Source organism: Schistocerca americana, chromosome 6 (genome assembly GCF_021461395.2).
Source record: "Schistocerca americana isolate TAMUIC-IGC-003095 chromosome 6, iqSchAmer2.1, whole genome shotgun sequence".
NCBI lineage: Eukaryota > Metazoa > Arthropoda > Insecta > Orthoptera > Acrididae > Schistocerca > Schistocerca americana.
The window spans coordinates 492,927,893-493,216,250 of NC_060124.1; the positions used below are offsets into that span (position 1 = coordinate 492,927,893).

The following is a 288,358-nucleotide window of genomic DNA, read 5'->3' on the forward strand; positions in this document are numbered from 1 at the left end:
AAAGTTAGTTGTTGCTGAAAAATACCACTATTTCTAAACTCAGAGACAAAACCTTATAGAAAAGGGGCTTGTAGGTTTCTAAAACTGGCAATGCAACCATCGTGTAAGTGAAGTTTTCACAGCTTGGGGTGTTTTGTACGTTTTATTCTCTACACCGAAGGGTAGAGCTTGTCATTCAAGATCTGGCTCATTATAGAGTCCATTTCTTAACAGGCAAATACCAGGTGAGCTTGTAGTGTGGCAGATGAAGGGAGCCAATTGGGCAAAAAAGGGAGCGGATTTAAAAGTTTCTTAATTTGTTGTACACCTCTGAAAAACATTTTTTGGTGCTACACAGTCTGAAAAAAAACTGAAGCACACAGAAGCGAAGAGGAAGAAACGAAATGAAAACTCACGAGCTGAGAAGATGTTCGATGTTTTTTCTGTGATTACAAAATCAAGAATTTACAATGAACAGACAATATGAGTCCACTTATAAGTATGATATTATACCCCCTTGGACCTGGATGCATCATGTATGTATTTGATTGAGAAGGGTATGATGAATCCGTTGTATTCTCTCCTGAAGCAAGCTGGCCCACAGCCATTGTAACTGATCATTGATATACTGGATGCAGACACTGGGATGGAGTTGACATCGTAATTGTTGTATGGAGGAGAGATCTGGAGATCTTGGTGGCCACACCAGAGTATCTTTATGTCAGGCAGACAGTTCATAGAAACACGTGCCACATGTGGATGAGTATTATCCTGTTGAAAAATGGAGAGGTAACACAGGAAACGAAGAATATCCGTGACATTCTATTGTGGCATCAGAATTTCCTCAATCACTATTATCAATGGTCTGAAGTCAAATCTGATGGCTTCCCTCACCATGACACCACGAGTAAAATTGGTGGCCACTCATCAGAATTCCACGCTTCCTGGTCGGGCACCACTCCAAATGCAGCCATTTGTGTTGTGGTGTTAATGGCAAACTACACACAAGATGGTAATCCCCTGGTTCGGCAGCTGCCAGTCTCCAGCCAATGATGTAGGATGATACATAATGCTGCAGTAATCCATTACTTGTTCTCGGATGGGAGGCACAGACATGAAGCGGCTATGATGTACTTGGTGATTAGTACAGCAGTCCTCCCTTCTGGTGGTCACATGTGATCGATCAGAACTTAGACGCCGAGTATGTCTGCCCCCAACATCAGACCACTGTCATCTCCAAATGCCCGAGTAAGCTGAATATTCCACAATTCGAAAAGCTGGCCAAATGGAAATGTACACAGCCCTCTTATCCCTCACTGTCCATCTTCTGTGTTCTCCATTCTCCACGCTCACTCTCTGTGCATCGGTCCCCCCACCCCCCACCCCCTGCTCACTGTCCATCTCCTCCTATTCCTTTCCTTTATTTCCCCCTTCCCCCTCCCTGTCCATCTCCTCCTGCCCTTTCTCTCTGTAAGTTATCAGCCCCACCAATTTTACTGGTTCTTACCCCCACACTATTTATTTTCAGAAAATAAATGTGTACCAAGTTTGGTTAAAATCGATTCACCACTTCAAGAGTAGTTTTTTATCCCTGGCTTTGCCCGCATACACACCTGTCACATATATTTGTCTGAACAGAAGGTAACCTCACAATATATTCATCACATTTCACGCATATTTGTACAGATATTTCACCTGTATATCTAGCGGTTCACCCTGCATTTATGTTTTCACGAAGCTGAAAGTTTATGACGAAATAACTGTGAACTATGTGTCGAACAATGATATAATTTATTAGGTACATTCAGCGGCATGTGTGGATAGTGTCTGCGAATTGTGTTGCCAATAGAGGTAGTGGCAAATAAGTAATAGATTTAAACGTCATGCAGGATACTGCATTTCTTCACGCATCTCAGTGTTTGTGGATTCACACCTCCAGAACTATGTGTCATACAATGATATAATTTTGCGGGTGCCTTCAGTTGCGCCTGTCTGGAGAATGTGTCACAAACGCAGTTAGTACTGAATAAATAATAAAGTACACTACTGGCCATTAAAATTGCTGCACCAAGAAGAAATGCAGATGATAAGCGGGTATTCATTGGACATTTATATTATACTAGAACTGACATGTGATTACATTTTCACGCAGTTTGGGTGCATAGATCCTGAGAAATCAGTACCCAGAACAACCACCTCTGGCCGTAATAAAGGCCTTTATACGCCTGGACATTGAGTCAAACAGAGCTTGGATGGCGTGTACAGGTACAGCTGCCCATGCAGCTTCAACACGATACCATAGCTCATCAAGAGTAGTTACTGGCGTATTGTGACGAGCCAGTTGCTCGGCCACCATTGACCAGACGTTTCCAATTGGTGAGAAATCTGGAGAATGTGCTGGCCAGGGCAGCAGTCGAACATTTTCTGTATCCAGAAAGGCCCGAACAGGACCTGCAACATGCGGTCGTGCAATATTCTGCTGAAATGTAGGGTTCGTATGAAGGGTGGAGCCACGGGTCGTAACACATCTGAAATGTAACGTCCACTGTTCAAAGTGCCGTCAATGCGAACAAGAGATGACCGAGACGTGTAACCAATGGCACCCCATATCATTATGCCGGGTGATACGCCAGTATGGCGATGACGAATACACGCTTCCAATGTGCGTTCACCGCGATGTCGCCAAACACGGATGCGACCATCATGATGCTGTAAACAGAACCTGGATTCATCCGAAAAAAATGACGTTTTGCCATTGGTGCACCCAGGTTCGTCGTTGAGTACACCATCACTGGCGCTCCTGTCTGTGATGCAGCGTCAAGGGGAACCGCTGCCATGGTCTCCGAGCTGATAGTCCATGCTGCTGCAAACGTCGTCGAACTGTTCGAGCAGATGGTTGTTGCCTTGCAAATGTCCCCATCTGTTGACTCAGGGATCGAAACGTGGCTGCACGACCCAGTACAGCCATGCGGATAAGATGCCTGTCATCTCGACCGCTAGTGATACGAGGCTGTTGAGATCCAGCACGGCGTTCCGTATTACCCTCCTGAACCCACCGAATCCATTTTCTGCTAGCAGTCATTGGATCTCGACCAACGCGAGCAGCAATGTCGCGATACGATAAACCGCAATCGCGATAGGCTACAATCCGACCTTCATCAAAGTCGAAAACGTGATGGTACGCATTTCTCCTCCTTACACGAGGCATCACAATAACGATTCACCAGGCAACGCCGGTCAACTGCTATTTATGTAAGAGAAATCGTTTGGCAACTTTCCTCGTGTCAGCACTTTGTAGGTGTCGCCACCGGCGCCAACCTTGTGTGAATGCTCTGAAAAGCTAATCATTTGCAAATCACAGGATCTTATTCCTGTCGGTTAAATTTCGCATCATCTTCGTGGTGTAGCAATTTTAAGGGCCAGTAGTGTATCATGTCTGATACGGCAGTTACACAGTGTGAACAGGGAATAATGTAGTAAGCGATAAACATTTTTCCTTTCATAATTTTGTTGGGGGTTGTCAGACAGAAAAAGTTTCGTAAAGGTTTGAAATTATGCGTAAAGTTTGTTGCAAGTCGCTAAGTGCTCTCATTCTCCAGTACTGGATGAATGAATTCTGGGTACTTGCGCATTGAAGGCGACATTTTTTTTTTTTTTGTTACTCCCCACCCCTTTGCCACGTAGGTGATTCTTACTTCCACAGCGATCTTTCCATATAGTAAGTGATACACGTACCAAGTTCAGTTGAACTGGGTCCAGTGATTTAAGAGGAGATGCAGGACATACAAACTTACATTCATTTTTAGAATATGTATGCATTTGTTTATAAGAGATTAAGGTCGATGGCTTGCTCGACATGTGCTGTATATCTTGTCTATGACTCATATAATCGTTTGCAGTATGCAACGGAAATTGACTCTTGAGAGCCAGTCAGACCGCGAGAGGCACACAGCCTGGTGTCAGCGGCGAGGTCATCCGCCCATCGCAACCTTGGCCTTCACTACTCGTAGCCGACGGCACAGCTCGCGCATAGCTCACTCGCTCGAGAGAAGCTACCGAGCCTTTCACTTACTATGAATCTGCCTCCTGTTAACGTGTCTGAGGCGTGGCATGAACAGAAGTAACTGCTGACAACTTCATTACATCCTGATCACATTAATAGTATCGCATCCATTATCCAAAGGCAAAGCTGCTCGGCTCACGAGATGGATAGTATATCTTGAGTTATCGTGTTCATAAAAACATTATGATTGACTCTATCAAACGTGGACCACACTGATGAGCCAAAACATTGTGACCATCTGTTTAATATCTTGTTTCTCCGCTTTGGAACGAAATATATCACTGTTAGATTTAACAAAGGCCTTCGACTCAGTCACACATGAAATAATGGTAAAAAAACTAAAACTTTCTGGTATTGTAGACAAACCATTACAATTTTTTCAATCATACTTAAGCAGTAGGGTTCAATTAGTAAAAACAAACTATCAAAAGTCAACACCCATGAAAGTAAAGAGAGGAATTCCACAAGGCTCAGTGCTTTGCCCTTTGCTGTTCATTGTTTACATCAATGACTTCTCAATTTATATCCCATGCAACAATGTACTGTATGCTGATGATATGACACTAATAACAGATGGAGAAAATATGCAACAAAGTAGTAACTGAAATGAGCAGTGACTGGCGCAGAGCCAACCTTTTATCAATAAACAAATTCAAAACTGAAGAAATTTACTTCACCCTGAAACTAATTGAACAGAATACAAAAAATGTGAAGTTACTAGGTTTACATATAGATCGAAAGCTTACATGGGACAGACACACAAATTATCTATGTGGCAAACTTGCTCGAACTCTCCTTCTATAACACAAGCTGAGACACGTTATCAGTAAAAATCTGCTAATCTCCACATACTTTGCTTTTTTTCCATTCACAACTGCAATATGGGGTACTTCTTTGGGGTAACTCAGTGAGTTCAAGTACCATCTTCAAGTGGCAGAAGAAAGCAGTCAGGTGCATTTTAAGACTAGCACCAAGACAAAGTTGCAAAAATCATTTTAAAGAACTAAAGATAATGACACTACCTAGTATATACATTTATAATTCTTTAATATATGCTAAAGAGAACGTAGAGAACTTTAATTTAAGATCTGAAGTGCATGTTCATAATACTCGAAATAATAGTAACATAGACCTACCATACACAAGGCTGACATTAACACAAAAGAGCCATAAACACCTTAGCTTGAAATTTTATAACAAACTCCCAAAGGCTGTGAGCGAACTACCGATGAATAACTTTAAGCAAACAATAAAAGTGTGGCTCAAATGTACGCAATATTACTCACTTGATGAGTTTCTAAACAGTGATACAAAAGAGATATGCCACATGAAACAAAAAACTGCCATATGAGTTATACCTATATGTTTGTGACAGTATTGTACCAACAAAGACTTTTTACATGGATACGTAAGATGTACCATAAATATATCTTGACACTGTTGTATATTTAACTGTTATGATTTATTATTATTATAATTATTATTATTACTGTTGTGAATGAATAATTGTTGTATTATCAATATTACTTTAGCATGCATATCTGCTTGCCCTGCACAGGCACAATTATGTACAATAATAATTATTATAATTAAAAAAATGTATTGAACACACTGACGATGCCAGTTGTATGCAAAACATACTGAAAGGCAAATAAAGAGTCTATTCTATTCTATTCTGATTCTGCGTGTCGCGGATCCGACAGTTTGTTGGTAGATTTCTGGAGGTATGTGGCGTTAGATCTCAACGCACAGGTCGTGTAATTCGCATAAATAACGGTCGCTGATAGCGATCCAGAAAGTTGCATAGGATTTACATCAGGCGAATTTGGTCGCCCAGGCAACAACGGGAGTTCACTATAATGCTCCTCAAAGCACTGTAACAAGGTTATGGCTCCGAGACAGGAACAACTATACTGTTGAAAGATGACATATCGGGGAACACATCAAGCATAATGGATGCAAGTGGTTCGCAGCTGTCAGCTGTCTTCGATTACTACCACAGATCCCATTTGAGTGGAGGAGAATGTCTCCCATAGCGTAATACTGCTGCCAAAAGCCTGCGTCCGTGGCCCGCTGAACATTTCGAGCTGCCATTAACCTCGATGACGGCGTTTGTGGAGCTCCTTACTTAGCTTGCATTTATCGCGTATCTCTTGCTCAACGTAAAGTCACGAGCGACTGGAAAAAAGCGCAGGTGACGCCTGTATATAAGAAGGGTAGACGGACGGATCCTCAAAATTACAGACCAATATCCTTAACATAGGTTTGTTGCAGGATTCTCGAACATATTCTCAGTTCGAATACAATGAATTTCCTTGAGACAGAGAAGTTGCTGTCCTTGCATCAGCACGTCTTTAGAAAGTATCGCTCCTGCGAAGCGCAACTCTCCCTTTTTTCACATGATATCTTGCGAACCATGGATGAAGGGTATCAGACGGATGCCATATTCCTTGACTTCCGGAAAGCGTTTGACTCGGTGCCCCACTGCAGACTCCTAACTAAGGTACGTGGTGGTGGTTAGTATTTAACGTCCCGTCGACAACGAGGTCATTAGAGACGGAGCGCAAGCTCGGGTTAGGGAAGGAGTGGGAAGGAAATCGGCCGTGCCCTTTCAAAGGAACCATCCCGTCATTTGCCTGAAACGATTTAGGGAAATCACGGAAAACCTAAATCAGGATGACTGGAGACGGGATTGAACCGTCATCCTCCCGGATGTGAGTCCAGTGTGCCAACCAATGCGCCACCTCGCTCGGTAACTAAGGTACGAGCATATGGGATTGGTTCCCAAATGTGTGAGTGGCTCGAAGTCTTCTTAAGTAATAGAACCCAGTACGTTGCCCTCGATGGTGAGTGTTCATCAGAGGTGAGGGTATCATCTGGAGTGCCCCAGAGAAGTGTGGTAGGTCCGCTGTTGTTTTCTATCTACATAAATGATCTTTTGGATAGTGTGGATAGCAACATGCGGCTGTTTGCTGATGATGCTGTGGTGTACGGGAAGGTGTCGTCGTTGAGTGACTGTAGGAAGATACAAGATGACTTGGACAGGATTTGTGATTGGTGTAAAGAATGGCAGCTAACTCTAAATATAGATAAATGTAAATTAATGCAGATGAATAGGAAAAAGAATCCTGTAGTGTTTCAATACTTCATTAGTAGTGTAGCGCTTGACACAGTCACGTAGATTAAACATTTGGGTGTAACATTGCAGAGCGATATGAAGTGGGACAAGCATGTAATGGCAGTTGTGAGGGAGGCAGATAGTCGTCTTCGGTTCATTGGTAGAATTTTGGGAAGATGTGGTTCATCTGTAAAGGAGACCGCTTATAAAACACTAATACGACCCATTCTTGAGTACTGCTCGAGCGTTTGGGATCCCTATCAGGTCGGATTGAGGGAGGACATAGAAGCAATTCAGAGACAGGTTGCTAGATTTGTTACTGGTAGGTTTGATCATCGCGCGAGTGTTACGGAAATGCTTCAGGAACTCGGGTGGGAGCCTCTGGAGGAAAGGAGGCGTTCTTTTCGTGAATCACTACTGAGGAAATTTAGAAAACCCGCATTTGAGGCTGACTGCAGTACAATTTTACTGCGGCCAACTTATATTTCGCGGAAAGACCATAAATATGAGATAAGAGAGATTAGGGCTCGTACAGAGGCATATAGGCAGTCATTTTTCCCTCGTTCTGTTTGGGAGTGGAACAGGGAGAGAAGATGCTAGTTGTGGTACGAGGTACCCTCCGCCACGCACCGTATGGTGGATTGCGGAGTATGTATGTAGATGTAGATCTAGTGTAGCAAAAATGTGATTCACATGGAGAGCCGACACGTTTCCATTGATGGACGATCGAATCCCGATGGTTCCGTGCTCAGTGCAATCGTAAAAGTGACGACGTCGTTAGGTCAACAGGTTAGCATGTACGGGCGGTCTGCTGTGGAGCTCCGTGTTCAACAAGTACAATGAACGGTGTGCTCAAGAACCCTTGTGCGTTCACAAGCACTGTGCTCTTTCGGCAGAGATGCCACAGATCACCGTCTGTCCTACTTTTCAGAGCAAACAAGCCTCCGAACCACATGTTCTGTGAAGAGTCGTGGACGTCCAACCATTTAGCGCCTGGTGGTATTTTCATTTTCTTTCCATAAATGGTCACGTCAGTCGTACGTGAAAATTCGACCAGATTCGATGTTTTCGAGATACTCGTTCATAGGCTCTGTGTAATATCAATCTGCCCTTTGTCATAATGTGCCGGCCGTGGTGGCCGAGCGGTTCTAGGCGCTTCAGTCTGGAACCGCGCGACCGCTACGGTCGCAGGTTCGAATCCTGCCTCGGGCATGGATGTGTGTGATGTCCTTAGGTTAGTTAGGTTTAAGTAGTTCTAAGTTCTAGGGGACTGATGACCACAGATGTTAAGTTCCATAGTGCTCAGAGCCATTTGAACCATTGTCATAATGCGGCATCTCACCTGGCGGTGGGCAGTGGTCATAATGTTTTGGCTTATCAGTGTATAGACAATGGGCAACCTTTTTAAGGAGTCCAAATAGGAATGGAGGTTAATAACAGATTTTTCGTATATCCTATAATGTAATAGACGTCCTAGGATCCATCATTTTTTGCAAGTACTCCGATACCACTTTCCATTGTATATGCAGTTAATGCTGGTAATTATTATTCCCAAATTGTATACAGATTTTTCAGTATACTGTGTTTAAAGTAATTTTGTAAGCTTTGTTTGCACATTTGCAGTGGCTTATTATTTTTTCAGTAGCAGTATACAGGGTGCAAATTTGTAGTTGACAAACCAGAATAACTCGAAAAGTAAGCTTCACACGAAAATATATGTAGAATCCGAAGTTGATTATTTTCGAGGGGGACATCTGCTGGTGCTAAAATTAGCCCGCCATCCCAGCCCCCTGGGGGTGGAGTGGGAGGCAACTTTAAAATTTCAAATGGAAACCCCCATTTTTTTTATTGCAGAATCAGATTCTACGTAAAAAATTACGTACATTTTGCCTTAAACATTTGTTTTGATTCTTGGTAGTTGTCGCTGTAATTCAAGAAAATCCATGTTCTCATTTTTGCGTGGAAAATGGTTACGGATAAATAAAAAATACTTATTTACTTCGTAAATTTTGATTCGCTAAAACTAAAACTCTCCCTCTCTCCCCATAGGGTGGGGTTTCAGAGAGAGGAATTAGAGTTTTACAAATGTTGACCCAAATACTGTATTAAATTTTTCCGCAGATTCGGATAAGTTTTGTTTGTTTCGTGGTCGTGAGGCCACACAACTTTTAATTATCAAACAAATCATCTGACTAGCTAACTAACCTAACATCCTACTCTTTATTTTTCAGTAACCATTTTCCACGCAAAAATGAGAACATGGGTTTTCTTGAATTACAGTGACAACTACCAAGAATGAAAAGAAATGTTTAAGACAAAATATACGTAGTTTTTTATTGTAGAATCTGATTCTACAATAAAAAATTGGGGTTCTCATTTGAAATTTTAAAGTTGCCTCCCGCCCCACCCCCAGGGGGCTGGAGTGTCTAACAACCCTACCACAACAAAGGCCAAAATTTAATAATGTTTGTGGTGTTGCTCACGCTGCTAAATACTGCATTTTCGGGCAACAACTAAGTTATTATGTGGCAGGTGTCATTAGATCACAGTTAATAAAGTCATTTCACGTAATAATAAATAAACTAGGCACTCATCTTTTCGTATTTCCCACGCTGGTCTCGTTGTAAAATCATGGCTCAATTTTCGAAAATCTAGGTGGTAATGATTCCAAGCTCGGATGCAAAGAGGCCTAGGTTTTTATTCTGCTATACTCAAAAGTTTTGTAGATGTGCTTCACAAACCATTCTTGAAGATTAAACCTTTGAAAGTTAGCACAATGATGATGTAAAAAATAATCAGCACTCCGAATTTAAGTTACACCTCCTTTTTATTGCTTTTGTTGCAATATCACGTAACACACATAACATCACTTCATAATACAAAACATACTTGAAAACATCTTCCTCACTGTTAAAGTTCACATTTTATAAGCTAATTACAATATGCGTCTTTCGAACATGACGTCCAAGACTTGACTTTTTCAAGGTCCGACTCGACTCTAATAACCGCTTACGCGCCCAAAAATCAGAGTTAAAAGTACGGCAAAGATCAGAGTGCCAAAAGAAAGAAAACACATAAGAATAATATCATTGTAACATAAACATATCGATGTATCAAAGTACCTCTACATTAATGAAATCAAATCTGAATGTTGTCTCAGAAATATGTTAACTTCTTTACAGAAACACAGTAGAATATTGCTGGTATCGAGAGGTTAAGTTGAGCTGCCGTAATGGTTACGTAATTCAAGTACCATTACAGGTGGCGGGCTAATTTTAGCACCAGCAGATGGCCCCCAAAAAATAATCAACTTTGGATTCTACACATTTTTTCGTGTGAAGCTTATTTTTCGAGTTATTCTGGTTTGTCAACTTCAAATTTACACCCTGTATATTCTTTCATAGTGACAGATGTTACCTTCAGACACTGCAGTTTTGGTTTTTTGACTTCGACCTATTCCATTTCCAGTTTTCTTTTGTATGCTCATGACACACTGACTGCACTTAGAGAAATAATTTCTGTAATAGGAGATGGGTTAAGTCTGCTCAGTGCACTGCTTGTTTTTCTTAAGATCTGAAGTATAACACCATTCGTGGGAACCAATCGCAATTCAAAAATATCTATATATGATGGTTTTGAGGAGAACAATGTCTCATGTTGAGAAAAGTACGTCTTTCCAGCTTTAATATAACACGTTTTCCTCGTTCCAGTTTGTCTAAACAACTTCCGCGTAGTTTATGGGAAAATAATTAAAACTGTAGGCAAACAGAACATATTGTATAACCTTTCTTTGGTCCTGATTGTCTGGAAGATTTACTCGTACACCTGCCAAGTTTTATGTATTCTTGTTGGCCCAGTAGACACGTTGCAAATCACTGTTAAATACAACACAACGACTGTTCTGCAAGCTGGTCAGCAGTTTACACCACGTAGAAGCAATAGGTACAGAGTACAGCAGAGCAAATCTTAAATACTGTTTGCTGGTGTTTAATACACTTAGACTGCCTTCCATTGGGTCAGACACACCATCCATTCTATAGTTATAAATCACTGCTTCCAATCTGATAGTACCACGTTCTTTAGCCAACGAAGACGAAATATTTTCTCGTAGACACGTATCACAGGACTTTATAAAATCGATAAGGTGGTTACCAGTATCTTTAATGAGCCCTGTGCTTGTGATTTGACATGAAAATTCGTTATATGTCTTTATTCTACAACTGGAGCTCAGATGAGAAAAGTTGAGAGTGTATGAGGGCTACTGCATGTGTATTACATCAAGGGGACTGTGCTAAGATGTTTTCATATACTTAGTCAGAAAAAGTGTCAGACAAGTCGAAACTTGTTGACGTGTTCAAACCTGCATATCTCTCACTACTCATATCAGACAGATGCAGGTTGTACACGTATCAGATTACTGCCAGAGGGGTGCAACGGTGTACTAGTGAACTGCCAAGAACAATTAAAGAAAGAACGATGTGTAATTTTAAGGAAGGAAGTGTGTGGTGCATTTAACAGTCATCTATGTGGTCAGTTCTCGAAAGTCATCTCTGCGAGATGAGGCATCAACCGAAACTACTGTTTCTCCTGCTTGGGAAGGATGTATGACAGCAAGAGGAATATCGAGAAAAATTGGCAAGGAAGCACTGAAAACCATATCGAGGAAATATAAAAATAAAGTGGATTTGGCTGATGTTAGAAGGGCTGTACTAATGGATGAGTTACATGGCAAACTGCAACTGCTCCATGTAGGCGACAGTTACCTTACGGAGTTGGATACAACACAAGATTTTTCTGGGATTTTTAACAAACTCTAGATATGTTACTACCTAACATCAAACTATGGCTTCTGTGTGCAAGAAGACTACCAAGTAAACAACGATAAGGCAGTATGACAATACAGTCTAACATGGATGAGTTCCAATTGCAGAATGATGATATACATGTCAAATCACAAACTCAGGAGTGAACAAAGATATCAACAACCGTCTCATCGAAAAAGGAGGCCTCCGCTCTGATGCTTTCCCTGATCGTATCCTCTCAAGGACCGACTGCTTTGCAACTTTACTGTCTTCGATGTGGAATTATATGCGATCTTGCGGGCAATGAAGCACATGAGACGTGATTCGAGTGGCCTTCACTCTCTGCCACGCTTCGGTCCAGTAAATAAGTGGTCCAGAATATCCAGGACGTCCTCCTCCAACTACAGCGGCTGGGGAAGAAGGTGTCTTTCTGCTGGGTGCCAGGGCAGATGGGTACTGCGGGGAATGAAAGGGCAGATGTAGCATCCAAGGAGGCGTGTCGCGATGGTCGGTTAGCTCGACGTGCCAACCCCCGCATGTTGTCCCCTCGCTGATGAGGTACAGTCATGCGTCGTCCATGGGAGAACGAGTTGCTGGAAGTGACGGAAAATACCCGGGCGTGGCGTACCTCCTTCCAGCCACGTCGACGGGACGAAGTTTTCCTAACTCGTCTTCGCATAAGGTACAGTCCCATCACGCGTAACTTCTTGCTCCAGCGAGAGGACCCTCCAATGCGTGGCGTACGTAACACTGAACACCACATCTTATTAGACTGTGTTTTAATTTACGACCAGCGGTCAGCGGCAGATTTGCCGACGGATCTGTCCTCTGATTTAGGTTTCAGGCGAATGTGGAGAGAGTTTTAAAGGCTTTGATATTTGTCCAACATGTTTCCGAACATTTCATGGAATTTTTTTTAACGTGTTAAAGGTGACTTGCTCACCCACGTTTTTTGTAAGCGGCCAGCCAGTCACATTTTCCTGTGCCTTTCTTTTAGCTCCACTGTCGTGTTAATTCTGTTCTAGTTCCATTTCTCCGTTGTATTAGGGCATGTGAGATAGAGTAATTGTGTGGTCAAAATGGAAGTGCAAGAGTGTCATTTTATACGTTTCCTTCAGTGAGAAGGAATCTGTATGCTAACATTTTCGTAATTTCGTCGACATTCATTTCTTTTAATTTGCGTAAGGACGCTGATAATCTCGCCGTTGACTGCCCTTAAACTCCACACACACGCACACACACACACACAAATGGTTCAAATGGCTCAGAGCACTATGGGACTTAACATCTATGGTCATCAGTCCCCTAGAACTTAGAGCTACTTAATCCTAACTAACCTAAGAACATCACACAACACCCAGTCATCACGAGGCAGAGAAAATCCCTGACCCCGCCGGGAATCGAACCCGGGTCACACACACACGCACACACAAACACACACACAAACACATACACACACACACACAGAGAGAGAGAGGAGTAAAGCAGGGCATTGGTGAGAGAAAGAATACGCTATAAAAGACGAGAGGTAGACACACTCTCCAGCAACTTGCTTTCACTTCATTTGAATATCAGCGGATTCCTGGGAGTGGGTGGACAGTGCTACGTGGTGGCTTTCAGACTGGATGCAAGCCGTGGTGCGCCAGGCTTCCAAGTTCCATCGCCTTATGCGTCAGTCTTCGCAAAAACACGAACTATATAGACGCAATGTGTTTAATTTCACAGACAAATGAGTGACGTTGATATGTCGGTGTTGGAAAATGGACTAAATTTTGCGCCCACTCGTAAGACATTTGCCATCAAGTACCATATCTCCTGTTGGTATCTTCTGTGACCTTTCTAAGGCCTTTGACAGTGTTGATCATGAAATCCTCTTAGCAAAGACTGAATATTATGGTATAAGTGGCTCAGTTGGCTCATGGATTGAATCCTACCTAGCTGGAAGAAAGCAGAAGGTCATGTTGAACGACTCTGAGGGGTACTCTGTGTCATCTAGCGGGGGCTCTATTGACTGTGGTGTTCCTCAGGGCTCTGTACTTGGCCCCCTTTTCTTCCTCATCTTTATCAATGACCTTCCCTTGCATACTAGCTTTAAAACTCACTTTACTCTTTTTGCTGATGACACCTCTATCCTCATCAACATAACTCCCAACCTCAATCTTGAGGAATCGGCCAATATTGTCTTTAGTGAAGTATGTAATTGGTTTGTAAATAATGGGTTATCACTAAATGTTAATAAGACCCAGTTTGTGCATTTCCAAGTATAAAAAATTTGAGGATCAATTAAGTATTACATTGAATGTTAGTGAGTTAGTACAAGTTGAGGCAAACAAGTTTCTGGGTGTACACATTGACAACAGTCTAAAATGGTCTGAACATATTTTGCACCTCCACAAAAAACTCAGCTCACCACTGTATGTGAGCGAGACACCACAAAAACTGCTTATTTTAGTTATTTCCATGCATTATTGCTTTATGGCATAGTTTTCTGGGGTAATCAGCCACTATAAAAAAAAAATATTCATTGTCCAAAAGAGAGTTATTAGGATAATGAGCGGAGCCCAGCCTAGACATTCTTGTAGGAACCTTTTCAGAAAATTAGGGATACTGACAACTGCATGCCAATATATCTACTCCCTGTAATGTTTCATTGGTAAAAATGGACAATCGTACAAAACCAGTGATTCATACCATACCTACAATACCAGGAGGAAGATGGACCTCCATTATGAATAAAAAAACCTTGCTATTGTACAAAAAGGAGTCCATTACATGAGCTGCAAGGTGTTCAGTGCTCTCCCACCATCACTGAAATTACTTATACACAGAGCTTCCCAAATTTAAACAACAGCTCAAACAGTATTTATCAGATAATTCGTTCTATTTGGTAGAAGAATATTTCAGTAGAGTTAACTGTAATTGATTTTTTCATTTAGTAATTTGATGCGCTATTGTGCGTTACGATACTCACAATCACTGTTAACATTACTGTGTCTTTCATTTAGCCATTAAGATCTACCATATTTTAATGTAATTTTTTCTATACCTATTTATGTGTATTTTGTCTTATACCAGATATCCTCTTGCAAGAGGTACTCTTATGTATTCCTTTTGTATTACTTGTAATAATTCTGACACGTCCTACATCCATGTGAATGCTTCGCAGTATTGGGTTTATGGGATCCACATAAATAAATAAATGTCAGTATGAATGAATAAGGTGTCTTGAAACTTCTCAGTAGGACTGCTGAAGAAACAAGGACTGAAACTTGCTGAACTGTAACTAGGATGCCGACTCCCAAGCTGAAAATATACAACGAAAAAAAAAGAAAAGCGCTCTGTTCCATAAGAGAAGGCACAGAATTAGTACTTTTACCTACTGACAAGAGTAACACGAATTTACTGCAGGGCTCAGTGTATCACTGTCTTCAGAAGTATCCAACAGATGTAGTAAAACGGAAGACGTCCACCCCCATCACATCCGGTTAGTTTCCTGAACATCTGCAAAAGACCTTAAGAGTACAAGCTCCACTTCCTCTACAACTTTATGGGGTGCCGCTTTGCCCCGTAGGAGCCCCAACGTATTACCTAGTAAAACATCTGAATTCTCTTCTGAGCCCTTTGGCATGAAAATGCGAACACTCCATTCGAAACTCGAAGATTTTATACAGCGACTGAAGAATCTGCGTCTCGAACCAGCTGAAGTATGTAACGTTCCTTGTGAGTACAGCAACAGTTGCACTGCCTGATAAAAAAGGGGAAGTATTTATAAGGGAAGGAAGAAATGAAACAAAATTTCTCATTTTGTGGGGGTGGGCGATGTTAGTTCAGTGATTACAAAATCAAGTCTGATTTACAAAAAAATGTGGTATATGCCCACTTATCATTATGTTGCTGCACCCCTCTGGCCTGGATGCTTGCATTAATTCAGTTCTGAAGGGTGTCATAATGCCACTGTATCCCCTCCTGAGACAAGCTGGCTCGCAATTGTTGTAACTGGTTCTGGATGTCCTTGACAATGGCACAGGAATGAAGCTGATTTGTGATCTGGTCTCACATATGTTCTGTCAGGAACAGATCTGGGGATCTATAACTACCTTACTGGTTGTGGGAGAGTACCTCAACACACAACAGACCATTCCTAAAGAAAGGCATATGCCATTTATGGACGAGCTATGTTGTGCTGAAAAATGGCACCATGATATTTTTGCATGAGAGGTAACCTATGAGAATGCAGAACATCAGTGACTTCTCTTGTGCCATCAGAATTCACTCAATTACTACCAACTGTCACCTGACATCGTACCCAATGGCTTCCTACACCATGATGCCAGAAATAAAACTGGCGTGCTCTCCAGAACATTATACAATAAGATGTCTTCTCAGGCTGTCAGTGATGGTCATCTGGGGTACTACAGATTTATCATTGAACATAATGTGATGCCATTCATAAGTAATTCATGTTTGCTGGTCATGGCAACACTCCAAATGCATTTGTTTGATTTGTGGTGTTAATGGCAGCCTACATGTGGGATGGTAATTCTTTTGTCCAGCTGCTACTAGTCTATGACCAATGGTGCAGGATAAAACAGAATAGTGCGTGGACTCCCTTACTTGTTCTCAGATGACAGGCACAAATTTGAAGGGATTCAATACGGTCAGAGCACAATACTGTGATTGTCCCTTGTGCTAGACAGACACGACGATGGAACCTCCCCTGCCCCCACATTCCCATGTAGTCCAACATATTTCAGTATTCCACCAACCAGCCAAATGGGTACCCACAATGACATGCTTTCAAACTCTATGAGTGCTGATAATGCTGTCTCACATGAGTACACAGTATCTCTGTGTCCTCCATGGCGATCACTCAACATCTGAACTCTTCAAGCCCCTCATATACCCTAAGAGGCCTGGTAACAGACTAAACATGAACAGCACTAATGCTCTCTGCTGTGTCACAGAAAATTACAGCCAGTCATTTACATATTCACCAAGGGAGTGTGGAAGTATGAAGTTACACTGACATTCTACCGTGTCTTCGGCGTGAGTCACTTTTTTGTCTGGCAATGCATATTGGTCAAGCCAAACAAACAGTATTGTAATGCTGTGCACAGCACTGAAATCACACAAAATACTGGGGTTTGAACAAATCATTAGCTGCTGAACATGGTCTTATGAACAAGCTTAGAATTACGTTAAGTGAGAAATAAAATCACTGTGATAACATGTACAAGTGATTAAGTAAATTACATTTGTCTAAGTTTTAGTTTCTATTGGGTAACATTGATTATCTTACCTGATGTGTACTAGTGGATTGATCATCACTCAACAATTCTTAAATGGATTTACAAGCTGTGATATAGCTGTGGAATAAAATGGTGATCCAGGAAGTGTAGAATAAAGTTATTTTTCTTTTTACTAATGATCACAAAACCTTTTGGTCCTTAGACTTCCAGTTCCAGTCAGCAATGATCCTCTTCAGATTTGCAGCAAAATGTGGAAAAACAAATACAACTAGTCGACAGTTTACACCTTAGAATAACAAAATATGCCATAACAAAATGTACTGCTTTGATAGCTGTGGAAACGTGCACTTAAAAAGGATGAGGGATGTGTGTTTTACAGCACATCCTAATGTGATGAAGCCATAGTAGTATCATCAAGAAACATACATAAAATTAGCTTCATCACATGTATTTAAAATATGCTGAAAACTAGGTGACAGCGCCAAGCACGTCATCCTGTCAACAGCACTGCTATTGAAAATAAACTGAGGCACAACAGCCTATGCTGCATTCTAGTAGCTAAGCCAACAGAGGGTGCTGATTATTTACTTCAGTCTTACTTTTTTACATTTGGCTTTTTACTGCAATTATTTTATGAATCATATTGTTTTGTTAGCTCTGTAAGCTCATTCTTGTCTATATTATTTTTTAAATTAAAATCACCACAAAAGTGTCTCAGAATCACATATTGTCACTTTCCCTTTTTAACAATTTTAAAATTTAACTTTGTTTTTATTTGTTATATTTTATCACTGTAATAATTTATGCACTTTATGAATTCACCATATATTTTACCTGCTGCATTTTTCATTTATTGCATTTTTGACAATTATAAAATTATTGAGCACAAATAAGATTACAGTAGTAAAATCTAACATGTGTATGAAGCAAATATACTATGTCGCTGTTTTGCCTCAGTTTATTTTGAACAGCACTGCTGTTAATAGGATGACTTTGTCCGCATTGTGGGCTTGTTTACACCATATTTTGAATATGTGTGATCAAGCTAAGCTGATTTCGTGTGCAATTCTTGATGATGCTTCTATAGCTTCACTACATTAGGACATATTGTAAAGCAGGTATGTCTTGTCGTATTTTAAGTGCATATTTCCACATCTATGGAAGTAATGCTTTTCATTATGGCATATTTTCTTATTTTGAGGTGTAAATGGTCCACTAGATGTATTTCTTTTCACATGTCTTGCTGCAAATTTGAGGATGGTCATTGCTGACTGACATTGGTTGTCTAAGACCAAAAATTTCTTTGATCATTGATGGTTGGTTGGTTGGTTGATTTGGGGGAGGGGACCAAACAGCAAGGTCATTGGTCCCATTGTATTAGGGTAGGATGGGGAAAGAAGTCAGCTGTGCCCTTCCGAAGGAATCATCCCAGCATTTTCATGAAACAATTTAGGAAAATCACGGAAGACCTAAATGAGGATAGGTGGGTGTGTGTTTGAATTATCATCCTCCTGAATTGGAGTCCAGTGTGCTAACCACTGTGCCACCTCACTCGGTGATTGTTGATGAAAATAAAAAAGAAATTTATTCTACATAAAAAGATGTATTGATAAAGGTCACACTCTCCCTGCAACACTATCTTGGCACAGTATTCCAACAGATACTCCCTGATTCTGTGTTGCTTTGATTGTCTCAAAAGTCATCTGTAAATTGGGGCTACCACTCTTAACATCATGTTCACCCAGTCCATTGCTGATTGAACATATGTGGAACTTCTCTGCTAAAAATAGTACTATCTTCCTATTTCCCAACCTATCATCTTTCCTCCCAGAGGAAGGAAATAAGTTCCAAAGGTTAGAATAGCTTTTTCTACTTTTAAATGTTTCTATTGGCGGTACTTGGATTCTCACCTCCATAAGGTAAGTAGTACCCAGCCTCACAGTTCATGTCCTTAGAATTTCGCAAATAGGTTTTAGCTCAAAATGATAGTTACATATTTATGTCATTTTTAACCACTGCTTCTTTTTTAATGTCTGTCATAACTTATTCTACATCCCTGATTATTTTCCTATTCGGTAGGATGTGACGTAAATGAGAAAGAAATAAATAAAGAATGAATGACTTGCAATCAGGTGCATGACTCTGATCAAGCTTCCAGATGTTTCTTTAGACTTTTTTTTATTGAATATCAGTCATATGAAGTGAGGTTACAATGACACAAAATAAATAAATAATAGACACATTTATTAAGAAAATACCTTCTTTGGTTTTAGAAACAGAAAATACACATAGTACATGATAAAACATCACAAGCACAATTATAAATAAATAAATAACTTATTGACAATATTCCATCAAAACTAACGTAACAATAATACAAAATACATAAAGAAATCAGTCACTGGCAACATTTAACAACACTACAAAAAATACATGCTGTGAATAGTTACCCCTCTCTCTTTCTCTCTGTAGCACAGTAAAACACAAAAAACTGTAGTTATTAATGTGAAAGTAATTGACTCTGAAGAAAATATAGTTTCCTTGAAACACATGTAACACATTTCTTTACGACAGTTGCTCTGTACTGTTTGATCAATATGACTAGTGCACATTTGGATAATAACCAAGCACAGCTGGACTGAAGCTCTTATGGTTAAGCTGTCCCAATGCCATTTGTATTAGTGCATGCATTAATTATAGGTGATTCTCTTTGTTTCATTTTCTAAAACCAAACATTCCATTTGCTACAGTATAGAGTCACTATAGATTAATGAAATGTCTCATACTACACTTTTTATTTGATCCACCCTTTGCCAAACTGTTTGACTTTGGACTAATTGCTCTTTACACAAAACAACTAAATAACTAAGTTTTCTACATTATGCTGTACATTGCTTGTCTTTATGATCACATCACGGCTATGTGCAAAACAAAATCTCTTCTCTCTTCAAATTAAATGTGAGCAAGGTACCAGCTCATTTTACCTAGTTTAAGATCAAATTAAGGCCCAGATTTGCTTATGATACAGGAACAAAAGGTAGCTGTCATTACAGTTATGTCAGGGAAAAGAAACTTAATTTAGTTAGGTGCAAAGTGATTTTCACAAACCATGGTAATGATGTTGAGCACTACACATGTGAATGAATTTGCTTAAAGAAGCCCTTTATTCAAGGGTTCAAAATCTGTTAATGACATGCAGTGAATGTCTTGGGCTGTTGAATAAACTTTTGAAGTAAAAATAGTCTGTTATGCTCCTCTCCCTTTCAGAAGCTGCTGACGGAAACAGTTTATATCCTTTCACGTTACCATGGACATATGCACTGGATACAACAATAATTCTATCTGTTGCTGGAGAGACTGACAATAAGAAGAAACAGTATGTCCTCAATCCAGATTCATAATGGATCCTCACCTAAGATGCGTCTATCTCATCCTGGAGATTTGAGTAGACAGCTCTTTCTTTTTAACCTTCTCCACTATAAATTTCTGTCTCAGGTTTAGTAGTTCTCCAGTTGGTTTTTCTCATAATATTTACACTGCCTGACAAAAAAAGTGAATCACCCAGAAGATATGGTCAGATGTCAATGTAACTTTGCACATGTACACAGTGTCAACAGGTGCGTAAATGTTTTGAGTTGCAGTTCTCAGTGACAGGTAGAACAGTCACCAGAGAGTATGAATGTAGTTAGTGTTTAATGTTGTTACAAGGCATGGCAGAGTATACAAGGGGTGCGAACAGTGTCGGATGTTGGGTGAGCACTGTGAAGGACCCACAGGTACAGCATACTTGCATGAGACAGTATTATCAGCATCTGATAGGGCTTGATAGGAGCCTCGTTGTGTGTCTCCATTTGGCCAGCTGGCCAAATCATAGAATATCCAGATTTTGTGGAATTCAGATGTGACAGTGCCTTGATGCTGGACTACTTGGGAATGTAAGCCAGGCCTACTCATTGTCAGGGTTCTAGTTGACCCGGTCTGATTCCCACAAGGTAGGATTGCCATATTGTGCACCAATCACATTGCAATCTCTTCACATCTGAGTCTGCCATCCAAAAACAAGAACGGGCACACCATGGCATTCTGTGTCATTGCATACCAGTGGTTGCAGACTTGCAGCAGGCAGACCATGGAATACTGCCCCCCCTCGCTCCCCCTCCTCGTGTGGACTGCTTTTGACACCACAATGCAAATGGCTGTGTTTAGATTGGTGATGTGACCAGGAAGCATGGACTGAACAATGAATGGCATCACATTGTTTTCAGTGATGAATGGTAATTCTACGTCATCCTGGTGACCATCGTAGGTGATTGTGGTGGTGACCTTGGGAGGGAACCCATTCTTCTAAGGTGACCCTCTGTCCCATTTTATTTTTTGGGACTGTAATGATTTTTGTAGCTCTGACTCAAACTATTTCAAAGGTGATTCATGACACCTATTTGTCCTGGATTTAACTTTTATGAAATAATTTATCCACAATTAGTTATTTATTTTACCTGTATCAGTATGTTTCTCCATATGCTGTTGAAGAATGCAGATACGCTGAAGAAAATTCACACTGCACTGTTACATACAGTATGTCTGCTCATGTTCCTTCATCATAGAAGGTACTAGTAAACTATACATTAATGCACTTTTTATAACAAATTAAAGTAATTTTTTTGCATTTATTACATTTGATTAATATATTTATTTATGCAACATAATGTGTCCCAAATTTGGGTCTAGAAAATATGGTCACCTTGCATTCTTCCAATGTTGTGGAGAGGCAAAGTGGTGTTACTCTTGATGCCATGATATAGAGTGCCATTGGGTGTAACTTCAGGTCATGTCTGGTAGTGATTGAGGGCACTCTGATTGCGCATCAGTACATCATGGACATTCTATGTACTCCTGTGTTACATTTCAAGTGACAGTATCATGGTTTCATATTTCAGAATGACAATGCTCATCCATGTATGGGATGTGTCTCTGTGAACAGTCGCATGATATTAAGGCACTCCCCAGATCTATCTCCAGTAGAACATGTGTGGGCCTAGCTTGGACATCAACCTTGTCGTAGTGCCATTTTCCAGGGTATCAATGATCAGTTGCAGCACCTGTGGGGGGCGATGTTTGTCTCGGGAGAGGATACATTGGCTTCCAAACCAAATCAGTGCACGCATTCAGGCCAGAGGGTGTATAATGTCATACTGATAATTGGGATCATAATACCATGTTATTTATAAATTTGACTCAATTTTGCAATCACTGCAGTAACATCACAAATCCTCCAAACCACAAATTTTCATTCCATCCCCCTCCCCCCCCCCCCTCCATCCTTCTGGGTGCTTCATGTTTTTTTGTCAGGCAGTGTATATCTGTAACTAAAATAGTCATGGGACTTAATTGCCAATTAGTCATTAAGATTTATGGATGAGAAGGTTCTTTGATGATGCTACAACCACAGTAATCTCCAAACTAAATAAAGAAGTTCTTTAAGACATTTGTGAAAGAACAGTTACTGTGCATTCAGAGAAAGAAGTTAAGTTGAAAAATCTTATAAATCTAGAAAGTGTGTTCACAGTAGGTTAAAAATCAAGGAAAAGATTCATATTGTTGTTTAACTGATAGAATGTCAAAGGAAAAATAATAAAAACAGACTGTGGTTTCCTTTGCCGTCACCTGAGGACAAATGAGTAAAGACCTTGGAGAGATAAGAATTTCACATAGACTGGGTGTAATTGAGTAAATAAAGGAAAATGAGATGAAAGCAGCATTGTTAATAGACTTAATAAATGTGAGGTAATGTTCAAAGAATAATTTAAGTTAGTAAAATCATTAAAATATCTCAATGCAGATATAGTTCTGTGAGTTGTGGTGTGGAATCCATGGTGCAGTCAACTTCAACTTGTAGCTTTTGGGTGCCCCTAGTCAATGGGCTAGCAATGATTCCTTTTTGGTGATAAAGACAGCAATGTATTTTTCCAGTTTGTTCATAATTTTCTTGACCTCAGTTTTGGTTGGGTAATGACCACATAGGCATAACTGAATCTCTGTTAGTTAAAACAGTTTAAGAGAACATTGAAAAAATATTCCAGTGGTGTAATATTTTGTAAAAATACTTTTCTTAACTTCAGTTTTTCAGGTGAGTGTCACAATAGCAGATTAAGCACTTCGGCATCTTAGTATGTGCTCAATTATCATCTATGGGTAATATTAGAAAGTGGAATGAAGAAATAGCAAAATCAACATGAATGTCACCTGCATGTAGGTAGGCGGTCAATTTGTTTCTCCCATGATCATTTTCCATACGAGGAAAAAATGATATTAACTTAATGAGAGGAGATCCTCCTGGAACACTGCAAGGTTCCATCAGTCAGAATTGATCTAGTATGATCTTTTCAGTCAGTGGATGGATAACATTTGCTTCCTTTTTGAAACTGTCAGTTGAAGATCCTCTTACCTGTACTTTAGATACTCACTATTTACATACCAAACAGCTGGAGCTGATATACTTCATCACAGGTCACTTGCCACTACATATCATTTACAAAATGCTGCCTTCCAGTGTGGTATTTATGAAGCATTAAAAACTTTTCACAACCATGGGACATGAAGGTAGTTTTACGCAACTAATGTCTGGATAGTGCCACAGTTATGAAATTGATTATCTGATGGAAAATGTTTTTATGAAGGCATCAACAACATCTAATGTCATCAGAGGATTTTACACTGGAAATATCTTCCTTTTCAGTCATGCTATTTCAATGAAACTGACTTTATTACTGAAGCCCTTAACAACAGGCAACTAGAAAAAAAATAAATGTGTACAGTGAACTCCCAAATGCCTGAACAAGAATCCAAACCCAACATCTATCAAATGCTACACAAAATGAAAATTTCTGGCTGGAAGTGGGTGATAATGTTCCACTCCTTCCTGAGTCTCCTTTCCTATGAAATACTGTTTCCATCTCCACCCTTTGAAGGACATTAGACCAGTACCAAAAGTGCAAAAACCACCTCGCTAGGAGAAAGGGAAAGGGAGCACAGTACTGACCAGCTACACATATAACAAGAAGCTGGAAGATTGTTTTGATTTTAAGAAACAAGAAAACCTTAGCAAGTAATTCTGTGCAAAACAAGAAATCTGTCACCCTAAATGGGGAGCAAGCTACAGGAAGAAAGAACAAGGTTTCAAATTATTCAAACAATGACAGTTCCAAAGAAGAGCCTGCTCTAGTCTCAAAATGTTGTCAACATGGCCACAAAATGTGTCAGCTGTATACCAGTGTTCATCACTGGCAGGAAGTGTGAAACAATAAGTGGCAAGATGAAGAAACTGGGAAAAAAGTCACAGAGGGCAAGTCAGTGCTGCAAATGGGTTAATGCGTGTGTTGATACATTTGGTGCTGGGTAAACCACACTCAACACATCTTCGCATAATATAATTCTATGCTGAAAACAGTAGATCCAAAGAACTAGCTTCTGGAAATACACATTTTCATTTCTCCAATAGTTAATGTAGCACTGCCTGCAGGCACCATTCTGTTATTTACATGAATGTAATAACGAGTCTTTTGCATGTACTGGAAACCATTTGAAGTGTACTGACAATGATACACAGATATTTCAGTCTCATGCTGCTTTTGTAATCACTGCTCTTTCTTCTCTCCTAAACAGTTCATAACATGTCAATTTCTTCATTTTTCACTCCGACTTCTGGTAGATCATTCACCTGCTTGGCAGTAATAGATCCATTTCACACTTCCCCTGAAACATTTCAAAGCAAAATATATTTTATATGATTTGTAGAAAAACATTGTTTCTTGATATTCACCAATAATCTCTTATACTGAGGGTATTTAAATGGAGTCTTATACACAAGGCAGTATTGGTAGAAACTAGAAAAAAGTTGTATTAATATATTTCTGGAAACAAGTATTTGTTGAGATGTAGACTACTATACATGTGGTTTGGGTGATCAATACCCAGCAGTACAGGCTGTCTTTCTGTTAATATTAACTGGTGGTTACATCTGCGTTTGTATTTAGTCTTTTCACTTTGATGCTATTGTTACATACATCTCTTACAACTGTCTCCTGCATCAGCCAGTTCATATGTACTGTTTTGAGGTCATGCTGGTGCCAGAACAACATCAATCAGTGATTCCACTGCATGTACACAACATAAACAATGAAAATGAATCCTATTATTTCACATGGGATATGACAGATGTGATTTTCTGCCATTATTTAACCAACTATGTTAATAGGCAGGCCCATGTCATGTATGCAAAATGAAAGCTTCACCATGACATTCTGTTTGGAAAAAAAATTAGAAAAAAAATATTCAGCAGGCTGTTCCAACAACTTGAAGACAGCAGAAGAATTGCAAAATGACAAGGGACCACAGCTGATCTCACAACAAATATGGAGGCATGAGTGTTGCAACATGTAGATGATGATTCTTAGAACAAGTATTTGAAGAACTGATGCTGCTGAAGGCATTAACTGTTCTCATGCATGGTTAGTTCTACAAGAGCAGAAACCTTATCCATATCACTTAGGTTAACGGGCGTCCTGAATGTCGTTCATCTGCTGCTGACTCATTTCTGCTTTTAAATTGCTCATATCACTTGTAAATAGTCTTCAGAGTTACAGCATTATATACACAAATTTCACATTTCTTGAGTTTCTTTGGCACTTTTTTGCAACTTGAAACAGAACTTAGTGCCATGTATGAAATCCATGATGCGCACCAGACATGTTACACACAGCCTCACTCTAGTATCTCTGGAAACTAACTGACAATTAAGAACATGTTCCAACTTCAAGCTAGCTGTCTCAAATAATCAGGCAATTGGACAAATTGTATCAAATTGTTGTAGTGTCAGCAGCTGCTGCTAAAAAATTCATTCATTGTATTTGTTGATCTCACCTTGTATAAGTGATCAAACCTGAATGTAACCAGATGTGGTTACACTAGGATGTATGAGAATGAGTGCTAATAACATTTAGCATTTCCTGTAGAGTCAACAGTTCATTGCAACTGAAATCTTTCCCGCCAGCTTAAAGACAGTGAAACTCAAGCCACTGATCACATAGGGGTACGAAAGAAGGCATGAGCAATTGTAGAACTATTGCTTTGCTATCTGACTTTTCAAAAACACTTGACAAAGATGATGCTAGATTTTCTACAAATGTACAACATATTATCTACAGCCAAATATGGTTTGTGGAAAGGCCAGTCAACAGAAAAAGCAGTATTTGAATTTCTGAGTAAAGTGCTCTCAAATCTTGAGAGTAGAGAAAAGTAAGTGGCATATGACCAAGAACTTTGACATCATAGACTACATCCTATTGCTGCAGGAACTTGATAGTATGGGTATCGGGGATACACCTAACAACTGGCTTGGATCATATCTTACTGGCCACAGAGAGGTAGTAGAAATATAATTTCAAGAAGATATAAAGCAACCAGACACTATTCTGGTTACAAATAAGTAAATATGTAAAGTATGGAAACTGGTTCAACAAAACAGACCAATAATAAATAAAAGTAAAACAGTAGCATCAAAGTTTCATAATGTCAAGAGAAACAGTGAAGAAGATATAAAAATTCACATATCAGACAAAGCTATTGCAAGTGAAGCTAATACAAAACTTCTGGTGATCTGGCTCCAGGAAACCTTAGATGGGATAGTCACACTGATAGCTTATTTAAGAGCCCAAGAACCATGTGCTCTGTTATGAGAGTGCTTGAAAACTGTTACCGTAAGGACTGTCTAATGATTGTTTATTAATTCTGAAAGTATGTGATTTTTTTATGGAGTAACTTACCATCCTGCCTAAGACTCTTCAGGATGTGAAAAAGAATAATGAGAATCATGACAGCAATACAAAGGAACAAACCCTGTAGACCTTGATATAAAAATATGGTGATCCTTCATCTTCCATGTATTTACAGCTTTGGAAGTGCAATTTTTATTAAGAAATATGCAATAACAAATCCTAGTGTCCTCCTCAAAAAATTGAAATCTACATCATCACAACACAAGACAGACAACTGACTTTCTCATGCTCCAAATAAAAGCCAGTTATGCAAAAAAAAAAAAAACATCACACCATGGTAAAATTATTTACGAGAAGTTGCCAGAAGAAACTGATTCATTAAAATTAGAAACACATCATGTTTAAATTTTTTGCAAAATGAGATAATGGCGAATTATATATCGTTTAGCAGAACTGACTGTGATAGAAATACCTCACATCCATCTAATGGTTTGCATGTAATGAGATAGTACAGGGTGTTTCAAAAATGACCAGTATATTTGAAACGGCAATAAAAACTAAACGAGCAGCGATAGAAATACACCATTTGATGCAATATGCTTGGGACAACAGTACATTTTCAGGCAGACAAACTTTCGAAATTACAGTAGTTACAATTTTCAATAACAGATAGCGCTGCGGTCTGGGAAACTCTATAGTACGATATTTTCCACATATCCACCATGCGTAGCAATAATATGGCGTAGTCTCTGAATGAAATTACGCGAAACCTTTGACAACGTGTCTGGCGGAATGGCTTCACATGCAGATGAGATGTACTGCTTCAGCTGTTCAATTGTTTCTGGATTCTGGCGGTACACCTGGTCTTTCAAGTGTCCCCACAGAAAGAAGTCACAGGGGTTCATGTCTGGCGAATAGGGAGGCCAATCCACGCCGCCTCCTGTATGTTTCAGATAGCCCAAAGCAATCACACGATCATCGAAATATTCATTCAGGAAATTAAAGACATCGGCCGTGCGATGTGGCCGGGCACCATCTTGCATAAACCACGAGGTGTTCGCAGTGTCGTCTAAGGCAGTTTGTACCGCCACAAATTCACGAAGAATGTCCAGATAGCGTGATGCAGTAATCGTTTCGGATCTGAAAAATGGGCCAATGATTCCTTTGGAAGAAATGGCGGCCCAGACCAGTACTTGTTGAGGATGCAGGGACAATGGGACTGCAACATGGGGCTTTTCGGTTCCCCATATGTGCCAGTTCTGTTTATTGACGAACCCGTCCAGGTAAAAATAAGCTTCATCAGTAAACCAAATGCTGCCCACATGCATATCGCCGTCATCAATCCTGTGCACTATATCGTTAGCGAATGTCTCTCGTGCAGCAATGGTAGTGGCACTGAGGGGTTGCCGCGTTTGAATTTTGTATGGATAGAGGTGTAAACTCTGGCGCATGAGACGATACGTGGACGTTGGCGTCATTTGGACCGCAGCTGCAACACGGCGAACGGAAACCCGAGGCCGCTGTTGGATCACCTGCTGCACTAGCTGCGCGTTGCCGTATGCGGTCGCCCTACCTTTCCAGCACGTTCATCCGTCACGTTCCCAGTCCATTGAAATTTTTCAAACAGATCCTTTATTGTATCGCTTTTCGGTCCTTTGGTTACATTAAACCTCCATTGAAAACTTCATCTTGTTGCAACAACACTGTGTTCTAGGCGGTGGAATTCCAACACCAGAAAAATCTTCTGTTCTAAGGAATAAACCATGTTGTCTACAGCACACTTGCACGTTGTGAACAGCACACGCTTACAGCAGAAAGACGACGTACAGAATGGCGCACCCACAGACTGTGTTGTCTTCTATATCTTTCACATCACTTGCAGCGCCATCTGTTGTTGAAAATTGTAACTACTGTAATTTCGAAAGTTTGTCTGCCTGAAAATGTACTGTTGTCCCAAGCATATTGCAACAAACGGTGTATTTCTATCACTGCTCGTTTAGTTTTTATTGTCGTTTCAAATATACTGGTCATTTTTGAAACACCTTGTAACTTTTACTATTTCATCCAAAAACAGTTCATGTCCAGTGTCATGAGGCATTTGTACGCTTAATGAATGAAAATATCATTTTCTTCAGTTTCTCATTGGTTTGCTTGGTAGTTTACTTTGTTTTCTAAGATTGTTGTACCTGATTACTAAACAGCTGACAGCCAATGATATACACTCCTGGAAATTGAAATAAGAACACCGTGAATTCATTGTCCCAGGAAGGGGAAACTTTATTGACACATTCCTGGGGTCAGATACATCACATGATCACACTGACAGAACCACAGGCACATAGACACAGGCAACAGAGCATGCACAATGTCGGCACTAGTACAGTGTATATCCACCTTTCGCAGCAATGCAGGCTGCTATTCTCCCATGGAGACGATCGTAGAGATACTGGATGTAGTCCTGTGGAACGGCTTGCCATGCCATTTCTACCTGGCGCCTCAGTTGGACCAGCGTTAGTGCTGGACGTGCAGACCGCATGAGACGACACTTCATCCAGTCCCAAACATGCTCAATGGGGGACAGATCCGGAGATCTTGCTGGCCAGGGTAGTTGACTTACACCTTCTAGAGCACGTTGGGTGGCACGGGATACATGCGGACGTGCATTGTCCTGTTGGAACAGCAAGTTCCCTTGCCGGTCTAGGAATGGTAGAACGATGGATTCGATGATGGTTTGGATGTACTGTGCACTATTCAGTGTCCCCTCGATGATCACCAGTGGTGTACGGCCAGTGTAGGAGATCGCTCCCCACACCATGATGCCGGGTGTTGGCCCTGTGTGCCTCGGTCGTATGCAGTCCTGATTGTGGCGCTCACCTGCACGGCGCCAAACACGCATACGACCATCATTGGCACCAAGGCAGAAGCGACTCTCATCGCTGAAGACGACACGTCTCCATTCGTCCCTCCATTCACGCCTGTCGCGACACCACTGGAGGCGGGCTGCACGATGTTGGGGCGTGAGCGGAAGACGGCCTAATGGTGTGTGGGACCGTAGCCCAGCTTCATGGAGACGGTTGCGAATGGTCCTCGCCGATACCCCAGGAGCAACAGTGTCCCTAATTTGCTGGGAAGTGGCGGTGCGGTCCCCTACGGCACTGCGTAGGACCCTACGGTCTTGGCGTGAATCCGTGCGTCGCTGCGGTCCGGTCCGAGGTCGACGGGCACGTGCACCTTCCGCCGACCACTGGCGACAACATCGATGTACTGTGGAGACCTCACGCCCCACGTGTTGAGCAATTCGGCGGTACGTCCACCCGGCCTCCCGCATGCCCACTATACGCCCTCGCTCAAAGTCCGACAACTGCACATACGGTTCAAGTCCACGCTGTCGCGGCATGCTACCAGTGTTAAAGACTGCGATGGAGCTCCGTATGCCACGGCAAACTGGCTGACACTGACGGCGGCGGTGCACAAATGCTGCGCAGCTAGCGCCATTCGACGGCCAACACCGCGGTTCCTGGTGTGTCCGCTGTGCCGTGCGTGTGATCATTGCTTGTACAGCCCTCTCGCAGTGTCCGGAGCAAGTATGGTGGGTCTGACACACCGGTGTCAATGTGTTCTTTTTTCCATTTCCAGGAGTGTATATAAATTCTATATGACTATAGTGCAACTAATATTCTACTCAGTTTTCATTGCATTATTACATTGTTTAGTTGTTACTGCTGCACTGTTAAAGCATTAATAATACAAGTGATGTAGAACCACCAAGAAACAGATGGAAAGGTATTTGCAGCAAATGTAAATGTGGCATTATAAAGGAGGCTAGACTGATAAACAGAAATTACACAAAACTACAAGTGGAAGGACATTTTGCACAAAGCTCATAGTTTACAATGCAGCACATATTAAACACTGTAATATTGTAAATGCATTAATAAATTGCTCTAAAATGCCATTTGTTGCAATTGATTTGATGTATAAACCCTCATGCCCACACAGAAACCTCTATGAAATAGTTATACATATTATTCTTTTGGCTCCTACCATAGGTATGTGCAGTATTATGTTTCTAGAATAACATACTATGTGGTAGAAAATGTGGGATTTTTCTCAACAACTTTCAATCATTGTTCCTTCTGATAATCACATTTTTGCTTCTCCTCAAACATTCGTGGTAGTGGATATAAGGAGTTTCTGATTTTATCAATTCAGTTAAAGTAATCACTGACCTAAAAAAGTCAAAGCAGTATTAAAAGAATATTTATTAATGCACTGGTACTATAGCCAGGAAGGGTTCCTCCAAAATCTTTGAGTGCCTAAGAAAGTTAACTTTAAGTGTATAAGCCATACTCTTCATTGCTTACAAAAATATTTTGTAAATGTAACTAACTACTTGTAGCATGTAAACACTAATCAATAATATTAGTTTATTCATGTTTTCAGTCATAATTTTCTAGTTAAAGTGGTTTAATTATAAGTCAGAATGAAAAAAAAATGTATTCATTAATATAGGAAACATCATGTTGACATGAAGATATATTTGCACGGGTATGTCCAACAACTGATAAGCTGCTCTGTACATATAAGATTTACTGGACCAAATAAATACACATACAAATACAAACAAACAGATGATTATTGTAGGATAGAATGGCTTGTATCTCAACAAGTATTTATTTCCAAATATATATCTACAAGACTCTTTTTCTAATTAGAACCAATAAAATCTCCTGTAAGAATACAGGATACTTTTCCAAGCACCGTACATACCTTAAGATGGGGAAATATCAGACACAGGAGTACACTGGGGCAGGAACAGCAAATTTGTTTCTTACACTGAAATTACTGGATGGAGGCTTTTACTTTGCACAAGCATTTTGCTGGTTATACCTTCCATATTGTCAAGTAGATTCAAACACACGGCCTTTTGCAATTGGAAGTGGGGAAGGTGGTGTATAGCAGTTTTCAGTGCAGTGTACAATTATTGTTAGTTGTCATTAGGCAAATACTTTCATCACTGCACTAGAAGAAAAAAATTGACAAGCACAATTTCCTTATAATTTACTTATTTAAATGTTAAGAAGAAAACATGAATTTACAAATAAATTATGGGTCTCACAATGTCGTTCGAGGTGCAATTGTGTTCAGAATTTTGATAAGGTGGTCTTTCCTATAAAATCAAGAAAACTGCCATACCAAAGGCATCAGGCAAATTTAACATAGCAATTGAGCATTGTAGAATAAACACAATTGAAAGGAAAGAGCTAAACAAGTAGGTTGTTGGAATTATAACAGAAGTGGGTGCAAAAGAAGTGGAAGTCAGAATTTTGCATCCACCTTAAGGTGGAAAATCTGATATTTTTCCTGAAACTCCAGATGATGATATTGCAAACAAACATCAAATTTTCAGAATGATGCCAACTCCAAAAGAACAGAAGATGAATTTTTTATTCACTAAGAACATATTGTAGATTTATGATTTATTCTATAAGTAGACTGTCATTTGTTGTTGTTGTGGTCTTCAGTCCTGAGACTGCTTTGATGCAGCTCTCCATGCTACTCTATCCTGTGCAAGCTTCTTCATCTCCCAGTACCTACTGCAGCCTACATCCTTCTCAATCTGCTTAGTGTATTCATCTCTTGGTCCCCCTCTACGATTTTTACCCTCCACACTGCCCTCCAGGACTAAATAGGTGATCCCATGATGCCTCAGAACATGTCCTACCAACCGATCCCTTCTTCTAGTCAAGTTGTGCCACAAACTCCTCTTCTCCCCAATTCTGTTCAATACCTCCTCATTAGTTTTGTGATCTACCCATCTAATCTTCAGCATTCTTCTGTAGCACCACATTTCGAAAGCTTCTATTCTCTTCTTGTCTAAACTATTTATCATCAATGTTTCACTTCCATACATGGCTACACTCCATACAAATACTTTCAGAAAGGACTTCCTGACACTCAAATCAATACTCAATGTTAACAAATTTCTCTTCCTCAGAAACACTTTCCTTGCCATTGCCAGTCTACATTTTATATCCTCTCTACTTCGACCATCATCAGTTATTTTGCACCCCAAATAGCAAAACTCCTTTACTACCTTAAGTGTCTCATTTCCTAATCTAATTCCCTCAGCATCACCAAACTTAATTCGACTACATTCCATTATCTTCGTTTTGCTTTTGTTGATGATCATCTTATACCCTCCTTTCAAGACACTGTCCATTCCGTTCAACTGCTCTCCCAAGTCCTTAGCTGTCTCTGACAGAATTACAATGTCATCGGTGAACCTCAAAGTTTTTATTTCTTCTCCATGGATTTTAATACCTACTCAGAATTTTTCTTTTGTTTCCTCTATTGCTTGCTCAATATACAGATTGAATAGTACCGGGGATAGGCTACAACCCTGTCTCACTCCCTTCCCAACCACTGCTTCCCTTTCATGTCCCTCGACTCTTATAACTGCCATCTGCTTTCTGTACAGATTGTAAATAGCCTTTCGCTCTCTGTATTTTACCCCTGCCACCTTCAGAATTTGAAAGAGAGTATTCCAGTCAACATTGTCAAAAGCTTTCTCTAAGTCTACGAATGCTAGAAACGTAGGTTTGCCTTTCTTTTTTCTAAGATAAGTCGTAGGGTCAGTATTGCCTCACGTGTTCCAACATTTCTACGGAATCCAAACTGATCTTCCGCGAGGTCGGCTTCTACCAGTTTTTCCATTCGTCTGTAAAGAATTCGCGTTAGTATTTTGCAGCTGTGACTTATTAAACTGATAGTTCGGTAATTATCACAGCTTTCAACACCTGCTTTCTTTGGGATTGGAATTAATATATTCTTCTTGAAGTCTGAGGGAATTTCGCCTGTCTCATACATCTTGCTCACCAGATGGTAGAGTTTTGTCAGAGCTAGCTCTCCCAAGGCTGTCAGCAGTTCTAATGGAATGTTGTCTACTCCCGGGGCCTTGTTTTGACTTAGGTCTTTCAGTGCACTGTCAAACTCTTCACGCAGTATCATATCTCCCATTTCATATTCATCTACATCCTCTTCCATTTCCATAATATCGTCCTCAAGAACATCGCCCCTGTATAGACCCTCTATATATTCCTTCCACCTTTCTGCTTTCCCTTCTTTGCTTAGAACTGGGTTACCATCTGAGCTTTTGATATTCACACAAGTGGTTCTCTTTTCTCCAAAGGTCTCTTTAATTTTCCTGTAGGCAGTGTCTATCTTACCCCTCGTCAGATAAGCCTCTACATCCTTACATTTGTCCTCTAGCCATCGTTGCTTAGCCATTTTGCACTTCCTGTCGATCTCATTTTTGAAACGTTTGTATTTCTTTTTGCCTGCTTCATTTACTGCGTTTTTGTATTTTCTCCTTTCATCAATTAAATTCGGTATCTCTTCTGTTACCCAAGGATTTCTACTAGCCCTCGTCTTTTTACCTACTTGATCCTCTGCTGCCTTCACTATATCATTCCTCAATTGCAATTGTGTTCAGAATTTTGATAAGGTGGTCTTTCCTATAAAATCAAGAAAACTGCCATACCAAAGGCATCAGGCAAATTTAACATAGCAATTGAGCATTGTAGAATAAACACAATTGAAAGGAAAGAGCTAAACAAGTAGGTTGTTGGAATTATAACAGAAGTGGGTGCAAAAGAAGTGGAAGTCAGAATTTTGCATCCACCTTAAGGTGGAAAATCTGATATTTTTCCTGAAACTCCAGATGATGATATTGCAAACAAACATCAAATTTTCAGAATGATGCCAACTCCAAAAGAACAAAAGATGAATTTTTTATTCACTAAGAACATATTGTAGATTTATGATTTATTCTATAAGTAGACTGTCATTTGTTGTTGTTGTGGTCTTCAGTCCTGAGACTGCTTTGATGCAGCTCTCCATGCTACTCTATCCTGTGCAAGCTTCTTCATCTCCCAGTACCTACTGCAGCCTACATCCTTCTCAATCTGCTTAGTGTATTCATCTCTTGGTCCCCCTCTACGATTTTTACCCTCCACACTGCCCTCCAGGACTAAATAGGTGATCCCATGATGCCTCAGAACATGTCCTACCAACCGATCCCTTCTTCTAGTCAAGTTGTGCCACAAACTCCTCTTCTCCCCAATTCTGTTCAATACCTCCTCATTAGTTTTGTGATCTACCCATCTAATCTTCAGCATTCTTCTGTAGCACCACATTTCGAAAGCTTCTATTCTCTTCTTGTCTAAACTATTTATCATCAATGTTTCACTTCCATACATGGCTACACTCCATACAAATACTTTCAGAAAGGACTTCCTGACACTCAAATCAATACTCAATGTTAACAAATTTCTCTTCCTCAGAAACACTTTCCTTGCCATTGCCAGTCTACATTTTATATCCTCTCTACTTCGACCATCATCAGTTATTTTGCACCCCAAATAGCAAAACTCCTTTACTACCTTAAGTGTCTCATTTCCTAATCTAATTCCCTCAGCATCACCAAACTTAATTCGACTACATTCCATTATCTTCGTTTTGCTTTTGTTGATGATCATCTTATACCCTCCTTTCAAGACACTGTCCATTCCGTTCAACTGCTCTCCCAAGTCCTTAGCTGTCTCTGACAGAATTACAATGTCATCGGTGAACCTCAAAGTTTTTATTTCTTCTCCATGGATTTTAATACCTACTCAGAATTTTTCTTTTGTTTCCTCTATTGCTTGCTCAATATACAGATTGAATAGTACCGGGGATAGGCTACAACCCTGTCTCACTCCCTTCCCAACCACTGCTTCCCTTTCATGTCCCTCGACTCTTATAACTGCCATCTGCTTTCTGTACAGATTGTAAATAGCCTTTCGCTCTCTGTATTTTACCCCTGCCACCTTCAGAATTTGAAAGAGAGTATTCCAGTCAACATTGTCAAAAGCTTTCTCTAAGTCTACGAATGCTAGAAACGTAGGTTTGCCTTTCTTTTTTCTAAGATAAGTCGTAGGGTCAGTATTGCCTCACGTGTTCCAACATTTCTACGGAATCCAAACTGATCTTCCGCGAGGTCGGCTTCTACCAGTTTTTCCATTCGTCTGTAAAGAATTCGCGTTAGTATTTTGCAGCTGTGACTTATTAAACTGATAGTTCGGTAATTATCACAGCTTTCAACACCTGCTTTCTTTGGGATTGGAATTAATATATTCTTCTTGAAGTCTGAGGGAATTTCGCCTGTCTCATACATCTTGCTCACCAGATGGTAGAGTTTTGTCAGAGCTAGCTCTCCCAAGGCTGTCAGCAGTTCTAATGGAATGTTGTCTACTCCCGGGGCCTTGTTTTGACTTAGGTCTTTCAGTGCACTGTCAAACTCTTCACGCAGTATCATATCTCCCATTTCATATTCATCTACATCCTCTTCCATTTCCATAATATCGTCCTCAAGAACATCGCCCCTGTATAGACCCTCTATATATTCCTTCCACCTTTCTGCTTTCCCTTCTTTGCTTAGAACTGGGTTACCATCTGAGCTTTTGATATTCACACAAGTGGTTCTCTTTTCTCCAAAGGTCTCTTTAATTTTCCTGTAGGCAGTGTCTATCTTACCCCTCGTCAGATAAGCCTCTACATCCTTACATTTGTCCTCTAGCCATCGTTGCTTAGCCATTTTGCACTTCCTGTCGATCTCATTTTTGAAACGTTTGTATTTCTTTTTGCCTGCTTCATTTACTGCGTTTTTGTATTTTCTCCTTTCATCAATTAAATTCGGTATCTCTTCTGTTACCCAAGGATTTCTACTAGCCCTCGTCTTTTTACCTACTTGATCCTCTGCTGCCTTCACTATATCATTCCTCAAAGCTACCCATTCTTTTTCTACTGTATTTCTTTCCCCCATTCCTGTCAATTGTTTCCTTATGCTCTCCCTGAAACTCTGTACAACCTCTGGTTCTTTCAGTTTATCCAGGTCCCATCTCCTTAACTTCCCACCTTTTTGCAGTTTCTTCAGTTTTAATCTACAGTTCATAACCAATAGATTGTGGTCAGAGTCCACATCTGCCCCTGGAAATGTCTTACAATTTAAAACAATTTAAAATCTGGTTCCTAAATCTCTGTCTTACCATTATATAATCTATCTGAAACCTTCTAGTATCTCCAGGGTTCTTCCAAGTATACAACCTTCTTTCATGATTCTTGAACCAAGTGTTAGCTATGATTAAGTTACACTGTGCAAAATTCTTCCAGGCGGCTTCCTCTTTCATTTCTTAGCCCCAATCCATATTCACCTACTACGTTTTCTTCTCTTCCTTTTCCTACTGTCGAATTCCAGTCACACATGACTATTAAATTTTCGTCTCCCTTCACTGCCTGAATAATTTCTTTTATCTCATCATACATTTCATCAATTTCTTCATCTGCAGAGTTAGTTGGCATATAAACTTTTACTACTGTAGTAGGTGTGGGCTTCATATCTACCTTGGCCACAATAATGCGTTCACTACGCTGTTTGTAGTAGCTTACGGGCACTCCCATTTTTTAATTCATTATTAAACCTACTCCTACATTATTTGATTTTGTATTTATAACCCTGTATTCACCTGACCAAAAGTCTTGTTCCTTCTGCCACTGAACTTCGCTAATTCCCACTATATCTAACTTTAACCTATCCATTTCCCTTTTTAAATTTTCTAACCTACCTCCCCGATTAAGGAATCTGACAATCCACACTCCGATCCGTAGAACGCCAGTTTTCTTTCTCCTGATAACGATGCCCTCTTGAGTAGTCCCCGCCCGGAGATCCGAATGGGGGACTATTTTACCTCCGGGATATTTTACCCAAGAGGATGCCATCATCATTTAATCATACAGTAAAGCTGCATGCCCTCAGGAAAGATTACAGCTGTAGTTTCCCCTTGCTTTCAGCTGTTTGCAGTACCACAACAGCAAGGCCGTTTTGGTTACTGTTACAGGGCCAGATCAGTCAATCATCCAGACTGTTGCCCCTGCAACTACTGAAAAGGCTGCTGCCCCTCTTCAGGAACCACACATTTGTCTGGCCTCTCAACAGATACCCCTCCGTTGTGGTTGCACCTACGGTACGGCCATCTGTATCGTTGATGCACGCAAGCCTCCCCACCAATGGCAAGGTCCATGGTTCATGGTGGGGAGACTGTCATTATTAATCAACTATTATTAATCAAATATTTTCTAAATATGTGTGTGAAAATTTTTCTAAACATGTTTCAAATGTTTTCTGAACATCTATAAATTATATGGAACTTAAATGGAAATACAATGAGCATCCAAACTTACCCCATTATATTGGGTAATATGAGGCAATTTTATTTGTTACGATCTGGATACTTAAAAAATATTTCCAGTTCATGTTCTTTGATTATATTATTCTTCAATGTCATCCCAAATATCATGTACTTTTGTTGCATGAATTGAATATTCTTTGTAAAGCTACATTAAGGCATATTAAAATTCCATCCAATATTACCCCATCTTAAGGTATCATCTAAAATCATTGAGTACTTCGAAAGAATGCTGCAGTCTTTTACTTTCAATAAAAATTTTTGCTACTAAATAAGGTTTCTTCTACTTTACAAGGCAGAAAAATGTTGCACAAACCTCTTGATTTCATGGAAGTAATTTAAATGAGTTTTGTTAGGTTGTCACATATTTTTGTATGATAAGTAGGATTCTGTTGTTGGAATTGTCTGAATTTATCTATGGAATGCTTTAGCCTTCTCATTTCAATTGATTCCTCTATTTCTTTGAAAGGAATTAGATTACAGCTGAAACAGGAAGAAAACAATATTACATTAGTATTTAATTAAATTACCATATACATTAAAGGTTACCTTAATTTTTTAGAATTATAGTATGGAAAACTTGATCACACAGTATTAATGTTCCACAAAAATATTTATTTAATAGTACATTATGAACCAGGTTTCAACTTTCTAGGCCATCATCTGATAAGATTGTTGTACAAAGATATGTGAAATTTTGTGACTATATTGACACAAATGTAGTACCAAAAAGACTAAACAAATAAATCTTATATTACAGTATATTCAAAGATTAAAAGTAGGGAATGTATAAGCCAAATATTTTTTACAACTCAGTAATGGCACAGACCACAATGTTATATGGACAAACTGTGAATGTGATGAAAAAGTTTAAAAGGGAGGGGAAGGGGTGGGGCAGAAGAGAGAAAGGAGTTTATGGGATGTGGATGTGAAACAGTTATAACAAGCATATTAGCAAATGGTGACAGCAATAATAACTGGATGCTACTTTAGTAAGGGTCAGTAATGGAACTGTGTTTGGTCATTAAGAAGCAGGTAAGGATTCTTTGACTGGTGCTTATTAAAACCCTAGATTTCAAGTAATGTTAGTTTTCTGCCTTTACTTCCTCTATGGAGAATGTCGCATTTAATATCATATGAATGACATGCATTTAGAGCATGCTCAACAGCATCTTTCTTTTTCAGTCTTCCACTCCTTTCATGACCAGTCAGTCTAATAGCTATAAGCCTACCTGCCTGACCTATATATAATTTTACACGTGGATTGCAGTAAATCCTTTAAATTCCACTCTGGTCTAAAAATGGAGACTTATCTTTACTGTTGAACAGAATGTGGACAGCAACATTCCTAGTGTAAACAGCAGGAGTAGTAAGCTGAAAAGCTGTTCATAATGAAGTATTACTGTGGAACATTAATAATGTTTATTCAAGTTTTTAGTATGCATGTGTTCTAACAAGAACTGATGGAGTATTCCATAAATATCATGAGAATTCTAGTATTTTAATTTCACTTCATTTAGATTTTTATCAGACAGCTATCCAGGAAATATATAGACTATGATTGATTGTGGAAAGTTGGAAGACAAACAAAATGATCTGCAAAACCTGTAAATTGTTCAGGGCTTTTAAAAATTATGCATAAAGTTAAGGTTACAAACGACACGTTTTGTATTTCAAACTTACTAAGAGAATGGGTGGATAGACAAACACAATTGAAAGCACACTTTCAGTTATAGATCACCCAGCTGCTTTCCTATAAGTTATCTGAACATTACGTATGCCAGAAGAAACTCAGGTTTCCATAAGAGAATGTTTATCAATGGAGATTTTGTGAGGGTGGCTACTAAAATCTCACTTATTATATACTTTAATACCTACAATAATATGAAAGGTTAGATGCTACTCATCACATGAAGGTATTGTGTGGCAGACAGGGACAAGGAAACAGACTGCTAGTTTTTATTCAGCTGTCAGACTAACAGACTAAGTCCTTCATCAGACATAGATAATATCCCCCCCCCCCCCCCCCCCCCCACACACACACACAGCTACTGTCATCTCCAGTAGTTGAGGCCTGACTGCAGGTGTGTCTGAGGTGACCAATGCCTGCGAATACTGGGCCTAGGAGCCCACTATTTTGTCCTCACCACGTTCTTGCACACTCGGATGGACGTACCTGTGGTGCGCCTGCCTAAGCGCACAATTTCCGTCACTGTGTTTCACCTGCACCCTTTTAGACAGATACCCTTTATGTGGTTTCCTGAGACCCTCTAATTTAAAAAAAATCACCTGTTCCCTTCCAGACAGCCCCCGCTACTTGTGTAGCCGCTGCCTGTGTGTAGTGGACTCCTGACCTATTAAGCAGAACCCAGAAACTCACCACCCCATGGTGCAAGTCAAGGAGTCTGCAGCCGACACAGTCACAGAACCACCTGAGCCTCTGGTTCAGTTTCTATAGTGATGTTCGACAACTGAGTGCTCATTCTTTTGACAGATACCGAGGTCCCGCCATCAGATGGTCCCTTACACGTCAACTTTGCACACAACTTCACACTCCCACGTGAGTGTGACAGAGCAGTTCTATGTACCGCTCGATGCACTTAAGGGCCACACACGCCTCCACCACGCTGTCGACCTCCCTACCCGCTTACTCCCAGGCCGGCCGCCGTCTCATCTGGCTATGGTGGCTGACTGACTACGAAGTGGACCTGCCTCTCGCCACTCCGCCTGCACAACCCATGTCGTTCAAGATGGAGGCTCGACAGAGCACTTAGAGTTCAGAGATATTAAGTTTTGTGGTCAATACGAACTATCGACTCCACAAAAGTTATGTGTGTGCCACTGATTGGGATCTTGATATCATTAAGATATGTAAGAAATAAGAGAGGTCCTAGAATGCTGTCTTTAGATACTCTGACTGGTACAGTCTGTATGTCCAATCTGTACACAATCTTTGGTTTTTATTGTTTGCTGAGGTGATTCTACTACCTGTTTTCTATTGTGGAGATATGACTGAAACCATTTTAATGCAACTACTTGTATACCTATAGCTTCTAGTTTGTCTAGCAAGATATCATAATCAACAGTATTGAATGCATTAGATAAGCCCAAGTTTATTCCTACTGTACTGTTATTACTGTCAAGTCCTATTACAATGTTTTCAATGAATTGGGTAATTGCTGTTTCCGTACTCATGCCTGTGCGAAAACCATGTTGGTTTACAGACAAGAGACTGAATTTTTTGAGGTAATTTGTAATTATATTTTTCATGACAGTCTCTATTATTTTTGAAAATACAGATAACAAAGCTATTGATCTATAGTTTTCCACTTCATATATATTACCCTTTTTATACAATGGTTTTATTTTTGAAATTTTTAATCTTTGTGGGAACGCCCCTTCTGTTAATGATATGTTTATGATATGTGACAGTTGTTCTGCTATGACACTAGCGCATTTAATTATGACTGAATCTGGTAACTCATCAATTCCAGAGGACAGTTTATTCTTCATTGTTTTTAATATCTTAAGAACTTCTAATTTATTTGTGGGACATAGCAATATTGAATTACCACTTCGCTCGCTTTGAACTGTGGTACTACTATTACTAGCAAAATTTTTACTCAGATTGACTGGAGTGTTCAAGAGATAATCATTTATGTAATTTGCTAGAGTACCATTTCTGAGTAACACACCATGATCATCTTTTAATAGAATGTCATCTTGCTTTTTAAGACTGTTGTTTGCTTCCTTTTTTACTGTATTCCATATTGCTTTCAACTTGTTTGCTGTCCCTATGATTACTTTGTCATTGTGCATTGTTTTGGCTGTTTTAATTATTTTCTTATAAATTTTTTTATATGTCTTAACATATTCTGCAAAGTGTTAATCTTGGTTGTCTTTTCTCAGTTGATTGAGAAGTTTTAGCTTTTGACTGGATACTCTGATAACATGTGTTATCCACTGGTTGCAGTTTCTTGGCATGACATTAATTCTTGTCAGTTTTTTTGGAAAACACATATCAAATATGGACATGAAAGTATCATAAAATGCATTGAATGATTCATCAGTTGATGATTTTGAGTACACATCTTCTCAAGTTTCTTTTCTAATGATTGGATAAAAATATTAACATTTTCTGGGCAGAAATGCCTTTTATGTTCCCACTTGTATTTAACAACCTCAGGCACAGAAGAGTTTGTGCATGTTACTAGTGTGTTGTAGTCTGAAAGAGCTCAGTTTACATTTTGTGCCCCCATAACATCATTTTCTATGTTTGTAAAGATATTATCTAATAGGGACGAAGATGACTCCATTATTCTAGTGGGGTCTATGAAGAGTGGTTTCGTGTGAAAGCTGTTTAGGATACTCAAAAGCTGTCTTTTTTCTTCATTTTCAATTAACAAGATGATGTTAAAATCCCCACATAGTAATAAGTTCACTTCATTGTTATACAAAATGTTTAGCACTGCTTCCAAATTTTAAAAAAATATGTTTTTGTCACCTAGTGGTGACCTGTATATTGATATGACAATTAGATTTTTATGCTTCTCCTCAGATTTTAGCTCTATGTCATATGATTCAAAATGTTTCTTGATATTTAGATGGTTTGTTTCAGATCTAACTTTATATTGCAGCCCAGTCCTAGTGTATATGCATACTCCACCATTTTTACAAACACTGCAGCAATAATGAGATGCTAATTCAAAATTGCTTATATTTATAAGACTTAATTCACTGACCCTGCACCAATGTTCTGATAGACAAATACAAGAGATATCTACAAATTTGTTTATGACGACTTCTAATTATAACACTGAATGTTTTGACTCATTTTCTTGAAAGTTTGGCAAGTATTTGTTATTTTGTCAATACCTGGTGAAGTGCTGCTTTGTTGCTGATTTTTGACACTTATCTGCAATTTTTTCAGGCTGATCTTGCACAATCTCTTCCTTTTCTTCATTTGGTGCCATAAAAAATCATCACTAAGTGAAGCAGCTGTACGTAGCCTTTGGCTCCTCCTCAGGCAGTGTTGATCAGCTGTTACTGTTTAGGATTGCTGGAGCCACTTAAGGGGAATAGGTTTCAAGTGAGGAGATATTTTGTTGATTTCTTTCATGATTGCTGCATTTAAAAGAGTACGTAAGGTTTGTTTACCTGACCTGTTAAGGTGCATGCCATGTCTGGTAAACGACTCTCTTTGAAAATTGCTCGTATCCACAACACAAGTATTGCTAAATTGTTTGCAAGTCTTTGCTAATTTAGAGTTTGTTTGAGAGACAGTTTCATTTTACACAGGACTGTGGGATTAAGTCGTCTCTTTTGAATGTTCACAATAAATACCATAGAAAGCTGAAGCACCATTAATTTCTCCTTGAGTTATCATGTAACATCAAAACCTTCATTGCAAGCTACATTGTTCGAACTACCTATTATAATCACATAATCATTTTTTACTCTGTCAGGATCACAGCCTGCTACGACTTCCTGAATTTTCGCACCAGGTTTCATGAATCCACAAGCATCAGCACTATAAAAACTGTTTTTTAGCATTTTGGCCATATCTCTTCCATGACTGTCTGCAAAAATATGAACACACTTTGTTGTTTTATTCACAGCAGAAATTTCTCTTCCCGAAGTTGGAAGTTCAGGCTTTGGCAGATCGAATGTCACTTTAACATTCGAATTCAGCTTTAGTTCTGAGCCACTCACTGGAAAACTGTTACTAGAACAGAGCATATTAAATTTGTTTACAGTCTCAAACCTTGTATCATTTACTGTCAGTGGCATTTTTGCACCTAATGCATTCCATTTGTTGGATACTTTCTTCCATTCAGCCAAATTGTTGGCATTCTTTTTCAGTAGATCACCCATGTTTTGCTCAATACACCACAAACTCCATACACTGGATTTGGTCATGACCAGGTGCAGTATCACATGTACCAGACAATGCCAATTCCAGACCTCACATGAGTAAGCAGGACCTAATCCCATCTTCATGGCTGAAAGGAGGTACACCATTGCTGTGTAATGGGTTTCACTAGATGCAGAATATTATCAGCCACCTCCAGCCACTCATTTTCACATCAACACATAACTCTGTACCTCAATAGTTAGGCGATAGCATGCAGGGGGATACCACACTGAAATAACTACATGCCTCCTTGAGTGCTCTGCCCTTTTGATCCCTGCAATACACATTTGTCCCGGTACCCAACAGAGAAACACCTCCTTCCCCTGCCACTGTTGTTGAAGAAGTGCATCTTGGATATTTTGGACTACTTTATCTGCTGGATACATGCACTGTAGAGACTGAGGGGCACTCAGAGAATCAGTACAAACAGGCATGGCTCATCTGCTCCAGTGCCTGCGAGATCATAAACATTTCTGTGTCACAGACAGTAATGTCTTGAGGCAGTCAGACTTTGAAGACACAATCAGGGAAAACAGAGCAACAAACAGAATCCCCCTGTTTTGAATCATCCATAAAGGCAGCTGTATAATTGTGGTGCTCAGTTAAAATGACAGTAAATAAAGTATTAAAAACATATGCAGGAGTCCAATCTCTCCAGTACTGCTCTAAATCTAAAATTAATCTGGGCCTCTGCAGTAACCAGGGTGGCGGATGGTTAAAACTCTGGATGTGGGGTTGTACTTGCTCCACACCAAGTGACTCCAGCGCATGCCACACATGGATCACAAGTGACCTTGTTGTTCACAGATGATCAGAGAAAAGGCATTCCAGAATGGACAAACAATAGCATGGTATACTGATGAGCTGTGAGGAATTTACATACCTGATGCATCATGAAGAGCTGCCACCGGATAATGAGTGGTGGTTATCCAGCCTAAGCAAATAGGCTTATGGACTGAGAATGGAGCTAGTGCTGTAAGCACCTATGGCAAGCCTAATCCCCTCATGGTCGATAGCATCAATAATCTTTAGGTAAGAAGTTCTTGCTGACCAGTACACTATACATTCACGGTCTAGATATGAACACACAAAAGCTCTATGAAAATGCAACAGACACACTCTGCTCCCCAAGACCTGCGGCTAAGGCACTTCATGATATTCATTCCCTTCTGGGCTGTAGCTTTCAGACTCTCAGGTGTGAAACCACGGAAGTTTGGAGCCAAAAATGAGGTCTATAAATCTCACTCAGTCTCTAAGATGTATAATGGTATCCCTCATCTGCAAATCAGCTACATTAAAAATATGATGAGAATGATTAAAATGAACACACAGAGATTTATTTCAGAAAACTGAAAACCTGTCTTTGCAGACCACTCCTCGAACCTCTGCACTGTAAGTTGCAACTGAGAGGTCAGTGTTGCAATACCAGAGGAGAAACAGAAAACAGCAAAATCAACCACAAATAAAGAGCACTCTACAGGACTCCATACAGTAGACATTATACTCTTTATGGCTATGGCAAAGAGGGTAGCATTTAAATCACTGCCCTGGGGAACACTGTTCTCATGCTCAAAATGATCCAACAGCATGTCACCAACTCAGGACCTAAAAAGTGCTTAAGACAGAAGGGACCATATGAAGATGGGGGCTGGCCATGAAAGCCACATTGATGGAGTTGCATGAGAATACTGTGTCTCCAAGTAGTGTCATACACCTTACTGATATCAAATAATATACCCAGACATTGATGTTTACATAGGAAAACCTGCTGAATAGCTGCCTCTAGTAGTCAGGTCATGTTGAAATCTCCAGAATCCACACTTCAGAGTGGCTAAGGAGTTGCCTGTTCTCTAACAACCAGACTAGCCAATGGTTAACCATTCACTCCAGAGTTTTTCCAACACATCTCATTAAGGCTAAGCTCCAGTAACTACTGGGACATGTGCAGTCCTTTCCTGGCTTGAGGAGAGGTATCAAAATAGCCTCTGTGCGTGAGCTGGGAAACTGGCCTGTCTGCCATATCAAATTAAAACATTTGAGGAGGATTTCCTTTGATGAGGCTGACAAATGTTGAAGCATGCAGTACTGGATTTGGTAGTGACCAGGTGCAGTGTTACGTGTGTCAGACAATGCCAATTCCAGACCCCACATGGAGAAATGGCAGTTGTGAGACTTAGAGTGATGGAATCTGAAATCTGGCTTGCTCCTCTCTGCAGGCATATGTAGCAACAAAATGCCAGATCCTGCCTGGCACCAGCAGTAGTCAGTGCAAAATGCTCTGTCATCATAAGCCAATGTCTTTTGGTATTATTTGGAGACACCCCTGCTTCAGCACTGCTTCTATGGGTAAACAACTGTGTTTACTGGAAATCTCCCTGATGGCTCCCTATACTTTTGCAGGCCAAGTGGAATGGTTGATGGACTCCAGGAACACTTGCCATGACCTTTTCTTGCTCACCTTAATTATGTGTAGAGCCTTGGTCTTCACGACCTGAAATGCTGTGACATTGTCTGTGGTCAATCAGTACTTAAACAGAGAGCTGCATGCCTGTCCTGGATTGCTGAGCAGCACTCACCAGTCCACTAAGGAGTAGGTTGCCTGCTAAGATGACCTGAGGACTTTTTCTTTAATAACTCAGCAGCATTATCGATCACTTGTGTGATGTGGTCGACCCACTCCTGGACAGTGTCATGATGACACAGCCAGCTGGCTGAACAGTGTCCATTTAGCCCTGGTCACCATCCATTTCAGTTGCTTTTCTTGAAATAAACCACCGCTGAGTAGGTGGATCCACAGTGGGAAGTGGTCACCTGAATGAATGTCGTTAGTTGCTTCCCACTGAGCTGAATCTGCAAGGTTGGGAGAGCAGACTAAGAGGTCAGTGGCTGAGGACAATCAAGTAGCAGCCAAGAAATGAAAGGGGCTGCCTGTATTGAGGATGCACAGCTCTTGAGAGAATGAGTTTCTCCAAGCCTTGATCCCTACAGCAAGTACAGCATGAGCCACATAATACATTATGGACATTGAAATCACCCTGTAGAATAAATGGGTGGCAGATTTGTTCAATAAGACCTGTGAGAGCCTCAGAGTTTATTGCATCCTTCAGAGGTAAGTACAGTGAGCAGATAGTGATCTTCTGACCCACATGAACAGTAAAGGCTACTGCTTGTAAATCAGTAACCAAGGAGAGAGCACAGGAGTGGTGCGTGTTATTGACAAACACAGTAACCCCTCCCTTGGCTCTGTCCTCAGTCAGGTCATCCTTTAAGTGAAGAGCATAGCCCCTTAGCACAGGAGCATCAGTGGCTTTAAAATGTGTTTCTTGTAAACACAAGCACAGGGGCATGCCTGTGCTAGGAGTTTAATTCCTCCACGAGTGTCCTGAACCAATTGGTGTCCCACTGTAGGAAGGGAGCCATCTGTCATGGGGTTTAGAACTTTCATCTTGACTTTCTGTCGGGGAAGGCAGCTCACAGTGGGTGGAGGCTCAGTCTTTCGGAGAGATGAGCACCCCAGTCTGACATTAAGGTCCATAGCCTCTGAAGAAGAATCGAGAGAGGCTTATGAGAGGATGACATTGACATTGTCAGACTGTGTACTTCCTGCCTCTAGCAGTGGGTGATTCCTTATCTTCAGCTTTGATTTTTTGGCTGAATAGGCTTTTCAGTCACAACTGCAGAAGTGATAGTGGCAGCACTGGACTTTGGACCAGATGGAGTCTTTCGAGGAGCAGCGCGTTCCACAACATTTGCAACAGTTGCCTTTTCTGAAGTTATGGGAAAGGGACAAGTTTTGAAATGACTGCAGCAGCACAAGTGCATTGACAAGCACAGGTACTAGTGCTGACACTAGTAACCTCTGTTTGTGTGGCAGCATCAGCTTCCAGCAGTGGCTGCTTAAGAACCGAAGCAAATGAAATGGCATACGTTGGGGGCAACATGGCTTTATACCCTTTCTGGCCTCATTATATGGGATACGCTTTATAGTCTTAAACTCTTGTATCTTTCAATCTTCTACACAGGGTGAGCCCCACAGCAATTCACACCATTCAAAGGAGGTGAACAACTGACTGCTTTGTGGTTGGCCTTACCACATTTGCCACAAGTGGCTTCTCCCTTACACCCAATAATAGTATGCTCAAAGTGCTGGCATTTGAAACAGTGCATTGGGCTGGGGACACATGGCCTCATATGTAGAAGAAGGAAACCTACCTTAATGTGCTCAAGAAGTTTTGTACTATCGAATGTTGGAAAAAGGCGTTGAATTTGACAAGATCCCCATACACCCTCTTCATGATGTTTTGCACGTTGACTATAACTTCTGGAAACCACTCACCTTGCAGTTCCACCTTGGGAATGTCGACTAGATCCCTGAAAGTCACAACACCATTTCTGTAACTCAAGGTGCTGCACAGTTCAGTGTCTATGGCATAATCCACAAGGCATTTAGCTTTTTGGACGTTAGTAGTTTGCTGGAAATTTGAAGTTTCTGCTAGCAGTGTCCCACTGTGCAACCACTTTATTGATTTTAAGGAGCCACAGATTCCTTCTAATTCTTTTGTATAAAGAAGGGGAAAACCTTCTCAAATCTACCCTCTTTTCTTTTCACTACTAAAAACACATTCTGATGACCAACATGCATTCTGTTACTTGAGACAATACTCCTGAGTCAGGAGGACTGGCTACATGATCCCTCTTGTTAGATTAGGTGTTGGTACCTATCAGCGACTGAACCTTTCTACTGAGAGAAGGAAACGAAAATATTGAAGGGTCCATTTCAGTCCCACAAGCAGCTAGCTAAATAAAAGTCCACCTAGGCAGAGCCCAGAGCGCCTAGGTAAGCCTTGTGAAACTGAGGAGTGGCAGGTTTCCCAGAGTTTGCCCACTAATGACTGTTATACCTCAACAATCATGCATCTCATCAGCATGTTGGACATCTTCAGACTGAGGGTTTTTTATAGAGGTCTTTTATAGACTGATATATGACCGTATTTTCTTTGCTACATGTTGTTCTAGGTAAATCTTTGTTCTTGTTCAGAGTACGAGTAGTTCAAATGGTTCAAATGGCTCTGAGCACTATGGGACCCAACTGCTGAGGTCATTAGTCCCCTAGAACTTAGAACTAGTTAAACCTAACTAACCTAAGGACATCACAAACATCCATGCCCGAGGCAGGATTCGAACCTGTGACCGTAGCGGTCTTGCGGTTCCAGACTGCAGCGCCTTTAACCGCACGGCCACTTCGGCCGGCAGTACGAGTAGTAGCACAATTTATGTGTTTGTTGTGTTAACATGGTGGCTGATGTTAATTTGTACTGTGAAGTGAAATGACTAAAAATATATCTATTCAATAACAGAAACTCCACCAGTGTTCATATTATTTCACAAAATGAATCTGAGCGTCCTCTAGATCAGTATATAAAGTTGCATCTCAGAATGGACTATGAGCCTACAACTTTCAACAACAAAGAACAATAAAAGATGAGTGTTATGAAAATTGTTTATTCAAATTCTACCTTGCTACCTCTCTCGACAATGTCTCACTATCTCACCATGCCAAGTGCTGTGAAATTGTGACAAGCCACCCACATTTAAATTTACTTCAAAATTAATTAATCGACTTTGAGTTACAAGAGGGTGATGACGGGCAGAGTCTCACTCACCTGTGGGCTAAGAGCAGCGTCTTTGACTTCTGATCAAAAGAACCTGGATTCCAGGTTCAAAACTCACCATTGCTTAAATTTGGAATAAAAATCATCAGCAACTGTGTCTGAAGACTTCTGCCATAAGAAGTCACTCCGTTCTGCCAATGGCCTTGTTAAGGAGTGCAGAGAAGTGGACAGAAGTTTATGGCATTCTCTTGCTTTTGGGGTGGGAAAATGCTCCTAAAATGCAGAAGATCTGGCAATGATCAACAGCATGAGGATGCAGAAGGCAATGGAAACCACTGCATTAAAGACACATAACGTGTATCCACACAACATGCTGCCTGTAATTGGCAATGTATCATGGTGATCTCTTCTTCGGCAAAAGATTACAGACTAGCCCCCATTCAGATCTCCAGGAGAGGACTGCCAAGGGGGAGGTGACCATGAAAAATGACAGAATAATCAATGAAAGGGTAAAGAAGTCCTATGAACTGGGGCACAGAATGCCAGAAGTTTGAACATGGCAGGTGAGCTAAGAAATCTGAAAAGGGAAAAACAAAGGCTCAATCTAAATGTCGTGAGAGTCACTGAAATGAAATGGATGAAATGGAAAGAAGACAAGGCTTTCTTGTTAGGCAAGTGTAGGATAATATCAACAGCAGCAGAAAATGGTTTAACAGGTGTAGGGTTCATTACAAATAGGAAGGTAGGGCAGAAAGTGAGTTACTGTGAATAGTTCAGTGAGATGCTTGATCTCATCAGAATGATAGCTAACCAAAAATGACTATACATGCTGATGCAAGCAGATGATGAAGAGATGATGAAGTGTCCCGTTATACAAGCACTTTGCTGATTTTAAGGAGCCACAGACAGAGAAAGTATATGAGGATATTGAATGAATAATTAAATATGTAAAGGGAGATGCAAATCCAACAGTCATGGTGGATTGGAATGCAGTTACAGGGTAAGTAGTAGAAGAAAGATTATGGGAGAATATGGGATTGGAAGTAGAAATGAGAGAGGACAAAGACCAATTGAGTTCTGCAATAAATTTAAGCTAGTATTTGTGAACAGCCTGTTCAAGAATCACAAGAGGAGGAGGTATACTTGGAAAAGTTCGAAAGCTATGGGAAGGTTCCGGCTATATTACATCATGGTCAGGCAGAGATTCCAAAAACAGATATTGGACTGTAAGCAGTGGCGGATACATATGGGAGGTGCATGGGGCGCGCGCACACTTCTTGGGGGGCTGCCCACATTTCCACCCGCGCTGCCCCCGCCAGTCAGCTCGCACGATATTCGTTCATTTCTTTCATCGGTCGACTGGACTGAATCGGGTTACCAAGTAATTGTACTTTCCTATGTATCACGTGCATCCACATCATTGTATTTTATACATTTCTGTCTGGCACACAGATAGCTAACACGTACCTACGAGAAAAGTCGTGGCCATTCTAATGATCTCGATATGTTATTCTGTCTGACATTTGTACAAGAAAAGTCATGAATATTCTACTGTTTTCATGTACAGAGAACCTTTGATATGTAGCATTATAAATATGGACTATTTGCTGAATAGTAAAAATGGAACCATTATAGAATCACTTAGTGGTCCATCTGCTTTTCTGCCTGTCTGTCCGACTGTTAAAAATCCTTCTTTTCAGGAACGGGTAAAGGTATGATATTGAAATTTATGTCACTTACTAAGGCCAATGGACCCTTGGCAGGGTAAAAGACTGAAGCTTCTAATTCAATGCAATCAAGTGATATGGCCACTTATGTAACATTTTGAGACTCACAAACTCACTCATCAAAACTCAATATTAATGGATCCTTTTTACTACATATGTGCCTGGAATACTGCACTAATGCACATGCAAGACTGGCATTCTGTGTAATTAGCACAACTATCAACCATGATGATATCTTTAGTGCCCTCTCCTTGAGGTTTTTCCGTCTCCACCACTGACTGTAAGGCATACCCAGGAGCAGATACAGACTCAGGTCACAATTTAGCAATGATGAAGAATATCCTGGAGTTTAGAAGTCAATTCATGAAGAATCACTGCACAAAGAAGTGGGATACAGTAGTACTACTGAATGGAGAAGTATGCTTGAAGTCCTCAGAGGCTACAGCTTCTGCGATAATTAATACCTCAGTAGGAAGTTCAGTTGAATAGGAAAGGACACCTCTAAATATGGCAATCACAGAAGTTGAAAAAAGAAACATAGGTACAAGGAAAGTAACTGTGAGAAAAACATAGATGACAGAAGATATACTTCAGCTGATCAATGAAAGAAGGAAGTACAAAGATGCTCAGGGAAATTCAGGAATACAAAGTACAACTGACTTAGGAATGAAATAAACAGGAAGTGCAGGAATGCTAAAGTGAAATGACTGCATGAAAAATATGAAGAAATTAAAAAAGAAACTTTTATTCAAAAGACTGACTCAACGTACAGAAAAGTCAAAGCAACATTCAGTGAAATTAAAAGCAAGGATGGTAACATTAAGCATAAAATGGGACTTCGACTCTTAAATGCAGAGGAGGAGCAGATAGGTGGAAAGAGCACACTGAAGGCTTGTATGATGATGCGATAGAAGAGAAAACAGGAGCTGACAGGGAAGAGATAGGGGATTGAATATGATAATCATAATTTAAAAGAGCTTTGGATGATGTAAGATCAAATAAGGTAGAAGGTGTTGTTAGCATTCCATCAGAATTCCTAAAATCACTGGGGAACTGGAAAAAAAACTATTCACAATGGTGTGTAGGATGTACGAGACTGGTGATATACTGTCAGACTTTTGGAAATGCATTCTCCACACACTTCCAAAAATAGCAAGAACTGACAAATGTGGAGTTATCGCACAATCAGTTTAACAGCTTATGCATCCATGTTTCTGATAAGAAATGGAAAAGAAAATTGAGGAGCTTTTAGAAGATGTTCAGTTTGATTTTAGGAATGGTAAAGGGAACAGTGAGATAATTCTGACTTTGGTTGGTAATGGAAGCAAGACTGAAGAAGAATCAAGATGCATTCATAGGATTCTTCAATCTATCGAAAATGTTCAACAATGTAAGATGGTGCAAGATGTTCACAGTTCTTAATAAAATAGGGCTAAGCTATAGGGATAAGTGTAATATATGATATGTACAAGACCCAAGAGGGAACAGAGGAGCAGAAGACCAGGAACAAAGTGCTTGGATTAAAATGGGTGTACATCAGTGATGTAGTCTTTTGCCCCTACTGTTCAATCTACACATCAAAGAAGCAATGATGGAAACAAAAGAAAGGTTTAGAAGTAGGATTAAAATTCAAGGTGAATGAATATTGATGAAAAGATTCACTGATGACATTGCTATCCTCAGTGAAAGTGAAGATGAATTACAGGATCTGTTCAATGGAATGAACAGTCTAATGAGTACAGAATATGGATTGAGAGTAAATCAAAAAATAAGAAGTAGCAGAAACAAGAACAGCAATAAACTTAACATCAGAATTGGGGATCATGAAGTATAAAAGCAGAACAGCACTGGCAAAAAGGACATTCCTGGCCAAGAGAAGTCTACTGGTGTCAAATGTTTGAGGAATTTCTGATAATGTATGTTTGGAGCACAGCATTATATGGTAGTGAAACAAGGATCATGAGAAAACTGGAACAGAAGAGAATCAAATAATATGAAACATGGTGCTACAGATGAATGCTGAAAATTAGGTGAACTGCTTAGGCAAGAAATGAGAAAGTTCTGTGCAGAATCAGTGAGGAAAGGGATATATGGAAAACACTGACAACAAGACGGGACAGGATGACAGACATCTGTTAAGTCATCAGGAAATAGCTTCCACAGTAGTAGAGAGAGCTGTAGATAGTACAAACTTTAGAAGAATACAGAAACTGGAATACATCCAGCAAATAATTGCTACTCTGAGATGAAAAGGTTGGCATAAGAGAGGAATTTGTTGTGGGCCACACCAAACCAGTCAGAAGACTGATGACTTCCTCATTGGTTACTGAGCAGTGCCCAGTTTTTTAATTGTTTTCATATTAAAAGTCCACATGTTACTGCTATAAAGCAGAATTGGTAATTCACTGTAAAACTGTGTATGTTGAAAAATTTAGATTTCAGACATGCTGGAAAGTTTTTAAAAATATCATATTTAATAAGTTTTATTATCTTTGTTGCTCTTAAATTTATTTCTTTTACTGACCATCCAGTTGATGTTTTCATATAAAAATTCATCAAATGATTCTATGACTTCATTGTTAATTTGTTCTGTAAGAACTATTGATTTACGTCATTTTGGTCTTATTGTAATTGATTTTCAGGCCTGCTTTCAAACCTAATGTATTGAGTTCCATCTTACCAGTAAAATGAAGATGGTTCACATACTTTTCTTTGAAATACATTCCTTCTTCTTTTTCCAAGTTTAGTGATGCAAAGTTTCTATAGGGTTGCACCTAGTGTGACTCCTTTTTCAATTCTGAATGTACCATTATCCTTATTATGCCTGATGGAAGTAGTAGTATTGATGTATGCATTTTTAAGTATATTGAACTTCTCAAGGGCTTAGTATAGACTTTGTTGAAACAGAATTAGAAACTGTCTTGAAATCTGAAACAATATGTTGATATATTTAGAGCTAATTGGCTGCTTTCCTTCATTAAACATCAATGTTTTCTGTGTGTAGTTGGTGAACAGATAGTAAATTCTGAAGGAGGCAGGTAAGTTGCATGTTGTCAGCTTCCATTCTTGTTAAGCAGAACTAAAGCAGATTCAGTATTGTGTAATTCTAATCCTCTGCAGATTGTTTAGCAAGTTTCTTTTGTGTTACTTTGTATCCAGCTTTAATCATACCTGTGGAAAAAAAATGGAGCCAGTCTGGCAATGGTTGTGGTGTGGTTGTGTGTGTTTGTGAGATGCATTTGCATGAGTGTATGCATGTGTGTATATTTTCTGATTTTGACAAAGGTCTTGTTGGCCAAGAGCTAATTGGGGACCCATATCAAATAGGACTAAAATGGAAAACTGAACATATACAGAGAAGGGCAGTACAAATGGTCACAGGTTTGTTTGACCTGCAGGAGAGTGCCATAGATATGATGAAAGAACTGAACTGGCAGACTCATGAAGAAAAACAGAAACTATCCTGAGAAAGTCTGCTAATCTCAAGAACTGGGTTTAAATTGTGACTCTAAGGATATACTATAACCAACTGCATACTGCCCCCATTGGGGTCATGGTGACAAGGTTAGATTACTCACAGAACACACAGACCATTCTTCCCAGGTTCTGTCTGTGAGTTGACTGGGAAAAATCACTAATAATTGGTACAATAGGAAAATGGCCTCTGCCACACACTTCACAGTGGTTCACTGAGTATAGATGTAGATGTTCATCTCACTAAATTTTCATTGTATCTTCTGACACCATTTTACTGATACATCTGAATAATTTGATATATCCGAATAATTTTCATTAATTCAGCATGATCTATCATTGTCTTTATTGTTTGCTTTAAACTCTTACCTTTTCCTTAATAACTGCATTATTATATTTGATAGTTCATTTTCTTTTGTTTCAGTTATAGTTAAAGGATCTTTTGCTATTTTTCTAGTGAGTTATTTGCATGACTGGGATGAGGTGTACAAGGAAAACAGTGCTAATTTAAAATGTAACTTGTTTCATGGTACACTTGTAAGAGAATTTGAAAACCGTTTCCCCAAAAAAGTAGTTAAATCTAATTATAAGAAACCGTGCAAAAAATCTTGGCTTACTAAAGGAATAAAAATATCTTGTAACCACAAAAGGGAACTGTATCTAACAACAAGAAAGAGTAATGACCCAGAAACAGCCAAATATTATAAAAACTACTGTGCCACATTAAGAAAGGTTACTAAAAAGTCCAGAAGCATGTGCATTATGTCTGAGATTAATACCTCTGATAGCAAAATCAAAACAATTTGGAACATTATTACAAGGGGGACAGGGCAACCAAGAGTACAGGATGACAGCATCATCATCAAAGCGAATGGAAACTTGATAAACAACAAGCTGGAAGTCGAAAACATTTTTAATAATCATTTTTTTAATGTTGTAGAGAAAATAGGATCTAAATGTTCATTAGAAGAAGCAAGGCAGTTGATGGAAGAGGCCTTACCCACACCATTTGATACAATTGAAATTCCACCCACATCTCCTTCTGAAATTAGGAAGATAATAAACTCTCTCAAGAATAAAAGCTCACATGGAATTGATGGCATTTCCAGCAGGATAATAAAAGCTTGTTCCCAAGAAATTCTTAGCCACATATGTAATAGCTCTCTGAAGCAGGGTATTTACTCAGATAGACTGAAGTGTGCCATTGTTAAACCACTGCATAAAAAAGGGGATACGTCTGATGTCAACAACTACCGCCCAATCTCTCTTCTGACTGCCTTATGCAAAATTCTTGAAAAAGTAATGTATTGTAGAGTAGCTTCACACCTTTGTAAAAATAAAGTTTTAACAAAATGTCAGTTTGGTTTTCAGAAGGGTTTTTCAACAGAAAATGCTATATATACTTTCACTAATGAAATATTAAATGCTCTGAGTAACCGGAGGTCACCCGTTGGGATTTTTTGTGATCTGTCAAAGGCTTTTGATTGTGTAAATCATGGAATACTTCTAGATAAGCTCAAGTACTGTGGTATGAATGGGACAGTGCTCAAATGGTTTAAATCATACCTAACTGGAAGTGTGCAGAAAGTTGAAATAAACAGTTCACATAATAAGCAAAAAACTGGTGATTTCTCAAACTTGGGAACAATTAAGAATGGGATGCCACAGGGTTCGGTCTTGGGTCCTCTGCTGTTCTTAATATATATTAATGGCTTGCCATTCTATATTCATGAAGATGCAAAGCTGGTACTTTTTGCCGATGATACAAGTACAGATATCACACCCAACAGACAAGAATTAACTGGTGAAATTATAAATGATGTTTTTCAGAAAATCGTTAAGTGGTTCTCTGCAAATGGGCTGTCATTAAACTTTGACAAAACACAGGACATACAGCTCCACACAGTAAATGGAATGACACCGTTAATAAATACAGACTTCAATCGGTAGCTAAGGTAGAATATTCAAAATTTCTAGGTGTATGTGTTGATGATTGGTTGAACTGGAAAAAGCACACTGAGGATCTGCTGAAATGTTTGAGTTCAGCTACTTATGCTATTAGGGTCATTGCAAATTTTGGAGATATACATCTGAGTAAATTAGCTTACCAAGCCTATTTTCATTCTCTGCTTTCGTATGGCATCATATTCTGGGGTAACTCATCATTGAGTAAAAGAGTATTCATTGCACAAAAGCGTGTAATCAGAATAATTGCTGGAGCTCATCCAAGATCATCCTGCAGACACTTATTTAAAGAGCTAGAGATCTTCACTGTAGCCTCACAATATATATATTCACTTATGAAATTTGTTATTGACAATCCGAACGAATTCAAAAGTAATAGCAGTGTACATGGCTACAACACTAGGAGAAAGGATGATCTTCACTACTCGAGGTTAAATCTAACTTTGGCTCAGAAGGGGGTAAACTATGATGCCACAAAAGTCTTTGGTCATTTACCTAATAGCATCAAAAGTCTGACAGATAGCCATACAGCATTTAACCCCCCCCCCCCCCTCCCCCCAAAAAAAAGAAGAGAGAGAGAGAGAGAGAGAGAGAGAGAGAGAGAGAGAGAGAGAGTGAGAGAGAGAAATGAGTGTCATGTAATATTTTTTGTAATGTAATACCTTGTATAGACACCTTTTATTTATCATCATTACGAAATGTCGTATTCATCACCTATGGAACAAGTACTAATCTAATCTGCTCTATATGGGTAATAAAAATAACATACACTAATCAGCCACAACATTGTGACCACTGGTCTATTATCGATATAAACCCATCCAGGTGATAGCAGTGTCACCTGGTGAGGAATGACTGCTAGACACACACACACACACACACACACACACACACACACAGTGCATGGGGTGTCAGTGAGCATGCTGTCGGTGCACAGAATGGGGAAGGAGTTTGACTGAGTGCAGATTGGGATGGTCCAGAGGCTCAGCATGAACATTTTGGAAACTGCATGACTTGTTCAGTGTTCAAGGAGCACTGTGGTGAGTGTCTTCAATGCGTGGCAAAACCAAGGTGAAACTACATCCAGATGTTGTGGGGTTGGGTGGCCATTGCTTGTTACAGATGTCAGACATCCTAGGCTGGGCAGACTGGTAAAACAGGACAGGCAGCAAACTGTGGTGAAACTAACAACAGACTTTAATGCTGGGCAGAGTACAGTATGTCTGAACACACAGTACACTAAACACCTGACAACTCATGCATGTGCCAATGTTAACACAAAGACATTGGCAACTACAGCTGAAATCGGCACATGACCATCAGCACTGGATGTTGGCACAGTGTCAGAGCATTGCATGGTCTCGGGAATCCTATTGCATTCTTCATCGTGCTAATGGGAGGGTGCAAATCTGTCCTCTTCATGGGTGAACAGCTCCTTGACACCTGTACTGTGGAACAGAAAAAAGATAGTGGCAGCTCTATTACTCTCTGGGGAACATTCACATGGGTATCCATGGGTCCAATGGAGCTTGTGCAAGCCACCATGACAGCCAAGGAGTATTGTACACTGGTTGCAGACCATGTACACTCCTTCATGATGACCATGTTTCCGGATGGCAGTGGCATTTTTCTATGTGATAATTCACCTTGTCACAAGGCCAAGAGTGTGTGGGACTGGTTCAAGGAATACAGTGGTGAGTTCCAGTTGATGTTTTGGGCGCCAACTTGTCAGATCTGAACCAACTGAACACATGGGATGTTATTGAAGCATCAGAGCTTATTGCCCCCTCCCTGGAATTTACAGGAATTAGGTGACTTGTATGTGCAGATGTGGTGCCATATCCCTCCAGTGACTACCTAGCCCTCATTGCTTCCATGCCATGACTTTTATTTTTATTGCAATATGTATTCCATAGAACCATTTTTGCATGGAAATGCATGGATGTCGAATGAGTCAAAACATTTAATTCATAATTACATTTGTTTCCAGCAAGACAAAAAACAAAGATTAAGAAAACAGATTGAAACTAATAATAAAGTAATGCAATCAGTAAGTTCTAATTCCACTCACAGAGGTTAAGGTGCTATTTTCATATCTTATCCAAACAATTTTTACAGAGTAAAAGATTTATAGATCACCAATTAATCTAATTACAGCAGCAAGATATACTGAATCTGGAACGCACAACAATATGTAGTAAATAATATTAGCTATCTCTGCTACAGGATACTTCTAGAGAATAGAAACTTTTTTTCAAGCAAGAACTCCTTTAGCATACTTTTAAGTAGTATATTATTACCCTGTAGACATTTGATACTGCTTGGAGATACATTAAGGATTTTTGTGCTTGTGTATTTTACACCTTTTTGCACCAGACTCAAATTTTTCAGGTCACAGTGTATGTCACAGTTCCTTCTTGTGTTATGATGATGGTATGTTTCATTCGTTTCATATTGAGAAGGACTGTGAAGCATGAATGTCATGATTGAAATGAGATATTGTAAAGTAGTGGTTAGCAGTCCTATTTGCTTAAAAAGGTTGCGATGTGAGGTTCTTGGAGACACTCTACACAAAATTTGGACGACCTTTTTCTGACTTGTCAAGACTTTTTCCAAGAGTTTTGAAGTGCCCCAGGAGATTATTCCATAACACATAAGTGAATGGAAGCAGCCAAAGTAAGCAGATTTTGAGACATTGATGTCTCAAAGTTTGGTGATTGTCTGGATGACAAATGTAGCTGAACTACTGTTGTTTGTGCCAATGGTGGACATACAGGCTATTAGGTAAGTGGTCACACTGTTCTAGCTAGTGTCCTTTTCCCCCTTCAAGAGATGGTAATATGCTGTTCACTTATAACTGTTTTACTTGATTCTTAATGCACAATAAAATTTAATAAATATTGTGGCAAACCTACATTGTCAGTCATGCTATACTGCCACCTCAGTTGGCAATACCATCATGATTCTACTTGTCCACAACAGCGCGCAGCGGTGCATGCCCAGCTGCAGATGGAGGCATGATCAAATATTTGAGGCAGCACTGAATTTGGATTGGCATGCACATTTGATGGATTGTATTTGGACAATGTATGGAAATTCTAAACTGTTTTCTGATTGAAGTGATTTCCATTTTACTCACATACTTATTATTGTGTGTGTAATCACTGAAACGTAACCCAACCACATAAAAATATTATCTATTCAGATATTCACCAATGAGTGTCAAGCAGAAATTATGTCAATTTATTTTTAAAACTCCCAATAACTGCCAACGCTTCAGATTCATGAAGAGGTGGTCCAATATTTTGATGGCTACATTTGTGCAAGAGTTAGATTGAGTTCTGGATAGTGGAGTTTAGCCTCGTTTGTAGTGTAACATGTGTAAATACTATTATTTTCATATTTTGACCAGCTTTCCACAACAATCTTTAGGAGAGAGTGAATTTATTGAGGGGCTGTTGCCAGTGTACATAATTTAAAAAAAATAGTTGCCTGTATTAGGTCTGGGCATAGGTAGATCTCTGTTCAATGAATGTTTAGTGTCTACGTGTAGAAATGATGCAGAAAACTACTCCATATTATGTTCATGTATGGAAGTAGGCAAAGTAAGCCAATTTTCTAAAGCTTTCATTGCTAAACAAGAGTTACATGTAGAAAAAATGTTGCGGACCTCAGGTGTTTGAGGAGATATTTAACATGTGGTATCCATCTCAGTATCAGAGCAGTTATGCTCTCACAGGAATTTTGAGCATTGTTTTAGATATTTCCTTTCCCATAGGCTCAACTGTTGTTGATGATAATATATACTACCTTGCACAGACAAAAGTGAGCTGGGTTAGGTGACAGGCTGTTTTCCAGGAACCAATCAATAATTTTTCTTGATATTTCATTCTTGTCTCTTCTGTTTTTGCCCCTCTTTTGGGCTAGATTATGGTGCTTGTTTCACCAATAAAGACTACTATTTATACTCTGTCAGGGACATACTACATAAATTTTGTTACTAACAATCCCTTTCTCAAGGAAGAGAGGGGGATAAGTTGTGGAAGGTTGAAAAAGGAAGTGCACATCATTGCAGGATCTACAGGAACTATTAGTTCCTAAAGGTAGGTAGTATGTCACTTTTAATTTTAAATGTGTCTGGCAGTACTACACTGAAAGCCATAAACCTTACATTTCTATAAAGGAACACTGTGATTTACACAGTTGAATGCCTTAGGCAGGCCACAAAAGAATCTTAGTTGGTGGGAAGTAAAGAGTGCTCTGTGGAATCCAAACTGTGACTGACTCAAAATCTCGTATTTGTGAATATGGCTACCGGTCTTTGTTAAATAATTATAACTTCTGTCTCTATCTACATGATATTCTTTTGATTAATTATGTATTATATTTGTTATATTATATTATATTAATTAAGGTGTATCTTCAAGGTGTACTTACTTGCTCATATGGGAAATAAGATTTCTGACATGTTCTGGAAGTTTATACCTCTGATATCTAGAAAGCTTAAGGATTTCCTTGTCTTGAGTAATATCTTCAAATCTGAAATTAAAAAATATTTCTCACACAGAGGTATGTACACTGTACTCTATAGATAGTTAAATCTTAGACCTGGAAAACACATAATGGAAGTGACTATCATTACTACTTTTATTACTATGGTATATTTTTCCCATAAAAGAAAGAGGTGATAGTGATGGCAGATAATGAGGATCTTTATTGCATGATTGGATATACCCATATTTCACAAAATTGAGCAAAGAGGCACAGGCGGTATAACACTGGACTTACATTCAGGAGGATTGTGGTTCCGATCCCCATCTGGCCAGTGAGGTTTATGTTTGCTTTGCTTACTGTAAATTACTTAAGACTAAAGCCAGGAAGGCTGTTTTGGAATGTAGGTGCATGTTTTCATTCTGCATCCTTTCCCAATCCAAGCTTCTACACTATCTCTTACAGAGCCCATCATCAACATGATATTAAACCCAGTGGCAGATTTAAAAATTTTGTGCTCCTAGGCACACCATATTATATGCCCCTCCCCCCCCCCCCCCCCCCCTACAAAAAAAAAGTTTTAAATAATAACTATTACACGATCACTTCACAACTGCCATTTTGGGAGGGAGTGCTGTGATTTGTTTCCATACTCTGCTATTCATTGTTCTGAAGGACATGTCAGTGGTCTAGTTGTACTCAATCAAAATGTAATATGGTTCCTGAACTGTACTTGGTGTATGGCAGTGAATAAGGCAAACCTAAAAATGCATTGTGTTAACACATTCTTCTGTCTAAAGATAACAGCAATGAATGCAAGGAAAATAACTTTTCTTTTATGGCCTAAAAATTCAGCAGAGTGTGTAGGAGACAACAGATTTTTGTTATACATTCACCTTTAATATGTTCTTTTGCACAAAACTGTTGAAAATGAAAATAAAGAAGTTGTGTTATGATCTAAACATTGAAGTGAACATGTCATACATTAGAAATTAATATGTACAATCTATTAACCTGAATATGTAGAGAGATTTTTTAAAAAAAAAAAAAAAAAAAAAAAAAAAAAAAAAAAAAAAAAAAAAACACTCATCCAGTATTAACACGTGAATCTATAGGAAAGTGTAGGAAATGAAAATGAAATAGAGATTTCGGTGCACGAGCAAATAGCTAAATACAGATGAACAAACACAGAACTAGATTTGCTATTACATAATTTCACAGACTGGTGTGGAAAAATCAAATTTCTTTTATAATCTAATAGTGAACATGTGTGGATGGATATGTGTGTGTGTACGAGTGTATACCTGTCCGTACACAGACACAAGCAGACGTCTGCTTGTGTCTGTGTATGTGCGGATGGATATGTGTGTGTGTGCGAGTGTATACCTGTCCTTTTTTCCCCCTAAGGTAAGTCTTTCCGCTCCCGGGATTGGAATGACTCCTTACCCTCTACCTTAAAACCCACATCCTTTCGTCTTTCCCTCTCCTTCCCTCTTTCCTGATGAAGCAAGCGTTGGTTGCGAAAGCTTGAATTTTGTGTGTATGTTTGTGTTTGTTTGTGTGTCTATCAACATGCCAGCACTTTCGTTTGGTAATTTACATCATATTTGTTTTTACATATAACTAAGTAAATAAATAAATAACATTTTTAGACTGTTGTGAAGTGTATTTAACACATTATTAGATATTCTGCTTATGTTCTTTTCATATAAACAGGTGTTTAAAATTGTAAAACGTGCCCAGTATCAACATGTTTTGTTAAACAGGTGTCATTAAATCAAAGCTCAGATATTGAAGACTACAGAGCTTCCACATTAATTACAGTAATGAATGATTGACTTGATACTTCCCCATAATTTCTACAAGAAATTTAAGTAGAGTCGGGTTGTACATACTGAGGCGCACACATGTTACAGTATTTAAGAAACTGCTGATTAGTTTATCACAGCTTTTCACGGGTCTTGGTATTTTCACTGGGAAAATGTGGTAGGGTTAAGTAGAAGCCAACAACATTCTCGGAATGATAATGTTTCAAACATTGTTTTGCAGATTGCTGTCCTGACACCTTACTTCAAAATATTTTGAACAATCATGACGGTGATACCAGTCAGAAACCCAATGTTAAATTTCCATTCAGTCACCAAGTAAACTATGTATATTTCCAAGCTTGTATTGTCGAATTTCATTCTTAAGGCTCATTTAAACTAGCAAGTTGTTTAACAATATTCAAAATTTTTGTTGTTTGTAAGTGCAGTTATTTTAAAATGCAAAAGTTTAAAATGAGTACAGAGCACATAATGTCTTCCGTCCTTAAGGTGCTGCCCTAGGCCCATGCCTAGTGGGCCTATATGTAAATTCGCCACTGATTAAACCTTTATTTTCCTTCATTTCAATATTTTAAACAATGATACATTACATTTAAACAATGGAAAATCCTGGATGGACTGTAACAATATAATGAAAAGGATAGTTGCTTCTCACTACATAGCAGAGATGCTGAGTCGCAAAAAGGCAGTCTGACTCCAGCTTCCACAGACTGTGGTCATGTGTGTGAGTTGCATTTGTGTGTGTGTGTGTATGTTGTCTAATTTTGAGAAAGGCACTGTTGGCCGAAAGCTAATTGTGTGACAGTCATTTTGTTGTGCCTGTCTGCGACTTAGCATCTCCACTGTATGGTGAGCAGCGACTATTCTTTTCAGTATACATTATGTTTGTCTGTAAACATAATTGTTCATGACTGCTGAATGATAGGATATTAATGTGACGCGTTTCTCTGGGAAAAAAATAGAGTATAGTTTAGACACATTCTAAGGATCATTAGTGTCATCTATAGCTATTAAAATGTTTTCTCCTCAAAGGAGAACAACAATGTAATAGTGTAGTAGGTATTTTTCTGACATTTATGTCAGATGACCCTCCCACTGTGCATTTTAGTGAGGCGTATGCGTGTGTTTCACTGTTGAACAAATCTTTCGAAATCAGCATAAAAGAAACCAGAGTTCTGATCTAGAAGCTGCTTAACTAACAGTCTCTTGAATGTTGGTTTGTAGTAGCTACCAACCAGTCTGAAGAGATGAAAATTGCTTCATATATCTGGGCTATATAGAGGGTAATCCATTAAAGCCCATCAGAAATGTTGGTCCAAATCATTCGCAACTGAGACTTGCATATAGGAGAGGTTGACAGTGTTAAGTTTCTGGGTACATCTCAATAATAAATTCCATTGGGAAGGACTTACCACAGAATTGCTAAAAGTTCCTAAACAAGTCTGTATTTGCAATGTGGATGATGTCAGATGTAAGAGATGTAAATATAAAAGAACTTGCATACTTTGCTTACTTTTGTTCATAAAGCATCATATTCTTGGATAACTTGTCAAACCGAGCAAAAGATTTTAGAGTGCAAAAGCACGTAATAGACTCCTTTGTCGTGTAAATTCAAGAACATAATGTAGACACCTGTTCAAGGAATTGTGTATTCTAACTGCATCTCCTCAGTTTATTTATTGCTTAATGAAATTTGTTGCAAATAATATGTCTCTATTTCCAACCAATAACTGAATACATAATATCAATACTAGGAGTAAAAACAATCTACATAAAGACCTAAAATCACTTACTTTGGTTCAAAAAGGGATCCAATATTCAGAAACACACATTTCCAATAAATTGCCAGCAACCACTAAAAACTTGGTATCTGATATAGCACAAGTTAAACAGAGTTTGAAAGAATTTTTGGAGGCAAATCCTTCTACTCCATAGATGAATATCTTCACAGGGACTGCTAAACTAGCTTGAGTAAAAATTACTGTTAGGTTTCAGCTTTGATGGCACTTGGTCACAAGAGTCAAGATCAGGTATTTTTTGCATGATAAATTTATTGAAAGAGCATAACTATGTTTCATTCTGACGGTGTATTATTTCTGCAAATATTAGCAGTTCCTGTTTCCTGTAACTATTCACGTATCCCGACAATCTCCTGACAGATGATCTGGGAATTGAGTATTATATTCAAATGTTCTATTTTTTTACCTGAGATGTATGCTCTTAAATGTTGTTCTGTAACAACATGACACTTTTCAGGAGAAATCCTAGTCCTTTTCTCTGAAGCACCGTCCACAACCATTCCGGCATGATACAGTAAATGACAGTATTGTGACTGTAATTTTCTATCTGTTTTACATTGTTTCAAACTTCCTTTGTGGGGAGTCGAGGTGTGTCTCCATGACAATGGTGCAATCATCTCAGGTATCACATGAGCCACCTACATATTGTACCATGTGATGATACAGCACAGGAATGTAACACACTGTCTGATACTGCATTAAGTGACTGTGGTTGTATCCTGGTCAGAGTGTTGGTGCAGTGCCTGGTGAGAATATATCTTCTGGTAGTCCAACCAGTTGTGCAGGATATCCACTACACTGCCAATGGAGATGTGGAGTTCTTGTGTCATCTGCCTCATGTGAATGCAACAACTGGCTTTAAGTGATTTATCACCAAATGATGTTCCTTATTGAATTCCTCATGATAATGTAAGAGCTAAAGGACAGCCTAATGGATTGTCAGCTTAAAGATGCAGGAAAATCTTGGATGCAGGAAGCTGAAGATCATAAAATATGAAGAAGTATGAAATAACCCCATATCCAGCAGTGGATTATGTTGGTGTGGTTGAAAGTACATGGGAATGCATTAAGATGTACATTGATCACAGAATGTGTATATGGGGAAAGGGAAGACCATCACTATAAAGTAAGTATTTAAATCTGGAGACAAAACTGAGGATTAATAATCATAAGTTGGTTGAGGAGTAAAGGACTGAAATAATTTACTAGAGAATATCCTCAGTTCTTCCCCAGAAAGCACCATCAATTTAAATACTTGGTTCATGAGTGACAAAATGCCCAGAATATGGACATTATAATAATTGTGAATGTAGTAAAAGTAGTAAAACTTAGTCATAAAATATATCTGTGAGGTGTTATCTGCTGAAATGTGATTCAGATGATACCACTGTCATGTGCTTTGACATATGTAAATGTTACGTTCATCATCTTAGTGACATACATACTATACGCTAATAAAATTGAACAAATGAAACTGTCAACAGCTGGTCACCAGCATGAGCAGTATATTTCTGTAATGATAGTTGACAGTATATAAAATAGGGTTCCATGTTACAAAACACGTCTCAAAAATAGAAACAACTATGTATATATATACAAGTTAAGAAAGGCACATGCCAGCTGTTGATATATGTGCCAACTTAGGATTTTTTTCATTATAATGGAAATACATTAACACTGTACACATAATGACACTTGCCTAGCTTACAAAGTTATCAACCCCTCACTTACATGGTGAGGCAAATGGAATCTTCCAGATTTTTTACCACTTGCACTGAGCAATTGGTGGTGTTCTACATGAAATTAACTGTTGTAATTATTAAATGAACACCACAGTTTTTTGTTTGTACTTTTTTCAATTGTTTGTTACTAATGATGAAATTCTGTTATATATTTGCAACAGATTGCATATTTTATAACTTGGCACACAAGGGGTTTTTTCCCCTAACACAAGTGAGAATATGACTTTTCAAATACATTTAGTAAATAATTTTTTTGTGTTTGTAATACACGAGATGCATAACAAAGTCACTATTTTGAGTGAGTATGTCACATTTGGAAGAAAAAGAGTAACAGGACCTGCCTATTTTTGTTATCTTTTCTGAGCAAATGGGTTTACTCTAGAAATTATTGAAAGATAAGAATATAAAATTGCATATATTTATGAGGGCTGATCAACAAAGAGTGAGATTGATTTTTTCCTACAACTTCAGAGAAACATTCCTATTTGTACCATGAATATCTGAAAAGAGTTGGCTTTTATGTGTGATATCCATACATGAGAGTACTCTCAATTGGTCAGTGATTCTCAATTTTGTTTATGCTCTTTGCATTTCACATAGCAAACAGTGGAGGTGATGCTGGAGGAAGAGTTCAGCACAATAGAATTCTGTGTTCATATAAATCATACAGCCAGTGAAACTTATAAAAACTTGCAGCAAGTGTACTGCAAAGATGCACTACCTTGTGCAACAGTGTTTAGGTGGTTCAGAGCTTCAAAAAAGGCCAAATTGTCTGTGCTAAGCAACATAAGCCTGGAGTTTCAACTTCTGCTGACTGAAGTCAGCATCAACACAGTTGCTCTGATTGTCTATGAGGATTGGTGGATAACATTATGTAACCTCAGTGAAGTGTAAAGAATTTCTTATGACCATGACTCTTTGCTGATGGAGGGGATGCATTTCTGGAATCAGTTATCATGGCTGATGAGTCACAGTTACACCATTATGGTCCTGAAGGAAAAATAGTGAGCACAGTGTGGAGATCTCCAGGTTCTCCAAAACCAAAAAAGGTGAAAGTGATGGAGAGCATATTTTTTGAGTGACATGGGATGATTTACCAGCATACAGTTCCTCCTCACATTACTGTTACAGCAGCATACTACATGCCAGTATTGGCTAAACTGGAGAAGCACATTTCAATAAACAACCAGAACTTTCTTGGGCTGGGTGGTGACTCATCATGACAATGCAGGCCCTAAGGGGACAAATCAACTCATGCAATTTCTGGCTTAATTTAACATTACCTGTCTGCCACATCCACCATTTAGCCCTGATTTTCCCCTCTGTGATGTTTTTATTCCCATCACTAAAGGCAAAGCTTCAGGACATTTGATTCCAGAACCCTGAAGCAGGGCTCAAGAAAAAAGAGGTGATTTTCAAGGAGCTAACATAGAATGGCCTGCACTATGCATTCAAGGACTGTCAGGAATACTGTAAAAAGTGCATTGAAGTAGGAGGGAAATACTTCAAAATAGATCACATAAACATTGAAATGGAATAATACACATCTGTGAAAAAAATCAGAGTCAGTCTTTGTTGATAAACCATTGTATCATAATCTACAACAAATTGATGTAAAAAAAATTACACTTAAAACTGAATCACACATGCACCAAAAAGGAAAAAAAGTGTCAACTGGTACTTACTTACCTTATCAAAAAAATACGACTATATTCCTGTGGTCTGAGACTCTGCAGAAGATTTTGTAAACCATATGCAAAAAGATTGCTATATGGCAAAGGTGAAACATAGTTAACAACACATATCTTTGCAATAGCTAGTTGATGGATCAAAGCAGTATCAGTTTCTGCTAGAATTATCCTCACATCTTTATGTGAAAGTAGGCTGCTGATCCAACCCTGTGGATCACATGCTATTTCTCCAAACCTCTTGGGATCAAAGTAATCATATACCTGGAAAAAATTATTTAATTTCATAATATTTATAATGCAAAGAAGGATATCATAACCTTAATAAGTCTAGGATCTGTAATATTCTTCCTAAAAGGAAGCAATAATGAAAACGGAGCATAGTGTAGATTCTGGAAAATGTGTCTGGCTACTTTTGCTAGTATAATGATAGTAAATCAGTTGCATTTATTTCAGAAAAAAAGAGATATGGAATGAATCTGAAAAATAGTTTGTAGCAATCAGTCACTCTTTCTTTCTCCATATTTGTCCAATGTTAGGGAGTTAATGATTTTGTACACTTGTTATGAAATATTAGTCTTCATTTGCTTATGATCCTCCAGTCACATTGTGCATATGGATGCACATACTGGTACATTTACATCTTGTTATTAAAAAGAGAAAATGAGTATAGAATGACCTTTGTCAATTATCTATCACCTTTTAGACTGTAGAAAATTACTTTCATAACAACATTATACCAGCACATTAACTACATGCACCAAGACACAATGTAAATATCGAGTTCAGATTCTCTCTCTCTAATGCATACGTACACTGACAACATCACCTTTTATACATTCAAAGTATGAAAACAATGGAAATATATCTCACAAAATAATCTGAACACTTGAGAATAAAGGAGAAAGAGTGAGTATGTCACATTTGGAACAAACAGAGTAACAGGACCTGCCTATTTTTGTTATCTTTTCTGAGCAAATGGGTTTACTCTAGAAATTATTGAAAGATAAGAATATAAAATTACATATTTTTATGAGGGCTGATCAACAAAGAGTGAGATTGATTTTTTCCTACAACTTCAGAGAAACATTCCTATTTGTACCATGAAGATTTTTATGAGGGCTGATCAACAAAGAGTGAGATTGATTTTTTCCTACAACTTCAGAGAAACATTCCTATTTGTACCATGAAGATTTGTAGGCCTGAAGATTTATGTGGCATTTCTGACATTTTCAAGTTTTTGGATGTATTATGAATATTTATTGAAAACAGACTGCAAGAGCTTTAGGAAGCTTGATTCCTCAGATATACACTCACAATAATATACCAGCAAACACTTTCAGTTTTACCTGTCCAAAGATCACATTGCATTAGCACAACAAAAGTATGAAAACTCACATGATACAGACATAACAATACGGTTCATTTTTAATTGTCAATGTTAACAGGATGTTCACAGGCTAAATATTTAACAATGAAAGAGACATTTGGTCAGATGAGTGGATTACAGATAAGCCAAGAAATTGCAAGGTATAGAAAAAACTGAGAAAATGACTTAATGGTAGGTTATTATTTTATTTATCATATGGTTTTACAAGTATGCAAAAGTACAATCACATGGAAGTATTAAAATGTGACAATCAATGGACAGCACTTGAATTCACTTGGAGCAGAGTACTCTGATCACCATCAAATGCTTGAAGTGGACACTTCTTAACAATACGGGGGGCGAGAAGGAAATTAGTGTTTAACATTCTGTTGATAATGAGGTCATTAGAGGCAGAGCACAAGCACAGATTAGGGAAGGATAGAGAAGGAAATTGTCCATGCTCTTTCAAAGGAAACATCCCAGAATTTGCCTGGATCAATTCAGGGAAATCATGGAAAACCTAAAGCAGACGGCTGGACATGGGTTTGAACTGTCATCCTCCCAAATGCGACAAGTCTGCTAACCACTGTGACAACTTGCTCAGCACTCACTCCTTAACAATATATTCTACTGTTGGTCCTCCATTTTGCAGTTTCAGGCAGCAGATGAATGAAAACTTCAGTTCCTCAAGGTGAAACCACACCTCCCTTGACCTGCCCCAATGTTGTTCAGCCTTGATCATGTTTGGCACAGTGACAGGAATCCATGTACCTCCTTTCTTGGATCTTGAACCAGATGAGCATTGTTGGATGGATGTTCATTCCAGCATTGTTATCACCTGGAGCTCATGTGAAAAGAATTGATACTTTCTGAATAAACCCAGGATGGTTTATATCTTTTCAGATGAGTTATTGGTTATGTTGTAGGGTATCATACAAGGAAGAGTTTTTATGAGATACAATCTTGTTGAGAAAATTTGATTTCCTCCTTAGATCTCATGGAGCAATACTAGCTAGGACAGGTAACCACTGGAAGGGAATAGGTGTAACTCATTAATGGTCACTCTCATGGTTTTATAAAGTTATGCATCAATATTTGTTGTGTGTGCATGCTGTTTTTACACACTGGACCAAAATGTTCACCAGCTGAATACAAAAGAGCAAATGCAATGCAACTGCTTCTGGCAATCTTGGAAGCAGATTCACTCTTGAACCAAGTTTATTAGATAACTTGTGCACTGTTGTTGCAATGTGTGACGCTACAAACCCACGTTACTAGATGAATAGGTCTAGTATGCAAGGATATCTTTGTGGAGAGCAAGCACGCGGCATGGTGCGCCATTCATGGAAGTGCGTGGTGCACCCGCTTGAGATTTGCAATGGTTGGTGGGATGCATCCGACGCCGGGTGGCCACTTGGCCCGCAGCTTGGGGCATTGTTTGGTTTTTCGCACATTACGTGAAAACTATGTAACTTACTGAGAAGAGTGGTGCGGCAGTGGATTGTGGTCAGCGATATGCACCTTCTGAAAGATCGATCTTTATTTTAAGTCACGAGACGCAAAAGTTATAGTGACCTCAAAATTGGTTAATATCATGAATACTGAAAGATTAATAAAAATAGGAAATAACAGCTTACAGGGATGAGTGAGCACTCATTAAAAACGTCTCATCATAGCAGATCGAGTACCATAGTCATATGTTAAGATTCATAAATAAAAAATAATTAAGCTTGTAAAGAGCAATAAACAAAGTTAGATGGGAAACTGTTTATAAAATTCAGTAGAAAATTCATGATGTAAAGAACGGCACTATATAATATTTTGGGTGGCATCACATGTGTTTTAAAATGGGAAACTGTTTATAAAATTCAATAGAAAATTCATGACATAAAGAATGGCACTATATAATATTTTGGGTGGCATCACACATATTTTAAACTAGTTAAGTTATACTATACACTTAACTTGCAATAGTTTTCATTGTTTGCAAATTATTATTAACATTTATCACGCATAATTAATTAATTATTACAGATATGAAGATTTTGAGTAGCGCAATGTGTAGCTTGGTATTGATTATGTCTACAAACAGTGCTATATGCAGTTCTGTGTTAAAACTTTGCAGCACAGATGTAAGCAAACAAATTTGTGCTAAGTGGCGAAATTGTGCAAAAAATTAAAACTTGATTTACAGGCGATAGAATAATCCTAGAAATTAACGTAACATAGTAAATAAGATGTACTTTTTAGTGCAGTTCCGATGGTGTACTTATTTCTGTTGAGGGATGTATGTGTAAAAATTTGTAACCTTAAATGGGGAGATTGGTACTTGCATAACCAGGGGGAAGGGGTAGGGGGGTAGACATCTGAGCCTATATAAGCGAGCAGCCATCTTGGTCAGGGGTCAGTCGTTAGTCAGTAATGTGGCCAGTGGGTGGCATGCGCGAGCCCCACTTGTGGGTGGCCCATGTGGTCATTTGACTAAGAATTTTTCGCACCGATTTATTTTGACAAAGAGTATTGTTTAATAGTGCAAGTGTGCAAGAATATATTTGGTGAACTGGAAGTGCTGTCATTATTTGTGTGAGTACGAATTATGAGGCATACATCAGCATAAGTGAACATGCGGTGAGCTGTGGTTTCGTGCCAAAACTGTTAGAACAAAGAGGACAGTGGGACTTGTGGTTCTGTTCAAATTGATTGATTAATTTTCGTTAATAGCAGCCTACATTACTGCTATTGGGGGCTTGGAGTCAAATTATTATTAAAGTAAAACTGTAAACTATCTCACCAGTGCTAATTTCATTGCGTGAAAGAAAAGGACGATGCCAATAAATAGTGCTTGAACTGTGTCATGAAAAAATGATTTTGCTATAATAATCGTCTAATTTTTGTTCCCTAGCATAAACTGTACTCATGAATATTAATTCAAAAACTATAACTAATGTGCAGGTGTGGAACAGTGTACTAATGCACCAAGTGTGAAAATCATCCCCTGAGACTTACGTGAGAGCCAAAATTTGCAATAACATTTTTTAATGAACGTTTGTATATGCACATTCATGTGAAATCTTCAACCACACTTATTTTCTACCCCATCGCAAATGTCAAGGCCCAGTTCAGAAGGATTCCTAGGTATTATGGCTTGTAGTCATGTGGCCCTTCAGTTCCAGCAAAAGTCACATGTAGCTTCCTCTGGGCTTCTTTATTATTTAGATGGTGTACAGTAATTTCAGTTTTATGGAAAGTTCACTGTTACAGTTACCGTGGATGACCATGCAGCTTTGCTAGGAATGAAATGATAATTAAATGGACACCCTAGCTGCAAACAGGCGTTGATGTACTTCATTGGGGACATGTTGAAAATGTGTGCCCCGACCGGGACTCGAACCCGGGATCTCCTGCTTACATGGCAGACGCCATGTTCTTTCTGGAACAGATACTACCGTCATATATATAGTTAAAATATGGTTTCCTGGCCATTGACCTTCTTGTGTGCGAACGTACACGCTATGCCCGAACTCGTACGGGACTTGGTAGATTAATCTGCCACGAGTAATGAGTATGATGGGCAAACATCTATTAGGCGCACTATGAATGTAGTGGTGTGGACATGTTGGGAATGTGGATCTCACGGGGAGCGTGCAAGGGATAAGTCCCTGCAGACGCACTATCCTCTGTGCCCGCGGTGGCTCAGATGGATAGAGCGTCTGCCATGTAAGCAGGAGATCCCGGGTTCGAGTCCCAGTCGGGGCACACATTTTCAACATGTCCCCAATGAAGTGCATCAATGCCTGTTTGCAGCTAGGGTGTCCATTTAATTATCATTTCATTGTCTCTGAACAACTAAATCACTTCACCAACACAAAGTGAGTTAGAACAAGCAATATTAAACTCTAGTTTTATAAAATTTTTTGAGTTCTGGAAAAATCACTCACCTCAAAGCAGTTAAAACTCTGCAAAAAAATTTTCAGACTTTTCATTGTAGCCATGAAAGAATCACAATCCTGAGGATATAAAAGTAACACCTTAAATTTTAGATATGGAATAGGTTCTGGCCTGTCTGGATCTGCAATTAAATTAACTAAGTTAATTTTCTGTATCTGACATGACTGTAAATACAAACAATTAATATGTTAAACTGCAATCAAAACATCTAACAGAATGAAGTATATACATAAATTTTTAACACTGATTGAAGCTCTAGGAGTGATCAGAGAAATTAATGCTTCTGCCTTTTTGACTCAGTATTTTATTTTTAGGATTGGGGATGCAGAGTTAGAAGTGGACTGTAACAGGTTTTTGGGAATAGAGGCAGGCAAATTTCTGTCATGGGAAAATTACACTGATGAGCTCTATTTTAACAAAGAAAATGTTATGTACAGTACATAAAGAAAGTATTGTGTGAACCAGCAAGGAATCTGAAACCAACTGTCATGTCACACCCAAATCACACTTTTCTCATACAACATCCTGAAAGCTATAGGACAAGGCAGCGAGACACATACAACATTCTTCAACTTCCAAAATGCATTTGACTTGGTGGCACATCTACATTTATTGTTGAAATTATGATCAAATGGGGTATCAAGTGAAATTTGTGACTGAATTGAGGATTTCTAGGTAGGAAAAACACAGCTTATTATCTTGAAGGGAGACTCCTAAAAGAATGTAGAAGTTGCATCAGGTGCGCTACATGGAAGAATGTTCACCCCCTTGCAGTTCATGTTGTATATCAATGACCTTGTAGACAATACTAATGGTAACCTCAGACTATCTATAACGAATTAATGTCTAAAAATAGGCTGCATGAATATTCAGTTGAATCTTGATAAGATTTCAAAGAGGTGCAAACATTGGCAACTTGCTTCAAATTCTCATAACTCTAAAACTGAGCAAGTCACCAAAAAACATAGTATCCTATATCTTCAATATCAGGGAATCACAAGTGGGATCCATTCAGCTTGTACAAACACTAGTGTGTAACAGTTTTATGAAGAGGATAGTTGCTGCTCACCAGGGCATAGTGAAGCTGCTGAGTCGCAGATAGGCACAACAAAAAGACTGCCACAAAATAAGCTTTTGGCCAACAAGGCCATTGTCATAAATAGATGACAGACACACACATACTCATGCAAACACAACTCACATACAAATGACTACAGCCTCTGGCAGCTGAAGCCAGACTATGAGCAGCAGCAATAGCAGTGCAGGTGGCAACTGGATGGGTAAGGAGGAGGGCGGGACAGGGAGGAGGATGGATAGCATCGTACGGGTGGTGGATGGTGAGGTGTTGCTTGGAAGCATACAAGGACAAGATAGAGGCAGCTAGGTGCAGTTGGAAGATTAGATGGATGGTGGGGGAGAGTGAGGGGGGGGGGGGGGAGGGTAGCAAAAAAGGAGAGAAGTAAAATGTCAGGGTGCATTGGTGGAACAGAGGGCTGTGTATTGCTGGAATGGGAACAGAGAAAGGGCCAGATGGACGAGGACATTGACTAACAAAGGTTGAGGCCAGGAGAGTTATGGGAATGCAGGATGTATTGCAGGGAGATTTTCCACCAGCACAATTCAGAAAAGCTGGTATAGGTGGGAAGGATCCATATGGCACAGGCTGTGGAGCAGTCACTGAAATGAAAAATGTAGTGTTGTGTGGCATGCTCAGCAACAGGGTGTCCAGTTGTTTCTTGGACACTGTTTGTCAGTGGCCATTCATATGGACAGACAGCTTTTTGGTTGCCGTGCTCACATAAAATGCAGCACAGTGGTTGCAGCTTAACTTGTACATCACATTACCAGTTTCACAGATAGCCCCGTCATTGATGGGATAGGTGATGTCTGTGACCAGACTGGAGTAGGAGGTGGTGGGAAGATGTATGGCTAGGTCTTGCATCTAGGTCTGTTACAGGGATATAACCATGAGGTAAGAGGTAGGGAACATGGTTTATATAGGGATGAATGAGGATATTGTGTAGATTTGGTGGACGGTGGAATACCACTGTGGGAGAGGTGGGAATGATAGTGGGCAGGACGTTTCTCACTTCAGGGCACGATGAGAGGTAGTCAAAACCCTGGCAGAGAATGTAAATCAGTTGCTCCAGTCCTGGGTGGTACTGAGTTATGAGAGGAATGCTCCTCTGTGGTCAGATGGTGAGACTTTGGGAAGTAGTGGGTGACTGGAAAGAAAAGGCACGGGAGATTTGTTTTTGTACAAGTTTGGATAATTACAAACAAAGAGATAGAGGGGCTGCCCAGTACTTACCTCAGCTCAGTACAGCCAATAGATACACATAAAACAGAACTGAAAATTTACATTCCTAGCTTTCGGAACAAATGTTCCTTCATCGGGGAGGAGAGAGAGGAAAGAAAGGGAAGAAGGGAAAGGAGATTGTCAGAGGGAAGCCAAAGATATTCTACAGTAAGTACTGTGACAGCTTCAAACCAAATAGGATGCATAGAGAAGTAAAGAGGTGTATAGTATAAAGATAAACCCAACTATGTAGGATGAAAAGACACGTGAATGGCTAAAGAGGAAAGGGAAAGAGGAGAAGACTGAAGAGTGAATGGGAGTGAGGTAGTTTAACGTAGGTTCAGTCCAGGGGGATGGCGGGATGAAAGCATGTGTTGGAGTGCAAGTTCCCATCTCCGCAGTTCAGAGGGACTGGTGTTGGGTGGGAGAAGCCAAATGGCACATACGGTGTAGCAGGTTCCTAGGTCCCTAGAATTATGCTGGATGGTATGCTCCGCTACTGGGTATTGGGCATCTCCTAGGCGGACAGTTCGTCTGTGTCCGTTCATGCGCTCAGCCAGTTTAGTTGTTGTCATGCTGATGTAAAAGGCTGTGCAGTGCAGGCATGTCAGTTGATAAATGACATGTGTAGTTTCACACGTAGCCCTGCCTTGAATTGTGTATGTTTGACCAGTAGCGGGGCTGGAGTAGGTGGTTGTGGGGAGATGCATGGGGCAGGTTTTGCAGCGGGGTCGATTACAGGGGGTAGAGAAGGTAGTCTGGGAATATTGTAGGGTTTAACAAGGATGTTACGGAGGTTAGGGGGGCGACGAAAGGCAACTCTGGGTGGCGTGGGGAGAATTTTGTCAAGGGATGATCTCATTTCAGGAGTTGACTTGAGAAAGTCATATCCCTGGTGGAGTAATTTGTTGATGTTTTCGAGGCCAGGATAATATTGAGTGACAAGGGGGATGCTTCTGTGTGGTCTGGGGGTAGGAACATTGTTGTTGGACGGGGAGGAATGTATTGCTCGGGAAATCTGTTTGTGGACAAGGTCTGCAGGATAGTTGCGGGAGAGGAAAGCACTGGTCAGGTTATTGGTGTAATTGTTGAGGGATTCGTCACTGGAGCAGATACGTTTGCCACGAATACCTAGGCTGTAGGGAAGGGAGCGTTTGATGTGGAAAGGATGGCAGCTATCAAAGTGAAGGTACTGTTGTTTGTTTGTGGGTTTGATATGTACAGAGGTGTGGATGTGAGCTTCAACAAGATGAAGGTCAACATCCAGGAAGGTGGCTTGGGTTTTGGAGAAGGACCAGGTGAAATTCAGATTCGAAAAGGAGTTGAGGTTATGGAGGAAATTAAGGAGTTTTTCTTCACTATGAGTCCAGACCACAAAGATGTCATCTATAAACCTATACCAAGCCAGGGGAAGCATCTATGGTGACAAGAAAGGTTTCAGGTGGGAGAGGAGTGGGAGTGGATTTGAGGCGTTCTAGGAAGTGGTTTGTGTCTTTGATGTAGGATGGGAGTCTGCGGGTGATAGGTTGTAGGTGCTGGTCTACCAGAGCTGAGATACGTTCGGTTGGGGCTTTGAAGCCTGTTACAATGGGACGGCCAGGATGGTTCTCTTTGTGGATTTTGGGTAATAGGTAGAAGGAAGAGGTACGTGGCTCAGGTGGAGTGAGTAAGTCTATGGAAGCCGTTGTGAGGCCTTGTGAGGGACCTTGGACGTTTAGGTTTTTTGCAGCTCAGTCTGGATGGAGGAATGGGGTCCTGGGTAACAGCTGAGGTGTCAGAGAGTTGACGCAGTCCTTCTGCCACATACTCCACACAGTCAAGTACGACAGTAGTGGAGCCTTTATCCGCCGGGAGGATGACAATAGAGCGGTCTATTTTCAGCTCCTTAATGGCATGGGATTCAGCTGGGGTGATGTTGGGGGTTGTCGGGATGTTCATCAAGAAGGACTGGGAGGCAACACTGGATGTGAGGAATTCCTGAAATGTCTGCAAGGGATGGTTCTTCCACACCTAACAGTCTCATCCAATTCCGTCGATTTCTTGTTGCTGGCGATATTTTTGTGCCGTTGGCTATCTTTCTCTGCCACAAGAAAATTTTTTTGGGACATTTCTACTCCACGCGCGATCTTTTTTGCGTCACGCGCGATCTTTTTTGCGGCATGGGCGATCTTTTTTGCGGCACGCGCGATCTTTTTTGCGGCACGCGCGATGTTTTTTGCGGCACGCGCGATCTTTTTTGCGGCACGCACGATCGCTTTTGCGGACGCGCGATCTTTTTTCGCCACTCGCTATCTCTGTTTTTGAGCAACGTGTGTTCTTTTTCCCTGATCTGGACATACTTGCTTGGTCTGGTCAACTTTTTTCATATTTTTCTTATTTAGTGGTCTTCCTTTGGTATAGAACATTACCAACACAATTTCTTTCCTTCTCGTCCTTCCCTCCGTGTTTCATTCCTTCTTATGATTACTATTTCAACTTTAGTTATTTAATTTCCCTACCCACCAGTTACCCACTATGTACCCTAATCCTATACCAAATTATTTACATTCATTCCGGAAACATGCATTCACCATAGCAGACTGCAATCCCACAACCTTTTCCTCCGGTCCTGCTTAACCTTTGGAATTACTCCTAAAGGGCTTACCTTAAAAGTTCCCATCTCCGGGTGCAATTCCTCCTTCCACCAGTCTCTCCTGGATTTCCAGAACCTTCAATCCTTAGCCCTTACCCAACTTGCCCTGAATCTCTACACTACTTCCTAAACCTCTCATCCAGATCCCTCTCTCCTCCAGACACATCTGTTCTATCAAAAGGCTTAACGTTTGGCCCCATACCTAAATTCAACCACACTGCCCTGGTTAAAGATCTCCTCTCATTCACCCGGAACCTCAACTGGAAATATCCCTTCACTACCCAAACACAGCCCCCAAATACTAGACCCAGAGTTGAACCCTGTTTAGAACAGTTCCGACTGCCTTCTCAAAGGGATCCTCCTCCCCTCCCCCAAAACCATCCCTTTCAGCTCCTATCTCTCTTCAAAGTCCTCCACCTCTCAAACCCTTGCTTGGAGAACACACTCAGGAACATCATCCTAGAAGCCAGCTGCAAACTTGAGTTCCATGCTACACACCACCTGAAAAAACTATCCACAGTGCTAGTGCAACACCTAAGAAGTGGGGTCCCTCTCCCTATCCCTCACAAACACCAACCACAACAGAACTTTCAACAAACCCCCCTCATAGCCAATAAACCTAGCCTAGCCACCCTACTCAATCTCCCCATCCCAGCACATACCCCACACAGACCAAATCTCAACTATAACCACAGTCAAATGCCACATATCACCAGTCCCAATTCAGTCCAAAACCTCTCATCCAGATCCCTCTCTCCTCCAGAGACATCTGTTCTATCAAAAGGCTTAACATTTAGCCCCACACCTAAATTCAACCACACTGCCCTCGTTAAAAATCTCCTCTCATTCACCCGGAACCTCAACTGGAAATATCCCTTCACTACCCAAACACAGCCCCCAAATACTAGACCCAGTGTTGAACCCTGTCTAGAACAGTTCCGACTACCTTCTCAAAGGGATCCTCCTCCCCTCCCCCAAAACCATCCCTTGCAGACATTTCAGGAATTCCTCACATCCAGCGTTGCGTCCCAGTCCTTCTTGAAGAACATCCCGACAACCCCCAACATCACCCCAGCTGAATCCCGTGCCATTAAGGAGCTCAAAATAGACCGCTCTATTGCCATCCTCCCAGCGGATAAAGGCTCCACTACTGTCGTACTTGACCATGTGGAGTATGTGGCAGAAGGACTGCGTCAACTCTCTGACACCTCAACCTACAAAGCTGTTACCCAGGACCCCATTCCCTCCATCCAGACTGAGCTGCAAAAAATCCTAAAAATCCAAGGTCCCTCACAAGGCCTCACAACGGCTTCCATAGAATTACTCACTCCACCTGAGCCACGTACCCCTACCTTCTACCTATTACCCAAAATCCACAAAGAGAACCATCCTGGCCATCCCATTGTAGCAGGCTTCAAAGCCCCAACCGATCGTATCTCAGCTCTGGTAGACCAGCACCTACAACCTATCACCCGCAGACTCCCATCCTACATCAAAGACACAAACCACTTCCTAGAACGCCTCAAATCCATTCCCACTCCTCTCCCACCTGAAACCTTTCTTGTCACCATAGATGCTACATCCCTTTACACAAACATCCCACATATCCATGGTCTCTCTGCCCTTGAGCACTACCTCCCCCAACGCCCACCCGAAGATCTTCCAAAAACCTCATTCCTTATCACACTTACCAACTTCATCCTCACCCATAATTACTTCACTTTTGATGGCCAGACCTACAAACAAATCAGGGGAACGGCCATGGGAACCAGGATGGCTCCGTCCTATGCCAACCTCTTCATGGGCCACATGGCGGAGGCTTTCCTGAAGACCCAACAGCTGCTTCACCTTGCTTGGTATAGGTTTATAGATGACATCTTTGTGATCTGGACTCATGGTGAAAAAACACTCCTTAATTCCTCCATAACCTCAACTCCTTTTCGAATCTGAATTTCACCTGCTCCTTCTCCAAAACCCAAGCCACCTTCCTGGATGTTGACCTTCATCTTGTTGAAACTCACATCCACACCTCTGTCCATATCAAACCCACAAACAAACAACAGTACCTTCACTTTGATAGCTGCCATCCTTTCCACATCAAACGCTCCCTTCCCTACAGCCTAGGTATTTGTGGCAAACGTATCTGCTCCAGTGACGAATCCCTCAACAATTACACCAATAACCTGACCAGTGCTTTCCTCTCCCGCGACTATCCTGCAGACCTTGTCCACAAACAGATTTCCCGAGCAATACATTCCTCCCCGTCCAACAACAATGTTCCTACCCCCAGACCACACAGAAGCATCCCCCTTGCCACCCAATATTATCCTGGCCTCGAAAACATCAACAAATTACTCCGCCAGGGATATGACTTTCTCAAGTCAACCCCTGAAATGAGATCATCCCTCGACAAAATTCTCCCCACACCACCCAGAGTTGCCTTTCGTCGCCTCCCTAACCTCCGTAACATCCTTGTTAAACCCTACAATATTCCCAGACTAACTTCTCTACCCAGCGGTTCCTACCCCTGTAACCGACCCCGCTGCAAAACCTGCCCCATGCATCCCCCCACAACCACCTACTCCAGCCCCGCTACTGGTCAAACATACACAATTCAAGGCAGGGCTACGTGTGAAAATACACATGTCATTTATCAACTGACATGCCTGCACTGCACAGCCTTTTACATCGGCATGACAACAACTAAACTGGCTGAGCGCATGAACGGACACAGACGAACTGTCCGCCTAGGAGATGCCCAATACCCAGTAGCGGAGCATACCATCCAGCATAATTCTAGGGACCTAGGAACCTGCTACACCGTATGTGCCATTTGGCTTCTCCCACCCAACACCAGTCCCTCTGAACTGCGGAGATGGGAACTTGCACTCCAACACATCCTTTCATCCCGCCATCCCCCTGGACTGAACCTACGTTAAACTACCTCACTCCCATTCACTCTTCAGTCTTCTCCTCTTTCCCTTTCCTCTTTAGCCATTCACGCATCTTTTCATCCTACATAGTTGTGTTTATCTTTATACTATATACCTCTTTACTTCTGTATGCATCCTCTTTGGTTTGAAGCTGGCACAGTACTTACAGTAGAATATCTTTGGCTTCCCTCTGACAACCATGCCTCCATCCTTGCTACCCTCCCATTTTCCTTTCCCTGTTGCTTCATAATCTGAGTTGTGAGTAACTGAATCTCCTTTCCCTTCTTCCCTTTCTTTCCCCTCTCTCCTCCCCGATGAAGGAACATTTGTTCCGAAAGCTAGGAATGTAAATTTTCAGTTCTGTTTTATGTGTATCTATCGGCTGTACTGAGCTAAGTACTGGCCAGCCCCTCTATCTCTTTGTTAGTATTTGTTTCACATCTTTATATGAGATTTTCCATTAATCATTTGGATAATTACAGTCCGTCAAGGCCTCAGAGAAACCATTGGTATATTTTGAGAGGGACTACTTGTCACTACAGATGCGGTGGCCATGTGTGGATAGGCTATATGGAAGGGACTTCTTGGTAAGGAATGGGTGGTTGGTCTACAAGAGCAGAGATTCTCTCAGAAGGGGCACCATAACCAGCCACAATGGGGCATCCAACTGTTGGGTTTATAGACTTTAGAAAGCATGTATAAGGTAGGAGTGTGGGGAGTGGTAGGGGCAAGGAGAGAGATGGAATCTGGGGAGGGGCTCTGGGATGGGCCTAAGGATTTGACACTGGAGATCCTGTTGGATTTCGGGAATGGGGTCACTGTGGCAAGGTTTGTAGGTTGATGTATCTGGCAACTGGCAGAGTCCTTTTGTCAGGTAATCCTTGTGATTCAAAACAACAGTGGTGTAGCCTCTGATTGCAGGTTGGATTAAAGCTCAGAATTAGTTTTTAGATGGTGGACTGCAGTTCTTCCTGTGGATGTAAGAATATGAGGTACTATCCAAAATCTGCCAAGGGGAGGTTACCATGAGAAAAAGATTGAATAATCAATGAAAGGATAACGTTCTACGAGTCAGGGTGTGGAATGTCAGAAGCTTGAACATGGTAGGGAAACTAGAAAATCCGAAAAGGGAAATGCAAAGGCTCAATCTAGATATAGTAGGGGTCAGTGAAGTGAAGTGGAAGGAAGACAAGGATTTCTGGTCAGATGAGTATCGGGTAATATCAACAGCAGCAGAAAATGGTATAACAGGTGTAGGATTCGTTATGAATAGGAAGGTAGGGCAGAGGGTGTGTTACTGTGGACAGTTCAGTGACCGGGTTGTTCTAATCAGAATCGACAGCAGACCAACACTGACAACGATAGTTCAGGTATACATGCCGACGTCACAAGCTGAAGATGAACAGATAGAGAAAGTGTGTGAGGATATTGAAAGGGTAATGCAGTATGTAAAGGGGGACGAAAATCTAATAGTCATGGGCGACTGGAATGCAGTTGTAGGGGAAGGAGTAGAAGAAAAGGTTACAGGAGAATATGGGCTTAGGGACAAGGAATGAAAGAGGAGAAAGACTAATTGAGTTCTGTAACAAGTTTCAGCTAGTAATAGCGAATACCCTGTTCAAGAATCACAAGAGGAGGAGGTATACTTGGAAAAGGCCGGGAGATATGGGAAGATTTCAATTAGATTACATCATGGTCAGACAGAGATTCCGAAATCAGATACTGGATTGTAAGGCGTACCCAGGAGCAGATATAGACTCAGATCACAATATAGTAGTGATGAAGAGTAGGCTGAAGTTCAAGACATTAGTCGGGAAGAATCAATACGCAAAGAAGTGGGATACGGAAGTACTAAGATATGACGAGATACGTTTGAAGTTCTCTAATGCTATAAATACAGCAATGAGGAATAGCGCAGTAGGCAGTACAATTGAAGAGGAATGGACATCTCTAAAAAGGGCCATCACAGAAGTTGGGAAGGAAAACATAGGTACAAAGAAGGTAGCTGCGAAGAAACCATGGGTAACAGAAGAAATACTTCAGTTGATTGATGAAAGGAGGAAGTACAAACGTGTTCCGGGAAAATCAGGAATACAGAAATACAAGTCGCTGTGGAATGAAATAAATAGGAAGTGCAGGGAAGCTAAGACGAAATGGCTGCAGGAAAAATGTGAAGACATCGAAAAAGATATGATTGTCGGAAGGACAGACTCAGCATACAGGAAAGTCAAAACAATCTTTGGTGACATTAAAAGCAACGGTGGTAGCATTAAGAGTGCAACGGGAATTCCACTGTTAAATGCAGAGGAGAGAGCAGATAGGTGGAAAGAATACATTGAAAGCCTCCATGAGGGTGAAGATTTTTCTGATGTGATAGAAGAAGAAACAGGAGTCGATTTAGAAGAGATAGGGGATCCAGTATTAGAATCAGAATTTAAAAGAGCTTTGGAGGACTTACGGTCAAATAAGGCAGAAGGGATGGATAACATTCCATCAGAATTTCTAAAATCATTGGGGGAAGTGGCAACAAAACAACTATTAACGTTAGTGTGTAGAATATATGAGTCTGGTGATATACCATCTGACTTTCGGAAAAGCATCAACCACACAATTCCGAAGATGGCAAGAGCTGACAAGTGTGAGAATTATCGCACAATCAGCTTAACAGCTCATGCATCGAAGCTGCTTACAAGAATAATATACAGAAGAATGGAAGAGAAAATTGAGAATGCGCTAGGTGACGATCAGTTTGGCTTTAGGAAAAGTAAAGGGACGAGAGAGGCAATTCTGACGTTACGGCTAATAATGGAAGCAAGGCTAAAGAAAAATCACGACACTTTCATAGGATTTGTCTAACTAGAAAAAGCGTTCGACAATGTAAAATGGTGCAAGCTGTTCGAGATTCTGGAAAAAGTAGGGGTAAGCTATAGGGAGAGATGGGTCATATACAATATGTACAACAACCAAGAGGGAATAATAAGAGTGGACGATCAAGAACGAAGTGCTCATATTAGGAAGGGTGTAAGACAAGGCTGTGGCCTTTCACCCCTACTCTTCAATCCGTACATCGAGGAAGCAATGATGGAAATAAAAGAAAGGTTCAGGAGTGGAATTAAAATACAAGGTGAAAGGATATCAATGATACGATTCGCTGATGACATTGCTATCCTGAGTGAAAGTGAAGAAGAATTAAATGATCTGCTGAACGGAATGAACAGTCTAATGAGTACACAGTATGGTTTGAGAGTAAATCGGAGAAAGACTAAGGTAATGAGAAGTAGTAGAAATGAGAACAGCGAGAAACTTAACATCAGGATTGATGGTCACGAAGTCAATGAAGTCAAGGAATTCTGCAACCTAGGCAGTAAAATAACCAATGATGGACGGAGCAAGGAGGACATCAAAAGCAGACTCGCTATGGCAAAAAAGGTATTTCTGGCCAAGAAAAGTCTACTAATATCAAATACTGGCCTTAATTTGAGGAAGAAATTTCTGAGGATGTACGTCTGGAGTACAGCATTGTATGGTAGTGAAACATGGACTGTGGGAAAACTGGAACAGAAGGGAATCGAAGCATTTGAGATGTGGTGCTATAGATGAATGTTGAAAATTAGGTGGACTGATAAGGTAAGGAATGAGGAGGTTCTATGCAGAATCGGAGAGGAAAGGAATATGTGGAAAACACTGATAAGGAGAAGGGACAGGATGATAGGACATCTGCTAAGACATGAGGGAATGACTTCCATGGTACTAGAGGGAGCTGTAGAGGGCAAAAAATGTAGAGGAAGACAGAGATTGGAATACGTCAAGCAAATAATTGAGGACGTAGGTTGCAAGTGCTACTCTGAGATGAAGAGGTTAGCACAGGAAAGGATTTTGTGGCGGGCCGCATCAAACCAGTCAGTACACTGATGACCAAAAAAAAATCCAAAATCTTCAGGACTGTTGAAAACCTTACTTTGGACTAATGATCACCGTCACCCTCAAAGTAGTTCCCATCCACATGTAAACACTGGTCCGAGCACTTCTGCCACTGGTCAAATATTTTATTGAAGTCCTATTCCTTGAGGGTGTTTATCAGTGCCAGCAATGCTTCTTGAATCCTCTCTAGAGTGTCAAACTGATGGCCTTTCAACTTGAGTTTTAGTCACAAGGTACCAAATCTGGTGAGTACGGTGGGTGGGGTACAACCGCCATGTTGTTTTTTGTCAAAAAGGTCCTGGTGAGCAAGGACGTGTGACAGGGCATGTTGACATGATGCAGTAGCCAGTTCCCTTGAAGCCAAAGTTTGGGCCATTGTTGAAGCATGTTTTCACAGAGCCATCACAAAATGTCACAGTAGTATGTGGAATTCACTGTTTGGTTGGTTGGGTTGAATTCTTTCTGCATAAATCCCATGGTATCTAGTGTCGTGTGGCTAACGGGCCTGCCAGTGTGAGCATCATGTTCAACGATGCCACTCCGCACACTGACTCATCAGATATGCAGCTCTTGCCACCTAGTGGTGAAAAGATCTACTACTCCTCCATTCCAGATGGCAGCACCAGTCCCGAAAATTTTGGATTCCACCTCGTAGTTTGCATGTTGAGGTATTTGGGGAATGATGGTGAGGAAAGGCAAGGCAAGACTCCAGTCTGACATACTGTTCCTGCATTGTTGCTTGGCTCGTTGAATCACCCCAAATGGTCTTATCATTGAATTACCCATCTTCGGCTGCCACTCTTCCTTCCACAATGACCTCCATCTGTTCAGATTCTGCGACTCCTTGGCGCTCACCAACATAGTCCTGCAAAACCATATTAATCAAGTCCCAACTTCCTTGTAATACCTTCTCTCCATCCATAAAATTCTACTGCTATGCAATCCCAAATTCTGGAACCCACAACACATTGAAACTCTTGTCCTCCAGGAAATAGAGCAACATGCACAATGCCACCTAAAAAAACTCTCCACCCTGCTCACTTCCTACTCCCACCTTTGTGAGCCACTGTCCACCACATGTACAACAACCTCAAAACCTCCCCAACGCTTTCTCATAGCTGGTGAACCCTGTCTCACTGACGTACTACATTTACTCCACCCTCCAAAACTCCCTACCACCACCACACAGAATCCAGAACCTAAACAGACATGAAGCACAGTCATGAACATTTCCTCCAAAAGCCTAAGCCCCAAAGAAATATCAGTCCTTTTCCAAAGGCCTCACTTTTTGTCCTACTCCCAAATTTAATCATGCAGAACTTGTTTAATACCTTCTCTCCATCTTCCAGTCCCTACAGTGGAAATACTTTTTCGCCACCAACCCTACCAATCAGACTCAACCAAAGACCAATAGTGCACCCTGCCTGACACAGTTCACTCCTCCATCCAACCATGAGCCAATCCCACTGCCCCAAAACCACCCCTGTTAATTTTCCAGAATTTCTTAACCTTGAATCTTGCCTCACCATCATTTGCCAAATCCCTCAACATGCAAACTAACCTGATGTCCACAGTCCACCACCAAAGAACTGATCTCAACCTTAGAACCCTACCTGCAAAAAAAGGCTCCACCACTGTTGTTTGGAACCACAAGGATTACCTGGCATAAGGACTCCACCACCTGTCAGATAAATCCACTTACAAACATAGCCACATTGACCCCATTCCAAAAATCCAGCAGCGTCTCCCATCTCTCCTCAAATCCTTAGGCATATCTCAGAACCTCTCCCTGGAGTTCATCTCTCTCCTCCCCTCTACCACTTCCCACACTCCTATCTTCTTAATGCTGCCTGAAGTCTATAAACTCAACCATCCAAGATGTCCCACTGTGACCAGTTACTGTGCCTCCAATGAGAGAATCTTTGCTCTCATAGACCAACACCTACAGCCTATTACCTGGAACCTACCTTCCTATATAAGAGATACCAACAATTTCTTCCACTGACTCTCCACAGTTCCTGTCCCTTTATCACACAGTGCCCTGCTCATCACCATTGATGACACCTCCCTCTATGCTATCACCCCTAATGCCAATGGCCCTACTGCTACTGAACACTATCTTTCCCAATGCCCAATGAATTCCAACCAGCAACCTCCTTCCTAATTCCCATGATCAACTGTATCCTCACCCACAATTACTTCTCCTTTGATGGCATTACCTATAAACAAATCCAGGTTAAGGCTATGGGCACCCACATGGCACCACCCTCTGCCAACCTATTCATGGGCCATCTAGAGGAATTCTTCCTAAACACTCAGAATCCTAAATCACTCACCTGGTTCAGATTCATTGATGACATCTTTGCAATCTGAATTGAAGGTAAGGACACCCTATCCACATTCCTCCAGAACATCAACAGCTTCTCCCCCATTCATTTCTGCTAGTGCTACTGAACCCAACAAGCCACCTTCCTAGATGTCGACCTCCACCTCAGAGATGGTTACATCGGTACTTCTGTCCATATTAAAACTACTAACCACCAGCAATACCTTCACTTCAACAGCTGCCACCCATTCCATTCCAAGAAGTCCTTTCCATATAGACTAACCAGCCATGGCTGTTGCATTTGCAGTGATAAGCAGTCCCTCTCAAAATATGCTGAGGGTCTTACAGAGGCCATCACAGACCATAATTATTCCCCAAACCTCATACAAACACAAATTTCTTGTGCCTTTTCTTTCCAGTCACCCACCACCTCCCAAAGTCTTACCTTCCAGCCACAGAAGGGCATTCCTCTCATAACTCAGTACCACTCAGGACTGGGGCAACTGAATTACATTCTCTGCCAGGGTTTTGGCAACCTCTCATCATGCCCTGAAATGAGAAATGTCCTGCCCACTATCCTTCCAACCCCTCCCACAGTGGTGTTCTGTGGTCGACCAAACCTACACAATGTATTCGTCCATCCCAACAAACCCCTGCTCCCAACCCCTTACCTCATGTCTCATATCCCTGTAATGGATCTAGATGAACGACCTGTCCCATACATCTCTCACTATCACCTACTCCAGTCTGGTCACAAATATCACCTATCCCATCAAAGGCAGGTCTACCTGTGAAACCAGTCATGTGATCTTCAAGCTAAGCTGCAACCACTGTGCTGCATTCTATGTGAGCATGACAACTAACAGACAGTCTGTCTGCATGAATGGCCACCGACAAACTGTGGCTAAGAAACAACTGGACCACCCTGTTGCTGAGCACGTCACACAACATGACATTCTTCATTTCAATGACTGCTTCATAGCCTGTGCCAACAACACCAGCTTTTCTGAATTGTGCAGGTGGGAACTCTTCCTGCAATGTATCCTATGTTCTCACAATCCTCCTGGCATTAGTCATTGTCAGTCATTGTCCTCACCCATCTATCCCCTTCTCTGTTCCCATTCCAGCGCAACACAGCCCTCTATTCCACCTATGCACCCAGTCTTTCTACTTCTCTCCTTTTCCAGTCACCCACCCCTCCCCTTGTTCCCCGCCGTACGTGTAACCTCTTGGCGGTGCATAGCTGCCCTACCATCTCTCCATCTCATCCCTGCATGCTCTACACTTGTCCCCTACCCCTACCCTGCTAACTCTCCCTATGCCCGCCCTTGGGCATGTGTGTGTGTGTGTGTGTGTGTGTGTGGCTGAAAGCTTATTTTGTGACAGTGTTTTTCTTGTGCCTAGCTGCGACTCGGCATCTCCGCTATATGGTGAGTAGCAACTATTCTTTTCATAATATTGTTACATTCCATCCTCTATTTTTCATTTTTTAAATACTAGGGTGCAACAATTTGTGACAACAGGACATGGAATAATCACATAGGCTCAATTTTAGGAAAAGAAGATGGCAAATTCCTGTTTATTGGTAGGATACTGAGAAGATGCAGCCAATCTGCAAATGAGATTGCTTACAAAACACTTGTGCATATCATCATAGAATATTGCTGAAGTGTGTAGTACCCAAACCGAATAGGACTGACAGGGTATAGCAGATGTGTTCAAAGAAAGGCAGCATAAACAGTTATAGGTTTATTTGACCAACTGGAGAGTGTGACAGAGGAGCTGAAAAAACGGAACTGGGTAATGCTTGAAGATAGATGTAAGCTATCCTGTGAAAGACTACTTACAAAGTTTCAACAGCAAACTTTAAGTATGAAATCTTGGAATATACTACAACTCCCTACACAGGGATTATGCATACAAGATCTGACTAATTAATGCACAGAAGTGTCTGAGCAATTATTCTTACCACAATCAATAGGTTTATGGAATGGAAATAGGTACTATTAACTTGCACACTGAGAAATACCCCCTCTTCTATGCCCTTCATAATGTTTAGCAGAGTATGAATGTCGATGGAGATGTAGTTTGTCAAATTGTAGGGACATAAAAATCTGATAGTATTTGCAGTGGTCTAAAGTCTGATGCAATGATATCAGTTTTGGTCTGTGAGTGTAATACCTACTAAAATTAAAATAATATACTTTAAGTGATAATATCTTATAAAATATAAAGTTAATATTGTAGTTGATATTACATAAATTACAAAATTTTTAATATAATAAAGTGCAAAGAAATTTTCAGTTACCAGCTCATTGCTTTTACCTTTCTCTTTCTCTTTGTCTTCCTTATCTGAGAAATACAGTCCGAGGTAAACCCAAACAACTCCTATTAAGGGGATAATCATCAGGAACAACGTACATATAGTTCTTGATACATCAGCTGCTGGAAATGTACGTTCTACATTGTCATAGGGTCGCAAAGGGTCTGTGAAAAATAAATAAGATGCATAAAATAAATTATTTGCAATATAAAAAAGAAACACAAGAAAGTCATTTAAAAATTGTGGTTATTTCATTTTTTATTTACCAGGTTCAGTGGGACCATACAAGCCGAAGTTATTTTGTCACAGAGTGAGTGTACATAGCTTATAGATTGAAACAATGGAAAATCCAGAGTGGAAGAATAATAATATTATGAAAAGGATAGTTGCTACTCACTACGTAGTGGAGATACTGAGTGGTGGATAGGCACAACAAAAAGGCTGTCACCAAAGCTTTTGGCCAAATAAGCCTTCATCAGAATTAGATAACACGCGCGCGTGCGCCCTCTCTCTCTCTCTCTCTCTCTCTCACACACACACACACACACACACACACACACACACACACACACACACACACATACACACTCATACAAACACAACTCACATACACATGACTGCAGTCTCTGGCCTTGGTAGCCGTCTGTGTCACGTAAGCTGTGCAGCGAGCTATGTTAATTTAAGTATTAACTGTATTTTTCTTACTTGTCACTTCTTCTTCTGTGTGTTTTTGCTTTTAAGAAGCTTTAATAGTCAAGTGCTAGTAATAGTGTTCCATAGATTTCGTGTTTGTTTTGAATACAGTCAGAGAGAGTCCCTTTAGTCAGCCATAGTGCCAGTAGCATCAGTGTCGTCGTAACCGCCATCTGTGTCACGTCTGCTGTGCAGCGAGCTACGTCTGAATTGCATTTTTCTTACTTGTCACTTCTTCTTCCGTGTGTTTTTGCTTTTAGGAAGCTTTAATTGTCAAGTGCTAGTAATAGTGTTACATAGATTTCATGTTTCTTTTGAATACAATCAGAGAGGGTTCCTTTAGTCAGCCATAGTGCCAGTAGTGCTAGTGTTTGTTTTGAATACAGTCCAGAGACAGGTAGTGCTATTTTCATTGTCTTCTACAAGAAGTGTCTAGTAACCACAGTTTATTCAACTTTAAGCTGCCTTTACTGAATTAGCAGTCTAGTTAAAACTTGATTAACTCTCTACACTAAATTGATTTCTTAGGATGGATAGGATGTGTGACTGCTGTGTACGGACGCAGGAGGAGCTGGCCACTGTTCGCGAACAGCTGAACGTGTTGATGGCCGCTGTCAGCTGTCTTCAGGCTGCTGCCTTGGAGTGCAACGGCAGTGGGGAGTCTGGTGCGTTGCATGGTACACCCCAGGTGTTACATGCTTTACCCACTGTCCCTGCTGTCGAGACATCTTCGTGGGTAACGGGCAGGGTTGGCCCACCCTCTCCTCAAGGGGAGTAGCGGCGTTCATGGCGCACAAGGCGGAGGGTCAATGTGGAGGCTGGCCAGGTGGCGTCGCCCGCTCTGCCTGTGAGTGGACATGTGGCCGCTCCTTCAGCAAGGTCCGAGCAAGCACACCGGGGGAGGGGTTTATTAGTGATTGGGAGCTCCAAGGTCCGAGCAAGCACACCGGGGGAGGGGTTTATTAGTGATTGGGAGCTCCAACGTTAGGCGGGTGATGGAGCCCCTTAGGGAAATAGCGGAAAGGTCGGGGAAGAAGGCCAGTGTTCACTCTGTCTGCTTGCTGGGGGGTCTCATCTGAGATGTGGAGGAGGCCCTGCTGGCGGCGATAGAGAGCACTGGGTGCTCCCAACTGCAAATTGTTACTCATGTTGGCACCAATGACTCCTGCTGTCTGGGTTCAGAGGTCATCCTCAGTTCATACAGGTGGTTGGCGGAGTTGGTAAAGGCAGAAAGCCTCGCTCACAGGGTGGAATCTGAGCTAACTATTTGTAGTATTGTTCCCAGAACCGTTTGTGGTCCTCTGGTTTGGAGCCGAGTGGAAGGCTTAAACCACAGGCTCAGACGATTCTGGGGAGATCTGGGGTGCAAATTTCTCAACCTCTGCTATCGCGTGGAGAAATGTAGGGTCCCCCTGAATAGATCAGGCATGCACTACACGCAGGAAGTGGCTACAAGGGTAGCGGAGTATGTGTGGAGTGCACATGTGGGTTTTTTAGGTTAGAGAATTCCCTCCCTAGGCCCGACAAGACGCCTCCTGAAACGTGGCAAGGTAGGAGTAGGCAGAATGCAACAGGGAATAACAATATTAATCTGCTAATAGTAAACTGCAGGAGCGTCTATAGAAAGGTCCCAGAACTGCTCTCATTAATAAATGGTCACAATGCCCACATGGTACTAGGGACAGAAAGTTGGCTGAAACCAGATGTAAACAGTAATGACATTCTAAATTCAGATTGGAATGTATACCACAGAGACAGGCTGAACAGTGAAGGGGTAGGCATGTTTATAGCGATAAGAAGTGCAATAGTATCGAAGGAAATTGACGGAGATCCGAAATGTGAAATAATTTGGGTGAAGGTCACAGTTAAAGCAGGCTCAGACATGGTAATTGGATGTCTCTATAGGCCCTCTGGCTCAGCAGCTGTTGTGGCTGAGCACCTGAAGGATAATTTGGAAAATATTTCAAGTAGATGTCCCCACCATGTTATAGTCCTGGGTGGAGATTTTAATTTGCCAGATATAGACTGGGAGACTCAAACGTTCATAATGGGTGGCAGGGACAAAGAATCCAGTGAAATTTTTTTTAAGTGCTTTGTCTGAAAACTACCTTGAGCCATTAAACAGAGAACCAACTTGTGGTGATAACATATTGGACCTTCTGGTGACAAACAGACCTGAACTATTTGAAACAGCGCAGAACAGGGAATCAGCAATCATAAAGCGGTTACTGCATCGATGATTTCAGCCGTAAATTGAAATATTAAAAAAGATAGGGAAATTTTTCTGTTTAGCAAAAGTGACAAAAAGCAGATTTCAGAGTACCTGATGGCTCAACACAAAAGTTTTGTCTCAAGTACAGATAGTGTTGAGGATCAGTGGACAAAGTTCAAAACCATCGTACAATATGTGATAGATATCGTAAGAGATGGAAAAGAGCCACTGTGGTACAACAACCGAGTTAGAAAACTGCTGCAGAAGCAAAGGGAACTTCACAGCAAACATAAACATAGCCAAAGCCTTGCAGACAAACAAAAATTGCACGAACTGAAATGTAGTGTGAGGAGGGCTATGCGAGAGGCGTTCAATGAATTCGAAAGTAAAGTTCTATGTACTGACTTGGCAGAAAATCCTAAGAAATTTTGGGCTTATGTCAAAGCGGTAGGTGGATCAAAGCAAAATGTCCAGACACTCTGTGACCAAAATGGTACTGAAACAGAGGATGACAGACTAAAGGCCAAAATACTAAATGTCTTTTTCCAAAGCTGTTTCACAGAAGAAGGCTGCACTGTAGTTCCTTCTCTAGATCGTTGCACAGATGACAAAATGGTAGATACCAAAATAGATGACAGAGGGATAGAGAAACAATTAAAATCGCTCAAAAGAGGAAAGGCCGCTGGACCTGATGGGATACCAGTTCGATTTTACACAGAGTATGCAAACGACCTTGCCCCCCTTGTTGCAGCGGCGTACTGTAGGTCTCTAGAAGAGCGTAGCATTCCAAAGGATTGGAAAAGGGCACAGGTCATCCGCGTTTTCAAGAAGGGACGTCAAACAGATGCGCAGAACTATAGATCTATATCTCTAACATCGATCAGTTGTAGAATTTTGGAACACGTACTATGTCCGAGTATAATGACTTTTCTGGAGACTAGAAATCTACTCTGTACGAATCAGCATGGGTTTCGAAAAAGACGATCGTGTGAAATCCAGCTTGCGCTATTCATCCACAAGACTCAGAGGGCCATAGACACGGGTTCCCAGGTAGATGCCGTGTTTCTTGACTTCCGCAAGGCGTTCGATACAGTTCCCCACAGTCGTTTAATGAACAAAGTAAGAGCATATGGACTATCAGACCAATTGTGTGATTGGATTGAAGAGTTCCTAGATAACAGAATGCAGCAAGTCATTCTCAATGGAGAGACGTCTTCCGAGGTAAGAGCGATTTCAGGTGTGCCACAGGGGAGTGTCGTAGGACTGTTGCTATTCACAATATACGGTACATAAATGACCTTGTGGATGACATCGGAAGTTCACTGAGCAGCAATAACATGCTTACATTTACACTATTCTGATTGAAAGAAAGACTTTAGGATTCTTGTAAGGGGGTAAGCTGACACAGCCATGACAAAAAAGGGTCTTGCATGTTTTACATCTGTTGCCAAAATGCCTGGAAGTGTTGCCACAGGCATTTTCTGTAAGCATTCCAGTCTTTTGCTGCATTGTCATACACAGAGAACAGAGGTGGATATGTTGCTGGCCTTGTCGCAGGTTGTGTCAGTGCAGTTGTTAAACTGGAAACAGCAACTGTCAGCACCTGCTGTTGCTTGAGAAGAGATATAAGCACTACTTCCATGGAAATTATACTCAAAGGACTAATGATTGAAGTGGGCATGTGGAGTTGAATCCCATCCTTCTTGCCAGTAAGCACTGTAATCAAAGAACACGGCACTGTTATTCATTGCTCACACAGTTCACACAAGTAAAAGACAAGATACAATAAAAGCAATGCACAAGTGGTCAGTGGAGACTGGCGCTCTGGCCTACATATTCATTAGTCCAACAGGAGGTGCAGCTGGCAGGCTGTGCACACAGCTGCTGTCTTATTAGCAGGCCAGATGGCCTCTACTGGCCAAATAAAACACAAACTTCACTTGTGAACTATGATATGGCACACACATACATTTGGTAGTTACAACACAAACGAAATGCTAATGTCAATTTAGGAAACAAAAATTCTTAGAATGGAGATTGGTGCTCTGCTGAACAGTGGCATAAATGTCAGTGTAGTAGCAATGAATTTGTACGAAGAACTATGTGCATTTTCAGTATGTGTGTTTGGAAAATCCAAAGTAGTTCGTAACAAAAGTAAATCAGTACATGACCGGGTGCTGATGAGGTTTATAATATAACAGGAAGAATATTTTACGTCAGTTACATGTTTGGACACAATAAATAAGTTTCTTTGAGAATTATATGATTATGTGGAAGGACGTTAATGAGAGAAAAATTATTTTTATAGGGTATGTGATATGAATAAATGATAGTGATGAACAGTTAAGTCTTACTATGATGTAGGGGTTGCAATTAATCCCCATGGATTTCTATGTGCTGATGCAGAAAATATCAGAGAAAGACGTAAATTGCAATGTATGACAGAAATTAGGGAGGATTTATGATTTGAATGAGTGTATAAAATATTTAGGCCAATGTACTGCAAAAATTTACAGCAATATTTTTATTGGATGCAGGAATATGAATCATTCTTTACAAAACCTCACCCTCTACAATTTGCAAAAAGGAATGTCATGGATACAGCCATCCACAAAACATTTTTCCCTGAGGGGGTAAGATTCAAGACTTGCCAGTTTCTGTGTAACTGATACAATGGGTGTGAAGCATGTTTCACCCAAGAATTAAGTTTGACAAGAAGTACACAAAACTTATTCTATTTCAAAACTTTGAAAGTTATCTTCTTAGTGTTTTTAAAGTGCACTAGTTTTCTCTAATACCTAAATGCTGTGCATTTCAATAGTATATTCAAAGTACATCTTTTTATGTTGGTCACATGAATATGGATACCACCTGTTTGATTCAACAGCCTTAAATTACATCCTCGTATGATTATATTCAGAATATCTGAGTTATGACATACAACCAGAAAATATCCACAAAAATATTTTTTCCGTACTTCTATAATGTTTGGTCGAAACTGAAAACTAAAAGTCTGAAAAGGGAAAACAAGTAGGAATTACTGAGAAAATCCTGTGGGGTACCAACAAAAATGTCACATTAACACACCTTGTAATGGAGAAACAGGAAACACAAGAAAGACTCATTTACCTCTAATGCAATTTACAACACTTTGTTTTCTTATAAAACTTCATGTCTGTTCACATTAATGGATGTTTTACATTAACTTAAAGATCTGTATTTTTAGTGTTCACAGGCATAGCTGAAGGTGGACAAAAGTGTTCTGAGAGCAGCACTTGTTAGACTGGTTATCTAAAGCATAGCCTGAGGTGAGTATTCTACTAAATGAATGTGGAAAACCTCCAAAAACGATCCTCTGATTGGCTGGTAAAATGAACTTCTTGCAGTCTGGGGCTGCACCGAGGTAATCCTTGTCTCTCCTGTTTGTCACATTATTGATCAGCATGCCAACTGGAATGCAGAATTTGTAGCACTGTGACTGCATATGGTGCAGCGTTGCACCCACAAACTTTGACTAGGTCCAAGCCCGGGAGAACACTTTTTTTTTTTTTAACCTTTAAATTTCACACAGTTGTCCCTCACTTCTTCACTTCTAGCACAGAAAGTGGTATTTTCTTTTTTTGACTGAAGTGTTGACATTAAGTGTAGATCTACACACCTACAATACATCATGGTTCTATTCTTCTGAGTGTACTATAATTGCTCTGTCATATAGAATTGAATGTGGAAGCAACAAACCATTAGGGATTTTCTTTTTCCACAGAGAAACGGTAAACTACTGTTGTAATTTCAACGTGTATCAGTAGGAGAGGATGCATGATTGGCATGTATACTGCTGCAGTATTATCATGTTGGGTATTAATAACAGATCCATGCTCCAGGGAGTTAGGCTGGCTCCTATCTGCAGCTCCCTAAGGGCTGAATGAAGAAGTGACAGAGGAAAGGTTGAAGACATTACACAATGAATTTTTATTCTGAAGTGGAGTGTGCACTGATATGAAACATCCTAGCAGATTTAAATTGTGTTTTGGATAGAGACTTGAACTTGGAATCTTTGTCTTTCAGGAGCAAGTGTTCTAGCTGCTGAGCTACTCAAGCAGTATGCGTGCCCAGCCCTCACAGCTTCACTTCTGCTGCTGTTTCATGGGAGGAGTTGTACCCAGATTGCAAGAGGGGCAAGTGTGTCCTCTTGCCTGCCGCCTCCCCCACCCTTCCCCCTTTCCCTTGTGGGCACCTATGATCACAGAACAAGATATAAAAAGAATGTTAAGAGATGGAATTATGAAGCATTATGAATGTTACGCTAACTAGCAACATGTGAATAGCTCAAATAATCGATGTGTTTGCATATTAACTGATGCTAGAGCAATTGGTTCAAAATGGCTCTGAGCACTATGGGACTCAACTGCTGTGGTTATCAGTCCCCTAGAACTTAGAACTACTTAAACCTAACTAACCTAAGGACATCACACACATCCATGCCCGAGGCAGGATTCGAACCTGCGACCGTAGCAGTCGCACGGTTCCGGACTGCGCGCCTAGAACCGCGAGACCACCGCGGCCGGCGCTAGAGCAATTGACAGAATGTTACTGCAACATCTAAAATTGAGACAAATTCTTTTTTCCTTCTTTTATTGTATATGATGAGCCTTTGTGGGAGCAGCACAAAAATGCAGATTTATAAAACATCAGATTGTGAAAAGGCAATGAATAGCACAGAGATGGCACCATATGAAATACTGTCTTGGTGGAAGTTGGACTGTTGGAAAGTATGTTAATCAATTGTATTAAATTTCCATTTAGCAGCAAAATGGATACATAGGGGAAAATGAAGTGACCACTGGGCACATGAGAGAATGTAACAAAAATGTTGAGAAATTAGCAAGGAGACAAAGGAGGAGGAAGAAGAAGAAGAAAAAGAAGAAGAAGAAGAAGAAAAAGAAGAAGAAGAAGCTGCAGATCTGATAACAATGATGTACTCAGAAACTTTAAGGAATGATGTTCATAGCAGAAACTATTAAATTCTTGAGTGTGAACTGAGGTGCACAATGTAATGTGCCTAAGGTATGCAAGATTGCGTCTATGGGTATTGGTGTATTCAGTTTATGATGTGGAATTCTCACTTTCATACACAAATCCTGACAAATAATTACAGACTTACTTTTGAAGTAGGGACTGCATAAATAATTAATTATGTCTGTGATCTTGGCACATCCACTAAAATCAACTACCAGTATTTTTTATTTTATTATTTGTCTTTTCCAATTGAGATACTGACTAATTATTTGAGTTTAAAAATTTAGTTTTATAAGTTCAAGTTAATTTAACAAGTGTAAAAAGGTCTTAAAAGGAACAAATATTATTTTGCATTGACTCAAATAAATCTTTGTGGTGTATTTCCTTTGGACTGTATTATCTTTGAATTGGTGTCAAAATCTTTCTGGCAGGCAATATTATTGGAAGTTAGTTCTGAGTACGATCTTATCAAGGGAGACAGTCAGCTGTTGTTGATTGGCCAAGGCGGTGAAGTTCTCTAGCATGTGAACATCCTGTACAAATGTAAGGTGGGAGGTGACATGAACAGACAATAGAGTGAATAAGCACAACAAAGTTATTCCAGCAGTTTAACTTGATAAAACATGTTCCAAATAAGTCCTTCAAAATTAAAAAATGAACTCATGGACTTTCTACAGATAATAGGTTGATCATGTACAAGTCAACATGAGGGCCTAGACATTAGTTGCATAAAAAATGTACATTTTCTGCTTTCAGAAAACTTTAAATTATATTGCAAAAATACTTGTGAATTATCTCAAGTAAGTTGCAATTACAGTTAACTCCCACATAACATTTAACTTCATGAAGAATGATAGTAGGCAATAACATTACAACAAGCAGTGATCTTCCCTATGCCCCATCAGTGATGAGAGGAAGGAAACATTGATGTGTGGTGCAATAAAAAGTGTTAGACACACTGTTTTGACAGAGGCTGAATGATCAAGTGTAGGTTTAATAATGGAAGTTAACATTCTCACATGATATACTGCGAACTATGGATGAAGGGCAACATGCAGATTCCATATTTATAGTTTCCAGAAAGCATTTGACACAGTGCACCACTGCAGGCTTTTAACAAAAGTACAAGCATATGGAATAACTTCACAGATATGTGAGTGGTTCAAAGACATCTTCAATAATAGAACCCAATATGTTGTCCTCGATGATGAATGCTCATCAGAGACAAGGGTACCATCAGGAGTGCCCCAGGGAAGTGTGATAGGACCGCCGTTGTTATCTATATACATAAATGGTTTGGCAGACATGGTGGGCAGCAATCTGTGGTCCTTTGCTGATCATGCTTTAGATTACGGTAACGTGTCAAAGTTGAGTGACTGTAGGAAGATACTAAATGACGTAGACAAAATTTCCAGTTGGTGTGATGAATGGCAGCTAATCCTAAATGTGGAAAAATGTAAGTTAATTCAGATGAGTAGGAAGATGAAACCTGTAATGTTCAGATCCAGTGTTACTAGTGTCCTGCTTGACACAGTCAAGTCATTTAAATATCTGGGTGTAATATTGCAAAGCGATACGAGATGGAATGAGCTTGTAACAGCTGTGGTAGGGAAGGTGAATGGTTGACTTCAGTTTCTTGGGAGAATTTTAGGAAAGAGTGGGTCACCTGTAAATGGGAATTTCTGGAGGGAAAGCAACATTCTTTTCAAGAAACACTTTAGAAAAAAATTTAGGGAACTGGCATTCGAAGCTGACTACCGAACAATTCCACTGCTGCCAACATACATTGCCCGTAAGTACCATGAAGATAAGATATGAGAAATTAGGACTTATATGGAGACAAATAGACAGTTATTTTCCCCCCACTCTATCTGTGAGTGAAACAGGAGAGGAAATGATAAGTAGTGGTACAGGGAATCCTCCACCACACACTGTGATTAATAGTATCCAAACACCCCCAAAAACATACATTTTTCATATTAGGTGCATTGTGCTGCCACCTACTGCCAGGTACTCCACATCAGCGGCCTCAGTAGTCATTAGACATCATCAGAGAGCAGAATGGGACACTCTACAGAACTCACAGACTTCGAACGTGGTCAGGTGATTGGATGTCACTTGCGTCATATGTCTATATGCAAGATTTCCACACTCCTAAACATCCCTAGGTTTCTGATGTGCTAGTGAAGTGGAAACACACAAAAGAGTACAGGCCGACCTCATCTGTTGACTGACAGAGACCGCTGACAGTTGAAGAAGGTCGTAATGTGCAATAGGCAGACATCTATCTGCACCGTCACACAGGAATTCCAACTGCTTCAGGACCACTGCAAGTACTATGAGAGTTAGGTGAGAGGTGAGAAAACTTTGATTTCATGGTCAAGCAGCTGCTCATAAGCCGCACATCACATTGATTAATGCCAAATGCCACCTCGCTTGGTGTAAAGAGCATAAACATTGGACAATTGAACAGTGGAAAAACGTTGTGTGGATTGCCAAATCACAGTATACAATGTGGTGATCCGATGGCGGGGTGTGGGTATGGCGAATGCCTGGTGAACATCATCTGCCAGCGTGTGTAGTGCCAACAGTAAAATTCGGAGTCAGTGGTGTTATAGTGCGGTCATATTTTTCAGGAGGGGATTGCACCCCTTGTTGTTTTGCATGGCAATATCACAGCACCGGCCTACATTGGTGTTTTAAGCACCTTCTTGCTTCCAACTGTTGAAGAGCAATTCAGGGATGGCAATTGCATCTTTCAACACCTGTTCGTAATGCACGGCCTGTGGCGGGGTGGTTACATGACAGTAACATCCCTGTAATGGACTGGCCTGCATAGAGTCCTCATCTGAATCCTACAGAATTTGTTAGAATGCTGACTTCACGCCAGGCCTCACTGACTGACATTGATACCTCTCCTCAGTGCAGCATTTGTGAAGAATGGGCTGCTATTCCCCAAGACCCAAGAAACCTTCCAGCGCCTGATTGAATGTATGTATGCTAGTGGAAGCTATCATCAAGGCTAAGGGTGGGCCAAAACCATATTGAAATCCAGCATTACCGATGGAGGGCACCACGAACTTGTAAGTCATTTTCAGCAAGGTGTCCGGATACTTTTGATCACATAGTGTATGTAGCTGTACAGGTACATGCCTCACATGTTGTCCAACAAACATTGTATGGCATGGGTCTGAAGTAGTATCTTACAATACAATCAGTAGCATACAATGTGACAATCAGGCACAGCAGTAGCAGAGGTTAAGTATCTGTTGATATTTCAGGATTCTTTCAGATGGTTAAGCTAAGTTGGTGGGTAAAAACCGCTCTTACCGGAACCTGACTTGTTCTCATAGTTGCAACATAAATACAATGTGTGTGTTTTTTAAAGTAAATACTGTATTGAAATAACAATAAAAAAGTAGACCTTTCTTAGCAATTTTATTTCCGCATGAGATCCTGAACTTTCATCTATTTTTCTTCATAGCTCCCATTGTAACTTACAGCCATCTACTGAATACCTTCCTCATACAGAAATATGTTGCCCGATTTTGACATCATCATCATCATCGTGGTGCTGACCACTCAGATGGTTCTTCAAATGCAGGAACACATGGTAGTCACTGGGTGCTACATTGGAGCTGTGTGGAGAGTGATAAAGTTGTTCACAGCCATATGTTCCAGTCGGCTCTTGAGTTTAATTGGCCATATGTGGACAGGCATTGTCATGAAGCAAAATGATCCCCTTACTCAATCTCATGCCTTTTGTTTCGGGTTGAATGATACAATTTTTTTAAGGACTCACAATAAGTCATAAAATTTATGTTGTCACCAAGGGACAAAAATCCACAAGCAACACCACCCTTCTGTCCCAAAAACTGTACACATGATATTCTGGGATGGAATTTTTTGCCTGAATATAACTTTCTTGAATAATATTGAATGCCACCATTCTGTGGATTGCTGCTTTGATTAAAGCGTATTGTAAGCCAACCGCATTTAATCACCTCTGACAATTTGGCTTCAAAACTTGTCATCTACCTCACAGTACCAGTCTAGGAACATCAAAGAGTGACTGAGCGCAATGTAGGGAGGCAGGTGTGTGTGTGTGTGTTTTTCCTACAAGCTTGAAAAAGGAAGTTTATTCCAAAAGCTAGCAAACCTCTGTGTCTTTTGTTTGTGTACCTATTGATGATGCAGTGCTTCTGCCTTTTGGTGAGTCATCTTCTTTATTTCTAAATAATTTGTAATAGCTAAACATTTGCTTTTGTGCATCTCAGTCAGCATTTTGGTACCCTGCATAAGCATAACTTTCAATAATTTAAAATTTCTGTAACAACTGCATAAAGTAAACTTCTTGACACTAGAGGAAACTCATTACATAATTTCAAAATCACAAAGCGTGTGTTCTTTCCCACTTTTTCATAAACTTTCTGCAAAAAATTGTCAGTAATGACTGAGGGTCACCTGCTTTATTCCTCATCATGCACATTCATATGGCCATCTTTAAAAGCTCTCCCCCATTTCTGTACCATCCCAACACTCACAATGTTTTCTCCATGCATTTCACTGATCTGATGATGAATTTCAACAACTTTCACACCTTTAGCACAAAGAAAATGAATAACAGCACATATTTCACAAATGGCAGGATTATCAGCCTGAGGAGGCATTTCAAACACTCACAAACAATAATGTGAACCTGCCATTTCACTCTCTAATGTTATCTGTGGCTTGCCAGCAGAGTGTGGTACACAGTGTGCATACATCAAATGCCGACCACAACACTACAGTGCTGGAATTTCAAAATGGTATTTACATTAAAGACATACTTAGCACATGTTAATGTAGATGTGTGTTTACCAACTGCACTTATTAAACAGTAAGCTGTAAAGGCAACTTGCTGACCTGTATCTCCTCAGGGTAGAAATGGAACCAGATTCTTAAAATGATTAGAGACACAGATTATATTTGAACCATGTACTGAATTGAAATGATAGTTACAGTTTCTGTAACCATATTGGAGGGAAATGTAATAGTGGGGGCTGGAAAGGTATTTTAGAATAGGATAAAACATTACTGAGAATATCTGGAATGGCATTTTTGACAAGGTTATTAAAATGTTCATTGCGTCTTTTGTGTAGCATGCTTGGGACTGGCACAGTGGCGGCAACAAACCACATGGGAGGGGCAACGGAGAATGCATTGAGTAACTGAGAAGACACTCAGATGAGATCAAGTCAACTGATATTACCTGGTAACAGTTATCATATTGTGCTCCTGATTTAGAATCAAACAACGGAAAATCCAGGATGGAATTGTGACAGTGTTATGAAAGTGATAGATTGCTACTCATCATATAGGGAGATGTGGAGTTGGAGACAGGCACAATAAAAAGACTATCTAACTAGTAAGCTCTTGGCCAGAAGTCCTTCTTCTGAATCAGACAACATACACATCAATGTGGCCACCTTTAACGCACGCACACATTCACACGGTCTCAGCTCACACACAATGACCACTATCTCTGACTGTTGAGGCCAGACTGTTTAGTAGTCTTTTTTGTGCCTGTCTGTGACTCAGCATCTCCACTATATGATAAGTAGCAATCAATTCAGAACAACTGATTAGTTTGCATGTACCTTTGCAACTGGGACTCCAGCCCAGTGTATGGTACAGCCTCTCTCTACCTCTCATTAGTGGAATTCTTATTCTTGTTTGCAGTTTTTGTGGTAGAACCTCATATCATCAAAAATTTGATAAAAATTCATATACTGGTATTAATTTATTTCACAAAAAATGGATACAGGAAATATGGTTAACTTACCTATTACTGTGTAGGTAACATTTTGTTGGTTACAGTACCCATCATTAATGGGATTGTTACTCTTCTGTCTCATGACCTAAAATAAATATAGAAACATGAAGTAGTTTTCATTAAATGGTTTATTGCAGATGAGAAACTGATGTAACAGTAAACACACACATCGAGAAACCTAAATGCACTCACCTGAGACAGTACCTACACAGATGAGACAGCTGACTTTCATGATTTTTGTTTATGATCAGTTTTTTAGAATTTCCATTATTGTTACATAAAATAAAAAAAAGTTGTTTATGACTAGCAAGGTAAATATTAACATTAACTGTGGGAACTGGTACAGATGAGGCCATATAAAAAGTAGCAGTTACCTAACAATACATCTGTGAGATTCTGTCTCTGTGCCTGATTAAGGAAGAATAAACTGATTGAATATGGTCAATGGACAGTAAATCACCAATACCTGAAGGAGTCCTTATGACTTTTCTTCAGATTAATGCATACAGAGCACAAAAACTTGACAACCGATTTTGAAATTGGTGATAGTATCTACATCTACACCCATACCCAGCAAACAACTATGCCTCAGGCATCTCCTTAACATAAATTCAAATTTCCGTGGCTTTGTCACTTAATTCAGAAGTTCTGGCTGAATGAAATTGCTTACAACAATTCCAAAATATGGAAAAAGAAATTAAGTGGTGCACATAATATAAAGATAGTATTCCTGTAGCTCTCAGCTCCATAGTCCTGAACTGGCAGAAATCATAAAACTACAGGTAAATATGAGTGCAAGGTTAAAGTTTCTAGGCCTGACAAAGAGAAGGCACATAAATTAAACTTTGATTTTGTTATGTTAGAAAAAACTAGTACACAAAGTACCCTCTGCCACATAGCTGAAGATGGTTTGCAAAGAATAGATGTTGATGTAGATGTAGAGGATGAGAAGAACTGCTGGCTAGTACTCACCTTGAGTGGTAAAATTTTCTAGTACTACCAACAGAAATATCTAATGGTAAAAGAGACATATTACCTAGCATTTGGAGTTCATAGTTTCTTCATTGGGGAGGATAGAGGGATATTTTGGGAAGGTTATTTTTAATCTGCAGAGCACATGGACCCCAGGATGAGAAGACAACATGACAATGGGACAAGTTTTGGGACATGATTGACTATTGTCTGTATTTTTGTTGTCCATTCGGTGGAAAGCGCATCAGACATTTGTGGAAATTAAAGGATTATTTTGATCCTGAAACAAGTGCCCCAATGTTGCTTATGCATACATTGGACCTTATCCTTACCACAGGTGAGTCTCTCATCCTAGTGTCTGAGTAACTTGCCCTTTCTTTTATACTGTCCCCAACATATTCCTCTCTCCTCCTCAATGAAGGAACTATGAGTTTTGAAAGCAAGGTAGCATGTCCATTTTACTTCTATTTGTTGTCTATTGGCAGTATGTTGTTGACAGTACTACACAGTTTGCCTTCTGAAGGAAAAGCACTGGCCAGCAGTTCTGTCTCACAATGTATTAAGCTATAGTTGCAGGATAGTTTTGAGTGAGAATTTCATCTAGTTGGCTACACAGCAATACCATGCTGTCATACAATTGGCTTGGACAGTTTATCCATTCTGCATCCATATTCCACAAACCACTGTGATGTGCATAGCAAAGAATACTTCCCATTGTACCATCTATTGGGTTTTTTTGCCATCCCATTTATGTATAGAGCACAGGAGGAGTAAGTGATTACATGCCTCTGTGTGCTGTACACAGCCTAATCTTGCCTTCACAATCTCTGCATGAGTTGTACGTAATACGTATAGTATATTCATAGCTTTCTAATTTGGTACCAGTTATTGAGACACTGTAAATAGGGTTTTGTGGGGTAGTGATATCCATCTTAAAGTACCTGCAACTTTAGGTTTCCAGAATTTCTGTGATGCTCTCCTGTGCATCTCTCTGTCACCATTCATGCTGCCCTTTACATACTTTAAAAAATGTCCTCGAGTCCTATCTGGTACAGAATGGTAATAGTAGAGTGGGTGTCAGATGTGTTTAGTGGGTAATCTCCCTTGTCTAGTTACTCCATTTTCCCAGTGTTCTACCAATGAATGAAAGTATGGCACCTGTTTTACCTACAGTTGAGTCTATATGATCATGCCACTTCGTATCCTCACAGACTGTTATCTACATCTACATCTATACTTTGCAAAGCACTGTGAAGTGCATGGCAGAGGGTATGCCCCATTGTACCAGTCATTAGAGTTTCTTCCTGTTCCATTCATATATGGAGCATGGGAAGAATGACTGTTTGAATGCCTCTGTGCATGCAGTAATTATTCTAATCTTATCGTCATGATCCCTGTGTGAGTGATACATAGGGGGTTGCAGTATATCCCTAGAGAAATAATTTAAAGCATGTTTTTGAAACTTTGTTAAGAGACTTTCTCAGGATAGTTTATGTCTGTCTTCAAGAGTCTGCTGTTTCAGTTCCTTCAGTATCCCTGTGACATTCTCCAATGGATTGAACAAACCTGTGACCATTTGTGCTGCCCTTCTCTGCATATGTTCAATATCCCACTGGTATGGGCCCCACATTCTTGAGCATGAATGGATCGTATGTATAATTTGTAAGCAATCTCCTCTGTAGACTGACTGCACTTACCCAGCATTCTACCAATAAGCCAAAGTCCACCATCTGCTTTATCCACGGCTGAACCTATGTGATCATTCCATTTCATATCCCTACAGTGTGTTACATCCAAGTATTTGCATGAGTTGGCCAATTTCAATGGTGTCTCATTGATATCATACTCATGGGAAGTTAGCATTTTGTGAAGTGCAAACTTTTACATTTCTGAAAATTTAGAGCAAGTTGCCAATCTCTGCACCAAGTACTTCATTATAGGCAACTGCATCATCAGCAAAAACCTGGTTTTACTATTAATATTGTCTGCAAGGTCATTAATATACAACATGAACAGCAAGGGTCCCAGCACACTTCCCTGGGGCACAACCAAAGTTACTACCACATCTGATGATGACTCTCCATCTAAGATAACATGCTCTGTCCTTCCTACCAAAAAGTCCTCAATCCAGTGACAAATTTCACTTGATACTCCATATTGTCATGTTTTTGCATTAAGTGTAGTTGTGGCACTGAGTCAAATGATTTTTGGAAATCAAGAAATACTGCGTCTAGCTGGTTGCCTTGATGCTAAGCTTTCAGTATGTCTTATGAGAAAAGTACGAGTTGGGTTTCAAGTGATCAATGTTTTCAAAAACCTCGCTGGTTGGCATTGAGGGGGTCATTCTGTTCTAGAAACCTCATTATGTTTCAGTTTAGGATATGTTCAATGATTCTACAACAAATCAGTGTCAAGGATACTCGATGGTAGTTTTGTGGATCACTTCTATTACCCTTTCTGTAGACGGGTGTGACCTGTGCATTTTTTGAAGAACTGGGCACGGATTTTTGTTCAAGGGACCTATGATAGATTATATTGGGAAGAGGGGCTAACTCAGCAGCAGATTCAGTATAGAATCTGATGGATTTCATCAGAGCTTGTAGCTTTGTTCAATTTTAACAATTTCAACTGTTTCTCAACACCACTGACACTAATACTTATTTCATTCATCTTTTCAGTGGTACGAGAATTAAATTGAGGCAATTCTCTTGGGTTTCCCCTTGTAAAGGAGCATTTGAAATCAGAATTAAGCATTTCAGCTTTGCTTTGCCACCCTCAATTTTAGTTCCTGTCTCATTCGCTATGGACTGGACTCTAACTTTGGAGCCACTAACAGCCTTTATACACAACCAGAATTTCTTTGGATTTTGTGAAGTGTCATTTGACAATATTCTGCTATGGTAGTCACTGAAGGCATCTTGCATTGCTCTCTTGACAGCCTAATGTGTTTCGTACAGAATCTCTCTTTTTATAGCCCTTTGCTTTGTTTTACACCTATTATGCAGTAATCTCTGTTAGTTTAGAAGTTTCTTTACAGTGATTGTATACCATGGAGGTTCCCTCCAATTATGAACTGTTCTAGTGGGTGCATATCTATCCAGTATGAGGTCAACTATTCTTTTAAACTTGAGCCAGAGTTTTTCTACAAGCTTCCAATCTCTGCTGAAGGTTTCAAGATCCTCATTGAGATATGACATTACTGATTTTTATCTAGTTTACTGAACATATATATCTTTCTGTTTGTTTTTGTTGTCCTTTGTACCATGGTAATAATTGTTGCCACAACTGCATCTTGGCATTGATACCAGTTTTGATGTGGACACCCTCAAAGAGGTCAGGTCTGTCTGTTGCCATTAGATCCAATATATTCCCATCATGAGCAGGGTTCCTATCTATCTGTTCTAGGCAGTTTCCAGAGAAGGCCTTTAGTAAAATTTCACAGGATGTCTTATCATGCGCACCACTAACAAAACTGTAATTTTCCAAATCAGTTGTTGGATAATTAATGTCTCTACCAATGATTACAGTATGGTTGGGTAACTTACATGCAAGTGAAAGAGATTTTCTCTGAAGTTTACAGTTATGTCAGGAGATGAATCTGGTGGGCAACGGAAGGTTCCAGTTTTCATTTTATGCCCACCCCTGATACTGAGTCTTGCCCAAACAATCTCACATGCATCTTCAATTTCTGTCTTGGTGGATTTGAGTTTTTTTATCTACTGTGACAAATACGCCACCTCCATTTCCAATTTGCCTGTCCTTTCGACATTTACTTATATTTTCCCCAAAAATCTCACTGCTATCAATTTCAAGTTCCAACCAGCCTTCTGTACTTAGTATTATGTAAGCTTCACTGCTTTTCATGAGTGCTTCAAACTCTGGCACTTTGTTGCAAATCCTTTGGCAGTTTACCATTAGGATTTTAATATTCATACCTGTGTGAGGCATTTCTCTCGATATTACACTGATGCTTCTGGGTTTCTTACAGCTATCATTATTTGGATTGGATAGAGAGTACCTAATCTAAAAAACCGTTGTCTGTACCCCACACACAGTCAGCTACTTGAGTGGCAGCCCCTGATATAAAGTGCACACCTGACCTATTTAGGGACACCCTACAGTTTGCAACCCTATGGCACAAGTCCAGGAAGTCATAGCCTAGCTTGTCACAGAATTTGGAAGTTTCTGGTTCACTCATACCAATTGACTTAGAACCAAAGTGCAACAATCAGTTCAGGGGACAATGCCACAAATTTTGAGCTTCATTGAAACCCCACATGCAAGGCTATTCTTCTCAATCTTCTCCGCAAGTTGCTGGAATGACCCAAGAATGGCTCTGGAGTTCAGGCAACAGGCATCATCTGTTCCAAAATGCACCACAATCGGCAATTGGTTACACCCTGTTCCATCAATGGCTGCTGGAACAACCTCTTCAACATGTTGAATGAGGCTCCCAGGCACAAACACTGAGTGCACCTGGTGTTCTTTCCAGTCCCTTGCTTCCATGTCTCCAAGGGTACCATTATTCACCATACATTTGAACTGCTGATGGTTAACAGACGCCTACCCTTTTGTGTTTGCCTCCTCCTGACACTGGACAAAACAAGTTTCCCACATCAGGTGAAGTGAGTCCCACTGGGTCAGTTCCAATGAAAGACAGCACCTCCAACTCATTTGTTATGGGGATTTGTACAACACCCTGAGTCCTTCCTGGTACCTGTCCACCCTGTACAGGATGCCTAGATCTAACATTGACATGCAACTCACAGTCAGGTGGATGGGTAATGACAGATTCTGTATTTTCTGCAGGGGAGACAGGATAATACTTGGGGTACCTCTGGTACAGGTATCACAGGTATATGACTCTTGGAAGCTCTTTTAGCACACTGATTCACAGCAGCTGTCAATCATTTGACAGTAGTTAGGGCAATTTCCTGCTGCTTATGAACAACATCCAACTCATCCCATGTTTGAGAACAGCATTCACAGTGGGATTGCATTTTGGCTGGTGCAATGTATTACAAGGCATTGAGCAAAGGATTTTAAATTAAGCCTGCTGATTATCTTTTAACCTGTAGCGCTCATAAGTTGCTAATTCCTTATAAGAATTGAAACAGATGCACAAAACAAGGTTTCTATTAAAGCAACACAAAAAAATGTAAAAATTACTAGTTTCCTAAAATGTTTTGATGTTAATTATAGTTGTTAGCAAACTCAAAAACTGAGTTAATTTATGATAAATGCAGATAATACTAGGGCTCAGCCCTGGATCTACAATATATCAGAACTGGGGCAAAAGATTGATAATGTTTGAGATAGGACATAAAAATTTAAAGAAAATCGATTTTTCGAAATATGTTCATTTTGTAATGTACATCTTTCTGAAGGGTTTGATACATAAAACACATATGTTCGAGGAAGTATAATATATGTTATTTGGTCATAAATGTGTCAATGTGAAGTGCCATGCCCACACAGAATTCTTCTATCGCATGTCACTGTATTTCACTCTGTGGAATTCAAATGTATATATTTTGCAATGGAAGCCATCATCTGGTAGTCTGAATCTATGGATTTTGCAAATAATTATAACAATGCTTATCACTGGTACACCCAGTCAACCACATAAAGAAACAGCAATTGGCATCCACCCATTTGGGTTTATTTGGCTCAGCCTGTTTAGCCCCATCCCCTTTTGTTTGCAGGAAAGTTTTTTATTTCTGGATGCGATGGGGATTCCCCTGGCAGAGACATCATGCACACTATTCATGCACTCAAAAACCAACTTATGAATCATTCAGAAATCAACTTAGAATGTGTTCAAAAATGTTCAAAAACCAGCAGGGACACATTTCAAAATCATATGAACAATCAATAGACCGATGTGCACTGGATGCTAGGTGCTTTGTGAAACAAGGTTATTTTCTTCAAGAATATGAATTTGGTGCCACCTGGGTTAAGCAGCAACTCAAGAAAGAAAAATGACAGAGCACAACTGCTGTAAATGGCTGGCACAGAGGGGAAAACATCGCAATCCAATCTAATCTGCTGTTGAAATTTCATGCATATGAACTATGTCATACAGAATATGTTAGTTTAGGCAGTAGCAGCAATGCCCAGGGAAAGACAGTTCAAAATCAAAATGCTTTTGTGACTGGATGAGTTGTAGGAAGTGTTTGGACTGAGCCGTATTGAGCCACTGTAGGTTAGGAAAATAGGACACACTGATTGGGCAGTGCAGAAGTGCCAGTGAACACAGGTTTTTTGAGACATTGAAAGTAGGGCAGTTCAGTGCCACACATACAGCTGCTGAAGTTATGTGATAGTGTTGGTAGCATTTAGAATATTTCATGCAGATGCATATGATTGATAGAGGCAACTGTCTACAGCACACCTGCAGCCATGATGTTTGAGCTCTGGCAGCAGGACTTGGCACTGCATCATGTGGTCACGGACCAGCACCATGATCGGTTTTGCAGAGCCAAGTGGAGGGGTGCCATGACACCAGATGTGTGAGAAGTGCTCAGGGGACATACCATCAGACGAGTGTGAGTCAACAACTGACAGTGTTTGGCATACCACAGCAAACTTGTTACTACAGGATGGTTGTGCCCTCTCCAATATCAGATGACAACAAAGGTCTTCTCAGTGGCATCTCGAAATGTGGCAAGTTGGAATATGATACATATGTCATATTTTCTGCTCTCAAGACTAGCTAAAATTTTTTACTCTTTTTACCTAATACAGTTAGTTGCACATGTAGTCAGTAATATGCCCAGGAATATGTAAAACTGTCATTTATGTAATAGCTCAGTTGTTTCTATGTATCTTCCTGATTACAATGGTGCAAGTGGTTTCAATGGAAGCTTGAGCAATTAAACGTTCCAGCTAATTGAAACTATAACAACATCATACACTGAAGCATCAAAGAAACTGGTATACGCATGCATATTCAAATACAGAGATATGTAAACAGCCAAAATACGGAACTGTGCCTATATAAGACATCAAGTGTCAGGTGCAGTTGTTAGATTGGTCACTGTTGCTACAACAGCAGGTTATCAAGATTTAAGTGAGTTTGAATGCGATGTTATAGTCATCACACAAGTGATGGGACACTGCATCTCCCAAGATAGCGATGAAGTGGGGTTTTTCCCATACAACCATTTCATGAGTGTACCATGGCTATCAGGAACCCAGTAAAACATCAAATCTCTGACCATCACTGTGGCTGGGAAAATATCTGGCAAGAAAAGGACCAATGACAAATGAAGAGAATCATTCAATGTGACAAAAGTGCAACTCTTCCACAAATTGCTGCAGATCTCAATGTGGGCCATCAACAAGTATCAGTGTGTGAACCATTCAATGAAACATCATCGATATAGGCTTTTGGAGCTGAAGGCCCACTTGTGTACTCTTGATGGCTGCATGACACAAAGCTTTATACCTCCCCTGGGCCCATCAACACTGACATTGGACTGTGGTAACTGGAATAATTGATAATTGAAAAAATCAATTCATCACTGTACAAAAGCAATAAAGTGGCAGGTATATTTTGCAGCCAAGTATTTGCAGCCAAGTATGTTGCAGCCAAAATAGACAAGTATGGCAATGGACAAAGTGCTCTTCAGTGGCTCTGGTCTTATCTGACAAACAGAAGGTGAAGAGCAATCATAACATGTAATACAACAAATTGTGCTTCTCAGTGGAATACAGTTTCACAAGAAGCCCCTCAAAGCTCAGTCTTAGGGCCAATCTTGTCTTATATATCAATGTTTTGCTTCTCAATATTGGTACCTAACCAATCATGTTTGCCAAGGATACTTCAGTACTTACTGAAAAAGAAAATGCAAGAGAAATTAAAGATGACATTCTAAATGCACTAACAAATGTAGATGCTTTGTTTCAACAAAACGTTTTTTAAAAAAAGAAAAATGTAATCAGTCTTCTGAATGGATTGGTGTGGCTTGCCATGAATTCCTCTTCTGTGCCAACTTTTTTGTTTCTGAGTAGTACTTGCAAGTTATGTCCTCAGTTATTTTCTGATTCTATCCCAATCTTGTGTCTGCCTCTAGAGTTTTTACCCTCTACAGTTGCCTTCAGTACCATGGAAGTTATTTCCTAATGTCTTAACAGATGTCCTATAATGTTGCCCTTTCTTCTTGTAAGTGTTTCCCATATGTTTCTTTACTCACCGATTCTGCAGAGAACCTCATTCCTTATCTGAACAGACCACCTAATTTTCAGCATTCTTCTGTTGCACTACATCTCAGATGCACCTATTCTTTTAAGTTCTGGTTTCCTGCAGCCTATGTCTCACTGCCATACATTTCTGTGATTCAAACTTATATTCTGAGAAATTTCTTCCTCAAATTAAGACTTGATACTAGTAGACTTTTCTTGACCAGGAATGCCCTTTTTTTCCAGTGGTAGACTGCTTTTTATGTCCTCTTTGCTACATCTATCGTAAGTTATTTTGCTGCCTAGGTAACAGAATTATTTAACTTTGTCTACTTTAGGATCACCAAATATGATGTTAAATCTCCTGCTGTTCTCATTTCTGCTACTTCTCATTTCCTCAATCTTCCTTCAGTTTACTCTTGTTCCATATTCTATACACATTAGACAACTCATGCCATTTGAAGATCCTATAATTCTTCTTCACTGAGGATAACAATGTCACCAGTGAATCTTGTCATTGATATTCTTTCACCTTGAACTTTAATCCCACTCTCGAACCTTTCTGTTACTTCCATCAAACAATGGAAACTCCAGGTCAGAATATCAACAATTTAGGAAAAGACAGATGGCATTTTTCATAAAGATGACATGTTAAGTTTCTGACTGGTAAAATTATAAGACATCTTTCAGCCATAGATTTGTCAGAAAAAGAAGGACAAAAACACAACATTCATTCACACAGGCAAGCACACCTCACACACAAATGTCCACTGACTCAGGCAGCTTGGACAAGAGTGCAACTGCCATGTTGAATGGAAGCAGCAATCTAGAGGGGGTGGGGAATGAGAAGGGATAGCAGAGTATGGGTGAGGAGAGATAGGAGCACTGTCTGGCTAGTTGTGCAGGGACTAGACTGCCAACTGGCACAGAGTCGGGAGGTTGTGGGACAAGGAGGTGGGGAAAATGGAGTGAGAAAAGAGAGGATTGGGGGAAGATTGGTGGGCACAGCAGTAGAGGGCAGCACACAAAGAGGGTGGGATATGAGAGTGGGGAGGAGCTAATACGACAGAGGAGGTGGAAACTGTTGGACAGAGAGTGTGGGGATAGTGTATTACCATAGGTAGAGGCCACGATAATTCTGGGAGCAGAGAATGTGTTGCAAGGATTACTCCCATCTGTGCAGTTCAGAAAAGCTGGTGGTGGAGGAGAGGATCCAAGCAGCCCAGGTAGTGGAATAGCCACTGAAATCAAGCATGTTATATTCAGCTGCATGTTGTGCCACAGAGTGGTCTACTTTTCTCATGGCCACAGTTTGGTGGTGGCCATTCATCCTGGTGGACAGCTAGCTGGCAGCAGTACCAATATAAAAAAACTGTGCAATGATTGCAGCACAGCTGGTATATGATATAGCTGTTTTCACAGGCAGCCCAGCCTCTGATAATGTAGGATAAGCCTGTACAGTTCCTGGAATAAGTGCTGGGTGGATGACTTTGGCAGGTCTTGCATCTAGGTCTTCCACAAGGATGTGATATTTGTGGCAAGGTGCTGGGACTGGAAGTGGACAGGGATGAACCAGGATGTTGTAGAGGTTGCATGGGCAATGGAACATCACTTTAGGAGGGATGGAAAGGATGTTGGGTGGGACGTCCCTCATTTCAGGGTCTGATAATAGGTAATCAAAGCCCTAGTGACAGATGAGGTTCAGTTGTTGCAGTCTGGGTACTGGGTAATAAAGGGGGGGGGGGGCTTTGTGGCTGGTACTTGAGTATGGCAGGAGGATTGGGGGGTATGAGGGGAAATGATACAGGAGATCTGTTTGTGGACTAGGTCTCGGGATAGTGCCTGTCTGTGAAGGCCTCGATGGGCTCTCAGCATACTGGGCAAGGGAGCCATTCTCACTGCAGATACACAGTCCCCAGGTGCCAGATCATAAGGGAGACATTTTTTGGTGTGAAAGGGATGAAAGCAGTCAAAATGCAAGTCTGTGCATGGATGATGAGTTTAATGTGGACAGAAGTGTGGATGGAGCCATCAGAGAGGAGGAGATCAATGTCTAGGAAGGTGGCATGCTGGGTTGAGGAGGACCAGATGAAGCAGATGTGAGAGAAGGTGTTGAGGTTGTGAAGGAATGAAGGTAGGGTATCATTGCCCGGAGTCAATCATGAATATATCATCAATGGTCGTGAACCAAACAAAGGATTTGATGTTTTGGGAGGCTACAAAGGTCTCCTCTACATGGCCCATAAACACATTAGCACAGGAGGGTGCTATGCAGGTGCCCATGGCTGTGCTGTGGGTTTGTTTGTATACCTTCCTGTCAAAGGATAAATAGTTGTGAGTTAGGATAAAGTTAGTAAGGTGTATGAGGAATGTGGTTGCGGGTTTGGAGTCTGAAAGATGTTGGGGAAGGTAGTGTTTAATAGCGGTAAGACCATGGGCATGAGGGATGTTGATGTGCAGGATTCCCATCATTGCTTCTTTGACACATTTACTGAACAGCAAGGGGGAAAGACTACATCCCTGTATTATACAAGTTTTAATCTGTGGACTTCATTCTTAGTCTTTCACTCCTATTCTTCCATCATGGTTCTCATACATATTGTAAATTACCTGTCTTTCCCTATAGCTTACCCCTATTTTTCTCATGATTTCAAACATTTTGCAACATTTTAGATTGTTGAGCACTTGACAGATACTATGAACATGTCTTGATTTTTCTTCAGTCTTGCTGCCTCAACCACAATGTTAGAACTGCCTCCCTGGTGTTTCTATCTTTCCTAAAGCCAAACTGGTTGTCATCTAACACATCCTCAGTTTTCTTTTCCAATCTTCTGTGTATTATTCTTGACAGCAACTTGGGTGCATGAGCTGTAAAACTGATTGTGTGATAATTTTCACACTTGTTGGCTCTTGCTATTTTTGGAATTGTGTGAATAATGTTTTTCCAAAAGTCTGATAGTATATTGCCAGTCACATATATTCCATACTGCAATGTGAATAATTGTTTTGTTGCCACTTCCCCCAATGATTTTACAAATTCCAATGGAATATTACCTATCTCTTCTGCCTTATTTGATTTTAAGTCTTCCAAAACTCTTCTAAATTCTGACTCTAATACTTGATCCCCTGTCTCCTCCCTGTTGACTCCTGTTTCTTCTTCTATCACATGATCAGACAAACCCTTCCCCTCATAGGGGCCTTTAATGTACTCTTTCCACCTAACCACTATCTCCTCAGCATTTCACAGTGGAATTCCTGTTGCACTCTTAATGTTACTGTCCTTGGTTTTAATTTCACCAAAAGATGTTTTGATTCTTCTACTTGCCAACTCAGTTGTTTCAACAATAATTTCTTTTTCAATTTCTTTACCGTTTCATGAAGGCATTTCACCTTAGCTTCCCTCCACTTCTTATTTACTTCATTCCTAAGTGACTTCTATTTCTGTATACCCAAATTTCCAGAACATTTTGTGCCTCTTCCTTTTATCAATCACCTGAGGTATTTCTTCTGTCATTTAGGGTTTTTTTGCAGTTTCTTTTCTTGTACCTACATTTTTCTCTCCAACTTAGGTGATTGCCATTTTCAGAGATGTCCTTTCCTCTCACCTGAACTGCCTATAGAGCAATTCATTATCACAATATCTATAGCCTCAGAGAACTTCAAGCATATCTCTTCAGTCCTTAATCCTTCCAGACCCCCCTTTGTGTATTGGTTCTTCCTGATTAGTGACTTGAACTTCAGCATAATCTTCATAATTATCAAATTGTGACTTAAGTCTATATCTGCCCCTGGGTATGCATTATTATTCAGTGTCTGGTTTCAGAATCTCTGCCTGACCATGATGTAATCTAACTGAAATCTATCTATATCTCCTGATCTTTTTCAAGTATACTTCCTCCTCTTATGATTCTTGAACAGAGTATTGGCTATTACCATCTAAAATGTATTGCAGAACTCAATTAGCCTTTCTTCTCTCTCATTCCTACTATCAAACCCGTATCCTCCCACAGCCCATTCTTCTACTCCTTTCCCTACAACTGCATTCCAGTTCCCCATGAATATTAGATTTTCATCTCCCTTTACACGCTCTATTACCCATTCAAAATCCTAATAGACATCCCATATCTCTTCATCTTCAGCTTGTGATACTGGCATATATGCCAGTAGTGTTGTCGTTGGTGGTGGTTGGTGTCAATTCTGAGAACAACACTGTCATGGAACTGTTCAAAGCAACTCAATCTCTGTCCTACATTCCCTTTCATAACAAATCCTACTTCTGTTATACTACTTCCTGCTGCTGTTAATATTACTCTATACTCATCTGACCAGAAATCCTTGTCTTGTTTTCATTTAGTTTCACTGACACCCACTGTATCTAGATTGAGTCTTAATGTTTCCCTTTCCAGATTTTTTAGCATCCCTATCACATTCAAGCTTCTGACATCCAAAGCCCCAACTCGCAGAATATTATCCTTTCATTTGTTATTCATTCTTTTTCTCATGACAACCTCCCGCTGGGCAGTCCCCTTCCAGAGATCATTGTCGCAGATTAATGTCAAGTCTTTTGCCAATGGAGATATCATCATGACACTTTTTCAATTGCAGACCACATGTCCTATGGATACAGGTTATGTGTCTTCAATAGAGTGATTTCCATTGCCTTCTGCATCCTCATGTCATTGATCATTGCTGATTCTTCCAGCTTATAGTGACAGTTTCCCATTCCAAGGGCAAGAGAGTACCCTGAATCTCTGTTGCTCCTTTGTCCTCTCTGACAAGGCTACTGGCAGATTTGAGGTTGAATTCATACGCTGGAAGTCTTTGGCTTATGATTCTCTGTTTACACAGGTTAAAACCAAACAACCAAAAATCATACATGAAATCAAGTGATGTAAGTGTTCAGTCCATCAAATTCTGAGGATTAAATGTGGATGAAAATCTAAGCTGGCAGGCACACATTGATTATTATGTTACTAAATTAAACAGCCTTGCTTTTGCAATGGACATACTCTCTGGGGTAATAGACAAACAGCAGGAAGTTGGTGTACTACAGATACTTTGAATCCATAATTACATATGGTTCAGTTTTTGGGGAGAGTTCAAGCCATGCCAAGAACCATGCTACTTCAAAAAAGAATCATTAGAAAAATGTGTACTGCCCATCCAAGAACCTAAAAATAGTACCTGTTTCTACACTGTACATATTTGAGATTGCCATCTTTTTACACACTAATCCAGATCTAACTGATGAAAACCATTTCAAACCATGTGCAACACAGATGCAAAGATAATTTCATGTTTCCAAAGAACTGTTTAATACTCCACCAACAGACAACCCATTGCATGGGAATAAAAACCTACAATAAACTCAAGGGTAAAGATGTACTGAACATGGTGAAAGCTTCACTCCTGGTGGAAAACTGCTACTATGTCTGGGAAATTCAGGCACTAAGTACTCATAAATCATAAGGAAAACTATTTAATAATATTACTATGCTCAACAAAAAAGTGTGCTTGTAAAAATAGTTGTACGGAATTAAATAACTATGTACATCATATGACAAAAACTGACAAGACTCCTGTATGATAGGTCTCAAATGATCTCTGTCTCCCATTTTCAGATACATTCATCTCCTCAATAAAATTCTACCTTATGGAATGTAAACTTATCTCCTGTGTAAAATTAATACCATTCTGGTCTCACAATAGGTTTATACAACAAGGAAGTAGGAATAAGCTTTAGGCTTAAGCAGAGTCAGTCAAAATGAGAATAATAATAACATAGTAATATCAGTATAGATGGATGAAACATTTAGTAAGTACAAATACAGTGAAACCCCACTTTTACGCTTTTCAAGGAACTTACAAAAATGGTTTTAAGCTGTAAAAGTAATGTATAGTATAACCCCTTGCAGTTTATGTATGTGCACATAATAGACATCAAAATATTCATGTCAGGAACTTGTTTATTATCTAATAATGGTTTATTATCTAATAAAAACCGTGGATATAATGGGAACTGATAACTGGGAAGCAGAAACATTTAAATTGATTTCATACATCATTATCAATGTTTTTGTAACGCCTGCAGCTGTCATTCATTATTTAAATAATGAAACACTGCAACAGTTACATATTTTTTCATGCTTAGCACAGTGTGTTTCGAGAATTTTTTCTCGAGATCAAGTGCAAATATTTATGTAAGTATTTTGTGTGGTGTTTGCATATGTGCTGTTCTGCATCTCTTGAACTGTAGTCATCTTTTTGAGGTTACCTGGTACTGTGCACCTTCAGTTATGTAGATAACCACACACACGCAAACTATCACTCACATTGTTTTTTTGTGTAACATCACAAAAAATACATACATAAATATTGCACTTAATGATGAGAATAAACCCTTGAAACACATTTTGCTCAGCATGAGAATATACATAATTCACACTGTGTTTAAACCAAAAACATCTGAGCAACGCAAACTGAATGAAGGTGTCAACTGCCACTACAAGCAGCCAAAAGATGAAACACCCCACATATGGTTCGACAGATGTGTGATGATGATTACCACAATCACAAAACTGCACATGCACTGTAGGGACAGTTTGGAAATGGATGTGATTGGTCATGATACATTTATTCATACAAACCTAGTTACTCCTATAAGCCACCACCATGCGGAGTAAAGTTTGACAGTGGCAAGAGATACAGCACAAATTGGCCCAACTTTTACATGTTTACTGGTTTAAATCCACTATGTAGAGCATCCTGGTGTCAAGAAACTTAGCCACATAATGTTTGTGACCACTGCTTGTCAGCCAACGTCATGCCAGCATCATTTTATGTCAGTTTTTTTTCCACAAATGGCTATGGTGTACAAGCTTGGTGTTTGTTAGGGAAATGATGATTTATTTTTTAAGGTAAAATACTTCAGTGTTTGGTTTGATTGAAATAAGGTATTTATGTTTCCTATTGTGTGCACAACAATCTGTACACAATTATTTTTAAGATTATCGTACAAAAGCTTACTTAAAGAGCAGATTACTTGTCTTGTTGATAGTAACAAACTTTAATGTAATGAGGAATACTGGTAGGTGGTAATGGTCTTATCATCTGCAAACACTAAGGTACTGAAAGGGAGATGTGGTGTAATGGAAATTAGAGGCCGTTACACCATGATTCTTACTGGCCCAGTGTGTTCAGATGAGAAGATAAGATAATAGTGCAATAACTATTTAGTTATTGGATTCTGAATTTATTTTCTTATGTAAATATGTTGTTTTCATCATTCTGTACAAAAATGTTTGTTTCTGTTTGTTTCATATAATAAGTAAGGGTGCCCTGATGTGCTGACAGCAACACCTTTGCTGGTGCTGCCAGGGATATTAAGCCAAACACTACCACATACTAACTGATGGCCATCACAGAGAAGAACGTTCTACTAGCAACTGTTGCCAGTTTCTGTCATCAATTGAATTTCTTCCCAAAGATATTGTAATTGTGTAATTAACATGTAATGAGATTATGGATCAGTTTTCTTGTTGACATCTTACTGTCAAAAACTGTTATGCATTTTCAAGTAATGAAGTCCACAAGAAGTGAGACATAAAGGAACTGCAGACATTGGCTGTGAGTGGCCAATGTCTGTAATGCCTTTTTGTCTTAAATCATAGTGGCTCCTGGATCAAACTGATGTCTGTTCTTTTGGATATGTCAGAAAGAACAGATGTCATGTATATATGAAAATTAGTTGTTCCACTTGTCATTCAACAAGCATATATTTGTTGGTTATTTACAATATCAAACAGAAAGTTATTCTACACACACTGATTGAAAATTACTATGAATATTTGAAGATAATTGAATGTTTATGACTTACACAAATCTGACTGTTCAACCAGGGATTATTTGTGGTGCTTTATCATTGTCAATTTTTGAGTAAGTCTTTTGGCATTCAGATGAGCTGCAGCTTTTCAGAAAACTTCTGAAATTTAGTTGTGCCGTACACTCCGGCTAATAAATCTGAACATGGTCAAGAAAGATAAACCAGATATTCAGTTGAGTGCAAGGCTGATTGACTGAAAATTGAACTTCTTCTGTACTTACACACTGGGACTGGGGCCTGTATTCCCACACTGGGAAAAAACTGAAAATTCTAAGAAACAGCATTAAATTCTTGCTTGATGGTTTTCCTTACCATATCTGATACACAATGGTTGTCCTTTACATGCAAGTGTAGTATGACCATATCATTAGCACTTAAAACACGTGGGGATTTGTAAATATGATTTCACTTAAATTTATGAAAAGGAAAGTTGCTACTCACCATATAGCAGAGATGCTCACTCGCAGACAGGAACAACAAAAGGGCTGTCACAAACAAAGCTTTCGGTCAGTAAGGCCTTCATCAAAAATAGACAACAGACACACTCACATGACTACAATCTCAGGCAACTGTAGCCACTGTGACAATTTTCTTGTTGTGCCTATCTGCGACTCAGCATCTCTGTATATGGTGAGTAGCAAAATTCCTTCTCATAATATTGTAACATTCCATCCTGGATTTTCCATTCTTTGATTTTGGTCTCATTTAAAGATGGATGTACCCTGCCTTAATGAAAACAGGTGAATTGAACATTGTCATAAGGACACCAGTTTTCTTTAGTTCACCATTTACTTGGTTCATGATGTTTTCCACATCTATCACCACTTCAAAAAACTATTCCATGGATAATTGTTTTGTGGCAATGTTCATTATAGAAGAGTGTGAGAGACTCCTGTACCAATGTTAAATGTATTACATCTAGACATTGGATTTTTGAGTGCTGCATCCTAGATTCTTTGGTGTAAATGACCAGTCACACTTTTTCAGATTATCAGCATCATGTTACATGTCTTTATTCAGCATCCACAGAATTTGTAGCTATTTTTTCTCATGAATCTTTTACTCTTTCATGACTAATTTCATTTACTATTTTTGAGACTCACTGCTGAATGTTTGTATTTTGGTCCAAAAGAGTTTCTCATCACAGATTTGTTTCAAAAGTTAGCTAAGCAGTTTGGTTGTTGTAAAAGACATTGTGAGACAGATAGTACGATATGTCCTATTGCATGTCAGTGGGTTGTTATGCAGGTGTGTTATTTTGTGATTTTGCATTATCTGACAGAGTCAGATAACTATCAGGCAGTTGGGAGTGGGGGTGGGGGGTGGACACCGTGTATGGTTCAATCCACAGCAGCAGGTCTTAAGAAAGGAAGGCATACAATTATGACAAAATGAGCTTTTCCAAGCAACAGCCTGTTAACTCTCAGCTCTTTGCTAGCATACGTCTCAAAATCCTGGCCTGCCCACTTGGACACAGGAAACATTCTTCTCTTTCAAATGGCAGTTGCAGTGCAGAAAAATACTATTTTTTGTCCCACAAACTTCCATTGTGGGCTAAATCATACACTGCACCTACATTAGTGACTGAAATCATAAACAAATATAATCACCTGCATCTTAGATCACTTTACTACTTTTCTTACAACCATACACCTACCCATATTTCTTCTCCAGGAGTGCAGAATTGCAGCACACTTCATAGACATTACAACTCTTCCAGAAAAGAAGGAGTACTACATGTGCCATCAACAAATTTGATGAGAAAATTTGTTTATCTCTGGACAAATCCCAAATTGTCACAGGAATTTTGTGTTATCGTCAAAGATTTTTGGCAGTGCAAACCACTCTCTACTGATACATCAATTAGAAAGTTATGGAACAAACAGAACTGCTCTGAAATTGTTCAGATAATATTTAACGGATAGAAAGCAAATAAAGCTGTAACATCAGATACAGAAAATTGTTTCTCAGAATGGAAAATTATTTCACTAGGGGTCCCACAAGGTTTCATTTTAGGTCCAATACTGTTTTTTAACCTAAGTTATTTATCTCTAAATATATAGCGTCCCATTCAGTTTTATTAACAGATGATCATCTGTACTCATTGAAAATGAGACCTCAGAACTAATTCCCCGAACAGTTTAGAGCATTGGTTTGATGTATGTGGATTAAAATTAAACATGAAAAAAAAAAAACTAACAAAGTTTAAAACTAAACAATCAAAATCATGCAACTTTAAAATAACAAGTAAAAATCAGTAATTTAGGGAAGCAGATTCTCTCAAATTCCTGGGGATATTTTTGAAAAAAATTATCCTGGTCTTATCATATAAGTTACTTGACAAACAAACTAAACTGTCCAGCATTCTTAATGACAAATAATTCTGTTCATGTGACATGGACTCTTGTAAAGTTGGTTACCACAGCTATTTTGATCTCTGTTGTAAGATATGGGATAAACTTTTTAGGGAATGCAAGTAGTGTAAACAGGATATTATTACTTCAAAAACTATTATTAGAAATATGTGTAATATTAAAACCAGAGATTTATGACATTTAAAAATTTTACCTATTCCATGTATTTACATTTATCTTTATCCATACTAATCCAGAATGATTTATAGAAAACCATTTTGAACATATCTATGACATATGAAAAAAATAGAATATCATGTTACCATCTCATAGAGTAAAACTCTACTCCTAGATTGCTCAGTACATGGCTATGAAAACTTATAATAAAGTAAAAGTGAGAACTTTCACAGTGTGGAACTATGTTTACAAAGATAAAACTACACACCACCCAAATGCTAAAATATCATTATTGGCTCACAGGATTTTTAAATGATGATGAAGATTTAGAATAGTGAAATAAATTTGCAATGATTTTTGTAACTTTTTGACACATTTTATGTATCTCAGTCACATTTTTTTATATTGATAAGGCTCCTGTACATTAAACTAACAATTTATGTAGCCCTACGTACACAATGGAACAATAAATCTCTGATTCTGAAGAATTACTCCATATTAAAACAATTTTTTAACAAACATGCATATGCAATAAAATTTGTAAAGAGTTTTGTACTTCTGTAAGTTAAATAAAAGTTACTAAATCAATGAAAGGTATTAGTAGTTTTTGTGATCTGATAATGAGGTTTTTGAGGTTTTATGTTATAAAGTGGAACAAATTTGTGACTATAATTTCAATTAGTCACAAATGATATGAACATCTCTTACCATTATGCATGATATGTCTGTCCGGTTAACTTCACAACGTAACTGACGTATGCCAACTTCTTCATTCAGAGCCTGTAAAATAATACTGTCATTAGATTAAAGATAATATTTAACTTTTAGATTTACAGTCACCAAATTCATTAAAATGTGGAGTGCCTCCCTGCAAGTACTACCAAATAACAAAACAACGATTCTATCAGAAGAATAAAATAAGGCTATAAAAATGTATTTGTGAGTAACTAAATAATACATGAAACAGTGTAAATATGTAGCTGCCAACCTTGAGAAGAGGCTGTCAGTAGTTGTATGGTAAATATGGGGTGGATCCTCCCCCAGAAAATTTTGAAATTAGAAGCCCAATTTAGGTTAACATATTGGTGTTTCATAAAATTACTTTCTAAATTTGCAGCAGTACTTAGGCCTACTTTTGAAGTATTCACTTTTATTGTAATCATTTCTCATCTTCAACTTTTCACTTTCGTTCTTACTGCAATTGACATGATAAGTAAATCCGTGACTACTGGTAATTGGAAGCTTCCACCTTATTTTTTTCCCACTTTCACTCTGGATATCACTTGCAATTTTTGATTTCACATTATCTCTTGTGTCAAGCTCTTCTTTACAGAAATTATTAGCAGTTGCTGAAGGGGGGAAAGAAAATAATTCCTAATACTTTCGACAAAAAACTAAAAAAAAAAAAATCCTTAGCAGCTAACACTGTACCCACAGTTTTTTGTGTTCTAAGGGTAGGAATAAAGCCACCAAACACAGATAACATCACAAAATTACTGAAAATTTCATCAGTCTATAATAATTTTCTCCTCGCACAATTTAAAAAAAAAAAATGAAAGGAGATAGCCATTAAATAATAGCATTAGCTAAGTGTGCATTATTATCATCTTGTGACATCTCCTGGTTAAAAGCCACAACACCCTTGAACCCTGTGACTTCACTTGGTTTATTAATATTCCTACCCTTTAAGCTGACACATGCAGAAAGAACAGTTTTTGTCATCACTCAGCATAATCTATCTCAATAAATTGTGGTGACAAAATAATTCACAGACAGGTTTACTACATTCTCAGGAAACAAAACACTACAATCTACAAAATATTTTAATAGCATATGACTATCAAAATACAAACAGTAGTACCGTACCAATTTTTTTGGAACATCAGTTTGTAAAATGTCACTTTCTCTAATTTCTTAGTAGCTTCCTTTAACTCTGTAATTAAGGTGCTAAGTCATCACAATTACACACAATCCATAATAGCTGTCAGCCGTGTAAACACACACAAACACACACACACACACACACACACACACACACACACACACTGCTGAACCTCTATCTTGGTTTTTTACATAAACTGAATTTTTGTAGAATGGTTTTTGTATCAGAAGTAAAGTGTAACCTATTCATCTACGGAGTATGTGTATGTATGAAACAGTTTTTGCAAAATTCACATGGGCTCTCATTAAGATGCTGCATGTTAATTCTCCATCTTCGTTCAGTTTACAGGCAGGAAAGAAACAATGTAAATTGGCTTATATGAGTGAGGGAAAGAGTTAATCAATGCCTTAAACTGTTTATTTAGTGATGTTTTGGTGTTGTTTAATGTATACAATTAGAGTCATGAGACCAGACGTTTCCTGTGAAGATCTTGAGGAAGTACTTCATGTATAGTGGGCAGATTTTATAGCTCTGTATCCACATCAGCATATAATAAATCAAGTGTAAGTCCATTTTCCTGCATTGGCAGATAAATTTTCAGTCAGCTATTATCACCATTCACTTAGAAAGGGTAACTATGAATAAAGTAGATAGTTTTGATGCAGGGACATAAAATATTTACAAAAATAATTTTCTCCAAAAATATGCATCTTTAAGCCATATAAAACACAATTAAATTTCTTTACTAGCATATAATTTGAAAAGTTTTACAAACCTGCTAGACTTTCTATTTGAGGAAATGAATTTCTATTTTTGCTAGAAATTTGGCTTGCAGTAATAAAAGTTTAAAGAGGCATAAAATATTTCTCTTTGTAAAGATGAAAGTGGCAAGAAATTAAACCAATTAGATTCCTACAGAGAAACTGTAGGAATCACTTCCTGGAAGAGAACTGACAGACTACAAAATTTTGAGGAACATTTTAGACTGTGCCTCAGACATACTCCATGACATCATATTTTCAGTAATGATAATTTGTGAGTCACACATAGTTGTTATGGTAGTTCTAGGCTTTTGCATTATGAAATAACAGAGTATGGCATGAGACAAAAGATGATGTGCAATTATTGTGTTTTGGTTAGAACCTATATTGTAGAACTAACCAATGTAATGAAGTTTGTGTATTTTAAAACACTAGTATGCAGACTCAGATTAAACCCACTTGGTGTTGTGGCAGTTATCGACTGCAAGAGTCGACCGCCTCATCTTTGAGAATGAACTTCTTTGAAAAATGTTGATCTCAGCGTGCTCCGAACTCTGTATTCAGGTGGATGTGTTTGTACTGACATGATCAAAATAAAGTTAATTCATTATAAACGAGCGAATACTTAATGTTGAGTTTGATGTTAGCATACATAACATCTCGATCTCCACACTGGTGACCCCGACGCTCACGAACGCCGCTTACGACGCCAGAAATGTGTACTGGAACATCACCATAGACAGACAATGCAGCAACCCTTTGTCGGATTTCTATCTCCATCGACTTCGCATTGTGCTGCTGGATGCAGTGTGCAGGAAGTGTAATTAGTGAGTAAATTCCTGACTCTTGTGTGAATCATGCTTTTTGCTAACGTTCGTCACCTTCTCACACATCGACAATGCGACCGAAGTGCACACGTCATCCGTCAAAACCCGCTCAACTCGTTGGTAATTTTACTTCTGGACAGTGCAGTGCTCCTTCGCCAATTAATTTGGACTATTTTGACTTGCTTTTGTCCAATGAATTAACTTTGTGCAGTGCTTCGATACCAGACAATCATACCAAACAATGGACTGCAACAAACAGGGACTATGTTGCAAATCCCAGTTCGCATGAACTCCGAACTATTGCTTAATTGCATGCCTGGTCGAATTCACAGGAACAATTTCATCAAGGACATCCTAAAGATCAATGACAATGCACCAATTACACCGATGAAAATGCCAGCTGTTTCTCAGTGCAACACTGGACGTGCCACGCCTCCCTCTACACAGCACCTGAGCCGCACCGACTCTGCCCGACCGCTACCGACAGCGACGTCACGGCCCCACCTGCTGGCTCACTGACCTCAACCCAGTCAAAACAAACAGCTGCACGACATGCGATCCCGCCATGGCTACCGCACCCGCATCTTGACAACAACTCGCCGGCACTATGCACGCTTACCGCTCGGCCGTTCACTACTCGATCATGCCCGCAACTTGTTCACCCACCCTAGAAGACGATTTCAGCCGTATCAATGCTTCATACAGCAGTGCACATGTTCTCACTCCGCCGCCACTGAATACTGAGTTTCACATTCGCGATCGCACACACGATCTCTTCTACTCGAACTGTTACGTCAATACTGTGCTGCCGACCTTGTCTTGTACCCGAGGATACCCTTTGATAGAGACAGATTCTGATTTCAATCTCATCTTACTCAGTGATACACAGAAGACTGCTTCACAACATACATTTTCGCCTGAACAGCTGCGACAGCTATGTGAGCAAATTGCGACATACAACTTGTTGGTACAAGATCAGTTACACATGCTGCAGCTGACACCGAGCGAGCATGACATGCAACGAGATGCTCCTGTCATTGTTCCGCCTCCGACTGCTGACGATCCTTTGCTGTTACTATCAGCTACAACTAATACTCTGACGATCACACTACATGGATCAATGTCCCAGATGTCACAACTGTCATCATCACACTGCCTCAAGTGGAAATTCTACGTTACTGATGTGATACAAGCAACTTATTTATGCCACTGCCACCTTTCCTTGGTAGTTCCAGACACTATGTTTCTGTACCATGGCATAACCAGCTACATTCCAGTGCTGCTTGCTTTACTGCCCTCTTCACTACCTCGGCAATGTACAACCAACACATCTGGCGTTTCTGCTTCGACGAGTGAGCATCTTTCCGCCCCGGCACACGACCGTGCAGCAGTTTTGGGTGAGCAGCTTGCAGCCTTACAGCTCAACTGCAGCGCCGACAGCGACAGCACACACGCAGCTCCAGTTCCATCGAACTGTGTTGCCTCTCCGCCATGGACCAGTACTTCTTCACGTTCACATTACGTCTCATCGCCTTCCTGCTCCGCCCATGGTTATGCCAACCACGTCTGCCTTCCACCACCTCTCACTGTCACCACGCCTCATGCACAGGGCTCACACCCACGCCCCCCAACGTTCGATCACAGCTGTTTCGCACACCAAATCACTGACACTGTCACCTCTGCTTGGAACATCCTGCCATCTACCGCTGTAACACAATCACCATCCACGAACTCTGAGGTGACACTTCCGTCTACACCGAAGTCATCCACCGCCAAGGTCAGTCATGTGCAGCTTGCTGGTTTTCTTCTGTGACATCAAGTGCCTCTATAACTCCGTCATTGCCGCGAGTGTTGCTCATCCGGCATCTCTTACACAACCTGTTAAGCCACAGCATGCTTGCTCCTTTATGTCATAAGGCCAATAACAAACTGTTACTGGACACATTGCACTTACCACGGCGCTTGCCAGTAAATACTTTGGCAATACATCGCATCGCATCTTTGACGCACTCCGTGTCTTTGATTGGATCAAAACCCCACTGCGGCTCATGGCCTCGGCACGACGATGTTCTCCCACCGACACGCCACCACCTTCTGCTTCCACTGTGCCATCAGCAGCATGGCACGGTCAACCTGTGGAAGCCTACTTTGCCTCCTTCCCTCTGCTGGTCGTGCCTGTCAAGACATCGAGAAATGGTCCGATCGTGCCTCGCACTAGCGCCTGCCATGACACGATCGGTCACGCGCACCTGCGCCATCGGCCGGCCAGGTGCACACACGCCTCTCATCATCCTTACCGTGCTATGCACTACCAGCGGGGGCTCTGTTATTGACTGCAAGAGCCGACCGCCTCATCTTTGACAACAAACTTCTTTGAAAACTGTTGATCTCAGTGTGCTCCAAACACTGTATTCGAGCAGATGTGTTTGTAACGACATGATCAAAATAAAGTTAATTCATTATAGACGAGCTAATACTTAATGTTGGGTTCGAGATTACCGTACGTAACATCTCAATCCCCACAATGTAATAGGCGCTAAATAAATACAGATACAGTCACAAAAGTTACATGTGTGTTTTCATTTAATTTCCTCTGTGTTTCTGCATTTCTATTTTTTCAGTCCACCTCCCCTCAGATGTGAGTGAATATTGACAAAATCTAAAGACTTTCATTAAAGTGCAAAAGAAAGAGAAAAATAAAATAATAACTTACAATTGCACAGTCAACAGTTCTGTTTTGAGTTTCATTCTTCTCTGTGATGACATCATCATTCTGATCTTCCTGGAACAATAAGTGATTAGTTAACCTACAAGTGTACTAAATGGGTTATAAAAGATTATGTATATCTGATTTTATGCACTAAAACTTGGGAAAAATGGCCCTCTGGAAATTGTGATCTTGAACACTCGAACATGGAGCTTGAGTGATACGTAGTAATTCCATGAATTAAAATGTGAAATAAAGTCATGCTTAAATAGCTGCTGTTTATCTCCTGAAGCAAGCTTAATATTTAAACAGTGCCAGCTGCAGATATTTTGGCAGCTTAGCAAAGCAATATATTTGGCACCCATCGCCCTATTTCATTCAGGATCATTTAGAGATTTCAAAAATTGCAAAATGTATTAATGCAGACTCTCAGAGGGGTGGTATTCAAAAAATGTTCTCAGGTTTTCAGCTACATCAAGTTAAAAATGTCAAATACTCCTTTCCCATTGACTGTGGCTGGGCTTCTTGTATGCCTTGAAGGTTATGATGCCATTGGTGCTACTCTACTGCTATATATGGACATATGTTGCCTATATGTTTGCTGTACCAATTTCAACCTCATGACTGCTGAATCCCCACACTGCACTAAGCTGTAGGCCAACATCTGTATTTAGGGTGATGTACACAGTTTTTATTTCAAAGGTTTTTTGGTTAATTTGCTCACCATTGTAGCCATTTTTTGAAGTAATTTTGTAATTGAAGAAATATTTACTGTAGAATATAACTTAAGAATAAACAAAGCAAAACAAAGGTGTTGATGTGGTGAAGAAGAAAAGCAAATACTTGCTTAACATCAAAATTGGGAATGACATAGTAATAGATGAAGTGAAATACTTCCCTTACCTTGGAAATAACATTAGATGAGATGAACAAATAAAATCAGTTATCAAAAGTAGATGGACATAGGTGAAAAGCGACTTCTTCAATAGAGGACCTCTACTGATGTCAGATATTTATGCGCAAATGAAGAACAACTTGCAAAGACAAATTGCGGTAATTGTGCACCTGGAGCACAGAACTGTATGTAAGTGAAACTTGTAATTCTGGAAATCAGAAGAAAGATAAGCTAAAAGCATTTGAAATGTGATACTCTTAAATAATATTAAAAATTAAGTGGACAGACAAAATAAGAAATGAAGCACTAAAAAAAAAAGAGAGGAGTAAAGAAGTCTATGGAAGACCTTTACCGGAAGATAAGACAGACTAGTGGAAAATCTAGTACAGCTCCCAGGCATATTAAACTTGATGTTGAAGTAGAGAGGAAAAGTAGTCGTGGAAGGCGAAGACTAAAATATGCTGAACAGATCATAGAGGATGTATGAATTTTATTTTTTTAAATTTTTTTGTATTTTATGCATGGAGCCACCAACTGATGGCCTTTGCAAACACCACAGTAATATTTTACTAGTTTTGTACAAACAGAGAGTAGGTACTTTTTATATATTTATATATGATTACATGAACTTAATATAAATATTAGTGTGTTTAATAATGTCAGAAAACTTACTGTTGTGTAATAATTATTACAAATATTAAGATTTTCACAGAACAAAATATACAAAGATTTCAATTTAGTTTGATATTAATATTCATTCTAAGAGTATAAGCAATTAATCTGGAATGATTTCAGTTTCACTTAGAGCAAGTTCCCTTGGTGAAACCTATAACAGCTTGGCAGTTTGTTATATCCTGTCTGGTCGTTAATGCATGGGCTATGGTCTGTCGTTTTTAGTTTAGTTCTTTGTTGATAGTAGCAGTCTTGCTTTCTTGTATTTTAGACATGTATATCAGCACACTTGGCTGCTTGGTTTTGGTGTGTCGCAAAGAATGTAATTAATTTGTAAAGATAAAATGAGCAAACTGTAGCTTATTTATGATGTACAAAGATTTCCCTGCAGGAGTCTCTGTACCTGAGGCTATGGATGATCCTGACAGCTCTTTCCTGCACGCTTGATATTCTGCTTGTATGTATGTCAGCAGCACAGCCTCACACAAAAATTGTCTCACAGTAAATTGTTTTTAATGTCTGATCAGAAGCTACTTTTGGTAACTGGCTAATTAGCTGCAGTGAACTACTGATTTTATTGCATATAAAATTGATATGATTTACTCATTGTATATTTTCATTTAGATTAATACCTAGAAACCTACATTCATCTGTGTCTGTTGCTTCAGTTATGCTTGTACTATTGACAGTGGTTTGATGTGAATTTGCAAGTTTAAAAAATCATAATTGGGATTTATTGATATTAACTTTCAAACCTTGATCCTGAAAAGATGTAATTATTTGACCCAGTCCCTCACTTGCAACAAACTTTAACTCATGATTCTGTTTGGTGTGGCAACAAATATCAGTGCAATATCACCTACATAGCCTATCAATTGGGTGTCAAAGGTGGCTCTAGACCATTTATATAAACTAGGAAAAGGAAAGGGTCCAGAACTCAACCCTGGGGTAGACCTTGTGACTGTTTCATATGATGTGATTATTAATTCTGTAAGTCAGATTTGTTCACTGCTTGCTGTTAATTAGATATGTAGTTATAAGTTGCAGGGAGGTGGCATTTATTTTGTATGCCTCAAGTTTACTCCAGATTTACAGAATCGAAGGCTTCAGTGAGGTCTAAAAATAAGCCTGCTGTTTGCATTCCTTAATCAAGGACACCATACACTTGATGAAGAAACTCTGTATGTGTTGTGATCTTCTTTGAAGCTATGCTGTTTTTCTGATAATATCTTTTTTTTGGGAAATAATCACAAAGTTGTTTCAGCAATAAAATTTCAGATATGTTACTGTAGTTAGGCGTTAATAACTTGGGCCTAAAATTTGAAATCTCTTCTGTGGACCCTCTTTTATGCACTGGTTCACATGTGTTGCACTTCAGTGCATTTGGAAAGATGTGTTCTCTAACGTTATAGTCAATCAAATCAGTACTTATTTTAACTAATTCTTTGTTTCTTAATCAAAACACTACACAAACTATCCCAACCTGATAAGCACTTATTCTTTAGGTTATTTATTATCCTGCATATTTTCTATTCCCTCACTCCTTTAAATTCAAAAGGTGGCTCTTCCATGGGGCATAGCCTTAATGGCTGAACACTTTAATTGTGAGACTCTTTTTGTTGTGCCTATCTGAGACTCAGCGTATCCACTATATGGTGAGTAGCAACTTTCCTTCTCATTATAAAGTTTTGGGAAAAATTTTTTAATAGAAGTTTTTTAAATAAATTTTGGTCAGAAGCTGAACAGCGGAGAGTTAAAAGTGAATTTCTGAGTGGTCCTAATTATAGGAATAGGGACGGTACTTTGAAAGTGTTTTGTAAGAATCTACTTTAAAAATTAACACACTGTGACAAAGTATTTGATGAAATGACATTGATTGATGCACTTAAAAGGAGGTTACCTGAAAGGTTGCAGTGGGATTTGGTGCATGGACCTGATGATTGTCTTGAACAATTTTTACAATTTGTTGACAGGGTCGGTAGGGCAGTAGAAAGAAGTATGCACCATAATAATTTAAATGATAGAAATTACAATGGGAATAATTAAAGAAACACAGATAATGGTAACTTCTATCAGGATCAAAGTGTCAATGGAGAGAGAAATTTTGAACATCAGCAGGATAGGTATATTGGAGATAACTATGGGCATTTTAGTAGAAGAAACTATCATAGAAATAACTACTTGGAAAATGGCAGTTCGCATCAATGAAGGTCCACATTTTTGGGGTGAGGAAACACAACAAGCATAGAAACCACAAGTTACACTCACAGTGTTCATGATATGGCCCATATATCTGAAACTGAACAGACAGAGTATCATATTTCTCATTTATGTTTTGATCAAAAGTTTTGGGATACTATGTTTAATTATGGTGATGTAGGTGCTGATCACAAACCAGAATGTGAGAGAAGTGAAAATTTTGATATAGTATGTACTAATGATTTCCTCTCGTGCTCATAAAACAGTGTTATTGGTGTATGTAAATCAAGTGATGACTGTATTGGATCTGAACTAGGTGATACCTTTGATGTAGATGCGAATGAGAGCTGTGAAATAACTGAGGTTGGTAAGTCTGAGACTGGTGGCTTATTGAAAATAAAAGTAGGTGAGGTAAGTGACTTTGATGGAGGTGAGACTTTTGTTGTTAGTGATATCATTGATGAAGTAGTTTTGGAAGAATATAATGATGATGATGATGATGAGTATCAGGTATTTGTGAAGTTTAAGGATAATGAAGTTTCAGAGTTATTTGTGAAGGATGTTGACAATACAGGTAGGATAAGTGATGTATGTGATATTGTAAGTGAGAGTGAGGAACACAAGTCCACTCAAAACAGTTTTTTATTAAAGTCTTGTGGAGTAATGATCGAAACAGTAAAGATGAGTTGCCTGTGACCCTAGAGAATAAAGGTGAAAACTTTTTGAATTTTGTTTGGGACCAGATTGATGGTAACATAGATAAATGTGCATTCTGGAATAAGTTAGTTGTGGTTAGTCAAAATTTTGTATTCAAATTGGTGGAATGAAGTGAAAGAAGATCTGAACAGGATTTTTACAGCAATGTGTTTTGTGTTCCTTCTGTAACAAGTGATGTTAGATGTGCCATGGAATCTGCTCATTGTGTTCAATCTATACCTGACAGCATGAGTAACCAAAGCAATGCTATGATACCAGTAAAGTTGATAAAACCCTGTAAAAACAGTGTGGATGTAGCATTTGATGAAATTGAAAGTGATCTTTTGCATGAAGTGTCTGACAACAGAGAAGATGATTTAGATTTTGGGTGTCCTTACATTAAGATTAAGATTGATCAGTGGGAAGGGAGCTGTTTGATTGATATGGGTAGCCTAATTTGTGATATATCTGAACAATTTAGAGACAAGATTAGGTATAGTAAGAATTTTGTGGAAATGGCCATCATACGTATAAAGATAAGAGGAGCTACTGGTAAGCAAAGGAAGTTTATAAAATGCCCAGTACTGTTAACTTGTATTATAGAGGACAAGACCTTTGAACATGGATGCATAATGATCCCTAGTCTGGAAGACTAGGACTATATAAATGTGTTTTGTTTGTCAGGAATGTAGTATGTAAGATCTTGTGATTTCTAAAGTTTTGTCTTATCTATTGACTGAGTTTAAATCTGTGCTATACTATGTTGCAAATTCATACAACTGTATAATTATGTTTTGTAGTAGATTTGAGCTTTTGAAGTGGATACATATACAGCATGATACTAAATGAGTACATCCTTGTATAATTTAGATATGGGACAATGCCATTAAGTATCTAGTATTGAGTCCTCATATCCTGTAATGTAATAATCGGGAATAGTATCTTAGTATATCTGTGTGTGTGTCATGTTATTATTTCATTTTTTATTGCATTTAGGTCTTTTTATTAAAACTCCATATGTGAACACTTTTTAATCCTATCTGACATAAATACTTTGGAAAATAATTAGGGAGAGCATATGCCGTGTGATATAAGGAAGGTATTAACCAGTATATTTAGTACACAAAACAATGTTTCAGGATTCGATGTGAATGCTAGGCAGGAAGTAGCCTAAACATTGGACTGTGTGATGAGAAATCTACTGAGGGAACAGAGATGTGAGTAGATCCACTCCCACACTGCTTTGTGGCTGCGCCCTGCTGGACCAGTCAACTTACAAGAGATCGTAGGTGCTGGGTAATGTACTCAAGCTCCTGTCAATTACATCAGTGTTGTGACTGAGATTTGTTAATTGTTAGGCAAGACCAGCATGGACAATGTTAAGCCACATAAATGTATGTTTTTTTCAAGTAGGGGTATTAACTTCCCAATACATTTTGTAACTTTAAATCAGTATGTATTTTTTATCAGTTGTAAATGAAACTTGTAGACCTGTATGTACAGAGTTTAGTTTGTATAAACAATTAGAAAATAGTGTGGAAGACATCTACTAGTACTGACAGTATAACAATATGTACACATGTCTGATTTCATACACTGATTTTGGTCCACAAGCTACTCAATTATGCCATCATTCAAATCTATTTATGACTCTGTTTACCTGCATTTATCCTGAGTACTGCAATATTTTATATCGTTGGGCAAACTAATGCGTAACTCTGTTTTGGGTACACCTGGTCACCACGACTGTGTGTGTGTACTCAGGGAGAGTGTGCAACTATTGATTGATGCTAGATGATCCCTATAATTACTCATTACATATGATTGAACTCAGTGGTATGATTATAAACTTTTTCATTTTGTTGTGTCAAAACATTTGTGCTGGCCTGTACCTGGTGTGGTTTGGATTCATGGGTCGGTCCCCACATCGTAAGCTTAGGCCCTAATATTTTTTTCATTATTTTGTCACTTCATGAGTCAACATATTCTTGTGTACTCTGGTTTATGTGGCTGATTGATTTTGTGTTATATTCCTTCTCAAAATTGAGTATATTCTCCTGGTCTGTACCTGCCGTGAGTTTTTCAAGTCTGCTAATTCATCGTATACTTAGGCTCCGAATTTTTTTCTCTTCTCTTTTGAAGATTTTGAAGGTGTGACTTTATGGATGTAAACTTGCAATTTGTAATTCTAGTGATTTACCTTGTCTCTCAATTTATTTCTATAGTCTAGTGTTGTAATGTTGTAGTTTTGACTTTGTATCAGTTGTCTTGTGACAGAATCTACATCTACATCTACATCCGTACTCCGCAAGCCACCTGACGGTGTGTGGCGGAGGGTACCTTGAGTACCTCTATTGGTTCTCCCTTCTATTCCACTCTTGTACGTTCCACAGTTCTGAAAATCTGAATACCATGTCCTGATATACATATAATTTATGACTATGTATGGTAGATATCCTTCTTATGTTTTCTGTAATGTTATGCATCAGATACCTTTATACATCTGCATTCCATCTTTTTGCATCATTTTGTACACCATTTGGCAAACTTTATAGTAAGTCACAGTTTATTGCAAACACATTGTTTCCAAATTTTATGAGGTGGATATTGTAAAGAGACACCATTCTCTACCATTACCTTTCTTCAACAGAAGTAATCGATACCAAAAGCAATTTTTTAAATTTTGAATAGGTTAACAATATCTCAGTTGTTTTTTAAAAAAGAATTTCATGTGATTTCATACATGATGTGTTATAATTCAAGCTAAAATCTGTAAAAAGAAGTTACTTTATTTTCTTTATTATGATCAATATGTACTAGCTCTGAATGTACAATTGAAATTTGTTTCTTCTAGAAATATTTGAAATTACAGAATATTTGGCATACTTAAAATTTCTATTGTTATTTACGCAATTTGGCACTATTTATTATGTTAATTTCCATATTCATTTATAAAATGATAACATAAGTTAATAGAAATTCATTTGTCAAGAAAATTTGTGAACCCTTTGGAATATTGTTATTACTGCTGAGTGAAGCAGTAGTGGGCATGCCTCTGATGTGATCAGATGTGTTTTTGTTTTTGAGAAGAACAATGTAATTTTCGGCTTTGTTGATGTAGAAATTATAAAGACAGTGTGATATAGAAAAATGTGAGAGAATACAATTTTGAGCAAAACAAAAAAAGAGTTCAAATTTATTACGCCAATTGGAACCATGAGAATCTATAATGTCAAAAATTTCAGCTTTAAGAATCAGCCCCTAGATGTGAAGAACCGGAGCCAAGAACAAGAAAAGAAGGTATGGAAAAAGTTTATTGTAAATCTTACTCCTCTCGAAGCTTATTTAAAATGTTAACCGTAAAGACAATGACAGTCAATCAAGAAGTGATGTGAGGGAGGGGTAGATTACATGCTTCACAGTTAACTATATTTTAAAGTTATTGTTCATATAGTATATTCAGATGACATTGCATTTGGGAATATTGATCTCATAATAACAGCACCACCAGGAAAACAATCTGAGGTTGTTATTATACAGTGTGAACCATAACTCTGACAAACTCTCAGAGATGGTAGCATGGACCAAGACAAAAAAATTGCCTAGTAAATATTGGCTCTAAAATGTGTATCTTAAGAGCTATGAGCACGTGTTCAGTGGCACAGCTGTGTTACTCAGTGGCAAGTATGAGCATGTGCTTGTAGCTCTTAAGATAAGCACTTTAAAGCTCATTTTTACTAGATCATTTTTCCTTGTTTTGGCGCATGCTACCACCTCTCAAGGTATGGAAAGTAAAGAGCTTCAGTAGAAAAGATGTGCCTCTCAGTAGCATAGATGAACAAGTACTCATAATTACAAACATATGAATTTTGGAGCCATGTTTACCATTTTTTTCACATTTCTTTGGTTCATCTCTTATACAAAATGAACACAAATTGTAAGAATAAAGTTTCACATTCTATTCATTTGAAACAGTTCTGTGTCAAAATAAGTCTCAGCTTAGGACTGTCTCAGATGACCAAGATTTGTGCCAGGCAGGGTCGCTTCATATAGGTATTATTGTAAGTGTATATAAGGCTCTATAAGTAAGTGTGAAAGTAAGAAAATGACCAGCACATGTGAGTGAGAAGTCATCTGTCAGTTACTTTTGAAGAATTAGTGCCTAAGGTGTGAGTCTTATCATTCCAACAGGGCAAACTCTGTTTCTCGCTAATGTTGCAAAAAGAAGTTGCTTTTACTTATAAATGTATTAAGGGTCACTATCAGAACAATGGGTTAGGAAGGAAAAGTAATTTACTTAGAGATTTTGTATCTCTGTCTGCAATTCAAAGATGAGTGCAAAATTATGGTAAAAGGCACTAAATGAGTTGCTCACAAATATATACAGGTGAACTGGGATTGCACAAAAATTAAAAATAAATAAAATAAAAAGAGTTATGCATACCTTCTATTAATTATCTTACTATCAGGATTGTGACAATGTATGTATTCGTGAGAAATAATATAAAATAAAATGTCAGTCAAAGGAATATTGTATTTTATCAGGTGGCAACAGACATATACACACACCAAAAAAAGTTCTGCATCAACCCGGTTCCCACAACTCCTGAGGATAGACATTGACTGTGGATATTGTATCACAGACACAGTCCCTTTGACTGTTCAGAGATGCCACTAAACCTGCCCAAAGATGTAAACAACCATGCATGAACAGCTTCTATCAGACGGAGGGGTCCGACAGCCCATCAGTTCCAGTCATTCCAGCAGGAAGGAGGTACATGGTTCATGTTGTCTGTAGTTCAACCATGCCTAGACAGTCAAACCTAGGGTGACCAGACATCCAGATTAATCCAGACATGTCCTCCTTTTTAGCTCTTTGTCCGGGGTCCGGGCGGATTTTTACAGTGTCCAGCTTTTTCGCAAAGTTGAGCGTAATACAGTTAAATTTACAATTCGTCCCGTTCTATTGCTCTTTTCTTAAAGTATCAATAATTGTTTAGGAATGTATGTGTGTTATGTCTATAAATAATAAACTCATTTATTAAAATTGAATGTATGTTTGATGGGGAATACTGCAGATGAGGATACCACCCGTCAGCTTTGGACAAGTCACATGAAAGTAGCCAATCAGGAGTGGCATTTAGACAGCCGTCTTTGTTAAATCTTAAAACTACGTGTAAGTATAAAAACAATTGATGCCACACTGTCACCACAATCAATGTTTTTAATTTAAAATTAAAAAATATTGCTCTGGGAATTACCACCTGACCACCAGTAACAATTAACTACTAGTTTGGTAATTCCCGTTAGTCATATGACTTGTCCAAAGCTGACAGTTGGTATCCTCATCTGCAGTTGACTTGTTTGATGTGTCCTCTTTTTTCTTTCTTTGTCCTCCTTTTTGAAGCTGTTTGTCCTCCTTTTTAAACAATTGCATCTGGTAGCCCTAGTCAAACCGCAGTTTCATTGTGTCCGCATTGTTACTTTGTGCCAGGAAGGGCTCTCAACAAATGAAGTGTCCAGGCATCTCGGAGTGAACCAAAGCGATGTTATTCGGACATGGAGGAGATACAGAGAGACAGGAACCGTCGACAGCATGCCTCGCTCAGGCCGCCCAAGGGCTACTACTGCAGTGGATGGCCACTACCTATGGATTGCGGCTTGGAGGAACCCTGACAGTAACGCCACCATGTTGAACAATGCTTTCCATGCAGCCACAGGATGTTGTGTTATGACTCTAACTATGCACAATAGGCTGCATGATGTGCAACTCCACTCCCGATGTCCATGGCAAGGTCCATCTTTGGAAACCATGAAGCCATGCAGCACAGTACAGATGGGCCCAACAACATGCCAAATGGACTGCTCAGGATTGGCATCACCTCCTCGTCACTGATGAGTGTTGCACATGCCTTCAACCAGACAATCGTCAGAGACGTGTTTGGAGGCAACCCGGTCAGGCTGAATGCCTTAGACACACTCCAACGACTGCAGCAAGGTGGAGGTTCCCTGCTGTTTTAGGGTGGCATTATGTGGGGCTGGCGTATGCCACTGGTGGTCGCTCTAATGGCTGTACGATACGTGGATGCCGTCCTCCAATCAATAGTGCAACCATATCAGCAACATATTAGCAAGGCATTCGTCTTCATGGATGATAATTCGTGCCCCCATCGTGCATATCTTGTGAATGACTTCCTTCAGGATAATGACATCACTTGACTAGAGTGGCCAGCATGTTCTCCAGACATGAACCCTATCGAAAATGCCTGGGATAGATTAAAAATGGCTGTTTAAAGATGATGTGACCCATCAATCACTCTGAGGGATCCATGGTGAATCACCGTTGAGGAGCAGGGCAATCTGGACAAACAGTGCCTTGATGAACTTGTGGATGATGAATACAGGCATGCATTAGTGCAAGAGAATGTGCTACTGGGTATTAGAGGTACTGGTGTGTACAGCAATCTGGACCATGGTGGTATAACATGCAATGTGTGGTTTTGATGAGCAATAAAAAGGGTGGAAATGATGTTTATGTTTTCTGTACAGGTTCCAGAACTCTCAGAACTGAGGTGATACAAAACTTTTTTTGATGTATGTACATGAACAAAATATATACAACCCCTAGATACTAGAATTTATTTTTTCTTCAAATAACAACAACATAGAAGGTGTTAGAGGACATTATAGAGGAAAACCATCCAGATTTTTGGTCATGGGAGATAAATACTGAGAAGATCTACAGAATATGGTGTTTTAATGAGATAATGAGCAGGCAACTGTTGAAGGGACAAATAAAATAAGATCTGCTTTCACTGATAATTATGGTAAACACTTCTAGGCTACTTTATATATATGTATTATGAGAAAAACAGCTACATTAAAAAAGCTACTGCTTCTCCTCTTATACTACACAGCTGTTTTACTCTCATGCTTCAAAAAAAGTATTTGCTTTACGCAGACCTTTATCAGCTGTCTTTATAGTGGCAAAGTTAAGATCTGTTTAATATGAATATTAGAGTTAAGCAGTATTTACACCCCAAATCCAAATATTCACCTAAGCTGTTGAATTAGTGGCTGACGCAGTATTAATTTATTTTGTTTTTGAGTATAACTTTAAACTTCCTGCCTGGTGTCTTCCAGCAACCTTTTATATCCTGCGGAACCAGAATATAAAACTCTGTTTTGAGTCCTAAATAAGGATGCATAGTAATATGAAAATTATTGTCATTTCTAGTATTGTGGTTGTCAGGGGCAGATTGTTCTTATGGGCCACAAGGGCCCAGCCCCACCAGAAATTTTGCGATACAATTTTATTCTTTGTATTTTTTCCAGTTTTTTATGAAATAGTTTGAAAATGACGTGATTTTGGAGTAGTATGAGTGACAGAGACCAGAGGTAATCAGGCCCAATTTCCACCCCTATGAGCAGCTGCTACATTTCCCTCACCCCTCTTCTTGGTGCATTTTTCCACAGTGACAAACCCATTTTTCTTTCGCCACTAAATGTCCAGGGCCAGCATCAGGTGCCTCATACTCTCCACACCTCCAGCACATAAAACTGCAGGCACAGTGACATGACCAAGCTGCTTCCCTTCTTCCACCTTACCCCTCGCTAAGACACAGCTCCCAGCCACCTTGGGTGGGATCATGCATGGATCAGCTCACACACTTCTCCCTTACCCCTCACCCCAGCAAACTCTGCTCTGTCTGTAGTGCTCCCATTCTCCTGCCCTTACCCAGTTCATAAGTCTACACAATGTTGGGGCCAGCCAGCTTTGGTCTGTAGCATGCACCTGTAGTTGCTATCATGTGCCCTACTGCAGTCATCCCTGCCTCACTCCCCCCCCCCCCCCCCCTTCCTCCCCCCAACCCAACCCTATTGCCATTCATAAATGAAAAATGACAGAAACAGAAAATGAGGCCACTTTTCAGCAGTATTTTGTAATCTATATTCTGGAGGTGTGTGGTTGAAATTCTAGTGTTCTTATGGTGATTTCAGAGTGAATAAAGTAGATTTTTTGCTAAATAACACACTTTAATTTATTAAATATAGATCAGATAGAAATCAAAAGATTTGGAAAATACCAACCAAAAGATTTCATGCTATCTCAACTTGATGCAAAGAACTGCAGAACTTTCTGCAAGGTCCTGCAAAAAGCAGTGGTTAACAGTGAGGGAAGAGAAACAAAAGTTATTTTGTTTCTATTATATGTTAGTTGGATGTGAAGAATTATGGACAATTGCCAGCTGTGATGAACTAAAGCATTTAAGTGAATGCATTAAAAAAACATGAGGAAAGTGGAATACATTTAGAAAATGCTTGTAAATGCAAAATTTTTGGCACCATTAACATTGCTGCTCAGATTGAATTGGCAAATAAAGTTTCAGTTCAGAAACATAATTAGTTATGAAGAACAGACACATATTAAACAGAATAGTAAGTGTTTAATATTTTGTGGAAATCATGAGTAAGCACTAAGGGCTCACAATGAAAAACAGGATTAAGCAAACTGTTGTAATTTCTTAGAAGGCAAACCAACAGATACTATGTGCAAAAGTCAATTTGTTATTATGAACTGTGATATACCATATTTACTCGATTCTAAGCCGCACTTTTTTTCCGGTTTTTGCAATCCAAAATGTTGATAGGTGCCGCCACAACTAACTTCTGCCGTCGAATATATGTAGTGCTACACAGGCATGCTTTGCAGGCACAAAGATAAATACTGGCGCCTAACCCTCTGCATCAGTAAATAAATTTAAAAAAAAAGGTGGAAGAAGAGCTTTTTTCTCCACCTCGAGTTTCGGCCACTGCATTTTCATACATTATCCACCGAAGTAAATACAAATTCCATATTGTGCATCTTCGAATGTAGCAGCATTTCAATGTACTACGAAAATCCGACTAGCAAGACTGGGATGTTTGTCAATATGGCCAACTCTACATTCTGAATTTTTTCCTATCTGTAAGAAGAGATGGTTCCTTATAGGAATTGTGAATTGCATGCTGTATTCTCTTCACCATAAGAATAATACAAATATAAACATTTTGCCATGTATTCTTTCGTGTTTGCTGCAAACTCATTTAAATCCTGTCTGCCTAATAAACTACAAAACTAGAGTGAGACAACAGCAAATGCGGAAAAATATAGATATCATCCCATGTTTACATTTGTATTATTCTTATGCCCAATAGTGATACAGTCAGAAATGAAGCACGGCAATTGACTAGATTTTTAAATCAAAGATGAATAATTTCAGTGCAGAATGTATTGTACTAAAGAGGCGTCTGCAAAGATTTTCAAATGGAGAAAATTTTTCGCTAAACTCTCGTTCAGAACATCTTCTATCATACGCTGTCTATTATTTGGTTCTTGTTGATCATTATCAAAGAAAGCAGGAGTGTAGGTAACGGAAAATAGCGGTCTCTTGCCATTGTTTCACTAATGGGACAATTCCTCTCTCTCTCTCTCTTTTTTTTTTTTTTTTTTTTTAACTGTAAGTGGCAGTAGTGTCCACAAAAGCAAGGCATGCCGAGAGCGGCGACAGGTCGTAAACATTCATTATCAGAATGCGACAAACAATGCATGACACAGTACAGTAATGCATTTGCAGCTTAGTGTGACGTAAACACCTATAACAAAGAGAACGGCACTTATCAGATCAAAGAAAAATAAACAATCAATTCAAACCAAACGAAGTACGCGAAAAAGGAAGGGTACTCGTATAAATACGGATGGAGCACCTGACGCATAGCAATGGCTACCTGGTAAAGCTTAACTGCTAAGCTTACGACTCGAACCAAACTACTTTAGCTGTATCGTCATTCATTCGACCTAAATTGTGTCTCATATTTCAATGGACCAACTTTGTTTCGATTTGGAGGTGTGGCCAAAAACTTTTCTCTCCCGTTGAATTTCAAGTCTCAAATTTTAGGTGCGGCTTAGATTCGGGAAATTTTTTTTCCTTGATTTCGAGTCTCATTTTTCAGGTGCGGCTTAGATTCGAGTGGGGCTTAGATTCGAGTAAATATGGTAGTAAGAAAAAGAAATCCGTTGAAAGATTCCTTTCCTCTGAAAATGTTAATGATAGACTAACATGACGGCTTAGAGAGGTTCTAAGAAGAAGTCTGAAACCTCTCAATGTTGAAGAAAAACTCATTGCTCAGGCATTTGATGATGTTCCAGAAATGAGCAGTAGTTGTGGTGGTGTACTGACTCTGTTGCAGAGCACTTTCCCACATGCCAAAGTTCACTGTTACAATCACAAAACAAAGTTGGCTATTCAGAATGCTTGTAGCGAAAACATAAAGTCTGTTAGGTTGTTCTTCACAAATATTCCTGGATTTAAAATGTTTTTCTCTTTATCACCTAAGCAAAGTGATTTGTTGTTACAGGCACTCTGCAATAAGAGAATTTCTTCAGTTTCTTCAACAAGATGAAGTTTCTGGTCTCACATTGTAAAGGTGTTCACGAAAAGAAATTATGCTTATTGAAATGTTTTGATTGAACTGATGAAGAGAATATTTGAGATAATATGATGATGATGAGGGAATCATTTGCTTTGAGGAATTTACATCACAATCCAAGACTTTTTGTTCCTTCTAAACTTTTTCTGCGAAATTATGAAACATGCTATTTTGTGCAACACAGTTTATATTCAGAGTGCAAATGCTGTTACTGTATCCAACACATAACGTAATTTTGGGTCAGCTGTTCCAGAAATAAAGGGAATATTGCAAGGTATCAGGTTTGTGAAGATGCATGATTTTCTTCTCCAAAAAAATGTTCCAGTTATAGCACTGGACTTAATCTGATGGCAGCTGCTAAAGAAGTGTGTGACACTGCATTCAACAAACAAAAGGAAGATTCCAAAACTCTCATGTATTTAGTAGCTTTGATATTGTTACCCATTGTTCATTCACAGAAATGTCCCATCCACTTTAGTCAATATGTTATCATTAACTTACTGTTGATTTATTTGCCATGATAAATTGAAAAAATGAACTGTCAATTTTATCTCAGTGATACAAGGCATTACCCTTCACAAGCTGTGACATGGCCACGAGTAGAACGCTGATTGGAATTTCAAAGATATCCTCTTTGTTAATGGAGCAAACGGCCATTGAGTTCAACCTTTCTTGACCCATGCTATTCCTAAGGAAGGTTTTAATTCTTTTTAAAGTGCTGAAACTTCACTCTGCTTCTGTTGTGGAAACAAGTGTAGTTAGTGCAACTTGTAAACGTTTGTGCATTTCAGTGATTGATTCTCCAAGGGAATGTTCAACAAGGATAGTGAACACACACACACACACACACACACACACACACACACACACACACACACACACACACACACACACACGCACAGGTACATGCACATGTGCACACACACCCACACACAGTAAATGTGATGTTCATGCACAGACAAACAAATAATTACAATTTCAGAAAAAACTGGATGATTCATTCGAGAGAAAGAACTTCAAAAATTGAGGAAGTCAATAATACATTGGTCCACCTCTGGCCCTAATGCAAGTTGTTATTCAACTTGGCATTGATTGATAGGGTGATGGGCTACCTCTTGAGGGATATCACACCGAATTCTGTCCAATTGCCATGTTAGATTGTCAAAATCCCAAGCAGGTTGGAGGGCCCTGACTGTAATGTTACAAACATTCTCAATTTGGAAGAGATCTGGCAAACTTGTTGGCCAAGGTAGGGTTTGGTAAACACAAAGGCATGCAGCAGAAACTCTCACCATATGCAGCTGGATATTTCTCTGCTGAAATGTAAGTCCATGATGGCTTGAGATGAAGACCAATAAAATGAGGCATAAAATATCACTGACATACTACTGTGGTGTAAGGGTGCTCCAGATGACAACCAAAGGGCTCCTGCTATGAAAAGAAATGGCACCCCAGACCATGACTCCTGATTCTCATGCTGTATGGAGTGTGACGGTCACTTTGGTATCCCACCACTGTCTGGAGTTTCTCCAGACATGTTGTTTCTGATCATTGGGGCTCAGTTTGAAGCAGGACTCATCATGCAGACAATTCTGCTCCTGTAAATGAGATTCCAGGAGAAGACATGTCTGGAGATGTCATGGATGGTGATGGGACACGAACCTGACTGTTGCCCATCATACGCCCCGAAAACCAGGAGTTATGGTTGGGAGCCAGTTCTTTTCATGGCAGGACCCCTTTGGTTGTCATCCAAGTACCATTACAGCACAGAAATATGCAGACAGTATTCTATGACCTGTTTTGTTGCCCTTTATGGCAAGCCATCCAGGGCTTACATTTCAGCAAGATAATGACTGTCTACACATGGAAATAGTTTCTATTGCTTGTATTCATGCTTGCCAAACCCCACCCAGGCCAGCAGGTCACCAGATCTCCCCACAACTGAGAACACTTAGAGCATTCTGGGCAGGGTCTTCCCACCACCTTGAGGTTTTGACCATCAAATACACCTACTGGACAGATTGTGGCATGATATCCTGCAGGATGATTTCCAACAACTCTATCAATGAAAGCCAAGCTGAATAAATGCTTGCATTTAAGCATGTTTTCCATGTGTATGTTAGCAGTACTTTTCACTATGGCCTATTTCATTATTTCAAGATACAGACAGTCCATTAGTAGTTCCCCCCCCCCCCCCCCCCCCCCCCCCCCGTTATGCTGCATATCTGAAGACTGTCATCACTGACTCACACCAGTAGTCTAAGGAGCTGACAATTTTTTGATCATAGACAAAACCAAACGAAATTTATTCTAAAGATATTACATCCGTTTATGATCTGTTCACTTTCCTTGTGGAACATTCCCTTGAAGAACTCTTCATTCAAGTGCACAAAACTTCATAGATCAAACCAACTACACTTGTTTCAACGGCAGAAGCAGAGAACAGTTTCAGCATTTAAAAATAAATTAAAACCTTCTCCAGAAATGGTATGGGTCAAGAGAAGCTGAACACAATGGCTGTTTGTTCCATTGACAAGAAGGAAATCAGTGAAATCCCAAACTTCAACATCAGAGCCCTTGAATTGTTTACCAGTTAAAAGAATAAGCATGAAAACTCTTATATAAGTAACCTACAGGACAGAGACCTCATAGTTAATGTTTCAGTTACATAAAATATGCACAAAACCACTCCTAGTCAAGGTTATCCCAGAATTATTTCCTTTGCCCGTGAGGCAAAAGCCAGGAGGGCTCCATATTTGCTCTCCAGCACATTCCCAGTGGGGAGGAAATCACATGGTTCCCCTCACAGTTACACAATTTTTGTTTTTACACCATAATCACATCACAAAAACACATCTAGAATAAGTATGAACATCAACAGGAAGAAAGTCTCGTTAATGTGGTGTTGCATAGATAAACGGGATAAATTGAAACCGCCACTATTAAAAGTGCGAGGGTTAAATGGAGGAAAGCTACATAACTATGAAGTTGATGAAAAATTAATTCTTGGCCAAGGCCAAGATGAAGGTGAAAATAAAAATAAAGATAAATACACAGCAAGGATGCAAGTAGTTTCAAATAATGAAACGTGTTATGACGGTGTATTTGGATTTGATTTCTTGTCCACTAACAAGGCAGAGGTATTTGTCGCAGAAAGAAAGATCAGACTAGGCCGTAGTAAGTACAACCTAGGAAATCGTTCTTCAGATCATACTCAAAGGAGCAGCAATACAGACGTCAAGGGAATGGACTGCCCAAACAATGCACCAGTTCAAACCATCCGAGTCGATGTTCAAATTGAGCAGCCTCAGCAAATCCCCAAGGCAGCAGGAAAGACAATCTACATTGAAGTTAAGTCACCCTGATGCAAGGACAGAACTTTGTTATTAATTGAGCAATCCAAGAAAAGTGAGTTATTGGATACAATGCATTGCTATGTTGCTAGAAGTGTAGGTGTCACTACAATGGTGAGACAGAATGTCGCAAAAGTCCTGCTTACAATAACGAATATGAGCAATGAGGATGTTTTATGCCAAGAGGAACAAATGTTGCTGAAGTGTCGAACGTAAGTAAAAGTGACGTAATACAGATTCCAGATGAGGTAACAAATGCTGCAGTTATAAACACAGATTTTTGTAACAGTAACGCAAAATTGCAATGAGGAGATGAAGTTAATAATGTAAGTGCAGGTTTTCTTGGCGAATTTCATGTATGATGTCTTCACGGGTTGTCAGCCAAGTAGCATCATCATCTCATAGCAACGTTTCGATGGAATGTGTCTCCATCATCTTTAGGCAAAGATGAACTGAAGCACAAGATTTGGAAGAAGATAGGACATTTGACAGTTGATGAGCAGGAGATTTTAGTGCCTGTTTTGTTGGAGTATGCAGATTTATTCCGAGAACGTGCAAATTTACCTGTCACTCATTTAGTTCAGCACCATATTCATACAGGGAATGCAGCCCCAGTCACACGGAAACCTTACCGAATACCATTTAGTCAGAGAGTTGGTAGAAGACATGATTAAAGAACAATTAGAAGCTGGAATTATAAAACCAAGAGATCCTTCAGACCCACCGTGGTGTTTGCCTGATGTAATTGTAAAGAAGAAATCAATTTCTGGAGAACCACAGTTCTGTCTTTGTGTTGATTACCAATCTTTGAATGCTGTGAACACACCCGACATTTACCCCTTACCAAATTTAGAGGAAACCATGGATTACTTGGGCAGATGTTGAATTTTTTCAGTATGTGATATAACAAGTGGTTATCACCAGTTAACAGTGCATTCAGATGATCAAGCAAAATCTTCATTTCTAATAGCTACAGGAGTATAGAAGTATCTTCGTATGCCATTTGGACTTCGTAATGCTCCAGCTACATTTCAACACCTGACGGATTCAGTTTTACAAGGGCTCACCCCAACACAAGCACTTGTTTACCTTTATGACGTAATCATTTTTGGTGAAAACATGAAGCAGCATACTGAGAGACTACAAGCTGTTTCTGAGTGTATAAAAAGCGCAAACCTGTCTTTATCAATTGATAAATGTCATTTTGCACAAAGTAAAGTTAACTATCTTGGTCATGTTATAACCCGTGAAGGTGTTCCACTTGATCCAAAATTAATTGAAGATGTTAGGAATTTTTCTGAACCACAGAATTTGAGAGAACTACAATCATTCTTGGGATTGTCAAATTTCTACAGACGATTTATAGCTGGTTATGCGAATATAGCACATCCATTGACAAAGCTACTGAAGAAAGGAGCCATATTTAAGTCGTCAACAGAATGCAAAAAGGCAATGGAAGAACTTAAAACTGCTCTAACCACAGCCCCAGTGCTAGCCTATCTGGATTTCAGTAAACCTTTTATTCTTTCAACAGATGCATTCAATTTTGCCATAGGTGCAATCTAGTCTCAAGAAGTTGATGATCATGAACATCCAATCTCATTAGCTTCCAGACAATTAAGCAAAGCAGAATGTAATTATACTACTACTGAGAAGGAGCTTTGTGCTTTGGTTTTTGGTATAACACATGACAGATGTTTCTTAACAGGAAGAGAATTTACAGTTATTACAGAACATGCCACATTTAAATGGTTATTGAGCTTAAAGGATCCAAGTTCCAGATTAACAAGATGGGCATTAAGGCTTAGTGAGTGCCAATTTAAGGTTATTTACCGAACTGGTAAACAACATGAGAATACTGATGCAATGAGTCAAAAAGTCAATGTTTGTGTTACAATGAGTCGAGAAGAAGAGTTAAAGGCAGTTCAGGAAGAAGATCCACAATGCAAATTATGGAAAAATGATCAACGTTTTGTCAAAATAGATCGATTATTGTACAAAATCACTAGTAAAGGAAACCGCCTAGTTATTCCATAAAGCATGAAAGAGCAAATCATGAGAGAGCAACCCAATTCTTTATTATCAGGACATTGTGGTAAAAAAGCAACAAACATTAAAATAGCTCAAATGTTTTGGTGGCCGAGCAGCAAAGCTGACATTTTAGAGTTTGTTTCACAATGTGATCCCTGTAACAGATGGAATAATGTAGGGAAAAGTAGAGTGCCATTGCAAGAACTGCCAGAAACAAGTGAACCATTTGAATGAGTAGGACTAGATGTCGTAGGACCATTGCCTATGACTAAAGATGGAAACAAATACATATTGATAATGTTAGATCATTTCTCTAGATACCTTCTCATGATACCAATACCTGATCGGAGCACTGAGACTATAGCTAAAGCTTTTGTAAAAGAAGGGATTCTTAAGTTTGGATCACCATTAAGTATAATTAGTGATCAAGGAACGAATTTTATAAGTGAATTGCTTAAACAGACTTGTAAGTTCATGCAAATAACTCAGTTAAGGACTACACCAGCACACCCTGAAGGAAATGGAAGAGTCGAGCAAGTCCACAGTACACTTATTAAAATTGTTAGCCATTATGTGGTCAGCAAACACCACAATTTGGATGTCTGTTTACCGTACTTGGTAAGTTGTTACAATGTCAAAATGCACAGCTCAGCTGGTCTAAGTGCATATGAGATTGTTTATGGAAGAAGAATGCATTCACCCTTGCACTTTGCATGACCGACTACTGGAATCAGCAATGAACACATAAGGGATCTAGCACGCAAGCTAAAGGTAGCATGGAGGAGAGTGAAACAGCGGAATCATCAATCCTTTCTTCAGCAAGCAAGGCAACATGACTGCCAAGCAGCAGTGCCACAGTATTGAGTAGATTTTGTGTATCTGAGCAATGTGGTGTTAAAGAAGAGTCAAGTCATAAAGCTTAAGAAGTTTTGGAAAGGACCATATCCAATGTTGGACGTGTTGTTGCCAGTCGCTCTTAAGCTCCAACTCCCCTTTTGTTCGATAGTCATTCATGTCAATCGTGTAAAGCCATTTCTGGCAAGATTTCCTGTAGTATCGCAAGACGATAAGGACTGATCAAGAGGCAGACCTGCTGTTCTCAAACCCAAGAGAATCGGGAGGTTGCAGTCCAGACTTTGAGGCCGAGGCATTGCCACGTTCCAAGCAATCCTGTTCCAGACACCCCTGCAATCTGCGTAAACGTGTGTAGTGTCTGAGAGTGCAATGCGTGTGTTTATTTCAGCCATGTGCTTATGTGAATGTGTTGTGAAAATTTAGTATTGAAGCTATTGCATGAGTGCACAAGAGAAACTAAACCTTTTATTCCACAGGTTACCACAAGAAACTCTTTTATTTTATGTTCATTGTTAACTCTAGTATTTAGAACTAATTAACCATGTTCATTTTTATTCTAATGCTTGCTATGATAGCGTATTCTACTAATGTGGTAGTAATAGTACCACAGAGTACAGCTATTTTGTTTGAACAAGTAATACAAAACTTGTCCTCAAGTACAATCTGAGTGAAATCCAGCAACAGTTCAATTCTGTAAAGAAGCATATTGACCTAATTCATTCTGCTTAGGGTAATGATACAATTTTGGAAATGGGTACATCTTGGTATAACAACTGGATCACAGCCAAAATGCAGGTAGAGTCTACATTTGCTAATTATGAACAAGAGATTTACTGTTTTTTAAAGCTTTTGCCACACAAAACTTTAATTAGGCATAAACGATCCTAGTTTGATTTTGGAGGGAGTATCCTTTGTACTGTATTTGGTACTTTAAGTAGTCAAGATCTACTGGAAGTTAAAGGCAAAATATAGGCTCTTGAACAACAGACCAGTACAGATTCAACTAACTTCTCTAACGAAATTATCATATTAAAGAATATGCAAAGAACCATTACCAACCACACAGTTTTCATTGAACAGATTGTAAAGCAATTTATCTCACATTTCCATGTACTTCATAATGAAACAAATGCAAACATCCAAGAACTATTCCAAGGATTAAATGCTATGATTGCACATTTAGATTTAAACACTCTTTTGTTAAGGATTACTGATAGTTTATCAAATGCGAGAATTGATGCCCTTAACATAAGAACAGCTTTAGAAAGTAGTTCAAATGATTGTTTAGCAGCATACTACTACATCCAGAACACTTTTTACAGATCCTACTATCAATTGAACGAAAGCTAGATGCAATATATACTATGATTTACCCTGTTAATGCTTACAATTTATAAGCTTACTATAAGTTAACCACCACACACTCCTTAATGATTGAAGATGAATTAACTGTTATCATTTCTATTCCCATTGCTAGATCAAAGCATAATTTTGAAATGTATAAGATTTATGTATTAACCAAAACCAACCGCGGGAACACCTTGGGCTGCGGATCGGAGCCGCCAGCTGGGGAAGCCGCCGGGGGTGGAGCATGCACCACCGGGTAAACACAAGGATGAGTCGGACGACAGACCAACAACAACCGACAACTACCGACAATGACCAACTATGACCGACACAACAAGGAAGAGATAAACAAGGGAGGCTTGTGGAAACCACAACACCCAACACCAACAGTAAATCCACTCGGAACCAGAGCCAGGCAAATGTCAACAACGAGCAATGACCAGAACGCAGTACCACCAAGATAGAGACACAATCCAGAGCGAGTACCAGACTGACTGGACTAGGGCAGAGCAGGTCCCTACATACGAAACCGGAGGGAGTGGCTATTGGCCGCGGTCTGCACGTGGTGTAGCGGTGGCGCCCTCGCTGCGCGAGAGCCGCTGCGCTGAAGAGCCGCTGTGGACGCGGAGCCCTCTATGGGCTGGCCACGTCCATTTCTTCTGGCGTGTGTTCGACTTCCGTGGCGGGAGGTACTAGAATTTATATTTACCCTTTGAAATGAAGACAGGCAGGTATTCATGTAAAGTATGCACTGAATGATTATCTCTTGATCAGCAAGGATTGAAGATATTTTGTGTCCCTGAATGAAAATGATTTGCATATGTGTAAATGTAGTCATAAGTTAATTTGCCCTGAATCAGCAGTATTCTTAGACACTAGAGTGTACAGTTGCAAGAAAGAATTGTTTATGAATCATCCCCCAAGAAATGATTGCCCTAGAATTTTAACGTATCGTTATCATCCATTTCTTAAATGATGTTCTGAAGGTATAATTTTCTCGTTTAACTCCACCCTTCATGTCACATTTACATGTAAAAACTATGATACACCTGAGCTACCCTTTACACTAAAATTGAACAATAGTGGATTAATCTTAAATTCCACACATTGTGATTTATCAAGTGAACTATTTGATATACCTATTGCGTTGTCAACTACATTACAATGATTCATACATACTAACACATGGAAAGCATTCCTCATCAAGTTTTTCTGAAGACAATAATTTAATTAAAGACATCCATGAAAATGTAATCTCTTAAAACAATGAGTTAAATTTCATTGAAGCAGCAAATACAATTAAGTCCTTTGATTCCTCCAGTAATGTTAATGCATACTTGATTGTCAGCAGTATGTTTTTATTGCTTTTATTAATTTGTCTTTTGTCAACAGCATTTGTAATATATAAAACTGTCATCTTGAAGGCACACTTCTCTGTACCGAACTTTACTGTATCTGCAAATGAAATACATGTTGCAATGCCTTCTGATTGAGGATGTAGGTTGCAAGTGCTACTATGAGATGGGATGCTTGCTACTATGAGAAAAAAAAAAATATGGCTGTAGGATAGTTTGTCGTGGCTGTGCCTTCTTATAACATTCTGTGGATCCTGGCTGGATGAGGAAAGGGTGGTATGATAGGTGGGTGGCCGGTTTCCTCTCACCACAACATGTAATGCACACATAGTTAAAATACACTTTATTAGAGAAACCAGTAGAGTACTTAACTTCAGTGATGTCCAATCTGAAGTTCTGTGGTTAACAGCAATCAAATAACATGTACTAATTTTTGAATCTAGTTTGTGTCCATATCACAACTATATACTATGATTAACATTTCCTCACAGCTGGCTAAGGTGCGAGGTGACGACTATCACTGAGGAAGACTAGAGTGCAGTGCAACATATTGAGGTGTAGTGTGAACTGAATCCCAATGTGATGTACTGAGGTACTGAGATTGAGAGAGTGAGACAGCTAGGTCAGCGAAGCGGCCTTCATTGATGCTGCCCAGGGGCATTATTGGTGCATAGCCTGGTAATGTGTCTTGGTATTTTCTTGACATTGTTCAGTGCCTCTATACTATATGTCCTAGTGCTGACCAGTGTGCTGGTGAAAGTGTATGCCAGCACATAGTTACAGTAAGACAGTCCATCTGGTGGGTATGCAAAAGGTCCCTGGCTCAAGGGCTATTATGCACACCATTTTGAAAGATACTCATAGTGCATGCTGTCACATGCATACCAACAAGAAGGAGTGCCTTTAGAGATTTAGAATGAGTCAAGGTATATATTAACAAAATACACACAAATCATAGAAACTTAAGAGTGTTTATTCTAGTAACAATAAACTATCACTATAATGCTTAACGCTCTTCAAACTTCTAAATTTGATCAAGAAAATTAGAAAGAAAGCTACTACTTTGAAAAACAGCTCCTACCTCTTCACTTATACTGAGCAGTTCTATTATTAGTTTAATATTTACTCACAGAAAATACTTGTACCTGCATCTGAAATAATACTGTGTCCTATTTACAGTACCTTAATACTTGTCATGCAGCTTTCCAACCAACATTGCAATTCATCATGTACCTAAGAGAACTTTTCAATCATCTGGTTTAGATATTCAGATAATTTGTACAAACAGCAGCTAATGAGGTAGGTTTTTACTTTTGTTTTGGACTGGTTTGGATACCCAATTTCTCGATTTATGCTAACAGGGAACTTGAATAACTGGTCACTCTGCATCCTAGACAAGGAGATAAAGTCAACATGATATTATTTTTACATCTTTTATCATGAGTATGTAGATCAAAGTTCATCTGAAGCTGATATTTGTTCTCAACAAGAAAAATCATTAAGGAGTAAATGTATTGGGAAGTGAATGTCTGAATTTCAATACCTCCAAAAAGGCCTCTGAAAATGTATGGTTACCTACTTTACATAATATTCTTACAGCTTGCTTCTAACATTCCTCTTTTGGTCAACATGATGAGAGTCGTATCTAAGGGCAGAACATGCTAAACTGAACTTCATAACTTGTTTGTCTAAGTGTTGACTCCGCTTTAACCTGTTTTCCAACTGGACCCTTTAGGGGTCTTACACAGCTTGTTTTATTTAGTATCTGCCATTAATGTCTGTTTCTGATTGTAACAGGCCATTTTAACTTGTTAGAAGTTGCAGAATCTGAGCCTTTGTGAGATTAAGACTTAAAATGTTTGTTGTGAGCCATTTGTAGTGCTTTCCAGCTATTATCTGAACTGTGTTTGCCAAGGTTCAGTTTTCACACTGGTAGTATGCTTATGCCACCTGCAAATGTGACAGGCTTTGGACTATCCTTTGAACTCGTTGGAAGATCATTAATGTAGGGTAAGAACAGGAGTGGGCCCACTGCTGATTCTTGGAGTAGCCATACACTGAAGTTAGTTTAATGCCTTCTTTTCTCTGAACAAAAACAAATTCACTGTCCAGTATTCACCTGTGACAGCAGATTTATGATATTCTACATCAATTTCTCTTGAACAAAACTTGCATAGAAGTATCTACTTGCCAACTGCCAACATACAGAGTCATCAAGGCATACCGATCTTCTGTAGATATGATTCCATTATCAGTACAAGGGCACAGAGTGGTGGGCTAGTGCAAGGAAAAAATTGTAACTTTTTGCCTAAACAGTTAAACATAAACTTGATAATTTCTGGAACTGGAGAGTCTTTTTTGTCTATGGTGACAAACTTCTTGTGATGTGTTTTTTCATTTTTTAGTTCCATTTTTGTTTTGGGATCAATCAGCCTGGTTATTCTTTATGCACTGAGCTGTACAATAATAGTGTAATAAAAAATTGGACAGTTACTTGCTATCTATTACTGAATTGTTACATTGTCTTTGGGATTATTTTTAAGGCTGTTATACCAGAATAAGCATAAGGATGCAGTCATTCAACTTACTTTTATCTCTACGCTCCACCAAAAGTCATCATTGTTTGGTGCCCTCGTACAGTTTGTATCATCCACAAAGAACTTTAATACACTGTTATGTAGAAACGGTGTGATGTTGAGAGAAATGAGAGTGTATTTCCTGAAAGAAAATAAGTGAACTGATGAGCTATAGTGGAAAAGAAAACAGTTTAACTAATATACAGCTATCAGGTTATCAGATGAATGAGTCTGTGATAACCTGAGAGCTTTACGTTGGTACAACTTACTGAGAAAGAAAACATGATTATATAAGGGATTTGTTCAAAAAATTCCAGAGAATTTGTAATTTTGTGACACTGGTGTGTTGGAGCAAAATGCCGTTGGCATCTTTGCACATGCCTGTCTCTAATGTGTAACTGCCAGATGTTTCATTGTTGTATGTCTGTTAGTTATTGTTCAGTAATGTATTGAGTAGAACATTGTGTTGCACAGTTTGAGAATTTTAAGATGGCAGGGTCACAGGAGCAATGTGTCTGCATTAAATTGTGCGTAAAACTCAAGAAAAACTTTACAGAGACACACAAAATGATGTAGGAAGCCTACGGTGATGAGTGATGAAGCTGTACTCACTGTTACAAACGGTTCATGTGGTTTAAAAATGGATGGAAGTTAAAGATGGCCCTCATTCAGGATGCCCTTCAATGTCTACTGATGTCATTCATGTCAGGACCATCAATGAAATTGTGCATGCCAACTGAAGACTGACTGTCCAGTAGACTGCAGAAGAACGTATCATTTCAGTTGGATCATGTCATGAAATTTTGACACAGCATCTTGAAATGCATCATGTTGCCACCAATTTCATCTCACAGCTCGTAAGTCAAGACCAGAAAGACATTCACCTCACAATCTTTGAAGAGCTTTTGGATCACATAAATGAGAATGAGATGTTCCTTAAGAGAATCATTACTGATGATGAAATGTGGGTCTACAGTTATGGTGTTGAGATCAAGGTTCAATCTTCACAATGGGCTGGATAAGATTCTCCAAGACCACAAACAACTTGTCAGTTCAGGTCAGATGTCAAAGCCATTCTGTAAGTTTTCTTTGACCTTGAAGGACTAGTTCATCATGAATTTGTGTCACAGGAACAAACTGTTAATCAATGGTACTATCAAGATGTGTTGTGATACCTGCAAGAAAATGTTAGAAGGAAATGGCCCGAAATGTGGTGAGACAATTCATGGCTCTTGCATCATGATAATGCAGCCACACATTCATTCCTGTTTGGTGCATGATTATTGCACAAAAAGGAAATCACTGTGCTCCCTCACCCTCCGTACCCTCCAGACCTGCCCCTGTGGACTTTTTTTATTTCCAAAGTTGAAAACGCCATTGAAAGGACAAAGATTTGCAAAGATACACAGCAGTTCACACAATCCAGTGGAAATGGAGTTGGGCATGATGTACCAATTGTGGAGGATAGTATTTTGAAGGAGACCATGCACAGTGAGTAAAAGGTAAGTGCAGAAAAATTTTGTGGACAAAATTCCAGAATTTTTTGAACAGACCTCATAAAACACTTTGTTGTACACACTATAGAAAAAAATGTAGGCAAAATAAAAGAAATTATCTTATAAAATAAGTTTCCTTTTGACCAAAGAAATCTCTACAGTTGAATCACATATTTGTGTCTGTCAAAATATTTCAATGAATTTCTTTAATGAATTCCTTGGGTGCTACAACCAAGGTAATATCAGATGCGGTACATTATATTTTATTTCATCTATTGTCATATTCAATTTGTTGTCCTCTGCCATTAAAATTAAACTTTGGTGCTTATCAAAATCTCAAACAGTATAATTTTGACTGACAATTAGATTTTTTCTCTGATTGAGATCATCTGTTTTGCTTTAGGACCTAGAGCACCCAATTTTTCTGTGACAGATGACAATAAAGCTGTCTCTGGTTGCAGCCACATTACTACATTGAAAAAGATATCTGCAGCTATTTGACACTATAAGTAAGTTCAATGCCTTTTTTCATTGTAATGAAATTGAATCCTGCAAGTGTGTGGCTCATCTGCAGCATTTGCATGCCCCTGTAGTGTGTGAGGGAGAGCATGAATACACTTCATGGACATCCTTGGAAGCTGCTGAAGATGTCCCATGCTGCCTCACCTAATTACACAACCAAGATAGCGCTTGGCCACAGTCATGAAAATAACACCCAGTTGTCCACAGCCACATGAATGTCTCTTACTCAAACTTATTTGCACATAGGCTGTCAATTTGCAGCATGTGCATGTGCTTACCACCTGAGTCGGGCCACATTTATTCCAATGATGAATGGCAAATCCACATTAAAATTGTGATTCATTGAGCATGAATAACAAATGAAAATATTTATTTGAAATATTTTTCATTTATACAGATGACATTTATTCATCATCTGAGAATAAAGATGTTTCAAATACTAGGTAAATTTGAAATCCAGTGATGTTTAGTGCTCCAAGTCCTTGTCATTTATTACACAAATGTACTTTTTGTGCTTTTAAATTAGTTTTCAGAACAACTCTTTTTTTCTTAAAAAATCTCATCAGAAATTTTATCTGATTTGTGAAAATTTACCATTATGACAAAACAAACAAAATTCATTCCACACATGAAAAGAGGATACTGGTGTGTTATATATGTTGAAATCATCTTCATTTCAAATTACAATCATCTTCAATGAAAACTGGGAAATCATCAATTCCACTACAGTTTTTACAAACAATTTGTCATGATTCCACTTCAGCTTCATCTTCCAAATCATGTTCAAAATAAAATTTCCTTGTTATTTCCTTTTGAATCTCATGACCTGACATCTTCAACATTTTTTGGCTATTATATGTCTGTAAAGGTGGCAAAAATATCGTAACTGATAGAAAGAACCAGAATGAGAAGTATCAGATACTGCAATAATCGCTTATCTGTAACTAGCAGGTATTTTAATAACTGTCAATAGTGCATGGTACCATCCGTTTACTGAGAGAATGCTATGCATTCACACTTGCATCTGAGCTCTTACTCTTACCATGGATAAATGAATGGAGAGGTGGACCATCTTTAAGGTTAGATTAGATTTAGATTAGATTAGATTAGATTAATACTAGTTCCATGGATCATAAATACGATATTTCGTAATGATGTGGAACGAGTCACATTTTCCAATACATGACATAATTAAGTTTATTTAACAACATAAGTAAGTTAAAATAACAACTTTTTTAATTTTTTAAAATTTTTTTATGTATTTTTTTGTTTTTTTTTTCTTTTTTTTCTTAATTTATATCTAAAAATTCCTCTATGTAGTAGAAGGAGTTGTCATTCAGAAATTCTTTTAATTTCTTCTTAAATACTTGTTGGTTATCTGTCAGACTTTTGATACTATTTGGTAAGTGACCAAAGACTTTAGTGGCAGTATAATTCACCCCTTTCTGTGCCAAAGTTAGATTTAATCTTGAATAGTGAAGATCATCCTTTCTCCTAGTATTGTAGTTATGCACACTGCTATTACTTTTGAACTGGTTTTGGTTGTTAATAACAAATTTCATAAGAGAGTATATATACTCAGAAGCTACTGTGAATATCCCTAGATCCTTAAATAAATGTCTGCAGGATGATCTTGGGTGGACTCCAGCTATTATTCTGATTACACGCTTTTGTGCAATAAATACTTTATTCCTCAGTGATGAATTACCCCAAAATATGATGCCATACGCAAGCAATGAGTGAAAATAGGCATAGTAAGCTAGTTTACTAAGATGTTTATCACCAAAATTTGCAATGACCCTAATTGCATAAGTAGCTGAACTCAAACGTTTCAGCAGATCATCAATGTGTTTCTTCCAATTTAATCCCTCATCAATGGACACACCTAAAAATTTTGAATATTCTACCTTAGCTATATGCTTCTGATTAAGGTCTATATTTATTAATGGCGTCATACCATTTACTGTACGGAACTGTATGTACTGTCTTATCAAAATTCAGTGAGAGTCCGTTTACAAGGAACCACTTAGTAGTTTTCTGAAAGACATTATTGATAATTTCATCAGTTAATTCTTGTTTGTCAGGTGTGATTACTATACTTGTATCATCAGCAAAGAGAACTAACTTTGCTTCTTCATGAATATAGAATGGCAAGTCATTAATATATATTAAGAACAACAAAGGACCCAAGACCGACCCTAGTGGAACCCCATTCTTGATAGTTCCCCAGTTTGAGGAATGTGCTGATCTTTGCATATTATGAGAACTGCTTATTTCAACTTTCTGCACTCTTCCAGTTAGGTACGAATTAAACCATTTGTGCACTGTCCCACTCATGCCACAATACTTGAGCTTGTCTAGCAGAATTTCATGATTTACACAATCAAAAGCCTTTGAGAGATCACAAAAAATCCCAATGGGTGGTGTTCGGTTATTCAGATCATTCAAAATTTGATTAGTGAAAGCACATATGGCATTTTCTGTTGAAAAACCTTTCTGGAAACCAAACTGACATTTTGTTAGTACTTCATTTTTACAGATATGTGAAGCTACTCTTGAATACATTACTTTCTCAAAAATTTTGGATAAAGCTGTTAGAAGGGAGATTGGATGGTAACTGTTGACATCAGATCTATCCCCTTTTTTATGCAAAGGTATAACAATAGCATATTTCAGTCTATCAGGGAAAATGCCCTGTTCCAGAGAGCTATTACACAGGTGGCTGAGAATCTTACTTATCTGTTGAGAACAAGCTTTTAGTATTTTGCTGGAAATGCCATCTATTCCATGTGAGTTTTTGCTTTTAAGCAAGTTTATTATTCCCACCTCCCCATGGACCTTGCTGTTGGTGGGGAGGCTTGCGTGCCTCAGCAATACAGATAGCCGTACCGTAGGTACAACCACAATGGTGGGGTATCTGTTGAGAGGCCAGACAAACGTGTGGTTCCTGAAGAGGGGCAGCAGCCTTTTCAGTAGTTGCAAGGGCAACAGTCTGGATGATTGACTGTTTTGGCCATGTAACAATGACCAAAATGGCCTTGCTGTGCTGGTACTGCGAACGGCTGAAAGCAAGGGGAAACTACGGCCATAATTTTTCCCAAGGGCATGCAGCTTTACTGTATGATTAAATGATGATGGCGTCCTCTTGGGTAAAATATTCTGGAGGTAAAATAGTCCCCCATTCGGACCTCCGGGCAGGGACTACTCAAGAGGATGTCGTTATCAGGAGAAAGAAAACTGGCATTCTATGGATCAGAGCGTGGAATGTCAGATCCCTTAATCGGGCAGGTAGGTTAGAAAATTTAAAAAGGGAAATGGATAGGTTAAAGTTAGATGTAGTGGGAATTACTGAAGTTAGGTGGCACGAGGAACAAGACTTCTGGTCAGGTGAATACAGGGTTATAAACACAAAATCAAATAGGGGTAATGCAGGAGTAGGTTTAATAATGAATAGGAAAACAGGAATACGGGTAAGCTACTACAAACAGCATAGTGAATGCATTATTGTGGCCAAGATAGATATGAAGCCCACACCTACTAGAGTTGTACAAGTTAATATGCCAACTAGCTCTGCAGATTACGAAGAAATTGAAGAAATGTATGATGAAATAAAAGAAATTATTCAGATAGTGAAGGGAGACAAAAATTTAATAGTCATGGGTGACTGGAATTCGAGTGTACGAAAAGGGAGAGAAGGAAACGTAGTAGGTGAATATGGATTGGGGCTAAGAAATAAAAGAGGAATCTGCCTGGTAGAATTTTGCACAGAGCACAACTTAATCATAGCTAACACTTGGTTTAAGAATCATGAAAGAAGGTTGTATACATGGAAGAACCATGGAGATACTAAAAGGTATCAGATAGATTATATAATGGTAAGACAGAGATTTAGGAACCAGGTTTTAAATTGTAAGACATTTCCGGGGGCAGATGTGGACTCTGACCACAATCTATTGGTTATGACCTGTAGATTAAAACTGAAGAAACTGCAAAAAGGTGGGAATTTAAGGAGATGGGACATGGATAAACTGAAAGAACCAGAGGTTGTACAGAGTTTCAGGGAGAGCATAAGGAAACAATTGACAGGAATGGGGGAAAGAAATACAGTTGAAGAAGAATGGGTAGCTTTGAGGGATGAAGTAGTGAAGGCAGCAGAGGTTCAAGTAGGTAAAAAGACGAGGGGTAGTAGAAATCCTTGGGTAACAGAAGAAATATTGAATTTAATTGATGAAAGGAGAAAATATAAAAATGCAGTAAATGAAGCAGCCAAAAAGGAATACAAACGTCTCAAAAATGAGATCGACAGGAAGTGCAAAATGGCTAAGCAGGGATGGCTAGAGGACACATGTAAGGATGTAGAGGCTTATCTCATGAGGGGTAAGATAGATACTGCCTACAGGAAAATTAAAGAGACCTTTGGAGATAAGAGAACCACTTGTATGAACATCAAGAGCTCAGACGGAAACCCAGTTCTAAGCAAAGAAGGGAAAGCAGAAAGGTGGAAGAAGTATATAGAGAGTCTATACAAGGGCGATGTAATTGAGGACAATATTATGGAAATGGAAGAGAATGTAGATGAAGATGAAATGGGAGATATGATACTGCGTGAAGAGTTTGACAGGGCACTGAAAGACCTGAGTCGAAACAAGGCCCCCGGAGTAGACAACATTTCATTGGAACTACTGACGTCCTTGGGAGAGTCAGTCCTGACAAAACTCTACCATCTGGTGAGCAAGATGTATGAAACAGGTGAAATACCCTTAGACTTCAAGAAGAATATAATAATTCCAATCCCAAAGAAAGCAGGCGTTGACAGATGTGAAAATTACCGAACAATCAGTTTGATAAGTCACAGCTGCAAAATACTAAAACGAATTCTTTACAGACGAATGGAAAAACTAGTAGAAGCCGACCTCGGGGAAGATCAGTTTGGATTCTGTAGAAATACTGAAACACGTGAGGCAATACTGACCTTACAACTTATCTTAGAAGAAAGATTAAGGAAAGGCAAACCTACGTTTCTAGCATTTGTAGACTTAGAGAAAGCTTTTGACAATGGTGACTGGAATACTCTCTTTCAAATTCTAAAGGTGGCAGGGGTAAAATATAGGGAGTGAAAGGCTATTTACAATTTGTACAGAAACCAGATGGCAGTTATAAGAGTCGAGGGACATGAAAGGGAAGCAGTGGTTGGGAAGGGAGTAAGACAGGGTTGTAGCCTATCCTCGATGTTATTCAATCTGTATATTGAGCAAGCAGTAAAGCAAACAAAAGAAAAATTTGGAGTAGGTATTAAAATCCATGGAGAAGAAATAAAAACTTTGAGGTTCGCCGATGACATTGTAATTCTGTCAGAGACAGCAAAGGACTTGGAAGAGCAGTTGAATGGAATGGACAGTGACTTGAAAGGAGGATATAAGATGAACATCAACAAAAGCAAAACGAGGATAATGGAATGTAGTCGAATTAAGTTGGGTGATGCTGAGGGAATTAGATTAGGAAATGAGACACTTGAAGTAGTAAAGGAGTTTTGCTATTTGGGGAGCAAAATAACTGATGATGGTCGAAGTAGAGAGGATATAAAATGTAGACTGGCAATGGCAAGGAAAGTGTTTCTGAAGAAGAGAAATTTGTTAACATCGAGTATAGATTTAAGTGTCAGGAAGTCATTTCTGAAAGTATTTGTATGGAGTGTAGCCATGTATGGAAGTGAAACATGGACGATAAATAGTTTGGACAAGAAGAGAATAGAAGCTTTCAAAATGTGGTGCTACAGAAGAATGCTGAAGATTAGGTGGTTAGATCACATAACTAATGAGGAAGTATGGAATAGGATTGGGGAGAAGAGAAGTTTGTGGCACAACTTGACCAGAAGAAGGGATCGGTTGGTAGGACATGTTCCGAGGCATCAAGTGATCACCAATTTAGTATTGGAGGGCAGCGTGGAGGGCAAAAATCGTAGAGGGAGACCAAGAGATGAATACACTAAGCAGATTCAGAAGGATGTAGGTTGCAGTAAATACTGGGAGATGAAGAAGCTTGCACAGGATAGAGTAGCATGGAGAGCTGCATCAAACCAGTCTCAGGACTGAAGACCACAACAACAACAACAACATATTATTTTCCTAATTTCAGAGGGAGACGTGGGTGTGATTTCAATTGTATCAAATTGCATAGGTATGACCTCTTCCATTAACAGCCTAACATCTTCTAATGAACACCTGGATCCTACTACATCCACAACATTTAGAAAATGATTATTAAAAATATTTTCAACTTCTGACTTTTTGTTCGTAAAGTTTTCATTTAATTTGATGGTAATACTGCCTTCCTGTGCTATTGGTTGACCTGTTTCTCTTTTAATAATATTCCAAATTGTTTTAATTTTATTATCAGAGTTGCTGATTTCAGACATGATACACATACTTATGGATTTTTTAATAACTTTTCTTAATATAGCACAGTAGTTTTTATAATGTTTGATAGTTTCTGGGTCACTACTCTTTCTTGGTGTCAGATACATTTCCCTTTTCCAGTTACAAGATATTTTTATACCCTTAGTAAGCCATGGTTTGTTACATGGTTTCTTACGAGTATATTTAACTATTTTCTTGGGGAGGCAGTTTTCAAATGCATTTACAAAAGTGTCATGAAATAAATTATATTTTAAATTGGCATCAGGTTCATGGTACACCTCATCCCAGTCTAACTGCTGTAGGCTTTCCCTGAAATCTGCAACTTGGAGGACTGTTTAGTACTGCTGATTGGAGCTATGTCATATATTGTAACTAGCTGTGCACCATGATCAGAAAGACCATTCTCAACAGGCTGAGCATTTATCTGGTTAAACTTATCTTGGTCTATAAAGAAGTTATCTATCAGTGAGCTGCTATCCTTTACCACCAGAGTAGGAAAATCAATAACGGGTGTGAAATTGAAAGAACTGAGTAATACTTCAAGGTCATTTTTCCTATTACCCTCTTTCAGAGAATCTACATTGAAGTCCGCACAAATAATAATTTGCTTCCCCCTGTCTGACAGATAGCACAACAAGGAGTCCAAATTTTTCAGAAATAGATGAAAATTTCCCGATGGGGACCTATATACAGTTACAATTATAAATGTGCCTTTATTTATTTTATGCTCACAGGCACATGCTTCTATATGTTTCTCTACACAGAACTTTTTTGTTTCTATACTTTTTGCACAATGATAACTTTTGACATATATGGCAACTCCTCCTTTCTCCATATTTTCTCTAATTACATGTGCAGAGAGCTTATATCCACTTACATTTACCTTATCCATATCAGTAACAATGTGATGCTCAGACAGGCGTAGTATATCTGTTTCATCCTCAGCTTCTAAATCTTCTAAACAAACCAGAAGCTCATCTATTTTATTCTTTAAACTCCCAATATTTTGGTGAAATATACTTACATTATTTTTAATTATACTTTTATGAGAACCTTTCCTTGTTCTAACATTTGCAGTACTCTCTTGTCTGAGTTTCTCATTGTGCTTAGGTCTAGTTCCCATACCAGTGGTCACATGGTGTTCAGAGAGGCAGATTATGTCAACTGGGTTGGATGACTTTAATTGATCAATGCAATTACCTAGGACTGAGATACAACTTGGTGGAGATAAAATTTCTGGTGATTGGTGAAAATTTATAATTGACAGCTGTGATTGGTGATCCAATGTGCTAGAATTGTGCTGTTTAATTTCTTTTCTAAACTGAAGATTTGTTTCAATCCTGACCTCTCGTAGAACTTGACATCTTTCTGTCTTACCTATCCTAAAAAAGGTGCTGCTCCAACACCTGTAACCACTGGTATTTTACCATTCATGGCAGTGCCTCCCCCCCCCCCCCCCCTTAAACTTCCTGCTATTACCCCAGTCAGTTTACCCTTCCCTTTCCTGTTGAGATGTAGGCCGTGCCTGGTATAGTCCCACCTACTGAGAGAATCAATAGGAACCACACCAATATGTGCCCCCGCACCCGACCCAAGCAGCTGTTCCAACTCCAAATTAACTCTCCCAACAGAAGAGCTCAAATGAGGCTGGTCATGGCGTCTCAGGACAGATACAAATTCAACATTGGTGTGTCTCGATTCCGACGCAATCTTCACCAGGTCACACTCTATACTGTACCCAGGATCTCTGTTGATACTGTTCCCTGGCCCTCCCACAATAACCACGGTGTCTTCCCTGGTAAATCCTTTACAGAGTGAACCTAAATCCTCTGTCACCTGATCCAGACTAGCACTTGGTTTGAAAAAATTTGTGACCTGGTATTCTGGTCCTAATTCCTCCTGCAGAAGTTGGCCTACACCTCTGGCATGAGAACTGCCTAACAACAAAATTTTCTTCCTTTTTGATGACTTTCCTACATTCTTTTTCAATTTCCTATTGAAAGTTTGTTGTGTCCTTTCTACCCCTACCTCTGCTTCCATAGTTCATGGAAGTAACTGTCAGACTATGTAAGAGATGATGATATTTTCAGAGAGGACAGATATCAGTGTACAACAAGTATTTTCATATTTTTACAGAAAGAAATGTGGAAAGTCAGAGGTTTCACAGAGTCTACAAATAACTGAATTCTATTGTCTACATTTCTTGGTGTTCAGGAAATGGTATCACAATAGTAATCACATCTGAGCAATTTAAATCTATTACTCAGATGAGAGGGTAACACATTAACCATTCATCCACTGGAGTTCTGCATACACTGACACTAAACTTAAGAGATACACAACACTCTGAAAGCTTGGAGAAATGTAATTAGTCATTCTCACACTAAAAAATTTACATCAGTACCCGAAGAAATTCTGCAGATAATCAGGAATTTTTCAAACTTCACATAAAACTTTATTATCATACTCTTATTTTTCTCAAATGAAATATCTTGTACAGGAGTGAACAATTTTATCATGTTATATATATTTCTGCAGTGTATTTCAAGGCCATACACTTATCAACTCCTGTGGATTCATCTCCTATGTAGAAAGTATGACATCTGTCATTACTCGTCCACTCGACTGCAAGAGGCATTTCAATTGTAGAGACACCGATCCCCCTAATCAACAAGTCTGAGGAGCTGTCTTTCACTGAAACTGAAATTGAGCCAGTGGAACTCACTTCACCTGTTTTGGGGAAACCTGGTTTGTATGATGTGAAGAGCAGGCAAACGAAAAGGGTAGGGGTCTATTAATCATTAGCAGATCAAACATATGGCAAGTAATTCTACCTTGTAGGGAAATGGCAGTAATGGACAGGACAGTGTGTATGCCTACAGCCCTCATTCAAAATGTTGAAGAGGCTATTCCAGCAGAAATTGAGGAAACAGGGTGCAACCAGCTGCAGATTGTGACCTGTGTTGGAAAAAATGATGTCCATCATCTGGGCTCCAATGTCATACTTGCGTCATTCCAGCAATTGGAAGAGAATGTTGAGAAGACCAGCCCTGCACATGGAATTTCAACAAAGCTCACAATTTGCAGCATTGACTCCAGAAATGATCATGGTCCCTTGGTCCTGGGTCAAGTGAAAGGACTGAACCAGAGACTTTGAAGGTTCTGTGACAAGCTAGACTGTGACTTCCTGGACTTGTGCCATAGGGTTGAGACTGTAGGGTCCTGCTAAACTGTCAGATGTGCACTACACATCAGAGGCTGCTACTCAGGTAGCTGACTCTGTCTGGGGTGCACACTAGGTTTTTTTTAGATCAGGTGACTGTTGTGACAGTGCCACGACATTTAACAGTCCCGCCACGATAGTACGCGCAAACGGCGATAGCGATGCTCCGCAATTCGACTGAGTGCAGGAGCGCCACCTAGCTACGAATGGCGCCGGCCGGATGTCACAGCACGGCAGTCGAATAAGAGATACTGAGTTGTTATCATGTAACCAGCTATTGTTTCTAAGTGAGTGTGTTTGAATATCCACGCAATTATTGGTGATTAAAGGTTATAACACTTTTTGGCAACGAGGTCGGATATTTTCACTGCGTTGTGGATTTGTGCGTTCGTGATGGGGCAGACATGGAACAGCTTATGCAAGCGCTCATTGAACAACAAACACAGCTGATGGCTGCTATTCAGGCGTTGTCGACGTCGCTTACTCATCGTCTGTCTTCCTCTTCTCTGCCTCCATTCCCTCCTTACGACAAGGCCGCTGAAGACTGGGAGGATTATGAAAAGCGTTTGCGGCAACACTTCTTGGCTTTTGGCATTGTCGACGCTCCTATGTGTAAGTCATTATTTCTATCTTGGATTTCCCCACAGATCTATCAGCTGCTATCTCAGTTAGCCCCTCTGCAGGAACCTGCCTCTCTGTCCTTCCAAGAAATGTGTGACTTATTGTCTAACTACTACCGAAAAAACACCCACGTCATTGCCGCCCACATGGCGTTCTACCGGTGTCATAAACAGCCCCATCAATCTTACCGGGCTTGGGCGGCGGAACTACACGGTCTGAGTAGGAAATGTCAGTTTGTCACGGACACTCATCATGAGTCTTATGCTGATTCAGTGGTGAGGGATGCTATTCTACGGCTTGCTCCTGATAAAGAAGTTCGGCAACATGCCCTACAACTGCCAAACCCGTCATCGTCGGAAGTTCTAAGCATCGCTCAATCCTTTGAAGTGTCTCACGCTGATGGCGCGCAAATAGACACGTGGTGTGATGTAGGCACTGTACAGTCAACTTTCGACACGGACAATTTGCCTGTTTCACAGGAGAACGAAGATGTGGTGGCAGTTCACTCGCATAAACAACGTCGCGTTGGGCCACAACACTCGCAGCGAAAACAGCAACCACAGAAGCAGGTTCGTTCCGCACTTCCTTCTTGTCCACGTTGTTTCGTACAGCATGACAGGGCCGCGTGTCCAAAATGTTGGGCCACGTGTAATCCATGTAGGAAGAAAGGCCACATTGCTTCTGTGTGTCAGTCCCCTAAAGTTCCTGTCGACGAGGACGAGGCATCGGACATGGATGTTAACTGTGTGCTTTCTCAAACAAATAAGTTGTTTGTTACTGTTCGTGTTCTGGATAAAGACATTCACATGCAAGTGGACACTGGCTCTGCAGTAACTCTCATTAATTCTCGCACATATTTGGAGTTGGGCTCCCCTCCCTTGTCTCCAGTTACGCAAAATCTGAGAACTTATAATAAACAGAAAATTCCTATCATTGGCCAGTTTGATGCTTCCACTGCCTACAGGTCTGTTGTTAGGCCCCTCACGTTTTATGTGGTGGATCATGCGGGCACTGAAAACCTGTTCGGTTATGATGATTTCCAGTTGTTCGGGTTCTCCATTGATGATGATGTGCACCTCATATCTGAGGATATTCCGTATCAACAGCTGGATGGATTGTGTTCTGAATTTTTGTCCGTGTTCTCTGCTGGTCTGGGTCGTGCCAAGGATTTTGAAGCCCACATTACTCTTAAACCTACAGCTCGCCCTAAGTTTTTCAGGGCACGCCCCATTCCGGTGGCGTTGCGTGCACCTGTCAAGGCTGAGATAGACAGGTTAACAACTTCAGGGATTCTCCTTCCTGTTACCTCCAGCGAATGGGCATCGCCAATCGTGGTGGTTTCTAAATCAAACGGGAGTCTGCGATTGTGTGGTGATTTTAAAGCCACTGTCAACGCTCAGAGCCTCATTGACACTTATCCTCTTCCCCAACCTGAGTAGTTATTTACCAAGCTCACTGGGGCCAGTTGTTTTCCAAACTTGACTTATCGGAGGCGTACCATCAGTTGCCGTTGGATGCTTCGTCCAAGGAATTTCTCGTCATCAACACTCCTGTATCAGTACCAGCGGTTGCCATTTGGCGTCGCTAGCGCACCACCATTTTTCAGCAGTTTTTGGAACAGCTCACAGCTTCCGTTCCCAGCTGCATCAACTATCTGGATGACATTGTTGTCATGGGGGCCTCCACTGAGGAGCACCTTCACAATTTGCGTTCACAGTTTTGGGTTTTGCATTCGGCTGGGTTGAGGTGCAATCTGGACAAGTCACAGTTCTTCCAACCCTCCATTGTGTATCTTGGTTTCCACTTGTCCCGTGAGGGTATACGTCCACTACGTCAGCATGTTGCGGCCATTAACGCTCTACCCCGGCCATCTACGGTCAAAGACCTTTAGGCGTTTCTAGGCAAGATTGCTTATTATCATAAATTCATTCCATCCACGGCGGCGGTAGCTCATCCTCTGCATTAGCTGTTACGCAAAAACGTCCCTTTCTGTTGGTCCGATGAGTGTGAGCAGGCTTTTGTCCACCTGAAGGCTCATTTGCAGTCGGCGCCTTGTCTTGCCACATTCCGTCCGGGTCAGCACTTGGTTCTGGCGACTGACGCGTCACAGTATGGCCTAGGGGCTGTTCTCGCCCATCAGTATGAGGATGGGTCAGAACGACCCATCGCCTATGCTTCCAAGACCCTCAATGATGCGATGCGCAACGGCGTTACTCTCAAATCAAAAAGGAGGCACTCGCTATCATTTATGCTCTAAAAAAGTTCAGCGTTTTTTTGTATGGTTCTAAGTTTCACCTCATCATCGACCACAAACCACTGGTCTCTCTGTTCAGCCCATAAGCGTCACTTCCGGATAAGGCAGCTCACCGCCTGCAACGTTGGCCTTTATACTTGTCTCGTTTTCACTATGAGATTCACTATCGCCCCACGGCCCAGCACGCCAACGCTGATGCATTGTCGCAATTGCTGATGGGCCCCGACCCAGTTTTCGATCGTGATGAACTACTCTGTTTCCACATTGATGAGGAAGAACGTCGTGCGGTCCAGGGTTTTCCACTTACAGGTTCGCAGGTCGCGTCAGCTACTGTGTGGGACCCGGTCCTGCATCAGGTGATCGGTTTTGTTCAACGGGGTTGGACGGACAGGACCAAGGGCCGGGCATTGGATCCCCTTCGCAACTACCATGCCTTGCGCCTTTGTCTGTCTGTTCATGATGGTGTTGTTCTTCTGGCCACGGATCGGGCATCTCCACGGGTCATGGTGTCAGCCTCTCTTCGCAAAGATGTTCTCAAACTGTTGCACGAAGGTCATTGGGGTATTTCTCGGACTGAGTCCCTGGCCCGCAGGCACGTTTATTGGCCGGGTACTGATTCGGACATCGCCCACATGGTTGCTGCATGTGGTCAGTGTGCTCAACAACTGGCTGCACCTCATACAATGCCCTCTCCGTGGCCTGATCCGGCGCAGCCATGGGAATGGGTGCACGCTGACTTTGCCGGCCCCTTGCTCGGTACTTATCGGCTCCTGTTGATTGACGCCTTCTCGAAGTTTCCGTTTGTTGTTCGATGTCCGTCGCCCACCACTGCGGCGACGACGCTGGCTTTGTCCAAAATCTTTGCGCTAGAAGGTCTTCCATCCACGATCGTCACGAACAATGGCCCTTAGTTCTCTTCACAGGCCTTCCATGATTTTTGTACTGGACACGGGATTCATCATGTTACAGCACCGCCCTTCCATCCACAATTGAATGGGGAGGTCGAGCGCCTTGGCCGCACTTTCAAAAGCCAGATCAAAAATTTCCTTAGTGATTTTTCCACAGATGACACTCTGCTGCAATTTCTGAGTTCTTATCACTTCACGCCTCTGGGTGATCACAGCCCTGCTGAACTCTTGCATGGCCGCCAACCGCACACTCTAATGCACCTGCTTCAGCCTGTCAGGCCTAGTGGTGTGTCCCCTAGTGCGGGAAAATACTCGGTGGGCGCCGACGTGTGGGCACGAGGGTATGGATCTCGCCCTAAATGGATTCCAGGGGTGGTCAAGGCTCTTCGCGGCCGCCGGCTTTGTGAAATACATACGGACGACGGCATGGTTGTTCGCCATTATGACCAGATGCACCCACGAGTGGTGGCCACGCCGGTGCTCTCGCTGGAGCACACCCCCAGGTCCATGACACCTATGGATGCTGCTCCGGACTTTTCACCCATCTCATCCAGGAGGCACGTTCCACGCATGAGCTTCCGTCCTGGACATTTTCGACCACACTCTCGTGTCTCTCCGCGGGATCTCCTCGGGGCCTCACAAGAAGCCATCGATGTCTCCGCACTGTCCATGTCTCCAAGGAAGTGAGTGTTTTTTTTTTTCAAGGGGGGAAAAGTGTTGTGACAGTGCCACGACATTTAACAGTGCCGCCACGACAGTATGCGCAAATGGCGATAGAGGTGCTCCGCAACTCGGCTGAGCGCGGGAGCGCCACCTAGTTATGAACGGCGCCAGCTGGATGTCACGGCACGGCAGTCGAATAAGAGATACTGAGTTGTTATCATGTAACCAGTTATTGTTTCTAAGTGACTGTGTTTGAATATCCATGCAATTATTGGTGATTAAAGGTTATAACAGTGACTCTCCATCCAAGTCAGATAATCATAGCTGTAGGAAACCAGGTATTATCAGTGTAAGATCAAAAGAAATGCCTCCCTCAGGTGGGAGTACTAAAATCCTAATGGTTAACTGTCGAAGCATTCACAGCAAAGTGCCACAGTTCGAAGCACTCCTGCAAAGCAGAAACCCCAATAACTGGTATAATGAGACGTGCCCTCTACCATGCACATCATGGTCATATGTAGAGTATATATGTAGATGCAAATATTGCAGTAATTGAACAGCACCAGAAATTAAGCTCTGAATTTTACCTTCATTATTCAGCTTACATATTAGTTCACACTGGGAAAAGCACATCTTGAACATTTCATTTTTAATAGTCCTATGGCAAAATTTTAGTATACTTTCTGTTGCTGCTTCAAGAACTATATTTCTAATGTATACATGTAATATGAAACACCAATAACCCATCAAACACCAACTAAAATAGAGTACAGTTAATTAGATAAGGTTAATTAAAAAAGTTCACTATACCCACATTTTTAATTACACTGATAAACTAAAGTGATAGATTTCACCAATTTCATTATTTAACTGTACCCCTGTCTGGTGAGTTCAACAGTAAAGGTGACTGACAGTTATAAATAACTGTTACAAGTGGTTGGTACAAAAAAAATAACTATAACCACTATAACAGATACTTCAGAATAACCATTTCTTCCACAGTTTTAACAGTGCACACTTCACTTCAGACTGAAAATTTCATTCTGCAAACATCCCTCAGGCTGTGACTTCCAGGAGTACTAGACCCACAAGTTTTGCAGAAGAGCTTCTGTGAAGCTTGGATGGTAGGAGATGAGTTACTATTGGAAGTAAAGCTATGAGGATGGGTTGTAAATTGTGGTTTGGTAGTTCAATTGACAGAGTACTTGTAAGAAAGGCAAAGGTCCTGAGTTTGAATCTCAGTCTAGCACGCAGTTCTAATCTGCCAGCAAGTTCCTGGCCCACCTCTAGTCTTTAGTTTGTCGTAAGACTCTCTTGGTCATGGACAACAATGCAAGTAAACTGTCTGTTTTTAAATCATGGGTACGATTGAAATACCTGGAGTTGCTATACAAAGGCACCTGTGGTCTAGAGGTAGCATCTCTGACTAGTAATCAAAACATCGTTGGTACCGGGTTCGATACCCCCCACCCTCCCCCCTGCCTAAATTTCGATTAATAAACAATATTGTGAGCTGAAGACTTCCAGCATAAGAAGTCAGCCTCATTCTGCCAACGGCCTTGTCAAACAGGAAGGAGGAGCGGACAGAGGTTTAGGACACTCTTTTGTCTTGGAGTGTGAAAACGGCCTCTAAAGGCAGAAGAATCAGCAATGATCAATAGCATAAGGATGGAAAGGCAATAGAAACCACTGCATTAAAGACACATAATGTGTATACCCAGGACAAGCGGCCGGTAATTGAAAAAGTGTCGTGATGGTCTCTCCATTGCCAAAAGATTTCAGAATAGTCCCCCATTCAGATCTCTGGAGGAAACTGCCAAGGAGAAGGTGAATACAAGAAAAAGATTCAATAATCTATGAAGAAATATGGTTTTATGAGTCAGGGCATGGAATGTCAGAAGCTTGAACATGTTAGGGAAGCTAGAAAATCTGAAAAGGGAAATGCAAAGGTTCATTCTAAGTGTAATAGGGGTCAGGAAAGTGAAATGGAAAGAAGAGAAAGATATCTGGTCAGATGAGTATAGGCCATAGGGTAATATCAGCAGCAGCAGAAAATGGTATAATGGGAGGAGGATTAATTACAAATAAGAAGGTAGGTGCAGAGAGTGTGTTACTGTGAAATGTTCAGCAATAGGATTGTTCTTATCATAATCGACAGCAAACCAACACTGACAACATTAGTTCAGGTATACATGCCGCTGTTGCAAGCTGAAGATGAAGTGACAGAGAAAGTGTATGAGGATATTGAAAGGGTAATACAGTACATGAAGGGAGATGAAAATCTAATAGTCATGGGTGATTGGAATGCAGTTGTAGGGGAAGGAGTAGAAGAAAAGGTTATAAGAGAATATGGGCTTGGGACAAGGAATGAGAGAGGAGAAAGATTAATTAAGTTCTGTAATAAATTTCAGCTAGCAACACCAAATACTCTGTTCAAGAATCACAAGAGTAGGAGGTATACATGGAAAAGGCCGGGTGATATGGGAAGATTTCCATTAGATTACATCACGGTCAGACAGAGATTCCAAAATCAGATATTGGATTGTAAGGCATACTCAGGAGCAAATATAGACTCAGACCAAAATTTAGTGGTGATGAAGAGTAGGCTGAAGTTTAAGATATTAGTCAGGAAGAATAAATGTACAAAGAACTGGGATATGTTAAGAAGTAAGGAATGGTGAGATATTCTTGAAGTTCTCTAAGATTATAGATACAGTAATAAGGAGTAGCCCAGTAGGCAGTACAATAGAAGAGGAATGGACATCTCTAAAAAGGGCAGTCACAGAAGTTGGAAAGAAAAACATAGGTACAGAGAAGCTAACTGCTAAGAAACCATGGGTAACAGAAGAAATATTCAGTTAACTGATGAAAGAAGGAAGTACAACTATGTTCAGGGAAATTTAGGAATACAGAAATATAAGTTGCTAAGGAATGAAATAAATGGGAAGTGCAGGAATGCTAAGACAAAATGGCTGCATGAAAACTGTGAAGAAATCGAAAAAGAAATGACTGACAGAAGGACTGACTCAGCAAACAGGAAAGCCAAAACAAAAGGAAAGGGTGGTAACATTAAGAGTGCAATATGAATTCCACTGTTAAACGCAGAGGAGAGAGAGCAGACAGGGGAAAGAGTACATTGAAGGCCTCTATGAAGGGGAAGATTTGTCTCATGTTGATTTAGAAGAGATGTAGTACCCAGTATTAGAATTAGAATTTAAAAGTTCTTTGGAAGACTTAAAATCAAATAAGGCAGAAGGGGTAGATAACATTCCATCAGAATTTCTAAAATCTTTGGCAGAAGTGGCAACAAAATGACTATTCATGTTGGCGTAGAGAATGTATGAGTCTGGCAACATGCCATCTGACTTTCAGAAACATATCATCCATACAATTCCGAAGACTGCAAGAGCTGACAAGTGTGAGAATTATTGCACAAGCAGCTTAACAGCTCATGCGCCCAAGTTGCTGATGAGAATAATATGCAGAAGAATGGAAAAAAAATTGAGGATGTGTTAGATGATGATCAGTTTGGCCTTAGGAAAGGTAAAGGCACCATAGAGGCATTTCTGATGTTGCAGTTGACAATGGAAGCAACACTAAAGATAAATCAAGACATATTCATAGGAAATGTCAACCTGGAAAAAGTGCTTGACAATGTTAAATGCTGCAAAATGTTCGAAATACTGAGAAAACAGGGGTAAGGTATAGTGACAGTCAGATAACATACAATATGTACAAGAGCCAAGAGGGAATAATAAGAGTATATGACTAAGAACGATGTGCTCAGATTAAAAAGGGTGTAAGACATGGATGTAGTCTTTCACCCCTATTGTTCAATCTGTACATTGAAAAAGCAATGCTTGAAATTAAAAAAAGCCTCAGGAGTGGGATTAAAATTCAAGGTGAAAAGATATCAATGATATGATTCACTGATAACATTGCTATCATGAGTGAAATTGAAGAAGAATTACATGATCTGCTGAATGGAACGAACAGTCTAATTAGTACAGAATATGGTTTGACAGTAGATTGAAGAAAGATGAAGGTGATGAGAACCAGCAGAAATTAGAACAGTGAGAAACTTAACATCAGGCCTGATGGTCACAAAGTAGATGAAGTTAAGGAATTCTACTACCTGGGCAGCAAAATAACCAATGACAGATGGCGCAAGGAGGACATCAAATGTAGACTAGTAGAGGCAAAAGGGTCATTCCTGGCCAAAAGTATCAAACATAGGCCTTAATCTGATGAAGAAAATTCTGAGAACGTACATTTGGAGCACAACATTGTATGGTAGTGAAACATGGACTGTGGGAAAACTGATCAGAAGAAAAAGCATTTGAGATGTGGTGCTACAGACTAATGTTGAAAATTAGGTGGACTGATAAAGTAAGGACTGAGGAGGTCCTGTGCAAATTGGAGAGGAAGGAAATATGTAGAAAACACTGTCAAGGTAAAGAGACAGGATGATAGGACATTTGTTAAGACATCGGGGAATAACTTCCATGGTACTAGAGGGAGCTGTAGAGGGCACAAACTGTAGAGGAAGACAGACTGGAATACATCCAGCAAATAATTGAGAACATAGGTTGCAAGGGCTACTCTGAGGTGAAGTGATTGGCACAGGAGAGGAATTTGTTTCGGCCGCATCAAACCGGTCAGAAGACTGATGACTCAACAAAAATTGAGGCATTTTTGTTTCAGGAAAATTATTTAAAAGTCAGTGTTTCACAGTCTCTTTAACAGGATCAGGACTGGAAATTTTTTATGGCTGCTTACAAGGCACAATTCACCTTGCAAAATATTAAAAGTACTCCATAAATCCCTCCCTCCCCAGTCTCCCCCCCTTCCCATGTGTGGGTGCTTTTGGTCTCCACTTCAAAGTGCTGAATTTGTTCATCATCTGCCATGATAACAGATGTTTCCTGACATGTGCTGATTTATAGACCTGATAAAATTTTATCATAGACACCTGCGTAATGCAGCTGTGACCCATGCAACTCTTACACATGCATTGGCAGGCAAGCATACCTCAAACAAAAAGACTATTAACTGATCCCAGAGATGCAACAAGCTTTTGGCAAAATTAAAGATGCCTTGGCCAGGCTGCAATCCTGGCATTGCCCAACTCACAATCACTTCAAATGTGAGTGATTTTGTGATTGGTGCCTTTCTCCAACAGCCAACAGTGGCATGCAACAACCTATGTGTTTCTTTTCCAAAAAGTTGACTGAGTCACAACATGAATAGTCAGCTTATGACAGAGAAATATTGGTAATGTATGAAGCAATGCAATACTTTAAAGATGACACTGATGGCAGACCATTGACAGTTTATACAGATCATTGTCTCCTAGCAGATTCTATCAAAAACCTTACAAAAGGCTGTTGTCCTTGACATGTCTGCTATTTTAACTCCATTGTACAATTCACAATGGGGGTTGGGGTGGGGGTGGAGTGGGGCTAGATGGGGATGAGGGAGGGGGAGCTTTTACAGCTTCAAATTTTCCCTCTTGTCATTCCTACTTTGTCATGTTGCACTTTCTGCCAATCTTATTTTTTTAACATCTGTCTTGCCTGTTGCCCTCTTCATTTGCAACATTTTAACATTTTTTCCTCTTGCCAGTTAAATTCAGTATCCTATATATCATCTAAGGATTTCTACTGAACCTTGCCTTTTTGCCTAGTTTATCTTCTGCTGCTTTCCCTATCTCATTCCTTGCAGCTAACCATTTGTCTTTGTTGAAACTCTTCAACAGCCTCTGGTTCACACAGCTTATCACTGTCTCCTTTCTGGAATTTCTTCAGTTTTAATCTGCAGTTTGTAACCAATAAATTATGGCCAGAGTCCACATCTAGCCATGGAAATAGTTTTAGTTTAAAATCTGGTTTCAAAATCTCTGTCTTACAATTATGTAATCTAGCTGAATCCTTCTGGTGTCTCCAAGTCCCTTCCACATAAACAAACTTCTTCTCTCATTCTTATACCAAGTGTTAGCAATGGTTAAACTGTGCTCTGTGTAAAATTCCATTAAGTGGTTTCATCTTTCATGCTTTTGCCTCAGTAAAAGTATTCCTTCTTCTACTGCCTGATATTTCTTTTCCAACTATTAAATTTCAGTCCACCATAACAATTAAATTTTTGTCTTCAATAACAATCTCAATAATTTCTTTTATCTCTGATGCATGTGTTATTATATTGTTTCCTGTTATGCATTTTAGAGGAACAATATCGACTATTCTGTATTTAATTGTATGCTGTAACAATTTTGATTGTAAGTGGATCTATCACACCAGTTACGTTCTGCTTTCCGTACATATAAGTTTAATTAGTTACATATACTGAAAGGAACTCTCAAACAGATTAAAATATGCTCAAGTGTTGAAATTCTGGTAAAATTGACTAAGAGACCAATTTTCTGCATTAGATTTCTTAATTTAATTGCTCAGAGACTTGCACAGCCAGTTTTGAATCATCCCAGTACATCCTCAGGTGTGTGTTGCATAAAATTTTTTATCCATAACTTTATAAGAACTGTACTTCTGACTTATTTAGTTCAGAATTTCAGAATTCTTACCACTAAAAAATAAAATCATAACATGGAAATTAATAACAAAAGACATGAGATACTATCATAAAGGTCGAATGTCACACTTTTATTTTAGGGACATCTGGTGCTCTCTAAATGTAAGTTATTATTGAAAATTGGCTTTATTAAGTTTAACTTTCATTGGTGGTTGCATCAGTAGTGCTTCTCATCGCACCTTGGAACACACATTAAGCCATTTAGATAACATGAGATGTTAGACCTTGTAAGTAACTTTGTGACAATAGCTCATGCCTTTTGTATTAATTTACATGCCATGATTTTAATTTTTGGTATTAAGTATTCTGAACTTTGTAAGTTAAAAGTATGATTCTCTTAAAGTTGTGTATAAAAATTTTTTGTCCTAGATGTACCTGCATGGTACAAAACTGGTTGTGTCGGTCTCTGAGCAACTACAGTGAAACAGCTAATGTAGAAAACTGGACTCTCAATCAGTTTTACAAGTAGTTCAACAGATCAGCATATTTGAATCTGTTGGAGTGTTCCTTTCAGTATTTATAATTATTTTAGCTGTGGATACCTCACTTATAAGATTGTTTGCTTTACCTATTTACTTCTCGATTTCTGACATTCCAAACAGGCAAATGTAGCTTTGTTTCTTTTACTACTTGCGATTTTCAGTTCTGCACATTATCTCACAAATTATAATGTTTCAGATAGAAAATACACAGTTATTTTACAATATCTATAAGTCATTCTTTTTTTGAAATTAAACTTCAATTTTATATTGGAAAATTAATAATGAAATAAAGATTCAAATAAAAATATTGTTGTGATTACATACTCACTCTTGGACTAAAACAGCTTCCGCTTTGTTACTACAGTCTTTTTTCAGTGCTTCATCTGTATAGTTTGTCTGAACACAACCATAAGCTACGCTGACATTGTTATTATTGTATAGATAATAGCAGCTTGTAAAAAGGTAATGAAGAATAACTTCTTGGTACTGAAATGAAAATAAGATGTATTTAATCAGTCATTTTAAAATATTACATTGTTTAAAATAAAATAACTGTGTATTTACTTACACTGCACTCTGATGACACGTTCTCACTGGGCATTTCACAGTTATATATTGAGTGCAAATAGAGATTAGCTTCAAGATCAGTATCTTCAGGATCAGTATCTTCACAAGTATACAAGGTTAGTTGTCTTTCAAAACTTCCTGGCAAGAGTACTTTTACACTACCTGTGTTAAAGTCAGTTAGGGTGAAGTTGCTAGTACCAATTTCTGTACCATTGTCTGCACACAAATAAATAAGAAAATAAGATAATCACATTTATGAAACTAGCATGTAATTATTCTCAAATGTAGTTTACTTTTAGTAGGAACAAATGCAGTAAGGGGTATGCAGTTTTACTTCAGTTGTCTTACTGCTTTTGAATGGGAGAGAAACAGCACAAATAGAAGTATGGTATGTCTTGTTACAAATTAAAGAAAACATAATGCTTTTGTAATAAGCTCTTTTATTGACTGAGACTCAAATACCATATGATGTGAAAATATACAATATACACAACAGCTCACACATCAGTATTGTAAATCCAAGAAACAGTTATTGGTATCTAAAATGTTACAGGTACAGCCATTATAGTGTGTGCCAAAGGGAAAGTGTTAAGCATGCATAGCACATATTACATTGCATGCTCTCTATCTTGACATTTGCATTCCCCAGTTATAAATCAGTAGAAGTCAGAAGACTGTACCATGTTATATGGTTGATTATTTTTGGTCACATCTGAAGTACTTGGGTGGTATTCCAAAGACATTCACTGTGGTGTTTGGGATATTATCACTGTCTTAAGACTCAACCAAGGAGAGATGACAGCCAGTATAGGTTGCAGAGCGGTCTGTGGTCAGAGACGGTGAGTCCTACTGTGTGTGCAACAAGAAAAGAAATGTGGAGTGGACCTGCAGGCATGGTGGTCAAAACAATGTTTGGACTCCATGCTGATGTTGACAGAGGGTCTGTGTTGTGCCAAGGAAGGCACAAGGATTGAGTATCACAACGGTGGATGAATAAGAGGGGAAGTGGTTGTCAACTGTGGTGGACAAATGTTCAGTAGGTCAGTGACCATTCAAACTGAGGGTTCCACCAAAAGAAGTGGTCATCTTGAAGCGCATGGTAGAACTGTGTTATGAAAGCATCTTTGTAAGAAGTATGACAGAATACTGAGAATGCCACTGCGAAAACGACTTTTCGAAAAAGGTGTTTCAAGGAACCAGTGCATTCATTTTCATAACTTTCAATCCAATGACACTTTGAGGTACAGTGAGCTGATTTGTACCTTATGATGTATCACTAAAGGTAACATGTTAACAATGTGGCCAGACAGAAGTGGCATGAGTGATTTGGAAAGCTGACCCATCAATGGGGTGAATTAATGCTAAGCAATTTTTTGTTTGTCCCAGGTACAATACGATAAAAGTTGTGGGACATGTGACAGGCAAATGCAAAAAGCTATGTATGTAGTTGTAAATGTGATCACTATGAATGAGTCTTTCAACAGTGAAATTTTCTAAAGTTAAATTACTGACCTGTTTTGCAAAGATTGGCTGTAGCCACAGAAGCAGTCAAGGTGGAGTTGTATGTTTGTATGTAGGATAAAAAGTGTAAAAATTTTCAGAACAACTGATGTGTGTTTTTAATGAAAGCTATCTTATTTAATTAATTTTGCAGAAATTATGATCCTTAAGTTTAAAATTTTTAAAAATTTAAAACTTCTGTAATTTCAAAAGGCTGGAGATGTTGAGTATTGAAGGTGGTAACTGATGTTATGAGTAAGGGCTTTTATGTTAATGCTTTTTAACTGATAGTGAAAGGTTCCGTATTTTTATCTGCAGTAAATTTTGAAGGTCTTGAGCTTAAATTAATATTTGATGGTCACAGAAGACAAATATTGGACATATAATTTAACAGAATACATGCAACATAATCCATGGTACCAATATGTTACAGAAAGCCATAGGTGGAAAAGTGATTTTTCAGGTGGTCATATCTTATGTCCTATTGATCACAGGGACAAAAGGTCAGGTGTTTCAGATAGCCCTTGGCCTACAGACCATTTGTATAGCTATCAGGAGAACAGGCATACAGTAGGTTCCTACAGTATAGGGTAAAAACTGGAACATTACACACTTTATTACTTTATTATTACTTTATTACTATATCTTCGTCATTTACCAGCCATGGCTGGACAGACTGCGTCACAAATACAATGTTTATCAATTAACATTTATACAACACCATATACAAAATTTATATTGCAAATAAAAGAAAATATTTATGCAGTGCACAAAAACACATAGAACATAGAGAAAATGAAATATAACTAAAAAGAAAAGTAAAACTTCATAGCAGCAAATGAAAATACCATAAAGCAAAATGTTTACAAAACCATGTAGATCACACACATAAAGTTTCGTTTTGGCAAAATATGTACTTTAAGTAAAACACAAAATTAAATGTGCAGTTAACTGAGAACATAAAAAGAAGATTAAATTTAGGCAAAATTATATATAAAACATAACAATATTTATTATTTTGTCCATTCACTAGAACCACTGTTGAAAAACTCTTCCAAGGAATATAGTGGATGTTGTTTCAGATCCTGAGCAATTTTTTCCGAAATAATTCAGGTGGCAGGGATTTCACTTCTGGAGGCAGTTGATTGTACATTTTTAGGGCAACTGTTGGAAAGCTGTCTTGTGTACTTGATAGGTGACACCTTGGCACTTCAATGTTCCTCTTACAGCGAGTGTCATGATTATGTATTTCTTGTCTTATGCTAAAATTCCTTTGATTTTCTTTTACATAAATGAGGCAGAAAAACACATACTGGCTAAAAACAGTCATTATGCCTAGCCTGGTGAAAATAGGCTTACAGTGGTCCAGTCTTTTGCTAGAGGATATGATCCTGATGGCTTTTTTTGTAATAGCAACAGATCTTTGCAGCCTGAGGAGTGTCCCCACAACAACAGTCCATAGCTAATGTGGCTGTGGAAGAGTGCATGGTAGACTATTGTGAGAAACTGGTCAGTTATTACCCTCTTCAGCTTCCTCAGGAGGTATATCACACGAGAAAGTTTGGTGCATACATATGCAGTGTGCTCATTCATGGAGAGTTTGCTGTCAATCTTGAAGCCCAGTAGTCTGACAGTCTGCATGTTTTCTTGGTCTTCAATGTTGGTTAGACTACATATCAAATGTTGGGTTTTTTCTTCTTTGATCTTCATTTTGTTTATGATGAATCATTTTTTTTTATTTCTTCAAACATCAAATTTGATGCACCAAGAGCTTCTGCAGCTGTATGTCCTTTGGCAATAAGGGTAGTGTCATCTGCAAACTGCAACATTTGACTATTACACCTCATATCATTGACATAGGGATGAGGAATAGGAGAGGTCCTAAGACTGATCCTTGGGGCACTCCATGTTCCAGTTTTTGTTCAAGAGAAGTTGCTCCGTGCACTGATACTACCTGCTTTCGATTTTCCAAATAAGATTGGAGTGTTGACAGAACACCACCTCCAACACCATAGCATCTTAACTTGGCTATTAGTGTTGTGTGTGAGATGCAGTCAAAGGCTTTGCTGAGGTCACAGAGTGTCAGTGTCACACTCTCTCTCTCTTCAAAACTCTGTCAAATCGTTTTAAATAAGTCCAGGGTGGCTGTCACTGTTGATCCCCCTTTGCGGAATCTGTGCTGTGTGTTTTGGAATAAGTTGTTTTCCTCAAAGTAATTCAGTACCTGGCAGTGCATCACAGACTCAGTAACTTTGGCTAGTACTGGTACCACTGAGATTGGTCTGAAGCTGGACAACTCGCATGTATCCCCCTGCTTATATATTGGTACTGTGTGTGCCAGTTTAAGGATGACTGGGAAGACACCAGAAGATGGACATTTGTTTATTGCTATGGCTAGTGGCTGAGCTAATTCTGCAATAATTTTCTGTAGCAGTGTGCAGGACATGCCATAGATGTCTACACTTTCTGAGTGTTTGTAGGAATTCACAATTTTTAACATGTCTTCAGGGTGTACTTCCTTCCAGTATTGAATACTGTAACTGTCTGCATTTCTTATGTTTGCAGTCGGATCTAGGTCAGTGTGTGGAATTTCATTCACTGTCTTTTCCACTATTCTGACAAAATATTCATTGAAGTCATCAGGGCTACATGAATTTAAGCAGGAGCTAGTATTCTTTCTGTTCTCATTTACAAGATTCCAGGCAGCTTTACAAGGATTTTGGCCCTTTTTAATGTATGTATCATTATATTTCTTTTTTGCTTCCTCTACTGCCTTCCTATAAGTTTTTTTGGCTTTTATGTAGTTTTGGGGATGTAATTCTTTAGCTGGAATGTCTAAAGCTGATTTCATTTGGTCCTGGCATATTGTTACAATACACTTCAATTTATTGAGCTTGGGTGTGTACCATTGTTTCACTTTGATAACTTTCTGCCTGCCTTGTGATTTGTCCACAGGATTCTTCACTGCCTGCCTTGTGATTTGTCCACAGGATTCTTCACTGGTCTTACTTCCTCCAGCCCAGAGAAATTAAGCAAATTGGGTGGTTCTTTTGCATTAGGTGTGGTCTAGGGTGGACCTTAGATGGCTTACAAAAGCACCATTTGCTCATGGGTGGTTGCTGAGAAAGCCCTATAAAACCATGATTTTTTTCAGGACCAAAAGCACCAATAGTGGGGATGGCCACTTCCATAATTTCAGTTCATTGCAAATTGTCAACATTTGTACCACACATTCTTAAAATGGAGTCTGTTATCAAGGTCCAGAGGTTCCAAGTTGCCATACTAATGCAAATAATATCTAGTCTCAGGCATAAATGTAGTTTAAACTGACATAGTGAACACATGGCAAGGGTTGTGGGGCCATTGCAAAGACTCTGAGGTCACCAAATTATGTTTTTAGTCATGGTTTTTCACCAATAAAACTCCATGACATGCTGTCCTTGTATAATGGGCACTTCACACAGCTGTCTTGACTTGGAAATTATTCAGTGGTGCCACCTGATGGCATACGTACCATCCAAAAAAATTATTTTTTCATACAAAATTCTTTGTTCTTGCAAACCACTGCCACATTTGTTGGTACACCTAAAATGTTGTGCATTATTATATTAAGTATGGTAATGTAAAGTGAAACTGTGTTGGATGGGGGATGATTTTGTGTTGACCTTACATTATGTATAATTATTTGTTATTTATATGCCTCAAAGAAAATAAATGTATCAAAGTAGGCCTACATGAATAAACTGTCAGAACTTTACTGAGCTATAGAATTCATTTTATGTAAACAGCACACACTTCTCTAACAGGGAAAAGTCGGCTGTGGTGGCCGAACGGTTCTAGGCGCTACAGTCTGGAACCACACGACCGCTACGGTCGCAGGTTCGAATCCTGCCTCGGGCATGGATGTGTGTGATGTCCTTAGGTTAGTTAGGTTTAAGTAGTTCGAAGTTCTAGGGGACTGATGACCTCAGAGGTTAAGTCCCATAGTTCTCAGAGCCATTTGAACCATTTTCTAACAGGGAAAAGGAGGTAACCAGCTGAAAAACATCCCTGTCAGAGCACAAAAAGGCAAATATGCTCCTCTTTCACAGACAGAGAGGAAAGTGGGGAACCAGCTGCCTCAACTATTCTGCTTTCCTCATCAAAAATTTTGGCATGCAAACATATTTGCACTTTTTTGTGCTGAATGAGAGTAACAAGGAGACAGTGATGGTGGAAGAGAGAAAGAGGCAATGAAAGAGAAAGAGCGAGATTGATGAAGACAATAGCAGTGGAAGCTAAAGAGGGAGGAGATACAGTGGCAGTAAAAGAGATAGAGTAGTAGCAATGAGAGCAAAAGAGAGAGGAGGCAGTGGGAATGAAAAAGAGAGATGAGTGTGCCTAGACATCCTCTCCCCAGGCCTGTGAACTTTAACATGAAATAATTTGCCTACTTTCCGCCATCCTCTACACCCACAGGTTAAAGTTTAAACAGCAGACTGTAAGTGAGAAAGAAAGAGACAGAGGCAATGGGAGAGAAAAATAACGGGATGAAGACAATGGCAGTGGGGCAGAGAGACAGTGAAAGTGGCACAGAAAGAGACAACAGTAAAGGAGGGTAAAAGAAAGGGATGAAGACAGTGATAGTGAAACAGACTGAACGAGGAAATTGCCAATAAAAGAAAAAAGTAGACAGTGGTAGAGAGAGACATATGTAGACAGTGGCAGTGAGAGGGAGATGCTGAGTATGAAGGCTTCACTACAAAGAGAGTCCACCTGCTCAGCTGAGTGGTAAAGTGCTTGCCTCCCATGAAGTGGGCCCAGGTTCAATTCCCGGGTGGGTTGGAGATTTTCTCCGCTTGTGTACTGGGTGTTGTGTTGTACTCATCATCCTTTCATCCTCATCACCAGTACTGAAGCTGCCCAATGTTGCGTCGACTGAAATAAGACTCTCACTCGGCAGCAGAACTCCCCCAGATGGGGTCTCCAGGCCAGCAATGCCATATGCTCATTTCATTTCACTACAAAGAGAGGCTGTGTAAAAGGATTTAGAATGTTCTGTGTTAAAAGAGTGTGAATATGTTTACATGCTAAAGTAATTCTGAGTTCTAGGGGACTGATGACCACAGCAGTTAAGTCCCGAAGTGCTCAGAGCCATTTTACTGAGTGTTAATATAGTGTTAAAGTTTCTTTTTGACTTTCAGTATACACTAGTTTGCTCCACTCCCCACAAATCCATGCCTCTACACTACCAAAGACTTTCAGTCACTAGTAGTTTGTGTCTGGCCACTGTTAACCTTAGAGATCAAACAGTATTATGTTTTTTAGTGCAGTAATAATCACTGTTAAGAGCTGTGTTTATTTTTCCATACTATATTCAGTTTTTTGTGCTAAATCAGAGTTCAAGGAATTCATGGCCCATCATGGGAAATAAATTTGACCAGACCTTCAAAAAGGAAGCAAGTAGCATGCTTTCACAGATTCTCAGTACAAAGCACAAAGTGTTGTAAGCAAACCTAGCAAATGCATGACAGAAGCAGGCTTTAGTTCCATTGAACCATTGCAGTCTATGTGTGTGGCAGGTTAATTATTGGCTATCCAACTACATTACCAATAAAACTATTCAGTTGTTGCTGCAGTTGGAACTGGCTAATGAGGTAAAACCAAAATCCGTAAAACTGCTTGGAATACACATTGATTCCAAACTTAACTGGCAACCCCATATCAACCAGGTCTGGAAGAGTTATGGAGGGTGTCCTATCTCATCTGGAAACTGTCTGATATAGTGAGTAACAAATATCTCAGAACAGCTTACTTTGAACTTTTTCAGTCTCATATATCTTATGGGCTGTTACTATGGGGCCACTCATGTCATGTCGGTGATGTACTACTGATGCAGAAAAAGGTGCTATGTATAATGTGCAAGGTTGGTCCAAGGGAACATTGCCATCCCTTATTCATCAAAATGGAAATAATGACAGTAATAAATTTTTATATTTATGCATCACAGATATGTGCTAAAAAGAACAGAACAGAATTTAACACCAGAAAGACCATACACTTACATGACACCAGAAACAAAGAGGGTATTGACATTCCTAGACATAGGCTGACAAAAACAGGCTACTCTCACAAAGTGAACTGTTTGAAATTATTTAACAAATTACCACATACTGTACTCAAGACATCTTTCAATAATTTTAAAAGTAAACTGCACAAATGGTTAATAGACAATCCATACTACAGTCTCACAGAATTCATGGATACTTGTAACATAGAAAATGAATTTTGAGTCTATGATTCCAATACTGTTTATTGATTAATGTAGCATAAATAATTTGTACTTGTAATGTAAACACTCACAAATGTAGTAACTTTTTATGTATCTTGACATAATAGTAATGCCTATTTCACTGCATGTGCTTCCTGCCGCCATTGGATAAGCAGCTGCCAGCAGAAAGTCGTATACTCCTAGCTCACTTGTTCGTTACATAGTTTAATTCTTAATTTCTTTGCATGTTTTTGGTACTTGCATTGTTTAATTCATAGATTTCGGGCGTATTATAGTATTTGAGAGTTGTAGCATCGCGTTTTAGTACCTGAATAGTGTAAATTCGCGTAGTCGTCTGTCTTCTGTTTTTGTTTTGAACGGCCAGTGTCGGTTGGTCACAGCCAGTGTGCTCCCTGCCGCCATTGGATAAGCAGCTGCCAGCAGAAAGTCGTATACTTCCAGCTCACTTATTTGTTACATAGCTTAATTCTTAATTTCTTTGCGTGTTTTTGGTACTTGCAGTGTTTAATTCATAAATTTCGGGCGTATTATAGTATTTGAGAGCTGTAGCATCGTGTTTTAGTACCTGAATAGTGTAAAAGCGCGTAGTCTCCTTCCGCCGCTGAGCAGTGTGTCAGCAGTGCGCAAGTAGCAGCATTACTGCATTTCCTAGGCAATCTTGTATTTTAATAACCATTTAAATTTTGTGTCGATTTGTTTCTGCTCTCTGTAGATTAGTTCAGACATTCTTTGCACAACAGTTTTTAGCATGGATAGGGACTGCAACTGCTGTGTTTGGATGCAGGCTGAGTTGGCATCCCTTCGCTCCCAGCTTCAGGCAGTGTTGACTTCGGTCACACAGCTTGAGGCTGTTGCCAACGGGCATCACTGTGGGGGTTCGGATGGGGGTTTGTCGGGGACGGCCAGCTCGTCCCACGCATCCCCCGATCGGACTACGACTATGGCTGCCCGGGATACTGCCCACATTGAGGCTGATCCCTCACCTGTGGTAGAGTGGGAGGTCGTCTCAAGGTGTGGCAGGGGGCGAAAGACATTCCGGAGGGCTGAACGGAAGGCCTCTCCAGTTTGTTTGATGAACCGGTTTCAGGCTCTGTCTCAGGCTGATACTGATCTTCTGCCGGACATGGCTGCTTGTCATGTTCCAGAGGTTGCCCCCCAGTCTGCAAGATCCGGGCAGTCGCAGAGGGCGGGCTTACTGGTAGGTGGGAGCTCCAACATCAGGTGCGTAATGGGGCCCCTTAGGGATATGGCAGCAAGAGAGGGGAAGAAAACCAATGTGCACTCCGTGTGCATACCGGGGGAAGTCATTCCAGATGTGGAAAGGGTCCTTCCGGGTGCCATGAAGGGTACAGGGTGCACCCATCTCCAGGTGGTCGCTCATGTCGGCACCAATGATGTGTGTCGCTATGGATTGGAGGAAATCCTCTCTGGCTTTGGGCGGCTATCTGATTTGGTGAAGACTGCCAGTCCCGCTAGCAAGATGAAAGCAGAGCTCACCATCTGCAGCATCGTCGACAGGACTGACTGCGGACCTTTGGTACAGAGCCGAGTGGAGGGTCTGAATCAGAGGCTGAGACGGTTCTGCGACCGTGTGGGCTGCAGATTCCTCAACTTGCACCATAGGGTGGTGGGGTTTCGGGTTCCGCTGGATAGGTCAGGAGTCAACTACACACAGCAAGTGGCTACACAGGTAGCAGGTGTTGTGTGGCATGGACTGGGCGTTTTTTTTTTAGGTTAGATGGCCTCGGGCAAGTACAGAAACGGCAACAGCCTCAAAGGGTGTGGGGCAAAGTCAGGACATGCGGGGACCAAGCAGCAATCGGTATTGTAATTGTAAACTGCCGAAGCTGCATTGGTAAAGTACCGGAACTTCAAGCGCTGATAGAAAGCACCGAAGCTGAAATCGTTATAGGTACAGAAAGCTGGCTGAAGCCAGAGGTAAATTCTGCCAAAATTTTTACAAAGGCACAGACGGTGTTTAGAAAGGATAGATTGCATGCAACCAGTGGTGGCATGATTGTCGCTGTTAGTAGTAGTTTATCCTGTAGTGAAGTAGAAGTGGATGGTTCCTGTGAATTATTATGGGTGGAGGTTACACTCAACAACCGAGCTAGGTTAATAATTGGCTCCATTTACTGACCTCCCGACTCAGCAGCATTAGTGGCAGAACAACTGAGAGAAAATTTGGAATACATTTCACCTAAATTTTCTCAGCATGTTATAGTCTTAGGTGGAGATTTCAATTTACCAGATGTAGACTGGGACACTGAGATATTTAGGACGGGTGGTAGGGACAGAGCATTGAGTGACATTATACTGAGTGCACTATCCGAAAATTACCTCGAGCAGTTAAACAGAGAACCGACTCGTGGAGATAACATCTTGGACCTACTAATAACAAACAGACCCAAACTTTTCGACTCTGTAAGTCCAGAACAGGGAATCAGTGATCATAAGGCTGTTGCAGCATCCCTGAATATGGAAGTTAATAGGAATATAAAAAAAGGGAGGAAAGTTTATCTGTTTAGCAAGAGTAATAGAAGGCAGATTTCAGACTACCTAACAGATCAAAACGAAAATTTCTGTTCCGACACTGACAATGTTGAGTGTTTATGGAAAAAGTTTAAGGCAATCGTAAAATGCGTTTTAGACAGGTACGTGCTGAGTAAAACTGTGAGGGAGAGGAAAAACCCACCGTGGTTCACAACAAAGTCAGGAAACTACTGCGAAAGCAAAGAGAGCTTCACTCCAAGTTTAAACGCAGCCAAAACCTCTCAGACAAACAGATGCTAAATGATGTCAAAGTCAGCGTAAGGAGGGCTATGCGTGAAGTGTTCAGTGAATTCAAAAGTAAAATTCTATGTACCGACTTGACAGAAAATCCTAGGAAGTTCTGGTCTTATGTTAAATCAGTAAGTGGCTCAAAACAGCATATCCAGACACTCCGGGATGATGATGGCACTGAAACAGAGGATGACAAGCATAAAACTGAAATACTAAACACCTTTTTCCGAAGCTGTTTCACAAAGGAAGACCGTACTGCAGTTCCTTCTCTAAATCCTCGCACAAATTAAAAAATGGCTGACATCGAAATAAGTGTCCAAGGAATAGAAAAGCAAAGTCCACTGGACCTGACGGGATACCAATTCGATTCTACACAGAGTACGTGAAAGGAATTGCCCCCCTTCTAACAGCAATGTGCCGCAAGTCTCTAGAGGAGCGGAAGGTTCCAAATGATTGGAAAAGAGCACAGGTAGTCCCAGTCTTCAAGAAGGGTTGTCGAGCAGATGCGCAAAACTATAGACCTATATCTCTGACGTCGATCTGTTGTAGAATTTTAGAACATGTTTCTTGCTTGAGTATCATGGCGTTTTTGGAAACCCAGAATATGCTCTGTAGGATTCAACATGGATTCCGGAAACAGCGATCGTGTGAGACCCAACTCGCTTTATTTGGTCATGAGACCCAGAAAATGTTAGATACAGGCTCCCAGGTAGATGCTATTTTCCTTGACTTCCGGAAGGCATTCGATACAGTTCTGCACTGTCACCTGATAAACAAAGTAAGAGCCTACGGAATATCAGACCAGCTGTGTGGCTGGATTGAAGAGTTTTTAGCAAATAGAACACAGCATGTTGTTATCAATGGAGAGACGTCTACAGACATTAAAGTAACCTCTGGCATGCCACAGGGGAGTGTTATGGGACCATTGCTTTTCACAATATATATAAATGACCTAGTAGATAGTGTCGGAAGTTCCATGCGGCTTTTCGCGGATGATGCTGTAGTATACAGAGAAGTTGCAGCATTAGAAAATTGTAGCGAAATGCAGGAAGATCTGCAGCGGATAGGCACTTGGTGCAGGGAGTGGCAACTGACCCTTAACATAGACAAATGTAATGTATTGCGAATACATAGAAGGAAGGATCCTTTATTGTATGATTATATGGTAGCGGAACAAACACTGGTAGCAGTTACTTCTGTAAAATATCTGGGAGTATGCGTGCGGAAAGATTTGAAGTGGAATGATCATATAAAATTAATTGTTGGTAAGGCGGGTACCAGGTTGAGATTCATTGGGAGAGTCCTTAGAAAATGTAGTCCATCAACAAAGGAGGTGGCTTACAAAACACTCGTTCGACCTATACTTGAGTATTGCTCATCAGTGTGGGATCCGTGCCAGATCGGGTTGACGGAGGATATAGAGAGGATCCAAAGAAGAGCAGCACATTTCGTCACAGGGTTATTTGGTAACCGTGATAGTGTTACAAAGATGTTTAGCAAACTCAAGTGGCAGACTCTGCAAGAGAGGTGCTCTGCATCGCGGTGTAGCTTGCTGTCCAGGTTTCGAGAGGGTGCATTTCTGGACGAGGTATCGAATATATTGCTTCCCCCCTACTTATACCTCCTGAGGAGATCACGAGTGTAAAATTAGAGAGATCTGAGCACACACGGAGGCTTTCAGACAGTCGTTCTTCCTGCGAACCATACGCGACTGGAACAGAAAAGGGAGGTAATGACAGTGGCACGTAAAGTGCCCTCCGCCACACACCGTTGGGTGGCTTGCGGAGTATAAATGTAGATATAGATGTAAATGAATGACAAATAAAAAATCTGAATCTGATAAAATGTCTTAGTTGTATAGCCACAGTTCACGATACTTTATTCTTCCTGACATATTGATACACTTAAATTTTTCCCAAAAATCTTACTCTGTCAGCTTTGGGTTTTAACCAGATTTCTGTACCTAGGGTAGGGTTTGTTTCACTGCTTTTTAGAAGTTCTTCAAACTCTGGTACTTTTTTTGTGAATGTTTTGATAGTTAACCACTAGAATTTTAATAATCTCACCTGTGGGAAGGGGGGGGGGGGCATTCCTTTGAATCTTATGCTGTACTTCTGGATCTCCTACAGCTATTATTGTCTGAAATGGATGGAGACCTGTCCAACCAAAACAACTCTTTGTGCAATTCACACACGGTCAGCTACAAGGTTGCAGTCTCTGATGTGTAGTGCTCACCTGTCTCATTTAGGAGGACCCAACAGCTCTCAAACCTATGGTGCAAGTCCAGGAAGTAACAGAACCTTTGAAGTCTCTGGTGCAAGCCTTCTACTTGACTCAAAACCAGGCAGTCATGATCTATTCTGGGGTCATTGCTGTAGATTGTGAGCTTCATGATACTCTATGAGCAAGACTGGTATTCTCAGACTTCTCCGTCAGTCACTTGGATGATTTAAATATGACCTTGGAGCCCATATCACAGGCATCATTTGTCTGAGTGTGGACCACAAGTTACAGATTGTCACACTATGTTGCCTCAGTGGCTGTAAGAAAAGCCTCTTCAACATGCTGAAATAGGACCCAAGGCATACACACTCAGTGCATGTGGTGTTCTTTCCCAGCCCCTGGTGCCATTTTCTGGAGGCGTACCATTATTTGCTGTTTGTTTGAACTGCTGATGATTAATAGATCCATACCCTTTTGTGTCTGGCTCCCTTTGACCCAGTACTCAGCATATTTCCCAACAGGTGAAGTGTCTCACTGGCTCTGTTCCAGTTTCAATGGAAGACAGTACCTCAGACTTGTTGGGTAGGAGGATGACTGTAATGTCCTGAGTCCTCCCTGGGCCATGTTCCTTCTGTATAGGATGCCTAGACTCACTATTGACATGCCACTCACAGTCAAGTGGATGAGTAATGACAGATGCGTATTTTCTGCAAAAGAGATGGTTTCCACAGGGGAGGATAGTACTTGAGGTATCTTTTGTATCTCTGGTATGTGAATTTTGGTAGCTCTCCCAATATACAATTTGCAACAGCTACCAATCACTTGACAGTAATCAGGGTGATTTCCAGCTGCTTACAAACAGCAACAAATTCACGTGAGAACAATATACACAGTGGGGCTGTGTTGTGAGTGGTGCAACATTTTAAACAGTAAACAGTTAACTTTAAACCAAGCATGTAATTTCTCTTTGAATTTATGGGTCTGGAAGCCTTTCAGAACTAAAGTGCTTAACAACCAAACAAGATACATTTTAACACAACAGACAAACTTGGTACAAAATTGACTGTTTCTTCAAAATATTTTTCAGGTTATGTCACAAAGAAATTTGACAACAGCATTAATTTACAATAAATTCAGACAATATAAATTCTTCTTAAACGAGAAAACTAACGTGACATAATATATTACTTATTTGCACTAAGTGTAAATCACAAATTCCAATTTACTATGACATGGTTATGTTCAACACTCTCAAGTTATGAAAATTAAGGGACTAGAAAGTTCTGTCATCTACAAGAAAAGTAGCAATGTCTTTCATAAAGTCACATGACTAGCAATAATTTACTGCAAATGGAACTCAGCACTTAAAGATGTAAGCAAATGTTTTCCTTGAAAAATGCGATTGTAAATGAGTACATTTTAAAGTACCATACTAAGTATAACCAAGGAACCAGCAGTTTCTTTCAAACTTTGTTTCTGATTTACTCAATTAAATTTAGATGGCATTAGCTTGAAGAGCATTAAGCAGTACAGTGATAGTTTACTGCTAATACAGCACACACATTAGGTTTCTTCGATTTCCCTGTATTTTGCTGTTTTTTTATATCATGACTCGCTCCACATCCCTGAAGATTCTCCTTCTTGATAGGCTCTGCTGAACATGATGAATGATGGATTGAATAAATGAATTGCAATAGAAATAATATTGAAATTATATGCAATGATCAAACAGTATGGAGCAATTCTTCTGTATACCAGTTTTTTTTCCCAATGAAATCAGGCTCAAAATTATGTTTTACAACTGTACAAGTTGTTTATATTTCACACACGAAATTTTGAACAACTTTACTAATATGTACTGGGTGAATGGATATACTAACATTTGCTATGTGCTAATAGCTTAGAGGGACACCACTACAAATTAACATCACTGACTATTGACTTTGGTCTCATACATGTGATCTTTAGAACTGTAGGTGTGCTTTAGTTGATCCTCTGGCAGTGTCTTGTAAGGATGTGGTCTTGTACTGTGGTTATTCATGTAATAAGGAGTGTGGCTATCTCATATTGGGACACATTATTCATCTGTCACCCTGGTCTTGTCTTGGAGTAGGACATCACGTAAGTGACCCATGATGACTGCATACTGATTTACTATCATGCCAATTTGGATACTATGTATCAACAATGCAGACATTGTTCAACCAAAGTGTACTGTAATTCGCAAGACAAGACTGACTTCAGGGGTGTTGGGGTGTACCGTGCTCCACAATCAACTCTTCAGCAAATCACATTCAACAAATGTGAAAGTGACACTCATCAGTGAAGTGCTCTGATAGCAGACAATAACATCAAACAATGACAGTCTTTGGACATTCCTACCACACTCCCCATGGTGCTTTGAACATATGCAGAATATTTGACTCTCATACCCTTACAGATGTCACCCTGCCAATCGGCATGACCAACTACTGATGCCACCTCCACCCACTTTGGTGGACATCCCAAACTGCCACCATCTCACTTGGACCAACCCAATGTCTGGTTCACAATAGTTTAAAGCATCCTTGCCACATATGGAACCACTAGCATTGGTGCCAAATTTGTTACGATGCTCAGTCACTTAGGAGAGCTTTCTGATGTGATAAGTGACATAATTTTCACAGATAACAAATACATTGCAGCAAAATTGGCTCTTTTGCAATACCTCTCATGGATTCTGGAAGAGCAACTACAGCAAGTTATTTATAATCAACAAGTGGGAATAGGACTCCATCACAGCTCTGGTGTAGGATATGCACACTAGCTGATTATCAACTGATTCTGAGCAACATGCTTTGGACCTCATGGATGGACAAACTTAAATCAAAACTGCAACTCGTTAGTATCACCCATGAACATGGATCACCGGATAACAGGCTCTAACTAGCTGACAGAATTTTTGCTGCACTCCAACAGTGACAACACATCACTACCATTGACAATAATACCACCGCACGTGGACTGCAGCACCAGCCTCAGTATGCCTGCTCTCTTGCTGCAGCTGAGCCAGCTTACACTAACCAGGCTCTGTCAATTGCGAGGTCAGGCCCCAGCCTAGAACAGCGACCTTCACACAAACACCACAACCTCCCACATACATCTAGAATTCACATTTCTCACACAGTAATGCCCATGCGGGACTGACTTTGCTGGTTTCTCACGCAGTCTGGCAATACAACGTGTAACTGTCGCCCACCTTGTGACTACCCAAAGGAGACCCATGGTCCTTAGAGGCAATCTGTACCATGTAGACTATTCAAGTCACCAAATCTCACACTGTGGTAATGAATCATCTCCTATGGCACCACCATAGAATGGTAGCAGACTTTACATCCTTGACCCCTCACACTAACAATATTACATCATCCATTCAGTCTCCAAAGTATGTACCACAACTCCGGTCCTTCCTCTTACATCACAGAGCTGTTCTACTACACAGTTCCATGGAGAAAGTGACTTGCACACTGGGTTTGCATCTTAAAGATGTGATCACATGTAACTTCCTCATCACAGATGTCAGTGAACTTGTACATGGTGCTGATTTCCTTTGCCATTTAAAATGACAACTGGATTTGGTTAGTGGTACAGTGATTCACTGAGACAGAGGCCACTCCACTGCCAGTGTCGCTAGCCATGTCCTTCTGGCAGCACAGCACACCCTCACCACGTCTTCTTTGGATGGCACACTGTGCTGCACTTTGATGGATGATCATCAACATTAGCTACAAGACTGCATCACATCACTCATCCAACTACTCCACTTTGAGACACATCTTGATTCCTTACAACTACAGTAGAAAAATGATGCCATACGACGAGCGATCCACAAGATATTAGAGGAACTCACCGCAGTACTGTGCCATCTACAAATTTACCAGACACAACAGTAATGTCTACTCACCCATGATCACTTTGTTGCACCATGTAAGCTGATTTGACACAGCAATGACAGTTGTCAAAGAAGCACCTCTATCGACACAACTTTCACTAATCAACAAGATCAGTAACATGCCTTCTGCTCATGAGCTTCCCACTGAAACTCTGTGCACTTCTGACCTCCAGTCTCTCCACAAGCATTGTTTATGCAGTATGCTACCACAAACAGAGCAGTACACAAGATTACCTTCATTCCAGGCCTTTCTGTCCACCAAAGACAGTGCAGGTTACCACTGGACAAGCTACATGCAATTACGCAGCAGTCAATGAACTCTTAAAAGTGGGAGTTGTGAGACATCTGAACAGTTCCTGGGCTCCAGTCACTAACTTAATGCCCAAGAAAGACTGGACTGTACATTTATGTGGAGACCACATGGCCCTTAATACTCACATGTTAATCGACAGCTAAATGTGGTGCTACAGAAGAATGCTGAAGATTAGATGGGTAGATCACATAACTAATGAGGAGGTATTGAATAGGATTGGGGAGAAGAGAAGTTTGTGGCACAACTTGACTAGAAGAAGGGATTGGTTGGTAGGACATGTTCGGAGGCATCAAGAGATCACCAGTTTAGTATTGGAGGGCAACGTGGAGGGTAAAAATCGTAGAGGGAGACCGAGAGATGAATACACTAAGCAGATTCAAAAGGATGTAGGTTGCAGTAGGTACCGGGAGATGAAGAAGCTTGCATGGAGAGCTGCATCAAACCAGTCTCAGGACTGAAGGCCACAACAACAACAACAACAATCGACAGCTACTGGATACAAAACATTTAAGATTTCACCCACTACCTCTTGAGAACTTAAGTTTTAGTGTCCTTGACTGTAAGCAAGCAAACCTGCAGGTATTCATGAGTGCAGAAGACATTCACAAGAACATGATTATCATGCCTTTTAGGTTGTTTCAGTTTCTATTTATGCCATACTACCTCAAAATGTGCCTGAAACCTGTCAACAGTTTATTGATGGTATTTTGTTCACGCACTCTTTCTGCTAAGCCTATCAAAAGGTCATCTTCACTTTTTACCCAGACAAGAACACACACAAATTATATCTTAAACAAGTTTTTGACATGATTAACAAAAACAATACCAGCTTCAACAAACTGAAGTCATCCTTCTTACATACGCCATCAGTGCTGCAGACGTTCATCTTATAACTCAGCAAGCTGAATTCATCCACCATCTGCCATCTGCCACCACCTCCAGCAGGAAGGACCAGGTGTATAGCAACCACATTGATTTTTCTCATGTAAACTGACTGTTTCACAGTGTAAGTTGTCCACATATGGCTGTGAACTTCTAGCAGTTTATGAAGCAGTCACCAGTTCAAATATGATGTGGAAGGGAGACCATTAGTCATTTACACAGATCTCCAATTGCTAGCAGACTCAATCCAAAATCTGTCAAAAGACAGGTGGCCCAGGCAATTTGTCCTCTGGACTATAGTGCACAATTTATTACTGACATCTGCCATTTGAAGGATGTGAACAACATTGTTGTGAACTATCTCTCACAGATAAACACCGTACCCACATAAACTGACAGTGATAAGTTCATGGAGACACAGCTGCAGGACCAGAAACCATAAGATCTTCTCCACAATCCCACTACTAACATCAAAATATAACACTGCCTGGTACTGGGCATGTCTAGACAAACCTTGCGTGATGTGTTACAAAAGTGAACTCACTCCCCTGTCCCTCAGCTGTTTTGGAAAATCATCTTTGACCAGTTGCACAACTTGTTACACCCTGGCGTCCATCCAATGACATGCCTTGTCACTGATCACTTGGTATGGCTGACCATTAAGAAAGGTTTCAAAGAGTGGACATGTACATGCGTGCCACGCCAGCAGAGTAAAGTGGGCTGTAGTACTCTATTGAAAGCAGCCTCAAATTCAGATGATTTTTAAGTTTTAGAGAATATATAAATTTCTTAATTTCCGAGGGAGAACTTGGTGATCCATTCATATGACTGAATTTTATGAGAGTTGGTTTCTCAACATAATGCTGTGATTATTTTTTCTTGATGTGTTTGTTTCTATACCTTCTACTATATTTAAGAAATGATTATTAAATATATTTGCTATCTTTGACTCATGATTTATAGCTATTCAGTTCAATAGTGATGTTATCCTGTTCTGTGGCTGTCTCTTGTTTCATTACATTCCAAATAGCCTTAAGTCTGCTGACAGAATTACTAATTTCTGATATCAGATGGACTTTTCTTGATTTTTTAATAGTCTTCCTAATAATTTTGAATAGTTCTCATAGTGTGCAACTACTGTAGGCTCTCTATTTGTTCTTGCCTACAGATACTTTTACCCCTCCATTTAACAGGATACTTTAATGCCTCTAGTGATCCAAGGTTTTTTACATGGCTGTTTAATGTCCTTTCTGGCTGCTTTTGCAGAAAGGTAGTTCAAAATAACAATATGGATTCATCATGGAACAGATTAAATTTTATGGTCATGTTTGGTTTATCTATATTCTTAAAAACATTTGTCATAATATGTAATCTTTTATATGTAACGTATCTAAACCTATGGTTATGTGGTGATCAGATAGACACAGTATACCTATCTTTTCATAGCTCTCTAAATTTTCTAAATAAACAAGAAGCTCTTTGACTTATTACTCAGTGCTCTAATATTTTGACGAAATAAGCTAACCTTACTTTTCTGTTGATTATTCAGTGTTTTGTAGGGCCCTTCTGTTATATTTACCTCTTTCACAACAGGGTGCCTGACCCCTTATTGTAACCGTAAAAAAGTACCTCTCTGACACCAGAACCACAGGGGTGTTGCTTTATGTGATGATGTCTCTCCACACATTTTCTGCAAGAAACTCAGCCAACCTATCTTTCCCTGTCCTAATCAAGTGTAAGCAATATCTAATATACCTCCATCTCCCAACCATAACAAGGGCCACTGCACTCATAAGAGATTAGATTAGATTCAATTTTCATTCCATAGACCCAAAAATGAGATGATTTTTGTGGGTGTGGAACGTTTCAGAAAGTATAATATAAAAACATATTACACATGAATATAATACTGACCATTGTCAAAATACGTGAATACATTTGAGTAAACTGGAACTGCTAATATTTACAGAATTAATACACTGTCAGAATGAAAGATAGTTATGCACTTTTAATAAATTTATCATATAAAAAATACCTAATTGTGACTGTTCTGAATTGTTCAGTAATAAAGGAGACAACTCTCCAAAGGCAGAAGTGCTGTGTCATTGATAGGTACAGAAACAAAAGGTACAGTCCCTTGCTAGCATTTGGAATGAACTTCCTTTTTCAAGCTTGTAAGAAAAATTGTAATTGTGATTGTTGTGACTAAGTGCTGTCAAAACTGAAACCTAACAGACATTTATTACTTAAGCTGGTCTAACAAACCCTGTTGATGTTTTCATCTATAGAGTGGAAGAAGTTGCCCACCAAAAAGTCTTTCAGACTCTGTTTAAACTGTGCATTCATAAGATTTCGTTTCAGTCAACAGCAGCTTGCTCAACTTAGTGCTCAAATGGCTTACAGCTGTGTCAGCACAGGGCTGGTCATTGCAGTGTAGGAGCACCACAGAACTCACATTTGTGTGTGTAATTCATACTCCTGTTTCATTCAGGTAACCCTAATTCTGCAATTTCTGTCCTTAGCCAGGCAGTTTCCCACTCCATCTATTGCAGTAACCTGACCATCTTTGCCAAAATATAATTTTATATATAATATTTGTCTAAGTGTAGTTATTTTAAATATTCATGTAAAGTGTAACAGTTTTTACTTTGTAAGTATGTTTTTTGCCTTTGGCTTAAGTTGAGAAGTTCGTTTATACCTTTAATTTCCTGTGGCAACCTGTTGTACAATTTTAGGCAGTTTTTTTTAATTTTCTATCTATTTACAACATGCTCGATTACATTATTTGTAATACTTAATGCATGTATTTTGTGAGTGTGTGTGTGTGTGTGTGTGTGTGTGTGTGTGTGTGGAGTGTGGAGTGTAGTGTAATGTTTGAGTTGTATCATAATGATAATGAGAGAAGGGAGAGGGTGAAATCCAGTGCTGAAACACAGCCTGCTCCTTGCAAATAGCACCAGGGGGCATGCCGAGCTTTAATGTTCCCATCCAATGGACAGATCACTGTCAACAATGTCACATGCCCTCACTTCATGAGACACTGTAGAGAGGTTTGGTATTTATACCAGGACATAAGTGCAAAGTATGGTGATCAGGAACTTTACAGCACCACCCCTCCTCCTCTTGCTGGCCAAATACTGGCAGCGAAAATTTTTTCCACCACCAGAATTCAAACTGGCTTACTCCTGGATCAAATGCAACCACACAAGTATGAATTAGCAAGGTCAGCTAATGAGACTGATAGTTTTAGGCTGTTATATAGCATCCTATTATGTGTTTTTGACTTTCTTTTCCTATTCAGGTGTAAGTAGTGACTGGATATAGTTTCATGGTCATCTATAGATCTGTTTGTAGTGTACAAATGAATATTTTGTCTTATGGGAATTATAACCTTGTGAGCTTACAAGTATTTGCTAAAACGTTTCTTGAAATTATGTAAATTACATTTTATTGTAAATTAATTAGATGAACTCATAAATGATTATAAATTTGTATGAAAATTGTAGTATAAAACTTGGATGGTGGTCAGAAGTAAAGCACCTTACATTGATTCCAGTGGTAGTCATGTACCCATGTTTGAAAGTAAGCATTCTCAGCAGAGAAGGTTGTTGTTTGGGCAGCATGTGTGCCACAAATTCAACAAATTTTGGAGCGTGACTTTGTGAACTTAAAGATATGGTTAACAACAGGACTTGCATAGATTTTCACAGTATCCATATTGATGTGATTTTATTAGTTCAATGATACTGTGCCATAAATAGTCACAGTTTTAATGAATATTACTACTAAGAAAGCAGGACTGCTGATAAAACTATCTATTACTATTACGAGGCCACCATTCAGAAATTTGTGCTGGTAGAAACATAAATAAGGTTGTTACAATTCAGTGGACATTTTATCATTCGCTAACTTGTCTCACAATCTACACAAGATAACAATGAATTCCGCACATTGTGGAATAATAAGGGCTTTAGAGTATCGGCGTGTAGCCAACCCCTTTTGGTTGAGCCTGGTTTTATGTTAAGAGCTGCACATTGCCCTTACTTGCTGAGATGAGCTTCACTGAAACTCCACTGTAGCGAGTAGCAAGCAACTGCCAGTAGTGCCGTAGCCTGGAAAATGTATTCACATGGGGCATTCAGAATTTTTTGCTTGTTGAATAAATCAGCGCACTGGGCCATACTGCTACTATTTGCTATTATCTGTATAGACCTTTTCAGTACCTTGCAGACAGTCTGAATGTTCCCAGCATAGATTCCCCAAATCATTTTTCCGTAGCTGGTGATTGAATTTATGTATCCTATACAGCTCACTCTGAGTCATGAAATATTGCACACTGGTGCAAGGATATGCAGAGTATAACTTTTTATGGATAGTTCTTTGGCTAAGTCTTCACACATTCTGTGCATTTCAACTGGCAGTCTACATTCAATCCCAAGGACCTGGTGTCAATTACACACTCTAATACATCATCATTAATTTTCAATTGAGTAACATTTTGTTCTTTATTCAACTGAAAGTACATACAACTAGGCTTCTTCACATTTAAAGTTACTTCATTTTTCTGTGACCAGTTGTGGTCATCTCTGAGGACTGCACTAACCTTTTCTGTCAGTCAACTGTGTTGGAATTTTTGCGTCATCAGTGAACAGTATTTTCCTTCACATCTTACACCCTATGGGAAATTATCAATCTAAACAAGAAATAGGATTCAACCTAATGCACTTCCATTGGGATGTGGATTTGACAGGTGTTTTACTAGAAATTCTTTTGTAGTATGTGAGAACTCAACTCCTTGTTCTCAGTTTTTCATGTATGACATAAGCCTCTTCTTAGATACATCTCTTATTCCTAGAAGCTCTGATTTATGCAATAAAATTCTGTGGTCAACTGTGTTGAATTCCTTCAATAAGTCCAAGTAAATTCTAGTCACATGATCACCTCTGCCCAGTGCCTCAAGAATGACTTGTAAGCTGTACAATAGCTAGTTCTGTACCTCTTCTGGGCCTAAACCATGCTCTTCACTGCAAAGAAGGTTAAATTTGTTTAGGTGTTTCATTGATGTATTTTTTATTAGGAAGTGATGGACACTAAAGAGACTTGCCTGTAGTTTTCTATATTTTTTGCATCACCATTTTAAGTACAGGTATTACTCCAGCTTGTGGTTTCAACTGCCTGAGACTGCAGTCGTGTGTGTGAGTTGTGTTTGCGTGTGTGTGTGTGTGTGTGTGTGTGTGTGTGTGTGTGTGTGTGTGTGTGTGTGTGTGTCTATTTTCGATGAAGGCCTTAATGGCCGAAAGCTATAATTGTGAGAGCCTTTTTGTTGTGCCTATCTGTGACTCAGCTTCTCCGCTATATGGTGAGTAGCAGCTTTCCTTCTCATAATATTGTTACATTCCATCCTCGATTTTCCATTGTTTGATTCCAGCTTGGACTAGGTCTTGGGAGAACAGCCAAATTTGAATGATGCATTGATTATTTTTGTCAAAGGTACTTTTATGGAATTTACACATTCTTTTAAGGCACATGCTGGAATTTTGTCTAGGCTGATGGTAGGTTTTTTCTAATTTTTTAATCGGTGAAGAACTTGTGCCATTTCTCTCTCTCTGTTGCTGGATAGGTTACCATGAGTTTGGTGTCTGGTCCTGGGTAGGTAAGACATATGTGGCTGGAAAATACCATTTAATTTCTTAACAAAGTTGTTATAGTAAGCACTTATAAATTTACTATTTCCTTTGGGTGATTTATTTGATTAGCTTTGTTCTTAATTTGTGGTTTGAGATGTTTTTGCCCATTTGATAATATTGCAGACCACTTTGTTTTTGTTTTCTGCCTACAGAAGTGCTTTATGGTTTGTAAGTTTTTAGCAGCTAGCTGTACCTTTCTGTAAATTCTCCCGTAATTTTTGTAAAATTTCAAAAAGATCAGATCAGTCTGACTATTTTTGATGGAAGCGAAATACCCAAGAGTTCCAGAGGATTTTTTTATACCTCTGGTTATCCATATATTCCTTTCTGAAGTTGCAATGGAATGCCATGTTCTGAGGAATGCTTCTCCAAATCTTAATTTAAATTATTACATTATTAAAAGTTTTGTTCATATTAGTTTCAGCACGAACTTCTTCCCACCCTTCATATTATAACTGGGATGAAAATCCATGCTTGTCTGATTTTTAGAAGACACTTTTGTACGCATTTAATTCAGGAGGCTTTTCTACATAAATATTTTATTTTAATATCTACATGGATGATTTGATAGGTGTAGATTTTGAACATGTATATAGTATTTTTCCTGCCCTCATCTGTTGGTATTGTCTATCAATGTAGAAGAATTTTGGTTGCTCTAATGGGACAACTTACAAGTGAGGACGTGCAGTAACTCTATGGAATACTGAAGTAGGCATTGCTGACATCATCTGACTTCATTGTATTGATATTCAGGTCCTCACAGGTGATTACATTTGTTTTTCAAAAAGATAGCTCAAGTCTGGTTCAGTTTTGAGGGGAAAAAATGTCCATATCATTGCAAGAGGATTGGTACCCATAGAACACAATTAATTTTTTTGATGTTCTATGTTCTCTCATTTCAACAGCTGTTAGTTCAAAATGTTTATCAGTGCCTAATACAATAATGTCATTTCTGGCTTTAAATGAAATGTGTATTGCAATTTCAGCATTGCAATTAATTTTGAAGGGACAGTAATGAATCACTTGAAACTGGCTACAAGATGAAATTGTAGTACTGCATGCAGAAGGACACACAATTGCAGTCAAATACCAAAAACATCACAATTTAAGCAAATTAAGCAGTTTGAAAAACAGATGAAAACTGATAGCTATAGAAAAAATTGTTTTTATTAGCTATAGCCAATGCCTGAGACCAATATTTCACATGTTAAGATCATATATAAAAAAGAAAGATGAGGTGTCTTACCGAACAAAAGCGCTGGCAGGTTGATAGACACACAAACAAACACAAACATACACACAAAATTCAAGCTTTCGCAACAAACTGTTGCCTCATCAGGAAAGAGGGAAGGAGAGGGGAAGACGGAAGGAAGTGGGTTTTAAGGGAGAGGGTAAGGAGTCATTCCAATCCCGGGAGCGGAAAGACTTACCTTAGGGGGAAAAAAGGACAGGTATACACTCGCACACACGCACATATCCATCCACACATACAGACACAAGCAGACATATTTAAAGACAAAGAGTTTGGCCCAAACTCTTTGTCTTTAAATATGTCTGCTTGTGCCTGTATGTGTGGATGGATATGTGCGTGTGTGCGAGTGTATACCTGTCCTTTTTTCCCCCTAAGGTAAGTCTTTCCGCTCCCGGGATTGGAATGACTCCTTACCCTCTCCCTTAAAACCCACTTCCTTCCATCTTCCCCTCTCCTTCCCTCTTTCCTGATGAGGCAACAGTTTGTTGCGAAAGCTTGAATTTTGTGTGTATGTTTGTGTTTGTTTGTGTGTCTATCAACCTGCCAGCGCTTTTGTTCGGTAAGACACCTCATCTTTCTTTTTTATATATAATTTTTCCCACGTGGAATGTTTCCTTCCATTATATTGACATGTTAAGATCAGAAAGAAAGCCACAGTTCTTGAAAATATGAAAACATATTTATGTTGTCAAAACATGCAGGACAAGGAATTAAAACACAAACTTGATAATTTGTGTTCTACTTTTAATTTATAAAATGTAATGGTAACTGCACTATTACAAAAGAAGGTTTACCTCCTGGAAATAATTTTTAACAATGCAGCTCTGCAAAATTTTTTCTCAACAAGTTATAAATACTAACTGGAACAGGACTTACCATCACAGTGTGATGTAATGTTGCACTCTTCAAAAACATGATCCTGAAACATAACAGAAATATTGTTGATCTTCCTGTCCTGATGTTCCTACAAAGGAAGTGCACTTGCATTGAATTTAACATCACGCCATCTTATATAAAAACTGTTATTTTATTTCAAAACACTAGTAGAGATATTAAACAGTGATTCCATGGCCTCGGCTTAGATTACTTAGTTTATTGTAGAATTCTTGAAGGCACAGGTAATGCATAAGTGTCATTGGCAGCAGCTCTCTGAATGCAGTGAGAAAAGTTTCACTATCAAGTATACCATGAGAAATTACTGAGAACTTGGATAGCATGGATCAATAGTGGATTTATTCAGTCAACTTATTTCCTGAGTCCACACTCACTGAATGGATGCTCAAATGTTATTGCCTGCTTATGGTTCCCAAACAATCTGGTTGGCTGTTTTTTTTTACTGCTGTATGATGGCTAAAGGTCCTAATCTTCAGAGGATCTGACCTTTTAATGACTTCTGTAAGGTTGTTTCTGAGGTGGTGTGTGGAGGCACAACCAAACTTCACTGCTGGGATTGATAGATCACTAACAGAAGGTTGTCCTTGGCTTCAGGCAATTTAACCACTCATTCATACATTGTGAACTGTAAATCCCATCATAAAAGAGAGCCTTCAAGGACATGCAATATGTTAAATTATACATTAACAGACAGAAGCTAGCACTGCTAGCTACTTCTGTAAAGTGTACTACCAACAAATTGTAACTAGTGCTAATCTGCTTAAACTATAATTATTGTAAGGGAGACACACTAACCTTTGACAGTAAAGTGAGGAGATTTATACATTTTCTTTAAATTTTTCCAAATACTACTTAAAAAATGCTTTATAACCTAAAATTGCCTTAGAGTTTTACTGAATATGTTAATTAACTTTTAACATAAAACTGTAATATTTAAAAAAAATTTTTTTGTCTAAGACAAGTCAGCACCACCAGTCTTTCATGCACGGTTTTTCTTGTGTACTAGTTATCGACTCTCATACTAACACTCACTGAGAGTTAGCTGATCATAAATTTAAAGGATTCAAAATCACTGTATGGTAATTAGGATATGGAAAAGCATAGAACACAGAATGTTAGACAAATAGTAGTATTTTATTAATGTACTGTAAAAGGTTTGAATGGCTTGTCAAAAATAATGAACTGAAAATGAAAACAAACATAAAAAAATAATGTAAATCAAATAAAAGCTTAATGGAGCTGTGGTGAAATTTTTCATGACTGGATATCATTTCAAGTCTTTCCAAATACAACAACAGGCTTGGGAAACTGGTATTTTGGCCTTAATCCTGTGTACAAGGGAAAAGGTGCTGATGAGTTGTCTATGCCAATGCAATGCCACTACACTAACCTTCAGGCTCATCCCTGCCTGTAAAATAAGTTGAGTTAGGGAGCAACACTATACCATTCTCAGACCAGAACTCAGAAAAGTGTAAAGTCATATGAGAGACATGATTGTCAACAAAAAATGTGATAGGCAGTGGGTTTTCTTGTCCAATTATCAAAGGTAGGAACACCTTTGTTATTCATAGAATGTGAGACCACACATCCAACCATGACAGATCGTCCAATCCCTAATGTCCTTGGTACACTATTAGCCAGAAATTCTCTCATATGAAGAAACAATCCTAGGAAGAGCAAGCTTACCAGCAGCATATGGTGTTACAAATAAAGACGTACTTTCTTTCTGATCATTTCCAACACTGAATACAACTTTACTCCCCTTACATTTAATCACTTTTTCCAATTAGGCTATACAAAGAGAACTACAAAAGTTTTGCAATACAATGCAACAATAAGTCACAGGAGCTAATTGTTGCTGTGTTCTGAGAGTACTTTATAATTGCATTGTAGCTGCTATGCCAAGTCTGTGGGCATAGTTGATTATTAGCAGGGTTAGTTCAAAGTTCTTGCTATGGCATCATGGCCATGAAGTGAGATTTGAGCAGTTTTGTGGTACAACTTTGCACGTGGTTTAAATATAGACCAGTGCTTTGAAGAAATGACTCTCACACTCAGTGATTTGTGTCCACACTGTACGACTATATTTAGGTGGTACAGAGAATTCCAAAGAGGAAATTTCACTCTTGAGGATGCTGAGAGGATGGGAACGCTACAATCATCAGTTACGAAGGTAAACATTGATGCTGTGAGGAAAATGCTAGAAAAAGATAGACCTATAAGTACATAGAGGATACCTTATGGCTACATGCACCAGCAGTTTGTTCAATTCTGCATCATTTGCAAGTAAAGAAACTTTGTTGTCTCTCGGTGTCGCATAGACTGACAGAAGAGCAGATGACAAGACATATGACTTGGTCCGGGAGATTTTAAAGAATTTTGCTCAGGGACAATCTCAGTATGTGAATAAAATCGTGAAAGGTGACGAGGCTTGGCTGTATTATTATGACATGCTAACTAAGACACAAATCAAATTTTTTGTGTTTGAAGGTGATGACATACCCTACAGCTGCCAGAAAATCTCAATCAGTAAATAAAGAAACCATAGCTGTTTTTTTCAAACCAAGTGGAACTGTGGAGTGTGTTGTATTTGACACAGAGAAGACAGTCACAGCTACGTGGTATTTAGCAGTGCCTGCCAAAAGTTACCCAATCTTTGAAGAACCTACGACCGAAGTCAAGAATGGACACTTGGTTCCTCCATCACGTCAATGTTCCAGCTCACTGCGCCAAAAAATGCACTGAATATTTGTGGGGTGCTGGACCTAAACTCCTTGAGCACACTCCTCACAGATCAGAATTTGTTCCTTGTGACTTTGCACTGTTCCCGCATGTGAAAATGAAGCTGAAAGGAGTGGATTTTTCAAGCGATGGGAACTTCCTGAGGGCTTGGAACAACGAGTTTGCCTTACTCCCTAGAGAAACTTGGGAGAACTGGCTTAGGGATTGGTTTCAGAGGATGGAGAGGTGTATTAATGTGGTGGAAATTACTTCAAAAAAATTAAATGAATAAAGCTGTAGTGCAAAACTTTTCTTGTATCCTTTGTAAAAATACACTCTCATCAGAACTCAAAGGTTCAAAATGGTTCAAATGGTTCTGAGCACTATGGGACTTAACATCTGAGGTCATCAGTCCCCTAGAACTTAGAACTACTTAAACCCAACTAACCTAAGGACATCACACACATCCATGCCCGAGGCAGGATTCAAACTTGCTACTGGAGCGGTCACATGGTTCCAGACTGAAACATCTAGAACCGCTCCGCCACACCGGCCGGCAACTGATAGGTCTTCTTGGATCATCGAAACAACGTTCAACACTCAATAACCATTCAAATTATCATAAAAATTACAAAAATTAAATAGTCAAGCTCCATGATCTGCTTACACAACATCATCTGTTAACAATGCAGTGCAAGTATGTACATTACACGGGATTTTAAATTTTACTTCATTGGTTTTATACAGCTGATGTCTATCAGATTTTATATTATAGCCTACAAGGTAAGCTATTTATCAGATTTCGTCCATTCTCAACATTTTGGTTCCATACTAAAGTATTATTTTTGGATAAAATTTCCTGTATACGTGTAGTACTTTCCCTAGATGTTAGTTAATTGTTAGACATTTCTATCCCTGTTCACAGTAGTGTCCCACTTTTTTCTAGGCCTGGCTCATTCAGCACTCACTCATGCTTTGTACATTTTGACAAGCATCTTTTGTGTGTACTCAATTTTATTATGACAACCCACCAGTGTAGTTTGACTCTTAATGTGGATAACTTCCCAAAAGCTGGGACTCCATAATTGCTCATCTACACTATGGAAATATAACCATTGTGAGTACTTGTAATTGTTTTTTGTGAATGTTGACACTATGGTTCTGTACTTCTACCACTTCAAAAATTACACAGAGTACTTTGTATTCTTGACAGATAACCCTGAAGAGGCATCTATGCTGTATGATGTTGCTAGTAAAGCACCTTCATACAGGTATTTGTCTTTTGGAAACAGCTCATCATTCATGACTTTGTAATTGATATAATTTTTATGATCATTTGAATGGTTATTGAGTGTTGAGTGTTGTTGCCATTATTCACAATGTGTCTGAGCTCTGGTTGCCTTCCCCAGAAAATTGTCTGTATCTTCTTGAATCATTTACTATTTTTAATTTTTCTCTTTCAAATGCTGTTCTATTTTTGCCAACTAGTTGTGATTCCATTGCTCACTGGTATTTTCATGGGAAGCTATTATGCACTGTGTCATTCTCTCATTTAGCACTTTGTCTTTACATAAATCATATATACCATTATCTGCCTGGCCTTCCATTAATAATGGGTTTTGCCTTTTCATTTTACTTATTACTTGTTGTATACTGTCCAGCAATATTTCTTATTTATGGGATAGTGCACTTCCGCAATTGAGAAAACCCTTGGCAATGATATATTTTCTTCATCCTCAGACAGTATTATGTGGGACTTTTTTCACTTTGCAGTTTAAAGTCACCCTTGGGACACCAAGCACTTTGGCTACAGTATCCACTAGGGTACCTCCCTGGACATTTCTTCTATAGTTTTTTTTTCTTTTTTCAGGATGTTAATTTCTCTTGGGCCTCATATGTGGAATAAGATGCTCCAGTTACAGCAAGCCAGTTTTCCCACTGCTTAGCATCATGTCAAAGACTGGAACCAAGATTCAGAAAAATAAAATTCCAATAGAGGAATTCATAATGTAATTAATTTCGATACTGATATGTTTTGACCTCAGTGTAAAAATAAGACAGTGGGACCAAACATTGACAAGGGGTGTCAAAGACAGGAACATCATCACAGAAAATGAAATAGCAGTCTTATACATCCCTCCCCAAAATTAATCTTATTTTTAAGAAGCTGCTTCACTTCCAGCATATCCAGCAATACCAAGATAAACAACATTATAGTACCATGATCGTAAGTAATGCAACAACCAGTGTTGGTTGCCATGGTTCTACTAGCAGTTTGTGTACCCTATACTTGCTTTAAATGTAAATCTGCCCATGCTGCTTAGTTACCAGTACATTAGATACATGTGGAGTAGCTTATTGGCATATAACAAGGAACAGGAGGTGAGACATAATGAAAATGCAGATTTGTATTAGCATATAAGGAGTAAACGGACACATCGTAGGGTTAACCTGATGAGTTCACTGAAGTGAACATATAAAACAGTGCTATAGAATTAAGGAACAAAACAAGACCCTTATGGTTCAGTTCTCATGATCATTCAAATAATAAAACCTGTTCAGCACATAGTTGTCAATGTAAAAATATGTTAATCAGATTGTTTAAGAAGTAGCCCAAGAAAAAATGAAGACAAATTTTCTAAAGGAGAGGGGTGTGTTGCATCACAGAAAGTTATCCAGGGTGATTGTAAAATATTTGTGGTCTCTCCCTGGCTGGCAATGAACCACCTCAAGGCAGATTCATGCACAATGTCTGCATCAGCATGTCAAACAGGCAGGAGAGGCAATACTACAAATAGCACGGCACACAGTCTACGCCACTGCTACACACACTTGAGGGGGATGTCTGAATTGCCACTTCACCAACTACACACAGTGGAATAACAACATGTAAATTATACACAACAATGACTTTCAGCACACTGGCGCTGCAGACAGTAATGAGCTGAAAGTTTGAAATCAGAGGTTGGCACACTGTGGATAGTGAAGAACACTGATGGATCCAGGAAACCAGGCCACATTTGATCACCTCAACAAGGGATAACATCATTACCTATACAGACTTGGTCTGCCGAACCCTTCCTCTATTCAATTACAGTGAGCCAGTTCTGAGGCAGGACCTGTGAAGTGCTGAGTACCATTTACCAGATGACTACTAGATTCAAGACAGCAGCCAGCCCAGCCTGCTGGATTCAGCCATTGTCATATGCTGTCATCTTCTCTGTTGATGTGAAGACTTGGATCCTTCTACCATCTGCTTACTGGAGCGAACAGATAATGTTCATTGCACTGTCAAACTGTCACTGTTCCAGAGAGTGTGCTAGCTGCTGCTGTCTCCCAGCTTGTGTCTGTGAGGGGGCATCAGCATCCTCAGCCTTCCTCTCATGGAGAGGACATGACATAACTCTGCACAACCACCACTGTCCTGTACACAGCTGTTGGGAGCTCACTGGGGCAATATCTTTGATGTCTACAACTGTTAACTGTATATTGCACTGTTGGACATCACTGCTGAATGGGCTGCACCTGAAAATTGCTGGGCCACCTTCCATGCAAGGAACCACTTCTGCTGTACTCGCAGCACTGGCCTCATTGCCAGCCTTGAGATTGCTCAGGTGGCTGCAACAGTGAGTTTCAGTTCTGCATGCTGCTTCTGGTACCATTAATGCTGACATGGAGAAGATGATTCAATTGTAGAACTAAACTATAAGTGTGTAAATCGCTAACGCTGTCCCATTAGCATCCCTGTACGTCCGACAGGCCCTCCCCACTGCACTCCATGCTTCGTCATCCTGAATCTGTAGGGGTTGCATCACACTGGCTCCTACAAAATTATACTCAATCTCACTGACTCATCAGAACGAACTTACCATATTGGGTTGAGCATTTCATTCTTTACTGTAGCTGACTTCTAGAGTCAGTTATATAGTTGCATCGGGACTGGAAGAATGGGACCTCTGCCCAGTTTGCCGCCAAGCCAGCCAACGACAGTTATCTGGAGTAGTACTGAACCATTATTCAGCACTGTACAGAATGCGACAACATTCATCTGCAGCCCATGCTTTCTGATCACGGCACCAATCCAAACATAGCCATTTGCGTTGTGGTGTTAAAGGCACCCGAAACATGAAACGGTAATTCCCTAATTCGACTCCTGCTAGTCACCAGTCAATGGTGTGGGGTGAAAGAAAGTTCATTACTTGTTCTTGGATGGCAGTCGCAGATGTGAAGGGGTTATAATGTGCTTGGTTCACAATATGGCGATCCTCCCTCATGGTGGTCAAACTTAGCCGACCAGAACATAGGTACGCCTGCACACTGCAATCACATATGGAAGCTTCACAAATACAGCTGCTCTGCCATTGGTCTAGTGTGCAAAGTGGAGACGGACAATGAGGGCACTTTCAAACTTTGCCACATGCTAGTAAAACTGTCTCACACGGGTTTCCTCCACACTCAACATCTGACTGTTCACGCCACTTGTATGCCCCTTATATACCCTACCATGCCTGGTAACAGCTTTAAACACTAACAACTTCAATGAATTCTGGCAGCTGTTCTACTTGTCACATAGAATTGAAACTCTGGTCAATAAATACTCACCGATGCTGTGCATGTGTACGGTTACATTGACTTCCGACTGTGTCTTCTTTGTGCTTAACTTTCTTTGTGAGGCAGTGTGATTCAGTGCGACAAGTTAATTCGAAAGCTGCTTAAGTATTGATATCTGTATTAAAATACGAACTGGTAATGAAGTGTATGTGCTTAGTGAGGCAAATTTTTTTCTTACTTAGATGAGTTCTTCTTCTTTTTGTATTTGCAAAATGGTCTGCTTCTTGCAGCTCCTGACTGAAGCAGCAGCAGTCTTATAGGTGCACAAGCATTACCACAAATCAGCTCGTGTGCGAGCACATCACACACAGTGTATCACATTTGGACTTAACAGCAGAAGACAGGTAATTCGAATTCAGAGTACAATTAGAAAAAATGTTGCTCAGCGAATAGTGCAGAGATCCGTTTTAGGAGTTACCAGAAGGGGCCAGGCAATAGAAACGTAATCAGGAGCAGAAACCGAAAATGTAACTCTTTTGGAAATGAAGTTAGGATGGGCGGGATAAAGAGCCTACTGGATGGATGGTTGACAGACCGTCTTGATGGAATGCAAGAGATATCTTGCTGGAATGCAAGAGATAAGAAAGGAAAAAGGAACAAAACGATGATTCAATGGTAGGTCATTACGTGTCATCACTAGAGACAGGATTATATTCATTTGCATATTTGCCACCTTCTCGCCGGTTATTGCATATTTTAGCTAAAAACTAGTGACGGCGCATATTTTCGCTTTATGTTTACAATGTTTTAAAAGTTTAGACGGGCGGTAGCTCGATTTAGTTTTGATGTCTCACAGACTGACCGCGAAGGTAGTGTGTAACGTGTGCGCCATGCTGCCCGAAAAAAGAAACGTCGGTTCGTGTATAGCTGACCATCCTGGAACATTTAGATATGACGGAATTGTTTTCTGTTGTCGAGTTTGCAATAAAAACATTTAGTTCAAATAAACCAGCATGTCAAGACATGTCTTCATATCGCAGGAATGCAGAAGAAAGGACCGCAACAACTTCTGGCAACAGCAAGTTGCAGTAGCAGGGATTTGTCCAAAGGTAACCAAAAAAGTCGGTTTAACATTGATCTATGTGAAGCATTCACTGCAAGCAATTGTCCTCTTCTCAAACTTACAAAGCCTGTCCTCAAAGGCTTTCTGCGCAAATATTGCTTAAATCAAAACACACCAGATGAATCAACATTGTGTAAAAATTACATAGCGACAATTTACGTAAATGTTCTGGAAGAAATACGTAATGAAGTCAAGGACAGCAATATCTGGATTTCAGCTGACGAAAATACAGACACTTGTGTCCATTACATTGCTAATTTAATTGTTGCCAACAATTTGTTGGTGCTTTGAAAGAAGAGCCGTCTTCTTCCTATTCAGCGGCCTGCAAAGAACTTGAAAAAGTAAATCATTCTACGATGGCCACATTTGTGAAGGAGGGTATTAGAAAAGTATTTCCAGAATCTTCTGCACATGAAAGGATGTTTGTGCTTATTTCAGATGCTGCTCCCTATATTATCACTGCCTGAATTTGATTCATGTGCCTTGCTTAACTGCCAACGGACTTGCCAAAGTGGTAACACCGGTTCCCGTCAGATCACCGAAGTTAACCGCTGTCGGGCTTGCATGCTGTCGGCAAGCGGGGTGCACTCAGCCCTTGTGAGGCAAACTCAGGAGCTACTTGATTGAGGAGTAGCGGCTCCGGTCTCGGGAACTGACATACGGCCGGAAGAGCGGTGTGCTGACCACATGTCGCTCCATATCCGCATCCAGTGACGCCTGTGGGCTGAGGATGACACGGCGGCCGGTCGGTCCCATTGGGCCTTCAAGGCCTATTTGGGAGGAGTTTAGTTTAGTTTAGACGTGCTATGCTCACGTAGTACATCGCCTGGCTGAAGAAGTACATTCCACGTTTGTGAATGTAAATAAACGGATTTCATTCACAAACAAAGTGTTTTTTAAGGCTCCTTCTCGCATCAAGACATACAAAGAAAACTTTACCTCCTGAACGAGTGGTAACTCGTTGGTAGTGGCGGATTTACATATAGGCCCACTAGGTACGGCCTAGGGGCGACATCTTAAGGGGAGCGGCATTTTTTGCTTTGTACTCATTTTAACCTTTTCCTGTTTTAAATAACTGCACTTACAAACGACAAAAATTTTTAATACTGTTAAACAACTTGCTAAGCCTCAAGAACGAAATTCAACACTGCTAAGCCTTAAGAACGAAATTCGACAGTAAAAGCTTGGAAATATACATACAGTACTTGGTGACTAGATGGAAATTTAACATTGGGTTTCTGTCTGGTATCACCTTCATGATTACTCAAAATATTTTGAAGTAAGCTGTCAGGACGGCAATCTACAATACAATGTTTGAAACATTATTCCGAGATTGTTGTCGGCTTCTACTTATCCCTACCGTATTTTCCCCGTGAAAAAACCGGGACCCCTGAAAAGCTGTGATAAACTAATCAGCAGTTTATTAAATACTGTAACATGTGTGGGCCACAGCATGTAAAACCCGACTCTACTTAAATTTCTTGTAGAAATTACGGGGAAGTATCAAGTCAACTCTCCGTAACTGTAATTAATGTGAAGGCTCTGTGGTCTTCAATATCTGAGCTCTGATATAATGATAACCGTTTAACAAAACATGTTGATACTGCGAATATTTTACATTTGTAAACACATGTTTATACGAAAAGAACATAAGAAGAATATCTAATAATGTGTGAAATACACTTCACAAGTTTAAAAAATGTATTTATTTATTTACTTAGTTAGAAACCAACTTACGTTTGTCTCATTTATTGTGCTGCAGTCTGCAAGATATCGAAGTTCCCACTCTGTGTAATCGAATAGTATGTGGCATTGCAAATTTTATATTAAACTTCTTAGCTAAGCTTTTTTCCTTCGAGGAAAGGTTATTTTTATTTCACATTGGAACAAAAGGCGCATTTGCGTGAAGACATTACAGCAGTATTCACACAAATGACATCACACCACATCAACTGCCAACAAGACTACTTAAACTTTGTAGTCTATCTTCTCTGCCCACAGAAACCGCGAAAGTGTTATAACAATAAGTGGGATGAGAGTCGATGCAGCACACGTCACTGCGAGAAATTGCAAAAATTATTTGCTTTTTAAATTAGAAAGACAGTGTCAAAAATCTTCAGAACATATTTGTGTCTCAGCTAAAATTCCAGGCTGCAGGAAACAGAATCCAAAAAAGGGACTGTCGTTTTTCCTTAAAGTGACGTATTCCAGCCGGCAGGTGTGCTTCTACTGTTCGCTGACAACAGATAAACAGGCGACAGTGAAATTCAATTATTCTGCATTGTCGTTCTTTCGTAGCACAGTTACGTCGAGTAATCCGAGCTGGTCAGTTCATCGCTCTGTGTTGTGCTCATGTGCGGTGTAGTACGGTTGGACCTGGATACAGTCTTTCTTTCTTTCCTTTTAAAATTTTTTTCTTTTGTTTTGACTGTTGGTTGACAATTCTGTAAGTACCTGAACATGAATAGCAGTGAAAAAAGCAAACGTGCAAAATTAAGTGGGGCGGCATTTCGGAAATTATCGCAGGAAAGACGAGAACGATAAGCCAATGTTCTAAAAACTCTTGGCAGAGTAGATAAATTTTTCGGAACAAATGTTGCTGGTTCGAGTTCAAGTAGTACAGATGATATTTCTGGCACTGCAGCTGTTGTAAAATAACTAAATACAGAAGAAACAAAAGTTAAAAATGAAGAAAAGCAAGTTGTTCCTGATTTAGAGTTTCACGGAAAAGTAAGTTTCGAGTCAGACATTACAAAAAGAAATAACCTTTTTAGTGATGATCCTGCAGAATGGTGTATCAATGAATCAACAATCGACATTCTCTTCCAACGTGGCATTAATGAAGATTGTAATGGTGATTTTTCTAATTCAAGAAGATCAACAGGCGATAAAACCAGATATTTGAACAAAAACGTACTTTACTGTAAACTTTTAAATAGTGAATAAACTTTGCGTGATTTACTAGTATACTACCGTTTCTTGTGCACCAAGTAAATTGTTCAGAGGGAAGGCTGTGATTGCTGCTAATGGTATTGCAAACTGGAAAAATATTTCTAATATTTTATCACATCATGAGAATTCACTTTAACACAATAATTCTGAGTTATCATTCTTCACAAGAAAAAAGTCAGTTGGAACAATAAATAACCATTTAGAGTCATATATTGAGCCAAAAAAAATGTACTGGCACAGGAGTGTTGAAAAGGGTCTTTGCAGTAGTGAAGAAGCTAAGAAGTTGTGGACTTTCCTATGTGGACACGCTAAAAGATTTCATTCATTACATAATGGTCTATTTATGATGTCTCTTGAACTTATAGCCTAGTCTGATCCTATTCTCGGAGAGCACATTGAGCAATATAGAAATCCAGGGCAGGGACGTACAAGTTATCTTTCTTCAACAATCTGTGTTGAAATAATAGAGCTTCTTTCTTAACGAATAAAAAGAATTATCACAAGTGAAATACAACAGGCCAAATATTTCTCTATACTAGTAGAATTTACTGTGGAAATTTCACATATTGACCAATTATCTTTCATATTAAGGTATGTGAACGAGAATGGTGAACCTGTTCACGTTGCCGGCCGAAGTGGCCGTGCGGTTAAAGGCGCTGCAGTCTGGAACCGCAAGACCGCTACGGTCGCAGGTTCGAATCCTGCCTCGGGCATGGATGTTTGTGATGTCCTTAGGTTAGTTAGGTTTAACTAGTTCTAAGTTCTAGGGGACTAATGACCTCAGCAGTTGAGTCCCATAGTGCTCAGAACCATTTTTTGAACCTGTTCACGTTTCCTTCTGTTTCTACCAAACCCGGGACACAAGTCCGAAAACTTAGCTCATGCCGTACTAAAAGTCCTGTCTACAAATTCTATCGATATTACTGACTGTAGAGGCCAGTCATATGACAACGCAAGCAATATGTCAGGAACTTACACTGGTTTGCAGGCACACATTAAAGAACGAAATCCGAAAGCGCATTATGTGTCTCGTGAACTTATTCGGCACTAGTGCTGCAAGCTGTTGTAGGGAAGCATGTTCATTTTTAACTGTAGTGCAGAACCTTTATAATATTTTCTCTGCTTCTACACAGCGCTGGGATAAACTTCTTTCTTTCATGAAACCAGGAAGCAAAACGGTAAAAAGTATATCATAAACACGTCGGTCAGCAAGAGAGGTATCCTGTGTAAACCTATATGAAAACTGCGAGGGCGTTATCAATGCCCTCACGCATATTGCCAATAATACGTTTGAAAAACCACTTGTGCGAAATGATGTTTCAGCTTTATTGATTCAACTCAGCAGACTAAAAACTGTATTCATAATTACAGTTTGGAAGGACATACTCCAGAGATTTAACAGTGTAAATCTGAAATTGCAAAGTTTAAATATTGATACTAAAATAGTGCATGAATTATATGAATCACTTGTAGTATTTATTGCATCTATTCGTGGCATGTTCGACTATTATGAAAATAAATCCACCGAGATTGTGACTGATATAGACTACGAATGCACCTATAAAAGATCACGAAAAAGCAAAATTCATGATGAAGAATCGGACCGAAGAAGTTTTTCTGACTGGAAGGGAGAAATTTAGAGTCGAAACATTTCTCCCAGTAGGCTACTCGACAACTTGTGCGCCGAATTAGTGGGGAGGAAGGAACGCTATAGAACACTGTTGCACTCCTCCACAGTTTTCAGTAACCTTAAGAACAGTTCAGCTGACGATATTTCTGAACGTGTAGCAGAACTCCAAGTGTCATATGACACAGATTTAGAGCCTTCCTTCTCTAGTGAATGTGTACATTCTACGGAACTTTTGAAATCTTCTGAGATTAGTGACATACCAGTCGAAATGAATACATTTTTACGAAAATAGAGGTTACAGTCCGTGTTTCCGAATGTTGACATTGCTCTTAGAATATTTCTATGTATGGCACTTACAAATTGTTCATCCGAACGCGAGTTTACGGCTCTTGAAAGACTAAAATCGTACCTACTTTCTACGTTGTGAGAGGGGAGATTGAACGCCTTGTCCGTTATTCACAGCGAAGGCGACCGTGGGAACTATGAAGATACGATCAACGAGTTTGCTGCCGTCAAAGCTAGACGCAAACTTTGCTGACTGGTGAGTTTGTTTATTTATTCATAAATGTTTTAAAAATTTAAGATTACAATGTGATTTTTATTCTAACCTAGAGCACATTCATTGGATTTACAAACTACGTATTACCTGTTTATTTTACAATTGCCGATGGCAGAACGCGGAACTAAACCTCGTTCACGAGCAGACGTGACCGAAGGCGGCCGACAATACTAAACAATATCCGAATGACCCAGGCCGCACGGCGCTGTACAGTCAAGTCATACTGATACTGTAGTATAACTTATGCGTATTCGTGGCGTGTGCTGAAATACATAGTTATCGCGGAAATATAAGTTATCGGAGAGTACGCTCAGATGAAAAAGTGTTAATAAATAACGTAGTTCAGTTCTGTCGATAAATGTGTAAATGCTTTGCTAATACCATTAGAAAAAGCTATGGTGACAGCAGTAAGCTGCAGTACAAACTGTTCAGCCCATACATGGATTAAAGGTATTGTGTACACTTATTATGCACCATTTAGCTACAAAGACCCTAATGCTTTACATGTTCACTATTAGATAATAAAACAAATTTGATTTTTCCACACTACTCTGTGAAATTATGTAATAGCAAATCCAGTTCTGTGTTTGTTCATCTGTATTTAGTCATTAGTTCGGGCACCTAAAATTCTATTTCATTTTCATTTCTTATACTTTCCTATAGATTCACGTTTGTTGTTGTTGTTGTGGTCTTCAGTCCTGAGACTGGTTTGATGCAGCTCTCCATGCTACTCTATCCTGTGCAAGCTTTTTCATCTCCCAGTACCTACTGCAACCTACATCCTTCTGAATCTGCTTAGTGTATTCATCTCTTGGTCTCCCTCTACGAGATTCACGTATTAATACCGAATGTGTTTTTTATCTGCTACACATTCAAGTTATTAGATTGTAAAACAATAGTTTAACTTTAATTTTGAACGCACCTCTGTAAAAGTACGTACTAATTTCTAATGTATGACATGTTCGCTTCAATGTTTAGTTCAGTAGTTCATTTTCAACAGTTTCGTGCAAAAGAACATATTAAAAGTGAATGTATAACAAAAATGCAGTTGCACGCAGCCATAACATTACAAACACTCTAAACCTCACACCATAAATTTGATATATACTGTACACCTATCGGTCGTTACTTCATTTCGATCACATTGCTTGTGTATGCGATCATTGTTTTACTAGACTCCCCTGGAACACTGGTCTGTTGCTTTCAGATCATATTCCTTCGTGATCTCGACAGCACAGCACCCTCGGCGACAGGGGCTATTGCCTTACCTTTAGAGCCGGCCGAAGTGGCCGTGCGGTTAAAGGCGCTGCAGTCTGGAACCGCAGGACCGCTACGGTCGCAGGTTCGAATCCTGCCTCGGGCATGGATGTTTGTGATGTCCTTAGGTTAGTTAGGTTTAACTAGTTCTAAGTTCTAGGGGACTAATGACCTCAGCAGTTGAGTCCCATAGTGCTCAGAGCCATTTGAACCATTTGAACCTTACCTTTAGACGCCTACTTAATTTGCGAACTGGAAAGATGGTTTAAGTCGAGTTTGGGTGCAGGTAACCAAGTGGGATAGGTGCGAGCGGATCGATAGGATTGTTTGTAATCATTCAAAACTGCAGTCGAAATCCAGTACACAGTTGTATTAACGCATTTGGACTGTTGCCCATTGCATACATAAAACAGCTAAACGCAGTGTTGAGACATCAGCCTCCACGGACACGGAAAAAAGCACTGTGTATCCTGCTATTGGCGCAAATTTATGCTCCACGCGGTGGCTGATGGGAGCGCTGTATTTCTCCCGCGCAGAGTGAATAGTACGACGTTCAGAGCAATTTCCTTCTTTTTCAGGTGGTTTACTCGTGTTTTGTTTGTGCAGCAGTACAACGTCATATATATATTTTTTACTTCAGTGCAATCATGACTCCTAAGAAGAAGCGTAAAGTCGGTGATAAGTGCCGTCTGTTTAATGAAGACTGGACGACCAAATATTTCTTTATTGATGCAGGAAATAAAGCCGCATGCTTACTATGCCATGATACAGTTGCCGTATTCAAGGAGTACAATCTGAAACGACATCACGAAACAAAAAACAGTGACTTTGGCTGCAAACTTTCAGATGAAGAACGAAAAATAAAAACAGCGGAGTTCGTGAAACGCTTGAAGAAGAAACAAGCGTTATTTACGAAGCAAACACCACTTCAGAGTAGTGCTAGAGAAGCAAGTTTCATGGTCACCTATAACCTTGCTAAACGAAACAAACCTTTTTCAGATGGCGAGTTTATTAAACAGTGCATGGTAGAGTGTGCAGTGTATTGTGTCCTGAGGTTAAAACCAAATTTGAGAGCATTTCGTTGTCAAGGAGGACTATAGCGCTTGAAATCAGCAAGAGCAAGTACCGAAGCTGTTTAACAGACAGTAATTTGCAGGCTGTGATGAGAGTATCAACTAGCAGTCTGACTCCTGTTTTCAAAAAAATTGTGATACGATGCATTTGTCCCATTAAACTTGTTTTAAAATTTAATGTACTTGGAGATGATATTAAATTAGCAAAATAGATTAAATTGAACACAACTATCTTATTTGAGGATGTCAGAAGGAAAGAGGTACAAGTGACTTTAGTCTTATCAAAATTATAAGAAGTATACCCCTTTGCTTCTGACTCTTCATTTATATCTAATGATTTTGATGATACCTTTTATGAAATGTAAAGCTAACTAATCAATGCATTTTAACACTTTCACTGCTACACCCGAAATTGCAACTCTGTGTGTGATATGTGATTAGAAATAAAGGAAACTTACATTTTCATAAAAATCTTGGGAATACTGCACACACACACACACACACACACACACACACACACACATATATATATATATATATATATATATATATATATATATATATATATATATACTCCTGGAAATTGAAATAAGAACACCATGAATTCATTGTCCCAGGAAGGGGAAACTTTATTGACACATTCCTGGGGTCAGATACATCACATGATCACACTGACAGAACCGCAGGCACATAGACACAGGCAACAGAGCATGCACAATGTCGGCACTAGTACAGTGTATATCCACCTTTCGCAGCAATGCAGGCTGCTATTCTCCCATGGAGACGATCGTAGAGATGCTGGATGTAGTCCTGTGGAACGGCTTGCCATGCCATTTCCACCTGGCGCCTCAGTTGGACCAGCGTTCGTGCTGGACGTGCAGACCGCGTGAGACGACGCTTCATCCAGTCCAAAACATGCTCAATGGGGGACAGATCCGGAGATCTTGCTGGCCAGGATAGTTGACTTACACCTTCTAGAGCACGTTGGGTGGCACGGGATACATGCGGACGTGCATTGTCCTGTTGGAACAGCAAGTTCCCTTGCCGATCTAGGAATGGTAGAACGATGGGTTCGATGACGGTTTGGATGTACCGTGCACTATTCAGTGTCCCCTCGACGATCACCAGTGGTGTACGGCCAGTGTAGGAGATCGCTCCCCACACCATGATGCCGGGTGTTGGCCCTGTGTGCCTCGGTCGTATGCAGTCCTGATTGTGGCGCTCACCTGCACGGCGCCAAACACGCATACGACCATCATTGGCACCAAGGCAGAAGCGACTCTCATCGCTGAAGACGACACGTCTCCATTCGTCCCTCCACTCACGCCTGTCGCGACACCACTGGAGGCGGGCTGCACGATGCTGGGGCGTGAGCGGAAGACGGCCTAACGGTGTGCGGGACCGTAGCCCAGCTTCATGGAGACGGTTTCGAATGGTCCTCGCCGATACCCCAGGAGCAACAGTGTCCCTAATTTGCTGGGAAGTGGCGGTGCGGTCCCCTACGGCACTGCGTAGGATCCTACGGTCTTGGCGTGCATCCGTGCGTCGCTGCGGTCCGGTCCCAGGTCGACGGGCACGTGCACCTTCCGCCGACCACTGTCGACAACATCGATGTACTGTGGAGACCTCACGCCCCACGTGTTGAGCAATTCGGCGGTACGTCCACCCGGCCCACTATACGCCCTCGCTCAAAGTCCGTCAACTGCACATACGGTTCACGTCCACGCTGCACGCGGCATGCTACCAGTGTTAAAGACTGCGATGGAGCTCCGTATGCCACGGCAAACTGGCTGACACTGACGGCGGCGGTGCACAAATGCTGCGCAGCTAGCGCCGTTCGACGGCCAACACCGCGGTTCCTGGTGTGTCCGCTGTGCCGTGCGTGTGATCATTGCTTGTACAGCCCTCTCGCAGTGTCCGGAGCAAGTATGGTGGGTCTGACACACCGGTGTCAATGTGTTCTTTTTTCCATTTCCAGGAGTGTATATATATATATGCCCCCAGTATATATACGGCATTAGAAGTGAAAGGTTTATAAGGTGCGGCCCTCCGCTAACCTCTGTGGCTATAATGTGGCCCCCAAGCCAAAACAATTGCCCACCCCCACTCTAGGTCATGGCCGCTGCCTGCCACCAGCAGGGGGTGCGGTCTGTGATTAGCCCACCTCTCGGCTCTGTTGCCATGTAGGTATCGTTAGCGGTGGGATAGGTCAGAGCAGCTGAAAGCTCAGTGTTACCGTGCTATATCGAGTGTTAATGTCTGATCTCAGTGTCTTACTGTCTTTAGAAAGGTGCTTTGACGTGTGTTCAGTGGTGAACAACAATGCAGGAGCGCGTACTTGTAGTACTCCTTCGGTCGGTGTGTGTAAAGCGCAGAAAGACATTCGTAAACAATCGAAAATTATCATATCGAATGTACTCAAGTTTTTTACTGATCTGGCCCACAATGAAGAAGCGAGGAATAACTTAAATTTTGGGCGAATTCATTAAGTTACTGCTAAAGCGTGTTCTGTCTCCAAGTCAGCTTTAGGTCGTATTAGCAAATCTGTGTCACTGACAGAATCTCCAGACATGAATGAGTGTTTCGATTCTCCAAGAAAGGGATATGAACGTGAACGGAAATCAATCGACTTTGACGATTTTAACAAAGAGCTCGTGAGTAGAACTGTACTTGGATATTACGACAGAGGAGAGTATCCAACCCCTAAAAAACACAGACTGACCTCCGTGAAAACATTAATTACTCGGGCTCAGAGACCTCCGTTCTTCGTCTTCTCCGCTCCCTTGGTTTCCGATTCAAGAAGTATAATGAGGGACGGAAATTCTTAATGGAACGCAGAGACATTGCAGCAGCAAGAGGAAGTTTTTGCGTACAATGCACTTCTTGCATGCTGAAGGCACCAGGCCTGTAGTGTATTTGGACGAAACTTGGATTTCACAGAACCACACCAATAAGTGTATATGGCACGACTCCAAAGGAAAGTGGTGGGAAAAGTTCTTGTCAATCAGATTACCATTAAGAAATGAATGGAGAAGTTTTTAAGAATTGGTTTATTCGACTGTTGTTTGCGCTGGAACAAGGGTCAGTTATCGTGATGCATAACGCCAGCTACCATTCCATCCAGACAGAAATGCTGCCACGTTCAAATTCGTTCAAGGCAGATATTATGGAGTGGTTAAAGAGAAAGAATGTTTCATTTTCAGTCGATGAAACGAAGGCTGAACTCTAAGGAAGAAATCGTAGGTGTCAAAAAGGCTTACGAATTGGATCAACTGGCAAACGAAATGGGACACCAAGTGGTACGTCTACCACCGTATCACTGCCAGTATAATCCCATTGAATTGATATGGGACCAAGTAAAGCGAGAAGTAGCGAAAAGAAATACTACTTTCAAACTTGCTGATGTCGAGAAACTAACACACGAAGCTCTTGACAATATTACTCAGCAGGTCTGGAAGACGTGCGTAAAACACGCAGAAGTATTGCAAGAAACTGATTTCTTGAACCAGGGTTTAAGATCCACCATAGTGGAATCTGTGATGTTAAACCTGGCTGAAACAAGCGACAGTGAATCTGAAGACACGGAGCCTGAAGATCCTTCATTTTAGGTAAGTGCCGTCTATGCAAAAAGCTGACGTGATTGAAATGTTTGTCGATTCATTTCAGTTATAGAGGACATACTGCGAATGTTTTTCCCTTACGGTAGACGTTTGATAAATTTATCACAAGTGGTGACGATTAGTTTACTCGACAGTAACTCTCAATTAAAATAAGACTGTCAATTCTACATTAATTAACAACAGTTTTTCCTAAAAACCTGTTTCGAATGCCTTTACATTCAGATATAATCTTACTGCAATCGGTTTACATATATATTCGAAATTGAACTTCTTTTTTTCATAGAAGGATTTACTGGCTGTTTCGTAGTAAGGGTAATGCAGTTCATAAAATGACAAAACGTTGTGGTGCTTCTGTATCTTCTGTACATATAAACAGTGCAGTAGCATCAGAATTGTCCCAGCACCTATTCTGATTCTCCGAGAAGAGCATAAACATCTATGATGTTTGACGACTTTTAAAAAAAGCTTTAACGTAGAATTGTGTTACTTTAGTATGACAGAGGATAGTATCTGATGGCTAGAGAAATACAGGGTTATGTCCGTGATAAAATTGATTATTCTGGTCAGTCGCTTCAATGCACTGTCTTCTCCGCCCACTTGGTTTTCAATTCAGAAACTGTAATGATGGACGAAATTCGTAACACAAGACGGGGACATTGCAGTAGTAAGAACGAGGTTTTTGTGTACCAAGCACGTATCGGGCGCTGAGAATGATAGGGTTACAGAAAATTTAGATAAAACTTGGTTTTCACAAAACCTTTCGAACAAATATTTTGCTCTACTTCAGTGAAAATATTGGCTTCAAAATAACTGCAATTACTTTTGCGTACCGTATATTGGGGTTTTGAGTGATTTATGCAATGACGAAGGATACGTATTAGCAACCAGTAAAATATTTTGGGGAAGCAGGGAATATTCTCGCTCATATTAAAGGGAGTCATCAGAACAAAGTTCTTGGCGACGGCCTACAACGACTCGCGCGCTGCTGCGCACGGAATATCGCGGAAGTAATTTGCCTCTGTACGGGAGACGATACAATAATGATGTCTGAAATGTTATCAAAAGTAATTTTGTAGTTTTCTTAACAACTTTCTCGCAGGAAGTTTCTTCGCAGTCCTACAGAACGAAAATTCATCAGCGACTACATTTTTCGCTACGCAATCGGCAAAGCTTCACACCTCTTATAATATTTTATTTTTTATCTCAGAATGCTTTTATGTTTCCGAAATAAAAGTCACAGCACATGCATCTGTAAACATTGAGAATGTTCATACACTTTTTTTCAGTCCAATTACATTAGTGATTCTGTTACTACCACAGATTGAAGTAAAAAATTATTTTCCTCCAAAATTTCTTGTAACGTTAGTTTTCATTTTTTTTCCCTAGCAGATAGTGAGAATTTTCTTTTAGAAAGTACTCCGTCGTATTATAGACTAAAAATGGAGTTGCCCAATTTTTTTAAAATTTTTTTATGAACATTTGTTAGTATCACTATAAAAAACTGGCAATGCTGTAAGATGGCGAGATGACCTTGAAGCCCTATTTTTGTGCCAGCCACTATAGTTAGCACACAGCTTTTCATAGCAAACACGTAAACACTATTCTTACCGCGAATGTTCCATACCCTCTATGCACTCGATATCTTTTTTGAAAGTGTGCACAATTGCATGTCCATACTCATGGTCGATTCACGACATGTACACCATCTTCAATGGTAAAAAAGGTTTGTACTACGATGCCAAGGCACCAATGCAACACTTCCGCCATCCACTTCTGTTCCTCTAGCGACCAACTGTGTGCCGTTCTGCCTGCCCCACTATGACGAAACTGGCTGTTGGCTATTTCATTTACTTTCCCTGGCTGACTTCCACACGTCTTTTTTCAATTTCTGTATCCTTTCTTACAGACACGTAATTTACATTTCTTCATTTTCTCCATCTAATTTACTTTCCAGTTCTTAATTTTATTCCGTTTTAATATCTGACATTTTAATTTAAACGTTCAAATTGGCCTTCTCACTGTCTCTGCCAATCAGCCACCTTCCTGGAACATTTTCCTCATTCGGTCATCCTACAGATGAAACAGAACTTTGTGGCTTACATGTCACAATATTGCGTAATTCATCACCATCGAAAATAAATAAATTTTTTTCACTTAGTGAAGCATAACGTTACAAGTAGTACATTAAAATATATTATCTTATGTCGTTTTCGGCTATATTTAAATAAACGACTTAAACAAGACAAAGATATTCGAAATTTCCTGTGAAAGACATAAGTGACTAGCTAAAGAATGGTGTACTGAGAGGTTGTAATTAAACTGCCAGTGTTCCAAGTGGTGCAGTACGGGATGCATACATCGCAGGATGCTGAAACTCTGGACATATGTTCATTAGAGAATAATATTTTCACTCTGCAGTGGAGTGTGCGCTGATATGAAACTTTCTGGCAGATTAAAACTGTATGCTGGACCGAGACTCGAACTCGGGACCTATTGCCTTTCGCGGGCAAGTGCTCTACCATCTGAGCTACCCAAACACGACTCACACCCCCTCCTCACAGCCTTACTTCTGCCAGTACCACGTCTCCTACTTTCCAAACTTTACAGAAGCTGTCCTGCGAACCTTGTAGAACTAGCACTCCTGAAAGAAACGCTATTGCGGAGACATGGCTTGGTTCGGCACACAGTTTTAATCTGACAGGAAGTTTCATATCAGCACACACTCCGCTGCAGAGTGAAAATCTCATTCTGGAAACATCCCCCAGGCTGTGGCTAAGCCATGCCTCCACAATATCCTTTCTTTCAGGAGTGCTAGTTCTGCAAGGTTCGCAGGAGAGCTTCTGTAAAATTTGGAAGGTAGGAGACGAGGTACTGGCGGAAGTGAAGCTGTGAGGAGGGGGCGTAAGTCGTGGTTGGGTAGCTCAGTTGGTAGAGCACTTGCCCGCGAAAGGCAAAGGTCCCGAGTTCGAGTCTCGGTCCGGCACAGAGTTTTAATCTGCCAGGAGGTTTCATATGTTCATTAATCGGTGCACTCGTGGAGTGTGCTGGAAAAATAGTAGTTCCACTTTCTGGCACCAGGTGAAAATATGGAGCAGTAAGCAGTCAGAGTGTGGTGTGGGTGCAGGAAAAGTGGAGGAACAATCAAACTCACAATGATCGTGGTTCTGGCGCTTTTGTTAGAATATGGTCACAAATTCCCACATGTATTCAATATGGTCTCTCAACTCAGTAACACGCTACAACCGTAACACTGTGCATAGTCCACAGTTGCTGGGAACTAATTCAGTTTAATCAAAGTGTTACGTCATCATATGCTATCATTCTGATAAGGAAGGGATGGGATACATCCATGACAGAAGCCATATTTCTGATATCCCCACACCTAGAAGTCACATGGGTTTAAATCGATCTGGAATGCTACACAACTCGGAATTGCCTAGAGATGCTGCAGTCGTTACCAAAGGTCTATCGAAGCAAATCTTTCATCTGGCAAGCGGCATGTGGTGTAGCCCAGTCTTGTATGAAAACAGGGTTGCGGATACAGCTGCGTTCTCGTGAAGTTGGAATAGCGTATCGCACAAGGAGATCCTTACAATCTGCAAATGTTACTCTATACCTAAGAGTCCCGCGAGGTCTCGTCTACTAGGCGAAAAACGGACCGTGAACGAAAGTGAGCTTGTGAAACCACACAATACAGTCACATAATCTGCGTGCAGTGGGTGATCCTGCACATGTGGCGGAACAGAACCCCATTTGTGTCAGTCCTGTGAATTCACGGCACCGTGCATAGTAAAATGTCCCTTTCCGTCCAAAGATTATTTCCTGGCCACATGTCATCCATTTCTATTTGTGCCAAAAAACGAAGGGCAAAGTGATGCTGTTGCAGACTGTCTTGGGGCCTCAGTTGATGCACATTCTGAATTTTGTAGGGATACGAGTGTAGAATGCGCCGCAAAATTTTTTGAACTGTAGACCAGGAGACAGACAATACCCATGACATAGCTCGAGCACTGGCTGCAGCATGTCCTGCGTGGTTGGCTACAGGTACAGCAACTTCGACAACTGCCATGGGTACTGGTCGCCTCCCTCTCCCTACGCACCACCAAATTCGCTTGTTTCTTCTGATTTCTTGGTCGTTTTTTTCTTTTTTTTTTATTGAATTTCGATCCCCCCAGGGGGCGGGCTGGCAGCAGCTTAGTATGCCGCTCTTCAGCCTACAGACTTTGTTGTAAAAAGATGAAGAGAATAAATAATAAAAACAGGCGATAAAATCGGAGATTTAAATAGTAACATGGCGAAAAAATCGTGGAACTTAAAACATAGACAAAAGCATGATGATGCAAATAGAATACATACGAAGCAGACAGGTAAAATAATAGACAGACAATTAAAAAACACGGCGACAGTCTGGTTTTTGTTCCCAAAAGGCGTAAAATTCACACCCAGCGACAGCATGGTCTCTGTTCGCAACACTAGAAAGACGAACAACACTGAACATTCACTGGAACACTGCACTAAAAAGATGGCAAATGTTACATACCACAGCCGAGGGCAGGTGGGGGGAAATTGGACAGATGATGGGAAAATGAAAGAGGGGGGGGGGAAGGAGAGGAAAAGCGAAGGGTGGGAGGGGGGAAAGGAGCCGATGGGGGATGAGGACCCATAATAGGGGTGGGGGGTGCTGGACAGACGCGACAGTGAGTGGGGAAGGCAGAGGAGGGGAAAACAAAAGGACTTGTGGGGGAGGGGAAGAAGGGAGGTAGGGAGAGGTTTGGCAAGGAGAAAACAGGATGGAAGGGGGAGGGGGGAAGAGGGAGCCCAGGGAAAGGAGGGGGTGAGGATCAGAGTTTATAGGAGGGATAGATAGAGGGAGAGAGGGTATCATCTGGGAGGGGGAGTTGATGGAAGCCACCTCGGGAAAGGAGATGAAGGGTGTAGAGGTGGAGGGCAGGGGGGACACAATAGTGAAGGCGTGGCAGGGGGCGGGAATGGGAGAGGAGAGGAACAACCAGGGGGTGAGGGGGATCAAGGCGGCAGGAGGTGTAGAGTATGCGGATATGTTCGAGAAATAGGAGCAGATGGGGGAAAGGAATGAGGTAATAGAGGATCCATGGGGGGGGGGGGGGGGGACGGGAGGTGTATACGGAAGGTGAGGCGGAGTGCATGACGCTCAAGGATCTGGAGGGACTTATAGAATTTGGGGGGGACAGATATCCAGGCGGGACTGTCATAATAGAGGATGGGACGGATTAAGGATTTGTAGGTGTGGAGGATGGTAGAGGGGTGCAACCCCCATGTCTGGCCAGAGAGGAGTTTGAGGAGTCGGAGGTGGTTGTGGGCGCTGGATTGGATGGAGAGGAGATGAGGGATCCAGGTGAGGTGACGGTCAATGGTGAGGGCAAGGTAGGTGAGGTTGGGGGAGAGGCGGACAGGACGGGTGCAGACGGTAAGGGAGAAATCCAGGAGCTGGAAGGAGCGAGTGGTAGGACTTACGATGATTGCCTGGGTCTTGGAAGGATTGATTTTCAGGAGCCACTGGTTACACCAGGAGGCAAAAAGGTCAAGGTGATTCTGGAGAAGGCGTTGGGACCGTTGAAGGGTAGGAGTGAGGGCGAGGAATGCGGTGTCATCGGCATATTGCAAGAGGTGTACTGAAGGGGGGGGGGGGGGTTGGGGCATATCTGCCATGTTCTTGGTCGTATTCGTAAGCACATTTATTGACATGGGGCCTAGTCGCAGCTGTTCCCGGAGTGTAGCGCTGTTATTGCTGCCATTCTGACAAAACGACTTTACCTGGAGTGCACAGTCTTTCTTCTGAATAGCTACTACGTTTCATATGGAAAAGTTCAACCTTCTTAACCCTTTACACCCATAATCACTTTACAAAAGAAATCAGCACTTGTCGCCAAGTGACAATAGTTTACTGACGTCAAAACTGGACACGCTGCGCATTCAGATGGCTTACAGCGCCATACTTTCACCTGGAGTCAGAAATCTGAACTATTAGTTTTTTCAGCATACGCCATGATCGCACCGATTAATGAGCATACTTACAAAGTTTCAGCGTCCTGCGATGTATCGATGTATAAAGATCACACTACTGCACTTGGAACATTGTCAGTTTAATTACAACGACCCGGTACATTTCTTTTGTATTATTCTACATTGACACTTACCTTTCGAATAAATTTGTAGGAAGCTGCCGAATAACACGTAAAGATCGTTAAAATGAACGCCAGGATAGAACTGGAATGTGATGACATCATATTTCCTGAAACAGATAAAAGACATACATTGCAGACAGTCCAACGTCGGGCACAGATTTAATATCTGCAGTTTTACGCAGCACGTATGTCGTGGATAATCTATATAACTACAGTAATTTATAACAAGAATTCAGTTTTGTACCTTACTATGCTCAGCTCATATGTGGAAACACAACCGCGTTGTGTACAGCGACAGTTTCTGTGAAATTAAGGGGGACAGAAGGCACAAATTAGTGTTTAATGATCACTGAGTAATTATTTGGTCGAATGGGATGTACAGTTATTTATGTTAGAGATTAGAAAACCAGCTGTATCTTTATAAAAAAAGCGCTAAAGAAACACGTTGTGACAGAGAAGAAAAGGTATTATACACATAATATGTTATCAGAATGAGATTTTCACTCTGCAGCGGAGTGTGCGCTGATACACAGTTTTAATCTGCCAGGAAGTTTCATAATATGTTATTTTTATTTATATTATAAGGAATTATATTTATTTTATTATTTTTTATTACTTTTATTTTTATTATTATTTCCCTGTCTCTCTCTGTCACCCCCACAACCTCTCGATAAAATGGCATTTCTGAGACTCTGGAATCCATTTTTGTCATTGTTAGTGCGGACCCACGCTTATAATCCAGCTGTTGTAGCCACAGTCTTTTACAGCTTTAGAATTGTTTCCTCCCTTTGTTTCTTAGCGTTCTAACTATTATTTTACAACACATGCCGTTACATTTTTCAGTTTTCCATACCAATGTAAAATTCTTCAAATGGCGAGACGGTGCAAACAATGGAAGTAAATTTCCTGGTCCGTTCAGTGGAGTCGTCGTCCATAATCAGTTTCCAGAAGACTTGAGTTGTACCTCAGAATACTATGGATTTATATTTACGCAGTGAAACATCAGACTTTTACCGTTCTGTTACAATATAAGCATACTAACAACTTAGGCTACTGTTAATCTATTCACAGAGAGAGGAATATAAAAAGCAATCACTTCGAAGAAAGCCACAGCTTTTTTTCTTACACTACTTACATGCTATTTTCATCTACTAAATGATATTAAGCGTTTATGTAGCTTTACTGATTGCAGAGAATAGTGTCACCTTCCTGCACAGTGGAAACGCTAAAATTTGTGCAACACGAACATTAATGTAAACTGGAATTTACAACCCGAGTCTCAATAGTCTGATAAATTATAGGAGCGGCCTTCGCTTTAATAACTACTGTCCAGTCGATCTCGTATGAGCACTGCTTCTCAGATGTTTTGTAAGTTTTCATAACCCAAATAACAAATACTGACTATAGTTGCCCTTCTTCTATGGTAATGTGTTGAACAATGGTGAACAAATTAGGTGCCTTGTAATTAGATTAAGTTATGTTACTTTATTGATCAAGAGAACTTCTATTGTGTTGCAAGAGGGGAAGTTTATTTTACTTATTTATTCACTTTTTTATTCAGTGAGAAGATTCATTGTCTATGAATGAAGAATTTATTCCAAGAGAGTTTCGTGTTTTCCTAAGAAGACCTATCGTTATTGTTCCTTGAATAATTTATTCTCTTTTCAACAAGGGGCCCAGGTTCAGAATATGTAGCTTAGGTAGTGCAGGAGTGGCCGAGCGGTTCTAGGCGCTATAGTCTGGAACCGCGCGACGCTACGGTCGCAGGTTCGAATCCTGCCTCGGGGATGGATGTGTGTGCTGTCCTTAGGTTAGTTAGGTTTAAGTAGTTCTAAGTTCTAGGGGACTGATGACCTCAGAAGTTAAGTCCCATAGTGCTCAGAGCCATTTGAAACATTTTTGAACGTGGACGAGTACATAAATCCCGCACACCGCCATCTTCCACGTATGTTCGCTAGCAAAAGATAAGTTCCCAACATAACGAAGTACTACTCGATTACTGTCACTTTTATGCACAGCGACCAGGACGTAACCAAGTAGTGACAGGTAGTTGGATTGTTTCTGATATTTTTATCAGAAGATAGTGAACGATGAATGTTATAGATACAAAGGTCTTTTGTTTTCTCTTTTTGTTAATTAATTCCCCTCTCACTACATAGGTTGGGGCCACGCACTCAGCGGTAACACATCGGCTCTTCAGCCAGAGAATTTTTGTTTTCTTTGAGTAATTAATCTTCTAACTGGTCTGATGCAATACGCCACTATTTACTCCTCTATTTGTTCTACATATTCCACCTTCTGTATTCCCCTACAATTTTTTCCCTCTTTGACTCACTACTGAAGTCATATCCAATGTCTTAACACATGACCCACCACTATCTAGTGAATGATACCGTTACTGTTACCCGTGGTCTAGGAGTATATTTAATCAATCTTCATTTCTTACGACTAAGAATTTTTGAATGGCGTGGATTGTAAGTGAACTATGCCACGCCGGCACGGTAGCTCAGCGTGTTCGGCCAGAGGGTTGGCTGCCCTCTGTATGAAAAAAAAAAAAAAAAAACCTGAGTTAATGGATCAACGATGAATTTGAACGAGCGTCGTGAGACGTCCGCCCAGAACAAATATAACGAACAAAATGAGGTAAAAAACTGGGCAGCGTCTTTGATTACTAATAAAAACTTTCTCAGTCCCGCGTTCGAATCCCGCAGCTGCTTAAATTTTGATAAATAATCATCATTGGCGGCCGAAGACTTACGGTATAAAAAGTCACCCTCATTCTGCCAACAGCCTTGTCAAGAGAACAGAGGAGCGGACAGATGTCAGGGGCACTATCTTGTCCTAGGGGTGGGAAATTGTCCCTAAAGGCGGAAGAATCAGCAATGATCAACGGCATGAGGATGTAGAAGGCAACGGAAACCATTGTATTAAAGACACAACGTGTATCCACATGATATGTCGCTTGTAACGGAATAAGTGTCATGGTGATCTCTCCATTCGCAAAAGATTCCGGAATAGTCCCCCATTTGGATCTCCGGGAGGGACTGCCAAGGGGAAGGTGACCACAAGAAAACGCTGAATAATCAACGAGAGGATAACGTTCTACGAGTCGGGGCGTTGAATGTCAGAAGCTTGAACACGGTAGGGCAAGTAACAAATCTGAAAAGAGAAATGCAAAGGCTCAATCTAGATGTACTAGGGGTCAGTGAAGAGAAATGGAAATAAGACAAGGATTTCTGGTCAGATGAATATGGGGTAATATCAACAGCAACAGAAAATGGTATAACGGGAGTAGGATTCGTTATGAACATGAAGATAGAGCAGAGAGTGTGTTACTGTGAACAGTCCAGTGATATGGTTGTCCGTATTAGAATTGACAGCAAACCAACACCGACAACGATATTTCAGGTATACATGCCTACGTCGCAAGCTGAAGACGGAGAGAGAGAGAAAATATATGAGGATGTTGAAAGGGTAACACTGTACGTAAACAGAGATGAAAATCTAGTAATCACGGGGGGCTGGAATGCAATTGTAGGGGAAGAAGTACAAGAAAAGGTTACAGCAGAATATGGGCTTGGGACAAGGAATGAGAGAGCAGAAAGACTAATTGAGTTCTGTAATAAATTTTAGCTAGTAATAGCTAATACTCTGTTCAAGAATGAAAAGAAGAGGAGATATAGTCGCAAAAGGCTGGGTGTTACGGGAAGATTTCAGTTAGATTACATCATCATCAGACAGAGATTCCGAAATCAGATACTGGATTGTAAGGCGTACCCAGGAGCAGATATAGACTCAAATCACTATATAGTACTGACGAAAAGTAGGCTGAAGTTTAAGGTATTAGTCAAGAAGAACCGATACGCAAAGAAGTGGGATATGGAGGTACCAAGGAATGACGAGATACGGTTGAAGTTCTCTAAGGCTGTAGATACAGCAATAAGGAATAGCTCAGTAGACAGTACAGTTGAAGAGGAATGGACATCTAAAAAGGGCCATCACAGAAGGTAGAAAGAAGTAAAACATAGGTATATAGAAGGTAACTGCGAAGTACAGTGGGTCACAGAAGTAATACTTCAGTTGATTGGTGAAAGAAGGAAGTACAAACATGTTCCAGGAAACTCAGGAATAAAGAAACACTTCACTGAGGAATGAAATAAATAGGAAGCGCAGGTAAGCTAAGACGAAATGGCTGAATGAAAAATGTAAAGAATGTGAAGAAATCGAAAAAGAAATGATTATCGGAAGGACAGACTCAGCGTACAGGAAAGTCAAAACAACCTTCGATGACATTAAAAGCAAGGGTGGTATTATTAAGAGTTAAATGCAGGTGAGAGAGCGGAGAGGTGGAAAGAATACAGTGGAAGCCTCTACGAAGGGGACGATTAGTCGGATGTGATAAAGAAGAAACAGAAGTCGATTTAGAAGCGATAGGGGATCCAGTACTAGAATCAGAATTTAAAAGAGCTTTGGAGGACTTAAGATCAAATAAGGCAGAAGGGATAAATAACATTCCACCAGAATTTCTCAAATCATTGAGGGAGTGGCAACAAAACGGTTATTCACGTTGGTATGTAGAATGTATGAGTCTGGCGACATTCCATCTGACTTTCGGAATAATATCATCCACATAATTCTGAAGACTGCGAGAGCTGGCAAGTGCGAGAATTATCATACAATCAGCTTAACAAATGGTTCAAATGGCTCTGAGCACTATGGGACTTAACATCTTAGGTCATCAGTCCCCTAGAACTTAGAACTACTTAAACCTAACTAACCTAAGGACATCACACAACACCCAGCCATCACGAGGCAGAGAAAATCCCTGACCCCGCCGGGAATCGAACCCGGGAACCCGGGCGTGGGAAGCGAGAACGCTACCGCACGACCACGAGATGCGGGCAATCAGCTTAACAGCTCATGCACCTAAGTCTCTGACACGAATACAAGAAAACTGAGGTTGTGCTAGATGACGATCAGTTTGGCTTTAGAAAAGGAAAAGGCAGAAGAGAGGCGTGGTTAGCATTGCTGTCTCTGGTCCGGGCTTCGATTCCCGGCCGGATTGGGAATTTTCTCTGCCCGGGGACTGGGTGTTTGTGATGTCCTTACCAATTGATCATCGTCAGCATCATCGTTCGTGAGAGTGGCAAAATTGGACTGAGTAAAAATACTTGACGGTGTGAAAAATTGGGACTTTGTATGGGCGCTGATGACTGTGAAGTTGAGTGCTCAACAAAACCAAACATCATTACGAGAGAGGCAATTCTGACGTTGCGGTTGATAATGGAAGCAAGACTAAAGAAAAATCAAAACGCATTCATAGGATTTGTCGACCTAGCAAAAGCGTTAGACAATGTAAAATGGTGCAACATGTTCGAAATTCTGAGAAAAATAGGGGTAAGCTATGGGGAGAGACGGGTAATATACAACACGTACAAGAGCCAAGAGGAAATAATAAGAGTGGACGACCAAGAACGAAGTGCTCGAATTAAAAAGGGGGTAAGACAGGGATGTAGTGTTTCGCTCCTACTGTTCAATGTATACGTCGAAGAATCAATGATGGAATTAAAAGAAAGGTTTAGGAGTGGAATTAAAATTCAAGTGAAAGGGTACCAATGATACGATTCGCTGATGACATTGCTGTTCTGAGTGAAAGTGAAGAAGAATTACATGATCTGCTGAATGGAATGAACAGTCTAATGAGTACAGAATATGGACTGATACCAAATTGAAGAAAGATGAAAGTAATGAAAGGAGCAGAAATGAGAGCAGGGAAAAACGTAACGTCAGGATTGATGGTCACAAAGTAGATGAAGTTAAGGAATTCTACTACCTGGGTAGCAAAAAACCAATGCCGGATGGAGCAAGGAGGACATCAAATGCAGACTAGTAGTGGCAAAAATGGCATTTCTGGCCAAAAGAAGTCTATTACTAGCAAACATAGGCCTTAATTTGGGGAAGAAATTTCTGAGAATGTGCACCTGGAGTACAGCATTGTATGGTAGTGAAACATGGGCTGTGGGAAAACCGGAACAGAAGAGAATCGATGCGTTTGATATGTGGTGCTACAGATGAACGTTGAAAATTAAGTGGACTGATGAGGTAAGGAATGAGGAGATTCTGCGCAGAATCGGAGAGGAAAGGAATGTTCGGAAAACACCGTAAGGAGAAGGGATGGGATGATAAGACATCTGTTAAGATATGAGGGAATGACTTCCCTGGTACTAGAGGGAGCTGTAGAGGGCACAAACTGTAGAGGAAGACAGAGATTGGAATATATCCAGCAAATAATTGATGACGTAGGTTGCAATGTGCTGCTCTGAGATGAAGAGGTTGGCACAGGAGAGGAATTCGTGGCGGGCCGCATCAATCCAGCCAGAAGACTGATGAATCAAAAAAAAAAAAAAAAGTTTTCTATATACGAGATGTTTGGTAAGTAAGGTCCGATCGATTGCAAATTGGGAACCACAGTGCAAATCCGATGTATCTTCGGTAGATGTGTTGGGCAGTGTCTTAAGTATGCCCGTCGGTTTTTCAGGACGCTCTTTTCAGTTCTGAACGCACTGTCAGCGCGTAAAGATGCCTAGAAAATAGTGTCTTCCGTCAAGTATGAGTGCCTGCTTAGAGATTTCGCCTGATTTCAGGCAGACGACAGAACGTAACTGTCATGCATTTCAGTCTTTATCACAATTGTCGGCAGCACACTGCAGGGGCAACTACGTCGCTTCAACAGCGTTTTCAATCACGCGTCATACAGTCCGGACTTGGCTCCCTCTGATTTTCATCTCTTCTCATACGACTGCTGGCTATGAAGATAACATTTTTGCAGAGACAACAAGTTGCAGTTCAACGTAGAGAATTCGCAGAAAGCGTAGGCATCTGCCTTTTATGGCGAGGTTATTGGAAAGTTGGTACAATGCTACTATGGCTAGTATGTAACGAAGTAGTTGGAAGGTGTAGCTGACTGTTGAAAATAAAACATTTTTGACTTTCACTCTGGTTTTCGTTTCGCAACCAATCGGACCTAACTTTGCGGATAGCCCTCGTATTACTCTCAAGGCTGAGGATGTGGAAAATTCTGCTTTTTTCACTCAAATCAATTTTAGAGTTTTTTGGTAATACCACATCTCAAACGCTTCGAATCTCTTCTCGTCCGGTGTTTTGTAGAAATGTCTCCCTCAGATTAGGGCCTATGTTTGACATAGACGTTGAAAGTGAATATAGGGAGGCTCTATAAGATGCAGATTGGCGCAGAAAAGTGGTTTTTGCGGTAATCTGCTTTTTATAGCCTCCTTGCTTCCTACGTCGTGCGTTGTTTTTTTTTTCTTTTTTTTCGAAGGAAACAGAATTTCAGTGCTTCTGTGGTGTCGTCTGAAGACTGAGTCCCAGGTTAAAGTTTGTACCTCATTAGTGGAGTTGCGCGCGCTACCAAAACTAGGGTTCGGTAGTTTTGATAGGGCTACAGTAAATAAATGACGCAGATACGATTACCGGTAGTACTGGTAGTGCTGGTAGGGAAAGAAACTTCAGTGAATGTGTGAGAGAGAAACTGGGAGGCGACTACTTCTCTCACATCGTTCAGTGTAACCCCTTGGTGTATTTTATGTCCTTACAAAACATCAATTGAATTTTACAAATAATAAAAATTAACTGACTGTCTACTGCACTTTTATGTAACCACAGAAGGTAATCTGGCCGGCCGGAGTGACCGTGCGGTTCTAGGCGCTACAGTCTGGAACCGGGCGACCGCTACGGTCGCAGGTTCGAATCCTGCCTTGGGCGTGGATGTGTGTGATGTCCTTAGCTTAGTTAGGTTTAATTAGTTCTAAGTTCTAGGCGACTGATGACCTCAGAAGTTAAGTCGAATAGTGCTCAGAGCCATTTGATTTTGAAGGTAATCTGACGCAAGTACAGTTTACAAGCATAACATAAAAAATCTATACAATTATTGTTGATATTTTGTGCTCAGTAGAATGTTCATCATGGTCAAAGGCAGGAGTTTCGTGTTTTTACTGAGAAGTGCGAATATTGTGTATAAATAATAGAAAAATATTTTATATAAGCTCAACGGAGTACTGAATCGGTGTTTGATATGTTTTTGTTTGCTATAAGTACTGCTTATTTTGAAGTGACGGACGGGTAACTATGTACAACAAAAGTATTCCGTAAATTAAGCGGCACTTTATGTAGCCTCATTCAGTTTCCAGGCGGTTGACCGCTTCCGGTTTCTAGGGTAGTCTAGCAAGACACTGATAGCATACGCAGAGAAAGTGATCGAAGTGAGGTAACGCCCGATAGATATACAACACACCTAACGTACAGGTAATACGTTTACAATCTTAAGGGACCAAGGCTACTAGGAAAACTACCACAATACTCTGGGAAACGGCAAACCTAGGAATTCTTACAAACAGAAAGTGAGGGTACTAAGGATAAAGACGTACTTCCGAGAACACTGTGGTTGGGGGCATTCCCTGACGCCGCGTCATTTTTATGATTCACCCACTATATTCCACGCACTTGCCCTTTCTCCGTGCCACCAAGATAAACATTACCAAGGTTCCCAGAAGAAATGATTCACATAGCAGCTTTGAGTGTCAATGTGACGTCTCATGGAAAGTCGATAGAGTCAACTTTAGCTTGAAATCTGAATCACATGTCGTTCGTGATGAATCTTCGCATCACAAGAGGTGAAGACTGGGTTACAGACAGTCTGAAAAATTTCCGTGGTTCGACTGGCATTCGGAACCACGACTTCTCGGTTTACCGTTAGAGTACCAATCCCGACGCGAAGGTGGCTTGCGAAGTTACGTATGTAGGCTCGGTGTATTCTATAGAACCGCACAAGCTTTACAGCGCGTAGTATGAAAGTCGACAGGCCTCTGGCAACGGATTACCTGCAAGACTGTAGCAATGAGCTAGCTGTAGTTTCGATAAATTACTACAGTGAGAAAGGTTGTGTGCTGTTACCGTATCCAAATTCCACGGGAACGTCGGACCCACCGTCACACGTGTGGAAAGCACCGGTGCGGCCACCAGGGAGAAGTCTTCCTGGTATTCTTTCATTCTTTCCTTCGCCCATATTTTACGCGGCACCCTGAACCAATCAGCATAACTGGTTCCGGGACACTGCCGTGACGCAGATTATAAAAAAAAATTAGCATGCACAATTCCCTGAAACAGCGCCATCACTTTTTCTCCTGTTTTCCGCGAAATCGGAATGGCGTCATATTCCCCGGTAAGAGATGTCGGACCGAACGAGGTCGCACACCGGACTCACGTAAAGAAAGAGCGGGATTTTGAATCACCGTCCGGCCACATGGATTTAGTTATTCCGTGCTTTCCCTCACTCATACACCGCAAATAACTGTGTGATTCCTGTGGAAATGGACATGGCGGATGTTATTGCCCGTCCTTTCCCAATCCAGTACAGCTTCTGATGACCTTAACGTCGACTGCCCGTTAAACTCTCATCTTTCTTTTAGAAGGGACAACATTTTGAACGGCTATTACTACAGCAACTAATCTGTTTACAAGACCTTGAGTGAATTCGTGCTTAGACACCCGAGTCGACGTAATGTTCTCGTTATATAAACGACGAAAAAGCGTGTCTACTTATAAACGATAGACACGAAGACAGTGTTCTCTTAAAAAGAACGACGCATTGACGCACTTCATAGAGAAGCACGATAAGCTACAATTTTTTTAAAGAACAACAAAGTTTTTATAAAATACTTTGTGAACACGATGTGCTCTTCCACTGAGGCGTCCGTCCCCGTTAGCTGAACGGTCTGCGGCGGAATGCCATGCCAAGGGGCTCGGGTTCGATTCCCGGATGGAGCAAGAGATTTTCTCCGCTCATGGACTGGGTGTTGTGTTGTCCTCGTCATAATTTCATCACCATCTCCGACGCGCAAGTCGCCCAATGTGGCGTCGAATGCAATAAGAACTTGCCCTCGGCGGCCGAACTTCCCCGAATGGGGGACTCCCGGACCACAATGGCGTACGCTCTTCCACTGAGGAGACATAAGTCATGGGATAGCGATGTGCATATGTATAGATGGCGATGGTATCGCTTACACAAGGTATAAGAGGACAGTGCAATGGCGGAGCAGTCATTTGTGCTCAGGTGATTCGTGTGAAAACGTTTTTGACGTGATTATGGCCAATCATGGCCGCAAGACGGGAATTAACATACTCTCTGTACTGGCGTACGGTGGGGCCAGCATACCAGGCTGCATAGAGTTTACGAGAGTTTCGATAGAGGCCAACGACAAATCTCGCTGGAAATGCATCACCAACGCACTATCAGGCGCCAGTATTTAGGATCGCTGCCGCGGACCGGAGGGCCAGTTAGCCAGTTAGTTAGCCAGTTAGTTCGTCAGTTAGATCGTTCCAGCTACGCCAGTTAGTTTGTACGTCGTGGAGTTCCAGCGTGTCACAAAGAGGGAGCCGCAGACTTAGCCTCTAGCACGGAGACAGGCAGCACATAGCCACTTTATAGTGAACATAGCAGATTTCAACTTGAACAGCATTGAGGATACGTGACTATACAGAAGAGAGCTTGTACCACAGCACATGGAAATTTAAGTAGCTCTTTGTTGATGAATAAAGAACCCAGTTATTAACTGCGTGCAGTTTATGTTATAGAACGAGGATACCGGCCACCACCCAACACCCTCTCCTTGCTTCCCATGGTACAGTTCTACAGAGACAAAGAGACGACACGAAAGCGGCTAAAGAGAATACAACACTCTCAACGCGGAGTGGCAGTTAGAGCTAGACGCATGTTACATTCCATTTCGGAAATTGTTAGGGAATTCAATATTCTGAAATCCACAACGTCAAGAGTGCGCCGAGAATACCAAAATTCAGTCATTACCTCTCACCATGGACAACGCAATGGCCACAGCCTTCACTTAACGACCGAGAGCAGGGGCGATTGCGTACAATTGTCAGTGCTAACAGACAAGCAACATAGCTTGAAATAACAGCGGATATCAATGTGGGACGTACGATGAACGTATACGTTAGGACAATGCTGCGAAATTTGATGTCAGTGGGTTATGGAAACAGACGACCAACGCGAGTGCCTTTGCTAACAGCACGGCATCACCTCTCCTGGGCTCGTGGCCATATTGGTTGGACGCTAAACGACTGGAAAACCATGGGCAGCTCATATGAGCAAGTGCTGATGGTAGGGATCGAGTGTGGCGCAGACCCTACGAAGCCATGAACCCTAGATGTCAACAAGGCACTGTACAAGCTGGTTGTGGCCCTGTAATAGTGAGGGCTGTGTTTATATGGAATGGATTGGGTCCACTTGCCCACCAGGGTGATCATTGACTGGAAATGTTTACGCTCGGTTACTTGGAGACCATTTGCAGCGAAACAGCGATGGAATATTTTTAGATGAGAATCCGCCTTGTCAGCGGGCCACAATTGCTCGTAACTGGTTTGAACAACGTTCCCTATAATTCGAGAGAATGATTTGGCCACCCAGGTCACCTGACATAAATCAGCTGGGAAATTTATGAGACATAATTGACAGAGCAAAATCCTGGACCGCCAAAACTTTCGCAATTATGTACCGCTTTAGCGTCAGCATGCCTCAATATTTCTGCAGGGGACTTCCAACGACTTGATGAATCCAATCCATGTCGAGTTGCTGCACTCCACCGGGCAAAAGCAAGTCCATCAGGAGATATCCCATGACTTCGGACATTTCAGCGTAAAGCTGAACTGGTCTGGAAGCAATTTATGTTGTTACAGTTTCTTTTGTTTCTTTTGCCTTTACCCGGTACAAACACAAAGTAGGTATCTTTTATCATACACTGAAGAACCAAACAAACTGGTACTCCTGCCTAATATCGTGTAGGGCACCCGCGAGCCGCAGAAGTGCCACAACACTACGTGGCATGGACTCGACTAATGCCTGAAGTAATGCTGGAGGCAACTGACACCATGAATCCTGCAAGGCTGTGCGTAGATCAGTAGGAGTACGAGGGGGTGGAGATCTCTTCTGAACAGCACGTTTCAAGGCATCCCAGATATGCTCAATAATGTTCATGTCTAGGGAGTTTGGTGGGCAGCTGATTTGTTTAAACTCAGAAGAATGTTTCTGGAGCCTCTCTGTAGCAATCCTGGACGTGTGGGGTGTCGCATTGACCTGCTGGAATTGCCCAAGTCGGTCGGAATGTACAATGGACACGAACGGATGCAGGTGATCAGATAGGATGCTTACGTACGTGTAACCTGTCAAGAGTCGTATCTAGACGTAACACGGGTCCCATATCACTCCAACTGCACATGCCTCACACCATTACAGAGCCTCCACCAGCTTGAACAGTCCGCTGCTGGCATGCAGCGTCCATGGATTTATGAGGTTGTCTCCATACCCGTACACGACCACCCAGTCGATACAATCTGAAACGAGAATCGTCCGACCAGGCTACGTGTTTTCAGTCATCAACTGCAAAAAGTCGGTGTTGACGGGGCAGGCGCAGAGTAAAGCTGTAAGTCGTGCAGTCATCAACGGTACACGAGTGGTGCTTTGGCTCCGAAAGCCCACACGATGATGTTTCGTTGAATGGTTCGCACGCCGACACTGATTGATCGTCCAGTATTGAAATCTGCAGCAATTTGCGGAAGGGTTGCACTTCTGTCACGTTGAATGGTTCTCTTCAATCGTCGTTGGTCCCGTTCTTGCAGGATCTTTTGCTTGCCACAGCGATGTCGTAGATTTGACGTTTTACCAGATTCCTGATATACACGGCACACTCATGAAATGGTCGTACAGGAAAATCCCCCCTTCATTGCTACCTCGAAGATTCTGTGTCCCATCGCTCGTGCGCCGTCTATAACACCACGTTCTTGACAATCTGCCAATGTAGCAGCAGTAACCGATCTAACAATAGCGTCAGACACTTGTATATAAGCGTTGCCAACCGTAGCGCCTTATTCTGCCTGTTTACATATCTCTGTATTCAGTGTATGATTTGCCATTGTTAATGTTAGAGCGTAGCTCGATGCGATTTGGCTTTGTTAACGTTAGAGGGCAGCTCGATACAAATTCTGCCGCCGTCTCTGTCCCGTCTGGGGCGGAATTTTGTATCTTGCAACAGTCTATGTGTAGTGTTATCCATGTGAAAGTGTGCGAACGTTTTCTACATAACTGCGAATCGTATAAATAAGGCGGTACGTGGGTAATAGCCCGGTATTCACCTAGTGGGATGTGGAAAACCATCTAAAAACCACATCCAGACCGGCTGGCACTCCCACTGTCGGGTTATTCCGTGGCTGGCGTGCCTGCCCGAATCCCATAAGCGGGGTACTATCACGGGCCGCTATCCGGGCGGGGAAATTTGTGTTGCTACTAGGATTGTTGATATTTTTAAAAATGTCGCGGATCTGATACATCGATATTTAAAAATGATATCAGTGTCGGCTCTCGATATTTCGGAAGCTAGCAACCATTTATCGACGGAAGAATAATCGACGTATCTGCCTACAAAAATATCGGCTGCAGATCGTAAATATACTGCCGGTTTTAGAGCTGTATACGTAAGTATTGATTTATTATCAGATATTCTGTGCATCAACAAGTTAGCAGTCTGCCTATCCCCCTTGGAGCAAGAACTGAAAGGGAAACGATGCACGTTTAAGTTTGGCGGTAACCACTTTCCTAACAATGGTAACTGCGGTAAGTGGCACAATAAAAGGTGTCAAATGGTTCCGTCGTTCGGTTTCGTCATAAATCGGATTTGTCCGGAACACTTCATGTCGACTTCTCTGTCTTTTCATTTCTGCAAACACCATGGACCTAGCAGTTCTGATGTCAAAATTGCGTGGTAAAGCTAAACGCTGCTAAGCCGAGTACCGATTACATCAGCATTTCCCCTCACAAAATCGTTTTTCAACGCAACTGGTGTGTTACTTCTACACATCGGAAATATTGTTATTCCATTCACACCGCCAAATACCCCCCCCCCCCACCGTGCAATCGGACTTGTTCTTTTGTGCCACATGTACTTGCTTCACAGAGTCAAAGACAAAGACTGGACGCGATGAAAGCTCAAAAAGTGGTACGACTCCTTCACACTTCGAAAGAAAATTTATGTTATACTACAATTTCAAAAGAACAGCTTCAAATATTTATCGAAAATAGTGAAAAATATTCAATATAAAAATATCTGAGCCGATATTGCCATTTTGATATCGATATAGCGATATGTCCGATTTACACTATCGGATGTGTATGAACCATGGACTTTGCCGTTGGTGGGGAGGCTTGCGTGCCTCAGTGATACAGATGGCCGTACCGTAGGTGCATCCACAACGGAGGAGTATCTGTTGAGGGACCAGACAAACGTGTGGTTCCTGAAGAGGGGCAGCAGCCTTTTCAGTAGTTGCAGGGGTGACAGTCTGGATGATTGACTGATCTGGCCTTGTAACAATAACCAAAACGGCCTTGCTGTGCTGGTACTGCGAACGGCTGAAAGCAAGGGGAAACTACAGCCGTAATTATTCCCGAGAGCATGCAGCTTTACTGCATGGTTAAATGATGATGACGTCCTCTTGGGTAAAATATTTCGGAGTTAAAATAGTCCCCCATTCGGAACCCCGAGCGCGGACTACTCAGGAGGACGTTGTTATCAGGAGAAAGAAAACTGGCGTTCTACGGATCGGAGCGTGGAATGTCAGATCCCTTAATCGAGCAGGTAGGTTAGAAAATTTAAAAAGGGAAATGGATAGGTTAAAGTTAGATATAGTAGGAATTAGTGAAGTTCGGTGGCAGGAGGAACAAGACTTTTGGTCAGGTGAATACAGGGCTATAAATACAAAATCAAATAGAGGTAATGCAGGAGTAGGTTTAATAATGAATAAAAAGATAGGCGTGCGGGTGAGCTACTACAAACAGCATAGTGAACGCATTATTGCGGCCAAGATAGACACGAAGCCCACGTCTACTACAGTAGTACAAGTTTATATGCCAACTAGCTCTGCAGATGTTGAAGAAATTGATGAAATGTATGATGAGATAAAAGAAATTATTCAGATAGTGAAGGGAGACAAAAATGTAATAGTTATGGGTGACTGGAATTCGAGTGTAGGAAAAGGGAGAGAAGGAAACGTAGTAGGTGAATATGGATTGGGGGTAAGAAATGAAAGAGGAAGCCGTCTGCTGGAATTTTGCACAGAGAATAACTTAATCATAGCTAACACTTGGTTCAAGAAGCATAAAAGAAGGTTGTATACATGGAAGAATCCCGGAGATACTAAAGGGTATCAGATAGATTATATAATGGTAAGACAGAGATTTAGGAACCAGGTTTTAAATTGTAAGACATTTCCAGGGGCAGATGTGGACTCTGACCACAATCTATTGGTTATGAACTGCAGATTAAAATTGAAGAAACCGCAAAAAGGTGGGAATTTAAGGAGATGGGACCTGGATAAACTGAAAGAGCCAGAGGTTGTACAAAGTTTCAGGGAGAGCATAAGGGAACAATTGACAGTAGTGGGGGAAAGAAGTACAGTAGAAGAAGAATGGGTGGCTCTGAGGGATGAAGTAGTGAAGGCAGCAGAGGACCAAGTAGGTAAAAAGACGAGGGCTAGTTGAAATCCTTGGGTAACAGAAGAAATATTGAATTTAATTGATGAAATGAGAAAATATAAAAATGCAGTAAATGAAGCAGGCAAAAAGGAATACAAACGTCTCAAAAATGAGATCGACGGGAAGTGCAAAATGGCTAAGCAGGGCTGGCTAGAGGACAAATGTAAGGATGTAGAGGCTTATCTCACTAGGGGTAAGATAGATACTGCCTACAGGAAAATTAAAGAGACTTTTGGAGAAAAGAGAACCACTTGTATGAATATCAAGAGCTCAGATGGAAACCCAGTCCTAACCAAAGAAGAGAAAGCAGAAAGATGGAAGGAGTATATAGAGGGTCTATACAAGGGCGATGTTCTTGAGGACAATATTATAGAAATGGAAGAGAATGTACATGAAGAGGAAATGGGAGATACGATACTGCGTGAAGAGTTTGACAGAGCACTGAAAGACCTGAGCCGAAACAAGGCCCCGGGAGTAGACAATATTCCATTAGAACTACTGACGGCTTTGGGAGAGCCAGTACTGACAAAACTCTACCATCTGGTGAGCAAGATGTATGAGACAGGCGAAGTATCCTCAGACTTCAAGAAGAATATAATAATTCCAGTCCCAAAGAAAGCAGGTGTTGACAGATGTGAAAATTACCGAACTATCAGTTTAATAAGTCACAGCTGCAAAATACTAACGCGAATTTTGTAGAGACGAATGGAAAAACTGGTAGAAGCCGACATCGGGGAAGATCAGTTTGGATTCCGTAGAAATATTGGAACACGTGAGGCAACACTGACCTTACGACTTATCTTAGAGGAAAGATCAAGGAAAGGCAAACCTACGTTTCTAGCATTTTTAGAGAAAGCTTTTGACAATGTTGACTGGATCACTCTCTTTCAAATTCTAAAGGTGGCAGGGGTAAAATACAGGGAGCGAAAGGCTATTTACAATTTGTACAGAAACCAGATGGCAGTTATAAGAGTCGAGGGGCATGAAAGGGAAGCACTGGTTGGGAAGGGAGTGAGACAGGGTTGTAGCCTCTCCCCAATGTTATCCAATCTGTATATTGAGCAAGCAGTAAAAGAAACAAAAGAAAAATTCGGAGTAGGTATTAAAATCCATGGAGAAGAAATAAAACCTTTGAGGTTCGCCGATGACATTGTAATTCTGTCAGAGACAGCAAAGGACTTGAGCAGTTGAACCGAATGGACAGTGTCTTGAAAGGAGGATATAAGAACATCAACAAAAGCAAAACGAGGATAATGGTATGTAGTAGAATTAAGTCGGGTAATTATGAGGGAGTTAGGTTGAGAAATGAGACACTTAAAGGAGTAAAGGAGTTTTGCTATTTGGGGAACTAAGTAACTGATGATGGTCGAAGTAGAGAGGATATAAAATGTAGACTGGCAATGGCAAGGAAGCGTTTCTGACAAAGATAAATTTGTTAACATCGAGTATAGATTTAAGTGTCAGGAAGTCGTCTCTGAAAGTATTTGTATGGAGTGTAGCCATGTATGGAAGTGAAACATGGACGATAAATAGTTTGGACAGGAAGAGAATAGAAGCTTTCGAAATGTGGTGCTCCTGAAGAATGCTGAAGATTAGATGGGTAGATCACATAACTAATGAGGAGGTATTGAATAGAATTGGGGAGAAGAGGAGTTTGTGGCACAACTTGACGAGAAGAAGAGACCGGTTGGTAGGACATGTTCTGAGGCATCAAGGGATCGCAAATTTAGCACTGGAGGGCAGCGTGGAGGGTAAAAATCGTAGAGGGAGACCAAGAGATGAATACACTAAGCAGATTCAGAAGGATGTAGGTTGCAGTAGGTACTGGGAGATGAAGAATCTTGCACAGGATAGGGTAGCATGGAGAGCTGCATCAAACCAGTCTCAGGACTGAAGACCACAACAACAACATATTGATTTTAGTTACACAAGACATCGATTTATCGATATTTTACCAGCAGCTCTAGTTGCTACAGCTGTCATTTGTAAATAGTTGAAAGTGCCCGAAATCATGATGATTGTGAATGAATAAGGACCACGTGGAAAATTTTGTGTTTTCTAAAATATTGCAGGACTCTGGACACAAGTAAACAGAAAACAATGTCAACTGTTTGCTCAATTTTCAACTATACGCAAACAGAGGTGTTTTATAATTTTAACATGTGTATCCGTTTGTGCAATTTTACCTCCCAAACGAAAGCTCCGAGTTTAATGGAGTATTTTTTTATTTTAATGCTGGTTTAATCGAGATAGTTCTATGTTATATGAAAGTCTGTTGGTCCATTTAAATCTCATCACCTAAATTAAGTAAAAATGTTTTCCACCAGCGGTCTCTCTTGATATACGCTGCGTAATACATAAGAGCCACATGAGGTTACATAGTGCCAGGCTGTAGCGCTCAAAAAATCTAAATAAAATTCCGTGAGAAGAAATGTTTATCTTTTACGGTTGACCAATAATGATAATTTTCTCTCTAGCGTCGTCCGTTTCAACACCTACAAAGCAGAAAAAGGGAGATTGTGACACAACTGTAAAAGATAAACATGCGCTGTCGCAGACTTTCTTGTAGTTCTTTTTCAGGTGTACAATTCAGTACTAAATCAAATGATTTTGCCCTAATACTTTAGGCAGCCTGTTGCAAGCGAGCGCCATGGTAGCTCATATTTATCCGACTTGATTTAGAATTATCGCTACTACTTATTGCTTATGTTAACCTAGCTAAATATGTACTAAAGCTTAGTCAATGTATATATGTGAGAATTTAAAAAAAGAAACATGTATGTCGCATGAGTGAAGACGATCTCGTGTCCCAATTTCTGATTCCGTTCCGCAGTGTGTCTGTGTGAATATGGGCATAGAGGGTCGATCGTACCGTAGCTACAAGTGAAATATTAAATTCAAAAAGCATGAAATAAAATTTAATTAAAAATTTAAAAATTCTCGACACAAAAAACGTGTCAAAAATAAAAAAGTACACTACTGGCCATTAAAATTGATACACCAAGAAGAGATGCACATGATAAACGGGTATTCATTGGACAAATATATTATACTAGAACTGGCATGTGATTACATTTTCATGCAATTTGTGTGCAGAGATCCTGAGAAATCAGTACCCACAACAACCACCTCTGGCCGTAATAACGGCCTTGGTAGCCTGGGCATTGAGTCAAACAGAGCTCGGATGTCGTGTACAGGTACAGCTGCCCATGCAGCTTCAACACGATACCACAGTTCACCAAGAGTAGTGACTGGCGTATTGTGACGAGCCAGTTGCTCGGCCACCATTGACCAGACGTTTTCAATTGGTGAGAGATATGGAGAACGTGCTGGCCAGGGCAGCCTTCGAGCATTTTCTGTATCCAGAAAGGCCCGTACAGGACCTGCAACATCCGGTCGTGCATTATCCTGCTGAAATGTAGGGTTTTGCAGGGATCGAATGAATTGTAGAGCCACGGGTCGTAACACATCTGAAACGTAACGTCCACTGTTCAAAGTGCCGTCAATGCGAACAAGAGGTGACCGAGACTTGTAACCAATGGCACCCCATACCATAACGCCGGGTGATACGCCAGTATGGCGATGACGAATACACGCTTCCAATGTGCGTTCACCGCGATGTCGCCAAACACGGATGCGACCATCATAATGCTGTAAACAGAACCTGGATTTATCCGAAAAAATGACGTTTTGCCATTCGTGCACCCAGGTTCGTCGTCGAGTACACCATCGCAGGCGCTCCTGTCTGAGATGCAGCGTCAAGGGTAACCGCAGCCATGGTCTCCGAGCTGATAGTCCATGCTGCTGCAAACGTCGTCGAACTGTTCGTGCAGATGGTTATTGTCTTGCAAACGTCACCATCTGTTGACTCAGGGATCGAGACGTGGCTGCACGATCCGTTACAGCCATGCGGATAACATGCCTGTCATTTCGACTGCTAGTGATACGAGGCCGTTGGGATCCAGCACGGCGTTCCGTATTACCCTCCTGAACCCACCGATTCCATATTCTGCTAACAGTCATTGGATCTCGACCAACGCAAGCAGCAATGTCGCGATACTATAAACCTCAATCGCGGTAGGGTACAATCCGACCTTTATCAAAGTCGGAAACGTGATGGTACACATTTCTCCTCCTTACACGGGGCATCACAACAACGTTTCACCAGGCAACGCCGGTCAACTGCTGTTTGTGTATGAGAAATCGGTTGGAAACTTTCCTCATGTCAGCACGTTGTAGGTGTCGCCACCGGCGCCAAACTTGTGTGAATGCTTTGAAAAGCTAATCATTCGCATATGACAGCATCTTCTTCCTGTCGGTTAAATTTCGCGTCTGTAGCACGCCATCTTCGTGGTGTAGCAGTTTTAATAGCCAGTAGTGTAGTATTATTGCCCCTTTAAGTTTAATATAAATGTTAATATTTTGATATAAGCTTCGTCGCATAGCGGGACCGCTAAGTAGATATGAAAACAGAAAACATATAAAAATGATAAAGTATGAAATTTAATTTCAAGTGAGCTACCGAGGCAATGTAGGTAAATATCAAAACAACAATATCAAATCGTTGACCCTAAGTCTTCATTAATTTACTCAGAAATATTCGCAATACAGACACAACCGATAACGACGCCTGCCCTCTCGCGACCGCACGTTCGGGTCGCCGCACTTGCGTCACCTAACGTTGCGCGCGCCGCTTGCCAGTCAACAAAAGACTCGCGCTCGATGTTTAATGGAGCATGAGTTAGCAAGCTATCATCAGATCGCTGCAGGACATAGGCCGCGTACGACAGATTAATGCTCGAAACTAAGTTCATACGTAATTGTATAAAAGTATGATATTAAGTAAATAGGTAATTATATTCTTCAACAATGTTAGGCCAACTAAAGGATTAGTTTTCGTTTTTTAAGTAATTATAGCTTCAGTGGCTATTCTGAGGTTCGGATGCGGCACACGCAGGGCTGAAAGAGATGACGCCAAACAGAAGAGGCTTATACCCAGCAATAATGAAACTTTGTATTTTTACAAAGGATAGCTGACGATAACTTTAAATTTTTTTAAAAACTTATTTAGCGGTCCCCCGACGTCACAACGCTTGGATCGAAGTATTAATACTTATATTAAACTTAAATGGACAAAATATAAGCTGATATAGGCATGTGTATTCAGATGTAGAATTATGTAAAGAGGCAGAATATGGCGCTGCGGCCGGCAACGCTTATGTAAGACAAGTGTCTGGCACCGTTTTTACATAGGTTACCGCTACTACAATGGTAAGTTATCAACGTTTAAGTGAGTTTGAACGTGGTGTTATGGTCTGCGCACGAGTTATGGGGCACAGCATCTCCGAGGTAGCGATGAAGTGGGGATTTTCATGTACGACCGTTTCACGAGTGTACCGTGAATATCAGGAATCCGATAAAACATCAAATCTGCGACATCGCTGCGGCCGGAAAAAGATCCTGCAATAACGGGACTAACGACGACTGAAGAGAATCGTTCATAGTGACAGAGGTGCAAGCCTTTCGAAAATTGCTACAGATTTCAATGCTGGGCTACCAACAAGTGTCAGTGCGCGAACCGTTCAACGAAACATTATCGATATGGGCTTTCGGAGCCGAAGGCCCATTCGTGTATCCTCGATGACAGCACGACACAAAGCTTTACACCTCCCCTGGTCCCGTCAACATCGACATTGGACTGTTGGAAACATGTTGCCTGGTCGGACGATTGTCGTTTCGAATTGTATCGAGCGGTTGGACATGTACGGGTATGGAGACAGCCTCAATGAACCCGTGGACCCTGCTTGTCAGCCGGGGACTGTTCAAGCTGTTGGAGGCTCTGTAATGGTGTGGATGGTTCAAATGGCTCTGAGCACTATGGGACTTAACATCTGATGTCATCAGTCCCCTAGAACTTAGAACTACTTAAACCTAACTAACCTAAGGACATCACACACATCCATGCCCGAGACAGGATACGAACCTGCGACCGTTCCGCGGTTCCGGACTGAAGCGCCTAGAACCGCTCGGCCACCCCGGTCGGCTCTAACAGGGCAGTGTTTCGTGAAGCAGACTGGTGTTCAGACCAACCGTTGGGTTGATGTCAGCCTTATTTAGCTTTACTGCTGAGCTACCGTCGGTTTTAATGATAAGTAATAAAGGTCTTTTTTTCTTCACTAAACGGGAAGGAATATTTTCGTCTTAAGTGTAGTTCATCGTAAGATTATAATTCAGGTGTCCGCGCCAAAAGTAACTATTTGAGTCTATTTGAGGTCTCAGCTACCTGAACCAACATATTGCACAAAAATGAGATGGCATCTGTCAGTCTATGGGTTCCTTATTCACGAATTACCTACTGAATTGACCGAGATGATACCGTGAACATGAATGAGTCAAACACATGCCGAAAGACTGCTTTGAAATTCATCATCATTTCACATTTCTGTGTGAACTCACCACAAGAAATTTGCAATCTTTTGGAGGCATAGCCGCCAAACAGTTCCTATAATCTCATTATTGAACAACCTACTTCCAGATTATGCTCTACCTGATTTGCTACTTCGGTGCTTTTCATCTTGTAGGTAAGAACAATTATTACTCGTCTTCTGCCACTTAATTTTTTTATTACTGCTTTTACCAAACATCTTTCAATGGTACTTTCCGTTGAATTTCTTTTATAGTACTGTGAAGTTGCAAGGACGTTTTTCTTGTACGATGGGGCAGTCAAATGAGAACCGAATACTCGCCACTAGTGGACCATGGAAGAATACCATACACAAGTAATCAACACACGCGCTAAGACACTTATCACACTGAGAGAGGAGACAGTCAAATCTCATTTCGTAGATTGCGATCGGTCGCTGACGAGTCCACAACCGCACTCAGTCTAGCACTTCCTCATCAAACTGAAAGCGAGGTCCACGCTTGTCTTCCTTCAGGTCACCAAAGATGTAAAAACTACGTCGTCAGCAGTGGTGTGCATATATACAGACATACATTTGTTCGTATATCCTTTTTAAAAATTTGCATGGATTTGTTAATATAACGCACATTGCTACAAATAGTTTTCAATTATATCGACTGTGATGACTGTCCTGCATAATAACTGTATACCAGGAAACGCGCGACAGGTATTGTTGACTTTTTTCCAAAATTAGTGTCCTATGTTTGAAGAGACTGATCTGTAGATGACATAGTATTTCAGTTAAACTAGAAGTTCATTTATTAATGTAATCAGTTATCTCTACCGACCTTTCAAAATAATGTCTATTTATATGAAATGCCTTTATATATATTAGAGTTTGGAATGATTGTTCAGAATGGTAGATTAATAATATATTTCTTTATTTTCTGGTGTCCTCAGTACAGTATTTTTCTTTATTGTCTCTTAACCTTATATTTTTGCTTTATTTAATTTTTACTTCTTTGCTCATAGCAGATAATTTACTGTGCCAGTCATCGCATCTAAAGAGAGACACTTCATTTTGTAATTTTTTTCTTAGAAACTATAGGAAATTCTTTAAAAGAAAGGTGGTAGAGCACAAGATCGCTACAGGCGAATGGTTAGGTTAGGTTAGTGTTTAACGTCCCGTCGACAACGAGGTCATTAGAGACGGAGCGCAAGCTCGGGTTAGGGAAGGATTGGGAAGGAAATCGGCCGTGCCCTTTCAAAGGAACCATCCCGGCATTTGCCTGAAACGATTTAGGGAAATCACGGAAAACCTAAATCAGGATGGCTGGAGACGGGATTGAACCGTCGTCCTCCCGCATGCGAGTCCAGTGTGCTATCCACTGCGCCACCTCGCTTTTTTTTTTAATTTTTTTTTTCAAAGATAAACTCAAATTTCTTTTTCCTTTAAGAACAAATTGTGAGGAATAATAAGTTTTTTTTTGAAAGAAAACAAAGACTCCGATTATACTGGTTTCTCCTTCCAGTAAACAAAAATGAGTCTCCTTCGTCTTGTTGGCGAAGAAGCAATCCTTTGGAACAAAAAAAAGTTTCTCAAAGTCAAAATCAAATTTCTTTTTCCTTTAAGAACAAACTATGAGGAAGAAATAAGGAAAAGCTTTTTAAGTCGTCATGCGACTTGTAGTTAAAGTCCGGTTCTTAGAGGAGCTCCTAAAGTGTATCCGCCTACAGCATGCCAGCTCGTCCAAACGTGTCTTCTCATGGCGTAGGCGTGAGTTCTGGGTAGCAGATCTATTCAGTTCGGTTCGTTTTATACAGTTTTCAGCTTCTCAGGGCTTGGACGTTCCAGCTACTAGGTGGGTCATCGAAAGTGCTCCGTATGAAATTAGAAAAATATTGTTTATAGCGTGGGTTGCGTATCAGGACGCAGTGTCGTTCGTTGAGATAAGTCCAATATCCTAGCGTAGACTTGTCGCCTGAAGTAAAAAGATAGCGGATCGTGTGGCCACAGATCCAATTCACAGAGTTAGTTTTGGCGGAGGGGTAGAAAGTCTTATCGGGGTACAAAAGCATGTGGACGTCGATCTGAGCCGGTGTCTGGCGAGTAAGAAACGCCAAAATTCGCCGCGCAAGTGTCCAGACGTCTAGCGCTGTGCCACAGTGGAACCGGTGGACATCCGTGTCATCCACGCCACAGTGGGTGCAAAGGGATGAATCGGCGAGATGGATGCGGTGCAGACGATCTCGGTTAACTTGTTTGCCATTCACGGTGATGTACCACGCTGATTGAACGTCTGATTCGAGAAAACGCGCATGGATCGCCTTCCATATGTGTCGCCACACGTACTGTGGATACTTACGTTCGATGGGGTTGGACGGGCGGCACTGTTGTAACAATTCGGAGACTGTTTTCGTGAGGTACAAACGTGTAAGTGGTAAGGACCGGTAGATATAACTGAACTCCAGGAAAAATCGTTGGATGTAATAAAAGGGGGTTGGAATGGTCGATACCAGTACTGGGGCGGACAAGGAGGCCCGTGCAAAGTTGTGAAGCAGGAGGCTAGTAAGGCTCTGCGGGCAACGATGCCAAAGTTTTAGTTGGGAGCTGACGTATAGTGCCTTGACACGAGTCGGCACGTGGATGAGTCCCAGCCCGCCACGATCTCGTGGCAGTGCAAGGGATTCATACTGCACCTTGAATAACATCCCCGAGCTGACGAAGGAGCCGAAAGCCATCAACAGTCGTCGCGCCAGGAGATTTGGGACTGGTAGTACTTGAGCCACGTGTGGTATACGGGAAGCATGATACATGTTCACGTATTGCGCGCGTTGGATAACGTCGAGAGCTCGTAGCTGGTGATCTGCGAGATTTGCTCTGATTGTCTGTAGCAAGCGTCTACCATTGATAGCCGCTGAGCGGCGCAGGTCTGCTGTGAAATCAAGTCCAAGACACCGTATGGTGGCGGCGACACTAAGGGGGGCAGCGCATCTCTCCGGCAAGCCCTCACCAATGAGCAGGACCTTGGATTTTGACACGTTGAGGCAGCTCCCCGACGCTTCGCCGTGTTCGCTCGGTCACAGGCGAATGCCTCAGGTTGGAGTCACAGTACGGCACACAGTTCTGATCTGCAGGGAAGTTTCAAATCAGCATACTCACCACTGCAACGTGGACATTCATTATGAAATAGTGTTGTATCCTCTAACCTCTTCTCACATCCTCGAGACTGAAAGCAACAATGTTTTATTTGATGAATCGATATACTTCTTTTACCGGCATTCGAAAGCTCTTGAAAACTTGAGCACTGTGATGCAATCTTTGTTATGTTTTCGCAAAATCTTGTTAGATGTGTGCTACAATTGAAAGATAAGGCAGCCGGAATCGGCCAATGTTGTGAAAAACACTGCCAAGTGCGCTACAGGTGTGCATCGCTGTTAACGTGAGACTAGCCAGAACGATTACAGTTGAACGTTTCGAAAAGGCCAGACGAATGTTGAGTCTGGCTATACGAAGGCGGCAATTGTAAATTTAAAGCAGTCTCGAAAAGAAAGCTAAGGAATTATATCGGACATATGTTCAAATGGTTCAGAGAACTATGGGACTTTACATCTATGGTCATCAGTCCCCTAGAACTTAGAACTACTTAAACCTAACTAACCTAAGGACAGCACACAACAACGAGCCATCACGAGGCAGAGAAAACCCCTGACCCCGCCGGGAATCGAACCCGGGAACCCGTGCGTGGGAAGCGAGAACGCTACCGCACGACCACGAGATGCGGGCGGACATATGTTCAGTTCAACTCTTGGCTAACGACTGTTGATAAGCTTCCGATCGTCTGGAACATGGTTTTAATTGCGAAATCAGCGCACAAGGATTTTTAATAGGAAAAGAGCCTGTCCTTCGCGATCCTTCCACATCGACGAAGCGACGAGGAAAACTCCTAACCTGCAGAAGGCCGGCGCCATCTTTTAGAGGAAACAGCTGACGCTATCGGCATGACCTATCGAGCGAAGGTCGCTTCGAATCTCTCACACTTCTTGTGTTTCTTGTTTAGCTGGTGGACGTAGTAGTAGTGTGAGTAATTCCGGGATGAATAAGCCGAGTGACGCACAACAGTGTGGTGTACGGACTTTTTAATCCGTATGCAATCTCGTGTGCAAAACTTAGCCCTAGATTAGTAAATTTACTCTTGCAGTACTTATCAGTTCGCGCTTCCCACCAATGTGGTATCGTCAGTATAGGGTCAAAACAGCGTGTCAATCAGATGGCTGAACCGCATTATCCACACTTTTCACTAGCCAACATATTTTAATGTACAGCAACTTTTTGAGGTTCTTTATAGAGATTGTTTATTGGCTTGTACTTTTAGCACCGGTTTTGTAATACCATCTGTCAACTGGTGGTAAGGTTACATAACTGACAGTCATAATAGGCCTTTAAGAAAATCCATGCACACTACACATTAAGCGTTTGGTTATGAAAATTTACATGTTTTCCCAATAGACAATAAATTTAAATCCTCATCACTTTCATGTGATTATTTGATGTTGCTCGTCTGCCACTACATTTTAATTGCTTTAGTAAGTAATTGCGGAAAATGTGTGTAATCTGGTTCTAATTTGTCTACTGTGCGATGTATATTTTAGGAATAATTTTTTTTGTTACCTTTCCTAAGTTATGACGTTTTTTCTGGATGTACGATGCGTATTACTACTTATCCACACCTTGCATTTTAGATTAATTTTTATGGACTGCTTTGGATGTATGGGTATTTTCAAAACCAGCTTTTATGTTATTAGGGGTCCCACTGCTGCTATAAGACATGTAATAAACTTATCTTCTTCATATGAGTATTCAAAACCACTTGCTTGACAGTTTCATTTCTCTTGTATCAACTGTAAATCTATGTATGATGGGTTTTGACCCAGTGCTTGTGCAAAAGTGTATAACCAGAGTGCGATGTGTTTTTTGGGACAAAGCTTTTATGATTTAAAGAGAACACTGTTTCCTTATACCCAAGTTCTGTTTGTATCATATGAGGAATTTTTTTCTATAAATAATAAGTGTGGTAGTGGAAGTTTCTACTAGGCTAGCGTATTTCGTACACTTGTGTCTATAGCCAACTAATCCTGTGCAGTTTGTAACAGTAGTTCTTACTGATTCGTGCGCTAAACGATATCTGTATCCACAATGTGCTTTTATATCATTCTGATATTCATAATTGTGATGATTTTTTGTAATTACGCTTCAGAAACAGTTATAATGTGTTAACATGTCCAAACGGGGCGAATGAGATGTGTGTATCATCATGTCGTTAAATACGATAAAAAATTGTTAGTCTGCACCCAAAATATTTTTTTAAAAAGACTAATTTGTTTCAAGACATTTTGACGTGTTAAATCGTGGTATATATTGTACAATCACCACTGTTTATGTATTTGACTTCTTGGCTTCAACGTAATATTTTACGTAAATTAAGAACTTCGCACCTCTGACTACCACGCCACATGGCGGTTACTGTCTTATAACAAATTCTGTTATATTTGATGTCATCTTATTTGTACTTTCTTCTTTTTTACTAGTCCTGTAATCTGACACCTTATAATTTACCTGTTGATTTTTATTCTTGCATGTTTCTTTTTTGAGTTGTTTTGGAAATAATACGCCAGTGCATGTTGGCAAGATGTGCATTTCCCCTTCCTTTTTGCTTTGCATTTTTAATGTACAATTTTAAATTTTAAATATTCAATTAATGATTTACAAGTGTACATTTGGTAGTTTGTGGTAAACTCTTACCAAAAAATGTTAAGTCTTCACGACACACATGTCATATAGAGGGCGTTCCTGTCGCCGGCCGATGTGGCCGAGCGGTTCTAGACACTTCAGTCTGGAACCGCGCGACCGCTACGGTCGCAGGTTCGAATAATGCCTCGGGCATGGATGTGTGTGATGTCCTTAGGTTAGTTAGGTTTAACTAGTTCTAAGTTCTAGGGGACTAATGACTTCAGAAGTTGAGTCCCATAGTGCTTAGAGCCATTTTTGAACCAAGCCCCTGTCACACCGAGGTCTGCTGTATAGGTGAATGTAAACAGCGGCTTCAGTTATTGTGATCGTTTCATAGCTTCTGTTACTGCTTATAACTAGACGCCAGTGCCTACGAGCTTTAATTTGTACGCTAAAGATATGTTCTTACCAACAGTTGGTTTATACTCAGGTGTATTTGTGGTCTTTTATTTCTTATTCACTGATCGCTGTGTCAAATATTTAACTTCCATCATTGAAGATGATCATTATGTGATCGAAAATCGATGTTGCTGTTAATAAATCATCAAAAGTACGGCCAATGCTGACCTTCCTTCTAATTTTATTTATCATTTGGTCGTTGTGTACACATTACTCGATGGAGTCGTCAATCAATAAAACCACGACATTTAGCACTTAATTTGTATGGGACGTACAGCTCCCATCGGAGTCCTTATAACTGTAATTAACTAGCGCAAAAATTATAAATTATGACGTCCTTTGAATAAAATACGAAGTAGTAAAATTTACGATGGTTTAGTAGCAGTGTTAACTTTTCTTCCACCTTTAGCATTCCAGTGTTGAGGGCTAGTTAACTTTCGCGCAAGATCTCACTGCCAAGTGACATACACTGAAGGGCCAAACAAATTGTTACACCTGCCTAATATCGTGCAGAGCCCCCGCGAGCAAGCAGAAGTGCCTCAACACGACATGGCATTGACTCGACTAATGTCTGTAGTAGTGCTGATTGGATCTGTCACCATAAATTTTGCAATAGTACGAGGGGGTGGGGATCCCTTCTGAACACAGCACGTTGCAAGGCATCTCAGATAAGCTCAACAATGTTCTTGTCTGGGGAACCGGTGGCCAACGGAAGTTTCGTATCTAGACGTATCAGGGGTCCCATATCACTCCAACTGCACACGCCTCACACGATTACAGAGCCTCCACCAGATTGAACAGTCCCCTGCTGACATGCAGGGTCCATGGCTGTATGAGGTTGTCTCCATACCCATACACGTCCATCCGCTCGGCACAATTTGAAACGAGACTCGTCCGACAACGCAACAGGTTTCCAGTCATCAACAGTCCAATGTCGGCGTTCACGAGCCCAGAGGCATAAAGCTTTGTGTTCGTGCAGTCATCAAGGATAGAGTGGGCCTTCGGCTCCGAAAGCCCATATCGATGATGTTTCGTTGAATGGTTCGTACGCTGAGACTTGTTGATGTCTCAGCATTGAAATCTGCAGCAATTTGCTGAAAGCTTGCACTTCAGCCGGCCGGATTGGCCGAACGGTTCTAGGCGCTACATCCTGGAACCGCGCTACCGCTACGGTCGCAGGTTCGCATCCTGCCTCGGGCATGGATGTTTGTGATGTCGTTAGGTTAGTTAGGTTTAAATAGTTCTAAGTTCTAGGGGACTAATGACCTCAGAAGTTAAGTTCAAAAATGGCTCTGAGCACTATGGGACTTAACATCTATGGTCATCAGTCCCCTAGAACTTAGAACTACTTAAACCTAACTAACCTAAGGACATCACACAACACCCAGCCATCACGAGGCAGAGAAATCAGAAGTTAAGTCCCATAGTGCTCAGAGCCATTTGACCCAAGCCAGCTTGCACTTCCGTCACGTTGAATGATTCTCTTCAGCCGCCGTCGGTTCCGTTCTTGCGGGATCTTTTTCCTGCCACGGCGACTTCGGAGATTTAATGTTGTACCGGAATCCTGATATTTGCGGTACGCTCGTGAAGTGCTCGTACGGGAAAATCTCCACGTCATCGCTACCTCGGAGATGCCGTGTCCCATCGCTCGTGCGCCGACTATAACACCACGGCTAAAACTCATTTAAATCTTGATAACCTGCCATTGTAACAGCAGTAACCGATCTAACAACTGCGCCAGACACTCGTTGTCTTATATAGGCGTTGCCTACCGCAGCACCTATTCTGCCTGTTAACATATCTCTGTATTTGAATACACATACCTATACCAGTTTCTCTGGCGCTTCAGTGTAGCTCGATGAAACTTGGAACGTACACAGAAAGAAGTGCTACAATGTAGCTTTTTTTTTTTTTTTTTTTTTTAATCCTCAGTCTTCAGACTGGTTTGATGTGGCCCATACGAATTCCTCTCCTTCCCCAACCATTCCATTTCAGAATAGCACTTGCACCCTACGTTCTCAATTATTTGCTGGATGTATTCTAATCTATGACCTCCTCTACAAATTCTACCCTCTACAGTTCCGTCTCGCTCTACCGAGGTTATTCACCGACCTCCTTAGCACATGTAAAACCAGCTTGCATTTTTTTCTTTGCTAGTGTTTTCCATATGTTCCTTTCTTTTCCGATTCTGCGTTGAGTCGCCTAATTACGTTATAAGTTCACATGATTTTCAATAATCTTTTGTAGCACCACATCTCAAATGCATCGATTCTCTTCTGTTCCGCTTTTCCCACCGTCCATAATTCGCTACCGTACACTCACAGAAATTTCTTCCTCGGTTCAAGGCCTATGTTTGATACTAACAGACATCTCTCGACTAGGAATGTCCTCTTTGCAGTGCTAGTCTGTTTCTTACTTCCTCCTTGCTCAGTCCGTCACGAGTTATTTTGCTTCTAAGATAGCAGAATTCGTCAACTTTGCCTATTTCCACCGCGCCCGCATCTCGTGGTCGTGCGGTAGCGTTCTCGCTTCCCACGCCCGGGTTCCCAGGTTCGATTCCCGTCGGGGTCAGGGATTTTCTCTGCCTCGTGATGGCTGGGTGTTGTGTGATGTCCTTAGGTTAGTTAGGTTTAAGTAGTTGTAAGTTCTAGGGGACTGATGACCATAAATGTTAAGTTCCATAGTGCTCAGAGCCATTTGAACCATATTTCCACCGTCAATTTTTACGTTAAGTTTCTCTCTATTTCCACTTCTGCTACTTCGCGTTACTTTCGCCTTTTTCTCGTACCCAATTCGAAGTGCCCATGGAGTGCAGCGTACAGCGCCCTTCACATTGTTTCCTCGGAAACAACGAGGCCTATTTTTTATTTTTTTTTATTTTCAGTAACCGATAGGCTACGAAATTAGATCCATAGTAAAAATAAAAAATCTTTCATTTGCAATATTTAACTACACCTTCCAGCTACTTCTCTACAGTCTCGCCGCTCCACCATTTTTTTTGTAGCGTGTTACGAACTTTCCAATACGCTCGTCATAGAAGACAGCCGCCTGTTTCTTTCAGCCAGTTCTCTACACTGGTTGCAGCTCGTTGCCTTTGCCGAAATGCCGTCCTCCTAGCCAACGGTTCACGTGAGCAAGGAGATGAAAATCAAAGGGAGTCACGTTCAGACTTTGCCATAGATGACTGAGCACCTCTCATCGAAAGCGCTGCGGCTGCGTCGTCGTTGCAGCTGCAAGGTGCGGTCGAGTATTTTCATGAAGAATGACTATGCTTGATGACGGTAATTCCATTCGCTTGTTCTGGATTGCCCTGCGTAGAGTCTACGAGGCACGCTGCATGAAGCCTCAGTGATGGTCACGCCACATTCCATGAATTCCGCCAACAAAACCCCTTTCCGATCCCGGAACACAGTAGCCATACACTTCCCTATGGAGAAGCTTAGGTTGCACTTCTTTGCTCTACTCGGGAAATCAGAATACAAACACTGTTTAGATTGCTCATTTGTTTCTTCAGTTTCGAAATTGCCCTATGTCTCGTCCTCTGTCACAAGTTTACTTTTTATTAAAAAAATACTTCTCCCTTATGATGGTAGCGCTGGAGAAACGTCGAGCTTTCGCCCATTCGCTGTGTTTTGTGATGGTTGCACAGCATCTTGCGAGCCAATCTCGCACAGAGTTTGCGGTACTGACGTCTCCCGCTCATATGGTATGGAGAGATGAGCATGAAATTTCGGGAAAGGAATCAGTCAACACAGTAATTGCGACCTGTTTTCTCGATTCGTCTGATCCACTCGCTGAAAGAGATCATCGATTTACACCTGCTTTCTTAACATTATTTTATTTCACGTCTATGGTCACAAACTTGTAGGTCCACATATTAACGGTTTCGGTCAGCAGTGACCATCTACACATCTGTTTTATAAAATAAATTTATTCTACATTTTGGGGTCAGTGTTCCATTCCCGACCACGTCGCTGCTTGTGCAACCCGCTTCCTTTCCTCGCCGCCTGCATCGTGAACGTCTCGACGTCCTGGTCCAAAGTTTGTCCACCACTGCCACACCCTGCTGTCATTCACTGAAGTTTCACCGGACACATTGCTCGTTCGTCGGTGAACTTCGGCTTGCATTGTACCCCTCAGCATGAAGAAATCGAATGACAGCACGCACTTCACACTTGGCGGGAGATCCCATTGTTGTAGGCATCTTTACGTGCTCACTGCGCAGTTACAACTCACGCTAGCCTGGGCCAACGAGATATACGGGCCTTGCAACGAACTTGTGACGTCACACTAACTCGGCTTGTCCGTCACACTTCGCGAACGCTCGGCTCCGTGCAGGACCCACGGGAAATCAATATTTAATTGAGAAGGTCTTAATTTTCGTGTGTTTTCGAGAACTTGCACGCATTTAAACGATCAGTCAATAATTATTAAACTCAACTGAAATAGCTGCTCGCTGCCCGCCGGAGACGGCTGCTGGTATTCATAAGACCTGCAGTGAAACACGCTGTGGCGTTCGGGCCACGGTTTGTCTTTCTTGTTATACCTGTACGAGTGCCCGCCCCCCCCTGAACCATGGACCTTGCCGTTGGTGGGTAGGCTTGCGCGCCTCAGCGAACCTACATACAGCCGTACCGTAGGTGCAACCACAACGGAGGGGTATCTGTGGAGAGGACAGACAAACATGTAGTTCCTGAAGAGGGGCAGCAGCCTTTTCAGTAGTTGCAGGGGCAACAGTCTGGATGATTGACTGATCTGGCTTTGTAACACTAACAAAAACGGCCTTGCTGTGCTGGTACTGCGAATGGCTGAAAGCAAGGGGAAACTACAGCCGTAATTTTTCCCGAGGGCATGCAGCTTTACTGTATGATTAAATGATGATGGCGTCCTCTTGGGTAAAATATTCCGGAGGTAAAATAGTCCCCCATTCGGATCTCCGGGCGGGGACTACTCAAGAGGACGTCGTTATCACGAGAAAGAAAACTGGCGTTCTACGGATCGGAGCGTGGAATGTCAGATCCCTTAATCGGGCAGGCAGGTTAGAAAATTTAAAAAGGGAAATGGATAGGTTAAAGTTGGATATAGTGGGAATCAGTGAAGTTCGGTGGCAGGAGGAACAAGACTTCTGGTCAGGTGAATACAGGGTTATAAATACAAAATCAAATAGGGGTAATGCAGGAGTAGGATTAATAATGAATTAAAAAATAGGAATGTTAGTAAGCTACTACAAACAGCACAGTGAACGCATTATTGTGGCCAAGATAGATACGAAGCCCACGCCTACCACAGTAGTACAAGTTTATATGCCAACTAGATCCGTAGATGACGAAGAGGCTCAAATGGCTCTGAGCACTATGGGACTTAACATCTATGGTCATCAGTCCCCTAGAACTTAGAACTACTTAAACGTAACTAACCTAAGGACATCACACAACACCCAGTCATCACGAGATGACGAAGAGATTGAAGACATGTATGATGAGATAAAAGAAATTATTCAGATAGTGAAAGGAGACGAAAATTTAATAGTCATGGGTGACTGGAATTCGATAGTAGGAAAAGGAACAGAAGGAAAAGTAGTAGGTGAATATGGAATGGGAGTAAGCAATGAGAGAGGAAGCCGCCTGGTAAAATTTTCCACAGAGCATAACTTAATCATAGCCAACACTTAGTTCAAGAATCATAAAAGAAGGTTGCATACATGGAAGAAGCCTGGAGATACTGGAAGGTCTCAGATAGATTATATAATGGTAAGACAGAAATTCAGGAACCAGTTTTTAAATTTTAAGACATTTCCAGGGGCAGATGTGGACTCTGACCACAATCTATTGGTTATGAACTGTAGATTAAAACTGGAGAAACTGCAAAAAGGTGGGAATTTTAGGAGATGGGACCTGGATAAACTGGAATAACCAGAGGTTGTAGAGAGCTTCAGGGAGAGTATTAGGGAACGATTGACAAGAGCAGGGGAAAGAAATACAGTAGAAGAAGAATGGCTAGCATTGAGAGATGAAATAGTGAAGGCAGCAGAGGATCATGTAGGTAACAAGACGAGGGCTAGTAGAAATCCTTGGGTAACAGAAGAAATATTGAATTTAATTGATGAAAGGAGAAAATATAAAAATGCAGTAAATGAAGCAGGCATAAAGCAATACAAAGATCTCAAAAATGAGATCGACAGGAAGTGCCAAATGGCTGAGTAGGGATGGCTAGAGGACAAATGTAAGGATGTAGAGGCGTAAATCACTAGGGGTAAGACAGATACTGCCTACAGGAAAATTAAAGAGATCTGTGTAGAAAAGAGAACCACTTGTATGAATATCAAGAGCTCAGATGGAAACCCAGTTCTAAGCAAAGAAGGGAAAGCAGAAATGTGGAAGGAGTATACAGAGGGTCTATACAAGGGCGATGTTCTTGAGGACAGTATTATGGAAAGGGAAGAGGATGTAGATGAAGATGAAATGAGAGATACGATACAGCATGAAGAGTCTGACAGACCACTGAAAGACCTAAGTCGAAACAAGGCCCCGGGATTAGACAACATTCCGTTAGAACTACTGATAGCCTTGGGAGAGCCAGCCCTGACAAAACTCTACCATCTGGTGAGCAAGATGTATGAGACAGGGGAAATACCCTCAAACTGCAAGAAGAATTTAATAATTCCAATCCCAAAGAAAGCAGGTGTTGACAGATGTGAAAATTACCGAACTATCAGTTTAATAAACCACCGCTGCAAAATACTAACACGAATTCTTTACAGACGAATTGAAAAACTGGTAGAAGCCGACCTCGGGGAAGACCAGTTTGGATTCCGTAGAAATGTTGGAACACGTGAGGCAATACTGACCCTTCGACTTATCTTAGAAAATAGATTAAGGAAAGGCAAACACGCGTTTCTAGTATTTGTAGACTTAGAGAAAGATTGTGGCAATGTTGACTGCAATACTCTCTTTCAAATTCGCCGATGACATTGTAATTCTGTCAGAGACAGCAAAGGATCTGGACGAGCAGCTGAACGGAATGGACAGTGTCTCGAACGGACGATATAAGATGAACATCAACAAAAGCAAGACGAGGATAATGGAATGTAGTCGAATTAAGTCGGGTGATGCTGAGGGAATTTGATTAGGAAATGAGACACTTAAAGTAGTAAAGGAGTTTTGCTATTTGGGGAACAAAATAACTCATGATGGTCGAAGTAGGGAGGATATAAAATGTAGACTGACAATGGCAAGGAAAGCGTTTCTGAAGAAGAAAAATTTCTTAACATCGAGTATAGAATTAAGTGTCAGAAAAACGTTTCTGGAGGTATTTGTGTGGCGTGTAGCCACGTATAGAAGTGAAACATGGACGATAAATAGTTTAGACAAGAAGAGAATAGAAGCTTTCGAAATGTGGTGCTAGAGAAGAATGCTGAAGATTAGATAGGTAGATCACATAACTAATGAGGAGGTATTGAATAGAATTGGGGGGAAGAGAAATTTGTGGCACAACTTGACTTGAAGAAGCGATCGGTTTGTAGGACATATTCTGAGGCATCAAGGGATCACCAATTTAGTATTGGAGGGCAGCGTGGAGGGTAAAACTCGTAAAGAGAGACCATGAGATGAATACACTAAACAGATTCAGAAGGATGTAGGCTGCAGTAGGTACTGGGAGAAGGAGAAACTTGCACTGGATAGAGTAGCATGGAGAGCTGCATCAAACCAGTCTCTTGACTGAAGACCACATCAACAATAATTGCAAGAGTGCGCCGCGACGCTATCGACGCTCGTACACTGCGTAAAACATCTGCGCAACGGTTCATCGGATTTTCGAGGTGGTTTTAATTTCGCGACCGCTCGGATCTAGGAGGGGGAGGGGAAGTCTAATTGAAATTATCCCGCATTCACTGACGGCAGCAACTCTTGTCGTGTTTGAAGCGCATATTCATTGACGAGGTGTGACTCACGTCTCCGCTATCAGTTAGGATACTTCTAGGGCCACAATTGTTACGTCGCATCACATGCCTGTGAATGATAAACCAGTCCTTGCAGCCACGTAGGACAGTCCACGACGACACACCAGCAAATCGGACCCTTTTATTCGCGGTGTGTCTTTCCTGACGCCCAACACGATAGCACCTTTCTGCCATTGTCATTCCATACGACCGACCGGCACGTATACAACCCTTCACCGCCGTGACTTGGCGTCGGCGACGGAAGATCACATGATCGCCTGTTACCTACAGCTCTCCGAAACGACCGTGTCTATTTAGTGGGTGCAACTGTTTCGGTGATTTTTCGCTATCGTTTAATACGACGATAACGACTTATCGCATCTGTTATGTGCACTGTTTCACATTTTTTTATATTAAGGATCAACTGCCAATCCCAGGAACACGGGTCGATCTTCTGCACACCTTTCTGCCTTTCGGTACGATTTTCCAGCGTTACAGCTGCTTCTTATTCAAAAGCAAATAGACTCATAGTGATACTGGCATTATCCACTAGGTGATCCACACCTATTATAAAAATTCATGTATGCATGTATGTATGTGTGCGTGTGTTTCTGTGTGTGTGTGTGTGTGTGTGTGTGTGTGAATGTATGTTCCACATCTCCTCCATTCTAGGTACACATATCACTTACTGTCAGGCGACCATTGCTGTGGGGACCTACCTATCACGGCTCAAGAGATATAACGTCAAATACCGAAATGCGTAAAAAACTGCCGCAGCATGCATGACGTTTAAATTTGTTACTTCTTTGCTACTAACACTTTTCTCAATATATTTCGCTGGCAGTATCCACATATGCTACTGAATCTTTCTCTACACATATTGTATGACACATGTTCAAGAGATATGACTATAAACAGTGAGATACATGAAAAAATGCCGCGTCATGCATGAAGTTTTAATACATTTATTCTTTATTACTAAGACACTCCTAAACTTGAGGCGACTGAAGGATATCTCTGACACCTGATAGTGATTTTGACAGCTTTAAACTGCGAAGCGCAAACAGTTGTAGCCGAAAACAATGACCGTTTATAGAGCTATTAAGAGGTGTTGCCATAGAGACGTTTAGAAAATCGCGTTGTGGACACGCGAAGCTGCTGCACCCAGCGTGCAGAAACTATTCGCGATCATGTTTCAAATTTGCATACTGTACTTACACATTTCTACCTCACGGATATTTCTTTGTACGACTGTTTGATAGTTTCAAAGGCGTTTTCACGAATACCTGAAAATCAAAATTTTCCGATACTTCACTAAAAATACAGTTCATTTTCGTTTTCAATACATATCGAAAACAAAAATGAAGGTGGTAAAACATTTCCCAATAAACTCATCTCATTTGTACCAATATAAAACAAAATAGACTATTGTATGCACAAACAGACGAAGCAGCATTTTAAACGAAATAACCTACGCAGTTCCTTACAACACGGTTTAAGGTATCTTTCCACCATCAAAGGAGCTGAGATCATTATCACATAAATATATAATTCTGTTGATACCATCTCCCACAGAATACTTATCAAGAAGCTCCAGTACTACGGAGATGGAGAGAATGTTCTTCAGTTTTTGAGTCGTACCTAAGCAACAGAGAACAGTTACTAACAATAAATATCTACTTGTCTACAACAAAAGACGTCCCATAGGACTCAGTACTTGGTCCTTTCGGTTCATTGTATGTATATATAAACTGGTACACCTGCCTAACATGTTAGAGGACCCCCGCGACCACGTAGAAGTACGCAACACGACGTGACATGGACTCGACTAATGTCTGAAGTAGTGCTGGAGGGAATTGAAACCATGAATCCTGCAGGGCTGTCCGTAAATCCTTATGAGCAAGAGGCTCTTCTGAACAGCACGTTGCAAGGCATCTCAGATATGCTCAATAATGTTCATGTCTAGGGAGTTTGCTGGCTAGCGGAAGTGTTAAAGTCACCTGTCAGAAAAGTGTTCCTGGAGACTCTCTGTAGCAATTCTGGACGTTTCAGGTGTCGCATTGTCCTGCTAGAATTGCCCAAGTACGTCGGAATGCACAATGGACACGAATGGATGCAGGTGATCAAACAGGATACTTATGTACGTGTCACCTGTCAGAGCCGTATGTAGACGTATCAAGGGTCCCATACCACTCCAATTGCACACGTCCTTCACCATTACAGAGCCTCCATCAGCTTGAACAGTCCCCTAATGACATGCAGGGTCCATGGATTCATGAGGTTGTCTCTATACCCGTGCACGTCCATCCGCTCGATACAATTTGAAACGAGACTCGTCCGGCCAGGCAACATGTTTCTATTCGTCAACAGTCCAGTGTCGGTGTTGACGGGCCCAGGCAAGGCGTAAAGCTTTGCGTCGTGTTGTCATGAAGGGCACACGAGTGAGTCTTCGGCTCCGAAAGCCCATATCAATGATGTTTTGTTGAATTTGTCGCACCTGTTGATGGCCCAGCATTGAAATCTGCAGCAATTTGCGGAAAGGTTGCACTTCTGTTACGTTGAACAAGTCTCTTCAGTAGTCGTTGGTCACGTTTTTGCAGTATCTTTTTCCGGCTGCAGTGATGTCGAAGATCTGATGTTTTACCGGATTCCTGATATTCACGGTACACTCGTGAAATGATCATACAGGAAAATGCCCACTTCACCGGTACCTCGGAGACGCTGTGCCCCATCGCTCGTGCACCGATTGTAACACCACGTTCAAACTCACTTAAATCTTGATAACATGCCATTGTAGCAGTAGTACTGAATCTAACAACGGCGCCGGCCGAAGTGGCCGTGCGGTTAAAGGCGCTGCAGTCTGGAACCGCAAGACCGCTACGGTCGCAGGTTCGAATCCTGCCTAGGGCATGGATGTTTGTGATGTCCTTAGGTTAGTTAGGTTTAACTAGTTCTAAGTTCTAGGGGACTAATGACCTCAGCAGTTGAGTCCCATAGTGCTCAGAGCCATTTGAACCATTCTTCTAACAACGGCGCCAGACACTTGTTGTCAAGTATAGGCGTTGCCGACGGCAGCGCCGTTGTCTGCCTGTTTACATATATCTGTATCTGAATGCGCGTGCCCATATTAATTTCTTTGGTGCTTCACTATATGCTGTTAACAGTGATGGTTCTAGAACTCTCCATTGGGATACGTCCGAAGTTATATTTACGTCTGAAGATTTCTCTCCGTTAAGAATTTGCTACGATCTCTTCAGTCTAATCAAGAATCTACTGTAATACTCTGTATGTTCGTGTTTCGTTTATTAGGCCTTGAGAAAGTCGGGCAACACAGCGCCAGTATCTACTGCCTCTGTGTTTTGTGGACTAACATAGCGAACTTGGTTTTACACGATTATTATCTACGGAATCCATGTTGATTCCTACAGAGGAGATTTTCGCTCTCCAGAAAGATCATAATTAGCGAACATAAAAAATGTTGACAAATTCAACAACAGAGTGACGTCAGTGACAGTTTTGTGCATCTGTTCAACAGCCCATGAAAACGGAAATTATTTGTGCATGTTTACAACTACTGGGAACACTTCGTACCTCCAGCGTCGCTCAATACTAGGAGGACCGAGTTTTTCCGCATTCTCTACGTAGGATCAGGTAAGTCGCATTTTTCCTGCTAAACAATTGTATTAGATTTTTCTTTTTCGCAGTCACCTATCACATCTGACATTTTGGTGGTCGTGCAACTACTCGAAGGAGGATATGCAGTACCTCGATGAAACAATTTCGGAAAATCGAATTTAGTATTTCGGTCGTCAGTTCCAGTATGGTGACTGACTGGATGGATGGGTTTGATTGCTCACTGACTTAACGTAGTACCGAAACTTCTTAGGCTTTTCCTTTAGACAACAATATAAACAAGTATTCGGGAATGGAGGAGACAAAACTGTTTGAGAGTTTTCCCCTTTGTTCGTGATTCAAGTTCTAGACGCAAAGTTTCTAGCGCCGCAAGAGACACACTACGCCTTATCCTGTTATTCACGAGAGTTTATGCGCTGAGAACCATACCACAGACGTTTCCAATGGTAGAACGATTTCGTGTTTACCATGCCTGATAGTACTGGATGCTTAACTAAGTGTACGGAGTTTGGTTCAAAAAATGTTCAAATGTGTGTGAAATCTTATGGGACTTAACTGCTAAGGTCGTCAGTCCCTAAGCTTACACACTACTTAACCTAAATTATCCTAAGGACAAACACACACACCCATGCCCGTGGGAGGACTCGAACCTCCGCCAGGACCAGCCGCACAGTCCATGACTGCAGCGTCTTAAGACCGCTCGGCTAATCCCGCGCGGCGGGAGTTTGGTCACAAGTCGTTCACGTCTTCGCAAAATCAATGACGGCGTTGGACCTTGAGCGTGCTCGGATTGCAATTACTGATCTATCCCTGTCTTCCTGTTTAGCCTTCGGGGCACGCTTCGCCATTGGCGACACGCCCAGAATGGCTAAAAAGGTAGCAGCGCTGCTCAGATGAGAATAGTAACGAGGTACAGAGAAGGCCTGGTATTTTGCAGAACGTAGGAGGTTCTGTTGCTAATGTCAAAGCCAATCGACTACGATAGGGGTCTTAATTTAGTCTACCTACATCTTGCGTGTGTGTGTGTGTGTGTGTGTGTGTGTGTGTGTGTGTGTTTGAGGTTTACGGGCGCTAAACAGCGTGGTCATCAGCGCCCAACCTACATCTTCACATATACTACTAAGAAGGGGTCCTAGTTTAGCTTACCTACATTTTCCTATATACACTCTTGCTCATAAATTAAAGATAATTCTGATACATGGTGAAAAACAACGCTGTGGTGGGTTGTTTGCGGGTTTAAATCACCTCGGGCTATGACCATGCGGTGCATTTGACCTGCGGTCGTCGCACGGTGACGCTGACAGGGGTCCACATATACAGAGGTGTGTTGGTGCATGTCAGAGTACGGTACAGCGAGTAAGTGTGCAGACGTTTACAGAGATGCTAATAGTGACTGTGTGTTGAAAATGGCTCAAAGAACACATATTGGTGACTTTATGAGGGGCAGAATACTAGGGCGACTGGTGGCTGGTCAAACACAACAGGTCGTAGCACGGGCCCTCCGTGTGCCACAAAGTGTGGTCTCAAGATTATGGCAACGATTCTAGCAGACAGGAAACGTGTCCAGGCGCTACAGTACAGGACGTCTATAGTGTACAACACCACAAGAAGACCGGTATCTCACCATCAGTGCCCGCAGACGGCCACAGAGTACTGCAGGTAGTCTTGCGCCGGCCGCGGTGGCAGAGCGGTTCCAGGCACTTCAGTCCGGACCCGCACGACTACTACGGTCGCAGGTTCGAATCCTGCCTCGGGCATGGATGTGTGTGATGTCCTTAGGTTAGTTAGCTTTAAGTAGTTCTGAGTTCTAGGGGACTGATGACCTCAGATGTTAAGTCCCATAGTGCTCAGAGCCATTTGAACCATTTTTTTGGTAGCCGTGCTCGAGACCTTACCGCAGCCTCTGGAACACTTGTCTCCAGACTCACAGTCTACAGACGACTGAACAGACATGGTTTATTCGCTCGGAGACCTGCAAGGTGCATTCCACTGACCTCTGGTCGCAGGAGTGCCCGTAAAGCCTGGTATCAAGTACATGGTCATTGGAACAGTGGTTGAAATGGCTCAAATGGCTCTGAGCACTATGGGACTTAGCTTCTGAGGTCATCAGTCCCCTAGAACTTAGAACTACTTAAACCTAACTAACCTAAGGACAGCACACAACACCCAGTCATCACGAGGCAGGGAAAATGCCTGACCCCGCCGGGAATCGAACTTGGGAACCCGGGCGCGGGAAGCGAGAACGCTACCGCACGACCACGAGCTGCGGACATGAGGAACAGTGGTCCCAGGTTATACTCACGGGCGAGTCAGGTATAGTCTGAACAGTGATTCTCGCCGGGTTTTCATCTGGCCTGAACCAAGAACCAGCTACCAACTCCTTAATGTTCTTGAAAGGGACCTGTATGGAGGTTGTGGTTTGATGGTGTGTGGTGGGATTATGATTGGTGCACGTACACCCCTGCATGTCTTTGACAGAGGAACTGAACAGGTCAGGTGTAGCGGGACGTCATTTTGCACCAGTATTTCCGACTTTTCTTCGGGTGCAGTGGGTCCCAGCTTCCTCCTGATGGATGATAACGCATGGCTCCACCGAGCTGCCATCGTAGAAGAGTACCTTGAAACAGAAGATATTCGGCGAATGGAGTGGCCTGCCAGTTCGCCAGACCTAAACCCCATCGAGAACGTGTGGGATGCTCTCGGTCGACGTATCGCTGCACGTCTTAAAACCCCTACGGCACTTCAGGAGCTCCGACAGGCACTGGTGCAAGATTGGGAGGCTGTACCCCAGCAGCTGCTCGTCCACCTGATCCAGAGCCTGCCAACCCGTTGTGCGGCCTGTGAACGTGTGCATGGTGATCATATCCCATATTGATGTCGGGGTATATGCGCAGGAAACAGTGGCGTTTTGTAGCACATATCTTTCGGGACGGTTTTCTCAACTTATCACCAATACCATAGACTTACAGATCTGTGTCGTGTGTATTCCCTATGTGCCTATGCTATTAGCGCCAGTTTTGTGTAGTGCCACGTTGTGTGGCACCACATTGTGCAATTAACCTTAATTTATGAGCATAAGTGTACTACTTCTGATCAAAAGCAGCTGGACGTCTATTAGTGGAAATTACACCTCGAACTCTGCTGGGAATTCCTTCCTTGAGATGACTGTCTGTGGGGAAATCGCAGTCCAGTCTTGTCACGATCCGAGATAATGAAGTTGGATGCTGGTATCTGGAGCGAAGTCGACGTTCTAACCCACCCCAAAGGTCTTCCATTGCTTTCATGTTGGGACTCAAGGCAGATCAGTTCATTTCAGGAAAGTTACTGTTCAGAAACAATTGCCTCACAGGTGCTCCTTTATGAAAAGGTGCATTCTCATACATCGTCTCCGAACTCTTACTCTATTGTACACAGTATTGTACAAAGTATGTTCATAACCATCCGCTTTTAGTGTTTTCCTAACGCACTAAGGGGCCCGTACTCCAACCACAAAAAACAACACCATGACGTAATATCACCTCCTCCGTACTTTATTGTTGGTACTGCACATGACGACAGGTGAGGTCTTCCACACATTTGCTAAACCCAAACCGTTACTTCGGACTGTCACAGGTTCTAGCGTGATTCGTCCCTCCAAATGACTTGTTTCCAGTTATCCACAGTTTAGTGGCGCCACTTTTCACATCAGTTCGAGCGTAGCCTATCTGTGAATACGGAAAAATGTGGCTTATGAGGGGCTGCTCGATCACTGTAGCTTATGGGGAGCTGATCGATCACTGTACCCCTTTCTTTCTAATTCCCTGAAAACAGCCATTGTGTTAGTCAAACTGATGGCAGCACTTAGGAACTCACAAGTGATTTCTTCCGCTGATTTCACACGGTTCTTCTACAGCCACCCTCCGCAATGCTCGAGTGTCCCTGCCCGTCAGTACATGACGTCTGCCTGCTCTTGGTTTAGCCATGGTTGCTGCTTCCCATTTACACGTCGCAGTCGCATCACCAACAGTCGTTTTGGGCAGCTTTGGAATGAATGAAATGTCCCTGATGGATCTGTTATACAGATGCCATCCAGTGAGTAGTCCACATGTGAAGACTCTGAGCTCTGCTGACCATCCAATTGTGCTGCTACAGCGTCTCTACTGGCAACACAATACGCCCCGCCTCCTTGTACGCTTTGCTACAGCTTCACTACTGGCAATGCAAAACGTCCCGCCTCCTTGTACACTTTGCTACAGCTTCTCTACTGGTAATGCAATACGCCCCACCTCCTTGTACGCTTTGCTAGAGCTTCTCTACTGGCAACGCAAAACGCCCCACCTCCTTGTACACTTTGCTACATCTTCTCTACTGGCAACGGAATACGCCCCGCCTCCTTGTACACTTTGCTACAGCTTCTCTACTGACAACACAATATGCCCCACCTCCTTGTACGCTTTTCTACAGCTTCTCTACTGGTAACGCAATATGCCCCGCCTCCTTGTATGCTTTGCTACAGCTTCTCTACTGGCAATGCAAAACGCCCCGCCTCCTTGTACGCTTTGCTACAACTTCTCTACTGGTAACACAATACGCCCCACCTCCTTGCACGCTTTGCTACGGCTTCTCTACTGGTAACGCAATACGCCCCGCCTCCTTGTACGCTTTGCTACAGCTTCTCTACTGGCAACGCAAAACGCCCCGCTTCCTTGTACGCTTTGCTACAGCTTCTCTACTGGTAACGCAATACGCCCCGCCTCCTTGTACGCTTTGCTACAGCTTCTCTACTGGCAACGCAAAACGCCCCGCCTCCTTGTACGCTTTGCTACGGCTTCTCTACTGACTACACAATACGCCCCGCCACCTTGTACGCTTGCGGGTGCGCCTCTAATAACATCTAGTGATCAGTTCCGTATTACATAATACTGTCTGGGTACTTCTGAAAGATAATGTACACTGGAAGACACTGTTTTTTAGCGGAGAGCACTTCGTCGCGGTATTAGTGATTTGCTTTTGTGTTCACTTAGATGAAAATGCGTCCTTATTCTCTAAGAGAATATTCTTTTTTTACAGGAATGCAATAGTTTTTGAGCTTATAAGTCCTAGTATAGTGCAAGTAACGGATGTTGGAGATGTTATTTTGTAATTCTGTGCATCCGTCCTTTTATCCATTTTGGAAACAGCAGTGACCTGTACAGTTTTCGGGAGTATTCGCTCGCTCTATTTCGGAAATAGCTTCGGTGCCGAAGATTCTCGATGAGTATGACCTAGGAAAGGGGAGCAGCGTATTAAGTATTAAATCGAATAGGAATTACATCATGACCTAGTGCCTTCTTCGCTTTGAAAAGTCTAAATTGTTTTTCAGTACTGTAGGTGCTTGCAGCAGTATCTGCAATCGCGGGTCCATAGGGAGGTGACAAATAAGACCAGCACTATGCTCATACGTGAATGTATTTTTCATTGCGTAAGTTAATATTTAAGCTCTCTGTTTGCTTTCTAGTTTGAACACTACAGCGATGCACGGGGGATTAAAAGGAAAATTAACCTTTTGTATCGAATAAGCAGTGAAGGCAGAATAAATTACTATAATGGACAGTCAAACGAAAACAGTACAGATGGGGAAAAGTAAGTAAGCTCTTTATTACGTATTTCAAAAGGCGTCGCCATAGCTGTTAATATTCTAACACACTTCAGATAAGGCAGTCAGTGCCTTCATGGCAAAACGTTTGCGGCTGCCTGGGCAACCATGATCGTACCGAAGGAAATCGATGGCGACAAACATCTTTCTTCAGGATGTAAGGAGCGTGTCGGAACCCTCCATTGAAAACAATATAGCCAACTTAACGCTATTCTTTGGCTTGTGTAAAACAATATAGCCAACCTAACGCTATTCTTTGCTTTGTGTAAGCACTCAGATATCGATAGTAACAACATGAGGGCGAAACATGCGAGCGCGATTCTGAGCATTGTTGTGAGACGAGGACGGTTTGCAAGAGTGGAAGTGGTAGTGGAGATGGGCAAACTGAAACACGTAACTGTTTCGAAACAAATGAAACAGTACAATGTAATGTTTCGATACGCTGTTTCGAAACAGTGAAACAGTTTGTGTTTTGTAATCTAATAAATCCACACATTTTATCATCTTGAATGTCTACTGTATAAGTATGTCCATATAAACACAAATGAGGTGCGAGAGCGCTAATCATGTCGCAGAAAGTATGAAACTATCACTTAGGTGTCTTGGCAGTTTCGTATTTCCTGCAGCAAATGCTCTGCTTTCGTATCGTGTGACTTTCATACTTTTCAATTGGCTGAGGACAGCCACAGCTGAAGACAGAAGAACCACCACGAACGGAACTGGAGGTGGGAGCGAACTGCAGAAACAACGGATATGCTACTGGAATTCCCACATTCCGTTAGTATGGGTAATATACCCATCCTGCTAATTTCCATGCACACAAAGGGAATCATTGTGGATAATAGGCACAGTGACTATAGACTCACAAATAACGCCAAATAATTCGAATGAACAACAAAATATAACAGAAAAAATTTTTGTCTTTCAAGGTTTTTCGAACCGTTACTATAAATTTACCATGCTTTCCAGCCCCTCCTGTTCACCATTACACTATCAGTGACATGACAAACAGATTGCTTGCAATTATACCTACATCAAATTTATTTATATGTCTAATAACTGCCACTCTACGCCTTTTTTAATTCAAAATGTTGTAGGCTTACTTGCGTTTCTTAATATGGTTACTGTACATGAACAGAGAAGTGTATGTTATTAAAAAAAGTGTAATTTAACTGAATGATTTTCACATATTTATTACTTCGAATGTGAATAGTATGCATTGTTTTATTGTTTGGTTAGTGTTTATAAATCAGATGTTACGCCATTTCGGAATAGGGCAGTTAGCTAGAAACGAAGCTTTATTTTCGGATGTCTTAAGCTTCATGCTATTGCTTGTCAAAAAGATTTCGACACTCTTGAAAGTGTTCCATGAAGTGGTATGTTGTGTTTCAGTACCTGTGCCGAGCCCGAATCTCGTCCGGCACAGAGCGGAATGAAACATCACTGTTTCGATACAATTAGTCCGTTCCAAGCACAGGTGGACTGAAACAGCCTTATTTTGAAACAACGATACAGTTTGTGTGTCTGGCTCGAGATCGAATCTGGTCCGGTTATCCGAGACAGGGGCGGAATGAAACACCACTGTTTCGAAACAGTGAACCACAGCCGTTCCGAAACACTGAAACAGTTCCACGTATCGATACACTGTATCGAAACATAGAAACAGTGGCCAGGTCTAAGTGGTAGTGTCGGTCGAGAGCTCGAAGACAGAAAACGTGCCACGCTGCCTCACGTCGTTGACGGCAGAGCTCATCAAACTCAAGGCCTGGTTTCATTTATATAGCCGGGAGAGATTTGGATGGCTTAGCTACGCTTGAAGATGGAATTTAAAGTAAACTTCGCAAGCATAGCGCAAAACCAATTGCAGGGTTAGGCTCGTGATCGTGAGTTCGAGTTTGTAACAATCCCATGTTTTGCTTGTCAGTTAAAGATGCCTCCTTATTCTCCAAATAATGCTGTGGATATTAAATGTTAACGTAACTTTGAAACTGAAATAATTTGTTAATGTGACATTCACCCATTATTGATACTTTTACAGTCATTGTGAGGCATTTTGCCATTATTAATAATAGTAATTGGCTATTTCTGAAGCTTTAAAATAGATTTAATTTATAAAATCCCTTCTCACAAGTTATTTATTAGTTAACAGAACTCAAACAAACTCCTTTTTATGAAATTCATTGTTATTAACAATAAGCTTTAGCCGCTGCTGCTGCTGCATGGTGCTGCGACTTGCTGTAAACCACATCGAAAAAGGCAGTTATCTAAAGAGGTGAGTGCAAAACGTAGGGCGAAAACAGAGGCTCTGACGCACCACAACATGTTGTGAACTCAAATCCAGTAAATTCCATTGCACAAGTCAGATTCTGTATCACTTGTCAATTCTTGTTCAAAAACGCAGTCAGCTAGCTTATCCAAATGTTAGTTTTCATGATACGGTCTGTTGAGGGCTTAAAGGACAGTGAAACTGACACTCATACAACACACACACAGTGTTACGCAGGTCAGATTCCGTTTACTGGTAGCTCAGGTTGCTTATCGAGTCCATTTTCACAGACGAACATGGGCAATATTGGTTGTAGCTACGTTATATATTTGTTGTAGCTACGGATAGTGTCTTGAAAGGAGAATATAAGATGAACATCAACAAAAGCAAAACGAGGATAATGGAATGTAGTCGAATTAAGTCTGGTGATGCTGAGGGTATTAGATTAGGAAATGAGACACTTGAAGTAGTAAAGGAGTTTTGCTATTTGGGGAGCAAAATAACTGATGATGGTCGAAGTAGAGAGGATATAAAATGTAGACTGGCAATGGCAAGGAAAGCGTTTCTGAAGAAGAGAAATTTATTAACATCGAGTATAGATTTAAGTGTCAGGAAGTCATTTCTGAAAGTATTTGTATGGAGTGTAGCCATGTATGGAAGTGAAACATGGATGATAAATAGGTTGGACAAGAAGAGATTAGAAGCTTTCGAAATGTGGTGCTACAGAAGAATGCTGAAGATTAGATGGGTAGATCACATAACTAATGAGGAGGTGTTGAATAGGACTGGGGAGAAGTTTGTGGCACAACTTGACTAGAAGAAGGGATCTGTTGGTAGGACATGTTCTGAGGCATCAAGGGATCACCAATTTAGTATTGGAGGGCAGCGTGGAGGGTAAAAATCGTAGAGGGAGACCAAGAGATGAGTACACCAAGCAGATTCAGAAGGATGTAGGCTGCAGTAGGTACTGGCAGATGAACAAGTTTGCACAGGATAGAGTAGCATGGAGAGCTGCATCAAACCGGTCTCAGGACTGAAGACCACAACAACAACACGTTACATATACACTACATATTGGTTGCGTATACGTTACAAGTGCTCCAAAAACATGGGAGTCGCACAGGGAGAGATCGGGCCTGCACGGAGGATGTGTAAGGGCTTCCCAGTGAAACTTCTGCAGCATAGTCGTGGCAACACGTGGGCGGACTCACACTTCCTACATACAGTCCTGATCTCTTCCCTCGCGATTTCCATATCTTCGGAGCCCGGGTGAAAGACGTTCGTGCCTGTTGAACTACTTTGGACGAAGAGGATACGCGCCTGAGTAGAACCAGTCTAACGTAACAGTCGCGACACTTTGCCTCGATTTTGTTGCCTACCGCGCCAGCAGCGCCCCAAGCGGCCAGTAACTTAAACAGTGAGTTCGGCGCAATCGTGAAAGCGAATAGCGGTTGTTTATTTTGATTTCTACAATGGCAATAAATTGCAGCAACAACAGGAAGAAGACACCACAGCTGTCTTTTTTAGGTTTCCTAAGGATCCTGAGAGGTATATACCATCATGTTACTAAACTGTATCGTCAGGATTCACTTGCAAACTACATGTGTATTAATGATTAATGTTTCGTTTTATGAAAAATTACCCAGTTTAACTGTATAATAATATTAGGTTTTGTTCGCTATATTTCGAACAAAACCAGTTCATGAACGCAGACAATAATAAACTCGTGTGGGAGGCAGTACCCACACTGTTTGACATCCCAAATAAGCCACCTCAGTTTACGAAGAAGAGGGAACTGCCACAAAGATTCGACAATCCATCTAAAGCTGTAAAATAGTCCGGTGTGGCCGAGCGGTTCTAGGCGCTTCAGTCTGGAACCGCGCGACCGCTATGGTCGCATCTTCGAATCCTGCATCGGGCATGGATGTGCGTGATGTCCTTAGGCTAGGTAGGTTTAAGTAGTCCTAAGTTCTAGGGGGCTGATGACCTCAGCTGTTAAGTCCCATAGTGCTCAGAGCCATTTTTTTGTAAAACAGTCCTATGACAGAAGCAGCCAGTTCATCTCTCCATGTATCAATGCCAGATCCGTGTGAATCGTCAACACAGACCTGCTGTTACGATGAAGTGGTTATTAAGTGCAGTTATTCGTGTCCTACAAAAGCGTTATGTTTGGTATGTATTTCATTCACTTTTGTTGTTAGTCACTTAATTTTCCTTGCTTCCTTCGTGTGATGACATTATTTTGTTAGCACCTTGTTCACTGACAGATTATTTGAAAATTATTCAAATATTTGGTTTTGCGTGAAATGTAATGCAATCAGCTCATTATAATGTTTTAACATATTTTACCCACTATTTGGCAGTTGCTTGTCCCACTTAGAATAATATAAAGATGAAGGTCGTACTTGTGGCAACAGGCGACCACACGAAACACAGTAGGCCTACAGAACACTCACTGTTGTAAAAGTTGCTACCGTTTGACAGATGGAGCCACACTAGCGCTCCAAGCGGTGAGTAAGCTGAACATTAGACGCGTTGTAAGCATAATGTTTGTTTGCATCCATTTCCTACGTAATTTACGAAATATTTGAGCTATTTTCTTGCCTCCAAGGGTTTGTTTAGTATCAGAAGGCATATATGTTTCTAAAAACCATTGTAAAATAAGCGCAAGTATGTACAAAAACCATGCATGTAGAGGTACATGTTTGTGCTTCTTACGTGTGAATCTGTGTGTTGATATTCTTTTGATATCAACGAGGTAAGATGCAATTCTATCCAACGTCACAAGTGTTTCTTCACGACTGTGTTGTAGCTTGCCACTCGATTCATGGTTTTTGTCCATACTTGTGCTTATTTTAGAATCATTTTTAGAAACATATATGCCTTCTGATACTACACAAACCCTTGGAGGCAAGAAAATAGCTCAAATATTTCGTAAATTACATAGGAAATGTATGCAAAACAAACATTACGCTTACAACGCGTCTGATGTTCAGCTTACTCACCGCTTGGAGCGCTACTGTCGCTCCATCTGTCAAACGGTAACAACTTTTACAACAGTGAGTGTCGCCACTGTTATGTTAGACTGTGGTAGAACCAAGATTTCGTAGGCAACCGCAGATATTTTTCCATCAAGGCACTGACGATCTGATCTCAGTCGGATTACTGTATTAACAGTTATTGTTATTATTTATGAAACAATAAACAGTTTACTTACTTTTTAGGGGTCCGTACTTTAACTGATAAAAACGGAACCCTTATAGGATGACTTTGTTGTCCGTCCATCTGTCTGTTCGATTATTCAAAACCCTTTTTTCTCACGAACGGGTACACGTATGCAGTCGAAATTTTTGTCACCTGTCAAGGTCGTCGGTCCCTTGGTAATGTAAAAAAGTGAAGCTTCTAACTCAGTGCAGTTGAAAGATACGATAATTTATGTCACATAGTTTGATAATCGCAAACCCACGCACCAAGAACTGTAGAGTACTTCCCGTTAGTCTACAGTCATGAAATTTGTCAGGAAGCAGTGTTCTGAACTACAACCAACGGAAATTGTTAATTTTAATTATATAACACGAAAAATTTTTTGGCATTTGTTAGCACACAGACTGTCTGCCCATCCGTCTGTGCCGGCCGCGGTGGTCTAGCGGTTCTAGGCGCTCAGTCCGGAACCGCGCGACTGCTACGGTCGCAGGTTCGAATCCTGCCTCGGGCATGGATGTGTGTGATGTCCTTAGGTTAGTTAGGTTTAAGTAGTTTTAAGTTCTAGGGGACTGATGACCACAGATGTTAAGTCCCATAGTGCTCAGAGCCATTTGAACCGTCCGTCTGTTGAGATCGTTTTTTCTCAGAAACGGGCAGACGCATCATGATGAAATGTCACGTGCTAATGTCTATGGTTCATCGGTGGTATAACAAACGTTAGCTTCTAAGTCAATGCAATCAAAAGGTACGACCAGTTATGTTCACATATTTCGATACTCACACACTCAGTGATCAAAACCTATAACCTACACTATGTGATCAAAAGTATCCGGGTACCTGGCTGAAAATGACTTACAAGTTCGTGGCGCCCTACATCGGTAATGCTGGAATTCAATCTGGTATTGGCCCACCCTTAGACTTGATGACTGCTTCAACTCTCGCACACATACGTTCAGTCAGGTCTGGAAGGTTTCTTGGGGAATGGCAACCCATTCTTCATGGAGTTCTGCACTGAGGAGAGGTATCGATGTCGGTCGGTGAGGCCTGGCACGAAGCTGGCGTTCCAAGACATCCCAAACGTGTTCTATAGGATTCTGGTCAGGACTCTGTGCAGGTCAGTCCATTACAGGAATGTTATTTTCGTGTAACCACTCCGCCACAGGCCGTGCACTATGAACAGATGCTCGATCATGTTGAAAGACGCAATCGTCATCCCAGAATTTCTTTTCAGTAGTGGGAAGCAAGAAGGTGATTAAAACATCAATGTAGGCCTGTGCTGTAATAGTGCCACGCAAAGCAACAAGGGGTGCAAGCCCCCTCCACAAGAAACACGACCACAGCATGACACCACCTCCTCCGAATCTTAGTGTTGGCACTGCACACGCTGGCAGATGATGTTCACCGGACAATCGCCATACCCGCACCCTGCCATCGGATCGCCACATTGTGTACCGTGATTCGTCACACCACTGTTCAATCATCCAATGTTTACGCTCCTTATACCAAGCGATGCGTCGTTGCATTTACCGGCGTCATGTGTCGCTTATGAGCAGCCGTTCGACCATGAAATCTAAGTTTTCTCACCTCCCGCCTAACTGTTATAGTACTTGCACTGGGCGACTGCTACGGTCGCAGGTTCGAATCCTGCCTCGGGCATGGATGTGTGTGATGTCCTTAGGTTAGTTAGGTTTAAGTAGTTCTAAGTTCTAGGGGACTGATGACCACAGATGTTAAGTCCCATAGTGCTCAGAGCCATTTGAACCAACGTGCACTGGATCCTGATGCAGTTTGGAATTCCTGTGTGGTGGTGTCGATAGATGTCTGCCTATTACACATAACGACCCTCTTCAACTGTCGACGGTCTCTGTCAGTCAACAGACAAGGTCGGACTGTACGCTTTTGTGCTGTACGTGCCCCTTCACGTTTCCACTTGACTATCATATCGGAAACAGTGGACCTAGGGATGTTTAGGAGTGTAGAAATCTCGCCTACAGACGTACGACGTAAGTGACACCCAATCACGTGACCACTTTCGAAGTCCGTGAGTTCCGCGGAGCGCCCCATTCTGCTTTCTGACGATGTGTAATAACTACTGAGTTTGCTGATATGGAGTACCTGGCAGTAGGTGGTAGCACAATGCAGCTAATATGAAAAACGTATGTTTTTGTGGGTGTCCGGATACTTTTGATCACATAGTGTACTTCCCATTTGTCTAGAATCATGAAATTTGAGAATAAGCAAGGTTTCAGGCTACAATCAAAGGGAAAAAATCCGAAAATTGTTAATTTGTAATTATATCATGCGAAAAATAGTTGTGTCTTGTTATCAGACTGTCTGATCTCCGCCCATCTGTTAAGCCCATTTTCTCAGGAACGGGTAAACGTATTAAGTTGAAATTTACGTCACATATTAAGGTCTACGGACCCTTGGCGGTGTGAAAAGGTGAAGCTTTTAAGTCAGTGCAATCAAAACATATGCCAAGTGTTTTGATACTCCCAAACTCACTCATTAAAAACACGTGGGTACTTCCCCATGAAATTTGGCAAGAAGAAATGTTTCATAGCGCAAATAAAGGAACAAAATCAGAAAATAGTCAATTTGTAATCATAACACACGAAAAAATATTTTTTATCATTTGTTATCTGACTTCAATCTTGAAATTAAAACATTCTCGAAAGGCCTGCAAACCCTGGGACCGATATCTTACCAGTATCAATATCGATAACCGGCAAAAATCGCCGAGATTCTAGATTCCCGGAGTGGATGGAGTATCTACATGCATAATCGCACCTGGCCAATTTTTTTCATCTATATTTCCGTTTGTCTGCCCCTTATAAATCAGACATCTGAGGGGTGTGGATTAAATACGAGTGCTGACAGTCACAGATGTGACCTCAGCGTTGGAAGGTGAAGATAAAGGAGCGTTGAGACATCAACCACGGAAAAAAAATGATTCGCCACTGTGGGAACATTGGATTTCGATGACAACGCTTCATCAACAAAACTATTGGTAGATCTAATCCCGCGCTCAACTGTGTTCAAATGCCTCTTTCAGTTTGTCACGTGGCCAATATTTAGGGAATATCTCACTAATCCAACAGAATGGCGCCCGGAAATGTTTTCAGTAAAGAGCAGAGCGATTGTTCTGCGAGGAAACACAGTGCTTTGTGTATCTTGCGTGCTGCCTTGGCGCAGAAACTGAGGAAGGAAGTCAACCGCAGTGGAGCAGGTAGTTTCACATCCGTTTCCGCTTGACCACTGGCAGCGTCAAAGGCGGATATTAAGAAAGAACTCACAGCAAAAGGCTACTGGTTTCCGTCTTGTTTTCCTTTCGCGAAGCGCTTTACATTCTCGTTTCCTCGTTGTGACTTTTGTAATCGCAAAGGTATGAGTACAGTCGTATTATTCTGGAGGCGAGGGACACGCATTACGGCAACTGCATTTCAACTGTACTTTCTGCTAATCTCAATTTTTTGCATTTTCAGTGAAGAGTATTCATAGCACTTGATTATAGTTCGGCGACACCGTCGACGCTTATAATGTACCAGGAAGTACAGTGATGCGACGTGGAATTAGTCAGTTGTGTAAAATAGAGAGCAGCTGCGCCATTTCGACACACGCAATTGCATTCTCTCAACCTAGGGTAATTGTATTCTGTAACTGATCTGTATTTGAGCTCGTGAAATATTTGCAAGAAGTACAGGGTCAACTACGTGTCAAATGTAATCGTTTATAGTTACTTAATGAACAGGTACTCAGTCGAACTGTGGAGAAAAGAAATTAATGTCACAACTTGGCGAATGGCGAGATAGGTTGATAGAAGATACATTTCGGTCAGAAAGAGAGTCCAAAGTCAAATGCTAGATTGTCAGACGTACCCAAGAGAAGACATAGACTCAGATCACAATTTAGTAATGTGGACTAGAAACGTACGGAACGATCAGTACGCAAGGAAGTGAGCTATTGAAGAGCTGAAGAAAGATGAGACCAATTGAAGTGTGCCAAAGATGCTGCGATAAGGAATACCACACGAGTGGACTTGTCTAAAAACGAATAAACATAGTTACAAGGTAGGCAGCTGCGAAGAAACCTAGGTTAACACAAGAAATATTTAAGTCAATCGGCGAAAGAGAGGAGTAAAAAATTTTCAATGAAAGACATGAATGCAGCAATATAAACCACTTAGATTCAAATGGCTCTGAGCACTATGGGACGTAACATCTATGGTCATCAGTCCCCTAGAACTTAGAACTACTTAAACCTAAGTAACCTAAGGACATCACAAACGTCCATGCCCGAGGCAGGATTCGAACCTGCGTACGTAGCGGTCACGCTGTTCCAGACTGAAGCGCCTAGAGCAGCACGCCCCCCCCCCCCCCTGCCGGCTAAATCACTTAGGTGCAAAGTAGTGAAGGCGAAATTACAGTAGAAAGAATGGGAAGAAATGATAAAAGGAATGATCGTCAGAAGAAATGACTCAGCACGTGGCACAATCAAAACAACCTTCGGTAATACTAAAAGCAAGGATGGACACAGTAAGAGTGCAATGGGAATTCCACTGCTGAAAGTAAAAGAGTGAGTGGTTAGGAGGAAAGAATACACTGAAGGGCTGTATGAGGAGGAAGAAGTGTCTGAGTAAGCGACAGAAGAAGAAATTAGAGTCGATACAGAAGAGAGAGGGGATCCAGTATTAGTCAGAATTTAAGAGAGATTTGGAAGACCTGAGATCAAATAGGGCAGAAGGGATGGGTAACATTCTATGGGAATTTCTAAAATCACTGTGGGAAGTGGGACCGAAACGACTATTCAAGTTGGTGTATAGGATTTATGAGATTTTTCAAAAAACATCATGCACACAATCCAAGACAGCAAATGCAGGTAAGTGCGAGAACTATCGCACAATCAGCTTAACAGTTCAAGCACTCAGTTTTCTGACAAGAATAATATGCAGAAGAATGGGAAAGAAAACTGAGACTCTGTCAGATGACGATTATTTGGGTTTCGGAAAGGAGAAGCAGTTCTGGCGTTGTGATTGATAATGGAAGCATGACTTTAGACACAAATATTACCTGGAAAAGGTTATTGACATACTAGAACACGAAAAGGACTAGTACATATGGATAACAAAACATAGACCAGAAACGTAATTCACAGCAACATCCAATAAGTGAAATATAACGTTATCATTGCTTAGTTAATTATAATTCGTGAACATATAGCATCATACTAAACGTACTTTAAAGTAAACGAACTATCATACGAGTGTCGAAAGGTATTCCACGCGATTATAATTACTACATATCATGTAATTACTACCAATTAGGCAGCGATAGTTTATTATAGATATAGTACGAACTTCAAAGCAAACTAGACGTAAGTACCAATGTGTATTTTAAACGCATAATTATTCACATGGACAACCACGATCGTGTGTAGCTAGCCTCACCAATGTCATATTCGCGGGTTACTTGACAGTGGCAGTAAAGCCGAAACAACTGCCGTAAAGAATCTTAAACTTATTGCAGCTAGTCTAGACCTTTTCTTTCCAAGACGTCGTATTATGAAGTGTACTATGCTATGGGCCCAACGACAAATACCAAATGTTGACAATCGTAATAAGTAGTCTAGCTTTACTGCCATCATCGATGCTCGGTATATTGTTTTTAGTAACGACGTTGTGCTGTTGCAAGGACGTATCGATACTGCATCAGTGTTGAGACTCCCGTGAGCGATACTGCGTAAATATCGATTGTCATCTTACGTCTCGAGACGAACTCGCTGCTCAGAGCGCATCGACACGGAGCTCGTTCGAGCTGGCTGCTAACCGGGGACCACAGCCGGATACGGCGATTGTGACCGGTTACAACTTATCATTCTTAACTAGTTCTATTGTCCGACACGCAAACGCCGCCACCTATTATCTCATAATGCTGCAAAACAAAATGAATATACGTGCGCCATACACCATAATCTCGGTGCCGTAGAAACACAGCGAAACATTGCCTGTTTTAGAGCGATGTTATTTGTGCCTGTGTTACACAGTGCGGTGCCAGAACAGAAGGATGTTATCAATTCCTTGATAAGAAAAGGAGCGTGACTCCTCGCTTTAATTCGACGTCAACAGCTACGTTTTATTCTGCGAATTACTGTGTAGGGCATGGCAAAGAGTGATTTTTACTC

The 288,358-nt window shown here is 40.6% G+C and overlaps 1 protein-coding gene and 1 non-coding gene across 2 annotated transcripts; one reads left to right on the forward strand and one right to left on the reverse strand.

Moving 5' to 3' along the window:
* Positions 1 to 22,533: 22,533 nt before the first annotated feature.
* LOC124619804 lies at positions 22,534 to 180,001 on the reverse strand. Its single transcript, XM_047146399.1, has 12 exons — positions 179,928 to 180,001; positions 179,688 to 179,845; positions 156,202 to 156,331; positions 129,747 to 129,815; positions 124,272 to 124,343; positions 104,004 to 104,079; positions 90,261 to 90,422; positions 73,815 to 73,945; positions 68,509 to 68,771; positions 61,399 to 61,500; positions 38,586 to 38,752; positions 22,534 to 24,963 (listed from the first exon to the last, which is right to left on the reverse strand). Exons 1-11 carry the CDS (start codon positions 179,958 to 179,960, stop codon positions 38,608 to 38,610), a joined length of 1,341 nt encoding a protein of 446 aa, XP_047002355.1. The 5' UTR covers positions 179,961 to 180,001; the 3' UTR covers positions 22,534 to 24,963; positions 38,586 to 38,607.
* Positions 73,558 to 73,632, forward strand: Trnat-ugu. Its single transcript has one exon. It is a non-coding gene; the product is annotated as a tRNA-Thr (tRNA).
* Positions 180,002 to 288,358: the final 108,357 nt, after the last annotated feature.

Bases quoted from the DNA above. Each gene is read 5' to 3' on its own strand.
- LOC124619804 (XM_047146399.1), bottom strand. From the start codon at position 179,960: ATGCCCAGTGAGAACGTGTCATCAGAGTGCAGT. The intron at 90,423-104,003 runs GTAAGTTAACCA...TATTTTTCACAG, and splicing joins TGTTACCTACACAGTAATAG to ACCCTTTGCGACCCTATGAC. The intron at 61,501-68,508 runs GTAAGTAAGTAC...TTTTAATTTCAG, and splicing joins AGTCGTATTTTTTTGATAAG to ATTTGAAGATATTACTCAAG.